We start from the raw sequence: 288,358 nt of genomic DNA on the forward strand, positions 1-288,358 counted from the left end.
CCTTTTGGATTATTCTACTGTCTGCTGCTTGCCTAGAGACCCGGCTTAGTTTTGGATTATTCTACTGTCTGCTGCTTGCCTAGAGACCCAGCTTGCTCTGGACTTTTCTACTGTCTGCTGCCTGCCTAGAGACCCGGCTTGGTTTTGGATTATTCTACTGTCTGCTGCTTGCCTAGAGACCCAGCTTGCTCTGGACTTTTCTACTGTCTGCTGCCTGCCTAGAGACCCGGCTTGGTTTTGGATTATTCTACTGTCTGCTGCTTGCCTAGAGACCCAGCTTGCTCTGGACTTTTCTACTGTCTGCTGCCTGCCTAGAGACCCGGCTTGTTTTTAGATTATTCTACTGTCTACTGCCTGCCTGGAGACCCCAGCGTGTATTGCCTCAGCTGCAGTTCCTGTCCGGTGGTTCCTGTCCGGGGATTGACGGTATGTCTACTTTACCTTGTCTTGTGTTTGGGTGATTCTCCTGCTGCTGTCGCTCTGCGGCTGTGGTCCAAGGGCTCACTACCCAGAGGTTCTGCGAGAAACCTGACACAGGGGGGGCTTGGCAGCCAACTCCCTTGGGGCTCAGTCGGCTGCCCTTGACTTACCGGGGTCATATAGCTAGGGTTTCTCTAGCTTCTCTTCCTGATGGGGTATGCTTTCTCTAGGGAGTTGCACAGCCTAGGCCTCCTGTCTTTCTTCCGTGTCTGAATTGCAGCTAAATCTGGTGCTGAGGGTGCTTCTAGGCCCTCCGTTTGACTCTTTACTTTCGGTCACGGTGCAGCCCTTCACTCTCAGGTCGGTTTTTTCTAGTGTCTTCTCTTCTGTTTGCAGAGTTTCGCAGTTGCAGGCACTCTCTTGCAGGACCCCTTTGTCTGCTTTTCAGCTGCTGGGGTGATGGTCTGGCCTGTTCTCTTCTTTGTGCCTAAGGTAGTTTCACCTTCCATCTTAATCAGCTGCTATTTTTGCCAGCTTTTCTGGTGGCTCAGTATCCAAAAGACTTTCAGCGTTTGCACTCTCTGGACGTTTGCCGTGTTTTCTTTTCTTCTGTACTTGGAAGTTGCTACTTATTTCCGCCTATCTGATCATCTTTTCGTGCTCTTTGCAGGCCCAGGTAGCTTCCAAGCCTTCTATTGCCATTGTCTTCGGGAGGCGATTTCCTCAGCCTATTTTCTAACCGGGCATTGACCGGACCAGTTGTGAGCTCGTACTTTCGCATCTTCCACAGGCAGAGATGAGTGTTGGGAATCTGGCCTAGATTTGCAGAGCAGCAATGTCTTAGGTCCACTCCTTTGATAAGCACTATCATGTGGAGGTGACAGCCCAGGGGGATTCTTCCTTTGGGTCTGCGGTCCTAGCGGCTGGGTTTGCTCCCCCCACCCTCCCGTTTAGATCCTGCTTTGCTACATCCCACAGGTTTCTGGATTCATCTGCTGCTTACGTTAAGGAAAGAAAAAATATGTAAATTACCTGATTAATTTTCTTTTCTTTAGTAGCTACAGATGAATCCAGGATCCCACCCTTTTCAGTTTTCCTGATTCTGCTGCTAGTTTCTCTTTCTGGACAAGAGTTCCTGCAAGGTTTTACTACTACTACTTGTATTGCTTTGGTATTGCAGCCTGCTCACTTGATCACCACAGACTGCTCACAGAATAAAATACTACAGATTCTTTGGATTCGTATTGGGTAAATGAAACTCTTTGTTAGTACTTTAAATGGAGAGTGTATAAGTCATTATTGTTACTGCATCACAATGATTAAGAAATAAACACACTAATCGAGTACATTACTAAAGGAAGGCTATAGAAAAGTAAAATCAGAAAGATATATATATATATATATATACATACAACATCACTGGTCAGGAATTTCAGGGCCTTATCTCATCAGCTGGGGGGCCCGTTGCAGAGAAAGCCCAAAGTGTCCATATGACCAGGAACAAGTCTTTTCTGCACAATGCGTCCATCCACAGAATGAGCCCCAAGGCTCTGTTGCAAAAAGCCCCCTTTTTATTAAGCTAAAACTTATCCAGGAATGTACATGAGGTTTCAGTCATATGCTCTCAGTTCAGGTAAACAAACCACTGGCCAGGTGGCTTATATCCCGAACCTCAAGCATACCCCGTCTTCCTCCTGCACAAGCTGGCTTCAGAGGCATTCCAACCTGTTCTTGAGATATGCCTTATCTCATATATTGTTCTTAAGATGTGCTTTATCTTATACATTGTTCTTGAGATGTGCCTTACATTCCAGCCTGTTCTTTGAGATATACCAGGAAAGTCACTTTTGGTCAAAGACAGGGGATTTAAAAAATGTATTATCAATTAAAGCAAGACTGAAAAGCAATTTTTAATATTTTCCATCACACTACTACTTATCATTTCCATAGCGCTACTAGACGTACCCAGCGCTGTACTCTTGAACATGAAGAGACAGTCCCTGCTCGACAGAGCTTACAATCTAATTAGGAAAGACAAAGAGGACAAATAAGAGATAAGGGAATTACTAAGGTGGGGGTGATAAAATAAGGGTACTGAACAAGTAAGTAAGGGTTAGGAGTTAAAAGCAGCATTAAAAAGGTGGGTTTTTAGCCTAGATTTGAAGACGGCCAGAGATGGAGCTTGACGTACTTGCTCAGGAAGTCTATTCCAGGCATATGGTGCAGCAAGATAAAAGGAGTGGAGTCCGGAGTTAGCAGTGGAGAAGGGTGCAGATAAGAGAGATTTACCCAGTGAACGTAGTTCCCGGGGAGAAGTGTAGGGAGAGATGAGAGTGGAGAGGTACTGAGGAGCTGCAGAGTGAATGCACTTGTAAGTTAATAAGAGGAGTTTGAACTGTATGCGGAAACAGATAGGGAGCCAGTGAACTGACTTGAGGAGAGGGCTAATATGGGTTTTCTGGGACGTAGGCTCTCTTTGTGTGTTTTCTCCTGTTTAGGCTCTTGCCATTTGTGTTCCTGCTGCATTGCGTTTCTGTGAGGAGGGGTTCCTTAGAATGCGGAATTTGGTCTTCTCCTTCTGCTTTGGTACGAGTAATACTGACTGTCCAGGGAGTGTCATGTCCTATAAGGCACAGGACAAAACATTGCTCTCTATCTCCACCTGCTGGTAGATGGACACAACCCACAGGTTTCTGGATTCATCTGCTGCTACTAAAGGAAAGAAAATTATCACGTAATTTACATAATTTTTCCTTACTTTATCCTGAAAATAGCAGGAACTGATTTGTTACATCTATATAAATAAAATATTTGTTTCTGTCATTGAAGCTTACATTGTAGCTGCTCACATTATTACATTTTCTTTTGTAAATGTTACTAGCAAATCTGTGATTGATTTGCAAACTTCTGTTGGTACTAATACTAACAGCTCATGTGTCTATTATGTGGGGTTGAGGTGGTAAAAGAAGATTAAAGAAACTAGCAAAGGTAAAGTTTAGACTTCAAAAGCTGACCCTGTTGTCTTTTCAAGCTATTTGATTCTTTTGAGGCTGAATATTATTTGAAGGACATTATCATGGTCTGGTTCAGTTTTTAAGTGAAACCTAGAAGTACATGTAACATTGAAGCTGGGGTGTAGCTGTTTCTAGAACCTCTTACTACAGTCCCATAAGACTTTGTTTCCAGCTAGCTGTAGTTTTTAACCTAAAATAGTTTATAGACGTTCAGCCTAAAATATGAGGTCCTTATTCTCCACTGCATTTTTATATTTTTGCAGTGGAATTTGGGTTGTAAAAGAGACTGCACAATTTAGAAGTGAACAGTGTAACTGATAGATATTCTGGTAATTGAAATCACCCATTTTTATAGTGTTGCCAAATTTGTTAGCTTTCCTAATTTCTGTTAACTTTTCATCATCTGTGCTTTCAGGCCAGGCGAATGGTAGTATAGCCCTTCCGATACTCTATTTCTCTTCATACATGGAATTTCCATCTATACGGATTCCACATTGCAATCTGTTTGACTCCATGGCCTCTTTAACATATAGTGCCATCCCTCCCCCTCCAATTTGATTCCCTCCTGGCATGACATAATTTATACCTTAGTATCGCAGTGCCCCTCTGGTTATCTGCCTTTCACCAGGTCTTGAGATGCCTATTTTATCTACCTCTTCATTCAACGCTGTATATTGTAGCTCTCCCATCTTATTTTTTTAGGGTTTCTAGAATTTGCATACAGACATTTCAAAGTATGTTTTTGTTTGTAGCTACAGCCTGTTATCAGGTGACAGGAATAATTTTGTAATCTTTATTTTGTCTCTGCTCTTCCTCTAAAGGCACCTGGTTTACTTTTGCCTTTTTTGCAATCTCTTTACTGGGGTTCCCTAACTTTCCTGTTTTGATAGTATCTTGCAATATCTTTGATGGGTAGGGGAGGGTTGGTTGAAGGCCTCTCAGTATTTTGTCAAGGCCCTCCTGTGTTACCTAGTCAAGAGTCCAATATGTTTTGTGTAGGGAGAGGGCAGTAGGGAGAAAAAGAGGAACAAAAATCATTTTTCACAGGTTATGTACCTGGGATGAAATACAAGGCATCTTTGAGATATGTTAAAAATTATAACAGGAATCTTGCCCTCTCTGGGGTGATGTGTGACTTGTGACCATGTGATCACTTGAGCTTTGCACAGTTAATTTATGTGCATGGTTCATACAAAGCCACAGGAGACAGTAAACAATGACTAACTGACAGATTTTTGCAATACAAATGCATTATGCTGTTTCTCCTTTTCCCATTACTTGCATTTGTGCTAACAAAAACAACAAAACAACCAACCAAACAAAAACCTTTTCCGTTTAGACATTTGTGCAGACAATTATTCATATCCCAGCGCTTGAATTATTTTTCCACATGAGCTCCAACCAACTCATTCATTATTATTATTGAAGACCTCAGTAGTGACTTTTTTTCACACGATACACAGCCTCATGATTTGCTTAATTCGTCATCAGTCTACAAATTACTTAACTTATTAATTATGTGCAAAAATATTTAATTTTTAAACTCGTGCACTTATCTCTATGGCAGGACTTAGGCCAACATGGGCCATGTTTTGCACTCCGTGCGTCAGGGCAGGATCCTTGAATTATAATGTGAAAAAACCTCACTCTCTTTCTTTTTTTCTTTCTCTCTCTCTATATATATATATATTTAAAACAATGCGAATGCCCATATTACCTGAAAATGCCATAGCTCCTACATTACTACATCATTTCAAAGATGGTGCCTAGCTGCAAAACGCCATCCTTTTAAAGTATCATTTGACAATTCTGAGCCTATGGAATCTCTAGTTTCAAAATGGGGAACACCAATCCATTTCCAGATTGAGGCCTCCCAGATATACGGTATGGAGATCATAGATCCACCTTTGTTCTTTATAATTTAACAGCCACTCCACATTACTTCATTCCCAACCCAGTTCTATCCTATCAATTGCTCGCCATTTCAGATCAACCACTGCATGTTGTTTCTCTAGCCAATGTGCTACTACAGGGGCAGTTTTCATATGACATACCAACTGCGATCTATGTTCATTTAATTTAAGTTTAATTGGCCTTGAAATCCTCCCTATATATATATCAAATCACATGGACATTGTGTTGTATAAATTACATTAGTTGAGTCACAGGTAGTATTTGATCTTGTTAACGTTTTATTATATTTTGGTAATGGCCAACTTAGTCCTTTAATTGTAACACCACACCATTGGCAATTATCACAACTCATATGACCCATAAGTGATTCTTGAGGTATAGTGTAATCAATTCTTTGTAAGTCAAAATTTTGACTAATGTCGTACCCCTCGGATGAGTAAAACAGGGCTGCTCCTGAAAACATTGATGAACTCTCAAAACATCCCAATACTTAAACAGCAATGATACTACCGGTGATATATGTAATAGAAAAGGAAAACCTGCCAGTATATTTTTCATTAGAGCTGTCAACTTTATATTGAAGAAGTGCTTCTCGTTGGGCAAACCTAGCTCTATAATATGTCCGCTTCACTACAACTCTATAAGCCATCTCTAGAAATCTGTCATTAAAGATTTTGCTTGTTGGTTACATTTCATCAAAGTTGTACAAATACGGCGAATACGTAAGAACTACCTTTTTCATTTAAATCTCAACAGAATACTGCATTGTTCAAGCAGATGTTGAAGTGCTATCTGCTGGACCTGATTGATAATGCTTTCTGTTGTTTTTTTGCTGCTGTATTTGTACGGAACTGATGTTATAGTGATTAGTAGTTTGTATTTTTTTATATTATGTATATGTTGCGTTGTAACCCGCCTTGGATAAAGGGTGGGATATAAATAAATAAACTGGCTAATAGGTAAGCTAGTATGTAAACAATATGGGTGAAAGCTCTGAAAATGGAGGAAGATATTTCTAGCCATTTCCTTTAGATATAAGGTGGTATGTAAAACTGCTCCCAACCTATACCAAAGAATCAAGGCACTCTTTACTGGAGGTTAAAGTAAATTGTAAATTAGATGTTAAAGAATTTATCCACTGTAAAAACTGATTCTATATCACTTTCCCAAAGAAAAAAAATGTCTAAAAATCTTATATAATACCATAAGAATAGCCATGCTGGGTCAGACCAATGGTCCACCTAGCTCAGAATCCTGTTTCCAACAGTGGCCTATCCAGATCACAAGTAGCAACCCATATAGTAGCAACATTCCATGCTGCCAGTCCGAGAAAGAAGTGGCTTCTCTGTGTTTGACTCAATAGCAGACTATGAACTTTTATTTTTCCAGGAACTTGACAACTTCTACTCGTTGTACACCATTCAAGATTTTATAGACCTCAATCATATCTTCCCTCATCCGTCCCTTTTCCAAGCTGAAGAACCCTAACCTCTTTAGCCTTTCCTTATATGAGTGGAGTTCATCCCCTTTATCATTTTGGTCACTCTTCTTTGAACCTTTTCTAATTCTGCTCTATCTTTTTTAACATACTGCCACCAGAATTGCAGACCATACCCAAGGTGTTGTCATACCATGGAGCGATACAGAGGCATTATAATATTCTTGGTCTTATTTTGCGTCCCTTTCCTAATAATTCCTAGCATTTTGTTTGCTTTTTTGGCCACCACCAAGCACTGGGGCAGAAAATTTCAGTGTATTGTCCAAGATGACTCCTAGATCTTTTTCTTGGGTATTGACTTCCAAGGTGGAACCTAGCATCAAATAACTATGATTCTTCCCAATGTGCATCACTTGCACTTGTCCACATTAAATGTCATCTTCCATTTGAATGCCTAGCTTTCCAACATTCTAAGGTCTTTCTGCAATTTTTCACAATCCTCATGCGTTGTAACAACTTAAAAAGCATGAGGATTGTGAAAAACTTTGAATAGTTTTGTTTGTCTGCAAATTTCATCACCTCACTTGTCGTTCCCATTTTCAGATCATAATAAATATGTTAAATAGCACTAGTCTCAGTACAGATCCCTGGGGCACTTCACTATTCACCCTTCTCCACTGAGAGAATTACCACGTAACCCTATCCATCTACCAATTCCTAATCCACAAGAGAACATTGCCTCCTATCCCATGGCTTTTTAATTTTCTCAGGAGTCTCTCATGAAGGACTTTCTCAAATGCTTTCTGAAAATCTGGATACACTGCATCAACCAGCTCACCTTTATCCACATGTTTGTTAACACATTCAAAGAAGTGAAGCAAATTGGTGAGGCATGACTTCCCTTGGCTGGATCTATGTTGACTCTGTCCCATTAAACCATGTTTGTCTATGTGTTCAATGATTTTATTCTTTATAATAATTTCCACTATTATGCCCTGCACTGACACCAGGCTTAGTGGTCTTCAATTTCATATATCATTACTGGATCCCTTTTTAAAAATTGACCACCCTCCAATCTTCAGGTACTAGGAATGACTTTAATGACAGGTTGCAGATAACTAACAGCAGATTTGCAACTTCATGTTTAAGTTCTTTCAGTACCCTGGGGTGTATACCATCCAGTCCAGGTGACTTACTACTATTTAGTTTGTTGGTTTGGCACAGTATATCTTCCAGGTTTCACCTAGATTTCTTTTGGTTCCTCTGCATTGTCACCTTTGAAAACCATCTCTGGTACATGTTAGATCTCTTACATCTTCAATAAAGACCGAGGCAAATAATGCTTATGATGGTTAGCTCATGACTTGTAAAGGGAGTACAGTTAATCTCTTTGCCCATTTCTTTATGTAAATCTCTAATTAACTCTCGTGAAAATTCCCATCTTCTTTTCTTACAACTAGTGGAACCCTCAGTATGTCCCTACACAGTTTAAGTTTAAATTTGCCAAACAGCAGTACTCAGAAAGGATGTTCACCCAATAGCAGAGGCAGTTTCTGCCTCAGGATTGAGATGTAGGTTATGGTGTGAGACTTCAAGAGGGTGAAGAGAGATGGAAAAGTGTGTGTGCATGGGGGGGGGGGGGGGGGGGGGGGGAGGAGCCTGTAGCAGAATCTAAGAAAGTTTGGGATAAGCACAGGGCCATTTGTGTAAAGAGATAAATCAGACTTATCTGGGTTCTGTAATCTTGTACAAAACTGGGCTTTGGTAGCATTTGGCAAGATATCACCTCTTTAGTTCAACCCATGATTCCCTGAAGCAGCAAAGCGAAATGCAGTCCACCGTTGGACACAGGCAGTCAATAGAAAAGCTATTAAAAGGATTTTGGCATATGCAAAAATTTTACTTTAAATTAGAAAAAGAGGATAAAAATGCATGAAAATATAGAAATAGATGAAAATATAGAAACACAGCTTGAATGTGAATAGTGGGAGGTTTTTTAATGCCTATAATAAAACATGAGCCATTTTTGACTAAAGCAGTCTGAGCTTACTGAGTTTTTTTTTCCTTCCATATTCTGTGTTAGCTGTGTTGGTTTAAAAACATTTTTTGGATAGAGTATCTTTTCACAACTGTTTTCTAAAAGTGAAGGCTTTGTAATATTATGCTGGATATATTTGTCAATATTATATCAGGCAAGCTAGATTTGCCTTATGGTATTCTTCTTCTGTGGTTCATCCAGCATTCATTCCATTTAGTCAGGCACACTTTCTTCCTTGTGTTATAGACTTGAAAGTTCACCTATTATGAATAATAGATCTGGATATGAATTTAGATTGATAGAGTAAATTGATTGGACTTAGGGATGCATCAAACTGTTCACACAGTTGGCACATCTGGTCTTTTATTCTGTGCCAAAGGACAAATTAGGCAATCAAATTGGATGATTTGTAGTTTTCGAACTAATAAATCCCCTAATATATGACTACATATTTGCCATTATATTGTTTGTGATATGCGTATACTTTTTTGCACTGGACTTCATGACGTGTACCAGTAACTATCATCTGGATTTACCAAACCAATGCATATTGCAGTCTGGAAGTTTGATTTACTTTTTGCAATAGAAAGGCCATGATAAAAAGTCTTAGTACATGAAGCCCTTTGGTTGCAGTAATAAAATATAACTTGTGAAATGTGTATTGAATTAAAATATGTATATGAAATATAAGGAATTAACTGGTTTTGTATTGTAGGCAATAAATGCCTCCAACTCGGGCATGTGTGTGAGCTGAGTAAAATAAATATGAGCAAATGCATTTTACTTTATTTTGCTAAGTTTTACTATCAGTGCCATAGAAGAGGCTTTCAGAATTACAGAATACTGCCTGGAATTTATATTAGATTTAGAATTGACACAATGTTCTCTTTCAAGCAGCTGCAAAACATTTCCTCACGCTAACAACATTCTTGTGTCTAGTAAGGAACTGTCTGTCTGCCAACAACTTCAGGTTGCATATATCAACACTACTCAACATCCACAATTTGGACTGTTGGTGATAGAGAAAATGTTTGGTAAACCTGATTTTTTTTCTAAGCCTTCTCCTTTCCCCCTTTCTGTCCCATGATTCCATTTTGAAGAGGATTAGAGTAATTGCATTTTTTTTACATAACTATCAGGGCCGGACCTAGGGTTTCTGGCGCCTTCCTGAAGCCTATTAGTCGGCGCCCCTACCCATCCAGTGACGGGATCACTATGGCTCCGCCCCTACAGTAGTCACACCTCTTTTACCAGCCATGGCATCATTGAAAATATTACACCAGTATAGAAGAAAAATAACTTGTTTTTTTTTGTTTTTGTTTTCATTATAAATAATTTCTGTAAGCTGTTACAGCTCCATTATACTCAAAATGGCACAAACCAAATTAGCATACAGACCAGGAATTATGAGAACAGACAGTCTTGCCAACTCTGAAAAACAATGTGTTAGCAAAATCTCAGAATCTAACAAATAGATCCCTATTCAGACAGTTACAGCCTTTGCAGTCACACATGCAGAACAGAAATAGCCCCTCTTCAAATTCTTCAAAAATTAACCTGAAATCCTAAGAAGTTAGACTTTGCATGCAGCAAAAACCAGAAAAATAGAAAGAAACACATTGCTAACATTGCAAAATAAGATAGCAGATGTAAATTCTCAAAGGGGACATATTCCAAACACTAAAATGAAAATAAAATGATTTTTTTCTACCTTTGTTGTCTGGTGACTTTGTTTTTCTGATCATGCTGGCCCAGTATCTGATTCTGCTGCTATCTGTCCTCTTAACTCCGTTTCCAGGGCTTCCTTTCCATTTATTTCCTTTCCTCCTTTCTTCTTCATTTCTTGCTGTATATCCATAAGTAAAAGCTGGGTCCTCCGCAGACTTGACTGTCCAGTGGATCCAGCTTCTGCCTATTTTCTCCATCCATGTGCAGTTTTTCTCCTCTCTTCCTTTTCCCTCATCTCATCTCATTCCTCTGTCTTCCCTTCCCTCCATCCATGTCCAGAATTTCTTCTCTCTCTCCTCCATCCATAAGTACATAATCATAAGTACATAAGCACCACCATACTGGGAAAAGACCAAGGGTCCATCAAGCCCAGCATCCTGTCTCCGACAGCGGCCAATCCAGGCTTCAAGAACCTGGCAAAACCAAAAAAAAAAAAAAAAATTAATAATGTTCAATGGACGTTTCCCTCAGGAATCTGTCCAAACCCCCTTTAAATTCCTTAAGGCCAGCTGCTGTTACTACATTCTCAGGCAATGAGTTCCAGAGTCTAACTACACGCTGAGTAAAGAAAACTTTCTCCTATTTGTTTTAAATCTACCATATTCTAGCTTCACCTTGTGTCTCCTGGTTTTGTTGTTGTTTGAAAGTGTAAACAAACGCTTCACATCTGTCCGCTCTACTCCGCTCGTTATCTTGTAGACTTCTATCATATCACCTCTCAGCCGCCTTTTCTCCAAGCTGAAGAGCCCTAACCTTCTCAACCTTTTCTCATAGGGAAGTCGTTCCATTCCTTTTATCATTTTCATCGCCCTTCTCTGCACCTTTTCTAATTCCTTAACATCTTTTTTGAGATGCAGCGACCAGAATTGGATACAATACTCGAGGGTGCAGTCACACCATGGAGAGATACAACGGCATTATAACATCCATGTGCATCTCCTTCCTGTCTTCCCTTCCTTTCCCTCCATCCATATCCAACAATTCTCTCCCTGCCATCCCCTCCATCCACCCATGTCCAGCAACCCTCCTCTCTCCACTGCCCTCCCCCTCCATCCATGTCCAGCAACTCTCCTCTCCCCTGACCTCCCCTCCATCCACCCACGTCCAGCAACTCCCCTGCCCTCCATCCATCTATCCATCCATATCCAGCAATTCTCCTCTCTCCCCTGCTTCCCCCCTCCATCCATCCATATCCAGCAATTCTCCTCTCTCAGCTGCCCTCCTCTCCATGTCCAGCAATTTCTCCTCTCTCCCCGGGCCCTGTTCTCCCATCCATGTCCATCGATGCTCCTCTCTCCCCTGTCCTCCTCCATCCATCCATATCCAGCAATTCTCCTCTCTCCCCTGCCCTTCCCTCCATGTCCAGCAATTTCTACTCTCTCCCTGGGCCCTGCCCTCCCATCCATGTCCACCGATGCTCCTCTCTCACCTGCCCTCCTCCATCCATCCATATCAAGCAATTCTGCTCTCTCTCCTGCCCTCCCCTCCATGTCCAGCAAATTCTCCTCTCTCCCTGGGCCCTGTCCTCCCATCCATGTCCATCGATGCTCCTATCTCTCCCCTGCCCCCCTCCATCCATCCATCCATTCATATCCAACAATTCTCCTCTCTCCCCTGCCCTTCCCTCCGTGTCCAGCAATTTCTCCTCTCTCCCTGGGCCCTGCCCTCCCATCCATATCCATCCATCAATGCTCCTCTCTCCCCTGCCCTCCGGCTCCCATGTCCACCTGCCCACCCTCTTCTCTGGATTAAATCTTGTATTTAAATTTACTTCCGTCGCACCAGCTGCGCAGCGTCAGTGAAAGCGCTGCCTGATGTCTCTAGCCTTTCCTTCGCTCGTTCGTTCCCTCTCAGTCCTGCCCTCACAAGGAAATGATGTCAGAAGAAGGCGGGACACTGAGAGGGAACGAACGAGCGAAGGGAAGGCTAGAGACATCGGGCAGCGCTTTCACTGACGCTGTGCAGCTGCTGCGACGTCGGAGGTAAATATAAACACAAGATTTAAATGCCCCAGAGCGGCACAGGTACCTGCGGAGGAAACTGAGGGCTGGGCTGCTGTCGGGGTCCGGGAGCTGATGTAAGCGGCGGCAGTAAGCATGGCGTGGCGGCGCCCTCCAGAGGTCAGCGCCCCTCTGCCATGCTTACCTCGCTTACCGGGTTGAGCCGGCGCTGATCACTATTTCTAAAGGGATCATATTTTTTTCAGTTCCAGAAATGGCCTTATGGGAATGAATTTACCCTTGTGGTTTAGTGAGCTCCTTGCAGTGGTTTTGCAGTCCATCTTACTGAGCATGGCATGTGCACTGTCCATCACATCATTTCAGAAGAGCTGTTGGTATAGAACATTTGACTCTACAAGCTTCTTTGTTCTGAGAAGGGAATATGGAGTTTGTGGGGAAAGCAAACAAGTCAAGAAAGCATCAAAGTTAACATCAGGGATGAAAGGCTGGAGAAGATAATTTGGAAGCCAGAGGAAATGATTTGGGAGATGTAGTAGAAAGTTGGCCTCATTTATTATGGCAGGGTTACAGTTGCAAATCCAGTCTTTTGGCTTGAACAAGATCCACACTGCCAGGATGCATGGAAAATTGTGATTGCTGTATTTCTGGACCTCAGTACTGCCTTTGATTTAGTTGACCATTCTTCACTTGATCAATCTTTGCACTGGTGCTTCTGTCCTCGGTTTGTTTCATCTCTGAAAAATCAAACTTTCTCAGTTCTGTAAAACTCATTTTTTGCCCCCGATTCTGTTCTGATATTTTTGTTTCCCTTAATACGGTGTCAACTGCTTCTATTAAGGTAATGATGTACAAATTGTAGCATCTGTTGATCCTTCTACCCCAGTCATTGTGTTGAGAAAATTGCTGGGTGGCTACTTCAGCATAAAATTGAGCTTAATCCTTCAAAGTTATAGCGTATTTGGCACTAAGAAATAACCAACCCCATCTGTATCTCCACTCATTATGGGGTCCCCTGGTGTTCGCTATTATAAAATACTGTTACCTCTTTTGGGGTGCATAATGACTCTTCTTTAACTTTTGTCGCTAAAATTTTTGTAATGTTCAGTTTTGCTTTGTGCAAAATTGAACAGTAGCAGAATTTTTAATGTCAGATTATTTGATTAGGAAGATCTTTCTTTGAGGTCACTGACATCAAACTACTTATTTACATGCTTGTGCTTAAGCACTGTAATTAGTTCTATAATGGTGTGGAATGTCCTGCTTTATAAGAGTCACCAGAGCAGACAAGGAACTTCCAGAAATCAGGGTATTAAATGAGTACATAAAAACCTGACATGGGGCCATGTTTTCAGTAAAAGCTGAAAAACACAAACAATCGCATTTTGCCAAAAATCTTAAAAACCACCTAGTGGTTATTAAACCAATGAGAATATTCATGAAATTAAAAAAAGGCTACGATGAAAGAATTTAGTATGATATAATATACCATAATTAAATCTTTTTTGTACACTAGTTCCCAGAAGGGGCTTGTGTGCTATTGTTGTCGATAAAGTTGGGAAACTGGAACATTCATGCATTCAGTGATCTAGCTCCACTTACTACTGTTAGCAAATAACTGGGCCAGTGCTTACCAGTTAGCTCCGGATATGCTAAGTAATGCTTGCCAAAAAGGCAGCTGCATTGAAATTGCAGCACAGTTTGTGGCTTCCACTGTCATTTTATGTTTAAATCTTTTTATTCATAACAAGAGTGACAATTGCAAATACAATTCACAGGTAAAATTGAAAACTTAACATGTCTGCAATCCAACTCTAGTAAACATATAATGCATAAAAACATATTTCAAACTCCCCCCCCCCCTTTCCCCCCCCCCCCCCCAAAGCGTCAGGCAATGCATCAGAAAGGCGTGGCACCTTTCAACACTGTTTCACAGAGGCATTATTCCACTGTCATTTTAAAAGGGCTTTCTTAGTGTCAGCTCCACTGTTCTGAACCAATGGGTGTTATCCTTTCCTACCAAGCAGGTGGAGATAAAGAAAACTTGAATTCTGCCAGTGACATTACCAATATAAGCAGAGGTGCTTCCTGAAACAGTCTGGTATTTTTCTCTACCTTCAGCAGATGGTAGGTTGTGCTGACAGTATTCCTTTCCCTGGCCTAGCTCTCTGCTCTGCTGGTCATGGCCACACAGCATGGTTGAGCCTAATGGCAGCCTCAGGACCATACCTGGTTGAGCTCAATGCTTGGCTCTGAAGCCCCCAGTCGCACTTCATAATTCCACTATATGAGGCTTTGTCGCAGTCCTTCAGAACCTTGCCTGAAGGTACAGGTCCTCAATCCCCTCACTCCTTTTTCTTGTTACCCTGTTTGGGTGTACTCCCCCCCCCCCCACCCATGGTCTCCCCCTTCAGCATCACATTTACCCCCCCCCCCCCCAAAAAAAAAAAAAAAAAAAAAATCCAGTTGGCTTCTTAGCATCATGCCCTTTGTCAGGGGGCTAATGCTAGTGTAAAGTACAAAGTAGGGAATTTCCTTCTAGGTGCACCCAGAGCTGGGGACAGCAGAGATGCTGGGATCGGCAGGCACGCCAGTGCACGTCTGCCATGTGGTGGGACATGGTGATGGCACAAGTGTGACTTTCAGAGCCAGCAACTGAGCAGGGGTAATGGATTTATTTTTATAGTGTGTAAATGTGGCTCATTCAGTCTGTGTGCCTTCCTCTCAGCGAGCATTTCACATGTGCCATTCACTTCCCTCCTTCAGCAAAAATGGATACATTCCTCTCACACACTGTTCCTGCCAGTTCAGACTGACAATAATTCCCTGGTCTTGTGACGGGCTTTTGCATTCCTGTCCACCCTGGGTCCCCGCTGATGGGGCCCCGGTGGTTTTCTGGTTCCAGTGCTTGACCTGGTTGGTTAAGCAGGCCCTGCACAGGTCCCCCCTTGAGATCTAATCCTAGCTCTAGCCCTCATCCTCATGGTGGGGCCCCCTAGGGGTCCCAAAGGAATCTGCAGGGGCCCTGTTTCAGGGTCTCTGCGTATTGCAACGGATCTGGTCAATCCAGAGGGTCCAGGTTCTTCGGAGGGAACGGAGGACTTGGAGGTCCTGTTGGGATTCCAGTCCCCCATGGACTCAAGTTCTGAAGATCCTCCCTGTGGGAACAATCCCCTGGGTTCTGGTTGCATTGTCATGTCATTTCTCGTTTCTTAGATGAGGTTGCAGGGGCCTTGGCTTTGCTTAAGCCTCCTGCAGCAGGCTCCCCGGGGCCCCAAACATTTTCTGCTCTATAAAACCCTCATCCACTTGATGAGGGCAGTCCATGGATGGTCCACTCAGGATCGCTGGGACTCTTGTTCATTTCTATGTCTTTGCTCAGGAGGTTGAGAAGTGTTGGGTCTTCATGAGGGTGAATGCCCTGGTTACGGCGGTCATGTAGGTGACCGCTGTACCTGTCCAAGGGGGCTCAACCCTTAGGGTGCTCTATGAAAAGAATGTGGAGTAGCAGCTCCACCTGGCCTTTTCAATGTAGGGTCCAGCATTCAGGCTGCTGTTTGTGGCGGTTATGTAGCTGCATGCTGCATTGGTTCTAGCAGTTGCCGAAGTCCCCAGAGGTTTCTGATTTGGAGTCTGGGATGGCCTTTTTGGGTGGACATCCTATATATATGGCCGGTCTGACTTCCCACACAGTGGCAGCGTCAGGGGTTGCCATTGGTTGTGGTTTCGCCATTGGGTACGGGTGTGGTTTCCAAAAAGCTTTTGAGTCAGCCGCTCTTAGGGGGTGCTTGCTGTTTGGTGATAACTTGGAGAACTTGGAGAAGCTGGTGAAGGATATGGGGGAGGTGTGGCATTGCATAAAGGGTGTGCAGCGATTCTTGGCCTCAAAGGGAGTGGGCTGTTTCAGATCTGCTCAAAAAAGATATAGCGGAATTAAAAAAAGGTTCAAAGAAGAGTGACCAAAATGATAAAGGGGGCAGAGCTCCTCTCGTTTGAGGAAAAGCTAAAGAGGTCTTCAGCTTGGAAAAGAGATTGATGAGGGGAGATATGATTGAGGTCTACAAAATCCTGGGTGGTGTAGAACGAGTAGAGGTAAATCAATTTTTTATTCGTTCCAAAAGTGCAATGACTAGGGGACACTCGATGAAGTTACATGGAAATAATTTTAAAACAGGAGGAAATATTTTTTCACTCAACAAATTGTTAAGCTCTGGAACTTTTTGCTGGAGGATGTGGTAACATCGGTTAGCGTACCTTGAGTTTAAAAAAGGTTTGGACAAATTCCTGGAGGAAAAGTTCGTAGTCTGCTATTGAGGCAGACATGGGAAGCAACTGCTTGCCCCCTGGGATTTGTAGTATGGAGTGTTGACATGATTTGGGCTTCTGCCATGTACTTGTGACCTGGCTTGGCCACTGTTTGAAAAACAAGATACTGAGCTAGGTGGCCTATCAGTCTGACCCAGTATGACTGTTATGTTCTCTGTCTTGGGTCATCGAAGTCCAGCATAGGCACATGTATACCCTCTCCACTCCCAGCCCTGATACTAGTGGCACCAGTGTCTCTCCAGCAGCCAATGTGACCTTAAGGGTTTGTTTGTTTTTTCTGTGGAAGGAGAATGGAGAAGGGTGGGAGAGGGACCTGGGGTGACCAGGTGTACTTCATAAAGGTGGCACTGCTCAGCCGCACACCCCCCTAGTGCAACTGAACAGAGACCTAGAACAGGAGCTGCAAACAGATGAGACCAGGAGCTTGTGAAAGACCATCTGCCTGCTGGCGATAGAGAATACTGACTGACCAAGAAGCATTCCATCCTCTAAGGAGGTGCAATTCAGCACTCTCTATCTCCGCCTGCTGGTAGATGGACAACCCACAAGTCTCTGGATTCATCTGGTACTGACGCTAAGTACAAATTCTCACCCTGTGATTGAATGTTCTAGATTAAATGGATTGGTCTTTCCAGTTAAATAATGGAGTTCCTTCCCTCTTTCTTTTTTTTTTTTTTTTAATTTGCATTTAAAGTTTAAATACATCTAATACATAAATGTAAGATATGGAAACAAAATTAGATCACAATTCTAACATAGGAAAAATAACCCATTATTTAGACCACTATTTATGAGCAAGATACAAGGTATAATATACTACAAAAAGGAAAAAGAAAGAACAAATATTGAGCAGGGACATGCGGATATCAGCAGCCGGAGTACATCAGCGTATTTTCACTCTATTAGGAGTTCTGGGAAAGTTCTTGACTACTTTCTTTGGCAATTAAGAAAGCTTTCATTTTTTTGGGTTCCGTAAACATATAATTCACAGTGTTCAAGGACAAAATACACCGACAAGGAAAAATTAACCTTCCCTCTTTCTTTCATTGCCTTCTTTAATTGTACATGTTAACCGCCTAGCTCTAATAAACCAACACTTTTTAACATATTGATGATTCCACTTGCCAATTCCTTATCCAATTTAGGCTTAAACCCATTTATTTATGCTGATGATGTTACAATTTATATACCTTTCAGACATGATTTGACAGAAATTACCAATACAATTAAGATCGGTTTGAATACTATGGATGCGTGGGGCAAACTAATTCCAACTGAATCTAAATTCTGAAAAGACCTATTGTCTTATCCTTTCTTCTAAACACAATAAGTATAAACCTCCAACCTTAAACATCCCAAACTACTCTCTTCCAATCTCGGATAGCCTAAAACTACTTGGTGTCATAATTGACCGCAATCTGACACTTTAAAGTCAAGTAAATTCCACTACAAAGAAAATGTTCCACTCAATGTGGAAATTTAAACGCATAAAACATTTCTTCCCACGAGACGTATTTCACAACCTAATACAATTTATGGTACTAAGCCATTTAGATTATTGCAATGAAATTTATGCAGGTTGCAAAGAACAACTAACAAAGAAACTTCAGACCGCACAGAACACGGCAGCCAGACTGATATTTAGAAAACCAAAATTTGAAAGTGCCAAATCCCTTCGTGAAAAAATGCACTGGCTTCCCACCAAGGAACGTATTGTCTTTAAGGTCTGCACTGCTGTCCATAGGATTATTTATGGTGAATTTCCCGGATACGTTGGACCTCATAAGATTACCACCCGGAAACAGTACCAGCCTATCCCGAACTTATTTAAATCTGCATTATCCAGACTGTAATGGACTTTAACGATTTTTTAGTGCATCTGGCTGTTAGAAACAAATCAACTTATGCATCCAGCTTTTCTTATATAAGTACACAACTGTGGAACGCTTTGCCCAAAACCGTGAGATCTATCCATAACCATCTTAACTTCAAGAAACTACTGAAAACCAACTTGTTTAAGAAGGCCTACCCCCCGATCCAAATTAACTTCCTACTTTATGCGACACAACTAAATATGAACCGTATCAGATTTCCATAGCTACCCTCTTTTTTATTTCCTTGTTGTTTGACACTGATGTTTGTTACATGCTTTCTACTGTACTATGTATTTGTATTATTGAACCGGAGTCTACTTCTTCGATACTATGTAAGCCATATTGAGCCTGCAACTAAGTGGGACAATGTGGGATATAAATGTGTTAAACAAATAAATAAAGTGTGGTTGTATATAAAGTACTTGACTCATGCCGAGGTGACATCTTGGGCAGAGACCCAAGCAGTCTTATCCGGAAGATATCTGTGAAGTCATGACCTAGTCATCGCTTCATTTCTGTGTAAAGTATTAGACAGGATGTGCTGGCCGGAGCCCAGTTGGATTTTGGCAAAGCTGTCATTCATGGGACCTTGTCTTCTCCCGCCATCAATCGTTTAGTTTTGTTGCACCATCCTAAGAATCCTCCCTGTAAGGCTTTGATTCACGGGACTCACTGAGTTCTTTGCCTTTCTTTCTAGTGGTGTTCTTTTCAACTTTTTTTTTAAATAGAACTTTCTGTTATGGAATGAATTATAGCTGCAGTGGTTTGATGGGGCATGTGTGTGGTTTATGGGACCTTCTGATGCTTTGGCAGAGGTTTACTGGAGTTTTTCACAGAGCACCAGCCCTTATACTGGTGATGTCACTGGGAAAAGTCAGTTTCTCTATCTCCATCTGCTGTTAAGAAGGGAGTACAATCTAATTGTTCAGGATGGTGCAGCAGAACTAAAGGAAAGGCATTTAATAGGTATGTAAGCTGGAAAAACAAAAGAAAAAGTTTGTTTCAAGTTTCTGTAGATATTTAACTTATACACACTTCCTAATGCATTTCGAGCTGTCATATGTTAATTTGCATTATTTGTGTAACTGACAGTCTGTTACTGTATACCGAGAAACAGATGATTGTTTTACTCCTGGCATCACTGTAGATAACTTTAACTGGCAAGTATATCTCAGTGAGTTATGTTCCCTATGCCTACGGTATCTTTAACAAAACAGTAATCAGTTTAAACACACAGTAGTACAAAATTAGGTTTCCTTTTGTACTTTCATTCGGGTTTGAGAATAAGACTTAATTTTGGTTCATGACTCATCCATGAATCTCTGGTAGGCAGGCCATCAACTATTCAGTGTGGTCTGGAGTACAGTTTCCAGAAAACATGTACTAACTAGAAGCACATGGAGTAAAACAGTGACCAAATGTTCCAATGAGGGTTTAGTATTTGATCTAGTTTCTATTGCAGTGTTTATTTCTGCTCTAGCCATTAGTGATGTGAATAATTCATCAAAAGCCTTTTCACTTGTTACCTTGTGTAATGATATATATCCATTCATCCCAAAGATAAGTAAAGTCTTCGCTGTGTTAGCATTTCTTACGCTTTGTTTTTAGTGCCCTTTTCCCAGTGGAAATATTGGTTTCATTTCTAGAATTCCTATGAGATACACACATATATATCCAGCTGAAGTGAGCCTGGGAAATATTCACATCTTTTTTTCATATATGTTCAGTGTGAAATTAGTGGCTTTATGAATTTGTTGCTGCTCTTGAAATGAACATGTGTGTATAATTTCTTTACCTCATCCGGGGAAATGGTTCATTTACTTTTGAATTGTAACCAAGAGGATGACGCAATGCTGCTGAAGCAGATAAGTTCTACTATATGTGTGTTTTCCCACAGAAATCAATGTTTTGAAAGTGATATTAACAGCCAACTTTGACACAAACTTAATTCCAAAAATTGCAAAGAATGACAGTTAAAAAAAGAAAACAACTGCCAGATGAGGTGATGTGCATTTTTACTCTGTGCTTTATTACTAGCATACTCCCACATCAACCCAAGCCTTGCTGAGTTCTCCAGAATGACCAGTCAGCCCACAACACTTACTTATTTTAACAGAATTCAGCTAACTTCAGCAGTATGTAGGCCAGACGTGTTTACTGTGCTTAATCAACCATTGAGAAGATAATTGACCAAAGCAACCTCCAGGATCAGTTTGCACAATCAACTCTTTAGCAGTACTGCACTCTGTAGAAAAGTACATCTGCCAGGAAATATTTTACAAAAACTTTCATATTGTTACTAGACAAGAATAATTTAGTGTAGTTTTCATTTAATATTTAGCCTTGCTTCTCTTGTTTTACTGTGCCCTTATTAACTCTTTCTTTTTGCTCTGTTTTTCAAAACCAAGCCTCATCTATGTCCTATCTGTCTGAAATCAACCCATGTGTGATCTTGCGGCTCTTATTGCAATATTGGCCACAGAGCAGGAGAGGGTATGCACTTAACTGCTTCTCCTACTGCCAAGCCAGATGAGGTGATTTAAAACAAAGACCCCCCCCCCCCCCCATATGATGGGAGGACAGTACAGCACAATGCTTGAGGTAAATACAGTGTCTGCTGCACTAGTGCTGCTACAGCAAGCCTTCCAAAATTTGTCTCCAGGTAGAATCCATGCCTGACCTACAGTGATAGTTTCCACCCTTCAAACAAAAAAAATTAATTTTACACAACCAGGTCACACAATATCACTATATATGCTTTGACCCAAGAAATAGAAACAAATCCTTCAAATCAAAAGGCTACAACTCCAAATCATCTCCAGGATAACTGTTTTACTTAAAACATTCAGGGCAGACCTACTGACATAGAAGACAAAACCACAGAAAGGCAACCTCTTATAGTGACATAACCAAGATATTCAAACAGTGCAAAGAATGGATCCAAATGCACTGCTATTGAATGATGCACCACTAAAAGAGCGATTCGATGCTTTGCTGATACTGGACTTCTGAGAACTGTCTAATATCAAGGAAAAAGCTAGAAAACATGCCTCAGAGCAAACCAAGCTGACACCTCTATGGGGGGGGCGGGGGGATGTTTATCAGAACCAGATCAGTTCATGAATGGTCTTATGATTACAATGCTTCAAGAAAACTTTTAGAACAATCCAGGAATATGTGACTTTTGAAGTTAAAATGATGAGATTCTTTGGAATCGCAAAAAAAGGTTGAAAAAGATCTGGGCTTTCTATCTGATTATGAGCTATAAAATTCTACTCCTGTCACCTCATTCTGTTGTGACCGAAAAGAGAGAAAATCAATTCCTAAAAGCAAGTCAAGAAATGTAGAGTCTATAATATTTAAATTATTGGGAAACATTAAAGGCGAAATCTGGCATAAATTTATGTTGTTCCCAATCTGGGCTTAAAAATGAGTTCCTCAAATTAAAATTTTGGGGCGCCAGGAAAGTGGGGGAAATACTTTGAAGATTCTGTTTTATTTGTACTCTATTTTGCTGTGTTACTGACCAAGCAGCAAATAATGTATAATTTGTTTTAGAGGAGAACTATATCACTATAGGGTCTCTTAACAGTGTTTCCTTGTCACTTGCAGCAGATGAATCCAGGAACTAGTGGGTTAAGTCCGCCTACCAACAGGTGGAGATACGGATAAACAAACTAAAGGCAGTGATGTCAGACAGCTAGCTCCTTCCTCAGTCAGTATGTCTCTATCTCAGTAGGTGGTGGACGGCTTTTTCTTCAGCTCCTGGGCCCAAGGCCTCTGAGGGTGCTCCTGGGCTGGAGGCCAGTTTGAGCCGGGAGTGGCAGACTGGTGGTGTCCCCTTTGGCAGCATATGCAGTTGCTGGGTCCCTGCTGCACCTCAAATTCCCTCTGAACAGGCTTTTGCTGTTCCTTTCCTTCCCTGTTTGCTTCTGCCTCCTCACTCAAAAAAAAAAAAAAAAAAGAGAACCACAGAATTTGTTTAAAAGAGAAACAGAAGCACAGGGAAGTGTGTTTTTGCTGAGAGGTTTGTGTTACTGCTGTCCGAGTCTGTTTTCTGTTACCTGCTTGTCTGAGCCTGCCTCAAAGTGGAGTCGGAGAGTTTTTTTCTTCAGCTCAGCTGTCAGTTCCTGCGCTTTCCCGGTCCGGGGTAAGTCCTGCTGGGGTCCTATTCGGGGGCGGGCGATGGCAGCAGAGGCGGTAAAACCGCTGTTCCCGGTGTGGGAAACGGTGTTCGGCGGTGGGCCTTTGAAGAGCGGGGTGCGCTGATTTGGCGGGACTTGATGGAGCTGTTGCCCCCCTCCCCCCTCGAGAGCGTGCTTTCCCTCCCGGAGCCTGCAATTCTCGCGCCATTTTGCGATCGGTCGTGGAGCCGGCTCCGGTTTTGGGCAAAGCTTCTTCTCCACTGGTAGGGGAGTCGGGGGGGGGGGGGGGCGTCAGGCACTGTAGGCGGTGGTGCAGCTGCCATAGCTGTGACCTCTGTTGCAGGGGAGGGGTTTTCGCCAGAGTTTATTTTGCTACTCCATCAGGCGTTTTTGTTGAAAAGGGCCTTGCCCCGCCCCACCTCACGCGGCTGTGACAGCTTTGGCCTTTGATTCTCTCAGGAGGCCTGGGGCTAACCAAGAGATTTTGGGTTTTTCCCCCAGAGGATTTCTCCTCCCTTAAAAAGCCTAGGCTTTCTTTGGGGTCTGAGGAGGGGTCCTGCATACGGTCGCCTGCAGCTTCCTCCGTGGTGGCTCTCTCGGAGCAGACGGGGGTAGAGGACGTGGAGGACGGTGTCCTCACTGACCAACCAGAGGACTCTTCTGCCGTGAGGATTTTCCATAAGGAGGAGCTGTCCTCCTTTATTATCTCTCAGGCGCTGGAAGCCCTGAATATAGAGGACCCTGAGGTTGCAGCGTCTCAGGCGGTCAACCCCAAGATAGCTAGTACCAGACCACATTCTAAGGCCTTTCCAGTACATGAAGCTATTGAAGAGTTGATTTCGGCCCAGTGGGCGGATCCGGATGGGGGGCTGAAAGTAGCCAGGCTATGGCCAGGCTGTATCCGGTTTCAGCAGACCGTTTAGAGCAGTTTGCTCTACCTAGGGTGGATGCCCTGGTGACAGGGGTCACTAAGAAGACTACTCTTCCAGTGGAAGGTGGTGTGGCACTTAAGGATATGCGAGACAGACGGCTAGAGGCCTCTTTAAAACGTGCCTTTGAGGTGGCCACTTTGACACTTCAAGCTTCTGTTTGTAGTTCTTATGCGGCTAGAGCTTGTCTCAGTTGGCTACGTTCTGTCATGGATTCGATTTTGGAATCTGATATGCCGGGAACTCCTCAGATGTCGCTGATGGATATTGGGCTGGCGTACTTGGCGGATGCCTTGTATGATTTGTTCCGTGCTTCGGCCAAACTCATGGCCTTGACCGTTTCTCTCGGCGTCTTCTGTGGCTCCGTCATTGGGCTGCAGATATGGCCTCTAAGCAACGGCTCCATTAACTTTCCTTTCTGAGAGAAATTGCTTTTTGGGGAAGACCTAGAAAAGATTGTTAAAGATTTGGGGGAATTCCAAATCTCAGCATCTTCCGGAGGACAGACTCAAGTCTACTTCCAGGCAGGGAGCCTAGAGGTCATGTTTCAGAGAGACGCGACGGTATCACCTGGGGCGGTCCAATGCAGCCTTTCAGCATCCTCATTTTGGGCAGCGTTCTTCCTTTCGCAACGAGAAGCATCCGGCTGGACCCCCCTCTCATCAGGGGGCTCCTTCTCGGGCCTCCCAGTGATGGGGTGCAGGTCCACTCGGGAGGAGAGCAGATCGGTGGTCGGCTTTCTCTGTTTCTTCCAGACTGGGCCAGAATTACTTTGGACCAGTGGGTCCTCGATGTGGTGTGAGAAGGTTACAAACTAGAATTCTTCTCTTTCACAGACTTTTTTCTGGAGTCCCGCTGTGTATCGCGGGCCAAGAGGACAGCGGTTCTGCAGTGTTTGCGAGACCTGCTAAGGATAGGGGCTATCGTGCCTGTTCCTCCTATCGAAAAGGCGCACAGGTCGGTACTCCATCTTCTTTGTGGTTCCAAAGAAGGGAGGGGCTTTTTGGCCTATTCTCGATCTCAGAAAGTAAACCAGTTTTTGCGGGTTCGTCACTTCCGCATGGAGACATTAAGGACAGTTATTGCTGCTGTTCAACCAGGCGAGTTTTTGACGGCTCTCTATTTGAGGGAAGCTTACCTGCACATTCCCATTTGGCAGCCCCATCAGAGATTTCTCAGATTTGCGGTGCTGGGTCAGCACTTCCAGTTTCGGGCCCTTCCTTTCGGAACGGCCACTGCCCCACGCACTTTTTCCAAGGTCATGGTGGTGGTGGCGGCGTTCCTGCGGAAGGAGGGGATTCGAGTGCATCCATATCTCGACGATTGGCTGATTCGGGCAACGACAGCAGAGGAGAGTCGAGTGGTCACTGACTGAGTGATTGCGGTGTTGCAATCCTTAGGTTGGGTGATCAATATGGACCAGAGTCATCTGGTTCATAATCAGAGTCTGGAGTATCTTGGAGTGCAATTCGATACGAAGTGGGGGAAGGTGTTTCTCCCCGAGGGGCAAAGGATCAAATTGCTTTCTCAGGTACGGACCTTATTGAGTTGTCGCGCTCCCCGAGTGTGGGACTATGTTCAGCTCCTCGGTTCCATGACGGTGACCTTGTTGGTCATTCCATGGGCAAGGGCTCACATGCGGCCTCTTCAGAATTTCCTTTTGAGCAGATGGTCACTGACGTCGCTGGATAATTGACGCCGCCTTCCTTGGTCGAGCCGGGCCAGGGACAGTCTCGCATGGTGGCTCCGGTCAACCAATTTGCAGAAGACTGTTTCTCTGGCGTCTCCCAATTGTGTGGTAGTCATGATGGATGCCAGCCTTGCGGGCTCGGGAGCCCATTGTCTTCATCGAGTAGCCCAGGGATTGTGGACCCCTCTCAAAGCGATTTGGCCGATAAATCGTCTGGAGTTGCGAGCAGTCGTGAATGCGCTGCGGAGTTTTCAGGACCTTCTGCAGGGGCAAGCGGTTCGTGTATTCTCGGACAACACCACGACGGTGGCCTACATCAATCGGCAGGGGGGCACTCGCAGTCTTCCCTTGGCAGTGGAAGCGTCTCTTCTTCTAGTATGGGCGGAAGTGCATGTTCAGAGTCTGTCGGCAGCGCACATTACGGGTCAAGACAATGTTCAAGCGGATTTTCTCAGCCGGACTCTTTTGGATGCAGCGGAATGGACGCTGTCGGACTCAGCTTTTCGGCTGATCTGTCAACATTGGGGAAGATTAGTAATGGATCTCATGGCCATGGCTTGCAATGCCAAAGTTCCCCAGTTCTTCAGCCGCAAACGGCAGCCAGGATCCGCAGGATTGGACGCTCTTCTCCAGCCATGGCAGGAACAACAGCTACTGTGTGTTTTTCCTCCGTGGCCTCTGGTAGGGAGAGTTCTTTGCTGCATAGGGCAGCATTGGGGGCTGGTCGTTCTAGTGGCCCCAGACTGGCCCCGACGGCCGCGGTATGCGGATCTCGTTCGAGCACTCAGAGCCACCATTGCGACTTCCGGTGACTCCCGATCTGCTGCATCAAGGGCCAGTTCAGATGGAAAATCCCTCCTGCTTTGGTCTTAAGGCCTGGCTATTGAGAGGCGGCAGCTGAGGAAGAAGGGATTTTCACGGAAGCAGTCTACTTCAGCAGCGTACGCGCGAGTGTGGAAAGCTTTTTCGGCGTGGTGTGCTTTGCGTGCTGAATTGCCTTTTCGGACGGACATTCCGGTTATTCTGGAGTTCCTTCAGCATGGTCTTCAAAAGGGATTGGCATATAATTCCCTTCGAGTGCAGGTGGCCGCGCTAGCTTGTTTTAGGGGCAAACTGGACGGTTCCTCTTTAGCAGCTCACTCTGCTGTGGTCCATTTCCTACGTGGGGCGCTTTGGCCTCCTCTGCCACAGCCGTGCCCGGCGTGGCATTTGAATGTGATACTGCGAGCCCTCCAGGCCCCACCATTTGAGCCGTTGAATAAGGTTTCTGAGAAGGATCTAACACTTAAGACAGTGTTTTTGGTGGCCATTGCTTCGGCTAGGAGGATTTCTGAAATTCAGGCTGTGTCTTCCAGAGATCCATTTTTGCAGTTTTCTGAAGCAGGGGTGTCGATTTGGACGGTGCCAGAGTTTCTACCTAAAGTGGTTTCGGCTTTCCATGTCAATCAGGCAGTTTATCTTCTTTCTTTTCAAAGAGAGGATTATCCGGAGGAGTTTGCCTCGCTACATTTCCTGGACGTGCGGAGAGCCTTGTTTCGGTACTTGAAGATCTCTAATGAGTTTCGACGCTCGGATCATCTCTTTGTGCTCTTGTCGGGATCGAAAAGAGGTGAGGCCTTCATATTGTTGTTACTGATCTGTGGCCCCTTGTTTCATAATTTATTGAGTGTGTCTATTTTGCATGTGTGACCAAGACGCAGTATTCCGTTAGCATGCAGTTCCTGTGTGGAGATCTTATAGCAGTCTCAATTCTATTTTCTCACTAGGTGGTATATTGGTGTGTGAAGGCCTAGTGTAATATTTACAGTGCTGCCTTTTCACAGGTAAGGTTGTTGTTTTGTGAGTCTGGTGGGGGGGGGGGGGGGGGGGGTCAGTGCTATTATGGTAAAGGTCTAACAGATCTGGCTTTTAGCCATGGCTGCTGCTTTGTAACTATTACAATGATAATAGTGTATGATGCACAACCACCAGCTCCTTCTGAGCAGCCTGTTTAAATTGAGCATATTGAGTTGTTCCACATTCTCTGTATCTTCTAACTTCTCTGGATTCCCTGGTTTGTGGGATCCTCTGGATCTTCTCTAGATCCTGTTCTTTATTCTGTATTAACTGGTGGGAGATGTGATAAGGGCAGCTTCTTGTATGAGATGGTTTAAATGTGATAAGAACATAGAATATAAGAGTAACCATACTGGGTCAGACCAGTGGTCCATCTAGCCCAGTATCCTGTTTTCCAAACAGTGGCCAAGCCAGGTCACAAGTACCTGGCAGAAACCCAAATTGTGGCAACACTCCATACTACAAATCCAAGGGCAAGCAGTTGCTTCCCATGTCTGTCTCAATAGAAGACTACGGACTTTTCCTCCAGGAATTTGTCTAAACCTTTTTTTAAACCCAGATACGCTAACCGCTGTTACCATATCCTCTGGCAAAGAGTTCCAGAGCTTAACTATTTGTTGAGTGAAAAAAAATATTTCCTCTTATTTGTTTTAAAAGTATTTCCATGTAACTTCCTTGAGTGTCTCTTAGTCTTTGTACTTTTGGAACGAGTAAAAAATTGATTTACTTCTACTCGTTCTACACCACTCAGGATTTTGTAGACCTCAATCATATCTCCCCTCATCCATCTCTTTTCCATGCTAAAGAGCCCTAACCTCTTTAGCCTTTTCTACTATTACTACTACTACTATTAAACATTTCTATAGCGCTACTAGACTTACGCAGCGCTGTACAAATCAACATGAAAAAGACAGTCCCTGCTCAACAGAGCTTACAATCTAAATTGGACAGACGAACATACGCCTCTGCTCCCTGGGCCCTTCCCTCCCATCCATGTCCGTCCGTCCATCTCCTCCCATCCATGTCCATCCAGCAATTCTCCTCTCTCCCCTGCCCTTCCCTCGATCCCTCCATGTCTAGCAATTTATCCTCTCTCCCTGGGCCCTGCCCTCCCATCCATCAATGCCCTCTCTCCCCTGCCCTCCTGCTCCCATGTCCACCTACACCCCCTATTCTCTGGTTTAAATCTTGTATTTAAATTTACCTCCGTCGCAGCTGCGCAGCGTCAGTGAAAGCGCTGCCCGGCGTCTCTAGCGTTCTCTTCTCATACGAGAGGAGTTCCATCCTGTCAGGTTCTCAGGTTCAGAGCCCGCGGGGCCGGGCTCTGGAGCAAACGTGAGCCCTTGGGCTGCTGACGAGGAGCGACAGCAGCAGGCAAAACCCACCAACCAACACTGGGTAAGCACACCGGCAGGGACTGCAGGCACTGCCCAGCGAACCGGAACACATGGACTGGAATCCCCCGGACTGGAGGACACAGGACTGGAACACACACCGGACCGGAACACACTGGACTGGAGCACACCAGACTGGAACACCCTGGACTGGAATCCCCCGGACTGGAGGACACAGGACTGGAACACGGGACTGGAGCACACTGGACTGGTCCAACAGCTTCACCTGTACTTAGCTACTAAGCCCCCCAAGAGTTGAGCTCCTGGGTTCGAGTAGCCGACAGGACTTACTGGATACCGGATGACATAGGGACCAGGACTGGAAACAGAAGTGCTCCTAACCCTAAACTGATCTACGTGCTCCCAAGCCCTAAACCAGCAGGAGTGTTCCTAACCGTAAACTGACAAAAGGACTTCCTAAGCCCTATACTAAACAGGAGCTCCTAAGCCCTGCTCAAGAAAGGGACTTCCTAAGCCCTAAACTAACAGAGCAGGGTACTAAATACAAAGCACCAAGCTACAAGCAGAGCTTTACACTAATAAGCTAAACACAAAACTAAACCAGCTACCTAAGCACTGCTCTAGCAAGCTAGATACAACTAACAAGGTGCTTCCTAAGCACTACTCTGGCAAGCAACCAGAAGAGCTCCTAGCACTAAAAGGGAAGACAGGGGAGCCACAAGGAGGGAAGCTAACACATAAGCCAAAAGTGCTTCTAAAGCACCAAACACCAACAGCAAAGACTGCAATGCTCCCAATAGCACAATCCCAGAAGTACTTCTAACAGCAAACTCTGCAGTGTTCCTAACAACACCAAACCCTGAAGTACTTCTATCAACAACAGAGCTTCCAAAGCCCTACACACAGCAATGCTTCCAAAACCAAGAGGGAAAAGCAGGGGGACCAAACACACAAACACCAGTGCACACTGCACTAACACTAACCTGGACCTTAGCAAAAGCAAGCAGGGAAACTAGACACAACGTCAGAAGTGCACACTGCACCACCCTACCTACAGCAAACACCACTGATGCAAAGGCCCTGAAGGAAACAAGACCACTTCCTTATCAAGGCCCTCCCTGATGATGTCACACTCCCTAGACCTAGGCAAAAGCACACTGACCCAGAGAGGCCCAACCCACACCAATGCAAAACCGTGAAACCCTTGAAGCCAGTACACCCAAAGAGAGTTAGAGCAACTCAGGCAACACACACACAGCTGTAGTGAAGTGAGACAATTAACCCCATGCTGCTGGAAGCTGCCAGCACAGAGAGACAGAGCCAGCTCAGAAAGGAAAGAGAAAAGAAACAGAAGCCAGCTAAGAAGCTGACCCCCAGGAAAGAGGTAAGTTTGAGAGGGGTTCAGACCCCAATCATAACAGCACCTCCCCCTCAAGGCTCCCGTGTCCCCACGGGAGCCCCAGGTCTCAAAAGACAATTTAGGTCTCCATGGGTAGCTGTGATGAAATCTCCCAATGGGTTTCACAACATAAATCTGGGCGGCTGGGCAGGACGTGACAAGTACATCTGGAACTAGGAAACCAGAATGGCTTTGGCCGCCACGAGGCTCTTTAGAACGGCTGCTAGGCAGGATCAGAGTCTTGGATGCAACAAGTGGAGTTCTATTCAACAGGAACCATCTCCTGAAGGAGTCCACAACTTCCTTGACTTCCTGGCACTCCACTGTAGCAGCCAGAACTGGGCTAGAGCCCACACCCATCCTGGAATCTGAAGCCAGACAGGAACTTGAACTGGACTTCAGACTAGACCTTGCCCCTTGGCTGGAGCTGGAACTCAGAAGGAGTTCAACATCTTGGCTGAAATGGGAACTCGGAGTAGACTCAGCATCTTGCCTGAGACTGCAACCTGGTCCGGCCTCAGCATCTTGGCCGGAACTGCCACTCAACTCGGCCTCAGCATCTTGGCCGGAACTGCCACTCAACTCGGACTCAGCATCTTGGCTGGACTTGGTACTCAGCATAGACTCAGCATCTCGGCTGGCACTGGAACTCGCTCCGGACTCAGCATCTTGGCCGGAACTGCAACTTGACCCGGACTCAGCCTCTTGACCGGGACTGCAACTTGACCCAGACTCAGCATCTTGCCTGGGACTGGAACTCCAGCTTGACCCGGACTCAGCATCTTGCCTGGGACTGCAACTTGACCCGGACTCAGCATCTTGCCTGGAACTGGAACTCCAACTCTCACCGGACTTAACATCTTGACCGGAGTTGCAACTTGACCCGGACTCAGCATCTTGCCTGGAACTGGAACTCCAACTTGGCCCGGACTCGGCATCTTGGCCGGGACTGCAACTTGACCCGGACTCAGCATCTTGCCTGGAACTCCAACTCGATCCAGACTCAGCATCTTGACTGGAACTACAACTCGATCCAGACTCAGCATCTTGACTGGAACTCCAACTCAATCCAGACTCAGCATCTTGACTGGAACTACAACTCGATCCAGACTCAGCATCTTGACTGGAGCTGCTACTCGATCCAGACTCAGCATCTTGACTGGAACTACAACTCTCAGCATCTTGACTGGAACTGCAACTCGCTCCAGACTCAGCATCTTGACTGGAACTGCAACTCAATCCAGACTCAGCATCTTGACTGGAACTGCAGCTCCCACTTGACCTGGACTCAGCCTCTTGGCCGGGACGGCAACTCTCACTTAACCCGGATTCAGCATCTTGGCCGGGACTGTAACTTGACCCGGACTCTGCATCTTGCCCGGGACTGTAACTCAATTCTGATTCGGCATCTCGGCTGAACTCTGCACTCGGTGCAGACTCAGCACTCATCGTGGACTCGTCATCTTGGCTGGGCTCTGCACTTGGTGTAGACTCAGCACTCATCGTGGACTCATTGTCTCGGCTGGACTCTGTACTCAGTGCAGACTCAGCACTCATCGTGGACTCGTCATCTTGGCTGGGCTCTGCACTTGGTGTAGACTCAGCACTCATCGTGGACTCATTGTCTCGGCTGGACTCTGTACTCAGTGCAGACTCAGCACTCATCGTGGACTCAGTATCTCGGCTGGCCTCTACACTCAGTGCAGACTCAGCACTCATCATGGACTCATCACTCGGTGTAGACTCAGCATCCCGGCTGGGACTGCAACTCGCTCTAGCCTCAGCATCTTGACTGGAACTACAACTCTCAGCATCTTGACGGGAACTACAACTCGATCCAGACTCAGCATCTTGACTGGAACTGCAACTCGATCCAGACTCAGCATCTTGACTGGAACTGCAACTCGATCCAGACTCAGCATCTTGGCTGTCACTGCTGCAACTCGCTCCAGACTCAGCATCTGGGCTGTCACTGCTGCATCTCGCTCCGGACTCAGCATCTGGGCTGAAACTCAAAACAGACTCAGGCACTGGGCTGGAACTCAGTGTGGACTCAGAAGCTTGGCAGACAAAGCCCTTCAGGCTGGACTCAGAAGTTTGTCGGGAAAAATCAGGAAGCCACCTTCTTTCAGCTTGGGCTTCAGGAGTATCCCGTAGGGTTGGCTCCGAGAGGAGTTGGAAGCGGTAAAAGAACAGCTTGGTAGAGGGATCAATAGCAGAAACTGGGTTTTCTTCGAACCCAAGCCAGGAGACACGCCTTCTTTCCGCTGCAGCTTCAGGAGTATTCTTCAGGGCTGGATCAGACAAAAGTGCAACCCGGTAATCCTGGAGTGTCAGAAACGGATCCAGATCAAAAATGGGGTTGGAACTGGGATCCAAACTGGTACTAGGAGGCTTGGTTTGAAGCGCCCCCTGAACTGGGATCGGCGACTCGGTTAGGAGCATCCCTTGGACTGGCCTCTGAAGCTTGGCTGGACGTGCTGCTCGGACTGGATTCAGAGGCTTGTCTGGGCGCGCTGCTTGAACGGGACTGGACCCCTGCTGGGCCCAGAGCGTGGAATTCCCAAGACGTCTCCTCTCAGCGACAGCTTCAGGAGTATCCCACAAAGCTGGATTCAAGACCAGGCTGCGGCGATATTCAGCGAGCGTGATAAAAGGGTCCATATCTGAAACTGGGTTTTCAGCGATTCCAAGCCACCGGACACGTTTTCTCTCAGCTGCCGCTTCAGGAGTCTTCTTCAAAACAGGATGAGACAAAAGTTTCCCACGATACTGACGAAGAGTCATAGAAGGATCAAGAACAACAATGGAGCTGGACCCCAGCTGGGTCAGCTGGGCGGGGGTTCTTGCCGGGCTCATGGCCTTTGCAATCTGTCAGGCTCTCAGGTTCAGAGCCCGCGGGGCCGGGCTCTGGAGCAAACGTGAGCCCTTGGGCTGCTGACGAGGAGCGACAGCAGCAGGCAAAACCCACCAACCAACACTGGGTAAGCACACCGGCAGGGACTGCAGGCACTGCCCAGCGAACCGGAACACATGGACTGGAATCCCCCGGACTGGAGGACACAGGACTGGAACACACACCGGACCGGAACACACTGGACTGGAGCACACCAGACTGGAACACCCTGGACTGGAATCCCCCGGACTGGAGGACACAGGACTGGAACACGGGACTGGAGCACACTGGACTGGTCCAACAGCTTCACCTGTACTTAGCTACTAAGCCCCCCAAGAGTTGAGCTCCTGGGTTCGAGTAGCCGACAGGACTTACTGGATACCGGATGACATAGGGACCAGGACTGGAAACAGAAGTGCTCCTAACCCTAAACTGATCTACGTGCTCCCAAGCCCTAAACCAGCAGGAGTGTTCCTAACCGTAAACTGACAAAAGGACTTCCTAAGCCCTATACTAAACAGGAGCTCCTAAGCCCTGCTCAAGAAAGGGACTTCCTAAGCCCTAAACTAACAGAGCAGGGTACTAAATACAAAGCACCAAGCTACAAGCAGAGCTTTACACTAATAAGCTAAACACAAAACTAAACCAGCTACCTAAGCACTGCTCTAGCAAGCTAGATACAACTAACAAGGTGCTTCCTAAGCACTACTCTGGCAAGCAACCAGAAGAGCTCCTAGCACTAAAAGGGAAGACAGGGGAGCCACAAGGAGGGAAGCTAACACATAAGCCAAAAGTGCTTCTAAAGCACCAAACACCAACAGCAAAGACTGCAATGCTCCCAATAGCACAATCCCAGAAGTACTTCTAACAGCAAACTCTGCAGTGTTCCTAACAACACCAAACCCTGAAGTACTTCTATCAACAACAGAGCTTCCAAAGCCCTACACACAGCAATGCTTCCAAAACCAAGAGGGAAAAGCAGGGGGACCAAACACACAAACACCAGTGCACACTGCACTAACACTAACCTGGACCTTAGCAAAAGCAAGCAGGGAAACTAGACACAACGTCAGAAGTGCACACTGCACCACCCTACCTACAGCAAACACCACTGATGCAAAGGCCCTGAAGGAAACAAGACCACTTCCTTATCAAGGCCCTCCCTGATGATGTCACACTCCCTAGACCTAGGCAAAAGCACACTGACCCAGAGAGGCCCAACCCACACCAATGCAAAACCGTGAAACCCTTGAAGCCAGTACACCCAAAGAGAGTTAGAGCAACTCAGGCAACACACACACAGCTGTAGTGAAGTGAGACAATTAACCCCATGCTGCTGGAAGCTGCCAGCACAGAGAGACAGAGCCAGCTCAGAAAGGAAAGAGAAAAGAAACAGAAGCCAGCTAAGAAGCTGACCCCCAGGAAAGAGGTAAGTTTGAGAGGGGTTCAGACCCCAATCATAACACATCCCCTTTACCGCCAGAGTAAAGTTGCAGTCATGTGCAACATGGAACTTTACCCTGGCGGTTTGCACATCAGCATCTTTGATGCTGTTGTAGTGGATGCATTTTTTGTCGTATTATCCTTTATTCATCATCTTTGGCTGAAATTATATGACTGACTCCTGAGGCAGGCGCATGTGGCTCCGAAATGTGGGTCTGTGTTTAATAATTTTTTAGCCATTACCGATAAATAAACCACTTGCTTTGGAACAACATAGGTCTACCCCCTTCTTCTCTTTTTGTAGGTATTTTGTGCTTTTTTGTTAGGGGGCTACTTCTGCTTTTTCTTTTCCAGGTTTCTGAAATACAGTGAAACCTCGGTTTTCGTCGATAATTTGTCCGAAAATAATCGACGAAAACCAAGGCAATAAGAAATTTTTATCATCTGAGAGCAAGCAGTTATGCAGAGGCACTGCACCAGAAGCAGCAGTGCGGGCAAAATGACAAAATTTTATCATCTGAGAGCAGGCAGTGATCCCACAACCAGAAACAACGCCCCAGAACCCCACAGGAGAACGCCCCAGAAGAACGCCAAATTAGCAGCGTGGGCATGCCGACGAATTCCGAGGCGACCGACGAAAACCGAGACAAAATTTTCGCTAAAAAAATCGACGATAACCGAAAACGACGAAATCTGAAGTAAACAAAAACCGAGGTTTCACTGTAATCATATAAAGTATGGCAGTTTTTTCTTAGATGGCAACCCTAGTGTGGGCAGTGGGTTGTAGAGGGGTATGGTGAAGGAGGTGTGCAACATTGGGTGTGACAAGGGACTTGGGTGGGGCATAGTGTTCTAGGCTGCGCAATTTGGTTTACTATCCGCTACAACACTTATGAAATATCAAATTATAAAACAGAAATAATTTACAGGAATTAGAGAGAATTAAAAGTCTTTTTAATTACTCACCCACCAGCACAGCATCAAGTTTCAAGTTATAACAAACTTACAAAATCTAACATAAGTATCTCTGGTAATTATAAATAATTAGACTAATTAGATAAAGGAAGAAAAGTTTGCTCCTCATACAAAGGTCACAGAACAGAGAGAAAGCAGAGAAGGCAGAGACAGAAAGAATGAATGAAAGAAAGATTCATAGCTATAGAGAATTAGTTTCTATCAAGGGGGGGAGTAAAACCCCCTTGGGAAAAACATAGGCCATTGGACAGATCTCTCCAAGCATACCTGGTTTTTCAGAGTTCCTTTGTCTGCAGCAGGGTTTTATAGGCTGTTGCGAGCATCCACCTCTTCTATACCCTGGACCAATCATAGGTGCTACATATGGGCTGTAGACTTGTAATTGGGACTTTCATATGTGCTGGAAGCTTGCAATTTGTCCTTGTCACAACTCTAACTCACTTTTGATAAACAGAATATACCAGGTATCTGAATAGCCTTAACATGAGACCCCATCAGAGCATGTGACCAGCCAGAAATTCCTGTCTTGTAACTGTCAGTGGAAACTTACAGAAACACACAGAAATAAGCAGACCCAAAAGAAAAGGCCAGAATATCCCAGAATAGGGTGGCACAAGGGAGGAGCATGGAGCAGGGCAGGTGTTTGGTTTTTCTCTCTCAAAAAGTTGGCCATCTTATGTGGAAGGGCCCTATTAACCACATACATCCCTCCCCTCACTATGGAAGAGTGGGTTTTGACTGTTTTTGCAGAAGAGTAAGTTTTGGATTTGGATTTAGCTCATACCTTTTCAGTAGTAGATGTACCAAGATGGCCGACTAGAAAGGATACGAAAGAAAGCAGCTCTGCGGACTCAAACCGATACTGGGATAATGGCACTTTTGACGGTTCTAAGTTCACATAGAATACCAACCCGCTACCGGGTGCGATCCATTTGCACTGAGGTCTCGAACCGAGGATCCCTCAAGCCGACAAAATCGTCTAAATCCAGGTTACTCTCAGGCCTTCTCAACCAGGTCGACCTACCTCCTGAGTTACCCTGCGCTCCCACATTATCGCAGTTCCGCGGCACTGCTCTAGCCTATCACATCGCCCTTCTCCACAGCATTGACGAGTGTGCAGTGTCATCCTCCGGCGCGGTTCACTAGGAGAGTGTAACCGGTGTCCTCCCCCACCTCCAGCCATCATTGTCAGTTGAGGTGGCCTCGTTCTCCACAGTGCGCCTGAGCCACGAGGTGAAACGAAGTCGCGAGGCTGGGTACTAGGAGAGTGCGACCTTATGTCCTCACCCACCTCCGGCCATCATTGTCAGTTGAGACGGCCTCGATCTCTGCAGCGCGCCTGAGCCACGAGACAAAACTACGCCGCGAGGGCCGGGCACTCGGCAATAGAGACGGTGGGGGCAGTCTAGTGAAGTGGATCGCGGCTAAGTCTTAGTAACCACGCCACCGGGCTCTCCGTTACAGCTAATCGGACCTGCCCTGGAGGAGGCTGCTGCCTTATCTGACTGGTGTTCCTGAGGCTGGCTCACGTGGCGCTAACCGCCAACGCCATCGGTGGAAAAGCACGCTTATCCGAGGGAGGCTGCATTGCCTGCATCCCTATCCCAGCCTGTGCCCTCTGCTGAGCCTACTTCATCTGTTCCAGCCTGCATCCCTGTTCCAGCCTGCGTTCTCTGCTAAGCCTGCATCATCTGTCCCTACCCCAGCCTACGTTCTCTGCTCAACCTGCATCGTCTGTTCCAGCCTGCATCATCTGCTCAGCCTGCATCATCTGTTCCAGTCTGCGTCATTTGCTCAGCCTACATCATCTGTTCCAGCCTGCATCCCTGTTCCAGACTGCGTCCTTTGCTCAGCCTGCATCTCTGTTCCAGCCTGCGTCATCTGCTCAGCCTGCATTCCTTGTTCCAGCGTGCATCATCTGCTCAACCTGCATCATCTGTTCCAGACTGCGTCCTTGCTCAGCCTGCATCATTTGCTCCTGCCTGCGTCCTTGCTCAGCCTGCATCACCTGCTCCAGCCCGCATCCCTATTCCAGCCTGAATCCTTTGCCCCAGCCTCCAACATCTGCATCATCTGCATCTAGCCTGCATCCTTTGCTCCAGCCTCCATCATCTGCTCCCGTCTGCATCCTCTGTTCCAGCCTGCATCCTCTCCTCCAGCCTGCATTATCTGCTCATCTGCCCTGCTGCCCCTTGCCGCACCTTTTCATGACTGTTGCCTAGCACCTGGGACTGCCTGAGTCACTACATATGGCTCCATTTCTCATTCTCCTCCTAGTACTGTCCCTTCCCAATCTACTCCTACGCACCAATCTCTTCCTCCACCCGAAGCCCCTGTACACTACAATTACAAATTGCCCTCTTGTTGATTTTACTACCTCACCATCTCTCTTGTCCTCTTCCTTCCTTCCTCCTTCCTTTTTGCCTTCAACATTTCATCCCTTCCATTGTACCTTCCCCTTTCTATCTGAGTTCATCTCGCCATCGTCGCCTTCATCGCCACTCCTCTCCCACTCTCCTCCACACTCTCTTACTCCTTCTTCTTCTGTCTGCTGGAGACATCAATCCCAATCCTGGTCCCCCTCACCAACCCTCATCCTATTTATGCAGGTTGCACCGTGACCTTTCCAATCTCATCTCTATTCCTCCCTCTTCTCTGCCCTTCTCTTGCGCCCTATGGAATGCCCGCTCCATCTGCAACAAACTTTCTTATATCCATGACCTTTTTATCTCTCGTAGCCTCCATCTGCTCGCCATAACTGAGACTTGGCTCTGCCCTGAAGACTATGCTTCAGTCGCAGCCCTCTGCCATGGTGGTTATCTCTTCTCCCATACTCCTTGCCCTATTGGCCGCGGTGGTGGTGTTGGTCTACTACTCTCGCCCTCTTCCAAATTTGAATCTCTTCTGCCACCTCAGTCTCTCTGTTTCTCTTCATTTGAAGTCCACTCCGCCCACCTATTCACTCCTTTGCCTCTTCGATTAGCAGTTATTTATCATCCCCCTGATAAATCCCTTTCATCCTTTCTCAGCGACTTTGACGCTTGGCTTTCCTTCTTTCATGATCCTTCCTCCCCCTCCCTCATCCTTGGCAACTTTAACATTCATGCCAATATTCCCTCCAACTCTTACGTCTCCCAGTTCCTCACCTTAACATCCTCCTTCAATCTTAAACTATGCTCCACTTCCCCTACCCACCAAAATTGTCACTGTTTTGATCTTATCTTCTCCTATAACTGCTCTCCCACCAATTCCTTTACTTCAAATCTTTCCCTCTCTGACCATCATCTAATAACCTTCACTCTTAAACTTCCTCCCGCCCAATCGCACCCAATCTTAACCAATTTATCTAGGAATCTCCAAGCCATTGACCCTACTACCCTATCCTCCAATGTCTCAAACCTCTTCTCTACCACTACACCATCCAAATCTGTCAATGATGCCGTCTCTTCCTACAATACTATTCTATCCTCTGCCTTAGACACTCTGCCCCGTCCCATAAGACGCACCAAACCCCAGCCCTGGTAACCCCTAAAATCCACTACCTACGTTCCTGTACCCATTCCGCTGAACGCCTCCGGCCTGAAATCTCATGCCCTTGCTGACTTCTCACACTTCAAGTTCATGTTGACCTCCTTCCAATCTGCTCTCTTGCTTGCCAAACAAGACTACTACATCCAGCTGACTAATTCTCTCGGCTCAAACCCTCGACTCCTCTTCGCCACACTAAACTCTCTCCTCAAGGTGCCTCCACCACCAACTCCCCCCTCACTATCTCCCCAGACTGTAGCTGAGTTCTTCTACGACAAGGTTCAGAAGATAAACCTTGAATTCTCTACCAAACCACCCCCGCCTCTCCTTCCCCTTGTCCGTTCCCCTATTTCCTCAACCCCTCTGTCCTTTTCCTCCATTCCTGAGGTCACTGATGAAGAAACATCACATCTTCTATCCTCCTCAAAACAAACTACCTGTTCCTCTGATCCCATTCCTACCCACCTACCTACCCACCTATTTGTCAAATCCTCAATCTCTCTCTTTCCACTGCGACTGTTCCTGATGCCTTCAAACATGCTGTGGTCACACCGCTCCTGAAGAAGCCTTCGCCTGACCCTACCTGTCCTTCCAACTATCGACCCATCTCCCTCCTTCCCTTCCTTTCCAAGTTACTTGAACGCGCTGCCGTTCACCGCCGCTGTCTTGACTTTCTCTCATCTCATGCTGTTCTTGACCCACTCCAATCTGGCTTTCGTCCTTTTCATTCAACTGAAACTGCACTTGCAAAAGTTTCCAACGACCTGTTCCTAGCCAAATCCAAGGGTCTCTATTCTGTCTTCATCCTTCTCGATCTATCCGCCGCTTTGACACTGTTGACCACAACCTACTTCTTGATACACTGTCTTCATTTGGATTCCAGGGCTCTGTTCTTTCCTGGTTCTCCTCCTACCTCTCGCTTCACACCTTTAGTGTACACTCTGGTGGATCCTCTTCGACTTCTATCCCTCTACCAATCGGTGTATCCCAGGGTTCTGTTCTCGGTCCTCTCCTGTTCTCCATCTACACTTCTTCCCTTGGCTCTCTGATATCATCCCATGGTTTTCAATACCATCTCTATGCTGATGACTCCCAAATTTACCTCTCTACCCCTGAAATCTCAACCAGCATCCAGACCAAGGTTTCAGCCTGCCTATCTGCGCTGCCTGGATGTCTTAACGTCATCTAAAACTTAACATGGCCAAAACCGAGCTTCTCATCTATCCCCCTAAACCTACCTCTCCTCTCCCCCCTCTCTCTATTTCTGTGGAAGGCACTCTCATTCTCCTTGTCTCATCAGCTCATAACCTTGGGGTCATCTTTGACTCCTCTCTCTCCTTCTCTGCTCATATTCAACAGATTGCCAAAATCTGTCATTTCTTTCTCTATAACATTAGCAAAATCCGTCCCTTCATCTCTGAGCACACTGCCAGAATCCTTATCCACACACCATCTCTCGTCTTGATTATTGTAACCTGCTTCTCACCGGCCTCCCTCTTAGCCATCTCTCTCCTCTTCAATCAGTCCAAAACTCTGCTGCGTGACTCATTTTCCGCCAAAGTCGCTATGCTCACATTAGCCCCCTCCTTAAGTCACTTCACTGGCTCCCTATCCGTTTCCATATTCAGTTCAAGCTTCTCTTATTGACCTATAAGTATATTCACTTTGCCGCTCCCCAGTAGCTCTCCACTCTCGTCTCTCCCTACGCCCCCCCCTAGGGTACTCCGTTCTGTAGATAAATCTCTCTTATCCGTCCCCTTCTCCTCTATTGCTAATTCTAGACTCCGTTCCTTGTCTTGCTGCACCTCACGCCTGGAATAGACTTCCCGAGCCTGTGTGTCTAGCCCCGTCCTTGCCAGTTTTCAAGTCCAAACTTAAAGCCCACCTCTTTACCACTGCTTTTGACCCCTAACCACTACTCACTTACCCTGTCCTGTATCCTCACCTATTTATTCCCTTACCCTTAATCGTTCTGTTTACCTGTCTTATCTAGATTGTAAGCTCTTTGAGCAGGGACTGTCTTTTTGTGTATGGTGTACAGCGCTGCATATGCCTTGTAGCGCTATAGAATTGATAAATAGTAGTAGTAGTAGCTCATAGCAAGTATTTTCCTGTCCCTAGAAGGCCTAGAGCACAGGACTGCTCACAAATATTTGACATTGGTGTATAAGGTAATATTTTTTTGATTTACCGTTTTATTTGAAGCAGGCTTTTCGGTTGTATAAACCATCAAGAATGTTAAGATCTGATGGAGTGAGACAGGGCCGGTCCTAGGGTTTCTGGCGCCTTCCTGAAGCCTATTAGTCGGCGCCCTACCCATCCAGTGGCGGGATCACTATGGCTCCGCCCCAACAGTAGTCACACTCCTTTTACCAGCCATGGCATCATTGAAAATATTACACCAGTATAGAAGAAAAATAACCTTTTTTTTGTTTGTTTTCATTATAAATAATTTCTGTAAGCTGTTACAGTTCCAAAAATCAAATTAGGGTATACACAAAAAGTATCACATATGAGTTGTCTTGTTGGGCAGACTGGATGGACCATGCAGGTCTTTTTCTGCCGTCATCTACTATGTTACTATATTATACTCAAAATGGCACAAACCAAATTAGCATACAGACCAGGAATAATGAGAACAGTCTTGCCAACTCTGAAAAACAATGTGTTAGCAAAATCTCAGAATCTAACAAACAGATCCCTATTCAGACACTTGCAACCTTGCAGTCACACATGCAGAACAGAGATAGCCCCTCTTCAAATTCTTCAAAAATTAACCTGAAATCCTAAGAAGTTAGACTCTGCGTGCAGCACAATACCAGAAAAATAGAAAGAAACACATTGCTGTATATTGCAAAACAAGATAGCAGATGTAAATTCTCAAAGTGGACATATTCCAAACACTAAAATGAAAATAAATTGATTTTTTCTACCTTTGTTGTCTGGCCCAGTATCTGATTCTGTTGCTATCTGTCCTCTTAACACCATTTCCGGGGCTTCCTTTCCATTTATTTCTTTACTTTCCTCCTTTCTTCTTCATTTCTTGCTCTATATCCATAAGTAAAAGCTGGGTCCTCCGCAGACTTGACTTGTCCAGTGGATCCAGCTTCTGCCTATTTTCTCCATCCATGTGCAGTTTTTCTCCTCTCTTCCTTTTCCCTCATCTCATTTCCTTCCTCACTCTTCCCTCGCCTCCATCCATGTCCAGCATTTCTTCTCTCTCCCTTCCCCTCCATCCATGTGCATCTCCTTCCTCCGTCTTCCCTCCATCCATGTCCAGAATTTTTTCTCTCTCCCCTCCATCCATGTGCATCGCCTTCCTGTCTTCCCTTCTGTCCCCTCCATCCATGTGCAACAATTCTCTCCCTGCCCTCCCCTCCACCCACGTCCAGCAACCCTCCTCTCTCCACTGCCCTTCCCTCCATCCATATCCAGCAACTCTCTTCTCCCCTCCATCCACCTATGTCCAGCAACTCTCCTCTCCCCTGCCCTCCCCTCCATCCACCCATGTCCAGCAACTCCCCTGCCCTTCATCCATCCATCCACATCCAGCAATTCTCCTCGCTCCCCTGCTTCCCCCCTCCATCCATCCATCCATCCATCCATATCCAGCAATTCTCGTCTCTCACCTGCCCTCCCCTCCATGTCCAGCAATTTCTCCTCTCTCCCTGGGCCCTGTCCTCCCATCCATGTCCATCGATGCTCCTCTCTCCCCTGCCCCCTCCATTCATCCATATCCAGCAATTCTCCTCTCTCCCCTGCCCTCCTCTCCATGTCAAGCAATTTCTCCTCTCTCCCTGGGCCCTGTTCTCCCATCCATGTCCATCTATCCTCCTCTCTCCCCTGTCCCCCTCCATCCATCCATATCCAGCAATTCTCCTCTCTCCCCTGCCCTTCCCTCCATGTCCAGCAATTTCTCCTCTCTCCCTGGCAGGGGAATATCTGCATGGGCCCCCGCAGATTTCGCCTTGGACCCCCCTCCTGCCATCAACCCTCCCCCGCCGAGGTCCGCTTCCTCCTGCCGCTGCCTTTAAAAATATTCCTTCAGCTGGCAGGGGATGCCAACCCCCGCCAGCCGAGCCGAGGTCTTTCAAGTTCTTCTTCGTTCTCCGTGCTGTTCAAAGCTGCTGAATCCAGTTTCGGAGTCTGACGTCGCTGCATGTTGTACGTGCAGGACGTCAGACTCACAGAAACAGAGTCTGACGTCCTGCACGTACAACGTGCAGCGATATCAGACTATGGATTCAGCAGCTTTGAACAGCACGGAGGACGAAGAAGAACTTGAAAGACCTCGGCTCGGCTGACGGGGGTTGGGGTCCCCTGCCAGCTGAAGGAATATTTTTAAAGGCAGTGGCAGGAGGAAGCGGACCTCGGCTGGCAGGGGTTGGGGTCCCCAGCCAGCAGACGTGGGTGACGGCGGCGGGGGGGGGGGGTCGGCAATGGCGGCGGCGGTAGGGGGGGCTATAATGTGCCCCTTCGCTCTGGTCCCCCCTACCATGAAGTTCAGATACGCCTCTACTCCCTGGGCTCTTGCCTCCCATCCATGTCCATCCATCTCCTCCCATCCATGTCCATCCAGCAATTCTCCTCTCTCCCCTGCCCTTCCCTCGATCCCTCCATGTCCAATTTATCCTCTCTCCCTGGGCCCTGCCCTCCCATCCATTTCCATCCATCAATGCCCTCTCTCCCCTGCCCCCCCTACTCTCTGCTTTAAACCTTGTATTTAAATTTACCTCCGTCGCAGCAGCTGCGCAGCGTCAGTGAAAGCGTCTCTAGCGTTCTCTTCGCTCGTTCGCTCCCTCTCAGTGTCCCGCCCCGCCCCCTTTCGCAAGGAAATGATGTCAGAAGGAGGCGGGACACTAAGAGAGAACGAACGAACGAGCGAAGAGAAGGCTAGAGACGCCGGGCAGCGCTTTCACTGAAGCTGTGCAGCTGCTGCGACGGAGGTAAATTTAAATACAAGGTTTAAATCGCCCAGGGTGGCGCGGCCCGTGTAGGTGCGGAGGAAACTGAGGGCTGGGGTAGTGTTGGGATCCGGTAGCCGAGGTTAGCGGCGGCGGTGGTATGCATGGCGCGGCGGCGCCCTCCAGAGGTCGGCGCCCCCCCTGCCATGCGTACCGGGTTGAGCCGGCCCTGACCGTAGCACTTTTGGTCTCGACTGCAGAGTAACTTCATTTAGTCAAATTTTAACCGAAGACCCTGTAAAGTTGGCTATTATACATGTAAACTGTGGCCGTGTTAGACTTTTCAGCTGTAGCTAAATCTAAATCAAGAGTTCAAAAGATTCCTTGGTCTGATGGTTATCGAGACTGAATCCCGTTAAAGGAATCCAGAATAATGATTGACTTTGCGCAAGTTTAAAACTTCAGTGTAGGAAGCCATGACAAGATTTCAAACCGTAATGTTTATGAAAGCTGAGTAAATTTAATTCACCTGCCTTAACAATAATTGCAACATAGTAAATGACAGCAAATAGAGACCGTACTGGCTTGTTCAGTATGGGGTATCTGGAACTGTAAAAGCTGCTGTGTATAGGTTGTTCCCACACCTTCGTAAAAGCATGTTACAATCATTTCACTGTTGTTTTGGGCTGAGCTGATGCTTTGTCCAGATTACCTCAGTATATTTACCAACATTTTTGGATGTCTTGCGTTTTTTTTGGAATTCTGCTACATATTTTGTTGCTGCCACCACCTCCATACTGTTGGAACAAGAGCTCAAATGAGGCCAGATGCCAGGAAATAGAAGGTAATGCTTTAAAGGTAAAGTGGAGAGTGTTACATTTCAATGAGGGTTATTGTATTCTGGAAAAGAGTGAAGGCTGGAGGCAGATGGTAACTCTGTTCCATTGAGGAGGAGGAGGGGGAACAGAAGCATATGGCTATAGTTTATCTAAGTTTATAGCTGACAGTATGGCCTGGTGAGGATGTACTACTTAATCATAATTCTATGTACATGCCTATATAATTTTACACCCAATTATGTGTCTTATCACCTGGAGGGATTATTTCTATGACAGTACTTGTACAGTGGGTTTGAAAGCAGTTTCTGTAATACTAGTTTCATACTCTGAGCAACTGATTTTAACCAACACTAGTTTAAAAATCCCCTTTGTCTTAAAATATCCAAAAATTATCAAATGCTTCTCTTGTTTCCATGGTAAGTATGATTTTATAGAAACATGAAATGCATATAATAAGGAATCCATCCAAAATGTACTAATGAAGGCAAAGTGAGTGAAAGAAATGGAAAATGGAGAGAGAGATGGCAGATTGCCTGGGTGTCTAATATTTGGGGTCATATCCTGCTCTGAGGCCAATAGGAGCTGCCACGGCTCTTCAGGGCTTGGCAAAAGATACCTCCATTGCTTCTGGCTCAGTGAGAGGAGATGCAGCTGTTACCAGCCTTGATCTGGGAGAGACATGTCACCTGCTTGAAGAGAGAGTTTTCTGCTGCTGTTTCCGTAAGCACAATGAAAGATGCCATCCAACAGGCCCTCGTAAAAGTCATGGTGAAGCTGAAAATAAGTGTGGAAGGAGAAGAGAGTAACATAGTAACATAGTAGATGACGGCAGAAAAAGACCTGCACGGTCCATCCAGTCTGCCCAACAAGATAAACTCATATGTGCTATTTTTTTGTGTATACCTTACCTTGATTTGTACCTGTCTTTTTCAGGGCACAGACCGTATAAGTCCGCTCAGTACTATCCCCGCCTCCCAACCACCAGCCCCGCCTCCCACCACCGGCTCTGGCACAGACCGTATAAGTCTGCCCAGCACTACCCCCACCTCCCAACCACCAGCCCTGGCACAGACCGTATAAGTCTGCCCAGCACTAACCCCGCCTCCCAACCGTCTCTGCCACCCATTCAAGGCTAAGCTCCTGAGGATCCCTTCCTTCTGAACAGGATTCCTTTATTTTTATCCCACGCGGGGAGAGTCTGCTAGGTACAGACGGGGATAGGGATCTTGGGGTGATAGTATCTGAGGATCTGAAGGCGACGAAACAGTGTGACAAGGCGGTGGCCGTAGCTAGAAGGTTGCTAGGCTGTATAAGGAGAGGCGTGACCAGCAGAAGAAAAGAGGTGTTGATGCCCCTGTGCAAGTCGTTGGTGAGGCCCCACCTGGAGTATTGTGTTCAGTTTTGGAGGCCGTATCTTGCTAAGGATGTAAAAAGAATTGAAGCGGTGCAAAGAAAAGCTACGAGGATGGTATGGGATTTACGTTACAAGACGTATGAGGAGAGACTTGCTGACCTGGACATGTATACCCTGGAGGAAAGGAGAAACAGGGGTGATATGATACAGATGTTCAAATATTTGAAAGGTATTAATCCGCAAATGAACCTTTTCCGGAGATGGGAAGGCGGTAGAACGAGAGGGCATGAAATGAGATTGAAGGGGGGCAGACTTAAGAAAAATGTCAGGAAGTATTTTTTCACGGAGAGGGTGGTGGATGCTTGGAATGCCCTCCCGCGGGAGGTGGTGGAGAGGAAAACGGTAACGGAATTCAAACATGCGTGGGATAAACATAAAGGAATCCTGTTCAGAAGTATTTTTGGAAAGAGTAAACAAGCCATTCACGTCTACCTGTTCCACTCCACTCATTATTTTATAGACCTCTGTCATATCTTCCCTCAGCCATCTTTTCTCCATGCTGAAGAGCCCTCGCCGCTTTAGTCTTTCCTCATAGGGAAGTCGTCCCATCCCCTTTATCATTTTCATCACCCTTCTCTCTACGTTTTCTAATTTCACTATATCTTTTTTGAGATGCAGTGACCAGAATTGCACACAGTATTTGAGATGTGGTTGTACCATGGAGTATTACAATGGCATTATAACGTCCTCATTTTTGTTTTCCATTCCTTTCCTAATAATACCTAACACTCTATTTGCTTTCTTAGCTGCCACCACCCACTGAGCAAGGGGTTTCAACGTATCATCAACCATGACACCTAGATCCCTTTCCTGGGCATTGACTCCTAGTGCGGATCCTTGCGTGCAATTTACGGAGGGCTGGGTGGTAGCTCTTGAGCCATAGGTATCGTTTGCTTGCTTAGGTTCCTGTGTATTAAGCTGCGCTGTAGGCGCGCAAACTTTTTAGTGTGTGTTTATCTTGGGCAGACTGGATAGACCGTGCAGGTCTTTTTCTGCCGTCACCTACTATGTTACGTAACTATAGTTTGGGTTCCTCTTCCCACGAGCATCACTTTGCACTTGCTTACATTAAATGTCCTCTTCCATTTGGATGCATTCTCCCAGTCTCATAAGGTCCTCTTATAATTTTTCACAGTCTTCTTGTGATTTAACAACTTTGAATAACTGTGTCGTCAGCAAATTTAATTACCTCACTAGTTACTCCCATCTGTAGATCATTTATAAATATGTTAAAAAGTAGCGGTCCCAGCACAGACCCCTGGGGAACCTCACTATCTACCCTTCTCCATTGAGAATACTGACCATGTAACCCTACTCTCTGTTTTCTATCTTTAAACCAATTTTTAATCCACATTAGAACACTACCTCCTATCCCAATTTCCTCTGGAGTCTTTCATGAGGTACTTTGTCAAATACCTTTTGAAAATCCAGATACACAATATCGACTGGCTCACTTTATTCATGTTTTGTTCATCCCGTCAAAGAAATGTGTACTAGATTGGTGAGCTAAGATTTCCCTTCACTAAATCCAAGTTGTCTTTGTGTCATTAATCTGTGCTTTTGAATATACCCATTAATTTTGTTCTTTATAATAGTCTCTACCATTTTGCGCAGCACCGACATCAGGCTCACCGGTCTATAATTTCCCGGATCACCTCTGGAACCTTTTTTAAAAATCAGCATTACATTGGCCACCCTCTAATCTTCTGTTACCATGCTTAATTTTAAAGATACATATTACTAAGAATAGTTCTGCAACTTCATTTTTCAATTCTATCAGTACTCTGGGATGAATACCATCTGGTCCAGGCGATTTGCTACTCTTCAGCTTGTCAAATTGCACCATTATATCTTCCAGCTCTGAATACCATTATACCTTCCAGCTCTGAATACCATTTCTGGCATTGGTATCTCTCCCAAATCTTCCTTGGTGAAGACCGAAGCAAACAATTCGTTTAATCTCTCTGCTGTGGCTTTGTCTTTCCTAAGTGCCCCTTTTACCCCTCGATCATCTAGCATTCCAACTGATTCTTTTGCTGGCTTCTTGCTTTTAATATACCAAAGAAAAAATTTACTATGTGGTTTTGCCTCCAACTTAATCTTTTTTTCAATGTCCCTTTGCTTCCTTATCAGCGCTTTCAATTTGACTTGCCATTCCTTATGCTGTTTCTTATTATTTTCCATCTGTTCCTTCTTCCATTTTCTGAAGGATTTTCTTTTAGCTCTAATAGCTTTCATGTTAGGTTGTTGATGTTACGGGAGCACAAGAGGCAAGCTTTTTCTTGGATGTGGTTATTTAAAAACTTTCCCCTGATGCAGCCATTTAGCAGCGAAACAGGGCTTCCCTGTCGGGATATGAGGATACAGCAACAGTAGTTGAAGAACCCGCATTATTATGTGGGGGATTTTCTTATCATTTTGGCCATCCAAGATAAGTAACACTTTTTGGATTGTTACACTTGTTGATATACAACTGTGTCTCCAATTATGAGTGTTTGATTAGGTGTATGGACAGCAGCTTATAAAGTTATTTAAGGTGGAGTTTTTTTAAAGACATGATTAAAGAGGCACTCTTTCATATTATAAGGTGAGTCCTTTGGGAGTAGGAGGCGGCTTTCAAACTGAGGTCTTTTTTCTCCACCTTCTTTCATGCGTGAGTCCACTATCACCTTTCGGCACTCTATGTAATTGTAGAATAATTTGGAAATTGAGGTAATTGAAATCGCCCATTATTATTGTGTTTCCCAGTTTGTTAGCCTCCCTAATTTCTGATAACATTTCTACATCTGTCCATCCAAGCCAGGTGGACGGCATTACACTCCTATCACTATTCTTTTCCCTTTTACACATGGAATTTCAATCCAAAGGGATTCCAAGGTGTGTTTTGTTTCCTGCAGAATTTTCAGATTCTCCTTCCACCAGCTCTCAGAGATGCCTATTTTATCTAATTTTTTTCATTTAGTGCAATATATTCTAACTCTCCCTTATTTCTTAGGCTTCTGGCATTCACATATAGAGATTTCAAACTGTTTGTTGTTCCTATTTGCATCTTGCTCAGCAGTTGACAGTGTTAATTTGCAATCTTTTGTCTGCTTTTTCTTTAAAGACATCTGGTCTACTATGGTCTCTATTGCAACCTCACTATCGGGATACCCTATCTTCCTTGTTTTGGTGATATCTTTGAAAGATATATAGTTTCAAACCATGCGCTTTTGAACGACTGTCAGCCTTCCCCCAGGTTCTAGGTTAAAAGCTGCTCTACTTTTTAAATGCAGTCGCCAGTAGCCTGGTCCCACACTGGTTAAGGTGGAGCCCCTCTTTCTGGAATAGGCTTCCCCTTCCTCAGAATGTTGCCCATTTCCTGACAAATCTAAAACCTTCTTCCCTGCACCATCACCTCATCCACACATTGAGACTCTGGAGCTCTGCCTGTTTCTTAGGCCCTGTACGTGGAACTGGTAGCACTTCGGAAAATGCTACCCTAAAGGTTGTGGATTTGATCTTTCTATCTGAGAGCCTAAATTTAGCTTCCAGAACCTCTCCCACATTTTCCTATGTCATTGGTACACACATGTACAAAGGCAGTCGGCTCTTCCCCAGCACTATCTAAAATCCTATCTAGGTGACGCGTGAGGTCCGCCACCTTCACACCACACAGACAAGTGACCAGGCGATCCTCACATCCACCAGCCACCCATCTATCTACATGCCTAATAATCGAATCACCAACTACAACAGCCATCCTAATTCTTCCCTCCTGGGCAGAAGCTCCTGGATACACATCCTCGATGTGAGAGGATATTGCATTCTCTGGTGGGCTGGTCCAGGCTGCAGGATTACTTCCAGCTGCACCAGGGTGATGCTGTCCTTTTAGAAGACCTCCCTCCTCCAAGTCAGCACAGGGGCTGCCAGACTGGAGGTGGGACTCTACAACGTCCCTGTAGGCCTCCTCTATGTACCTCTCTGTCTCCCATCAGCTTCTCAAAGTCTGCTACTCTAGCCTCAAGAGAATGGACTCGTAGCACAGGGGACCTGGATTCAGCAGGCGGTGGCATGGTCCATCAGTCGTATCGAGACCTGAGTGGTATGCCTGGCTCTGCAGGGGTTTCTTCCGCTGCTTCAGGGAAAGGTGGTCAGGGATGTTGGAGAATGCTATTGCCATGCGTATATCAACAAGCACCAGGAGACTGTGGGCCTGCAAGCAGCATGCCTCTGTCAGTGGGTAAAGAAACTCCTGCAGGCTCTCTTGGTGGTCCATTTTGTAGGCAGGGCCAACATGCCAGCAGACTTTCTCTCTCCTAGATCCGGGAGAATGGGAGCTGGGGCAACAGGCCTTTCAGCTAATTGTGGGCTACTGGGGCTTCCTGCTGTTCGATCTGATGGCTTCCAGAGTGAGTGTGAAGGTGGTGCGTTTCTTTAGTTATTGGAAGGAGCTGGCTTCTCAAGGAATAGATGCCCTAGTCCAGCCATGGCTGACGGAGGAACACCTCTGTTTTCTCTTCCTGGCCTCTGATAGGTCTTCTCATGTGCCAGATTGTATGTCTTCCTCATCTGGTCTTGTAATGGCTGTGAATTGGCCTCACAGGCTGGTAAGCAGAACTCATGCGCCTGTTTGAGGGCAACCCTCTCCCATTGCCCAGAGGTCGGGGTCTTCTCTGGCAAGGTCCGGTTGAAATGGAAGATCTGGATCTTTTTTTATGGTCCGGCTTTTGAGGTGCACAGCTTTTCTTCTACAGTGATTTCTATCCTATTTTGCTCCATGTTCCTGGCTTACGTTGAGGTTTGAAGGGTTTTTGAGGGTTTTTGGTGTATGGGGACGGTTGCTGTCCCCCTTGGAGGGCTTAGGTTCCCGATATTCTGGGATTCTTGCAGCAAGGCCTGGACCAGGGACAAGAGGTGGTCTCCCTGAAGGTCCAGGTTGCTGTTCTTTTTCCTTTTTTTAGGGTAAAGTGAAGGGCATCTCCATGGCTTTCCATGGGGAGGTAGCCCTTCTCCTGAGAGGTGGGGTACATTTTGCACCCCCTTAATACGTTCCTTTTTTTCCTCATGGAACTACAATCTTGTTTTCATAGTGCTGGCCAAGGATCCATTTGAGCCTCTGCACTTGGCCTCCATTAAAGACCTCGCTCTCAATACAGTCTTCTGGTCACAATCACCTCGATTTGAAGAATTTCCAAACTACAGGCCTTGTCTTATCGGGACCCTCCTCTGTCTTTTGCGGAGGATTCCGTTTCCCTTTGCACGGTCCTTTCCTTTCTTACTACGGTGCCTTCTCTATTCCATGTGAACCAGGAACGTTAAAGGGTTATGGATTTGATATACCTCCTTTTTGTGGGTACAACCAAAACGGTTTACATATATATATGCAGGTATTTTCTCTGTCCCTGTGGGCTCACAGTCTAAGTTTGTACCTGGGAAAATGGAGGATTAAGTGACTTGCCCAGGGTCACAAGGAGCTGCAGTGGGAATCAAACCCAGTTCCCCAGGTTCTCAGCCTGCGTCACTAACCATTAGGCTACTCCTTCACTCAATGAAATTTGCTTGCCCTTCTTTGTGGTGGGAGGCAACACTTCTGTGGACTGGAGAGTCCACAAGCTGAATGTTTGGAGGACCCTGCTGCGGTACCTGAAGGAGGCTAATGAATTTTGCCTCTCTGATTACCTCTTTGACATTTTTCATAGCCCCCAGGCGGCCTCTAAGGCCTCCATTGTGAGACATATCAAGGCGACTATTGAGACACATTTGCAAGAGTCAGGACCTCAGGACCTAAAGGCCCACTCCACATGGACTCAGGCCACATCCTGGGTGGAGGCCCAGCCGGTGGTTTCTGAAGGGATTTGTAGGGCTGTGACTTGAACGTCATTCCATTCCTTTCTCAAACTACAGGTTGGACATTTTAGCTAGGGTCCATTTGGACTTTGGCAGGGCTGTCATTCAGGGGGCCTTGTCTTCTTACACTCAGTAGATCTGCTTTGGTACATCTCCCTTGTGCAGAAAAGTGTAGGAGAAATTGTCTTACCTGATAATTTTCTTTCCTTTAGTCACACTGTTCTGCAACCTGCTCTCGGAAGACTTAGGCCTGGGGCTCTGGGTGTGCTCTGCTCTTTCCCTTATAGTCTTAAAAAAAAAAAAAAAAAGAGAGAGAGCTATTACATTTCACTGTTTACAGCAATACAGGTTTCCCATGAGATTGCTATATCCAGGAGGGCCACTCTGTGGTGTTTTTGTTCACGTCATTCTCATTGCAGCTGCACTGGTTGCTGGGGCATAGGTGTGTGTTACAAAAAGGGGCCTTCTGCTACTTGAGCAAATGCATACTGGATCTTTCCAGGGAGCACCACCAGCTAATACTAGTGAGGTCACTGGTATAACTCAGGATTGTTTTCCTCTACCTCTGTCTGCTGTTAGGAAGGGATAACACCTACTTGTGCAGAACAGTGTAGCTAACTAAAGGAAAGAAAACTAAGACAAAATTTCTACATTTCCTAACTGCTTTATTTGTGTTTGTTTTTTTCCATGCAGCAATAGCAGTTTGAACTGTTTCTCCCATAGAAATGCATTGGTCTAATTTATTTATTAGATAATTTTATTTCTCTAGACCTCCTAGTTCTGTGTGGCTTATTTTCAAACTCAGTATCTTTTCCCCATAACCAAATTTGAGCCAATTCTCTTAAACATTTGGAGAGTTATTTTGCCCCTAGGCAAATTTTCTTGTTCTCTTATGTATAATTTCTTTCCCACCATCCATTGCTTTGGAAATGTTTCAGAGAAATTACCTTTATTACATTTAGCATTCTTAGTATTAAACATGTAAATCTGTAATTACTTCAAATGATTCCTGAAATCTTATCACTTGAAATTGTTTTGAATGTTATAGGTTTGATCTTGATTTGTTCTGGCAGTTCTTCCAGGAGTGTCTGGTGTACTCATTATTTTTAGTATGAGAGTTATTGTATTATTGGTATTATGTATATCCTGATTTTATTAATGTTTTTACTGTAACCTGCTTTGGTATTAAAGCGGGATATAAATTTGAGAAATAAAAAAAAAATACCATTAGGCCTACAAATATCATTAGCCAATGCTCATATCTTAAGAGATTTTAGGAAAAATAATGTTTAAAGTAGTCATACTGTAAAATCATATGCATAGGTGATGGGTGAGTGATATGCAAATGTAGACTGAAATCTTGTCATGTTATCTAAAGGGGTTTTATTTATGAAAACATAATTGCCTCCTGGGCTCTGCTTCAATACTAGTGTGCTAGCAAAGGGCTATAATTAGATTAGAAGGTTGCTAAACAGCAGTGACAGTAGCCAAGCCTCAGAGAGCATGTGCTGGATTCTGCCTATTCCTTGCTCTCATTGGTTGCTGATGTTGCTGCTTCCCAGTTTGATAGGTTTCCACAGTAATCTTTATGCTGCATTAGAGACAGAGGTACTGTGTTCATGCAGCGGAGGTGGAGGTGCTCATCTTTGCAACATAAAATAAAACAAACCCACCAAGAGGAGAGACACTGGGGCTTTTGTCAGAAAACAACGGTTACCTACGGACAGCTAGCTGCAAGTGGAGGTCACAGAAGGAGTTTCTTTTCTGGTAATTACTTTCAGGTCTTTATCTCCACCATAAAGCACAGTCATGCATGAAATGAATACTGTTGATCGTGTCAGCTGTTTAATTTGATCTTGTTTTCATTAATATTATTTGTACTCCAGCGGCATCACCATTGGGGTTGCAAAAAACAATTTCTTGCAGAAAGGACTTGAACTGTGAATTTATTTGCTTGCTAGCTTTGTGGATTCTCGAGCGTGTGCATGTAGATATTTCTGTTGCTTTCCTTTTGTTATGGTAATGTTGCATTTATTTAGCTATATGTAGACCGCATGGCAGCAACTGTAGGTCTGCCACCAATGGGGTATAAAACTAGCCTAAACAATGAGTTTTTGAGAAGTGATGTTGTGATATGTACTTCAGTTAGAATAGCATGAACACCACCCTGATGAGGTTTTTGTGAAAAAGCTTTGATGAATGTACTATAATACTTTATTCATCAAAGGTATTTCTAGTTTAAACATTTTTATTGTATTTTTTTTTTCTAGGTTTCCCATTAAAAAGGTTGTATTTTTATTGGGTAACTTTATGCGGCAGCACATCCTTCCTTGCACCAATATATATTATTCCCAAAGGTCAGATTTTGGCCCAAGGCCTGCCTTGTTTTAGCTTTTAGCTTTGGAATGGAATCAATGTGCATTCATCTTCAGCAGAGAGTTATTTGAGATTTTGATGGAAATATTCATAGGGCTTTATTGTACAATCAAAACCAGCTAAATCTAATTGAAAAGTTTTAGAGAATAAATTAGTATTAGTAATTGTTTTTAAAGGGTGACATTTAAGTATTGAGCAGCAGCTTAAATCTTTCCTCCTCATCCTCCCCCAGTACAGCATTAACTATTCTTTATATGAAAATGATAGACTACTCTGAGTTCAGAAACTGAGTAAATGCCTGTGTGTGGGTGTGTCTCATATAATGACCGTAAAAAACATAAAAGTTGTGTATGAGGTTACCAGTTATGCTGGCATTCTGCCACCTTGCGTCTGAGGTTAGGCAACTTGTATCAACTAATATAAAAAAATTAAGTGGATGGACTGATAAATTTATGAAACATTAATGTTTCCGGTGAGGAAGGCATGCAACTGACTTGTTTAGTCTTTGTTTTTATTTTAAGTACAGATGGGTAGGCTCTGCTAAGGAAAATTAAGTTCAGACAACTCCCATTGCTTCACATTTTGTAGTATCCCACAGCAGTGAGATGAGCAATGCTCCTTGCATCTTTTCTGGTTAGTGGAGCATATCTTGAGAATCTTCCTAAGGACAGTGAGATACATGTTCCAGCCCACAACAGAATTTTTCCCATCAATAAATAGCATGTACAAAAATGCATGCCGTCTCCAACAGCAGTGTCTGGATATTAATATAAATGCACACTGCTAGTCAGCAGCATTCAGACACCAGCTCATACTATACAGCACTTCTAAGAATTTGTAAATACACTTTCATACCCCTGTAGTATACATCAGCACTGCACATATCTTCTGTCCACAGGACTTAGCCTGTTCTTGTAGGAGACATTAGTAGTGTATGCTCACAATTGCACACACATCTCTCAATGCAGCAGAATGAACTTCTGCAAACAGCTCCCTGCGCGCGCAGACACGCATGTTAACATTTTCCCTCTTTCTTGCACTCGAGCCTGCATCCAGCTTTTCAGCACTTCGTTCTGCATGTTATACTGCATCTCCGCTCAGATCACGATTTTTTAAAGACTGTTATCCTGACAGTGATTCTATATACAGACACCTGATTGATGTAGGCTGTACGCCGAAACACAGTGCTGTGTCGGGTCTTGAGGAATAAAGATTTTGTTTATTACATCTCTTGTCCTTCTGTTATTTTGTGGAAGAGCACTGCTGCCTACACTACTCCTTCTGCTGGCATATATTTTCCCTGCAATTTTTGTTATCTTTTCATTGACACTAAGGGTCTGTATTTGGTGCCTGAAAAATCCGCACGGAAAAAAATTATGCCTAGGCGTATTCTCTAAAGTATGCCTAAATTTTGTAGATTAGGCTTAAATTTCCACTCGGTATATAGAATACGCCAAGTGGCTAGCCACGTGACTAAATTTTGTGTTCATTTAGGCCATGTTTTACTTGGTGTAAATTCCGACGCCTAAATTAGGTACAGATCGGGTGTAAATTCCGACGCCTAAATTAGGTACAGATCGGGTGTAAATTCAGACGCCTAAATTAGGTACAGATCGGGTGTATTCTATAATGCGCATAGATTTTAGAAATGTCCATGGCCCACCCATGGTAACACTCCCTTTTCAACTGTGTGACTTAGAATTTAGGTACACCATGTTATAGAATACACTTAGCGAGTTGTGTGTATAAATCTCAATGCCAGTTAGTGTTGATGATTGCCTGTTAACATCCAATTAACAGCACTGATTAGATAACTAATTAAGTTATGCACATTGTTATAGAATATGCCTTGGTTTCCACGTTGATTTTGATGTGCCATATACAGAAGCCGGGGATAGATGTATAACTAGGGAGATAAAGAAACATGAAATATGACAGCAGATAAGCACTATCTAGTTTGCCAAATTTAGGACCCCTTTTACCAAGCTGCGGCAAAAGGGGGGGGGGGTCTGTGCTGGTATCGGCGCATGTTTTTCATGCGCGCAGAGGCCCCCTTTTACCACAACTGGTAAAAGGGAAGTCTCGCCTTCCTACAAGAAATGGCCATGTGGCAAGTAAAGCACGTGGCACTGCCTGATTACCGCCGGGTACACTCTGGTGCTACAAAAATAAATAAACTTTTGTAGTGCCGGAAATTATGGTGCGCTAGGGGTTTGAAGTACCACCAGGCTGCTATGGTAGCCAGGTGGTACTTCCTGTATAGCGAGTGGTAAGCCCGTATTGGGCTTACTGCTGCTTAGTAAAAGGAGCCCTTACTTCCTGTTGTCATACCATAGATGATTTCTGACTTTCCCTTTACTACTTTTCAGTGTTAGAAATGTTCCGTGCTTAACAAAATATTTTAACCAAAAAAAAAAAAAAAAAGATTTATCCCATGTTAAGACTCTCATCCTTCCTGTCTCATCAGCTCATAACCTTGGGGTCATCTTCGACTCCTCCCTCTCTGCACATATTCAACCGACTGCTAAAACCTGTCATTTCTTTCTCTATAATATCAGCAAAATTCGCCCTTTCCTTTCTGAGCACACTACCAGAACCCTCATTCACGCTCTTATCACCTCTCGCTTAGACTATTGCAACTTGCTTCTCACAGGTCTCCCACTTAGCCATCTCTCTCATCTTCAATCTGTTCAAAATTCTGCTGCACAACTAATATTCTGCCAGGGTCATTATGCTCATATTAGCCCTCTCCTCAAGTCACTTCACTGGCTTCCTATCCGTTTCCGCATACAGTTCAAACTCCTCTTATTGACTTACAAGTGCATTCACTCTGCAGCTCCTCAGTACCTCTCCACTCTCATCTCTCCCTACATTCCTCCCCGGGAACTCCGTTCACTGGGTCAATCTCTCTTATCTGCACCCTTCTCCTCCACTGCTAACTCCAGACTCCGTTCCTTTTATCTTGCTGCACCATATGCCTGGAATAGACTTCCTGAGCTGGTATGTCAAGCTCCATCTCTGACCGTCTTCAAATCTAAGCTAAAAGCCCACCTTTTTGATGCTGCTTTTAACTCCTAACCCTTATTCACTTGTTCAGAACCCTTATTTTATCATCCCCACTTAATATTCCCTTATCTCTTGTTTGTCCTGTTTGTCTTTCCTAATTAGATTGTAAGCTCTGTCGAGCAGGGACTGTCTCTTCATGTTCAAGTGTACAGCGCTGTGTACGTCTAGTAGTAGTAGTATGTTCTTGAATTTTTATTTTTTGAGCAACTTGAATTATTATATCATATATTCCTTAGCGTATGCAACAGATGAATCCAAGAGCTGGTGGGTTGTGTCCATCTACCAGCAGGTGGAGATAGAGATTACAAAGCTGAAGGCAGTGATACCAGGCGGCCAGCTTCTCCTTCACCTCATTACATCTCTATCTCCAGCAGGTGGTGGATGGCACTTCAGCAGCTCCTGGATTTGTCTGTTGGGGATATTCCTGGGTCCTGTGGGCCAGTTGAGTTTAGGGGTGTCTGGCTGGTGGTGCCGACTTTGGGGGCATACTCAGTCTTCTGGGTCCCTGCTTCACGCTTCCCCCCTTGCCTCCCGGTCTTTAGAGCTCTAGCCTTCCTCACCAGTAAAAGGAAAAAAAAAAAAACCAAGAGAGCTCCTCTGCCTTCATTTGGTGTTAAAAAACAAAACAGAAGATTTCTGATAGACCTTGTCTGGAATGTTTTTACGTTTGGGGAGCGTGCCAGGTGCCCTTGACCTGGATTGGCCACTGTCGGTGACAGGATGCTGGGCTAGATGGACCTTTGGTCTTTCCCAGTATGGCACTACTTATGTACTTACGTACCTGGGCACTACAGGGTTTCCCTGTCTTAGTGCTGTGCTTTCAGTCTGTATGCTGATTAGGCAGCAGGCTGCTGCGTCTGTGGGACTCTGCTTCTCCTCTGGAGACACCTGCTATTCGGTGAGTCCCTGCTTTTCTCTTTCGGCACGGGGGTACTGTGCTTTAATATGGGCAACACTGGCATTTGAAAGCTGTTCCTGCTGCGGTAGCAGATGCGCAGCGTGATTCTGTATGGTGGCGTGTTTGAACGCTGGGGAGAGAAGTGCTGAAGTTCCCCTTCCCCGAGCAGCCTTTTCCAGCGCTAAAATGCCGGGAACGCACGCCTTTTTGCTGGCGTGGCCCTCTCTTTTCTCCTGATATCAGCTGTGATCCTTTCCCGCCCTGTGGCCTTGATGTGGGCAAGGGGGAGGGGCGGCTTCTCCTAAAGGACCTTGTGTTCCATTAGACTGCTGGTCCAGGGGATTCCCCCTTATTTTCTCTAGCCTTTGGTTTCCTTTACCAAAATCACTGTTGTCAGAAACTCATACATCTGCACGCAGATATGGAATGCACTACCGAAGTCCACAAAAACAACACAAGACCTAACCATTTTCCGAAGGCTACTGAAAACAGATCTTTTCAAGAAGGCATACCATATACATCCATCTTAACTACTAAATATTAACATTATACACGATCTATACAAGACCGAACGTTTATCGCTTGACTGCCTAACCTAATAATCAAGCAATACCACTTTAAACCTTATGTCGAATAGGGTCTCCCTATAGCTGATGATCTAATGTATATTACAATCCAATCTATTACTCAGGGATCTTCTTACAATACCATAATGTATTTTCCGTTATCAAATATGTTTGCAAATTGTATATACTCACATCATGAGCTGTTCCATATATACTATGCTTCATATATGTTACCATGTATGTATACACCCTAACGCAATACCATTTGTAAACCTTTTACACGGAAATGGCAACCGCCATTCCGGCAAATGTAAGCCACATTGAGCCTGCAAATTGGTGGGCAAATGTGGGATACAAATGCTACAAATAAACTGTTTTCATGTAGCTGGGGCAGAGGCACAAATTCTTCGCAAACTGCCCCCACTATGCAAGGGGATCCAAGGAAAGAACAGAATTACTTTAAATTGTTTCTATATCTTCTGAGCAGGATCGCCTCTGCTCTGGGACCCTTAATTTGAACCTTTCTTCTTAAGAGAGTTTGGCCTCAGTAGCCCTTTTCATGATTGGGTGAGTTTTTATGCCCATCTCGGGCAGATGGGTTCTAGAGGGCAAAGTTTTCCAGAAGGAATCTGATGGTCCTGCAATGTGCCTTGTTAATTTCGGGATGCACGTCAGGCACTGGGGGCTTCTTTGGGGCTGGGAATTTGGCCCCCCCCCCCCCCCCCCCCCCCCCGCGTTCATTCTGCTTCTCTGTATGCCTATATGTTGCAGAAGTCTGGTAGGGGAGCTAACAGTTCCTTTTTAGTTCAGCCTTTGGAGTTTTCTGACTTGTTCCCTGTCTGTGTCTTCTGATGGACCCTGCCCCGAAGAGGGGATGTTTTCTCTCCAGCTGAGCAGAAGGGTCCATTTCTCCCCTGTTTTCCTCTATTCGGAGGGAGTCTTTTCAGGGCAGTCCCTTTCTGCACAAAGGCAGCAAGAATCTCCTGAGCTGGAAAGCCATTCTGAGCCCTCATGTTCAGTTCCAGGCTTTGCCTGTCGGCATGGCTATGGCTCCATTCACCTTCGTTCTGGGTTTGTTCCTGAGTGGATGATCCGTCTCGCTTTGGTCTTACGGCCTGGTGTTTTGAGAGGTCGACTCTGAGGAACAGAGTTCTTTGGACGCTATGGTTACTGTTCTGTTGCAATCTTGAATGTGGTCCATGGTCCACTGCAACCGCGTATTCTCAGGTGTTGAGGATTTTTTGAGGCTGGTTGCAGCCCACACTTGGTCTTCATGGTGGGCGTCTTTTCCTTAGCGATTGAGTTCTTTCTGCAGGATGGGTTGCAGAAGGCCCTGGCCTGGCCTGGCACCTGGAGGTGGTGCATTTCTTGCAGAGTGCTTTGCTCCTCTGCTGCTGCGACCTTCTTCTCCCTGAAACCTCGTTTGTATTCTCCGAATCTAGCTTGGGGTTCCTTGTCTACCGAGCATTGCTTCAGACTCCTTTTGTTCCTTTGCAGAATGCATCGTTTAGGAACTTACAAGCAGTGTTCTTGGTCGCCAATTCTTCGGCACGCAGAATGTCTGGATTTTTAGTGCAGCCATTCCAAGCTGTTTTTTCTGCAATTTGCTGAGTCTGGAGTGACCTTGCTTTCGGTTCCTTCTTTCTTTTCCGGCTGTGGTTTGGCTTTTCTTTTTCAGCCTCTTTCTTTCCTTCTTTCGGGAGGGGGGATTTTCACACGGAGTACACAGCGTTTCGTTTTCTAGATGTTCAGAGGGCTCTCCGGTATTTGCAGATGTTGCATGTTTTTCAGCATTCAGATCTTCTCTTTGTCGCTGGTTCTTGCTGTGGGACGGCAACCTCTGGTCTGATCTGATTTTTTTTCTCATTGGATTATAGATAATTTGTGGATTTTTTTGAAAGGTTGCATCCCGCCGATGGCATTCCAGATTCGTTTCACGGGTTTGCTACTTACTTCTTGGGCGGAACGGGTGTTCTTTCACTATTCAGATGCTGCCTTTGCAGCGGCGGTTCTGTCTCGGGGAGCGGCGACTTCCCACCCTACTTAGGGATTGCTTTGGTACATCCCACCAATTCTTGGATTCATCTGCTGCATTCGCTAAGGAAGGTAAAATTATGCCTTAACTGCTGATAATTTTCTTTCCTTTAGTAGCAGCAGATGAATCCAGGATTCCGCCCTTTGTCAGCCGCGCTTGTTTTGCCTATCTGTTCTTGTTCTGGTCTTTAGTTTCCAAAAAAAAAAGGAGAAGAGGAAAGAGAACAGAAACCACTGAAGAGGACTCCGTCGTAGTTGTGGTTTCTCTTACAGTCAGATGACAAGGTTCTGTTTTGTATGGTTGGTGAGGAAGGCATCCTGGTTTCTTGTCTGATTCTGCTTGGTGATGAGACATGTACTGAGGTGAAGGAGGAGCTGGCCGTCTGAATCACTGCCTTCAGCTTTGTAATCTCTATCTCCAACTTCTGATAGATGGACACAACCCACCAGTTCTTGGATTCATCTGTTGCTACTAAAGAAAATAAAATTATCAGCAGGTAAGGCATAATTTTACTGTATTTTTCTCTAGGGTTTACAAATTTAGGTCCTTTAGCTTCATTTGTGCGTATTATGGTAGCCCTTCTTTGCACTGCCCTTATTCTGTATTCTTTCTCAAGTAGATCCTCCAGAATTAGGGCAGTCCACTAGGTTGGTGGTCTTAGTTTTAAGGAAGGGTCATTAAGAGTAGCTGAATGGTAGCCAACAATCATCTTTCCATGCAGGGCTTCAACACTGCTAACCAGCGTCAGCCATTGACATCCTATGCCCAACAGTGTCTCATTCACAATCCCCCCTTTCCCTGCTTTCCAGTCTTTCTATCACTCTGTAACTCCAGTCTTTCTCAAAGCCTACACCTTGTGTCGCCACTCTCTCTTCCACCCTCCTCCCTATCACCTTTTTTTGTCCCTACCCCTCTCCACCAGCACCTTTTAAAACTGTAACAGTGATGTGCTCTGGACTCCCAGGGGCTTTCTAGAAGTCTTTATTAGTTTTGTCAAAACAAAGGCAACCACATCACGAAGAGTAAAACAGTGAAAAACTCACAACCCACTGATAAGAAACTGGCAAATGTAATCTTGGAAACAGATTGTGTTTTTTTTTTTTTTTTTTAAGATTTTTGTATAAAACTTATATGAGATTGGAGAGTCATGGGATAGGAGGTAGTGTCCTAATATGGATTAAAAACTGGTTAAAAGATAGAAAAAAGAGTAGGGTTAAATGATCAGGATTCTCAATGGTCTGTGCAGGGACCACTGCTTTTTAACTTATTTATAAATGATCTAGCGATGAGAGTAACTAGTGAGGTAATTAAATTTGGTGACGACACAAAGTTATTCAAAGTTGTTAAATCGCAAGAGGATTGTCAAAATTTACAAGAGGACCTTACAAGACTGGGAGACTAGACATTCGAATGGCAGATGATGTTTAATGTGAGCAAGTGCAAAGTGATGTATGTGGGAAAAAGGAACCCGAACTATAGCTACGTAATGCAAGGTTCCACATTAGGAGTCACCGACCAGGAAAGGGATGTAGGTGTCATCATTGATGATACATTGAAACCCTCTGCTTGGTCTGTGGCAGCAGCTAAGAAAGCAAATAGAATGTTAGGAGGTATTAGGAAAGGAATGGAAAAAAGAAATGAGGATGTTATAATGCCTATGCATCGCTCCATGGTTTGACCGCACCTTGAATATTGTGTTCAGTTATAGTCACCGCATCTCATGGTAGGGAGAAGAGCGAAGATATGATAGAGGTCTATAAAAGAATGAGTGGAGTGGAACAAGTAGACATGAATCACTTGTTTACTCATTCCCAAAATACTAGGACTAGGGGGCACACAATGAAGCTACAAAGTAGTAAATTTAAAATGAATCGGAGAAAATTCTTCTTCACTCAACGTGTAATTAAACTAGAATTGTTGCTAGATAATGTAGTAAAAGCATTTAGCTTAGCGGGCTTTAAAAAAGGTTTGGATGGCTTCCTAAAGGAAAAGTCCATAACCATTATTAAAATGGACTTGGGGAAAATCCACTTTTTATTTTTAAAATAAGCAGCATACAATGTATTGTTCTTTTTTGGGATCTTGCCAGGTACTTGTGACCTGGATTGGCCACTTTTGGAAACAGGATGCAGGGCTTGATGGACCTTCGATCTGTCCCAGTATGGCAGTACTTATGTCCTACATCTGAAACATAACTACGTTGTTGCCTGAAATAGATAAATGAACCCACCTCCAACCAATATGCATCAAAGTCTAAGAACAATTCTTCCATTAGGGACATACTTGATTTGTGGTTTTTTTTTTTTTTCAGTATTTACTATACCACTCTTGATGCAGTAATATAGCAAAGCAGCATACAATCAGAATATCAAAATATGAAAGGAAAGGAACACCAAAAATTAAACTCTTCAACTCCCTTAAGCCACCAATCCAGGAAGGGAGGGGGCACTACCACAGCAAGAAAAAAGTTCTCTGCCTTACTGCTATGGATTGACAAGGCTTTTTCCTTCTGCTGCTGGGGGAAAATGGGGGCCACACCAGGAGTCCTCAGGGACCACCAGTGACCCTGGGGCCTTGCATTTAAGATCACTGGTGATGCCACACCACCAAAAGAGAGAGACTCCTACCCTGGGGGAGGTGGTCAGTATGGGAACACTTATAGTGCTTGAGTGAAGAAGTTAAATGAGAAGCTGGTGCAAATGCCCCAAATTTTTTTATGTCCTCAGTTTTAAATAAACCATTCTTTAATTTTGTAATGAATCTTGGAATAGCAGAGCTGAAGCTCTCCAGCTAAATTTCTTTTTCCTACACTAAGATTAAGGGCATCACTTTGTCTATTACCTTGACTAACATGCATGCAATGTCTTTTCCCTTCTTCCATGCAGTAGCATAAATCTATCCACATGCATACTTAGAACCATAGGAGTCAACTTTTCAAAATGATTGGGGATGCTAAACCCTAAAGAAATTACCCTTCCCTGGACACAGCAAAGGAGTTTGCTCAATATTGGGGGTTCTCAAGCACCCACAGAGCTGTCTGCCTCCTATGCTTACAACCACAAATTTTAAGTAGCCAGGAGTACAGTTTTCCAAGTATCATCAAATATATAGACATGCTTTCTCTTTTAGAAATTAAATTCTTATAGTAACATAGTAAATGACGGCAGAAAAAGACCTGCACGGTCCATCCAGTCTGCCCAACAAGATAAACTCATATGTGCTACTTTTTGTGTATACCTTACCTTGATTTGTATCTGTCTTTTTCAGGGCACAGACCGTATAAGTCTGCCCAGCAGTAACCCCGCCTCCCAACCACCAGCCCCGCCTCTGCCATCCAATCTTATAGGCTTATAGGAAGCCATACCCTTATTTTTCTATTCAAAACAGCAGCAGCATCCTTCCTAGCACCCAGGCAGCGCTTCTTACAGCAATAAAACCCTCTTCCCACCCTCTAATAGTATCTCTGTTTTGCCTCAACCAGTTACCCTGTTCTGTAAAGCATGATGATGATTCTTTCTGAAACTAGTGATTACATAGAACAGTTCTATTTTGTTTTGTTAGCTCACAGTTTGGGGCTGAGGTACTTTATGTTGTCATTCTCTCACAGGGCAGATTTACTGGTCCCTATTGTATTGAATTGAATCTGTTGTTCCTCCTCTCATCTGGACCATTTCCTCCTGAATCTAAGTGGATAGCAAACCTGGATTAAATGTGTATACTTTAGGATTATCCCAAACACCATCATTTAAACTGTTTTCTCTCACGCAGCATGTGATATCCCAGAACTTTGTAGTACTATGAGATGTATAACCTAGTGAAGTGTGTGTCATAATGAGATTTTAATTTAGTATTTGCCTGTTTGTGTTAGCTCATATTCTGCCTTGGGCAGTAGGAATTTAAATTTAAAAAAATACTCATTAAATGGGAAAATGGATGTTGTCTTAGATAAATGGGTTGAAAAACAAGGGAAGGCAGGGTTCAAATCCCATGTCTCCCACTGATATTCTGTGACCTTGGGTAAGTCGCTTCACCCTTCATTGCTTTAGGTACAGTTAGACTGCAAGTTAAGTATCTAAATTGGGCTTGGATTTAGAAAAGGTGAGCAATGACATCTAAATACAAACAAGACTTCTTTATATATGTTATTTCCTTTATAACAAAGTAAGTCATGAGAGTTTTTTTTTTTTAATTATATTTTTATTAAAGGTTTTGTCATACAGAGAATACAAAAGTAAACACAAAATCAAACTAAACCCCCCCTGGAAATTACCCCCCCCCCCCCCAAAAAAAAAAAAAAAAAAAAAATCATAAGCCTAATCAAAGTCAAAGTTCCATGGCAATACCTGGAGACAAATGGCAGGGTTACACAAGGTCAAGGAGTGCTATGTGGCTCCTGACAAAAAAGGTCTAAACGAGCCCAGGTCCTCAAAACAGACCTAATGTTTCGACGTCTATGGACCAAAATTGTTTCATATTTTCTGATCACGCATACATAACTCCACCATTCATTATAATTCAGGTACACATTATTTTTCCAATTGGAGACAATTAAATGCAAGGCAACAGCTAGCAGTATGTTATACAATTTCTTATCAGACTCCAAAAGAGGGGACAGTAGGACAAGAAGCTCGTAAGATCACAACCTCATAAGAGAGCGCAGTGGACTCAGTCAAGTGAAAGATAAGACACATTTTTGACCAAATTAGTTGCCAGTAAGCTCTGACGTTTTTACAGTAGAAAACCATATGTGCCAGTGAACCATCTCTGTCCTGACAAGACCAGCAGTTGAAGTTGACACTCTTAGTGATTCTGGCCACTCGAGCAGGAGTCCAATAGGCTTTGTGGAAGATGATGTCATGAGAGTTTTTAATGGAAAATATTGGAACAACATGTGTTGGATTATACAATCTGGTATTTTAATTTCAAATGGCATACTGCTAAAATGAAGCATAAGGGAGTCAAACTCATTTTGCAGCTAGAAGTGAAGCTGAGGCAATTAACTTATTTTATTGAAATTTTTTTATGTATTGGACTCCTTAAACCCAGAAATTATGCACTGAAAAATCAAAAAGATACAACAAGTTTTGTATTTTTATACAATATATTAAACAGAGTAGTATTTAAACATTTGTTAGAAGAATATGCAATTACTTTGGCACTTGACAACAGTAGAATTGTTCTCTAATATTCTTCCTAATTACCAAAGAATACCTATAGGACCAAACCTCTTAGGCCATAAGTACATAAGTAATGCCACACTGGGAAAAGACCAAGGGTCCATCGAGCCCAGCATCCTATCCATGACAGCGGCCAATCCAGGCCAAGGGCACCTGGCAAGCTTCCCAAACGTACAAACATTCTATACATGTTATTCCTGGAATTGTGGATTTTTCCCAAGTCCATTTAGTAGCGGTTTATGGACTTGTCCTTTAGGAAACCGTCTAATCCCTTTTTAAACTCTGCCAAGCTAACCGCCTTCACCACGTTCTCCGGCAACGAATTCAAGTTTAATTACACGTTGGGTGAAGAAAGTTTCTCCGATTTGTTTTAAATTTACTACACTGTAGTTTCATCGCATGCCCCCTAGTCCTAATATTTTTGGAAAGCGTGAACAGACGCTTCACATCCACCTGTTCCACTCCACTCATTATTTTATATACCTCTAACATATCACCCCTAAGCCGTCTCTTCTCCAAGCTGAAAAGCCCTAGCCTCCTTAGTCTTTCTTCATAAGGAAGTCGTCCCATCCCGCTATCATTTTCGTCGCCCTTCGCTGCACCTTTTCCAGTTCCACTATATCTTTCTTGAGATGCGACGACCGGAATTGAACACAATACTCAAGGTGTGGTCGCACCATGGAGCGATATAATGGCATTATAACATCCACCACTCTCTGTTCAGCTCCATTTTGGCTTAGCAGTGGCACCATGGATGTTTTCCAAGGCCATGGTGGTGACAGCAGCAGCACATCTCCACAGGCAAGGAATCCAAGTACACCCATACCTGGCCAGTTTGCTGATGAGAGCTGCCTTGGAGGAGGTGTCTTGCGCTACCAGGACAAACTTTGGGTTGGATAGACAATTATGTCAAGAGACAACTGACTCCATCTTAGGAGTAAGAGTACTGTGGAGTTCAGTTCAGCACCATCCTGGGGGGCATTTTCTTTCCTAAGGAGTGCATGCTGAAGTTTTCTCAGCTTCCTCTATTATCTGTCTGGCTTTGTCTTTTTGTTTATTTATGACATTTATATCCCACATTGTTCCAAGTATTCTCAGGTTCAAGGTGGCTACCAATAAAGAATGCTGAAAAATAAGAAAAAAATCTCACACATCACAAGAGAAGCATTGTGCCCTATTAAACACTAGGAGGAAAAAGCCTCAGTTGACCCAGACCTGCTGTTTAATAGTTTACAATTCGGCCAACGTTGACTCCTATGCATCTAGCTTCATACTACTTAATTTTTACATTTTCTGAAATAATAATTCAATTCAGTAAAATCAATAGAGAAAACACCAGCATTCCTATGCATACGATCAGAAAGCAGACCACCAGTACCTTACCAAGTTTCATAAGTTCATAAGTATTGCCATACTGGGAAAGACCAAAGGTCCATCAAGCCCAGCATCCTGTTTCCAACAGTGGCCAATCCAGGTCACAATATACCTGGCAAGATCCCAAAAAAGTACAAAACATGTTATACTGCTTATCCCAGAAATAGTGGATTTTCCCCAAGTCCATTCAATAACGGTCTATGGACGTTTGCTTTAGGAAGCCGTCCAAACCTTTTTTAAACTCCGCTAAGCTAACCGCCTTTACCACATTCTCTAAACTAGATCCTGCAGTGCCTGTTAGATTCTATCTGTTAATGCTGTGGTATAAAGTTTTAAAAACTAAGTGGAAAAGACTATGGAGATTAGTTGATAAAATTGCTTTTTATGTTTTTATTTTGCCTAACACTGGTGTGTAAGCACAATATGTGTCCAAATAAAAGGAAAATATTTGTTCACTTCTACAAGATCTTCATTCTATCCTATATAATAATTTGCACCTCCAACGTTCTACGTCTGGATGCCTGGGTTCGTAACACAATTCCCATTGGTCCGCCCTCGTATCGGAACGTGATGACGTCAGAGGGCGGATCAATGAGAGGAAAGCAAAACCAACACCAGCCACCAAAAGAACGTTGGAGGTGAGGATTCAATCGACGGAGAATCGCTCCCTTCCCCCCCCCCCCCCCCCCCCCCCCCCCCCGCGAGTTCCATGCCCCCCTGTCTTCGGAGTTCCACACCCCTGCGCCTCCCTCCCTCTCTCAGTGGCAGCCCGACCTGCGTTGGCCGCCCTCTTCTCGCGGTCCTGCGCCTGCCCCTCACCTTCCTGCGTGCTGGCTGTAATTTAAAAGTGCTTACCTCGGTGTACGCCGGCAGCAATGAATGTAGAGCAGGCACGGCGCTTCAGCCTACCTTCCCTTCTGTCTCAGCTGTGCCTCTGGTCCCGCCCTTCCGGAAACAGGAAATGAGGGCGGGACCAGACCAGTCTCAGACCAAGGAAATGTGATGGAAAGTTACAGAAATATTTCCCATCATTTTGGGTGTCACAGGCTTGATCAAAAAGAATGTCCAAACACATCTGGATAGGTTGCCTTATGTAAGTTACAGTGTATGAACTCAGGAGGGAGCAGTAGCAGTAAATATCATACTCCGCATACCCTGGCTTCGGAGTGAGGTTCATTCCTGTGGTCAAATTGTCAAAACTAAATCTGTTTGGAGAAATTGCCCCCAAAAGTAATCAGGCTAAAATGTGACTCTTGGTACTCATTCTTTCTCCTTCTGTAAAGCTTGCTGCTTAAAATTACCAAGAGAACAAGTTATCTGTAGATTTTGCCTAGGCAGCACAGACCAGGGCTGTTGAAATGCTGATAATTTGCCACCTTTGCTGGATATAGGGTAGACATGCAGACATCGTGTGCTTTTGCTCATTGTCTGACTGAGAGACAGATTGCAGCTAGCAGCAGGGTCCACAGATTCCTCTATCACAGAGGCTTCTAACCTTTTTTTTTTGGTTCCTGCACCCCTTTAACTGATTTTTGAGGAGTGAATATCTTGGATATGCCTCAACGGTCTCCTTTTCCGTCTTGGAATCTTAATTTGGTCCCCTCGGCTCTTATTCGTCCTCCCTTTGAATCGTTGGCTTCAGCTTCCATCAAAGAACTTACCTTAAAATCCATCTCTTTGGTTGATATTTCGTTGTTGAGGCATGTTTTAGAATTGCAAGCTCTGTCGTGCAGAGCTCCTTTTTTGTAGTTTGTCGGATCGGGTGGTATTACGGCCAGTTCCTTCCTTTCTTCCAAAGGTTTTGTTGTCCTTTCATGTTAATCAGTCTCTAGTCCTACTGTCCCTCGGCTCTTCCAAGGGCTCGGAGGAGCAGAAGTCGTTGCATAAGCTGGATGTCAGGAGGGTGCTGTAAGAGTATGTGCGGTGGACAGAAGAATTTTGCAGATCGGATCATATTTTTGTCTTGCTAGGTGGTGGTTGCAAAGGTATGGCGACTTCAAAGGCTACCTTAGCCAGGTGGATTAAAGAAGTCAATTAACTCGGCCTATTTTTTGAGACCGACTGAGGACAAAAACACCTTTTATGTCCATTTGCCTTCAGTAAGTCTGGCCTTGTGTTGACCTCTATCTTTCTGTGTAAGAAAGGTAGAGTCTTTGCACATTTACTAAGGATGCCGTTGTATCCTGCTGCACTGAAAGTGAATCTTCCCTGTAACTTTAATTTACATTTGCGGTACACCACCTTAAGTGAATTCCTTCAAACAGGTGATAAATAAATCCAAATAAAAAATATATATTCACTATTAAGCACCCCCCCCCCCCCCCCAGCCCAATTTGAGCTTGGTGAGTTAGTTGATCATGAATCAAGGGTCAGAGTATTTCATCCTGTGTCTTGGATGCCAGGAGGCAAGTGTGCCATTATGGCCAGTGGAAGAGTCTTAATCACATCCCACCGAGAGGTATATGAAACCTAGCACCCTCCTTCCCCATTTCCTCTACATTAAACTTAGTAGATGACGACAGATAAAGACCTGTATGGTCTATCCAATCTGCCCAACAAGATATGTAAAGTTGATCCTGATTTGTCCTTGCAGTTTTCAGAGCACAGACTGTAGAAGTGTGCCCTGCACTGGCCTTGTTCTCCAGTTATGGAAGCTGAATCGATCCAGCCACGATCAGGGCAAAGACTGTAGAAGTCTTTGCTTCCCAATTACTGGTGTTGCCATCTAATCACCACTAAGCTTGTTTGGTTTCATGCCTTCTGTACAGGATTCCTTTGTGTTTATCCCATGCGTTTTTGAATTCTGTTACCATTTTCATCTCCTGCACTCCCACGAGAGGGCATTCCAGATATCTACCACCCTGTCCTTGAAAAAGTACTTCCTGACCTTATTCCTCAGTGTTACCCCCCCTCCTCCCCCCCACACACACCCCCACCGCTACCACCCTGAAACCTCAGTTCATGTCCTCTAGTTCTACTACTTTCCTATCTCTGGAAAAGGTTTGTTTGTAAATTAATACCTTTCAAATATTTGAACGTATCAGTAAATTACCCCTGCTCTGCCTCTCCTCTAGGAAGAGGAATATGTTAAGAAAATGAAAAAATATTTTTTCTATGGCATAACAGCTCTTCTTTTGATTAATTTTTCTATTGATAGTTTTTCCTAAGCTTATGTGTGTGAATGATGGGTGTGAGTGATCTTGATAGTGTACTTGTGAGAATGATTGTGAAAAAAAAAAAGTGCATGGAGGGGTGTACATATTAATAGTAGGAATGTGCAATTGTTTGAAACACCATAAGAAATATTAAATATTTTCCATATTATTTTTAGCCTGAAATGATAGGAGAAACATTACTCCCGAAATTTAAAAAAAAAAAAAAAAATCCCCAAATCAAAACAAAATGAACATTTATGGGTGCACACACCTAGTGGACAGTGTGAAATGTTTGTGCAATAGGTAGGGACTAGCAACACCACTTTCCACTAGGGATGTTAAATATTAAATGGTTAAGCAGTAACTAAATCTGACTCTTTAGTCGTGATTGAAATTGTGAAGTACAGGGTGGCATTATTCATATTTTATGGTTGATATTCAGTTAGCTGTTTTTTGATCCTGTGTGGTATAAACTGTGACAAATGTGAACACATGTCTTTTGGCTGTGACAGATTGGTTGGTTCAGCATAGATTAAAATTCAATGCTGATAAATCCATGGCAATGAGAATTTCACAACGGAACACTATTTTGGCATTTCAGCAATTGAAACTAACTAAACAGGTGTCAAGTTTGGGGAGTAATATGCAGTGCTGAGAGAATTTTTGAACCCTCTAGGATGGTCTGCACAATTTATCCCTCAAACTTGATTAGAAGTTCAGAGCTTAGCTATGTATATGGCACCAATAATTATTCTGATTCTGTTGAGACTAGGCAAACACATGCTTTAGATGACGCCATGATTGAGTTGAGAGTTTATCTCTGCTGTGTGCACAGGATGCTCAAAATTGGGTGCCGGTTGTATAATTCATAAGACCCTGACAAAGCTATTAATTGAAGCAAAATGGGTTCTGTCAGTGGATTGTCTTAAGCAGTGCAAGTAACATTGCTTTCTTCTGCGATATATGTTCCAACACCTGGCGTTTTTAAAAATCCATGCAGCAATACTGTATGGACTGTTATAATGTTGCTTTGAAGAGTTTGTAGAGAGTTTTGTTACTACTATTTTTGATATTAAATAAGAACACTTTTTTTGCTTTGAATCTGCTTGAGAGATCTTTTTGGATTGTGCATTCTGTTCTAATGACTGCCAGCACAAATTTTGTAGAATTGCAGTGGCGAGGAGAGAGACCCAAGGGGTGGGAGGAGGAAGATAGTGAGGCAAATCCAGACCTGAGGGGGAAATGCGCTGATTCTGTTTGGGGTTGCACTTGCCACCCCATAACAATGCCTGTGACCTGGAGGGGATTCCTCCAGGATCCACATAGACTCTGAGGCACACTGATTGAAAAACACTTTTATAGCATGGCTTATCTTCTGAACAGTCCTAAGTGGCTACAGTAAATACAAATATGGCCATTCTACTAGTTACTGGAGGAAGGAAATATGATCAAATTGCCCTCATCTTATATAATCTGTGCAGGTTGCTTTTGGAAATAAGATCTTGATTTAAACTGTTGTGCATTGTGAATAGGGGCTTATGCATTATTTAGCTAGTTGCCTTGCTAAATATGATGCAGGTCACGCACTGCATTCATCCTAGCTAAATTTGTTAGAACTTACTAGGCCAGTGGTTCCCAAACCTTGTCCTGGAGACATCCCAACCAGTCAGGTTTTCAGGATATCCACAATGCCTCCAGGACCAGGTTAGAACCACTGTACTAGGGAATTATGTGATTATATGCACATATAGTTTTGTACATAAATAATGGTTGCATGCATAAATTCAGTAGCTATAGAAATAAGTTTTAGCAGCAGTAGGTAGCAGAGCTCAACAAGAGGAAGTTAGAACCACCTGGAGCGCTAGCAGGCATCTAAAGTCAATCATCCTTCTGCGTGCTCGCTCTGTGGTTTTTCAGAGGGGGCATCAGCATTTGACACTACTGCAGCAGTTGCAGAGAAACCAGTGACGCATGAGGGTAAGCATCTGCTGCTGCAGCTGTGTAAACATGATCCAGCTTGACTATGGGAGAGAGAAGTTGTGCTGGAATGTTGTTGTACCTTGCTGATTTGCAGTGGTTGGAGACCTGTGGAGCAGTTGTAGAAAAACAGCACAGTACCTATCTGATTGAGATGGAGGAGGGAGGTCTGATTATGGGCAAAGGGTGAGAGATTTGGAGACACCTTGGAGGGGGCCTGTACGGACAACAAGGATCTTAGTAGAGAAAAGGGTTTAAAAGTCAGAGGTGCCTGATAGGGAGGGTGGGAAGATGAAGGGAAGGAGGGATGCCTCATAACAGGAGAATGGAGATGCTTGATGGGTAAGGAACCTGATGAAGGGTTTGATGTGAAAGGGGAGAAATAAAGATGGTTTGGTGAGGAAGAGGGAGAGAAGAGCGGTCTGATGGAGAGCAGAGTTCTCTGATGGGGAAAGGAAACTTTTGATGGTGTAAGGTGAGGGTTAGAGGAAAGGGATAGCAAATTTAGACACTTCATGAGAGAGGGTGAGGAGGGTTTGGGGAGAGGACCTGATTGGGAGGAAAAAGTGCACCAGATGGGGGGGGGGGGGGGGGGAAGAGGCTTTTGATAGGAAAGGGAGGAAGGAAGGGTGCTGGAAAGTTGGGAGGATAGCTGGGAGAAGGGGAGAGTATGAGGTTGAGATCTTATGGTAGCAGAGGTACACCCTAAGATAGTAGAAGAAGTGAGCCATACAAGGAGGGAGAGGCAACAGGTTTGAGGAAGTAGAAAGTGGGTACAAAGAAATAATGAAAAACACTGTATGCAGTCTTTTGCTGTGACACACATTCTCAGCCAAATTCATACCCCACCCCTGTGTACTTCACCATTTTTGAACCACAAACAGATTCAAGCTACGGTTGTAGACTCCCCCTCCCCCCCCAGCTACAGCCCCCACATGTAACCTAATTTCTACCTGTGTATTATATCTACTTCCACTCAGCCATTGACAAGCATGGCCCCCTTCTAGAAGATAACCCTCCCACCTCCACCCTCTCAAATGTATTGAACCCAGTTACTAATCCTCACACATATACCTCGGTCTTTCATTTCACACGCTCAGTCACTCAGGGCCAAATACACTAAGCTTAACGAGCCAGCAACATGGTTTTTAAACTGGTTCTTGCTAGTTTAGCGCGCAAGTAGTAAGCCGGGACATGCACAAAAGGGTTCTCCGAGCCATTTTCCTGTCACGGTAGCAGCTAACGAAAAGCAAAATTATTATAATGAGCTAATTACTATTATAATGTGAATGCAATGCACTACCGTTTCTGACCCCATGCACAAAAGCAGTCCCTACCTTTACCGTGGAAATTTTAACGGGAGGTTTAGATCTGTCGGTTCTTCACTATCGCAAGTAGGGGAAGGGGAGAAACAGGGCAGGGAAGATGCAGCACAAAAAAAAAAGTATACCAGCTTACACGCAGCTTCTTTGCGTGTATGAAAGCCGTGCCATATGTTTCTTTTTCAAATTACATTTTACTGGCAAGAAATTGGGGGGGGGGGGGCACTACCAAAATGTAAAGCATAAAAGTACCAAAGATGCAAGGGTCCATCAAAGAAACAGCGTCTGTGGGAAACGGGCTTGGTTCCACCCCCAGCTGTTCCTGCTGCTTCCTTCTATTGGCCAGCTGACATCCTAGAATGCCCATCTCCCTGAAGATGGCCTCTCATTGGCTGACTGCTGTCCCAACTCCTCCTCCATGCAGGGCTTACCTGATGACATCACTTTAGAGCTGTGAACTGATTGGATCCGAACTTTCTGGTGTTCCCCTCCACAGAGAGCCGTGCCGTATGTTTCTTTTTCAAATTACATTTTACTGGCAAGAAATTAGAGGGGGGGGGGGGCAGTAACATAGTAGGTGACAGCAGAAAAAGACCTGTACAGTCCATCCAGTCTGCCCAACAAGATAAACTCATATGTGCTATTTTATATGTATACCTGACTCTGGAATTCGTTGCCAGAGAATGTGGTAAAGGCGGTTAGCCCAGCAGAGTTTTAAAAAGGTTCGGACGGCTTCCCAAAGGAAAAGTCCATAGACCATTACCAAATGGACTTGGGGAAAATCCACCATTTCTGGGATAAGCAGTATAAAATATTTTGTACGCTTTTGTGATTTTGCCAGGTATTTGTGACCTGGATTGGCCACTATTGGAAACAGGATGCTGGGCTTGATGGACCTTTGGTCTTTCCCAGTATGGCAATACTTATGTACTTGTATCTACCATTTTCAGTGCGCAGACTGTAGAAGTCTGCCCAGCACTAGCCCCAGTACCGAAATGTAAAGCATAAAAGTACCAAAAATGCAAGGGTCCATCAAAGAAACAGCGTCTGTGGGAAATGGGCTTGGTTCCACCCCCAGCTGTTCTTGCTGTTTCCTTCTATTGGCCGGCTGACATCCTAGAACGCCCATCTCCCTGAGGATGGACTCTCATTGGCTGACTGCTGTCCCAACTCCTCCTCCCTGCAGGGCTTCCCTGATGACATCACTTTAGAGCTATGAACTGATTGGATCCAAACTTACAGGTGTCCCCCTCCACAGAGAGGGGCTAAACCAATTGGACAGCATCAGCCTGGGATGTCCCGCCCACTTACTACTGGAGGGGGAGACCAGGAAGTTCCACTGTTCTCTCCCCCTAATGGAACCGTTTGCTGCCCCTCAAACACAGCAGTTTTAAAAAAAAAGTTTTGCACGGCTCAGCTACAAAAATCCCCCACTCCGGAGCTCTTCTGCTTGTTCCGCCTCCTCGTGTTCCAGCACCCAATCACAGCGCATTTAGCTTCTCTGGTGTCAGCTAAACTCGCTGTGATTAGCTGGCATCAGGAACTTCTCATAGCAACTGGAGGAGTGATTTGCTGCCTTGTCTGTTTGCAGCACAACAGTTCCCCAATGCTGTGTGCTGCTCGGCAGTTTTCAAGAACAGTTTTCAATAAAAGAAAAGTTTTTTTTATAAGGCTTTCATACATGCGGCTTATGAGCGTGTATGAAAGCCGCTCTGAGTTAGGGTTACTATATGGCTCTAGAAAAAGGAGGACAGATTGAGCCAGTCTGGGTTTTACTTTCAATGGAAGCAAAACCTGGACTGGATCAATGTGTCCTCCTTTTTCTGGAGCCATATGGTAACCCTAGCTCTGAGCATGCGTAGATTGGCTGTTCTGCGCATACTCAGCTGACCGACTGGCTCCCCCCCCCCCCCCCCCCCAAAGAAGGAAATCACATTCAAATGAGCTAACGGCGAGCAGCTCATTTGCATGTGATTTCTTTCATGCATGCCCGTCTTTCTCAGAATCGGTTACAAGGCAACGAGGATCGCTAAGGTAAGAGCTTTTTGCGGGGGGTTTTAGTGCATCTGGCTGTCGGTCATTCAAACACATTGCAGTTATTCACTAGCCATGTGGTCACAGCCTCAAACACACCACAGGACTTTCCCTACTCAGTTACATCCCCCCTGCAGTCATTGATTCATGCACATACTGCACATGCAGATCCAAACACGCTACATCCACCCATGCATTTCATTCACACCCACTGCCAAAATGTTAGTGTGTGTACTCTCTTATATAGACAAACACATCTAAATGGCATCAGGCATCTGATTCCAGGAATATATATTCACAATTTTCCCAAATGTACTCGCATCTATAAGCAAGTTCTATATAGTTTTACATAATTCATATATTTTGGCACATAATTTTGAATTGGTTTGTCTTTTTTCAGAGGTAGGGTTTTGATTTATGTGGGACGCCTCTTTCAGAGTCAGCTTGCTCTAGAGCAGAGGTTCTCAACCCAGTCCTCAGGACACACATATAACCAGTCATTAATATTTAGAAGATAAAGTTGCATGCTCTAACTCCATTATTTGCAAATTTATCTCTTGCATACTCATTACAGGTATCTGGAAAACCTGAGTGGCTAGGTGTGTCCTGAGGACTGGCTTGAGAACATCTGCTTTAGAGACAAGCAACTAGCTTCATTTTAGGGAAATCATAAAAGCTCATTTGTTGTTGCTTTTTTTTTTTTTTTAATAAAGAACTTGATATTCAGTCTGTGGCAGTAAGTGGCTTTGAAGCCACTCGCTGCCATGAGTTGAAATAACCTCAGATATTCAGTGGCGGGGCATGGCTGACCAGCATTGAATATCTGAGTGTCTGTGGTCACTCAGAAGTTAACCAAGCACTGGCCTATATTCAGACTGGTGACTGGTTAAACTTGGCGGATAAAGTTAGAACACCATTTTTTGCTAACTGGCAGCTCCACCCAAACTCTGCACCCGAACTGCTCTTAAACTAGCTGGTTAGGGAATATCGAGTTAGAGCCAATATTCAGCCTCTCCTGCCTGTTTAAACCCCTTTGGATATCAGGCTAAAAATGTATAATGTTTTTATTAAGATTATTTTTTAGATTGAGAATTTTGGTTCTTACTGTTTTGTATTAAAATGTTCTGTGCTTGGCATATTTTATAGATGATTGTGCGACTGTGGTTTATTTTATTGTAATTTGTTTGAATTTTAGTTTGAATGGGAGAATGTTATATTATTAAGGGCCCTGTTTACTAAGGTGCACTAACGGTTTTAGCACACGCTAAAAACGCTAGCGTGGCTTAGTAAGCAGGGCCCTAAATTAATGTATTAATGGTGGCCCATATACTTCCAGAACAAGCAGGGATATTGAGCCCAGATTTCTGATTTTGACACTTCCTGTTTATGTATTCCAAGCCTTGATCTAGTGCAGTGGTTCCCATTGTTAATTGCATCATTTGAATGATATTTCACTGTATTTTAGCTCAAAACATTTATCCATAAGAATATAATGGGTGTCTCTATCGTTAGTGTGTGCTAATTTTTAGGGTGCGCTAAAAAGTTTACGTGCCTACAGCGCGGCATAGTAAACAGAGCCCTTGGTCTTGTATGTTTCTTAACATTTGGTGGAATTATATGACATATTAGCACAAAGATTCATTTGTCTTTCATTGATACCTTATATGAATATTTGTGTGCCTTTTATAAATGCTATTTTCTCCTAGGACAAGCAGGCTGCTTGTTCTCACTGATGGGTGACGTCCACGGCAGCCCCTCCAATCGGAACACTTACTAGCAAAGTCCTTTGCTAGCCCTCGCGCGCCAGTGCGCATGCGTGGCCGTCTTCCCGCCCGAACCGGCTCGTGCCGGCCAGTCTTCTTTTGTCCTCGCTCGGTAAGGTCGTGTTTCACCGTTCGCGCCCCGAAAGTTCACCTCGCGCGTCGTTTTTGGACTTTGCTTAAAAAAAAAAAAAAGTGTCGGAAGGAGACCTTTTCGGTCTGTTCCCCTTCCTGTATTTCTAGTTTTCCCTGGTAAGTTTTCTTTCGTCGTCGGGGTAGGCCCTTTTTAGGCCTCGGTTCGAAGTTTTCTTCTCCCTCTTTTTGTGGTGCCATTTTCGCCATTTCAAGTTTTGATCTCGCCGGCGCGATTTTTCCGCCCATGACATCGAAGTCTTCCAGCGGCTTCAAGAAGTGCACCCAGTGTACCCGGGTAATCTCGCTCACTGACAGGCACGCGTCGTGTCTTCAGTGTCTGGGGGCTGGGCACCGCCCGCAGGCCTGTAGTCTGTGTTCTCTTTTGCAAAAGCGGACTCAGGTAGCGAGATTGGCCCAGTGGAACTTTTGTTCTCGGGCTCTTCGTCGGCATCGGCACCGGGAGTATCGACTGCTTCGACGACGTCAGCGCCCGGACCTTCATCCTCGCCCCCGATTGCATCGAGTGCATCGAGGCATCGGCCCTCTGCATCGGGGCCGAGACATCAGAGGGCTGCGTCAGCGTCGTCGGTGGTACCGAGACCTCCTCGTCTGCTGATGTCGTCGGACGGTGGTGCTTCGTCTGGAGTGCAGGTGAGTGCTGTCCATTCCCCTGCTGGTGGGGGTGAGCCTTCGGGTGGGTCTCCCCCTACCCTGAGGGCTCCTGTGGTACAGCCCCCCCGAGACCGACCTCCTTCGGCCTCGGCCCCGAGGAAGCGACGGTTGGATTCTACGTCCTTCTCGTCGGTGCCGGGAAGCTCCGGTGACATGCTTCGGCCCAAAAAGTCGAAGAAGCATAGTCACCGGTCCCCTTCCCGTGTCAGCACCGAGAGCTCTGGGTCGCCGAGGGAGTCGGCACCCAGTAGGCATCGACACCGAGAGGACCGCTCGCCCTCTGTTCAAGAGGTGTCGGTGCACTCCCCTTTGGACAGCCCGGAACAGCCTCCACGCCCGGAACAGATTCTGACATCGACACCTGCATCGGCTTCCATGTCTTTTTCCACAGCCGCTCTGCACGAGAGTCTCCGGGCCGTTCTCCCAGAGATCCTGGGAGAGCTGTTGCGCCCTACTCCTCCGGTACCGGGGGTGCTTGCGCCACCGGTACCATCGAGCGAGGCGCCGGCTGGCCCATTGCCCGGGGTGAGGTCTCCGACATCGGTGCCGCTTGCGGTACCGACTGCGGTAGCCTCCCAGGAAGGCTCCCCGACTACGTCGGCGGAGGGAGCTTCGCAGGTGCGGGCGAGGGAGTCTACCTCTCGACGCTCCCACCGTGGCCGTGGTTCCACGGAGTCGAGCCGGGCACGGCTGCAGACACAGGTCCATGAACTTGTGTCTGACACCGATGGTGAGGCCTCGTGGGAAGAGGAAGAGGACATCAGATATTTCTCTGACGAGGAGTCTGAGGGTCTTCCTTCTGATCCCACTCCCTCTCCTGAAAGGCAGCTTTCTCCTCCCGAGAGTCTGTCTTTCGCTTCCTTTGTCCGGGAGATGTCTACGGCCATCCCCTTCCCGGTGGTTGTGGAGGACGAGCCCAGGGCTGAAATGTTTGAGCTCCTGGACTATCCTTCTCCACCTAAGGAAGCGTCCACAGTACCCATGCATCATGTCCTCAAAAAGACATTGCTGGCGAACTGGACCAAGCCTCTAACTAATCCCCACATTCCCAAGAAGATCGAGTCCCAGTACCGGATCCATGGGGACCCAGAGCTGATGCGCACTCAGTTGCCTCACGACTCTGGAGTTGTGGATTTGGTCCTAAAGAAGGCCAAGAGTTCTAGGGAGCATGCTTCGGCGCCCCCGGGCAAGGACTCTAGAACCTTGGACTCCTTTGGGAGGAAGGCCTACCATTCTTCTATGCTCGTGGCCAAAATTCAGTCCTACCAGCTCTACACGAGCATCCACATGCGGAACAATGTGCGGCAGTTGGCGGGCTTGGTGGACAAGCTCCCCCCTGAGCAAGCCAAGCCATTTCAGGAGGTGGTCAGGCAGCTGAAGGCGTGCAGAAAATTCCTGGCCAGAGGGGTGTATGACACCTTTGATGTTGCGTCCAGGACCGCTGCTCAAGGTGTGGTGATGCGCAGACTCTCATGGCTGCATGCCTCCGACCTGGAGAATAGAATCCAGCAGTGGATTGCGGACTCGCCTTGCCGTGCGGATAATATTTTTGGAGAGAAAGTCGAGCAGGTGGTAGAGCAGCTCCACCAGCGGGACACCGCTTTCGACAAGTTCTCCCGCCGGCAGCCTTCAGCCTCTACCTCTACAGGTAGAAGATTTTTTGGGGGAAGGAAGACTGTTCCCTACTCTTCTGGCAAGCGTAGGTACAATCCTCCTTCTCGGCAGCCTGCGGCCCAGGCTAAGCCCCAGCGCGCTCGCTCTCGTCAGCAGCGTGCGCCTCAGCAAGGCCCCATGGCTCCCCAGCAAAAGCAAGGGACGACTTTTGACTGGCTCCAGCAGAGCATAGCCAACATCCAAGTGTCAGTGCCGGGCGATCTGCCAGTCGGAGAGAGGTTGAAAGCTTTTCACCAAAGGTGGCCTATCATAACCTCCGATCAGTGGGTTCTTCAAATAGTCCGGCAAGGATACACCCTCAATTTGGCCTCAAAACCTCCAAATTGTCCACCGGGAGCTCAGTCTTACAGCTTCCAACACAAGCAGGTACTTGCAGAGGAACTCTGCGCCCTTCTCAGCGCCAATGCGGTCGAGCCCGTGCCATCCGGGCAAGAAGGGCTGGGATTCTATTCCAGGTACTTCCTTGTGGAAAAGAAAACAGGGGGGATGCGTCCCATCCTAGACCTAAGGGCCCTGAACAAATATCTGGTCAAAGAAAAGTTCAGGATGCTTTCCCTGGGCACCCTTCTCCCCATGATTCAGGAAAACGATTGGCTATGCTCTCTGGACTTGAAGGACGCCTACACACACATCCCGATACTGCCAGCTCACAGACAGTATCTGCGATTTCAGCTGGGCACACGTCACTTCCAGTACTGTGTGCTACCCTTTGGGCTCGCCTCTGCGCCCAGAGTGTTCACGAAGTGCTTGGCTGTAGTAGCAGCGGCACTTCGCAGACTGGGGGTACACGTGTTCCCATATCTCGACGATTGGCTGGTGAAGAACACATCCGAGGCAGGAGCCCTGCAGTCCATGCAGATGACTATTCGCCTCCTGGAGCTACTGGGGTTTGTGATAAATTATCCAAAGTCCCACCTTCTCCCAGTGCAGAAACTCGAATTCATAGGAGCTCTGCTGGATTCTCGGACGGCTCGCGCCTACCTCCCAGAGACGAGAGCCAACAACTTGTTGTCCCTCGTCTCGCGGGTGCGAGCGTCACAGCAGATCACAGCTCGGCAGATGTTGAGATTGCTGGGCCACATGGCCTCCACAGTCCATGCGACTCCCATGGCCCGCCTTCACATGAGATCTGCCCAATGGACCCTAGCTTCCCAGTGGTTTCAGGCTGCTGGGGATCTAGAAGACGTGATCCACCTGTCCACAAGTTTTCTCAAGTCTCTGTATTGGTGGACGATTTGGTCCAATTTGACTCTGGGACGTTCTTTCCAAATTCCTCAGCCACAAAAAGTGCTGACAACGGATGCGTCTCTCCTGGGGTGGGGAGCTCATGTCGATGGGCTTCACACCCAAGGAAGCTGGTCCCTCCAGGAACGCGATCTACAGATCAATCTCCTGGAGTTACGAGCGGTCTGGAACGCTCTGAAGGCTTTCAGAGATCGGCTGTCCCACCAAATTATTCAAATTCAGACGGACAACCAGGTTGCCATGTATTACATCAACAAGCAGGGGAGCACCGGATCTCGCCCTCTGTGTCAGGAAGCCGTCAGCATGTGGCTCTGGGCTCGCCGTCACGGCATGGTGCTCGAAGCCATGTATCTGGCAGGCGTAAGCAACAGTCTGGCCGACAGGTTGAGCAGGATTATGCAACCTCACGAGTGGTCGCTCAATTCCCGCGTAGTGCGACAGATCTTCCAGGTGTGGGGCACCCCCTTGGTAGATCTCTTCGCATCTCGAGCCAACCACAAAGTCCCTCAGTTCTGTTCCAGGCTTCAGGCCCACGGCAGACTGGCATCGGATGCCTTCCTCCTGTACTGGGGGGAGGGTCTGCTGTATGCTTATCCTCCCATACCTCTGGTGGGGAAGACTTTGTTGAAACTCAAGCAAGACCGAGGCACCATGATTCTGATTGCTCCCTTTTGGCCGCGTCAGATCTGGTTCCCTCTTCTTCTGGAGTTATCCTCCGAAGAACCGTGGAGATTGGAGTGTTTTCCGACCCTCATCACACAGGACGAAGGGGCGCTTCTGCATCCCAACCTCCGGTCCCTGGCTCTCACGGCCTGGATGTTGAGAGCGTAGACTTTGCCTCTTTGGGTCTGTCAGACGGTGTCTCCCGCATCTTGCTTGCTTCCAGGAAAGATTCCACTAAGAGGAGTTACTTCTTTCTATGGAGGAGGTTTGCCATCTGGTGTGACAGCAAGGCCCTAGATCCTCGCTCTTGTCCTACACAGACCCTGCTTGAATACCTTCTGCACTTGTCTGAGTCTGGTCTCAAGACCAACTCTGTAAGGGTCCACCTTAGTGCAATCAGTGCATATCATTACCGTGTGGAAGGTAAGCCGATCTCAGGACAGCCTTTAGTTGTTCGCTTCATGAGAGGTTTGCTTTTGTCAAAGCCCCCTGTCAAGCCTCCTACAGTGTCATGGGATCTCAATGTCGTTCTCACCCAGCTGATGAAACCTCCTTTTGAGCCACTGAACTCCTGCCATCTGAAGTACTTGACCTGGAAGGTCATTTTCTTGGTGGCAGTTACTTCAGCTCGTAGAGTCAGTGAGCTTCAGGCCCTGGTAGCCCAGGCCCCTTACACCAAATTTCATCATAACAGAGTAGTCCTCCACACTCACCCTAAGTTCTTGCCAAAGGTTGTGTCGGAGTTCCATCTGAACCAGTCAATTGTCTTGCCAACATTATTTCCCCGTCCTCATTCCTGCCCTGCTGAACGTCAGCTGCACACATTGGACTGCAAGAGAGCATTGGCCTTCTATCTGGAGCGGACACAGCCCAACAGACAGTCCGCCCAATTGTTTGTTTCTTTTGATCCCAACAGGAGGGGAGTGGCTGTGGGGAAACGCACCATATCCAGTTGGCTAGCAGATTGTATTTCCTTCACTTACGCCCAGGCTGGGCTGGCTCTTGAGGGTCATGTCACGGCTCATAATGTTAGAGCCATGGCGGCGTCGGTAGCCCACTTGAAGTCAGCCACTATTGAAGAGATTTGCAAAGCTGCGACGTGGTCATCTGTCCACACATTCACATCTCATTACTGCCTGCAGCAGGATACCCGACGCGACAGTCGGTTCGGGCAGTCAGTGCTTCAGAATCTGTTCGGGGTTTAGAATCCAACTCCACCCCCCTAGGCCCATGTTTGTTCTGTTCCAGGCTGCACTCTCAGTTAGTTGGTAAATTTTTTAGGTCAATCTCAGTTATGTCCTCGCCGTTGCGAGGCCCAATTGATCATGGTTGTTGTTTTGAGTGAGCCTGGGGGCTAGGGATACCCCATCAGTGAGAACAAGCAGCCTGCTTGTCCTCGGGGAAAGCGAATGCTACATACCTATAGAAGGTATTCTCCGAGGACAGCAGGCTGATTGTTCTCACAAACCCGCCCGCCTCCCCTTTGGAGTTGTGTCTTCCCTTCTCTTTGTCTTGCTACATATGAGACTGGCCGGCACGAGCCGGTTCGGGCGGGAAGACGGCCGCGCATGCGCGGTGCGCATCGGCGCGCGAGGACTAGCAAAGGACTTTGCTAGAAAGTGTTCCGATTGGAGGGGCTGCCGTGGACGTCACCCATCAGTGAGAACAATCAGCCTGCTGTCCTCGGAGAATAACTTCTACAGGTATGTAGCATTCGCTATACATTTTCTTATTTTGTATTTCTCCATTTATATCAGTTCATATCAATGTAAGCATTTTCTATTTATTTTGAATATCTTTATATTAGTCCATATTTAGTCTTATTTATTTTTGTATATTCATTGTCATCACATGTTTTTTAAAATTTTTTATGTATATAGACTCATGAGGTAGGCCAAGTGGGCTGAAACACGGCCGTGTCAAGTTTTTGTGTTAGACAATAAACTTTTAGACATTTGGGGCATCATCAGCGTATCTTTTTGAGTCACCTTCGCTGTTCTCTGTGTGTCTTCAACTCTGTGAGGGCTTTGGTTCTTCTGTGTGTAACCTGCACTGTAAAACTACCATTATTTGGAAAAAGAAAGGGGGGGGGGGGGTGTACCAGCTTACTGTTAATGACATTACAGTGATGTAGACTTTTGTCTGCGAAGCAATGTTGGAGGTCTATCACAAGCTCCACCCAAAGCCGCAAACATAGTAACATAGTAGATGACGGCAGAAAAAGACCTGCACGGTCCATCCAGTCTGCCCAACAAGATAACTCATATGTGCTACTTTTTGTGTATACCTTACCTTGATTTGTATCTGTCTTTTTCATGGCACAGACCGTAGAAGTCTGCCCAGCACTAGCCCCGCCTCCCAACCACCAGTCCCTTGATTTGTATCTGTCTTTTTCACGGCACAGACCGTAGAAGTCTGCCCAGCACTAGCCCCGCCTCCCAACCACCAGTCCCTTGATTTGTATCTGTCTTTTTCACGGCACAGACCATAGAAGTCTGCCCAGCACTAACCCCGCCTCCCAACCACCAGCCCCGCCTCTGCCATCCAATCTCCGCTAAGCTCCTGAGGATCCCTTCCTTCCGAACAGGATTCCTTTATGTTTATCCCAAGCATGTTTGAATTCCGTTACCGTTTTCATCTCCACCATCTCCCGCGGGAGGGCATTCCAAGCATCCACCACTCGCTTCGTGAAAAAATACTTCCTGACATTTTTCTTGAGTCTGCCCCCCTTCAATCTCATTTCATGTCCTCTCGTTCTACCGCCTTCCCATCTCCGGAAAAGGTTCGTTTGCAGATTAATACCTTTCACATATTTGAATGTCTGTATCATATCACCCGTTTCTCCTTTCCTCCAGGGTATACATGTTCAGGTCAGCAAGTCTCTCCTCATACGTGTTGTAACGCAAATCCCATACCATTCTCGTAGCTTTTCTTTGCACCGCTTCAATTCTTTTTACATCCTTAGCAAGATACGGCCTCCAAAACTGAACACAATACTCCAGGTGGGGTCTCACCAACAACTTATACAGGGGCATTAAAACCTCTTTTCTTCTGCTGGTCACACCTCTCTCTATACAGCCTAGCAACCTTCTAGTTACGGCCACCACCTTGTCACACTGTTTCGTCGCCTTCAGATCGTCAGATACTATCACCCCAAGATCCCTCTCCCCGTCCGTACCTATCAGACTCTCACCGCCTAACACATACGTCTCCCGTGGATTTCTACTCCCTAAGTGCATCACTTTGCATTTCTTCGCATTGAATTTTAATTGCCAAACCTTAGACCATTCTGCTAGCTTCTGCAGATCCTTTTTCATGTTTTCCACTCCCTCCCGGGTGTCCACTCTGTTATAGATCTTAGTATCATCCGCAAATAGGTAAACTTTACCTTCTAACTCTTCGGAAATGTCACTTACAAATATATTGAACAGAATCGGCTCCAGCACCAATCCCTGAGGCACTCCACTACTCCACTACTCACCTTTCCCTCCAAACAATCGCCAAACTTGAACACTGCAGATGATCTGGGACAGCTTTCCACAGGGACTGATCAACTTGGTTGTTAAGAACTTCCCAAAGCGTCTGAAGGCCTGTATTAAGTCTGGAGATGGATACTTTGAGCATTCATGGTGATTGTGAAACTCTGACTCATTGTTAATTATTTGAATGATGTTAATTTACTGTGTTTCAGCTTGAACATTTTTTAACGCTCAAAAAATCAGTGGGTAGTAACGCTTAAATATCAGTAATATCAATATAGCTTAAGATAATTACATATTGTTTTATGGTAATATGTAAATATGATGACTTAATATGTAAAATTTCTCGTTGAAATTCAAAGCTGTTGCTCAGAAAGTGGCAAAAAACTCTTAGAGGGTTACTTTTTTGCCCCACCCTGTAGATTCATTCACTGCAAATTCTGTTGCGAGGCTGAATTGACTAGGTGCTAGATTTTGTGGCAGGCTACTTAAGACCTTGAAGGCCAACTAGAAATGGTAGCCATTTACATCATACTGTGATTATAAAATCAGACTAGCAGTGAGGTTTGTCTGACAGCCTGTAACTTTTGTAATTAACTTGAAGTTCTGGTGGAAATAATACACTTATGTTGCACTGTCAGTTTGTCAGGTTGTGCAGAGAACCTAGGAGGCCAGGAGCCTGGGCAGCTGCCATGCTAGTATTGCTGGCTATATAGATTATTATAAAGCATTATGTAGCAGAAAGGTTAGAAGGAAGTTTACCTTTTTGCAGTGACACAAACATGTGTAGGTAGACAACATGAGAAGGGATCAAAAAAAGCTGGAAGAATGTTTGAATGCTTGGAGATTAAGCTACATGCAGAGAAGTGCAAAATGATGGATTGGGGTGGGGGAATCCAAAGGAGTTATATGCAATGGCAGGCAAGAAGGCTGAGGAACATGGACTGAGAGTGAGAGAACTAAGGGTGATGATTTCATGGTAGCAGATATGTCAATTTTGATTATGCTACCAAACCACAGTTGTATTGCAATGGTTTATAAAAAGAAAACACCCTGCAGTTAATCAGGAAATCTAGTACAGATAAGAAATAACATGAAAGCAGTGTGATAAGGCAGTGACCAAAGCCAGAAGAATGCTCTGCAGCATGGAGAGAGCAATAACCAGCAGAAGAGAAGAGGGAATTATGTCCTAATTCAGGTTATTTGTGAGGCCTCACTTTGAATACTTTATTTAATTTTGGAAGCTGTATCTTGTCCAGAAAAAAGCAATCAAAATGGTGCAAGTTCTGCGCCAGAGGACATAACAGGATGAGACTTGAGGGTCTAAATATTGTGGTAAAGGTACCTTTGGGTTAGCCCTTTTGGACAGGAACTCAAATGTACACTAGTGTACTATTTATATACTTTATTTACCAGTTTAAATGGGAAACTTCTCCGTGGACTTATTAGCGAATTTATACAGGCACTTATAAAGCCACTTCCATACGGAGCAACCCATAGTGCTTTCCTCAAACCACAGCATTCAATAAACTGTTTCTAATACAGACTTCATCCAGTTGCTTTAAACATCTCATTTCTATTGAATCTTCCAGTAGGCTTACAGTTGACTTTTTCAGGCAGGCAAACTACTTCTGTTTGCATAGCTCTGTGCTACAACATTTATTCTAATTAGAAAGTTACTCCACTTATGCCCTCTGGTCAGCTACTCTCAGCTATCAAGCAACACTCTAAACCAGGGTACATTTCTGGTGACACTAGAGTGCCCTGTCACAGCCTTTCTATCTGTGACAGCACAGGATAAATGCAGCTTTATGGCTTCTGTCAGAATATTTCACACAGTATGCACATTATTCTTTTGTCTGCTGAAACACTACCAGTTCCTTAATACTTTAAATATAAGGCTAGAAAGCATTCAGGGTTCTGCTTTATTACAGGTTCTGAAAATTTAAACACCAAGCATTCACCACCTAAGGGGTTTTCTCCTAAATCCATCCATCTGGCTCGGCAGCTGTAGCTACCCAGCTGAGCGTCTCTTGGCTATTCTCTGCCTGTATTCTGGCCTGTTTTCTCTCTGTAGATAGCCTGACTTTTTCTTACATTCACCAGAAGACTGCCTGATTAGCTGCAGGTGCTTAATTGCCTTTATTAGTGAGCTGAGACTTGTGCTTCTGTGAGCTTACTTCCTGTCTGTCTAGTACTCACTGCAACTCCCAGTGGTCCTGTGGCTCATTTTCAGAGCTCTGCTACGTGCTCTGGAGCTTCCTCTAGTGTTCCATCAGTGTAAAAACTGTGGCATGCTAGAAGAGAGTGGGGACGGGGTATACACGTTTCAGATTTTTAAAATATCCTTGAAAGGTATTAATGCACAAGAAACAAATCCTTTCCAAAGAAAAGAAAGCTGTAGATGTTGGGCACATGATGTCAAGCTGCAAAGGGTTGGGTTCATGAGCAAAGTTGGGTGATATTTTACATTGGAATGGGTAGTGGTTGCCTGTACTGCCCTCCCAGAAGAGGTGGTGCAGACAAAATGATGATGGAATTCCAAAAAGCATGAGATAGACATAGAGGATCCTTTAATAGCAAGAAGTTAAAAACCAAGCATTGGGCACTTGATTGTAGTGAAATGACCTCATGTGGTTCTAAGAATGCAGAGGATGACCTGCATGTAGCAGCAATTAAAACCTAAATGATGGCACAGAAAAAAACATATAGAGTGGGAGTTACATTCCTAAACAAAGGCATTTGGGGGTAGCCTACATAGAATAGCAGTTACAACCTTAAACAGTTTACTAGGCAGACAAGATGGACCGTTTATATCTACCATATAAATGGTCCATCTAACATTGTAGATAATCTACCATTATCTTCTATGTTAGATATGAGGAACGTTGAATACTGGAGTGAGCTAACTGGAGATCTTATATGTTCTCCTATCTAAGATGGTGGGATACAAAGAAAGAAAACAAAAATGACTCTCCTAGATAATGGAAATTTAGTGGGTGGTCGCATTCCATGGCTGGCAGCTAAGATGTGCCTTTAGCAATGTGAACAAGAAATCAGGGCAAGCCGGATGGTCTTTTTCTGCTATCATCTACTACATTACTATTAGAAGACCTTGTCAGAAATTGATGAGGTAACATGCAGTGCAAGCCGGTCTCTATTTTCCTCTCCCAGCTACATATTCTCACCTGGCCCAGCATCGGCTTTTGCTTTGCCACTTCCAACAGGACCTGGTCATCCTACAAGCCATGCGCTGGGCCTTCATTGCTGCCTCAGCTTCCCAGCTGCTCCTGCTCTCTGCTGCAGCATGTTCAACTGGCAGGGTTCAAGGCTTTTTCACAAAGTGTCACTCTCTTTTTGACAAATATGGCATAGGCTCACTGTCAGCTATAGTGCTCACTCGCCCTACTGCTGCTGCTGTATGTATTTTGGACAGTGCACCATACACAACCAAACCTCAAGCATGCACACAACGGGTTTTTGCATGTACTATGACTATACCATCTCACTATATTCTGAGCAAAAGTTAATAAATTTAGGGTAGACATGCATGAGAAATGAATAAAAATCTTGCATGGAGGTGGATGAACAGTCATTTGTGGTTTGGGGCGTAGTTGGAAATGATTCTGATTATGTTCCTAAGGAACCCTGATTTAGAGCTACTGTCTACCTAGTGTTTGCTTTCTCTCTCCTCTTTAATTTTCTCTCACTTTTTGTCGTTCTTTTCTTGCTTTTAAAGTTTTGTGATTGTAAACTGCTCTGAAGTGCTGTGAAGGATGTTACATCAAGTGTTATTAAACTAAACTAATGTATAAATAAGTAAGCTGTCTCCCCTGCTCCCTCCGAGTATCTGTATTCAAACCCTTGTGAATAACTTTTGGAATATTTGAAATGCACTTAAAAGCAGTCAAATATTCCTTGCTGCATCAGGTTTGCAGAAAAATCTTGATATTCATCTTGTGGAGGTGAGAACTGCTGGTACTGAATGGATGCCAATGTGTATTTAAAGCATGTGTTTCATTTGAATCTCTGTACAGATTCATGCTGTTATTCCTAATGATGTGGTAAATAGTACACAGCAAATAGAGTTTGGTTTTATAAGACCGCTGCCTTGAAAATTATTTGGTGCCTGTTATGATTGCATGCTCATAGTGAGAATTTGTGCTGTTGCTCAAAATTGTTTTTACTGCAGACTCGGGTCACTCGCACAGAAGACTTTTGAAATGAACACAGAATAGGAGAGCACTTGAGGCACTATCTAGTGAAGAATGCCAGGCCATGCAGGTGTTTGATTGTAATCAGCCAGTGTGATTGGGGTTGCACACACACACACACTTAATTCACCCTTTACAGCTTGATATTCATTATTTGCTTGGGGCAGTGTCTTCAAATGGGTTATTTTGTGCATACTATGACAGAGAACCTCGCTCCTCTGCCAGGATAGTTGGCTATGATCCAGGCTGTCAAATATAGTGCTGTTGTTGGCCATAATAACTTGCATTGTGCCAAAGAAAGCTTCCTCCAGTGTGGCAACACATAGGTTTTGAGCACAGATAAATAGACATGCTCTGCATTGTTATTGCGCTGAATTTTTCTATAAATTCTACCTCTGCTTAATTACAATAAAGTGTTAACCACTATAAAATAAGAGGAGATTTTTACAAAATTAGTTGACTGCATGAAATCTATACCTAGAGCAGAGTTTTACAGGTTTTGTTTTACATTCAGAGTTACATTGAAACAGAACTTTTTCATATATATTTTTTTCCTGTACCAATAGGAAGCCTTTTTGTTTACACAAGGCCCACACATTGATAATTGCAAGTATGTGAATTTTGCAGAAGGTAGTTGCAGCTTGGAATCGGGTGTAGATAGACCCATTGTTTCTCAACTTTGGCATAATGGTGTGTTGTCAGACCTGATTAGGAAAAATCACATGAAAAAATCACTAACACCTGGTTCAAACTAGTTCTCAGGCTCTGCTGTCAGTATCTTGCAGCAACAGGAGACAACCTCAGTGGTTATTGACCATGGAGAAACTTCTTTCTGAGCATATATGTATTCTGCATGTAATTCTTCGCTACAGCACAAGTATGGATTTAGTGGTCAGCATGTCATGCATGGAGGGTTGAGGCCCACTTTGAGCAGCACTGACACTGTGTAGAACACCATTTCCTTTCTTCATGCCGAGCTACCACCTTTGAGTCTTTACAGCTTCTCTCTTATTCCCAGGCTGTGCATTCCTCGTCATCAGCAGCAGATGAATCCATTAACTGATGGGTTGTATCTGCCTACCAGCAGATGGAGATAGAGAACACTGAAGAACCACAGTGACCCTTGGACGGCTAGCCCCATCTGCCTTCAGTATTTCTCTATCTCCTAGCAGGTGTGGACGTAGCTTGATCAGCTCCTGGATTTCTGCCTGGGGTGGCTCCTGTGCTTTGCCAGTTGAGCAGGGGTGTTGTGGCTGGTGGTGCCCACTTTAAAGGCATATAGGTTCGCCCTTTCCCTGCCTTACCCATTCCCCCGTCCTCTCAGAGTCCCTCTGTTGCTGCCTGCCTCCAACTTTCCTCACAGCGTTAAAAAAAAAAAAAGTGCGCGCTTATACAGCGTAGCTATTCTGAGGCTTTCTCCAGAGATTCTGATACAGTTCAGCGTGACTGGAGCTTGTTGACTCGGTCTTCTGAGGTGAAGAGTGGTGCCCAGCTCCTCCGGGGAGGTTCCCGCTGACAGCGTTCCGAGCGGGGTAAGTTTTGGCTTTTTTGTGTCCAGTCGGGTGATGGCTGCTGAAGGAGTTAAGCGTTGCTCCCGCTTGGTAAACGCAGGCCAGCAGCGGGGCTTTGCAGTACATGCTCCTTAGATGCTTGAGCTAGTACGAGCATGGCGAGCGGTGATTCTTCCCGCTCGATGGAGCTGGCAGCGGGCACCATTTTGGAAGCGCCGCATGACTCTACCCTCGGGGTGGCGGAGGAGTCTGAGTGTAGGGGGACGCCTCGTTTTGAGGCTGCTAGAGGAGCTCCAACCTCCGTTTCTCCTAATTCAGGGACGGAGGGTCAGGGTGAGTTTTGCTCCCCTGAGTTTGTGCTACTCATGCATAAGGCTTCATGCTGAAAAGAGCTCTGCCGCAGGTGTCTGACACTGCGTTGCATTCTGAATTCCCTCCGGGTGTTGATGGCCCAGGGATGGCTATAGATGTTATTTCTTCCCTCGAGCGTTGGAAAGACGCTAAACATAGACGGGTAAATTCCCCGTCTGAAAGTGGCGCATCTCCCTTCCCCCCCCCCCCCCCCCCCCCCCCCCCCCCGTAGTCAGGCTGTGGGGAGTCTGAGGGATCTGGCAGGTCCTCATGGACGGATGATCCAGAGGAGGGTGCCTGTTTTGCCACTGGATTCGGATGATCCCAATGCGGTCTGGATTTTCCACGGTGACGAGCTGCCACCTCTCATTGTTGATGCCTTGCTGGCCCTCTCGATTGATGATCCTGCCGAGGACGATGCCTCCTCTGTTAATCTTAGGATGGCGAGTACTAAGAAGCCTACTCGGGCCTTTCCTGTGCATGACTCCATCCAGGAGCTTATTTCAGCTCAATGGTCTGACCCCGATAGGCCTTTGAAAGTGGCCAGGGCTATGGGTCAGCTTTACCCTCTGAGTGAGGATCACTTGGCCCTTTTTGGGATGCCTAAAGTGGGTGCGTTGGTCACGGCGGTGACTAAAAAGACCACTCTCCCAGTAGAGGGAGGGGTCGCTTTGAAAGACATGCAGGACCGGCGGCTAGAATCTGCGCTGAAGCGGCCCTTTGAAATCTCGGGCCTTGCCTTAAGGGCATCTATTTGCAGTTCCTCTGCAGCCTGGGCCTGTCTTTCCTGGTTACAACAGGTGGTGGATCAGCCCGCGGATGGGGCGGGGTTCCTCTCTGAGGTTACCCCACGTATGGAGTCGGCCCAGTCATTTTTGGCTGATGCCCTTTATGATCTGGTCAGAGCTTCGGCTAAACAGATGTCTGTGGCGGTTTCTGCCCGCCGCCTTCTTTGGCTACGGCATTGGGCGGCTGACATGGCCTCTAAGCAAAGGCTGGTGAGGTTACCCTTTCGGGGCCTCCTGTTATTTGGAGAGGATTTGGAGAAGATTGTTAAAGACCTAGGGGACTCTCAGCCCCAGTGGTTACCTGAGGATAGGCCGAAGCCTTCTTCCAAGGGTCCTGTGTTTCCCTCCTCTTCCAGACCTCGCTTCTGTGACGCTCGCAGGTATCGCCCAGGGCGCTCTGCTGGGTTTTCTCAACGTGCCCGTTTTCAGCAGAGGAACTCCTTTCGTTCGGACAAACGCTCCGCAGCGGCCGGGTCACAGCCAGGAGTTCAGGGGCGTCCTCCACAATGATGGGACGCCGGTCCACTCCTCAATTCCTGCATTAGGAGAACGTCTTTCCCTCTTTCTCGAGGAGTGGACCAAGATTACTTCGGATCAGTGGGTCCTGGACCTGATCAGAGGTTACCAATTGGAATTCGGTGCCCCGGTGAAAGACGTGTTTTTGGAGTCCCAATGCGGCACTGCCGTCAAACGGGCGGTGGTAGAGGAGACCTTGCAAGTCTTGCTGTACCTCGGAGCGGTGATCCCAGTGCCTCCCACTGAATGCGGCGGCGGCCGCTACTCCATTTATTTTGTGGTGCCTCAAAAAGGCAGGTCTTTCAGACCGATCCTCGACTTACGGAGAGTCAATGAGGTTCTAAGAGTGCATAATTTTCGCATGGAAACCCTGAGCTCCGTCATTGCGGCTGTACAGCCTGGAGAGTTTCTCACGTCTCTGGACCTAAAAGAAGCGTATTTGCACATTTCCTATTTGGCCCCCGCATCAGCAGTTTCTCCGGTTTGCAGTGTTGGGACAACGTTTCCAGTTTCGGGCCTTGCCTTTCGGCCTAGCCACAGCTCCCCATACCTTTTCCAAGGTAATGGTGGTGGTAGCTGCCTGTCTCAGGCGAGAGGGTATCTGAGTTCACCCTTATCTCGATGACTGGCTCATCAGAGTGGATTCAGCAGACGAAAGTCGTCTTGTCACAGCCAGAATGGTTACAGTCCTGCAGACTCTAGGCTGGGTGGTCAATATACCCACAAGTCACCTGACCCCCCTCTCAGTCTCTCGAGTATTTGGGGGTCCGGTTCGACACGGCCTCGGGGTTTGTCTTTCTCCCCAACCACAGGCGGTGCAAGCTTCAGAATCAGGTCCGTCTGCTCCTGCGGATGCCTCGCCCTCGAGCTTGGGACTTTGTCCAGCTGCTGGGGTTGATGACAGCCACCTTGGAGGTGGTTCCCTGGGCGATAGCGAATATGAGGCCACTGCAGATTGCCCTGCTCCATCAATGGTCTCCGATTTCCCAGGAATATCAACGCAGACTAACGTGGCTCCCTGCGGCCCGGCACAGTATGGATTGGTGGCTCTCCGACAAGATGCTGTGACAAGGAATGCTGCTCACGCTTCCTTCTTGGTGCCTGGTGATAACAGATGCCAACTTTTGGGCTGGGGAGTGCATTGCCAGGAAAGCTATGCTCAGGGTCAGTGGACACCCGTAGAAGCGGGGTGGTCCATCAATCACTTGGAACTGAGAGCGATATTCCAGGCTCTTATGGCCTTTCACAAGACTCTGAAGGGGCTTGCTGTCTGGGTTCTGTCAGACAGCGGTGACCTACATAAATCGTCAGGGCGGCACTCAGTGGAGGGCCCTGGCCGTGGAGGCCGCGCAGATTTGCCACTGGGCCGAGCTCCACCTGCACCTTCTGTCAGCAGCTCACATAGCAGGTCAGAGCAACGTGCAAGACGATTTTCTCAGCAGGCATCAAATCGACCTGGCGGAATGGGAACTGGCAGAAGAAGTTTTTCTTCAGATTTGTACCAAATGGGGGACTCCCGGAATGGATCTAATGGCGTCACGTGCAAACACCAAAGTCCCTCGCTTTTTCAGCAGACGGAGAGATCCTCGCTCGGCGGGGTTGGATGCACTGGCTCAACCCTGGCCCTCGGGCCTCCTGTATGTGTTCCCTCCTTGGCCCTTGATAGGGCGAGTCCTTCTGTGGATTCGAGTGCACTGAGGATTGGTGATTCTCATCGCTCCAGATTGGCCAAGGCGTCCGTGGTATGCGGATCTCCGTCGGATGCTGGTGGAGGCTCCAATTCCTTTGCCTCTGGTGCCGAACCTGTTGGTTCAAGGCCCGGTGACTATGGAAGATCCCTGCCGATTTGGTCTTACGGCCTGGCTCTTGAGATGGCGCAATTGAGAGATAACGACTACGCTCACAAAGTCATCTCCACTCTCTTGCAGGCCCGCAAGCGGTCTACTTCCGCAGCCTATGCTCGGATATGGCGTACGTTTGAGGAGTGGTGTGTCCCGAAAGAGGTCACACCCGCACGGGCTACGGTCTCGCTGGTCCTGGACTTTTTGCAGGATAGCTTACAAAAAGGCCTGGCTTACAATTCCCTTCGGGTGCAAGTGGCAGCGTTGGCATGCTACCGAGGGAAAGTCTCTGGCTTGTCCCTTGCTGCTCATCCAGACATTGCCCGATTTCTCAGAGGGACGCTTCGGCTCCGTCCTCCCGTGCGGTTGCCTTGTCCGGCCTGGAACCTGGGGCTGGTGTTGAAGACTCTCCAGAGTTCGCCGTTTGAGCCGCTTCAGCAAGCTTCTGAGAAGGATGTTACTCTCAAAACAGTCTTCTTGATGGCCATTACATCGGCTAGACGCGTATCTGAGCTTCAGGCTGCTTTCCTGTCGGGATCCTTTTCTACAGTTTTCAGAGTCCGGAGTAAGGGTATGTACAGCGCCTTCCTTCCTGCCCAAGGTGGTGTCAGCATGTCACCTGAAGCAGCCCATTTTTCTGCCCTCCTTTTCTAGGGAGGATTGTCTGGATTCCTTTGAGCAATTGCGTCTTTTGGGTGTCCGCAGGGCTCTGTTGCAGTATCTACAGATGTCAAATGACTTCAGGACTTCTGATCACCTTTTTGTATTGTTGACAGGTCCTCGACGCGGGTGCCTGGTGTCTAAGGCCACTATAGCCCGTTGGCTCAGGGAAGTCATTTTTTCTGCTTATCTGCTGTCAGGATGGTCTCCGCCTGAAGCGTTTAAGGCACATTCCACGAGAGCGATTTCCTCCTCGTGGGCTGAAACGGGTGTCCTTTCTCTTCAAGAGATCTGTCGTGCGGCTACTTGGGCTTCTTAGCTCTCGTTTGTGCTGCATTACAGGCTGGATGTTGCAGCGAAGCAAGATGCGCAGTTTGGAGCGCAGGTGCTTGTGCGCGGCATGGCCTGTTCCCACCCTACGTAGGGATTGCTTTTGTACATCCCATCAGTTAATGGATTCATCTGCTGCTGATGACAAGGAAGGGAAAATTAGGTTCTTACCTTGGTAATTTTCTTTCCTTTAGTCACAGCAGATGAATCCATGATCCCTCCCTTCTGACTTTTGTTTTTTGTTCAGGTCTTTCATGCAGATATTGTATCTCATCAGGAGGAATTGAAGACCAGTTGGAATATGTCAGCTTTTGGAAATGTGCATCTGTGATATTTTGCATGCAAGTTTCAATTTTTCTAGTATTGCTGCATGCTGAGTCTGACTTCTTGAAGTAACTTTCCAGTTCTGTATTTTGCCTTCATATCTGTTGTCATGTGTTTTTCATGCGTGATCAAGATGCAGTATTCTGCTAGCGTGTAGTATTTGCAGCCCTTTTTGGTTTTTTTTGTTTCACTAGGTTGTGTACTGGTGTTTTAGAGCCTGGTGTAATTATAGTGCTGCCTTTCCACACATAAGGTTGTAGCTGATTTTTTTGTCTACATTTTTATTAATTTATAATCAGTCTTCAGGGTTCTTGTTTTGGGCCTAGGGACTTGTGTACTATTTTCAATGCTACATTTTTATATGCTCCATGGCTAGTAAAATGTGTGTGGCTACTCGGGGGGCAGAGCCATAGATAAGTGACCCCGCCCTTAAAGTTGGCACGGTATGAGTACCGGCACCTTTTTTCCTACAAAAAAAGCACTGCTACTGTTTCTCCTTTCCTCCAAGGTATACATGTTCAGGTCAGCAAGTCTCTTATTCGGTTTGCAACACAAATCCCATACCATTTTTATAGCTTTTCTTTGCACCACTTTTAGTCTTTTTACATCTTTAGCAAGATACGGCTTTCAAAACTGAACACAGTGCTCCAAGTGGGGCCTCACCAATGACTTGTAGAGGGGCATCAACACCTCCTTCTACTGGTTATATCCCTCTCTATGCAGCCTAGCAAAGCCTCTTTTGCTCTTATTTTTTTAGCTACTTGTTTGGAGAACCATATAGGCTTCCTGTTTCTTTTGTTTTTGTTTGCTTTCCTTGAGTAAAGATCATTTGTCATATTTATAACAACCTTTAGCTTTGACCACTGACTTTCCACTTCTCCTATGCCTTTTCATGCCAACAGCTCCTTCCTTAGCATCCCTCCGGACCGGCCCAGAATGTGACTGATGGGTTGTGCACGCCTTCCAGTTGATCTGCAAACAATTATCATGTCATAGAAAAGACTTAACTACTACTACTACTACTACTTAACAGGGCCTTTAGCAAGATAACAGGGTGTGAATCAGACACAGGGTCACTCACCAGATTCGAGAGAACCATGGAACGCACAGAGATAAGAATAAAAAACCCTCAGCGAAAAAGTAGAGGGAGCAGGGATAATATGGCTAGTACACATGTAGAACGCTGCCCACATCCCGTAATGCTAAAGAAATAATTAGTAATATGGAATTCATTCCCCCAGACGGTGCTACTGGAGAAAATAAGGGCTGAGAAGAAAAAACTTTGAACGATACAACCGTGAAAGAAACCGGCCGCTCTGCCTCGGCAGGACCTTCTGTAAAAATGGTGGTGTTTCCCGCTGACACTGAAAACCGCAGCTATCAAAGCTTTTCCAGTGGCAAGAGGATAAATGCGCGGCATTTCAAATAGAACCGCCAAATCAGCAGAGCGAGAAGTCTTCCAAGACTAGAAAGAAATGTTACTGCCTCTCCCAAATTCAGAGACTCTTCCCCCGAAGAGTCTGAGCCGTTGCAGGACCCACATAGTGAGCCAGCCAAGAGCAGGGAGAACTGGGGGGGGAGGGACTGCAATCAGCACCGCAGGTGAACGAGGAGAGAGACAAGGTGGTGGCGGTTCCCGCCAAAATCGGAGCCGCCGATGGAGCTGAGCCTGCCGCTACAGAATCAGCCGAAATGCCCCCCCCCCCCCCCCCCCGCCGCCGCCGCTGAGGACGAAGACGATGTCCCTACCCCTTCCTCCGAAAGAAGCTTCCACAGCGGTACAGAATTTACAACACCCTGCCGCTGACGGACTAAACAGCGGCGGAGTTACTCAGCCATCACTATTAAATTATTTATATTTCTTTAAAGCGGTACACACAATCCAGCACAGCAGAGGCAAAACGCAGGGAAAATCAAAATGGGAGCTGTAATGCCTGATACTGCAAGGAAACAAAACGATCAGAGCTCTGACCTTAGTTTGTTTTTTTTACCTGTGGCTGCCTCTCCCTGCCTCTAAGGCTCTTCCCCTGAGGAGCCTGAGGAAGCTGATAATGTACAGAATAGATGAACTGTACAGAAAAATTAACTCAGCTATAATTATTTATTTTTCATTATTTACTTTCAATGCAGAATCAGTGAGCCTGTCTCTCCTGGCTTACAGGACACCCTTCTGAGAAGGGGCTGAAGCAGTGCCAATTAAACTTCAGTCCCTAAATCAAACATATGCAGACTTTTTAAACAAAGCTCAGAAACAGTATCAGGGAGGACAAGGGGGAGGGACCCGGCCACCCGAGTTTAGCACCCCCGAGGCACTAAAAAGACCCCCGCGGACCTTTGCCTCCACATAACAGGCTTTCTGCTTGTCAGAAATAAAAGGGTGCACAGAGAATAACGCCAATAAGAGAAAATATAGAAAAAATACAGAAAAAATAGAGAAGTGCAAGAATGAGACTTAAGGGCTCACCACCTTCCACCTGCTGGAGACTGAGATTACTGGATCTTTCTCTGGTTGTCAAGGGCCCTTATTGGCTCTCTCTAGAGTCAGTTTTTTTCTCAGTCTCCACCTACTGGAAGGCGTGCACAACCCATCAGTCACAATCTGGGCCGGAGGGACTAAAGGAAAGCAAATTAGCAGGTAAGGCCTAATTTCTTCTTCTTTTTATCAAAATCAGTGCATCTGAAATCCAGTTTTGTGCGTCCGCAATCCGCCTTTGCCCTTATGTCAAACCATATCGTGTGATGATCACTATTACATAGGTGGGCACCTACCCGGATATTGGAAACACTTCCTCCATTCGTGAGCACTAGTTCCAGCATCAACCCTTCTCTCATGGGTTCTGTCACCGTTTGTCTGAGCAAGGCACTTCAACAGGCATCCACAATCTCCCTACTTCTTTCTGATTCTGCAGATCTTGTCTAGCTTCTTCGTTTGTGTGCCGGAGGTCTGTAGCTAACCCCCGTGTGGATACAAAGTCCATCTTCTCTTTCCAGGATGATCCATAAAGCTTCTTCCTTTCAACAGGTTCTCCGCATTTCACGTGCTGTGATATTGTCTCTCGCATACAGCACCACTCCTCCACCTCTTTGGCCCTCTCAGTCCTTCCTAAAATGATTATAGCCTGGTATGGTCACATCCCATTCATGGGAATCACTGAACCACATCTCTCTAATAGCAACAATATCCAAGTTTTCTTCAAACATCAGTACTTGCAAGTCTTGAACTTTTTTACTTAGACTACGAACATTTGTTCCCATTACTTTCCATGTGCTTAGTGAATTTAGGTGGTTTTCTATATTTAGATGACCTTTCCCTCTGCCATCATGTTTATTTTGGGGGTGACTTTCTAAATTCCCTTGTTTCCTTTTGCCACCCCCACCCCCTTGTTTAAATGTCTAGAAACATACCCTCTGAATTTGTCCCCAAGGATCCCTTTTCCCATCACAGAAAGATGTTGTCCATCATTACAGTACAGCCTGTTATTTTTCCACGTATTACCCCATTCTCCTATGTATCTAAAACCTTTTTCTTTACACCAAGACTCAAACCACTTATTTAATTCCACTTTTTTGAGTAGTCTTTCCTCTCACTTCCCACATGTAGGAATTACTTCAGAAAAAGCCACAGTCAGAACCAAAGATTTCAGTCCCTCCCCAAGCTTCGGGAACACTCTCTGTGCTGTAAACTTGCTATTGCTGGCCAGATCATTTGTCCCCAGGTGAATTACAACATCAGTATTTGAAGCCTTGCTCTCTTCTCGGATCACTTTCAGTATTTGGTCGGTACATCTGGTAGCTGAAGATCCTGGAAAGCAATTCACTAGATTGGAACCCTTAACTGTGTTCCTAAGTTAATGCCTCTGATAATGGAGTGTCCGAGCAGTAAGAATTTTCTGCGTTTCACCATTCTGTCATTGTTTGAGGGATGTTTCTTAGGTTGTGCTACTTTCATTGCCTCCGCTTCCACCTCAGTACTTTTTTTTTTCAGCATCGTAATGATGCAATGCAGCAAAAGAATTAGGAGCAAAAGTTGGGATGGTGAGTGCTTCTATGTCACAGGTCTGAGTCTACCAGAGCCTACTGTGACCCATCTATTCCTCTGTTGTTTCATCCCCTGTGGCAGTGGTGGTGGTAAATTGAATGGGAATTGATTAATCCTGGATGCTAGTAAAAGAGGCCCTAAACGTGCTTGTCCTAACCCCTTCCTTCTCATGTAAAAGTCACTGAAAATTAAATCTGCAAAGAGGATTGGCTCAACTAAAAAGTGTGCATGGAATTTATTGCAGTGTTCTTGATCCTTCTATTACATATCTGAGTTGGCATGATTTACTAATGAAAGCTTATGCATTAAAAAAAAATCCATGAGCTGTAATTCAAAATATACAGACTCTAGAAATGAAGTAATCAGCTTTTCCGTTTTTCCTCTCCGATTAAACTGGGATGAGCGTTATTGTAGCACTGATTGCAAAGCAGTAAAATCATTCTGCTATAGCTTACACAGATTAATTTGTGACAGGTTCCTAGTTGGAGTTATAAATCTAAGCAGTGTTGCATAGAGGAGGACAGTGACATTGCATGTTTTTGTTCATTCATACAGAGTGTTAAAGGTGGAGCTGCCTCAGCCTAAAAGTCATATACAGTAACTGTGGAGCTTTCTCTGCAAGAGGAGCAATTATAATTCTCTTAACTTTGAGGGTTTAAAAAGATTATCAATAGGGTTCCACCATATTAAACAAAGAAGTACTTCACTATCCTGGTAGTATATCTTGAAAGCATGCCAGGTGAAAATCAGGATTCCCTAACAATTATGCTAAAAATAAATTCTCAGTAATTTTATCAGCTGTGATCGCTTATTTATTTAAGCCGGTAGCTAGCTCTGAAAAGTCCTTTCCTCTAATTGGATATTTAATGTATAAGAGAGATGCCTTCTGTCTCGCTGCACCCTACGCCTGGAATAAACTTCCTGAGCCCCTACGTCTTGCCCCATCCTTGGCCACCTTTAAATCTAGACTGAAAACCCACCTCTTTAACATTGCTTTTGACTCGTAACCACTTGTAACCACTCGCCTCCACCTACCCTCCTCTCTTCCTTCCCGTTCACATTAATTGATTTCATTTGCTTACTTTATTTATTTTTTGTCTATTAGATTGTAAGCTCTTTGAGCAGGGACTGTCTTTCTTCTATGTTTGTACAGCGCTGCGTATGCCTTGTAGCGCTATAGAAATGCTAAATAGTAGTAGTAGTAGATGCATTTTATCAGCAGTTTCAATGGAGCTTTGAAATGCTCCTTCATGATATGCTGCCTAAAGCAGCAGTGAGGCTGCAGTATTAGCATGTTTTTTTTTTAACTTGCACAGCACTGCTTCGCTGAGCAAGTTAAAAACGTACTCCAGCTATCTCCACTATTCCCTGATGCAGCTTTTTCCAAATGCTGTCCATTGTTGGAGGCGGATTTTCTTTAACGCTGTAAAGAAGAGCTTTTGTGCAAACTAAGTGCTTTTTTTTCAAGCTAAGAGCCCCTTTTACCAAGCTGCGGCTAAAGGGGGCTGGTGCTGGCGTCTGCACATGTTTTACACGTGCGCCGAGGCCCCCTTTAACCGCATCTGGTAAAAGGGAAGTCTCGCTTTCCTACAGGAAATGGCCGGGTGGTAAGTAAAGCGCTTGCGTGGCCATTTCAGTAAGGGTTCCCGCGTTAACCCTTTGATAACCAGGTAGCACTAGGGGTGGGAAGTACTGCTAGGCTGCTGCGGGTATAGCGAGTGGTAAGCCCTCGTTGGTCTTACTGCCGCTTAGTAAAAGGAGCCCTAAGTGCTTTTTTTGAAAAATTGAAATTGGTTAAAAATTGTAATAATTGATCAATGGAGGATTTTTATGCTAGGTGATTGCAACTAAACCTCTGATTGACTGAATATTTAAATGGTCGGGGTTTGCTGAGGTTTTTTCCTCCATGATTTAATTTAATCTGATTAATATATACGATAGTTAAGTTTGGTGAGGATTGTAGATACTTTGGTGATATGTGAGTACCTCCCTTCATATTTTGCTTTTTTAGTGAGAGTTATGTCTAACCAGCTCTGTGATTATGAAATGTTTTCCAGGGTCACTGAGTCGATTCCTAAGGAGGTCGGCATTCCTTCGTTATCCTGTTTCAACCAGGAAACAGTGTTTATTTTGATTCACTGCAACTATCTGTTTGTAGCATCCCAGAATCCTTGCCTTCTCAAATTCCAATTTATTTGGTTAATGTATTTAATTTAATTCATCATTTATATTCTGCTTAACCATTCTGCTCAAGGTGAATTTCAATGATATTTACATTATTTAGTTCCATATTCACTATTCTTACATAAATAACTCAGATAAAAATTACCTAAACAGTTTTCATTGTACAGTGGAACAGTCCATAGGAAGAGATTTTCTATTTATTAAATTTGATCACACATGTTAGTCAAAGATACAGCACAGGTCCACTGGTAGAGAGTTCCAGCTCTCTGGGCCTATCCCTGTAATTTTCATCTTCCAATTTTATTGCAGACAGAATGTTTTGCTTTATTTAACATAACTCTAAACTTGCCAGCTAATCTTGGTGCTCAGGCTGATACATTGAAAAGAAAGTCTCCATATACTTGGGTGCCTGTCGATTCAGTAATTCAAATTGAACCCAAGCACAGACTGGTACCTAATGCAATGTAATTAAATAGGGAGTTACTCTTTCACCCCTGCTCCCTCCCAGAACCAACTTAGCTGCCATATTTTTGTAAAACCTGCAGGCGAGACAGTTGCTGTTCCAGGAGACTGTATTACAATAGTCCATGCTAGAAAGAACCATAGCTTGTACCACATTCCTTGTCAGACTCATTTCAAGCTATGTATTCTTTAGGAAGAGACTGCTGCTGTAGTTCCTGGAGACCAAAGGTCTGTTAAGCCCAGCATACAGGTCACAAGTATCTAGCAGGATCACAAGGATTAGATCCGTTCCTTGTTGTTCATTCCCAGAGAAAAGTAGTGGCATTTCTCAAACCCAGCGATGCTACCTGCCTTGGCTATAAGAAGTTTTGCTATGCAATCAGTAAAGATCATTATCTCTCCCAGAACCTAAGTCAATATATTCTCCCTAACTGTTACCTTTTAAGGTGTGTTAAGCACCACAATTTAATTGTACTTTGACTTCAAATCCGGGCTAAAGGCTTACCTGTTTGATGCTGCTTTAATTCCTAACTTGTCACCTGCTCGTAACCTTTATCTTGTCTTCCTCTCTTCCCTTTCCCATATGTCCTTCTGTCTGTCCTACCCTTATCCCTTATTTGTCCTGTCTGTCCTGATTTGGATTGTAAGCTCTTTTGAGCAAGGAATGTCTTTTCTTCATGTTAAATTGTGAAGCGCTGCGTACGACTGGTAGCGCTATAGAAATGATTTATAGTAGTAGTAGACAGGGTAAACAGCTGCTTCCTGTTTACCCATTCCACTCCAGTCATGGTTTTTATAGACATATCTCCTCTCCGGCTGTCTTTTCTCCAAGCTGAAGTGCTCGAACTTGATTAGTCTTTCATCACAGAGAAGCCATTCCATCTACTTGATCATTTTGGTTGCCCTCATCTGTAATTTTTCTTGTTCATACAACCTCCCAATCCCCTTTTTCAGAAGCCCCATACCTAATTTCCCTCATTGATTGGGTTACAGGAGGAGGCGGAGGAGAGAGGTGGGCTGCCTTTAGGTCCATATTATTTATTTATTTGTTACATTTGTATTCCACATTTTCCCACCTATTTGCAGGCTCAATGTGGCTTACATAGTGCCGGAGATGCGATTGCAGACTCCGGTGTAGACAAATACAGAGTGATGTAGAGATAAGATAAAGTTCATGTGGTATTGCCACTTGAGATAAGGGTAAGGTTCATGTGGTATAGCCACATAGGGGTGTCATACACGGAAGAGCTGTGTTGTGTCCACACCGTATTTTGGTTTTGTTGTGTTCCAGCAGTCAGGCATTTATGTTGGGTTGGTAGGTTGAACAAATAAGTTTTTAGTGTTCTCCGGAAGTGTAGGTGGTTGTACATGGTTTTCACGGCTTTTGGGAGTGCGTTCCACAGTTCTGTGCTTATGTAGGAAAAACTGGATGCGTAAGTTGATTTCTATTTGAGTCCTTTACTGCTTGCAGGTTTAGGTACGGTCATGACGATTTTGAAGTATTTCTAGTTTGTTTGTTTTTTTTAGATTTAGCTCACACCTTTTTCAATAGTAGCTCAAGGTGAGTTACATTCAGGTACACTGGATATTTTTCTGTCCCAGGAGGGCTCACAATCTAGTTGGTAGGTCAATCAGGTCTGTCATGTATCCCGGGGCTTCACCGTAGATAATTTTGTGAACCATTGTGCAGATTTTGAAAGTAATACGTTCTTTGATTGGGAGCCAATGTAGTTTTTCGCGGAGGGGTTTTGCGCTATCAGATCGGGTTTTTCCGAAGATAAGTCTGGCTGCCGTGTTCTGAGCGGTCTGAAGTTTAGTTAATGTTTGTTCTTTACATCCCGCATAGATTCCATTGCAGTGGTCTATGTGACTTAGTACCATTGATTGTATCAGGTTGCGAAATGTTTCCCTTGGGAAGAATTGTTTCACCCGTTTGAGTTTCCACGTTGAGTAAAACATTTTCTTGGTTGTGGATGTCACTTGTTTCTCTAGTGTTAGGTTGCGGTCTATTATGACACCGAGGATCTTCAGGCTGTCTGAGATAGGGAGGGTGTGATCTGGGGTATTGATAATTGTGGAGTAATCTGCATTGTGTTGGAATGAGACAACGAGACAGTGTGTTTTTTCTTTGTTGAGTTTTAGTTGAAAAGCATTTGCCCAGGAGTCCGATCAAGCTGCTTTTGATTTCATTGGAAATTTCTGTCAGATTAGATTTGTAAGCAATGTATATTGTGACATCATCTGCATATATGAAAGGGTTCATGCCTTGGTTGGATAGGGTCTTGGTTAGAGGGGTCATCATTAGGTTGAAGAGGATTGGTGATAGCGGTGATCCTTGTGGTACTCCGCAGACTGCCTTCCACGGTGATGATATGGTTGTTTGATTTTACTTGATATGTTCTTGTGGTTAGGAAGCCTTTGATCCAGCTAAGTATGTTACCACCAATCCCGAACTTATCTAATAATCTTAATAGTATATTGTGGTTTACCATGTCGAACAGGTGGAGGAGGATGTTTTTGCCTGTTGCTATTTCTTCTTGAACTTGGCTAGGAGAGTGAGTAGTACTGTTCCTGTGCTGTGTAGTGGGCAAAATCCTGACTGAGATTCATGTAATATTGAGAATTTGTGTATATAGTTTGAGAGTTGTTTGGCTACCATGCTTTCCATCAGCTTGACTGATAGCGGGATGGATGGCGATACATCGCACTAGTTGGGGCGCTGGGACGGAACCCCTATTGTAGCAGCACCATGACCGCCCCCATCGCCCCGCCCTCGGTACGCCACTGGGTGGGACTGCGGCACTGGGCCCCCTTGGAGGCCCGTGGAAGTTTGTCCCCCCTCTCGACGGCCCTGGGCCTGGGGGCCCTTTCTTCCTAACTCTCATGTTCATCACCCTGCTGGCAACAGACAGTTCCTGAGGGGGAAATTGGGGCCAAAGTTGACACAGCAGGGCAAAGAAAAGACCCCCTGCTCTTTTCTCTAACCCAGGGGTTCTCAACCCAGTCCTCGGGACACACCAAACCAATCTAATTTTCAGGATGTCCACAGCGAATATGCATGAGAGAGTTTAGCATAGAATGAAGGCAGTGTATGCAGATTTAGCTCATGCATATTCATTATGGCTAGTCTGAAAACCTGACTGGCTGGATGTGTGTGACCAGAGGACTGGATTGAAAACCCCTGCTCTAACTCTTCTCTCTTGTCCTCCCTTGTGCCGTCCCCCTCATCAAATTGCTGCATTTTATCTTTAGGGCAGAAGAGAAAGGGGCTGGAGGACATCGAACAGAGACTGTTCTTTGCAGTATTTGCTGTAGTCGCACCCTCCCTTCCTATCCAGATCAGTTAAGTAGTTCTTTTTGCTGTCTACTTTAGGTTTACCCCCTCCTCTCATGTTCCCTCCATGTTCTTTGGCAGACGAAAGGCTGGAGCCAGAAGCACGGGGCTAATCTTTGTAGCACTGTCAAGTAGAGATGAGGGAAAAGCCTTCATGAACCCATGCCTCTGGCTTTCACCATCATGACAGACCAAGGATTTCCCAAGACACACTAGTGTGCCATGATACTGTGACTATATGTCTTTATGTTGCTGCCACTAAAGATAAGTTCCTATGAAGGAGCACGTTTGTTACGCCAAAATATTTTTGTTATAGTGTACGAGTTGGAATACAAAACTGAAAGTTATTTTGAAAAAAAAGTAAATATACACAGTAATAAAAGTGGGATTCTATGAGGATTTGCACCGCACCATTTCGTCTTTAACGATAGAACAAGATTGTTCATATGGTTGCGAGATGCATGTAGATCTGATAATCCCTATAAATGTCTATATAAGATTATGAGAAATATTTTGCTGTATATATTCTGAATACATTTTGAATATATCCTGAAATATCCTGCTGAATATATTAATGTTTGGGAAATGATTTTGGATATTGATTGATTTATAGTCCCCACATTTTTTCTATTTGGTGGTTCAAAATAGAGTATCAGATGATACTGTGACTGGCACTGCCATATGGTTTTACTTAATGTAGTCTCTCATATTTGCATTTGTTTTAGTATCATCTTTTTACAGATAACCTGTATTCCATTGACTTTATTATGAACTTTGTATATTGGAGCCGTTCATTATATTCCTCTTCTTCACTTTCTTTACCAATCCCCCTTCCCTTCAGAGGTGTAGCTAGGTGGTTTGCTAGGGGAGTGACTGCTCCCCCAAACGAACTTCTGACGACATCAGTGCCTATTTTTCATGCGGTTTGTTGCGCCTATGCAGTTTGCTCTCTGCTCCACCTGATGTCACAACCTGGCTACACTTCTGCTCCCCCTCCCTGCCCCCCCCCCCACCCAAAGAAATATTCAGCCTCTCTACAGTTTGACCAAGAATTACAACCACTGCTTCTTTCCAGCGCTTGGAGCTCCCACCCTAATGATATGACATAGCATGGTATTTTGTTTTTGATAAAATTGAAATTCACTGCAGTGAATTGTTATACTTTTTCTGCTCTGAAAATTGAGAGAAATGACCGTTTAACCCTAACCAGTTCCTAACCCACACCAGAACCTTGATCATTTTGTTATAACTTTCACAGTTCATTTGTGGTGTTCAAAGTTAATAGCTATAAAGTGAGGTTGGTGAAAAGTGCAAAACTTCCACTTATGATGGCTTACCTTCAAATTATTTTCTTTTATGTTAGTTACTGACATTGATACAATGTTTTGAACTGTTGGCATCCCTTCTTGAATCAAGACTCTGTTCTTGAGCACCACTTGAGTAATTCCTTCTTACAGGAAATAAAAATAAGCATAACGAAATGTAGAGGTATATAATTTTATATTCCTAATTTTCTTTTTCTGTATGAAGAGATGAGCAGTATAGTATTATCTAAAGACCTCATTCCTTCATAGCAGCCAACTTTTCAAAATGACTAGGGAACTAAATCCAGCACAGTGAAAGACTTTGCTCCATGTTAGGGGTGCTCAAGCACCCTTTCTACCCACAGAGCTACCGTGTTTCCCCAAAAATAAGACACTCTTATATTAATTTTTGCTCCCCAAGACCCGCTAGGTCTTATTTTCAGGGGAGGCCTTATTTTTCAGGGAAACATTGGGTCGCCCCCCCCCCCCCCCCCCCCCCCCCCCCCCCCCCCCCACCCGAGATCACCAGCTCCCCCCGCCCTCAGTCACTCCCGGAACTAACCTCTTAAACGCTTCCTTTCACCATTCATCTTCGCACTCGCAGCAGGGCAGGCCACTCCTTCCTTCCGTGTCCCGCCCTCGCCTGACGTAACATAGGCGGGAATACATCAGAGGGAAGGCTGCAGGGCCGGTGCGAATAGTATGTATCAGTCACTGCTCGCTGCAGGCGAAGATCTGCTATTTACAAGGTACTGTATGCAGGAGGGACAGTTGTTGGGAGTTTTAGGCTGGTGGGGCTTGGGAATGCCTGCCAGCCACATCATAGGTGTGCTCAGGCCCACCCTTGGCTACACCACTGGTGTAAATGAATGCGTGCAGATATTGACGCTGAAATATCAGTTAAGCATATTCTGTAATCGGCACGTAAATCTAGGTGCTGATTATAGAATATGCTTAGTCGGCACTGATATTGGGGCCAATTTTTTTTTTTAGGCACCATATCTAGAATCTCCTTTATAATATATATAACCTATATTATGGGGCTCATTTTCGAACGAGAAAAGTAACATAAAGCAGCATTTGGATGTTTTTCTCACCAAAACATCCAAATCAATATTTTCAAAACCCATTTTCCAGATGTTTTTCTATGTAGTTCATCTATGGCACGTCCAGATCTCAAGGGGTGTGCCAGGGACATGTTAAGGGCAGGATTTGAGTGTTCCTAAGATCTGGATGTTTTTCAGCCATAATGGAACATAGCAAAGACGTCCAGGACTAAAACTAAGATGTTTAGAGCTAGACCTGTTTTAATAACGACTAAGCCAGAAAAAAGTGCCCTAAATGACCAGATGACCACTGGATGTATAAAGGAATGACCCATCTTACTCCCCAGGGGGTCACTGACCTCCTCCTATCCCCCCCCCCCCCCCAAAAGATGTAAAAGAAACAGTACATACCAACCTCTATGACAGTCTCAGATGTTTTAGCCAGTCATATTGGAGCAGCAGGCAGGTTCCTGGAGTAGTTTATTGGTCTATGCAGTGCACTGTGGAGAAGGAGACCCAGGCCCATAATCCCACTTTGTCACACTTATGGTGGAAAGTGTGAGCCCTCCAAAACCCACCAAAAACCTATTGTACTTACGTAGATGACACCTGCAGCCATAAGGTGTATTGTAGTGTTTTACAGTTGGGTACAGTACTGTTTTGGTGATCTCACTATACAATATAAGGGAGCAGTGGTGAATTATGTACCTGGAGGCTTTTAGATGAAGCCCACTGTAGTGCCCCCTAGGATGCCCCACTGCTCTGCTGGGATATCTGATCAGTCTACGAAGAATGTTGGCTCCTCTCCCAATGACTTGATTTTGTGCAGTTTTCTCTTGGATTTTTTTTTTTTTTAATGGACCAAAAAGATAAACGCATTACTACTACTACTTATTATTATTAGTTCTATAGCCCTACTAGACATACGCAGCGCTGTACACTGGACATAAAGAGACAGTCCCTGCTCAACAGAGCTTGCAATCTAATAGGACAAACAGGACAAATAAGAGATAAGGAAATTACTAAGGTGGGAATGATAAAACATGGATATTGAATAAGTAAATAAGGGTTAGGAGTTAAAAGCAGCATCAAAAAGGTTTTAGCCTAGATTTGAAGACGGCCAGAGATGGAGCTTGACTTACTGGCTCAGGAAGTCTATTCCAAGCATATGGTGCAGCAAGATAAAGGGAACAGAGTCTGGAGTTAGCAATGGAGGAGAAGGGTGCAGATAAGAGAGATTTACTCAGTGAACAGAGTTTCTGGGGAGGAGTTTAGGGAGAGATAAGACTGGAGAGGTACTGAGGAGCTGCAAACTGAATGCACTTTTGTAAGTCAATAAGAGGAATTTGAACTGTATGCACAAGCACAAAAACATCTAGCAAGTGGCCATTTTCAAGGGGGGTGGGGGATAGTTGTTTTGCTGTTTTGGAAATCGCTATATTTGCTATTTGGATTCTGGACATTTTGAGCAAAACGTCCAAAGTTGGACTTAGACGTCATATCAAAAATGCCCCTCCACATGTCTTCTGTAAATAATTTATATAAACTTATGCTTTGAGTCAGCCTGTATGTCAGTATGCTACTTTGTTTGACTGAGGGCACTTATCTTTGTTTTTTTTTTCCTCCATTGTATTTTCAGTTCTAATTTTAATAAAATATTTTAAAGAAAAAGCACACTGCAGAATTTGTTATAAATGTATCTTTTTAATCTAAGGAGTGTTTTTATACTTTACAACACGTAGACAGTTTTTCAGTTATCTTTTACTTTTTCCAAGGCACGCAGTTTGCCCATTCATATAAAACCCCTGAAAACATCAATGACTAAGATGATGAATCATTAATACATAGCATGGCACAGTGATAAAATACTACTGTTGCTGTGTTAGGCCTCTTGAATGCAAAGAAATAAAGGCTAGTAAAGTAAACGTGACACCATTTTGTCCTTCCCACCACCACTGAGTTTAACTGCAGTTCAGATCCTCTTGCTTTTACTTAATCAATTTGCTTGGACCTGATGAAAGTAGTGTTATTCCTTGATTAACGTTTGGAAGCTATAAAGTTAGTCCAATAAAAACATATCACCCTCTTAATTTCCAAAGTTACTCTTGGTGTCAAAGGTTGAGTACCAGTGGCTTTATGAATTTTGGCTTTGAGAGCTTCATCCTAGTTGCCTACTTTGTAATTTTTTTGTTTCTGCAGGCTTCTGAAGTGAATGATAGGATTTCTGCATTTCATCTACATTATGTCATAGGAAAGGTGAACATCTCGTGTGCCATTTCAGGATTACGTTGACTATTGAATGCATTGCTTTTGAAAACTCCTATCATTATATCTAAAATGAAGGCATTTCTTTTTGTCTTGCAGGTCTCCCATGCCTCGAACACTTCTAAAAGGAAAAAAGAAAAGCCATAGTACATCCGTCTATCACCTGCCTAGTACTAATGCCTCTTGTAAGTATCATAATAATTGTCTTTTCATATTTTCTGTCCTCTGGCATTTTAAGGCTGTATCTATACCCTGAACTGGTACAATAAAGACTAATTCATATTGTCCCTACCTTTTGATACCGTTATTACCATCTACATAGATGAATTTGATTTTTAGTTGCCGTCTTTGACAGGAATAAATTAAGTGCAGTGGGACTGCATGATGGCAACACTGACATTTTTGTTTGCTAAGCCCATAGTTGGTGGCAAGGGAAGGCTATTTTGAAGATTAAAGTGCATCTTTGTTTCTAGTTTCTCTAATTGATCAAGATCAATATTGATAAAGTTAGGGTTTCTTCTAGCCTGTTGGGTAACTGAGACCACCTGAAAGGAGGATTGGAAGATAAAGTGAATGAAAAGTATGAGAATGCTTGAAGACTGGATTTCTTTCACAAGCCCTAGCAGTTATTGTATTTATTGGTACTTATAGCCTCACTGGAGACACACCTGAGTGAGTGATTCAGTGTTCATTGGAAGAGGAACGTCCAGTCTAAGGCTTTCTAGAAAAAGCCTTTGTACATGCAGATTACATAGTAACTTAGTTGATGAAGGCAGAAAAAAGCCAGTTAGACCATATTCCCATTCCCACTTCAAAGGTCTACAGTATTTCAGCTATCTACTATAGAAGCTAGACCATATGTAAGATACTGCTTTGTGGCCAAGTCAGTGTTTGTTTACTTCCACATTGGCTCTCTATTGTCTTGTGAGATCTTGTACAATTATCCACACAAGTAATCTTAACATCTACCCCTATTCACCATGTCTTACCACCAAGCTTTGCAGTATTTTAGACTGTTAATATGATCGGATTTGATATTAGCTTTGAAGTAAGTATACATAGGAAATCAAATACGTTAGCGTTTAACTTTAAAAAAGGAGACTATGATAAAATGAGAAGAACGGTGAAAAGTTAGAGGAGCGACTGTGAGGGTCAAAACTTTACATCAGGCGTGGATGCTGTTCAAAAACACCATCCTGGAAGCCCAGGCCAAATATATTCCGCATATTAAAAAAGGAGGACGGAAGACCAAATGACAGCTGGCGTGGTTAAAAAGTGAGGTGAAGGAAGCTATTAGAACTAAAAGAAAATCCTTCAGAAAATGGAAGAAGGAACCGACTGAAAGTAATGAGAAACTGCATAAGGAATGTCAAGTCAAATGCAAAGCGCTGATAAGGAAGGCTAAGAGGGACTTCAAAAAAAAGATTGCGTTGGAGGCAAAAACACATAGTAAAACAATTTTTAGGTATATTAAAAGCAGGAAGCTGGCAAAAGAATCGGTTGGACCGCTAGATGACCGAGGAGTAAAAGGGGCGATCAAGGAAGACAAAGCCGTAGTGGAGAGATTAAATGAATTCTTTGCTTCGTTCTTCACTGAGGAAGATTTGGGAGTGATACCGGTGCCGGAAATGGTATTCGAAGCTGACGAGTCAGAGAAACTTAATGAATTCTCTGTAAACTTGGAGGATGTAATGGGGCAGCTCTACAAACTGAAGAGTAGCAAATCTCCTGGACCGAGTGGTATTCATCCTAGAGTACTGATAGAACTGAAAAATGAGCTTGCGGAATATGTAATTTATCCTTAAAATCGAGTGTGGTACCGGAAGACTGGAGAGTGGCCAATGTAACGCCGATTTTTAAAAAAGGTTCCAGAGGAGATCCGGAAAATTATAGACCGGTGAGTCTGAGTCTGACGTTGGTGCCGGGCAAAATGGTAGAGACTATTATTAAGAACAAAATTACGGAGCATATTCAAAAGCATGGATTAATGAGACAAAGTTAACATGGATTTAGTGAAGGGAAATCTTGCCTCACCAATCTACTACATTTCTTTGAAGGGGTGAACAAACGTGGATAAAGGTGAGCCGGTTGATATTGTGTCTGGATTTTCAGAAGGCGTTTGACAAAGTACCTCATGAAAGACTCCAGAGGAAATTGGAGAGTCATGGGATAGGAGGTAGTGTTCTATTGTGGATTAAAAACTGGTTAAAAGGTAGAAAACAGAGAGTAGGGTTAAATGGTCAGTATTCTCAATGGAGAAGGGTAGTCAGTGGGGTTCCCCAGGGGTCTGTGCTGGGACTGCTGCTTTTTAACATATTTATAAATGACCTAGAGATGGGAATAACTAGTGAGGTAATTAAATTTGCTGATGACACAAGTTATTCAAAGTCGTTAAATCGCGGGAGGATTGTGAAAAATACAAGAGGACCTTACGAGCACTGCTGCACTCGGCGTTCTGCTAGCAGAGTCTGCCCCTGCTCCCAGATCAGACATCTCCTCATCGGGTCTAGTCAATCCAGGGCTCTGGTCTGCCAGCATTGCCGGCATCGAAGGAGGACTCCGTTCCTCTGGGCTCAGAGTGGTCTCTCCCTCAGGCAGGTAGGTCGGTTCTCCTCTCATCGATCCCTCCTGCAGCAAGGGTTGTTGCCCAGTCAATTCTACTCTGGGAACAGTGAAACGGTCCATCGGTCCCAATTCCTGTCTTGCAGAGGGAGCAGGGTAAGCCCTCTGTTTGCCCCGTCTCTTGGGCATGGAAATGTATTTTTTAAGGAAAAAAAAAACAGCAAGAGGGAGTTGAGTGAGGAGCTGTTTCACACACGTCCTATTCAGACGCCATCTTGCCTAAATGCCCGACCACCACTCTTTGATGTCTGCTCAGCACCGATTCATCCCATTCCCAAATATTACTCACTGGACTTATGCTGTCATCATTATTGTTGCAGTTGTCCAGTTCTTGCCATTGTGACCAACGGACTTTCCTGTCAAAATTCAAACTTGAGACCAACAGACTTTCCCATCTCAATTTCCTGCCAAAATCCCCTTCCTTCCTGGAAAAACTACCCACCTCAAACCCCAGCCAATCAGGTTTGAGAACCCACTATATATAAAGACAAACTGCAAACTTCACAGCATACCCTGAAGAAAGCCACAGCATGATGGCTGAAATGTCGGTTCCACTTACTCAGACGCAGCAAGACCTGGACAACTGCAACAATCTTTACTCATTGTATTGTACTCCAAGCACTGAACCATGAATCAAAGCTGAAGAGCAGTTTAGCCATCAACAAAGTTTTACCTTCTCTGTATTCACCATCTCCAAATAGTTTGGAGGGTTCAGAGCTCATGAAAGTTCTCCATGTTCTGAAATGAACATAACTGAATGATTGTCAGTCTCTTGGGCCCAGATGCATCAACCATACGTAAAAAAATCTAAAACATAAAAGTCCTTACCGAAGTTGAAAAAACGAAGAATGCAGTAAAAAAAAACAAGTCCCACATGTTCGGTTCGGTATTCAAAAGTCGAATGCGTTAAAGAAGTGTAATCCCCGTCGTTAATCTGCTCGTAAAGCATGCGCAGAGCAGCCAAGCGTTATGCTGGGTGCTCTGCGCATGCCAAAAAACGTCAAAGAAGCTGAGGATCGGGAAGGGGCAAAGGCGCTTGTCAGGAGCATCCTGTATGGACGGCCTTCCCCCCCCCCCCCCCCCCAAGGTGGCCTCTGCTCCCGCTTTCCGCCTGTATTAAATAAAAAATCAAAACAAAAATCAAAGTTTAGCTGCCCCAGTCCCCCTCCCTTCCTCTCTCTCTCTTTCTTTCTTTCTTTATTTCTCCTCCCACAGCCCCGCCCCCCCTGAGGTCGTCGTCGCCGCCGCTCCCCCCTTCCACCGGACCCCCTCTCCGCCTTGCTGGGCCCGCACAGCGCCTCTTACCTCTGTGTGAAGGCGCTGCACGGGCAAGAACAGCTGATCAGCGATCAGTGATGCCTCCTCCAACGTCCCTCCGTTCTTCCTGAGCTCGCCTCCTCTGACGTAAGTTACCTGCGTAGGTTACTTAAGTCAGAGGAGGGCGGGCCCAGGAAGAATGGAGGGACGTCAGAGGAGGCATCACTGATCGCTGATCAGCTGTTTTTGCCATGTAGCGCCTTCACATAGAGGTGAGAGGCGCTGCGCGGGCCTGGTAAGGCGGAGAGGGGGGGTCCGGTGGAGGGGGAGTGGCGGTGACGACCTCAGGGGGTGGGGCACGGGGGCAGAGGATGGCGGAAGGTGGAGTTGTGGGAGAAGGAGAAAGAAAGAGAGAGGAAGGGAGGGGGCCCGGGGCTGCTAAACTTTTGATTTTTGTTTTGATTTTTTATTTAATACAGGCGGAAGCGGGGAGCAGCGACGACCTCGGGGGTGGGGGCAAGGCCATCCATACAAGGCACTCCTGACGAGCGCCTTTGCCCCCTCCCGATCCTTTTTCGATTTTTGTTTTGCTTTTCTATTAATGCAGGGGGAAGCCTATGAAGTACTGCATCCACTGTCATTCTTTATTGGTAGCATTTTTATTTAATCTCACTTAAACATGCCAGCTTGCATTTTTATGGTGCGGGGGAAGCGGGAAGATGACAGCTCAGCCCTTAATGACAGGTCTGACCTCACGTTAAATTTATCACGGTAAATGATTTATTGCAATCGTCAGTATGGTTAGTGCATCCCGAATTGTCCACATTTCAATGGTAGTTACTCGTTTGCATTCCGTTTTTGTTAGCTGCTAGCGTCGTCGGAAAATGGCCTTTAATGCATGCTACGGGTGAAGATTTCTTTGTTAAAGGGTTACATAGTAACATAGTAGATGACGGCAGAAAAAACTCTGCACAGTCCATCCAGTCTGCCCATCAAGATAACTCATATTTGCTACTTTTTGTGTATACCCTACTTTGATTTGTACCTGTGCTCTTCAGGGCACAGACCGTATAAGTCTGCCCAGCACTATCCTCGCCTCCCAACCACCAGCCCTGCCTCCCAACCACCGGCTCTGGCACAGACCGTACAAGTCTGCCCAGCACTATCCCCGTCTCCCAACCACCAGTCCCGCTTCCCACCACCGGCTCTGGCACAGACCATATAAGTCTGCCCAGCACTTTCCCCGCCTCCCAACCACCAGCCCCGCCTCCCGATCTTGACTAAGCTCCTGAGGATCCATTCCTTCGGCATAGGATTCCTTTATGCTTATCCCACGCATGTTTGAATTCCGTTACCATTTTCATTTCCACCACCTCCCGCGGGAGGGCATTCCAAGCATCCACTACTCTCTCCGTGAAAAAATACTTCCTGACATTTTTCTTGAGTCTGCCCCCCTTCAGTCTCATTTCATGTCCTCTCGTTCTAAGGTTTAGTGCATCTGGGCCTTGGTTAGAGAATCTAAGAGGCTCAGTCATCTGGAAAAGGGATTACTAGTAACCTAGTAGATGACGGCAGAAAAAGACCTGCACGGTCCATCCAGTCTGCCCAACAAGACAAACATATGTGTATACCTACCTTGATTTGTACCTGCCTATTCAGGGCACAGACCGTACAAGTCTGCCCCAGCAGTACTTCCCGCCTCCCAACCACCAGTCCCGCCCTCCCATCACCGGTTCTGGCACAGACCGTATAAGTCTGCCCTCCACTATCCTCGCCCCCAACCACCAACCCCTCTTCCCCTCAACCACCAACCCCTCTTCCCCACACCTGCTCCGCCACCCAATTCGGCTAAGCTCTGAGGATCCATTCCTTCTGCACAGGATTCCTTTATGCATATCTCACGCATGTTTGAATTCCCGTTACGTTTTCATCTCCACCACCTCCCGCGTGAGGGCATCCAATGCATCGACCACCCTCTCTGTGAAAAATACTTCCTGACATATTTCCTGAGGCTGCCCTCCTTCAACCTCATTTCATGTCCTCTCGTTCTACCACCTTCCCATATCCGGAAAGATTTGTTTTGCGGATTAATACCTTTCAATATTTGAACGTCTGTATCCTATCACCCCTGTTCCTCCTTTCCTCCAGGGTATACATGTTCAGGTCAGCAAGTCTCTCTTCATATGTCTTGGAACACAAATCCCGTACCATTCTCGTAGCTTTTCTTTGCACCGCTTCCATTTTTTAACATCCTTCGCAAGGTACAGGCCTCCCAAAACTGAACACAATACTCCAGGTGGGGCCTCACCAACGACTTGTACAGGGGCATCAACACTTCCTTTCTTCTGCTGATCACACCTCTCTCTATACAGCCTAGCAACCTTCTTGCTACGGCCACCGCCTTGTCACACTGTTTCGTCGCCTTCAGATCCTCGGATACAATCACCCCAAGATCCCTCTCCCTCTCAGTACCTATCAGACTCTCACCGCCTAACACATAAGTCTCTCTTGGGTTTCTACTCCCTAAGTGCATCACTTTGCATTTCTTCGCATTGAATTTTAATTGCCAAACCTTAGACCATTCTTCTAGCTTCCTCAGATCCTTTTTCATGCTTTCCACTCCCTCCCGGGTGTCCACTCTGTTACAAATCTTAGTATCATCCGCAAATAGGCAAACTTTACCTTCTAACTCTACGGCAATGTCACTCACAAATATATTGAACAGAATCGGCCCCAGCACCGATCCCTGAGGCACTCCACTACTCACCTTTCCCTCCTCCGAGCGAACTCCATTTACCACCACCCTCTGTCGTCTGTCCGTCAACCAGTTCCTAATCCAGTTCACCACTTCGGGACCTATCTTCAGCCCATCGAGTTTATTTAAGAGCCTCCTGTGGGGAACCGTGTCAAAAGCTTTGCTAAAATCTAAGTAGATTACGTCTATAGCATGTCAATGATTCAGTTCTCCAGTTACCCAATCAAAGAACTCGATGAGATTCGTTTGGCACGATTTCCCTCTGGTAAAACCATGTTGTCTCGGATCTTGCAACTTATTGGCTTCCAGGAAATTCACTATCCTTTCCTTCAGCATCGCTTCCATTACTTTTCCAATAACTGAAGTGAGGCTTACCAGCCTGTAGTTTCCAGCTTCTTCCCTATCACCACTTTTGTGAAGAGGGACCACATCCGCCATTCTCCAATCCCTTGGAACCTCTCCCGTCTCCAAGGATTTATTAAACAAATCTTTAAGAGGACCCGCCAGAACCTCTCTGAGCTCCCTCAATATTCTGGGGTGGATCCCGTCCGGTCCCATGGCTTTGTCCACCTTTAGCTTTCCAAGTTGTTGATAAGTGTGGTAGCCGTGTTAGTCCACTCTTAAGGTTATCAATAGAAATCAAACAAAATAAAACATGGATAAGATGATACCTTTTTTATTGGACATAACTTAATACATTTCTTGATTAGCTTTCGAAGGTTGCCCTTCTTCGTCAGATCGGAAATAAGCAAATGTGCTAGCTGACAGTGTATATAAGTGAAAACATTCAAGCATTACTATGACAGTCTGACAGGGTGGGAGGATGGGGGTGGGTCGGAGGTATGCATGGGGACATCAAAGCATATCATTGATATTCTAACAGGATGGGTGTGGGTAGGTGAGGGGAGGGTGATCAACAGAGATATACAGCTTTATGGTTTATAATGGGTTAGGAACCCCAGGTCCTTGTTAAGTCCTTTCTGTTGGGTGTTAAAATATTCAATCATTCTGACTTCAAAGGTCTTGCGTTCTTGTATGGTTTTAAAGTTACCTTTCAGTATTCTCACTGTGAAATCACTGGTACAGTGTTCTGGTTCTGTGAAGTGCTGTCCCACCGGGGTGGGGGCCCTACTGGCTGTATTGTTCATGTGATGTCTATGTAAATCTGCTACAGTACAAGGAGAAAAAATCCACAGACAGATTTCCCCTTGTAGTGACATACAATCCAGAGCTGGAAAAACTGAGGATAATCATAAGAGATCTACAACCTATACTCCAGGAGGATGAATTACTGAAAGAGATATTCCCATCCCCACCAGTACTGGCCTTCCGACAACCACCCAACTTAAAACACAAGCTATCAGAAGTAACTTCCATCACAGACTGAAAAGGAACAGAAGGGCACACGTCCCTGTAATTTATCCAGTTGCAAACTATGCCAAAATATTTCACAGGACCCCACAGTTACCCACAAAGGAAAGATATTCAACATAAAGGGATCTTTCACTTGCTCATCTTCCAATGTGGTATATATCATTCAGTGTAAAAAATGTAACGAAGGATGCTATATTAGAGAAACAGGCCAGATGCTTAAGACAAGATTCAATTTACATAGACATCACATGAACAATACAGCCAGTAGGGCCCCCACCCCGGTGGGACAGCACTTCACAGAACCAGGACACTGTACCAGTGATTTCACAGTGAGAATACTAAAAGGTAACTTTAAAACCATACAAGAACGTAAGACCTTTGAAGTCAGAATGATTGAATATTTTAACACCCAACAGAAAGGACTTAACACGGACCTGGGGTTCCTAGCCCATTATAAACCATAAAGCTGTATATCTCTGTTGATCACCCTCCCCTCACCTACCCACACCCATCCTGTTAGAATATCAATGATATGCTTTGATGTCCCCATGCATACCTCCGACCCACCCCCATCCTCCCACCCTGTCAGGCTGTCATAGTAATGCTTGAATGTTTTCACTTATATACACTGTCAGCACATTTGCTTATTTCTGATCTGACAAAGAAGGGCAACCTTCGAAAGCTAATCAAGAAATGTATTAAGTTATGTCCAATAAAAAAGGTATCATCTTATCCATGTTTTATTTTGTTTGATTTCTATTGATAACAAGTTGTTGATACACACTCTCCTCCGTGAACGGTAGTGCTCTCTCCCACTCCATTCTCAGGTGTACTTTTGCCAGTCCTCTTGGTCCTTCTCCAGGATTTTCTTCTGTGAAAACAGAACAAAAGTAGTCTATTTAGCAAATTGGATTGTACCACAAGGTTGTGCTTTCTTCTATAAAGCAGACTATAGATACTCTGTGAAGTGTAAACTTTTTCTCAGAACCTCCTTGACACTAGAAGAATTTCAAACCCTAATGACTAGCAGAATAAAGCATGAAATGCATGTAGTTTTCAGCCTATGACTTGTTTGCTACAGCACTCAGAACTCTGACCTGACTATTAATTCCCATGATGAGACTTATCTAAGAACCTCTAGCCTTAGAGAAAATGTGTGCAGGACAGGCTTACTGACTTGCTCTATAAAGGAAAGGATATTTATGGTGACAATTAAATGTTTGAGAATTTCTGGGCACTTTACAAAGTTTTTTTTCTATCTTTGCTCTGTTTTCTACATGATCTAGGAATTGTTATTGGAATGTTGTCCAGATAACATATTTCCTACTATGCAAGCAATTTCTGCACCCTTCTGAACCCAGATAATGAATGCACCAAATTTTGCAGGTATAGAAAAGGAATGCTTGATTAAGACAGCTGGATTTTTGCTGGGTAACAAAGGAGAGAGCCAGCTTTCATATCCAGATCCCAAAGAACCTGCCTTTAGAAGAAGGGCTTAGATGTATCACAAGATGATACCCCCTTTCAATTCTGAGAACTGAGTTTGAAGGATTGTCTGAAGGATATATAGATTGAACTTTTAATAATCCTTACAAATTTGTGCTGTTCCAAAACCATTCATGCCTTCACCCCAGTGGCGTAGCCAAGGATGGGCCCGGCCCAGGCCCACCCACTTTGGGTTCAGGCTCACCCAGTAGCAGCACACCTATGATGTGGTTGGCAAGGATTCCCAAGTCTCAACAGCTGAAAACTCCCAACAACTGTCCCTTCTGCATACCTTGTAAATAGCAGATCTTCGCCTGCAGCAAGGAGCAGCTGATACATACTGCTCGAACCGGCCCCACAGCCTTCCCTCTGACGTGTTCCCACTTATGCGAAAACAGGAAGTTGCATCAGTGGGAAGGCTGTGTGGCCAACATGAGCAGTGCGTATTAGTTGCTGCTCGCTGCCAGTGGAAAAATATTATTTAAAAGGTATGCAGGAGAAGGGGATATTTAAGAGACAATATGGCATGCAGGTGAAAACCACCTGTGGGATGGGGCAGAGTTCTTCTGCCCACTCATCTTGGGCCCAGGCCCACCCAAAATTGTGTGTCTGCCTACCCCCCTGCTTCACCCCACAAGAATTTGAGATTGGAAATCTACTTCCTCACAGTGGCCTATATTGTCAAACCTGTCAGGTTTCTTACTCGAGATACATCGTATCCAAGAAACTGAAATCAAATCCATCCATTGAAGACCAGTGGGGCATGATAAAGAAAACGGTCAAGATGGCTTCATTTCCTTTTCTAAAGTAAGGATGCTGGGTATGTTCTGTGGAACTCATGGAGGTTTACATTGGCATAGAGATGCATCCCAATAATAGGAAGTATGTCAGATTAATTGTAGGTGCACAGCATTTCCAAAATAGTGATTTGCCATTTACTATTACATTATTTCTTTAAGTATTTATAAAACGCTTGGTAATAAATGTAGTTTTATCAGCATCTAGCTACACTGTTCTGCACAGGTGGATGTTATAATCTCTCACCAGCAGCAGATGGAGGTAGAGAAACAATTAAGTTTTACCAGTGACTTCACCAATATTAGCTGGTGGTGTACTGTGCTGTTTGGTGCTCGTGGTCCCTGGCCTTGCTCCCCGCTCTGCTGGCTGAAGCCAGTGCAGCGTTGTTGAGCCTAAGGGCTGATCCCAGGTTGTCCAGTCTCTGGACTGGACCTGGTTGAGTGCAGAGCTTTGCTCCACTGCCCCCAGTTGCATTTCTTAGCATCTACTGGATGAGGCTTGTGGCTGGGTCTTGCAGGACTCTGCCCAAGGGGTGCGGGTCCCCATCTCCCCACCCCTCTATGTCTAGTTACTCTGTTAGGGTGTATTCCCCACTGGGCTCCCCTGCGTCTCCCAGACATTTAAAGAAAAATTCCAGATTGAGTTTCCTCGCGTCTGCCCAGTGTGCTGCCGCGGCTAAGAAAGTGCACAGAATGTTGAGTATTATTAGGAAAGGGATGGAAAACAAACAAGAGGATATTATAATGCCGTTGTATCGCTCCATGGTGCGACCGCATCTCGAGTATTGTGTCCAATTCTGATCGCCGCATCTCAAAAAAGATATAAAGGAATTAGAAAAGGTGCAGAGAAAGGTGACGAAAATGATAAAGGGAATGGAACGACTTCCCTATGAGGAAAGGCTGAGAAGGTTAGGGCTCTTCAGCTTGGAGAAAAGGCGGCTGAGGGGTGAGAGGGGTGATATGATAGAAGTCTACAAGATAATGAGCGGAGTAGAGCGGACAGATGTGAAGCGTTTGTTTACACTTTCAAACAACAACAAAACCAGGGGACACAAGATGAAGCTAGAATATGGTAGATTTAAAACAAATAGGAGAGGTTTTTTTTACTCAGCGTGTAGTTAGACTCTGGAACTTGTTGCCTGAGAATGTAGTGACAGCAGCTGGCCTTATAGAATTTAAAGGGGGTTTGGACAGATTCCTGAGGGAAAAGTCCATTGAACATTATTAATTTTTTTTTTTTTTTTTTGGGGGGGGGGGGGGGGGGGGGGTGCCGGTTTCTTGAAGCCTGGATTGGCCACTGTTGGAGACAGGATGCTGGGCTTGATGGACCCTTGGTCTTTTCCCAGTATGGCGGTGCTTATGTACTTATGCAGGAAATAAAATTTTTGCCAAAAAAAAAGCACACAGAGAGTGCACCTGACAGAGCAGAGGAGGAGTGGGGTTTGCCAGAGACGCTAGGCCCTGGGCTTGAGCAGCAGGGCAGGCCTGTAAGCAACTAGCCACGTGGTCAGGCAGGCCTGCTGGCAGACGCTGTAGTATCTGTCAGTGTTTGCAGATTCGGGCATCTGCCTGTCTGTCCCTCCTGCAGTGGGTCATTTCCAACTAAAGAAATAGCCCCAGGGGGAGGGCCGGGAGCCACCAGAGCTTCTTCTCTTTCTTCCAGCGCCGGGGCATTGGGGCCAGTAGCCATGTTGTCGTAACTTGATTTTTTATTTTGCTTCGGGTTTACAGCAGCAAGAATGCCATATAGTCCCCATCAAGGCTTGAGAGAGTGGGATGGCCCTTTCCTTCCCTCCGACCTTGGATCCACTTGTGGGGAAGGTTCCTCGGGAGCATTGTGTTTTGGTTTTTTTTGCTCCAAAGCTTGGCACCTGAGGGGGATTCACACTTGGAGGGTCTTGCCTGTCCTCAGAAGCCTTTCCCACTTCCTAATGCTCTCACCTGCAGGTTGCTGGCAGTCTAGAAGCCCCCAATTGAGGGGCCCAGACTCTTTTGCCCCTGCGCAAGGGGAGAAGTTTTGGGCCTACCCTAAGGTGTATGCTTTCTTCTCGGCTATCTCTCGAGCAACCACTGTTCTGATCAGAGCAGCTTTGCCCTTCAGGAGTTCTGCAGCAGCAGGTGGTGCAGCACTTGCTCTTGGCCCTGTGGTAGGAGTGTCATGTCCTAGCAGCCATTTGTTGCAGCTCAGGGATGCTTATCTTGCTGCACTGTCAGCAGCAGCTGCTGAAGTCCCTGGAGGGTCCCTCCATCCTCCCCCTCTCCCCCAGAGTCTAGGGCAGCCTTCTTGGCAGATGTCCTTTATGATTTGGTCCGCCAGGCTTCTTGGTCAGTGTCATTGGCTGTGATGGGCTGATGCTGGCTGTGGTCCGCCAGTGGCTGGTAGATGCTACCTCCCAGATGCTCTTCATTCAGCTGCCTTTTCAAGCGCATTTGGGGGAAAGCTTGGCCCCTTTGTCTCCCTGAACTGAGGCAAACAAATTGGCAGCAGTCTCCCACTTACAGAGCTCTAGATTGGCCTCACAGATTGTGGTACGGAGATCTCATGCGCCTGTTGGAGGGCCACCCTCTCCCATTGCCTAGAGGTCTGGGGCCTTCTCTGGAAAGTCTGGTAGAAATGAAATATCCAGATCTCTTCTGATTTATGGTTTGGCCCTTGAGAAGGCGGCACATAGAGAAGCATGGTTTTTCTCCCACAGTGGTTTCTGTGCTGCTGTGCTCTTCAGTGTGTTCAATGCCCCTGGCCTATGTCAATTTTTTAGACATGGTGTGTAGGACAGTCATTGCCCCCTTGGATAGCTCAGGTCCCTGATATTCTGGGATTCTTTCAGTAAGGCCTGGACCAGAGTTTGGTGTTGTACCCCCTGAGGATCCAGGTAGCTGCTCTTTCCTGTTTTTGGGGTGAAGCGAAGGTCTCCTCCCTGGCTGTGCATGGGGAAGTGGCCTGTTGTCTAAGAGGCATGGCACTTTTGCACCCCCCTCCTCCCACCCAAAAGGTCCCTCTTCCCTCATAGGACCTCAATCTGGTTCTCCGATTGCTGGCCAACGCTCCGCTTGAGCCTCTCCGGTTGACTTCCATTAAGGACCTCATTCTCGAATTAGTTACTTTGGCTCAAAGAGTCTCTGAGCAACAGGTTCTGTCTTGTATGGACCCGTATCTCTCCCTTTTGGATGACTCTGTTCCCCTTCGCATGGTCCCTTCCTTTCTTCTGTGTGAATCCAGAAGCTTGCCCTCCTTTGTGGCAGAAGGCACTGCTCCTGCAGACCTGAAGAAGGCAAATGATTTTCGCCCCTCTGATTACATCTTCTTTTTTTTTTTTTTGGCATGACCCTAGGAGGGGCCAGGTGGCCTCTTAAGGTCTCCATCACAAGGTGTCTATCGAGACTGCCTACATGAGCTCAGGCCACTTCCTGGACAGAGGTCTGGGCTCTGTGGCTCCAGAAGAGATTTATAGAGCGGTAACGTGGTTGTTGTATCATTCATTTGTCAAACACCACACATTGAACATGTCATCAGGGTCCATTTGGACTGACAGAGCCGTCTTTCAGGGAATCTTGTCTTCCCCCACCCAGTAAATCTGCTTTGGTACATCTTACTTGTGCAGAACAGTGTAACTAGATGCCAAGGAAAGAGAAATTGTGTCTTAACTGATAATTTTCTTTCCTTTAGTCAGCTGCAACCCAGCCTCAGAAGACTTAGGCCTGGGACTCTGTGTGTGTTCTGCACTTCTTCTTACAACATGTAAAGTGAAGTTGCACATATCACAGTTTGCAGCAATTCAGGTTTCCAGTGAGATTGCTATATCCTGTAGTATGCAGGTAGTGAGTGCCACTCTGATCATTGCGAGTTCCACTTTGTGGTGTTATGTTCACCTGCTGTTTATTGCAGCTGCTGTGGTTGATGGGTCATGGGTGTGTTACAAAAAGAGACAACCTGCTGCTTTGACAGATACATCCTGGATCTTTCTAGATAGCAGCGCCAGCTAATACCGGTGAGGTTATTGGTAAAACTCTTTGTTTATTTCTCTACTTCCATCTGCTGGTGGAAGAGAATAATACCCACTCGTGCAAAACAGTGTAGCTGACTAAAGGAATGAAAATGATCAGGTAAGACATAATCTATATATATAAAAGGCAACCTCAACGTTCTGAAGCCTCCACGGAAGTTGAGGCGCCCGAGATATCCGGTGTGCCCTGGAGTGTCTGCACCGCCTTCGCGTCAAAACGTCATGACGTCGAGGGCGGAGCTATTGACACTCGAGGCCCGACGGAGCTATTGACACTCGAGGGCCGAAACGGCCCACAGCGAACAAGGCAAGTAGCTTCGAGGGACGGAGGGAGGGGGGCCCCTTGCTAGCGCCCGTTTCATTCCGCTCAGAAACGGGCATTTTTTCCTAGTTTCTCCATATTTGCCCATGCCAGAAAGGCATACTTGTTGCTGCTTCATTGATTGCCAATAAAAAGCACATCTCATACAGGGGCAAAGAGACCATTGCATATCCATATTCAGGTATTTGTATCATTAGGGATCATGGTTAATTTTTCCAAGCCCCTTCTCTAGTTATCATTTTAATTAGAAACATAGAAGTCAATTTCAGTGGTCTGTGTACGTTTTGAATTACTTGGATTTGCTGCTGAAAATCCACAAAAAACTTTAAATGGTAACTTGTGTTATACCAGCTGTTCCTCTGCTTGTACTGAAGTGTACAAATTATCCATTTAGTGGCTGAATTTTGTCACTGAATAAATAACTTGAAGCTCTGCCTCTTATCCTGCCCTGATTTATTATTTTTTTTTAAATCAAATGTCTGCCTGTTTAGTAATTCAGTGGTCAGAATTTTGTAATAAGTCCTGCAAATATATATATATATATATATATATATATATATATATATATATATATATATATATATATATATATATATATATATATAATAATTTGCTCCTGCAATGTTCCAATGTCTCTCACTGCGTTCGTAACCATCTCCTGACGTCACTCTCCTGCAGTAGAAGCCTGCTTGCCTGACGTCAGAAGATGGTTACGAACACAGTGAGAGACATTGGAACGGAGCCGCTTTAGCTCTCGATTCCCCCCCCCCCCCCCCCCCCCCGAGGTCGCCGCTCCCACCCCTCCGTCTGCCACCTCCCTCCTAGTTCCAAGGTTGTCATCCCTCTCTCCAAGTTCCAGGGTCGTCGTCCCTCCCTCCCTCCCTCCCAGTTCCAGGCCCCCTCCCTCCGAATTGTAAAAGTCATCTTGACTTACCTCTTCGGGGTTACGGCAGCAGCGGTACAAAGCGTGCAGGCTTTGCCCTTCTCTCTCTCTCAGCTCTGGTCCCGCCCTCATTTCCTGTTTCTGCAAGGGCGGGACCAGAGCTGAGAGAGAGAGAAGGGCCGAGCTTGCACGCTTTGTATCGCTGCTGCCGGCCGCCGTAACCCCAAAGAGGTAAGTCAAGATGACTTTTACAATTCAGAGGGAGGGGCCTGGAACTGGAAGGGAGGGAGGGACGACAACCCTGGAACTCGGAGGGAGGGAGGGGGGACCCTGGAACTGGGAGGGAGGACCCTGAAACTCGGAGGAAGGAGGGGGGATGACCCTGGAACTCGGAGGGAGGGAGGGGTCGAACCTGGAACTCAGGGGGAGGGAAAGGAGAGAGAGGGGAGGGAGGGAGCGGGGCCTGGAACTCGGAGGGAGGTAGAGGGGGGATGGGGGAGAGGGAGGGGGACGAGAGGGATGCACAACCTGTAAAAAAAAAAAAAAAAAAATTCAGGCTCCCCCAATCATTTTGAAAAGTTGACTCCTGTGCCCTCCATTTCCGGCCACTGCTGCTTCTCCTGTTGAGCAGCAGCAGCCGCAACAACAAAAAAAAGGAGCTAACAAACAAAACAAAATGTCATGCATCACATTAGTCATAAAACAATCTGAGAAATTATTCATTAGCATCACAGGAAATATCTAAAACTTCCATTAAAAACATTCATGGCAAAATGAGATTACCTTGTTAGCCCGTTTCATTTTTTTTTTTTTTTTTTGCTAATTTTTATTGACAAGAGCAATGCTTACAAACATCGTCCAACATAAACACAGTGTTAATTATTACATACCATCACCATCAATGTATTTACCTCCCGACGGTAACAACACCCATAATACTACATTCACAAAGGCATATGAACCCGAATCTTGCTTCATTAGGGACACAGTTGTTGGCTGAAATGCTCAGGGGTGCAAAACCCGACTCAGCCCCCATGTAGTTGCCTCTGACATCACTTGTCCCTCTCCTCCTGCAGAGATACATGAAAGCATTCCCTCTTGTACTTATTTTCATTTTATTCTCCCCTTCCTCCCCCCCCCCCTTCCCTCCCAGCACACCTTTCCCATTCCCTGCCCCCCACCCCCCCCCCCCCCCAACTGGCATGCTGCTGCTATATGATATCTGACTTCCCCCTCACTTCTTCACAACTAAGGATTCTGTGTTTTTCCCATGTTTTCTTGAATTCTGTTACCATTTTTGTCTCTCTTACCTCCACTAGAGAGCCATTTCATACGTTAGCCACCTTTTCAGTGAAGAAATATTGTCTAATGATGTCCCTTGTTCCATGACTTCTTGTGCATTATTTATATCTTTAAGGTGTGTGTTTGGCCTTTATCTTGAATGAAAGAAGTGAATCTAGGTGCTTTTAACTAATTAATCTTACCTACTGCTTTTCAGGGGGAAATATGAACTTTGTTGATAAAGCCTGTCTAGTAACATACATAATCAATTTTTTCTACAGTAGTGTGTTGTATGATAAAATGTCTATACTTTAAGGTAGACATGATTTCCACAACATGAAATAGGCTCCAGGTCAGTAGAGATCTCATTCACATACAGTATGTATGCCATAACAGCTCATAGGTGGAGAATGATGTTGTTTCATCATGCAAAAGAGGAGACGGAGTTTATTCTTTATTTTCTAATCTGTATGCAATATATAAAATGGATATATTCATCCATTACCCAGATTATTCATTAAATGTTTATATCACATTGACTGTTTATATGTTACTGAGCAATGTTAACATAAAATAAGAATATAATTTCAGTCATACTACATATGCCTACTTGATTGTAACATGGTAGATATGTATCAATAAGACTCACCAAAAATGAAATATATAAGGTGTGTTCCGCGGCAAAGGCAGCCTTGGAATTCTCAGAGGATATGGCGGGGACAGCTGGTCCTCACACAGAATATTTGGCACTCTAGCTGCTGCCTTCCCACTCTGCAGTGCCTCCGTTGTCATCTGTGGTGGCCATATTGGATTTAGCTACTGCAGGGCAGGATGTGTCAGGGGTGCCTCAGTCTTCAGTGGGCCAGCGGGGCTGTGACTTTGGGCCTGGTTGGTACTGAATCTTCTTCTGAGGTGCCCTTCTCCCCTGAGTTTATCCAGCTGATACACCAGGCTTATTTAATGAAGCGTGCCCTACCTGCGACTGACCCCCAAAGTACTGTGCAGCAGCTGCAGCAGGACATTATGTCTAAACAGAGTAGTTTGGATACGGTCTCTCAGTTGGATCCAGTCTCTCCTCCTCCCCCTGGGCCCTCAGAGGGTGGAGTTTCTGCAGCTTCTTTGAAGTCAGAGGTCCTGGAGATGCTGGAGGAGGGGGAACTGGGTCCTGGGGAGCCTGATGATCCCAAGGCAGTCCACATGTTCCATAGGTAGGAATTGCCTTCCTTTTTCACTAAAGTCTTGGAGGAGATGCACATCTCCCTTCCTGCCACTCAGTCAACAGCCGCATCTAATCCTTTGATGGCCAGTACTAAGAAGCCTCCCAAGTCTTTTCCTGTCCATGAGGCTATGCAGAAATTGATTTCTGCCAAATGGTCTACCAGCCTTAAGGTGGCTAAGGTTATGTCCTGCCTCTACCTCATTTCGACAGTGAGGCAAGGCAAACTGAGATTGCCTAAGGTGACAAGGAAGACCACTCTTCCGGTGGAGGGCGGTGTTGCTCTGAAGGATGTCCAAGATAGGAAGCTAGAATTGACCTTGAAGCTTTCTTTCTTTCGATGTTTTGGCTCTCTCTTTACAATCTAATATTTCTAGTTTGTATGCCACCAGGGTATGCCTCGCATGGATATAGCGTGGGGTGGTCTCTGTGTCTGATGCTGGCAGTTTAGTCAACCTAGATTTCCTGGCTGTGGAGTCAGGCTTAGTTTATTTAGCAGATGTGCTATATGTTTTGATTAGAACCTCGTCCAAGCAGGTGACGTTGGCAGTTATTCACCAGATTACCCTTTCGAGGTAGGCTTCTATTTGGTGAGGAACTTAGAGAAGTTTTAGTGGCTCTGCTGGCTGAACTTTTCAATGCTTTTCTAGAGTTGGGAGTGGTCCTGGAGGACTGGAGAAGAACAGATGTGGTCCTTCTCCACAAAAACAGAAGTGAAGAAGAGTTTGGGAACTACAGGCCAGTAAGTCTGGCCTCTGTGGTAAGTAAATCAATGGAAACACTTTTAAAACAGAGAATAATAAAGTTTTTGGAATACAATAGATTACAGGACCAGAAGTGTGTTTTCACTAGAGGCAGGTCTTTTTTTTTTTTTTTTATAATTTTTTATTAAACAACCATGTTAACATCACTTTGGAGCAAGTAGCTCCCATAACATTCCAAATTACAATTAGCCAAACAATTTCCATAAATCATTTTTCTCCCCATACCTCTTCTAACCCGCTCACCCCCCTGCCCTCCCTCCCCCCACTCCCCCCTTGACCCCCCCTCTTCTTCCTCCTTTATGTTTTGGTTTAACCAACCCGCTACTCTGAGGTTCCTGCCATGATTACCTCCAGATGTATCCATTCTTCTGCAGTGGGGTTAAATCTCCCTCTACGTCTATCTGTCATCTTTTCCATGGCTACCACCATCTTAAGTTTCTCTACCCAGTCTTTCCCCGTGGGACCCCTTGTTTGTTTCCATTTTATAGCCACAATCGTTTTCACCGCTGCCAAACCCATACGTTTAATTCTACATTGCCATTTTTCCCCCTCCTGTTTCCCCATCCCAGTAAACACCACTTGGGATCACAAGGGAACATGCTACCCACTGCCTTTGTTAATAACCCTTTTACTTCTCCCCAGAATACCTGCAATACCGGGCATTCCCACCATACATGAAAATATGTTCCCTTCCCCTTCTCGCATCAACAATTATCTGATACACTCGGGTACATTGCTTTTATTTTAGGCGTATAATACCATCTACTTAGTATCTTGTATGCATTCTCTTTGATGAGAACACATATGGAGGCTTTTTTAACCTCCAGGCAGACTCTCCTCCATTCAGCTTCAGTAAGCTGTGTATCCAGGTCCTTTCCCAAGCCTTCATAAATGATACTTTTACAAAATCCCGTCCCTTAATGTAGTCATAGAGTTTGGAAATCCCTTTACCCCCTCAGATCTATGCCCCCCCCCCATAGATTTTCAAACTTTTCATTTGTAACTGGGCCGTCCTTCAACCTTTTCTCTTTCATGATATAATCTTTCACCTTTAGGTATGCATTTATGTCTGTCTCAGGCAAATCATAAGCTTTGCTTAGCCCCTCAAAGCTTCTGATTGAACCATTCTCCAAGAACTCCCTAAATCGAATCAGTCCCTTTTGAAACCATGTGAGAAACATCTGATTTCTCCCCCCCCCCCCCCCCCCCCTCCTGGAAATCCTGGTTCCTGAGTTATCCATGCATATGTGGATCTATTCTGGGTTCCCCGTAGCCTCTTCTTAAGGGCTCCCCATAGCGTCAACAGGTGGGACACAAATGGATTCAGGGACATCTTATAATTAACTTCAGGACTAGAGCCCCATAGAAAAGCATCCAGCCTCCCCCCCGGACAAATATCTGTTCTAATCTAGTTATCGGTGATAGGTCCACTTTGCTCCACATCCCAATCTGTTTCAGCTGAGCTGCCCAATAATACCAGATTATATTTGGCATGCCCCTTTCCCCTTGATCCACAGCCCTCCATAAGATTTTCCGGGACAATCGGGCCTGATGCCCTCCCCAAACAAATCCACCCAGTTCTGTTTGTATTTTTCATAGCTCCCCCTTAGGGACTGGGATAGGCAGAGTCTGGAACAAAAACAATAGCCTTGGCAAAATGTTCATCTTTATCACAGCTATCCGTCCCCACCATGAGAGCCAGCCTAACTTCCACCTGCTTAAATCCTTTCGTATTGCTCGGAGAAGGGGGACGTAGTTCAGCAAATATAAGCTATTAAGATCTCGCGGAATACATATGCCCAAATACTGGAAGCTAGTAGCTGCCACCCGAAACACAAAATTCCTTCCCATCTGTTCCAGTTCTTGATCTGATATCGTAATCCCCATTATTTTGGATTTGTCTAAGTTCACCTTAAAACCCGACAATGCTCCAAATGATTTTAATTCCCGCACTATTATAGGTAATGTCTGGAGCGGATGTCCAACATAGAATAAAATGTCGTCAGCAAATAATGCCATTTTGTGGTCCCTCCCCCCCCATCCGAACCCCTTTAACATCCCTTAAGTTGGATTGAGGGAGAGTGCTAGATGTGGTATATTTAGATTTTAGCAAAGCCTTTGACACAGTTCCGCATAGACGACAAATAAACTGAGTGCCCGTGGTATATTTAGATTTTAGCAAAGCCTTTGACACAGTTCCGCATAGACGACAAATAAACTGAGTGCCCTTGGTATAGGCCTTAAAGTGACTGACTGGGTTAGGACCTGATTGACTGGAAGTTGACAGAGTAGTGATAAATGGAGCTCATTCTGAGGAAAAGGATGTTACCAGTGGTGTGCCGCAAGGTTCAGTTCTTGGGCCGGTTCTTTTTAACATTTTTGTAAACATTATTGCCGAAGGGCTGCCTGGTAAGGTTTGCCTCTTTACAGATGATACCAAAATCTGCAATAGGGTAGACACCCCTGATGATGTGGATAACATGAGGAAGGACTTAGCAAAGCTAGAACAATGGTCTGGAATTTGGCAGCTTAAATTTAATGATAAAAAATACAGGTCATGTTTTTGGGCTGCAAAAATCCAAGGGAACAGTACAGTTTAGGGGGTGAGGAACTTTCATGCACAAAAGAGGAGCGGGACTTGGAAGTGATCTTATGTGATGATCTTAAGGTGGCAAAACAGGAAGAAAAGTTGACAGCAAAGGCTAGAAGGATGCTTGGGTGCATAGGGAGAGGAATGGCCAGTAGGAGTTAATGATGCCCCTGTATAAGACTGGTGAGACCTCTATTTAGAATACTGTGGAGGCTGCAACTTTGAAAAGATATAAACAGGATTGAGTCATCCAGAGAACGGCTAATAAAATGATCATTGGTTTTCATCAGATTATATGGGGATAGATCTCAACATGCATACTTTGGAACAAAGGTGGGAGAGGGGAGATGTGATAGAGGCATTTAAATACCTATGTGGCATAAATGCACAAGAATCAAACAAAAATCACCAAGGGCCCTTCAAGAAAAGGGGAATTGAAGTCTTTAATCATATACGCTGATGAAACAATGGACTCATTGTTTCATCAGCGTATATGATTAAAGACTTCAATTCCCCTTTTCTTGAAGGCCCTTGGTGCTTTTTGTTTTGTTTCTTGGCTTTTTTGTGCTTTGCTCCCCCTCTGTCTATTACACATAAATGCACAAGAGGCAAGACTGTTTCAATTGAAAGGAAGCTCTGGAATAAGGGGGCGAAGGATGAAGGTGAAAGGGGATAGACTCAGAAGTAACCTGAGGAAATACTACTTCCCTGACAGGGTGGTGAATTAGTGGAACAGCTTCCTGGTGGAAGTGGTAGAGATGAAAACAGTATCTGAAATCAAAAGAGCTTGAGACAAGTACATAGGATCTCTGAGTGAGAGATTAAATGAATTCTTTGCTTTGACTTTCACTGAGGAAGATGGGGAGGGGGGGGGGGGGGAGATACCCGGGCCAGAAATGGTATACAGTGCTAATGAGTTAGAGAAACTGAAATAAATCTCTGTAAACCTGGAAGATATAATGGAGCAATCTGACAAACTGAAGAGTATGAAATCACCTGGACCGGATGGCGTACATTCCAGAGTTCTGATAGAATTGAAAAATTAACTTGCAGCGCTATTGTTTGTAATATGTAATTTGTAAAAATCAAGCATGGTAGAGACTATTATAAAGAACAAAATTACAGATCTTATACATAAGCATGGATTAATGAGACAAAGCCAAAATGGATTTAGTCGAGGGAAATCTTGCCTCAATCTACTACATTTCTTTGAAAGGGTGAATAAACATGTGGATAGTGAGCCAGTCAGTATTGTGCATCTGGATTTCCAAAAGGCATTTGACAAAGCACATCATGAAAAACTCCTGAAGAAATTAGAAAGTCATGGGATAGGAGGTAATGTCCTATTGTGGACTAAAACCTGGTTAAAAGATAGAAATCAGAGAGTAGGGTTAAATGGTCAATATTTAAAATGGCGAAGAGTAGATAGTGGGGTTCCCCAGGGGTCTGTGCTGGGGCCACTGCTTTTTAACATATTTATAAATGATCTAGAGATGGGAGGAGTTTAATTTGCTGATGATACAAAGTTATTCAAAGTTCTTAAATCGCAAGAGGATTATGAAAAATTGCAAGAGGACCGTACAAGACTGGGCATCCAAATGGCAGACGACGTTTAATGTGACTAAGTGGAAAGTGATGCATGTGGGAAAGAGGAACCAAAACTGTAGCTACGTGATGCAAGGTTCTACATTTTTTTTTTTTTAATATTTGTACCCCGCGCTTTCCCACTCATGGCAGGCTCAATGCGGCTTACATGGGGCAATGGAGGGTTAAGTGACTTGCCCAGAGTCACAAGGAGCTGCCTGTGCCTGAAGTGGGAATCGAACTCAGTTCCCCAGGACCAAAGTCCACCACCCTAACCACTAGGCCACTCCTCCACTCCACTTATGGCTTTGAGCTAGACATTTTCATGCTGAACACATCCATCTGTAAGTACCATTTTCAGAAAAAAAAAGCCCCCGGGAAAAGCAATGAGTCACCACCCAGGATCTAGGTGTCGTTCATGATTTGTTGAAACTTCTGCTCAGTGTGCAGCGGTGGCTGAGAAGGCAAATAGAATCTTAGGAATTATTAGGAAAGGAATGGAAATCAAAATGAGATTAATATAATGCCTTTTTCCATAGTGTCCCACAGATCACTCCAGAGACTTGTGGGTTATGTCCCTCTTCCAGCAGGTGGAGTTAGAGAGACCTTCAGAGGTTTACTATATGTGGTCATGTGCAGTCACCTTAACTTCATATTCTCTCTATCTAGCAGGTGAATGGTCATATCTGTACAGCTCTGGATTGATTGGCTCCTTGCCTGGTCCCCTGGGTCTAGTCAAGCTTCTGGGGTCTGAGGTGTCCTGGTCCTGGGACTTGGGTACACTCCTGATTGTGCCATGTCCCTCCCTTCCTCCCCCATCAACCCCTCCTCTCTGCCTGACTGGGGTTTGTGGTTCTCACTCTCCTGACTTTAAAAAGAGTCTGAGGTTTCTTTTGCTTCTGCGTCCTCTCCTGCCTTAAAAAAAAAAAAAAAAAATGCCGTTTGAGCACTGTTTAAAAAAAAAAAAATCTGTCTGATTTGTTGAGCGCGGTGAGCTCATGCCGGTTTGCAGTTCTGGCTGAGGGGTGTGAGGACCAACCTGGCATGCGACAGCGATTCCCGAGGGGGTGAGTAGTCATTAACCTATCTGCGCTGGTGGGGCAGAGCAAAAGCGGCTCCCAGTGTGGGAGCCACTGGGCTGCTGCAGTTTCCCGTGCTGGAGATCCACTGTACAGCCCAACTCCATGGAGCGGTGTGCTTCTTCCTGGCTCGTTTTGATGGGTACAGGGCAGTTGATTTCTTGGGTGTGTGCGCACGCTTGAGGGTGCCATCTTCCTTGCCGCACCGCATGGCAATGCTGAAGCGTCGGCGCACCCCTGGGGCCTTTTTTGCTTGTGTTTGACAGTTTTATATGTAGACTTTTCAGAAATGTGACACGGGAACTGGGATGGATCACTCCCAGTTTCTTCATATTTGATATTTAAGGGCTTCTGAGAAAGGAGGCCTGGGGAGGTTTGCAGACTCTTCTGGGAGTCCTCGGGTCTCCCGCAGCTTTCCAGGGGCGAGGTCAGAGACCCATTTGAGCCCTGCAACTGTTCTGTGGCAGCGAGAGCCTTAAGCTGCAGCTTGGAAAGTACTGACTATCTGAAAGTCTTCTGGTAGAGATGCCTGTGCTTCACTAGGTGATTTACACTAAGAATATTTCTGGACCCTCCTTGAGGAGGTTTAGGGTGTGTGTACATCATTAATGGAGGGGAGAAAGGGATCAGAATTAGGGATCCTACTCTAGGTTTTTCACTTTTTCCCTCTTCTCCTTTCTCAGAGCATGGCAGTACAGTTTGTTTAGTTAGGCTTAGGGCTGTTGACTCCATGTTTCTGTGAGAAATGTTATATTTTGAGGCTAGTGCAGACCTCTCAGGTTTCTCTCGGTTTCCATGGTAATCCTGCACCCTCTGTGCTGACCTGGTGGCATTTGCTCTCTGTGTACTGTTTACATCAAACTAGTTTTATTCAGGAGGGTGACTGGCCTTTCAGCCTGAAGGTTACAGGTTCAACGTTGGTTTTATGCATCCTATTAGAAACTGTGGGCTCAACTTGGTTTCCAGTGGGGCATATTTTATTTCATTCTCTCTTACTGCTTGCCTAGCCAAGCAATTTTTGCATGACTGGAACAGTTTTTTGTTTTTTTTTTTGAACTCTCTCTTTCCACACTGATACTGGCCACACGTTTGCATACTAGTCTCAGCTACCCTGGTATCTGCAACGTACCCAGTACCTCTAATTGCTTCTATGGCATTTTTGGCATCTTTTCATGATATGGGGTATCTAAATTTCATGAGGAGTGGTCCAGGAACTACTTCAGTGTAGAGGTAGCTTAATAGTTGTTGCAATCAGCTGAGAGTAAGCACAGAACTCTAGGGGTGCTGCTTCACGACCCACTGCAGCTTGCTATCTGTAGTGTGCAATGGTGCAACAGCCATATTCTGCTACGCCATCTGGCTCTGGTTCTCAGCCACACTTGTTAGCTCCAATTCGCAGCAGTTATAGTGCACAGTCACACCAGCCAATTCTTGTCCCTATCTGCCAGAAGTTAGCACTGGCTTATTATTTATTTGTTGCATTTGTATCCCACATTTTCCCACCTATTTGCAGGCTCAATGTGGCTTACATAGTACCGTGTAGGCGTTAGCCAACTCCGGTGATGAAACATACATAGTGATGTTGTGGTCGAATAAGGTACATGTATTACAGACACATTAGGGAATCGTAGAGAAGAAGAGTTATGTAGTGTTCATTAGGGGCTTTGGTTTCGTTGTGTTTCTTGATTCAGGCCCTTAGGTTGGGTCGATAGGGTATACCTTTTCGAACAGGTTGGTCTTTAGTAATTTCCGCAAGTTAAGGTGGTCGTACGTTGTTTTCACGGCTTTTGGTAGTGCATTTCACAATTGTGTGCTTATGTAGGAGAGGCTGGATGCGTAAGTTGATTTGTACTTGAGACCTTTGCAGCTAGGGTAGTGAAGATTTAAGTATGAACATGTTGATCGGATTGTGTTCCTGGTTGGTAGGTCTAGGAGGTCAATCATATAACCCAGGGCTTCGCCATAGATGATTTTGTGCACCAGGGTGCAGATTTTGAAAGTAATCCGTTCTTTGATTGGGAGCCAGTGCAGTTTTTCTCGAAGGGGTTTGGTGCTTTCGTATCACGATTTTCAAAAGATAAGCCTGGCTAGGCATCAGACCACTGGCTTATCGGGGAGTGCTTTTCCATATAGGCTTGGGAAGTCCTTTCTTTCTTTTGCTCATCAGCAACAGGTGCCAACCCAAGTCAGGTTTTACTTTCCCTACCAGGTCCAGGATATGGGAATAGGTTCAAGTTATGAGCACAAGGTTCTTTTTCTTGGATATTCCCCCATGGGCCTGATTCTGTATCAGACCACTTCAGGGGTTCCTTCTCTGCTTTGGTCACCATCTCTATGGTTCCTTTCAAGCCAGCTTAGTCTCAATGGGTGATTTCAACACAACTTTCTGCTGATATTTCAGAAGTTCTCTCTCCCTGAAGGTGGCTATCTGCAGCTTGTAGGCTGCTAAGGGTGTACTGTAGCTGGCGGCAACAGATTTCAGATCTCTTCCAGAAGGCAGACAGTCTACCGCCTCCTCACTTGCCAGTTTTCTTCTATGATTTGTTTCGGGCATCAAGCAGACGTTTTTGGCGGTCACAGCCTGTCTTTTGATGTGGTTGCGCTGCTGGGCAGTGAATGCAGCTTCTTCTGACTGCTAGTTCAGCTCTCTTTTCAGGGCAAGCTATTGTTCGAGAACTCCATTAAGTTGGTAGAAGATCTGGGTGACTTACAGACTCATCATCTTCCTGAGGATATGTCTACAAGTTCTTTTTCGGTCAGGCCAGGCTCGCCCTTATCTTTACGACACCAGGACTATCGTCCAGGGAAGCCTAGTTTTCTTTAGCAATCCAGTCCAGGCAGGTTTTCAGAACTCCCTACTTCATCTGTTTCAGATCCTCTTGATTTCTACTGGTGATGGGGCGCACAGTCCTGTCTTTTTTGCATACGTTGGTTTCTGCGTTCCATTCCACCTTTGTCTCTTCTCGCTTCTTGGATGTTCATCATATACTCCTATACTATTTGGAAGTGACCAGCAAGTTCCGTGGGTCAACTCTTTGCTTCTTGCTTTGTTCAGGACCATAAGAAGGTAATGCCCTTTCCAAAGCCACACTGGCTCGCCATTTTCAGATTGGCAGATGTGGGCATAGTGGGTTTGATGTCAGGAGGAGCAGACCTTTTGTTGAATAGGCATCAGTGTGAAGCTGAAGAGCTGTTCCGCATAAGCACCATTTTATTCAAAATCCTTTTAGGAGAGCAGCTGCTCCCCTTGCACCCCACCTAGCTATGTCTCTGCATAGTGGGGCAGTGACTGGGATGACCCACTGAGCAAAAGTGACTTCCTACATAGCCGTATGCACTGCTAAAGACTGTAGCGGTCTTCTAGTGCTCACCATTTTAAGATTAGCAGAAGCAGACATATTCAGAACCTGGAGAGCCTTAGGCATATAGGAAGGTGGCAACTCCTTATGAAACACCCACACTGCGGTAGGATCATCAGATTCCTGACCTGCTGAGCAGAAATGCCTCCTGGCATACCCTCATACTGTCCTTTGGCTGGTCACAAGAAAGGGGATGTGGCTTGAAGAGCCACAGTGGCTGTTGGCTAAGAGAGGCAATTTCTTCAGCTGGCCTCTGTATAAGACAGTTTGGCAGCGCTTTCTTCCAGAGCGCAGTTGACTTCCTTTTCCAAGTCCCTTCTGGCTTTCGTGGCTGCCTTTTGCAGCTCGTCCACTTGGTCCTCTGCACTGCCGTGGATGGCTTTTGCAGATCGCCCACTTGATCTGCTGCCCTTCCCTTGCCAGGCTTTGCAGGCTTGGCGTGGCAGTACTAGGCATTCCAGATTTGACGTGGCAGCGAATGTAACCGCGGCCTATGGAGCATTGCTCCAATCTGCTGAGGTTGTAGTACCCCGCCCCACTTGAGCACTGTTTTGGTACATCCCTCAAGTCTCTGGATTGATCTGTAGGATACTATGGAAGATAAAATTAATCCTTAGCTGATTATTTTCTTTCCATTATTCCCAACAGATCAATCCAGAGGCCCGCCCTTTGTTGTTTTCTTCTAGTTGCCTCAGTTTCATCAGATTTCTTCATTTGATTTTTGGCTACAACAACAACAAAAAGGCAAAACAAATCAAAACATAAAGGAAACCTTCTGTTACCCCATCAGGAGTGGTTGAGGAGTTTACATGGGCTTTATGCAGGCAGAAGAGGACTTCCTCTTTCATCTTCCACTGCTTTGGTATCGACAATACTGAAATTAAGGTGACTGCACATGACCACATATAGTAAACCACTGAAGTTCTCTCTATCTCCACCTGCTGGTAGAGGGATATAACCCCCAAGTCTCTGGATTGATCTGTTGGGACTAATGGAAAGAATATTATCAGGTAAGGACTAATTTTACCGTATCGCTCCATGGTGCGACCGCACCTTGAATGCTATGTGCAGTTCTGATCACCACATCTCAAAAAAGATATAAAATAATGAGTGGAATGGAACGGGTAGATGTGAATCATTTGTTTACTCATTCCAAAAATACTAGGACTAGGGGGCATGTAATGAAGCTACAAAGTAGTAAATTTAATATGAATTGGAGAAAAGTTTTCTTCACTCAAACGTGTATGTATTCTGAAATGACATAAGCCATGACGGAAAATTGTAAGCCACATTGAGCCTGCAAATAGGTGGGAAAATGTGGGATACAAATGCAACAAATAATTAAACTCTGGAATTAATTGCCAGAGAATGTGGTAAAGGCGGGTAGCATAGTGGGGTTTAAAAAGGGTCTGGATGGCTTCCTAAAGGAAAAGTCCATAGACCATTATTAAATTGATTTGGGAAAATCCACTGCTTATTTCTGGGATAAGCATCATAAAATGTATTCAGCTTTTCTGGGATCTTGCCAGATATTTGTGACCTGGATTGGTCACTGTTGGAAACAGGATACTGGGCTTGATGGACCTTTGGTCTGTACCAGGGTGGCAATACTTATGTACGTAGGAAAGGTAGAGAATGGCAACAAAAATGATAACAGGAATGGGATGACTTCCCTATGAGGAAACCCTAAAGTGGCTAGGTCTCTTCAGCCTCAGGAAGGGGAGATACGATAGAGGATTAGGGGGCATGCAATGAAACTACTAAGTAGCATATTTATAACAAACATGAGAAAATATTTCTTCACTCAACGTGTAATTAAACTGTGGAATTTGTTGCCAGAGAATGTGGTAAAAAAACAGCTTAGCAGGGTTTAAAAAATGGCTTGGATAATTTCCTAAAAGAAAAATCCATAAGCCATTATTAAGATGGACTTTGGAAAATCCACTACTTATTTCTAGGATAAGCAGCATAAAATCTGTTTTACTGTTCTGGAATCTGCCATGTACTTGTGACCTGGATTGGCCACTGTTGGAACAGGATAGTGGGGTTGATGGACCTTTTGTTCTGTCTCATGGCAACACTTATGTTCTTATGATAGGGAGAGTCGATGGCATGGATGGGCAGACTGAGTAGGCCATATGGTCTTTACCTGCTTTTTTTTTCCTATAAGCTCAAGATGGCATACTCCTCCTCATAGATGAAAAGATACACCTCCCCGATATTCAGCTAGCAAGTGATCAACTTTTATAAAAACACTGACTGCTGCAGGCAGAATTCATTGCAGGGCTTAATCTGGGTATTGGCTAGAAAGTGACACATGGACAAAGTTGGGCTCCGTCCCCGTGGGTTCTGTCTCCATCCCCACAGGTTTTGTCTCCTCCCCATCACCGCAGGCCCTGTCTCTGTCCCCTCCCCATCACCGCAGGCCCTGTCCCGTCCCCACATGTCCTGTCTCTGTCCCTGCCCCATCACTGTGGGCTCTGTCCTAATTTGCAGAAGCCTCGAACACTTATGATTTAAATCTTTTTATTAAAGTATAAAAAGGAACATATACTGTGCAACTATTGGGTATAAATTACAAACAGAAAACAATAATAGCAGTGAGCAGCTATAATAACCCTCCCCCCAACCACCACCACCCCTCTACCCTTCCAACTCCAACAATAGCTGACTTCTACTACCCCATGAAATCCTAATCCACCCTATTTAATACATGTCCAGTGGTACAAAATACAACTCATTCTGTATGCCCTAGCGGGAGAGAAATATGCCCAATGAAGCACTGTTATGATTTTTTAATGTGTGGATGAATAAGTCATCAACAATTTCAGGATGTCATGTTCTAGTGGAATCACTTCGTCCAACATGTATATACCAGAATTGTTCTTGTTGCCTTCATGTCAGACCATGCTACAGTGGTGGCTGTCAGAACTCAAGCTGAACAGAGGTGTCCTCTTTGCACCACTAGAATATTATTCCATCTTCATGACAGATGCTTTCAGTATCAGTTGAGGAGCTCACTTTGGTTCTCGTCTCACGCAGGGAACCAAGCTGAACTAGTTCATAAGAATCTTTAATTTCATTTATTAAAAACCTATATACTGCCAATTTGACTAAAACGACATACACAGCGGTTCACCATGTGGATCTCGGAGCGATATTTTACTTCTGCTGAGTGTTTGCACATCAGGAACAATCATTTTTTAATATAGATGGACTATTAAGTTGCCATGTTTTATCTCGGTCAAAAAAGAGGAACAGATTCCATTTTCCTATGCAGCATGAGTTTGGGATTTCTCATTACATCAAAATTCAAGCCATTACATCCTGAGAAATAGAAACAGTTACACAAAGAGGCTCAGCAGAGTTGTTCTGCCCAACAAGTGATCTCTAATCAATTAAACCCTACATGGCATTTTTCAGGCCTGGGACACTCCTGAAATATGCCTGGAACTGAGAGCAGTGAAGCCTTCTAGCTAAGGATTGCCCAAAAGCATTTCTGTGTCAATTTTCTAATGATTTGCTTAAACCAGTGGAGTCAATTGGTCCCAGCATGGTGATATAGATTTTGAAGGGTTTATCATGGATGAAAAGAAATCTTGGTAGTTTATCAGCAGTTCAAGTAGCAGGCAAATGAATTCACAAGTGGACTGGCTGATAATCAGGATATCTTTGTGCTATGGTGAGATCTCAAAGTGCTAGATCTAACTTTGTAATTTTTCCGTAGATTAAAAGACACATGAACAGTTTGTTTCTATTTTACAGTATTATAGCACGTAGCACATGCATAATTGTTTTCAGGTATTGTGCTGTGATCAGAAATATCTGATCATGTGGAAGAGCATGGGGCTGAAATGTTCCTCTGAAAGCTTTTGAAAGAAGCTTATTAATGGGATAAAGAGATTGCAATAGAAACTGACTAGTTTTGTTTTTGTTTATTTTTTTGTTACATTGCCCAGGAAAAATAAAATGGACTTTGTACTGCGAATGTAAGAATAGCCATACTGGGTCAGACCAATGGTCCATCTAGCCCAGTATCCTACAGCCAACAGTGGCCAATCCAGGTCACAAGTACCTGGCAGCAACCCAATTAATAGCAACATTCTATGCTACCAATCCCGGAGCAAGCAGTGGCTTCCCCCATGTCCATCTTAATAAGAGACTATGAACTTTTCCTCCAACAGAGATTCTTCATTTAAGAGCAGGCACGTTTGTGAAAGGAATGTGTGCACATAATATAAAATGGATTAAAATCAAAATTCCACAAAGAAAAACTTACCTTTTTTTTCCTACAGTTTTCTGTTAAGTATTTGTAGAGTCCATCTTATCAGAAGATTGTACAAAGCAGATTACAAAGCAATATGAAAATGGCATTACCCATCATATTTAGGAGTATTCAAATGGTTAGTTCAGTGGGCTTTGATCCTGGTGACCTGGGTTCAATTCCCACTGCAGCTCCTTGTAACCTTGGGCAAGTCAGTTAACCCTCCATTGCCCCAGGTATAGAAACTTAGATTGTGAGCCTTCTGGGACAGAGAAAGCACCTGCATATAATGGTTACAGCGCTGCATATGTCTAGTAGCGCTATAGAAATGATTAATGGTAGTAGTTAGATACATATTTGCATTTTATGTTTTATTCCATACTTGACCCTGAATTTTCAGAAAATTAAGCAGTCTGTACAAATCTTCAGTTCTGCAGGAAAGGTGCAACTAATATTTCATAACACTCCTGCATATGTAATGTATACCTACAACTATATGGTGGATATGTATATCACCGTTGTATATAATACATTGGTGATATACATATCCACCATGTAGTTGTGGATGGAAAGTTTTCTAGAACATACCTGTCAAGAGAAAAAAGAAAACATAGGAAATGTCAAAGGCTTGTGGCATTGTCATTATCTTACCATAAAATGTATGGATCACAAAGAAGTAGATCTGTTTTGCTTATTCCTAGAGATAAATCATAAACCATAGCCAAAAGTTCCTTTTTTCCCCACACAGTTTCAAACATAGCTTGAAGGTTGCAGATCTAACTCTAAATGAGGCAGCCATATACAGGAACTGAAACTGAGATTCTCTGATAGCAGAAACTGAAGTGAGAATTGGTAGGTAAAGCTGTGGTCTCTGTCATGCTGTCAGTTGATAATTAAATAATCATCATTTGAATTTGGGGCACATCTGTTCATTGGTAGCTCAACGCAAGTTACATTCATAGTAACATAGTAGATGACGGCAGAAAAAGACCTGCACGGTCCATCCAGTCTGCCCAACAAGACAGCTCATGTGTGCTACTTTTTGTGTATACCCTACTTTGATTTGTACCTATGCTCTTCAGGACACAGACCGTATAAGTCTGCCCAGCACTATCCCCGCCTCCCAACCACCGGCTCTGGCACAGACCGTATAAGTCTGCCCAGCACTATCCCTGTCTCCCACCACCGGCTCTGGCACAGACCGTATAAGTCTGCCCCGCCTCCCACTACCAGCTCTGCTATCCAATCTCGGTTAAGCTCCTGAGGATCCATTCCTTCTGAACAGGATTCCTTTATGTTTATCCCACGCATGTTTGAATTCCGTTACTGTTTTCATCAGGTACAGTAGGTATTAACTTGTCTCCAGAGGGCTTACAATCCAAACTTATACTTGAAAAAATGGAAGATTTATGGGCTCATTTTTGAAAGAGAAGGACGCCCATCTTTTGACATAAATCGGAAGATGGACGTCATTCAAATCGGTATAATCGAAAGCCGATTTTGGACGTCCCCGACTGCTTTCCATCGCAGGGACAGCCAAAGTTCAAGGGGGCATGTCGGAGGTGTAGCGAAGGCGGGCCTTGGGCGTCCCTAACACTTGGATGGTCCTTGACCCATAATCGAAAGAAACAAGGACGTCCCTGACGAACACTTGGACGACTTTACCTGGTCGTGTTTTTCTTACGACCAAGGCACAAAAAGGTGCCCGAAATGACCAGATGACCACCAGATAGAATCGGGGATGACCTACTACTATTACTTATCATTTCTATAGTGCTACTAGACGTACGCAGCACTGTACACTTGAACATGAAGAGACAATTCCTGCTCGACAGAGCTCACAATCTAATTAGGACAGACACAAAAGTGCTAAGAGAATATTAAAGTGTGGATGATAAAATACTCCCCCAGTGGTCACTAACCCCCTCCCACCCTCAAAAAAAAAATCTTTAAAAATATTGATTGCCAGCCTTAGTTGTCATACTCAGGTCCATCACAGCAGTATGCAGTTCCCTGGAGCAGTTTTAGTGGGTGCAGTGCACTTCAGGCAGGCGGATCCAGGCCCATACCCCCTCTACCTGTTATGTTTGTGGAGGAAACAGCTAGCCCTCCAAAACCCACCAGAAACCCATTGTACCCACATGTAGGTGCCCCCCTTCACCCATAAGGGCTATGGTAGTGATGTACAGTTGGGGGGTAGTGGGTTTTGGGGGGGGCTCAGCAGACAAGGTAAGGGAGCTATGTACCTAGGAGCAATTTATGAAGTCCACGGCAGTGCCCCCTAGGGTGCCCGGTTGGTGTCCTGGCATGTCAGGGGGGCCAGTGCACTACAAATGCTAGCTCCTCCCACGACCAAATGGCTTGCATATGGTCGTTTCTGACATGGACATCCTTGGTTTCGAAAATCGCTGAAAATCAGAAACGCCCATGTCTAGGGACGACCATATTTCAGGATTTGGACGTACCTGACTGTATTATCGTAACGAAAGATGGACGTCCATCTTGTTTCAAAAATACGGGCTTGGATCGGGACGTTTTGCGAGGACGTCCAAATCGAAAACGCCCCTCTTAGTGACTTACCCAAGGTCATAAGGAGCACCAGTGGAGTTTGAACCCTGGCTTTCCTATTTCCTAGCCAGCTTCTCTAACTATACTAAAGCTACTCCCTCCACTCTTTTCCTGTGTATGTATACCATATAAAAATAAATAGTTACATAGTAGATGACGGCAGAGAAAAACCTGTACGGTCCAAGTAAATATTATAAGATTGTGGAAGATATTACTATGAGGTGATGAGCTGATAAGAGATTCTGGCCTGGATTGATACTCAAGAATGACTGTATAACAATTGAGGTCATACCTTTAAAGTTCTTTGTGGTGAAAGAGATCTTTGTTTTATCTGGAAAATAAAACTTTTACTCCAGCCTTTTTTTCCTCATCCCTCTCATAACATGCTGTTCTGATGGGGGATTTGGAGTTCTTGAATTCCACTCTACTAAACTTTATAAAATTTGGGGTTGATATTCAGTACTATTTAACCAGCCAGAAACAGCTCCTGGCCAGTTAAATTGCCTGTTCAGAGCTAACCAGTCATTTTCAACAGCACTTAATCCAATTAGCACAACTGAAAATAATAGGTTAGCACCAAACTCAAAACCAGCTATTTTGGGGGCATTCCAGGAGTAGAGTCAGCACTTGGCCGATTAAGTGCTGATATTCAGAATGTGACCAGCCAGGTTAACCGCATAAGAGTCAGCCCTATCTTTATGTGGTATCCCATAGCCGGTTAAGTGATGAGTATCGCACTTTACCGAGTATTTGCTAGCTGGCTCCGCAAACCCGGAAATTCAGTGCTGGTGCCAGACATGGCCCTGCATTCAATTTCTGGATTTAGCGTCCATGGTGGTGTCCGAAACGCTGAATATTGGGCCCTCTGAGGTTTTTTCAATTGTCTTTCTTTGTGGCTGGTGACATAGTAGAGTGGGTATAATGTCAAAAAGAAGATGAAATTACAGTGATACCCTAGGTAGACCATGAGGCTTTTATTTACCAGGTTTAGGTATTTTACTTTTCCTTAAATCCTTTTCTGGTATGTAGGTATGCCACTTGCTTTGCTATTTTAAAAAGCAAGAAAAACTGCAACTTAAGCAGAGGAGGCCTGCTGGCTACTTGTAGCCTATATGAACACATAGACAAAATAATTTTAAATGGTTGAAACTCATGTTCTGTATTGCACTTTTTATTAGATCTATGCTTTAATTAAAATTAAATAGAATGTTCAATTATATTCCAAACCAGACACAATAGACTTAACACAGGGTGTTAATTGTCTTAGTACCATTAAACAAATTGGAGCTTTATAAAAGCGGTCTCCATGGGATAGCAGGAACTGAATTTAAAAAAAGCCCTTTGATTTTCTTTTGGGTTTTTATCTACTCCAGGCAAGCATTGACTACGAACTAAGGGGCTTTTTTAGTATATTAAGCACTTAACACGCAGTTAATATGCAGAAACAGACTACTGTGCAACCACATTAAGGGGTTTTATGGTGGTTTGCCTATTCCGTGTTAAACCAGCCAGGTTTGGGCTGTGACATGGGTGGAGAGTGAGCATGGAAGCATTAACAGCAACATTATTGCATGACCTAAATTAAAAATACTGGGAATGTCCCTTCTTAATGCATTGTTAGTTTGGGGCTTGCTGCATGTTAAAATCCTGCAAGCCCAAAACTTTAATGCCCTTTAGTAAAAGGGCCCCTACATTTTTTTTCTCATAATGGATTATTATTTGACTAGAAGTGAATGCTAGAATTTTTTTTTTGCATGTTTGTTGAAATAGATAAACTGGATTTATAGACATTCTGCATTTTTGTTATGTTAAAATATGTGCGGACTGTGAAATATTGCAGGAAGACCTTAGAAAATTGAAATACTGGGCATCCAGATGGCAAATGAAATTTAATGTGGACAAGTGCAAGGTGATGCGCATTGGAAAGACTAATCCAAATCATAGCTACCTGATGCTAAGGTTCACCTTGGGGGTCAGCACTCAAGAAAAAGATCTAGGTTGCATTGTAGATAATACACTGAAATCTTCTGCTCAGTGTGCGGTGGCGGCCAAAAGAACAAATAGGGTGCTATGAATTATTTGGAAAGGGATGGTGAATAAGACCAAAAATATTATTATGCCTCTTATCGCTCCATGGTGCGACTGCACCTTGATTATTGTGTTCAGTTCTGGTCACTGTATCAAAAAAGATATAGTGCAATTAGAAAACATTCAAAAAAGAGCAACCAAAATGATAAAGGGGATGGAACTACTCTTGTATGAGGAAAGGCTAAAGAGGTTAGGGCTCTTCAGCTTGGAAAAAAGACGGATGAGGGGAGATATGATTGAGGTCAACAAAATCTTGAGTGCTATAGAACGATTAGAAGTAAATTGATTTTTTACTCATTCCAAAAGTACAAAGACTAGGGGACACTCAAGGAAGTTACATGGAAATACTTTTAAAACAAATAGGAGGAAATATTTTTTCACTAAGGATGTAGTAACAAAGGTTAGCGTATCTGGGTTTAAAAAAGGTTTGGACAAGTTCCTGGAGGAAAAGTCCATAGTTTGCTATTGAGACCGACATGGGGAAGCAACTGCTTGCCCCAGGATTGGTGACATGGAATATTGCTACTAATTGGGTTTCTGTCAGGTACTTGTGACCAGGATTGGCCACTGTTTGTAAACAGGATACTGGGCTAGATGGACCATTGGTCTGACCAGTATGACTACTCTTATGTTCGAAAGTATCTACTGGGTACTCTTCCATACTGAAACTAACAGCTAATATTAGTAGCTGTTTATATGACAGAGCTTTGTGGTTGGACATGAGCTGAATTGGGGATCTTGCATGCTCATGTTCTCAGGAAGGTGAGATTACAAGGGAAAACAATAAGTAACATAGTAGATGATGGCAGAAAAAGACCTGCACGGTACATCCAGTCTGCCCAACAAGATAAACTCATATGTGCTACTTTCTGTATATACCTTTCCTTGATTTGTATCTGTCATTTTCAGGGTACAGACCATAGAAGTCTGCCCAGCACTACCCCTGCCTCCCAACCACCAGCCCCGCCTCCCACCACCGGCTCTCCTTATCCAAGACATTATCCAAGTAATGTCTTGGATAAGGAGTGATATCTTACCAGTGGTCATGCTCTGTGGCTGACAGCTAGGTTGTGTACTAGTAGTTAGTCCTGTTGCAATTGGATCATATTTATTTATTTTAATTCATTAATAACCCACATTTTCCCACTAGTTGTAGGTTCAACGTGGCTTACACAAAACCGTAGGGCAGGTTACAATTCAGAAAATACAATATAACAGCCTTGGTTCATGTCATCCCATTTGTATGCCACAGACACTTTTGTCAGTGAGTACACTGAAACTTGTAACTTCTCACAGCCAAAAGATATAAATCAGCCCACATGGTCCTATTGCAGTTGGGTCATACAGCAGCCTTGGTTCATTTCACCCCATTTGCACAGCTTTTATGTCATCTACGGTGGACATTGAGAAACTAGTGGGACTAGTGTAGTCAGCCCCTCTCACATTGGTGACTGTAAGGAGCTGAGTACTGCCTATCCTCAAATGATAGTAAGGGTAAATGTGACCAAGGAGGTCCCATTTCAACCTATTCAGCCACAAATAACACTCACCACTGATGCTTCCAGTATGGTTAGAGAACCCATGTAACAGTGCTGCACTCGGGGAATATGATATTCTGAAAGGTCCCGCCAGACCAAACTGCTGTGTAACATACCAGAGAGCACTCTATTCTACAAAAGAAAACCTATTGAATTTTCATCTGCAGTAGGACCACTGTCACACTAAAAATATCTATCTATATATGCTGAGAACTGCACCAATAATGCCCAGTGGTCAGAAATGAATTCTGTGCTTGAAGGTTTTATGCTTCATGTTGTAAAATCCCTTTGAACAAACCAAGTTTCAATTTTGCTGACATTTAAATGATGGCCTTTTTGAAGCTACAGGCACAGACTGCCCACCAGCAGTAAATGAATGACACAAATGTAGAAATACCATTAATTAGGTGACATTTACTCTAATATGTTGATTTGACAGATCAGCTTTAATGTATTTTAGTGTTAAAGCATAATGCCATTTCAAGCAGTTATTTGGCTTGATTCTTAATGAATTGTCGAGATCTCCACATTTCTTATTTCCTGGAAATTCTGCTGTACCTTCTAGAATTATCTGTTTTTCTCCATTGACCAGCAGGATGAAATTAGTGACACTAGTGGATCATGGCATCTGATAGATTCAACACGAATGGCGCTCTCAGAGCTCACAAAGACTTTTGGTTTTCATAACCATATATGTCTGTTTCCCTGCTGCCTTTCTTCATTATCCCACTTAGGGGCCAGTGTAATAAGCTGCACTGTCCTTTTACATGGCAGTTTACTCCCAATTTTCCCATGCTAATAGTAAAGATTTTTTTTTTTTTTTTTTTTAGTGTGGTAAATTCAAAAGTAAAACTGTGCTAAAGGGGTAGCAAGGTCAGCATGCAAAAGGATGGAGCTAAGATTGCTCTTAATGCATTTAAAGAAAATAAAAGTGTGTGTATTTTTTATATATTGAATATTTCCATATCATCATGCTGATCAATCCATAGACTGGTGGGTTGTGTCCATCTACCAGCAAGTGGAGATAGAGAGCAATCCTTTTGCCTCCCTATATGTGGTCATGTGCTGCCGGAAACTCCTCAGTATGTTCTCTATCTCAGCAGGTGGTGGTCACACACAGCAGCAGCTCTGGCTAGGTCTCCAAGCCTAATTTTTAGGTTTTGTTGAGTACCTGGGGTTGAGGGCTCTTCTTGAGCAAGTGCAAACCTGGTGGCGCCAGGTCCCTCCTTTTCTCCCCCCTCCCGCTGGCTCCGTTAAAAAAAAAAAAAAAAATTTTGACCGTCCTTAAGGGCGTTTATTTCGACGTTTATTTAAACGTTTATTGCAGCTACTCACTGGGACACCAGGTCATTACAGCTCGGAGCGAGAAGCAGGTAATTTTTACCTTTTTATAGCGGGCAGGGGGTTCCCCGATCGATCTCCACGTGGCCTATGGCGTCGGAGGGCGAGGGCGCGAAGAATCGCTCCCCGGACCGCGTGTGCGCTTCTAGCGGGGATGCGGGGGTCTTAAAGTCTGACTCGCCCTTGTTGGGTGTCAGTTCGGAGGCCGGTCAGTGTCCCGGGTCTTCCTCCGGTGCGGCGGTTTTTCCCGCCATAAACGCCCATCCCCCGCTGCTCGCCTCCGCCATCTTGGCCGGCCACGCTGCTCGGACGGCTTCTTCTTGGGCCGCCCTTGAGCTGGGAGACGTTAATGCCATGGCCGCCCTTGATTTGGGCGACGGCAAAAAAGCGGCTAAAGTTAAGCGCCGTTCTTCCCGCGCGGCTCCTTCGCGGAGTGTCGCGCCGGACGCCATCTTGGATGCGCAGCATGTTTCTCCCCCGCTCTTGCGAGCGCCGGTTGAGGGTGCGTCTAGGGCTGTGGCCCAGGTGGCTGAAGTGCACAGTCTGGGGGGTTTCTCCCCCGAGTTTGTTTTGCTGCTGCATCAGGCCTTACTTATGTAGAACGCTGCCCCTTCTCCCTTGTCCGATAAAGGGCTTGAGGCCCCCGGAAGTAAACGCCCTCGGGTGGATTCCCAGGCCTTAGAGGACTTTGTCTTCTCTGATGTAGATGAGGGCAGCGTATCTGAGTTCTCCCAACGGTCCTTTGCGGATTCCTTGGAGGAGACGGATTCCCGCTCGGATGGAGCGGATGACCCCTCTGCAGCGCAGATCTTTCGCTCAGAGGATTTGCCCAACCTGTTACTGCAGGCCATGAGCATTTTGAAGATTTCCTCTCCAGAGGACGTATCTCCCTCAGCCCCTGTTGGCTCCGCCATTATGCTGGGACGAAGCGCCCGCCTAGAACCTTCCACGTGCATGATGCCATGCACACCTTAATTTCGGCTCAATGGGATGTCCCGGAAGCGAGCCTCAAAGTGGCTAGGGCTATGTCCCGCCTCTATCCTTTGCCTGAAAGTGAACGGGAAGCCTTTCTTTGGCTTACCGTGGATTCTTTAATCACTGCGGTGACTAAGAAAACGGCGTTGCCGGTGGAAGGTGGCACGGCCCTAAAGGACGCCCAAGACAGAAGATTGGAGGCGGCCTTAAGGTTGTCCTTCGAGGCGGCTGCCTTAAGTTTGCAGGCCTCAGTTTGCGGCTCCTATGTGGCCAGGGCGTGCCTGACGATTGTGCAGCGGGCTTCCCCCTCGGATCCTTCCTTGAGGGCTGATTGGCCGGCCCTGGAATCGGGCTTGGCTTATTTGGCAGACTTACTGTATGATGTCTTGAGAGCCTCGGCTAAAGGTATGGCTCAGACAGTCTCTGCGCGGCGGTGGCTTTGGTTGAAACATTGGTCTGCTGACCACGCCTCTAAGTCCCGCCTGGCTAAGTTGCCTTTTAAAGGCAAGCTGCTTTTTGGGGTCGAGCTGGACAAAATTGTGACCGATCTCGGCACGTCTAGGGGCAAGAGGTTACCAGAGGTCAGGGCTCGGGCCAGTGCTCGCCCCGGTAACTCCAGAGGACGGTTTCAGGAAGCCCGTCGGTACCGCCCGGGCAAGTCGGGCTCCTCTGACCCCTCTTCCTTCAAGAGGAACTTCTCCCCCAAGCAGCATTCCTTTCGCAGAGACCGCCGTCCCGGAGGTGCGCCCTCCGGTCCTCCCCCAGGGTCTCGTACCCAATAACGGGGTCCTGGTCCATGTCCCAGTGCAGATTGGAGGACGCCTGTCCTTGTTTCTGGGCGAGTGGACCAGGGTAACTTCAGACGCTTGGGTGCTAGAAGTCATCAGAGACGGCTACAAGCTAGAGTTCTGCCGACCCTTAAGAGACGGGTTTGTACTCTCTCCCTGCAAGTCCCGGCAGTGAAGGCAGGGGAGTTCCTGGCATCCTTGGACATCAAGAAAGCGTACTTGCATATTCCCATCTGGCCTCCTCATCAACGCGTTTTGCAGTCCTGGGCCGACACTTCCAGTTCAGAGCCCTCCCGTTCGGGTTGGCTACTGCTCCGCGGACCTTCTCCAAAGTAATGGTGGTCATCGCGGCCTTCCTGCGAAAGGAAGGAGTACAAGTCCATCCTTATCTGGACGACTGGTTGATCCGAGCCCCCTCTTATGCAGAGTGCGGCAAAGCTGTGAACCGGGTGATTGCTCTTTTGAGCTCCCTGGGGTGGATCATCAACTGGGAGAAAAGCCAGCTGCGCCCGACTCAGTCCCTGGAGTATCTGGGAGTTCGATTCGACACCCAAGTGGGCAGAGTGTTCCTGCCGGACAATCGGATTGTCAAACTTCAGGCTCAGGTGGACCAGTTCCTAGTAGCCTCTCCGCTTCGGGCTTGGGACTATGTGCAGCTGTTGGGCTCTATGACGGCCACGATGGAAGTAGTGCCCTGGGCCAGGGCTCATATGAGACCACTACAACACTCTCTGCTGCAGCGCTGGACTCCGGTATCGGAGGATTATGCTGTGCGCCTTCCCTTGGACCCAGCAGTGCGCAAGGCGCTGAGCTGGTGGCTGAAGACAGACAAGTTGTCTGCAGGGATGCCTCTTGTGACCCCGGAGTGGATTGTCGTCACGACGGACGCCTCTTTGACGGGCTGCGGAGCCCACTGCTTGGGAAGGACAGCGCAGGGGCTCTGGTCTCCTGCAGAGGCAAAGTGGTCTATCAACCTCCTGGAACTCAGAGCCATTCGGTTGGCGCTTTTGGAGTTCCTCCCGGTACTGGCGTTGAAGCCAGTACGGGTCCTGTCGGACAATGCCATGGCTGTGGCCTATGTCAACCGCCAGGGAGGTACCAAGCGCGCCCCTCTAGCCAAGGAAGCCATGAATCTATGCCAGTGGGCGGAAGCGAACCTGGAACAGCTGTCGGCGGCCCACATTGCCGGAGTCATGAATGTCAAGGCGGACTTTCTCAGTCGCCATACCTTGGATCCCGGAGAGTGGCAGTTATCGGCTCAGGCGTTCTTGCACATCACGAAGCGCTGGGGCCAGCCGAGCCTAGATCTGATGGCGTCATCGGCCAATTGCCAAGTGCCGCGCTTTTTCAGCAGAGGACGGGACCCTCGATCTCTGGGAGTAGATGCTCTTCTCCAACAGTGGCCGACACAGGAGCTTCTCTATGTGTTCCCGCCCTGGCCCATGTTGGGCAGGGTACTAGACCGGGTGGCAAAGCATCCGGGCCGGATAATCCTGGTGGGTCCGGACTGGCCCAGACGTCCCTGGTATGCGGACTTGATCAGGCTCTCAGTGGACGACCCTCTGCGGCTGCCAGTGGAGCAGGGCCTGTTGCATCAGGGTCCCGTGGTGATGGAGGATCCCTCCCCCTTTGGTCTTACGGCCTGGCTATTGAGCGGCAGCGTCTGAGGAAGAAGGGCTTCTCAGACAAGGTCATCGCCACTATGCTGAGAGCGAGGAAGCGCTCTACTTCTACTGCTTACGCCAGGGTTTGGCGTACCTTTGCAGCGTGGTGTGAAGCAGGCTCACTTTCTCCCTTCTCTGCTCCAATTTCTTCAGTGCTGGCGTTCCTGCAAGAAGGTCTGGAGAAAGGCCTGTCGCTCAGTTCCCTTAAAGTCCAGGTAGCGGCTCTGGCTTGCTTCAGGGGCCGCCTGAAGGATGCTTCCCTGGCTTCGCAGCCAGATGTGGTATGCTTTCTCAAGGGAGTTAATCACCTGCGCCCTCCTCTGCACTCAGTGGTGCCTGCGTGGAATCTCAACCTGGTGCTCAGAGCCTTGCAGAAGCCGCCTTTTGAACCCTTGTCGAGGGCATCTCTGAAAGACCTGACGTTGAAAGCAGTCTTTTTGGTGGCTATCACTTCAGCCAGAAGAGTTTCCGAGCTCCAGGCACTCTCATGTCGAGAGCCTTTTCTGCAGTTCACTGAGGCAGGAGTGACTATTCGCACAGTGCCTTCCTTCCTGCCCAAGATTGTTTCTCGCTTCCATGTGAATCAGCAGCTCTGTCTCCCTTCCTTTCGTAGGGAGGACTACCCAGAGGAATACTCTGCTCTCAAATTTCTGGATGTGAGACGAGTCATCATCAGATACTTGGAAGTGACCAATGATTTCCGGAAATCGGATCATCTGTTTGTCCTGTTTGCAGGTCCTCGTAAGGGTCTGCAGGCTGCTAAGTCTACAGTAGCAAGATGGGTCAAGGAAGCCATTGCAGCGGCTTATGTGGCCGCGGGGAAGGTGCCGCCTATTCAGCTGAAGGCTCACTCCACTAGAGCTCAGGCGGCCTCGATGGCAGAGGCCGGGTCCGTCTCCTTGGAAGAGATATGCAAGGCAGCAACTTGGGCATCGGCCCATACCTTCTCCAGGCATTACCGCTTGACTGTGGCTGCTCGGGCGGAGGCCCGGTTTGGAGCTTCAGTGTTGCGGTCAGGGATTTCAATGTCCCGCCCTGGGTGAGTACTGCTTCGGTACATTCCACCAGTCTATGGATTGATCAGCATGATGATATGGAAGGTAAAATTATGTATCATACCTGATAATTTTCTTTCCATTAATCATAGCTGATCAATCCATAGTCCCTCCCAGATATCTGTACTGTTTATATTCTGGTTGCATTTCAGGTTCAAGTTTAGTCTTCAGTTCCTGTTCAGGAGGACTTCGTGTTCAAGTTTTTTCAATTGGATTCTTCAGGAGTTGAGACGAGTTTGTGTTACAGTGAGCTGCTGCATTCCTCTCCCCTCCGTTTTACGGGGCTGGATTAAGACATAAATTCTGCCGGCGCTCCCTCCCGCTTCGGCGGTGTTAGGGTCAGTCAGCTCCTTCCGCGGTTGCGGTTGCAGGATAAGCCAGATCCCCCCGCATCGGCGGGGTGGTGTCCCTCCCCCGCTCCGCGGGGATGAGCTGGACGGATTCCCCTCCCCCACTTGTGTGGGGATGAGCTGGGTTAATTCCCCTCCCCCGTTTTGGCGGTGGTGAGCTGGGCAGAGTGTCCCTTTGTGGGTGTAATTCTCTAAGTGCTGAGTCCTGCGGATGGAGCTTGGATATCGACATACTGAGGAGTTTCCGGCAGCACATGACCACATATAGGGAGGCAAAAGGATTGCTCTCTATCTCCACCTGTTGGTAGATGGACACAACCCACCAGTCTATGGATTGATCAGCTATGATTAATGGAAAGAAAATTATCAGGTATGATACATAATTTTACCTTATTTCAGCTCAAGGCTGGAGTAAAGATTCTAGCATTGGAGAAAAGTGAAGTACAATACTTCTCCCTAGATCATTGTTTCCCAAGTTGGTCCTGGAGTACTCCTTTGCCAGTCAGGTTTTCAGAACATTCACAATGAATATGCATGAGATTGATTTGCATTGTGAATATCCTGAAAACCTGACTTGCAAGGGGGGGGGTGGGGGTACTCTAGGATTGACTTGGGAAACACTGCCCTAGATGAACCCTGTTCAGCCAAGATTCCTGCTGGTTTACTGGCATCGAACACCTTCATCTTTCCCATGCTTTGAATACATTTTGCTGGTTGCCTAGGCACCTCCCAACCCCAGAAGGAGCTTTTTGGTTGGCCAAACCTCATTCAGCATGGAATACTTAATGATGATTGGCTCACACACTGACAGGAAAGAAAGAAAAGATATTTCACCCAAGGTAGAAAATGGCGCATGTTGCAGAGGTGGTGTGCATTAATTTTTTTTATTGGTACTCATTTTTAAACACCACAGTAATTTGCATGCCATTAGTTTACTGTATTGGGGGTAACAACTTTTGGTTTTAAGCATATACATTACAACACTGTGCTGAAACTCAATTTACAGCTCTCATGCACGGCTTTCCGTTGGTCTTTCGGTCTTTTTGTGTCTATCTTTGTGCTTGGACTCTGATCAGACTTGCTCTCTCTCTTTCTCCCCCCTCTCCCTTCAGGGTGGGTTTTTGTTTGGATTCTTGTCCTCCACAGAGTGCTAGTTTCTTCAGTTCGTTCTACAAGTAGTTTACTCCCCTCCTTCTGAAAAAAAAATTTTTTAATTGAGTTTTTACCTAGCTAGTAGGCTTTCCACCATGGTAGAGTTAGCTAGTGGCTTCAAGGTATTAAAGTGCAGCAGATGATTGTCTATCACAGGTTGGCATAAAGTGTGCTGCAGATGTCTTGGCCTGGACCATGAGATGGTAAATTGTCAGCAGAATATCTCCAAGAGTCTGCCAGTTCAGGGCATTCGGAATGGCAAGAGATGCGGTTGCCATCATGTACTGCACCAGCTCACAGGCAAAGTGAGATAAAGGCCCTCAGTGCTTCCCTCTCGTGCCTACCAGCAGAAGAGACTGCATCATGTGAGGCTCCAGCCCACACTTCAGGGCAATGCAGATCAGGGTGTGCAAAAAGAATCACCACAAGGGGGAGTCATCCAGAAAGTGTAAGAGAATATCTTCATTAATATTGGATTACAGATGACAAGGTCCAGGAGCTGAAGCAGGTGCTGAGAGCACAGTCAGCTGAGGTCCTATTGTGGAAAAAGCAGCGCACAGCACAGTGGTCCTAGCAGCATCAACTCATTCATGATAGACACCATCAAGAGTGCCATATAAGATGCTTGCAACATGAGCCCAGAGCACCTCATTACAAGATTAGACTGAGGATGGAGTACTTATCCTAGTCCTGGATGCACATGAATCCTTGCTGAGGCTCTCGTCAATTAATAGGGGATATCCACAAATAAACCATGAAAGATTCTTGGAATTGGGGGTGGGACTGCTTCTGCCTTCCCTTTCAAGAGACATTTCCTGCATATTGGAGAGATTCACAGAGTACTCCCCACAACTAGTGGCCGACTGAAACTGCTTTTTTCCAGCGTCAGCCATAACCAAAACTGTCAAAATACTTTCGGCCTGGTTTCAGCCAAAACCAAAAACTAAAGATGAACCAATGAGGCCCACTGGGGATTGTCAGGACTTGCAGTTGACAGCTCTCTGTTAAACCCACAGATTATTACCCTCCAGTTCCAGGAACTGCAAGCATAAGCTGACAACTAGGAGTGCTATTTTAACAAGGATTTCTCAACAAGTCTGGCACGTTTAAGTTCCCAAGTGAGTGCAGATGTAGTTAGATATCCTCTGAGACAGGAACTTTGTGAGAACATGTTAATATATATATATATATATATATATATATATATATATATACACACACAGTGAAACCTCGGTTTTCGTTGATAATTCGTCTGAAAATTATCAACGAAAACCGAGGCACCATGGCAGCGCGAGCAGTCTTCACGTAATCCTGGCCCCTATCTCTCAATCAACGTTGCCTGTACGCAAGGAGTTCCTCTCAACACGAAGGTGGGGTTTTGTTCGCGTGTATGCAAAGTGAAGGAGCGTCGGAAGTTCCCCGGATGTTGTATACTCGTCCCAGCCCTTGCTATATACAGTATATAGAAATTATTGAGGTAATGCCGACGAAATCCGAGACAAAAAATGTCGCGAAACAAATCGACGATAACCGAAAACGATGAAATCCAAAGTCGACGAAAACCAAGGTTTCACTATATATAATTGCCAGCTTTTTATGCTTACCCAACCTATGAACAACTAACAAGAGAAAGTAGCATCCAAAATAGTTCTCGTTTTGTATTTAGTTATAAAACTGATTAAGGATGGACATAATATAGTTTCTTACTAAAACAGGGTAAAGGAGTCCAGACGGTGGTCTACACTATGGACATTATACCAGCATGCATAATCTAGAATTTAAAAAAATATATATATTGATGCCCATTGATGTCACTGAATGCGAAGACTATGTGCTCTGAATTACAATCAAGAGCAGTATATTTCTCAAATTATTTTCTGATATTTATACACACATACTTGATTTCATTGTGATATCAGTTCTCTACTAGCTCTACAAGCTGACTAGTACTTGTGCTGAAAACAATCACTGCAGGTTCCTTTCTCTTGGTGTCTAGCTTTTCTGCATGCCACAAGTTTGATTAAAACAGTTCACCTTTGTTATACCCACCAGAGCCTGGAAATTCTTTAGAATCCCCCAATAATATCCAAGCCAGAACATATATAATAATTTAAATAATGAAGGACCATATTTTACTCCCAAGCAGAATAGTAGTTTCATCTCATGCCCCGTAGTCCTAGTATTTTCGCAAAGCGTGAACAGACGCTTCACATCCACCTGTTCCACTCCACTCATTATTTTATATACCTCTATCATGTCTCCCCTCAGCTGTCTCTTCTCCAAGCTGAAAAGCCCTAGCCTCCGTAGTCTTTCTTCATAGGGAAGTCGTCCCATCCCCGCTATCATTTTAGTCGCCTTTCGCTGCACCTTTTCCAGTTCCACTATATCTTTCTTGAGATGCGACGACCAGAATTGAACACTATACTCAAGGTGCAGTCGCACCATGGAGCGATATAACGGCATTATAACATCCTCACACCTGTTTTCCATACCTTTCCTAAAATGATAGCGGGGATGGGACGACTTCCCTATGAAGAAAGACTAAGGAGGCTAGGGCTTTTCAGCTTGGAGAAGAGATGGCTGAGGGGAGACATGATAGAGGTATATAAAATAATGAGTGGAGTGGAACAGGTGGATGTGAAGCGTCTGTTCACGCTTTGCGAAAATACTAGGACTAGGGGGCATGCGATGAAACTACACTGTAGTAAATTTAAAACAAATCGTAGAAAATATTTCTTCACCCATCGCGTAATTAAAGTCTGGAATTCGTTGCTGGAGAACGTGGTGAAGGCGGTTAGCTTGGCAGAGTTTAAAAAGGGGTTAGACGGTTTCCTAAAGGACAAGTCCATAAACCGTTACTAAATGGACTTGGGAAAAATCCACAATTCCAGGAATAACATGTATAGAATGTCTGTACGTTTGGGAAGCTTGCCAGGTGCCCTTGGCCTGGATTGGCCGCTGTCATGGACAGGATGCTGGGCTCGATGGACCCTTGGTCTTTTCCCAGTGTGGCATTACTTATGTACTTATGGTTATTTATTAATTAAGAACTAATCTATGATCATGAAATCAGTTAAATACTAACGTAAGGCATGCTTGTAGAGAGCCAATGGAAGAGTAGAATGGGTTTCTGGGATAAATGAGAATGTTGTCGGCACAGAAGTAGCTGAAATACTAGTAGTATGAATAAGAGTGGCAAGGAAGAAACAAATTAAAGTGAAAGGATAGAACCCTGCGGAGCCTCATGTTTTATGCATTCTTGTATCCTACTGTTATCGGGCAACAGGTTTCTGTTCAAAGTGGCTTACACTTTACATTTACGTAAAATTACATTAGTGTTTTACATTTATTGCGTTGGTAGGTAGCTTGTGTGGTTAGCTGTGGAATGTTTTGAAGAAGTAGGTTTTAGGTTAGAGAGTGAGAGGAGATATGGAGGAGTGAGTGGACACTGTATGAACAATATGATAGAAAAGAAAAGTGAACCTGAAATACCAATGAAAGTGAGGTGTGAAAGCAAAAGTGTAATAAGCACCTCTGTCCCAGTATTTTCTGCAGTCCAGCTGTTTGGTGGCTAAATGGTAAAGTTCTAAGGTCTGCTCAGAGTGAGGGAGTTGCGAGACTAAGAGGGGCATAATCGAAAGGGGCGCCCAAGTTTTCCTGAGAAGGTCCTCGCAGGACGTCCCGGCGAAGGGGCGGGTAAACCGCTATTATCGAAACAAGATGAGCGTCCATCTTTCATTTCGATAATATGGTCGGGGATGCCCAAATCGCGAAATTTAGGTCAACCCTAGAGATTGTTGTCCCCGATTTTCAGCGATAATGGAAACTGAGGACGCCCATCTCAGAAACAACCAAATCCAAGCCATTTGGCAATGGGAGGAGCCAGCATTCGTAGTGCACTGGTCCCCCTCACATGCCAAGACACCAACCGGGCACCCTAGGGGACACTGTAGTGGACTTCAGAAATTTCTCCCAGTTGCATAGCTTCCTTACCTTGTGTGCTGAGCCCCCCAAATCCCACTCTCCACAACTGTACACCACTACTATACCCTTATGGGTGAAGGGGGGGCACCTAGATGTGGGTACAGTGGGTTTATGGTGGGTTTTAAAGGGCTCACATTTACCACTACAAGTGTAGCAGGTGCGGGGGGGCCTGGGCCCGCCTGCCTGAAGTGCACTGCACCCACTAAAACTGCTCCAAGGACCTGCATACTGCTTTCATGGAGCTGGGTATGATATTTGAGGCTGGCATAGAGGCTGTAAAAAATATTTTAAAAAATTTTTTTGAGGGTGGGAGGGGGTTAATGACCACTGGGGGAGTAAGGGGAGGTCATCCCCGATTCTCTCCGGTGGTCATCTGGTCATTTAGGGCACATTTTTGTGGCATGGTCGTAAGAAAAAAAGGACCAGGTAAAGTCGTCCAAGTGTTCGTCAGGGACGCCTTTCTTTTTTCCATTATTGGTCGAGGACACCCATATGTTAGGCATGCCCCAGTTCGCCTTTGCTATGCCTCCGACACCCCCCGTGAACTTTGGTCATCCCCGCGACGGAAAGCAGTTGAGGATGCCCAAAATCGGCTTTTGATTATGCCGATTTGGGTGACCCTGTGAGAAGGACGTCCATCTTCCGATTTGTGTCAAAAGATGGGCGTCCTTCTCTTTCGAAAATAAGCCTGTAAGTGTACTGCACACCAAAGACTTCAAGTATAAGATTATGTAAAGCTGATAGGACTGGATGTGGTGAATGAGCATTGCTGCCCAATAAACCTTCCTCCCACTTGAATCCAGAGTCCGAGCCTCTCTGCCTAGAGGAGAAAAGGCACAAGACTTGGAGCTCCTGGCTCACTTGAGACTCGATTTGACCACCAAAGAAAAGAGTGGTGAGGTAATTGCACCCTCTTGAATTTGAGAGCTTTCTGAATACACTATTGAGTGTGTACTTTTTTTCAGTACCACTTGCACTGAGAGGAAAGATTCCCAATTTTTTGTCAATACATCTCTAAAAATAGGGTGCAATGGAGCTGTTACTCCTTCCTTAGGAGGATATTCATATTCTAGGAGCTTTAGGCTCTTCCTCTATCTCCAATTTAAATGAGATGGCTAAAGCCATGTTCTTCACAAAATCTGTGAATGAGAGACTTTCAGGAGGAGATTTCCATCTCTTTTGAGGTGGAGAAGGGTCATAAAGAACTCCACATGATTCCTCCTCTGAGAAATAATGCAGATCATCATCTGACTCCTATGAACAGTCCATGTCCGACTCCTTGCCATAGCTCAAATGGGCGGAAGGAGTCTGCACCTGAACTGGCCTAGAAGATCCACGTCCACATCTCGGATGACACTGAGGGACAGTGCTTTCAGGCTCTGGAGAAGCTTCCTCCCCTGATGTAAAGAGTGGCACTACATGGGTTGATGTCAACTCTGGCTGAGGCACTGGTATCGAACACCGCTCCACAGGAAGAGTTGAAGCCTCAGGAGGAAGTTAAGCCTCAGGAGGAAGTTGAGCCTGAGTTGTAATTGGTGCAAGTGTCCTAAACACCTGAAAGGCGATCAGCTGAAACATCTGAGCCAGTTCGTCGCTAAGCATGGCTCTGTACCACTCATTGAGGATAGGCATTGGCAAAGGCTGGGAAACTGATTTGGAGACAGCCTGAGAAAGTGTCAGTTCTGAACTGGTAGCTGGAACCTAGCTGCTCAGAGGTGGGCACACTGGCATCCCCATCAAAGAGGGGAAGCTACCCTCTCAGTGCATGCACTTCTCAGGTACCGGCGATGCTGATATCACTGTGCACTCAGCACTGTGCTTTAAAGGCAACCAATGCTTATGCTTCTTTGGCTCTCCTTGACACTCAAGCATCACAGTCCTTCAGTGCTGAAGAAGATGACATCTAACCCTTATGCATCCTCAGTACTGAGTCCAACGGCAACCAGTCTCGAGTCAAGAGTTATGTTTATGGTTAGGTCAAACAAACCCGATGCACCAACTGTGTGGGGGGTTTTTTGGACATTGAAAAAAGAACTGTGGTAAATTAAATTCCTCAATCTTATACGCAAAAAAGGGGGCAAAGCTCGAAACAAGGTTTGCCTAAAAGGTGCCAAAGAGCTGCACAAAACAAAAGAAACATAAAGAGGTGAAAACTGATCAAATAAAAGGTATTAAAAACTGAAATTGTAAGGAAAATGAGGAAAACCCTGAATGGGAAGGCACTAAAAAAATATCTTATTATAGGTGCTGAAGAGTGAGCACAAAAACGCAATGTGTCAGTTCCGTGGAAAAAAACAGACTGAGGAACCAGCGCTTGTGTATCAGGCGGGGAAGCACCCGCGAATGCATGGTGGGACACTGCTTGAATTTTCTACTTGTTATGTAAGTTGTCAGCATCTCACCGGGATCCATCAGATGATGTCATCCAGATGTGAGAATATTATGGTCCGTTTGTCCTCAGGGAATACATATTTTGCATTATTTAAAAACTTTTTTTTAAAAATAAAGATAAAAAAGAAATCAGCTGATTTAATATGTAACTGTACCAAATTTTACTGAATATAAAAAAATAAATGAAAATTGTTTTTAAAAAATTTACTTCAAAACATTTCAATACTGATGTACGATCACAGTCACTGAAAATCCTTCCCATTATAAGAAAAGAACACAATCATTTGATTAAAGCATCACTTCTCTATCATAGCTGACCTTCAACTTTCTAAGAAGAAAGCAGTGGAATTGCAATGGAGCATCTAAAAGGCTGTATTTTTTCTTTTAAAAACACCATATATTTTTGCTCTCGCAGTTCTCACAGCTCCCAGAGAATTGTTTATGATTTTCCCCTGAGAGTTTATGTGTGAACAGAACTGATCTCATTGCCTTTCTAGGGGAGGGACTTTCCTCTCAAGTCCTGTGAACAGATTTTCTCATAACGCAATGGGTTCATTTCACTTTCACACATTTAACTTCAAGTGTCACTGACTAGTATGAACACAACAAACATGCTACAAATAGAAGCAACCACTTTAAACAAACTACAAAAATAAAATCCAGTAACTGCTCCCCAGGGACACACTTTTCCTTCAGATTTTCAAGGAAAAAGGAAAAATATAAACACATCGATGTATAAAACCTGTGCTAACCTTTACTTTCTTTCTTTAGTGAATGCTTGATCCTAACACTGCTGCTCTAAAGGGTGTTGTAATGCAACATCCTGATGTTGAGCCATGTAAAATCTCAAATCTCCAAGATATTCAATAAAATCTAAGGTGTCACACATATAGGTAAGTCTACATAAAAATTACAAGTCAAAGTTTGTTTTTCCATACATTTAAATCTAGATCTCCACTCCCCACCAAAAAAAAAAGAACAAAAAAACCCAAAAACAAAATAGAGTAACATTTACACTATTGAGTGATTTGGGAAAGTAGATCATAAATCTATATTACTCCAACCACTTGCCATATAGCTAAATAGTTACTTAACTAATAACTCTTTGATTAGCCTCACATCAGACTGGACCAGATTTATTTCAGCACTGAGGGGTAAAATCAGCTTTATTTTGAGGAACTTTAGCTCCACTTATCCCCTCCCCTAAGGGTAAAGTTATTTCTTCTCAGTATCAGTGCAAATGACTTGTGCAGTATGGTGACTATAAAGTGTAAAGGCACTAGATCTTACAGTATCTACAGTGGCAGCAAATCGATAATCAAAGACAAAAAAAAAGAAGACATATTCACAAGCAGCAACACCTTTAAGTGTGTGGTTAAGCTGTCTTGTCACAGAAGTGATAAAATGAAAAACACAGAAAGACTGTTTAATGTACGTAAAGATCATAGATTAGAATTATTTTAATTTATTTATCAGGACTTATTTACTGCCTTTTTGAAGAAATTCACCCAAGGCAGTGTACAACATTAACATTACCAAAAAGCAAATGCCCCCTAAGGGCAGCTGACTCAAAAGCTTCTTGGAAGCTGCACTGGTGAGGTCACAGCCAACAGCGACCCCCGATGTCGCCACTGAATGGGAAGCCAGATTGACCATATCATATAGAATGTCCACCAAAAAGGCCATCCCGGACTCCAGGCAAGAAATCTCTGGGAACTTCGGCAACTGCTGGAACCAGTTCAGCAAGGAGCAGTGAGAAATATGTAAATATATTGCTTTTTCATTTAACATAATTGCAAAAATAACTTCCATATCATCAAGCTGATCAATCCATAGACTGGTGGGTTGTGTCCATCTACCAGCAGGTGGAGATAGAGAGCAAACTTTTGCCTCCCTATATGTGGTCATGTGCTGCCGGAAACTCCTCAGTATGTTCTCTATCTCAGCAGGTGGTGGTCACACACAGCAGCAGCTCTGGCTAGGCCTCCAAGCCTAATCCTTAGGTTTTGTTGAGGCCTGGGGTTGAGGGCTCTTTTGAGCAAGTGCAAACCTGGTGGTGCCAGGTCCCTCCTTTTCTCCCCCCTCCCGCTGGCTCCGTTTAAAAAAAAATATATATATTTTTAAACGTCTTTAAAGGCGTTTAATTCGACGTTTCTTTAAACGTTCATTGCAGCTACTCACTGGGACACCAGTTCGTTACAGCTCGGAGCGGCAAGCAGGTAATTTTACCTTTTTATAGCGGGCAGGGGGTTCCCCGATTCTTCTCCTCGTGGCAATGGCGTCGGAGGGCGAGGGCGCAAAGGGTCGCTCCCCGGATCGCTGGAGCGCTTCTAGAGGGGATGCGGGGGTTTTACAACCTGATTCGCCCTTGACGGGTGATAGTTTAGTGACCGATGAATGTCCCGGTCGTTCCTCCGGCGTGGCGGTTTTTTCCCGCCATAAACGCCCATCCCCCGCTCCTCGCCTCCGCCATCTTGGCCGGCCACGCGGCTCGGACGGCTTCTTCGGGGCCGCCCTTGAGGTTGGAGACATTAATGCCATGAACGCCCTTAATTTGGGCGACGGCACAAAAGTGGCTAAAGTTAAGCGCCGTTCTTCCCGCGCGGCTCCTTCACGGAGTTTCGCGCCGGACGCCATTTTGGATGCGCAGCATGTCTCTCCCCCGCTATTGCGAGCGCCGGTTGAGAGTGCGTCTAGGGCTGTTGCCCAGGCTGCGGAAGTGCACAGTCTGGGGGGTTTCTCCCCCGAGTTTGTTTTGCTGCTGCATCAGGCTTTCCTCATGCAAAACGCTGCCCCTGCTCCCTCTTCTGATAAAGAGGTTGAGGTTCCCAGAGGTAAACGCCCTCGGGTTGATTTCCAGGCCTTGGAGGACTTTTGTCTCCTCCGATGTAGATGAGGGCAGCGTGTCTGAGGTCTCCCAACGATCCTTTGCGGATTCCTTGGAGGAGATAGATCCCCGCTCGGCTGGAGCGGATGACCCCTCTGCAGCGCGGCTTTTTAGCCCAGAGGATTTGCCCAACCTGTTGTTACAGGCCATGGACACTTTGAAGATTTCCTCTCCGGAGGACGTCTCTCCCTCAGCCCCTGTTGGCTCGGCCATTATGCTGGGGACGAAGCGCCCGCCTAGAACCTTCCACGTGCATGATGCCATGCACACCTTAATTGCGGCTCAATGGGATGTCCCGGAAACGAGCCTTAAAGTGGCTAGGGCTATGTCCCGCCTCTATCCTTTGGCTGTGAGTGAACGTGAGGCCTATCTGTGGCCTACCGTGGATTCTTTAATCACTGCGGTGACTAAGAAACGGCGTTGCCGGTGGAAGGTGGCACGGCCCTAAAGGACGCCCAAGACAGAAGATTGGAGGCGGCCTTAAGGTCGTCCTTTGAGGCAGCTGCTTTAAGTTTGCAGGCCTCAGTTTGCGGCTCCTATGTGGCCAGGGCGTGCCGGACTATGGTGCAGCGGGCTTCCCCCTCGGATCATTCCTTGAGGGCTGATTGGCCGGCCCTGGAATCGGGCTTAGCCTATTTGGCAGACTTGCTGTATGATGTCTGGAGAGCCTCAGCTAAAGGCATGGCTCAGACAGTCTCTGCGCGGCGGTGGCTTTGGCTGAAACATTGGTCTGCTGACCACGCCTCTAAATCCCGCCTGGCTAGATTGCCTTTTAAAGGCAAGCTGCTCTTTGGGGTCGAGCTGGACAAAATCGTGACCGATCTCGGCACGTCTAAGGGCAAGAAATTACCAGAGGTCAGGGCTCGGGTTAGTACTCGTCCCGATACCTCCAGAGGACGGTTGCAGGAAGCCCATCGGTACCGCCCGGGCAAGTCGGGTTCCTCTGCCCCCTCTTCCTTCAAGAGGAATTTCTCCCCCAAGCAACATTCCTTTCGCAGAGACCGCCGTCCCGGAGGTGCTCCCTCCGGTCCTCCCCCAGGGTCTCGTACCCAATGACGGGGCCTTGGTCCACGCCCCAGTGCAGATTGGAGGACGGCTGTCCTCGTTTTTGGGCGAGTGGACCACTATAACTTCAGACGCGTGGGTGCTGGAAGTCATCAGAGACGGCTACAAGCTAGAGTTCTGCCAACCCTTAAGAGACGGGTTTGTACTCTCTCCCTGCAAGTCTCCGGTCAAGCTGTGGTAGTGCAGCAGACCTTGGACAACCTGATCCGCCTGGGTGCGGTCGTTCCGGTGCCAAAAAATCAGATTGGCAAGGGACGTTACTCCATTTACTTTGTGGTTCCAAGAAAGGAGGTTCTGTCCGGCCTATCCTCGACCTCAAAGGGGTCAATCGGGCCTGGAAAGTGAGGCACTTTCGCATGGAGACTCTCCGCTCTGTTATAGCGGCAGTGAAGGCAGGAGAGTTCTTGGCTTCCTTGGACATCAAGGAAGCGTACCTGCATATTCCCATCTGGCCTCCTCTCCAACGCTTTCTGCGTTTTACAGTCCTGAGACGACACTTCCAGTTCAGAGCCCTCCCTTTCGGGTTGGCTACTGCTCCGCGGACCTTTTCCAAAGTAATGGGGGTCATAGCGGCCTTCCTGCTAAAGGAAGGAGTACAAGTCCATCCTTATCTGGACGACTGGTTGATCCGAGCCCCCTCTTATGCAGAGTGCGGCAAAGCTATGGACCGGGTAGTTGCTCTTTTGAGCTCCCTGGGATGGATCATCAACTGGAAGAAGAGCCAGCTGCGCCCGACTCAGTCCCTGGTGTATCTGGGAGTTCGATTCGACACCCAAGTGGGCAGAGTGTTCCTGCCAGACAATCGGATTGTCAAGCTTCGGGCTCAGGTGGACTAGTTCCTAGTAGCCTCTCCTATTCGGGCTTGGGACTACGTGCAGCTGTTGGGCTCTATGACGGCCACGATGGAAGTAGTGCCCTGGGCCAGGGCTCATATGAGACCACTACAGCTATCTCTGCTGCTGCGCTGGACTCCGATGTCGGAGGATTATGCTGTGCGCCTTCCCGTGGACCCAGCAGTGCGCAAGGCGCTGAGCTGGTGGACGCAGACAGACAAGTTGTCTGCAGGATTGCCTCTGGTGACCCCGGAGTGGATTGTCGTCACGACAGACGCCTCTTTGATGGGCTGGGGAGCCCACTGCTTGGGAAGGACAGCGCAGGGGCTCTAGTCTCCTGCAGAGGCAAGTGGTCTATCAACCTCCTGGAACTCAGAGCCATTCGGTTGGTGTTATTGGAGTTCATCCCGGTACTGGTGTTGAAGCCTGTACGGGTCCTGTCGGACAATGCCACGGCTGTGGCCTATATCAACCGCCAGGGAGGGTACCAAGAGCGCCCCTCTAGCCAAGGAGGCTATGAGTCTTTGCCAGTGGGGCGGAAGCGAACCTGGAGCAGCTTTCAGCGGCCCACATTGCCGGAGTCATGAATGTCAAGGCGGACTTTCTCAGTCGCCATACCTTGGAGCCGGAGAGTGGCAACTATCTGCTCAGGCGTTCTTGGACATCACGAAGCGCTGGGGCCAGCCGAGCCTAGATCTGATGGCGTCATCGGCCAATGGCCAAGTGCCGCGTTTTTTCAGCAGAGGACGGGACCCTCGATCCCTGGGAGTAGATGCTCTTCTCCAACAGTGGCCGACACAAGAGCTCCTCTATGTGTTTCCCGCCCTGGCCCATGTTGGGCAGGGTGCTAGACCGGGTGGCAAAGCATCCCGGCAGGGTAATCCTGGTGGGTCCGGATTGGCCCAGATGTCCCTGGTATGCGGACTTGTTCAGGCTCTCAGTCGACGATCCTCTGCGGCTGTCAGTGGAGCAGGGCCTGTTACATCAGGGTCCCGTGGTGATGGAGGATCCCTCTCCCTTTGGTCTTACGGCCTGGCTATTGAGCGGCAGCGTCTGAGGAAGAAGGGCTTCTCAGACAAGGTCATCGCCACTATGCTGAGAGCGAGGAAGCGCTCTACTTCTACTGCTTACGCCAGGGTTTGGCGTATCTTTGCAGCATGGTGTGAAGCAGGCTCACTTTCTCCCTTCACTTATCCAATTTCTTCAGTGTTGGCGTTCCTGCAAGAAGGTCTGGAGAAAGGCCTGTCGCTCAGTTCCCTTAAAGTCCAGGTAGCGGCTCTGGCTTGCTTCAGGGGCCACCTGAAGGGTGCTTCCCTGGCTTCGCAGCCAGATGTGGTGCGCTTTCTCAAGGGAGTTAATCACCTGCGCCCTCCTCTGCACTCAGTGGTGCCTGCGTGGAATTTCAACCTGGTGCTAAGAGCATTGCAGAAGCCGCCTTTGGAACCCTTGTCGAGGGCATCTCTGAAAGACCTGACGTTGAAAGCAGTCTTTTTGGTGGCTATCACTTCAGCCAGAAGAGTTTCCGAGCTCCAGGCGCTCTCATGTCGAGAGCCTTTTCTGCAGTTCACTGAGGCAGGAGTGACTATTCGCACAGTGCCTTCCATCCTGCCCAAGATTGGTTCTCGCTTCCATGTGAATCAGCAGCTCTGTCTCCCTTCCTTTCGTAGGGAGGACTACCCAGAGGAGTACTCCGCTCTTGAATATCTGGATGTGAGACGAGTCATCATCAGATACTTGGAAGTGACCAATGATTTCCGGAAATCGGATCATCTGTTTGTCCTGTTTGCAGGTCCTCGTAAGGGTCTGCAGGCTGCTAAGCCTACAGTGGCAAGATGGGTCCAGGAAGCCATTGCAGCGGCTTATGTGGCCGCGGGGAAGGTGCCGCCTATCCAGCTGAAGGCTCACTCCACGAGAGCTCAGGCGGCCTCGATGGCAGAGGCCGGATCCATCTCCTTGGAAGAGATATGCAAGGCGGCAACGTGGGCTTCGGCTCATACATTCTCCAAGCATTACCGTTTGACTGTGGCTGCACGGGCGGAGGCCCGGTTTGGAGCTTCAGTGTTGAGGTCAGGGATTTCTATGTCCCGCCCTGGGTGAGTACTGCTTCGGTACATCCCACCAGTCTATGGATTGATCAGCATGATGATATGGAAGGTAAATTATGTATAATCATACCTGATAATTTTCTTTCCATTAATCATAGCTGATCAATCCATAGCCCCTCCCAGATATCTGTACTGTTTATATTCTGGTTGAATTTTAGGTTCAAGTTTAGCCTTCAGTTACTTCAGGAGGACTTCGTGTTCAAGTTCTTCTTTCACTTGGATTCTTCAAGAGTTGAGACGAGTTTGTGTTACAGTGAGCTGCTGCATTCCTCTCCCCTCCGTTTTACGGGGCTGGATTGAGACATAAATTCTGCCGGCACTCCCTCCCGCTTCGTGCGGCTGTAGGGCAGCTTTGTACCCCTCCCGCTTCGGCGGGGTTAGGGTCAGTCAGCTCCTCCCGCGGTTGCGGTTTGCAGGATAAGCCAGATCCCCCGCATCGGCGGGTGTGGTGTCCCTCCCCCGCTCCGCGGGGATGAGCTGGACGGATTCCCCTCCCCCACTTGTGTGGGGATGAGCTGGGTTAATTCCCCTCCCCCGTTTCGGCGGTGGTGAGCTGGGCAGAGTGTCCCTTCGTGGGTGTAATTCTCTAAGTGCTGAGTCCTGCGGATGGAGCTTTGATATCGACATACTGAGGAGTTTCCGGCAGCACATGACCACATATAGGGAGGCAAAAGTTTGCTCTCTATCTCCACCTGCTGGTAGATGGACACAACCCACCAGTCTATGGATTGATCAGCTATGATTAATGGAAAGAAAATTATCAGGTATGATTATACATAATTTACCTTATGCCCTGGTAGAAAGGAACTCTTTAGGGATGGGCTATACTTCTGTAGGCCCTTCCTAACAGAAACCACCATATTATAGCTTTTTAAAATCATTAACAAAAAACTGTTTAAAGTAATGTGTGCAAAGTGATAAAAGTGCTGAGAGAGAGAAGAAAGGAGGGGTAAGAAGCCCCAAAGAGCTGAAACAACAATGTATCGAAGCATGAGACCATGAAGCTGTAAGACTATGGACAAAGGGGAAGATGGAATATGCCATGTGCTGAACTATGCAAAGCTCTCATATAAAGGTTTAAAGATAAAACAAATGAAGACCAAGCAGAACTAACAATGTATAGGGGTTCAGCTGCTAGGGTGATGAGCCCCTATCTGTTGTTTGTTCTGCTTGGTCTGCATTTTTGTATCTTTAAACCTTTATGTGAGATGCTAGGGTGATGGAAAATGTGTAGAGGACTATCATATGATAATTAACAATGATGTATTAGGGGTTGTTAAATGTGATCAATATCCAATGAAAAACTTAGGGGCAGATACTTAATGTAACTAAAAAGAAAGGGTATAAAACCTTTAAACATTAAGAAGGGGTGTGCCACTCTTGCTTCTAGAGACAACCATTTTTGCAAAGGTGTATTTTGAAATAATAAATTAATTAAGATCTGTTTCACCAAATCTGGTTTTATAAGTTCTTTTGTTTTATGTATAAGCTCTCAGTTTATCTGGGGGCTGGTTTATAACAGAGCTACCTAACCACCACAAATAGCAGCCTGAATTCTGGACCCCCCTCTGAAAAGACCAGGTGGTGCTGCTGCTCCACATTCTTTCGTGGAGCTCACCTGAGGGCCAAGCCCCCTTGGAGAGGTTACAGTGGTCACCTGCGCAACCGTCATAACCAAGACGTCCACCCTCAGGAAGACCCAACACCTCTCAACCTCTTGAGCGAAGGCATAGAGATAAGAGCCCCAGTGATCCCAAGGGAACCATCTGGGAGCTCCCACTCTGCCCTCGTCAAGCATAGCCAAGGTCTTGGTGATGTCGTCTATGAGACGAGACATCTCATCATGACAAAGGAGCCAGAACCCATGGGACTGGTTCCTCCCCAGGCTCCCAATGGGAAGAGTTCTCAGAATGAAGTCTATAGGGGAATGGAAGCCCAAAAGTACCTCAGAGTCCCCCTCCGCTCCTCCGAAGAACCCGAAACCTCCCCAATGACCAGATCTGTTCCACTGTGCTGAGACTCCAAAACGGGGCCCTCGCCAATCCCCTTGGGGCCCTCCACCAAGAGGATGAGGGTTAGGGCTAGGATTATGTCCCAAGAGTAGACCTGTGTAGGGCCTGCTTAACTAACTGGGTCAAGCTCTGAAGCTAAAAGCCACTGGGCCTTACCAGGATCCAGGGTGGACAGGAATGAAAAAGCCCGTCGCATGACCAGGGAATTTTTCTCTTTCTTTAGCTGAGTGAATTGAGAGAGAAAAGAAGATTCTGCCAATTTGTCCTGGTTGGAACTGTGTGAGAGCAATGTATCCATTTTAGGTAAAAAGGGGAATGGAACAGCACATGTAAAATGCTGAAAGAAAAACATGGACAGACTGAATTAGCCACATTTACACACTATAAAAATAATCCATTACTCCTGCTTAGCAGCTGGCTCTGAAGGCCATGCAGCATGTGCTGTCAGCATGCCCTACTCCATGGCAGATGCCCACTGGCCTGCCTGTCCTGGCCTATCTTGGCCCAGGGCTCTAGTATCTGTGCTGGCCCCAGATCTCTGGTTGTGCCTAGAGAGAAATTCCTTATTTAGTACTTTACAATAGCATTAGCCCCTGACAAAGGGCATGAAGCTAGCCATGCCAATTGAATTTATTTATTTTATTTTGGTATATGTGCTGCCAAAGTGAGCACTTTTGGAAAGCCTGGAAGGTGCAGGGGGAGCCTGTGGGAAATACATCCAAACAGGATGAACAGGCAAGAGAGGTGGGGGAATGAGGACCCACACCCCTCGGGCAAGGCCCCGCAGGACCGAGGAAAAGCCTTATGCAATGGCACTAAGAAGTGTGACTACAGGCTGCAGAGCCAAGCTCTGAGGCTCAACCAGTTACAGTACTGAGACTATGACCTGGGAGCAGCCATTAGGCTTGACTTTGGGAGCTAGGTCAGGGACAGGAGCTCCATCAGCACAACTTACCAGCTGCTGAATGTTGAGAATAATATTGGATTGCTCCAAGGAGCACCACTGCTTATGCTGTTGATGTCACTAGCAACTTAGTTTTCTCTACCTCCATCTGCTGATAGGAAGGGATAACACTCACTGCTTCAGAACAGTGGAGCTGACACTAAGAAAACAGCTTTCTTGGTCTGCACTATTAGGTCTGAAAATACAAATTTATAAAGAAGCAAATGGAAGATACCACTTGCTAAGGAAGCTCAACTGTTGAAATTTCAGTAAACATTTAATAGATTGCTAGGTTTTTTTATGTCATCTTTCAATATTGTGGAGCTAATGGTCTTGAACCCCTGAAGGGGGTTCATGATTAGTAAACAACCTGTTTCTATGGTAATGAACTACATTAACAAATATACTATTTAACATAATTGCTGCTGCAGCAGCCCCTTAAGTAACCAGGAATTTGTAAAAGCATTGCTCCTTATCTGTCGGGTGTATGTAAAAGCAGCTTTCCCTGTTTGCTTGCTTTTCCTTTTGTCTCTAGTGTCTGTTGTTTGACTGTGGCACAGCCTTGTATGTGGTTTCCCTTGACCCTTGAGTTGCACAGTCTTGTGGATTCGTATAGTGATTTCCCTTAATCCTTGAGTGCTGTGTAGCACAGCCTTGTGTATTCCTATAGGTGGCTTCCCTTTTCCTTTGGGTGTTGTGTGGCACAACCTAGTGTATTTGTGTGCTGTATGGTACAGCCTAGAGTGTTCCTGTGGAGCTTCACTCCTGTAGAGTCTGTGTCCCATTCTGTCCTTGGCTTTCTCTTCCCCTGTTCGTAGCATGTACCTTCCAGCTTCTTGTCTGTTGCCCTTCCCTTGTGTCTAGCTAGTGCTGTGTGCGTTGCATGTGCTCCAGTCCCTCCTGGGAACCCTCGTTGTTCTTTTTCTCTTCCCTAGTCTGTGACTCAGTTCCAGATCGGCCGTGAGGCACGTACGCTTGGAATCTGTACGAGTGGGTTCCCTTTCGGCCCTGAAGCCCACCTGAGTGGTCTATCTAACCAAGCAGCTATTTAAAATAGTAAACAACGTACTGCAAACCCCACAAGAGAACCAGCCTTCCTAGTCACAACTAAGCAGCAATAATTTTGCCACTTATTTTGCCAACAAAATTAGGTCTCCATCAGGACCTACAGACAGTCCTATCAAAGCTCCTACCAGCTAATGAAGAGAACACTCCCTCTTCCCCTGTCATGCACAGCCATCTTGGACTCATTCAACCAGGTCACAGAGGAAGCTCTTGAAAATATCCTGAAAGGTGTACAGCCTACAACCTGCCCTCGTGATCACTGCCCAGCAAAGATTGTAAAATGAGCGAACACAGGCCTCATTGAAGGTGCCACTAAAATTGTTAACTCCTAACTCCTCTCTTATGGAAGGGCAGCTACCAACAACACTAAAAAGACCAGGACAAGCTCGAAAACTACCGCCCAGTCTATTCCTTTCCTGGACAGTCTGCAGTCAACTCGGTGACTGGCTAATTGAAAGTAATTGGCTAGACCCATGTAGATTTGGGTACGGAACAGAGACAGTTCTTGTGTCCCTTCTTGATGATCTGCACAGAAACCATGACAGGGGATCTGCCTCAATACTAGTGTTGCTCGATTTCTCAGCAGCCTTAGACACCGTGGATCGTAATATCATGCTTCAAGACTGCAGAAACAGGTATCAGTGGCACAGAATTACTTGGTTCAAATCCTATCTGTCAGATAGACACAATCAGTTCTGTACAGCAACAGTGCATCATCACCTTGGGCACGGGACTGTGGGGTGCCACAAGGATCCATACTGTCTCCCATTTTATTTAACATCTACCTCAAGCCTCTGGCTGAGCTGCTTTGGTCAATGGACACAAAATTCTATATCTGTGCTGATGATGTGCAACTACTCGTATCCATTGAGCCAGATCTACCCACAGCTCTGAGTAAACTGACTGCCTGCCTAACCACAATTCAGGAATGGGCAAACAACAGCAAACTTCACCTGAACCCAAATGCAAGTAGACAAATACCCAACTTCAAAATACCTTTTGAGAAGTATGAACTTCCCCTAAAATCATAGGTCAGAAATCTTGGGATACTGCTAGACTCATCACTCACACTAATCCCACAAATTCAAACAACCTTCAAAAATGGTCTCTTATCATGTACAGCAACTACAAAATCTCTCTCCATATATTGAAAAGATGAGTCTGACCACAGTGGTCCATGCTATGATTACATCACGACTAGACCACTGTAATGCCCTGCCCTGTACACTGGCCAAACCAAAAAGAGTTTGTGTCAGCTCCAACCAATTCAGAGTGCTACAGCATTACTGATGGAATGCTGCAAATGGCATGAACACATCACACCCTTTCTGCAAAAGCTACGCTGGCTATCAGTACCTTACAGGGCTAAATTTAAAACTCTGATTTTTAAGGTCTTCAGACAAAATGGGCTACAGAACTTAAAGAATAAGTTAGCTCTTTACACACCTTTAAGATCTCTAAGGTCCTCTCGGATCATCACTATCTGTACCTTCGTCAAAAGAAATTCTACGATGTGATACCCGCCAGTGATACTTCTCAGGAGTAGCCCCCGCTCTCTAGAATTTACTCCCTGAGCGGCTACGTATAACTCGAGACTACCTCTACTTCAGGAAGCAGGTGAAAGCCTGGCTCTTCTCCTAAGCCTTTAATATATAGGATGACTGACTAGACACTCATTCTGCACCTGGACTAACTCGCTGTAACTTAGATCAGTTCCTTATCTCTTGCTTAACTATACAATGACCTTGCCTTATTATCCTATCTGACTCTGTGCCACGCATCTTGTTCCCATCTTATATCTGCTCTTGGTCCCTCAGCTATATAGTAAGCTGTATTGTATAAAATATCTGACGACATATCTATGTTAACTGAATGTTCTAATTCATGCTTATTAGGTGTATCATTAGTATTATGCTAACATTGTATTATATCTCTGGTATTTGAATTCCAGTGCTGCTAAATGTATATATTTCTGATACTGTTTCACGGTAGTTCTATTATTAGGTTTCAATTTACTGTTTTCAAGTTTACCTCTTTTATTGTATTTATGCTTATTCTTGGTTATTTTACTACTAGCCGTTAAGCCCGTTAAAACGGGCGAGTTTTTTTTATTTCACCTCCATGTGTAGCAAGTCTGCTCTGTCCCCTGTCCTCCCCCCATGTCCAGCAACCCTCCTCTGTCCTCTTCCCTCACCCCATGTCAAGCCACAGTCCTCTGTTCCCTGCCCTCCCAAAGAGACAGTGAGTGTGAGAGTGAGCAGCTAGTGTGTGTGTGCTTGGGTGTCTCTGTGTGTGTGAGTGAGTGAATGAGAGAGAGTGTGTGAGTGAGTGAGAGAGAGTGCTTGTGAGCTGTTAGTACTCTCTGTCTCAGTGGAGGTTCAGTGTCTCCTTGTAGTCAGCTGTTGGAGCTGTGTGTCAGTGGAGGTTCAGTGTCTCCTTGTAGTCAGTTGTTGGAGCTGTGTGGTAGTGGAGGTTCAGTGTCTCCTTCTAGTCAGTTGTTGGAGCTTTGTGTCAGTGGAGGTTCAGTGTCTCCTTGTAGTCAGTTGTTGGAGCTGTGTGGCAGTGGAGGTTCAGTGTCTCCTTGTAGTCAGTTGTTGGAGCTTTGTGGCAGTGGAGGTTCAGTGTCTCCTTGTAGTCAGTTGTTGGAGCTGTGTGGCAGTGGAGGTTCAGTGTCTCCTTGTAGTCAGTTGTTGGAGCTTTGTGGCAGTGGAGGTTCAGTGTCTCCTTGTAGTCAGTTGTTGGAGCTGTGTGGCAGTGGAGGTTCAGTGTCTCCTTTTAGGCAGTTGTTAGAGCAGTTTGAAACGCAGGCTCATTTTTCAGTCTTGTGCCGGTCTCCCTCCCCCCTTCCCCCCTCCCCGCATACATGTTGTTGTTCCGCCCCTTCTGCTGACTCCTGCTGTTCAGTGAGCCAAAGGGGCGGGACAGCTATGTCTTTGCTTCATGCTGCAAAGAAGGACTTGTGTGTGTGTGCTGTGAGTGAATACACCTGTTTACCTTTTTCTGTTGGCCCCAGAACGTTTTTTGATCCCTGCTTGGTTTCTGCTGTGGGTTTTTTTAGTTGCCTCGGCCACTTCGTCGTTCCTGCTGTGCCCTTGTACATGGTGGTTCTCTTCTCCATCCTCCCTCCCTCCCCCATTGATGTCCACGCCCCCTCCTTCCCTCCCTATTGGCTGCATTACGTCCTCCTTCAATTTCCACGCCCCTTCCCCTCCATATTGGCTGCATTGCGTCCTCCTCCGATTTCCACGCCCCCTCCCCTCCCTATTGGCTGCATTACGTCCTCCTCCGATTTCCACGCCCCCTCCCTATTGGCTGCATTACATCTTCCTCCGTTTTCCACGCCCCCTCCCCTCCCTATTGGCTGCATTACGTCCTCCTCCAATTTCCACGCCCCCTCCTTCCCTCCCTATTGGCTGCATTACGTCCTCTTCCGTTTTCCACGCCCCTCCCCTCCCTATTGGCTGCATTACGTCCTCCTCCAATTTCCACGCCCCCTCCTTCCCTCCCTATTGGCTGCATTACGTTCGGTACAGGAGCTGCTGGTGGAGGCGGGGTTTGGAGTGTTGCTCCTTGAATGTTCGGTCTCTACTGCGCATTTGCGGGCGAGTACGGTCACTCGCAATTTATATGTTTGATTCTTACGCTGTTAACAAAATTGTAAGTTTTATGTTAAACTGTACCTGCTGTACACTGCCTTAGGTGAATCTCTTTATAAAAGCAGTTAATAAATCTCAATAAATAAATCACGTCAAAGGCTTTGTTAAAATCTAAGTACACCACAACTAACGTTCTCCCTCAATCCAACTCTCCGGTGACCCAGTCAAAGAAATGAATCAGATTTGTCTAACAAGACCTGCCTCTACTGAAACCATACTGCCTCAGATCCTGCAATCCACTGGATTCCAGAAACTTTACTATTCTTCATTTTAGAAGTGTTTCCATTAACTTACTTACCACAGAGTTCATACTAACCAGCCTATAGTTCCTAACCTCCAACTTACTTCCACCTATATAGAGAGGGACCACACTTGCTCTTCTCTAGTGTTCCGGAAGCACTCCTGACTCTAGAGCATTGAAAAGGTCAGCCAACAGAACCTTCAAAATTTCTCTAAGTTCTTAGAGAACTTCTCTAAGTTCTTTTAGTATCCTCGGATGTATACCATCTGGCCTAGTATCCTCGGATGTATACCATCTGGCCCCATCTCTTTGTCCACCTTTAGTTTAGCTAGCTCATCACAAACATATTCATTCATTCTTACTGTATTACATGCAGTTATATCTGGCAAAGCCTTCTGAACAGCTCACTATTAATCATTCATAAAATCAAAAAGAATAGAAAGACTGTTTTACTTACCCACCTGGACTTTAAAGTTGAACCCAAGACATAATAAACCAACCTATACCCCACTTCTTGCAAAGTCAAAATCACTACTTAAAACTCAACACCAACAACCCAATAAATAACATTAAAAAAAAGTGGACTTGTACATAAACAGCCTCAAGGAAGGGATCCTCTTCCCTGAGACTATCCACCCACTTTATTTTGCATTCTTTTTAAATCCCAGTATTATTTATAATTACCCTTTTTAATCTGTTTTTTGCTATAATTTTATCAATCCTAGTCCATATGTGTTCACGATTCTGGTTAGATGTCTTCATCCTGTTGTATTATAATTCTTAAGACTTACACTAACTCAGTCCGCCGCTCCTCATAATCCTCACAAGCTCCTGGCTCAGGAATTTACAAATACTGTTCAGGGTAAGATTGTTCCAATAATGCATAGTTTGCCTTCTGTTCAGGCTGTAGCTGAGGATGTGGTTTTGGAGATGGGTGGAGAATTGGAGAAAACCCATAGATTGATGAAGGGAGTGGTGGGTCGGTTAATAAACAGGTTTGCTAAGGGAATTATTTGGATCCGTGTTGGCTAAACTGCTGAAATTTCTACCAGATTGGTGTCTATAATTTTTAGCTATAAGCTTGAAGGAGTGGCCTAGTGGTTAGAGCATCGGTCTTGCTCCCACTGAAAACTGTAATCCAAAGGGAAAAAGCCATCTATATCTCAGGCCAGCTTTCTGAAGATAAAAAGTCACTTCACGTAACTCATGACAATGCTGAAGAGTGGTCTTAGCCAAATCCTGAAAAACCCTTATTGCAGTTATTCCATGTCTCCCAGGTATCTAGCTTTTTTCCACATTACCTCCTTCACCGAATAATCATGGAAACAGGCAATGATATCCCGGAGCATAGAGTCCCTCTGAGGCCCCAAACTTCTATGAGCTCTGTCCAAAGTTACTGGAGCACCCCCCCCCCCCCCCCCCCCCCCCCCTCCTGAGATACCAGAGTTATTGTCTCCGGAATTTAAAATAAAAGTGCATATCTCCTGCACCACTATATGACTGTTTTTAAACTGTGCCTCTTCAGGAATCACTTTGAAGTGCAGGTTACAGCAGCGGATTGTATTCTCAAGATCCTCAATAGCCAGTTTGTCCCTCTTCTTACACTCCTGTTTAAGTTCCATTTAAAGAGCTTGCACCTCGTGCGTGAGACCCTCCATCTGCTCTTCCGTTAATTCAAGGCGGCTACCAATCTCCTGCACCTCCATACTCAGGTCTGAGATTGCAGCTTGAATATCTTACCTCACAGCCCCCATGTCTACTTTCAATTCCTTGAACTAACGGGCAACATCCTGTTTATTGAGTTCAGCGTCCCTACCAAGCTACTCCGCGTGGTCAGGCTCTGAATCAGAATCCTCATCTGCCATCTTGGATCGGAGCGCCGCCGCCTTCTGCTCGGCCAGACCTCCTCCGTGCTTCTCAGCAGTGAACTTATATTTATCAAGTTTTTTCCTCACCGCCATAGCTGCGCCAGTAGTAACGTCAGTGGAGAGACAAAACAAACAATTTAGTCAGGTGTAGTTAACCTTTTTACTCCCGCTCCGACGGAGCTGTCGAGTCAAGCTGCTATTCCCAAGTGGTGACGTCACTTCCTCTCCATGTCACATCACTGTTATGTGAACTGTATTGATTATCTGTCCATGCAAGAACTGAATTTAAGTTGTTGATTGTTTTTTAAGATTTTGTTTATTCACAAATTTGATATACTGCTAAGCAGATTCTGATCAAAGTGGTTTACAATATTTAAAACAAAATTTTTTAAAGAATGCTATTTCATGATAGAAAAGAATTTTCATACATACCTTAAAATGGAAAAGGAGAGAAAAGCTCAATTAAGTCAAGGGACAGGCAAAACTAAATAAGGTTATTCCCTATCTCACAGACTCATTAATGCAAGGATAATGAAAAATCATAACGTAACGAGACCATATGCTGATTCAAAAAAGTATATTTTAAGATGAGACTTACATTTTGGAAAAGACAGTTCAGCTCTGATATATTTCAGCAAATCACCTCACCATTTAGGTGCTAAAAAATAAGAAAGCTGAGGATCTAGTGCTGTCGTAAGGTGCTTATCTAGGAGATAGAACAAGGTGATGTCCATCTCGTGAATGAAGCGCTTGAGATGGAGTATAAGGAATAATCATATTAGTTAAGATGGAACTCTGATATGACACGCCTTAAAATCTAAGCATGACATTTTTTAATGAATACAAAATTTGATAGGCTACCAATGCACTGAATGGAATAATGTTGTAACATGTTCATATCGTTTCACATGATGCGAGAACCGGTCAGCTGTAAGGTCTGTCAATAACGCAATTGGTGACTAGTTATCCCTGTATATACCGAATTGCAATAATCTAGACATGATATTATAAATGCTTGAATAGTAGTGCATTGCAGAAAAGTTTAAAGTCCAAAGAATACAAAGACAGCTGTGCCCTGGTTATTTGGCACCTATGGTATTGATATGTAAGATTGTCCGTTGTTTAAGATCATCAAATTAATTGCTTTTGACATCCCCATTTCATCTGTGCTGTCACTTAGGCAGCACTAAATATAGAACTTTGTATGGAAAAGCTCCTGAACTTTACCATCTGGGATTAGACAAATGATTGATTATATGCATTTTGGAGAGCATTGAAGACTTGGTTATTTCAAAAGTATTTGGTTCTTTGATTAGATGTTTTACGGTATGTTAAGCTGATTTTATAGGAGTTTTATTGTATGATTGTATTTTTATTCTTACTGTAACCCACTTTGAACTTGATTGGTTAAGAGGGATATAAATGCTGGAATTAAATTGCATTACATTTATGGTATAAGATATTTATATTTCATCTTTCTACACCATTCAAAATAACTTACAAATAAACATCTGAAATAAAAACAAATAGCACAAAAATATCAAAGACAACAAAACATTTTTGTAAAAACCCTAGTTTAAACCATACCAAATCCTCCCAGAAAACAATCTACTCTCCCAAAATCATTATTCCCCAAACCAATTGGATTCACTTAGAGATTCATTGAAACATACAACTTGTAAACCACCTACTTATAGGTGGTATAGAAATTTTTAAAATAAAATAAATAAAACTTGACCAGGGGTGCCTGAACACAAATAAGAGTCTGTACTTTGTAAAATAAGTGCTAAAACAAGCTATAAGATCTAATCTATAGGGATAGCCTTTTCTTACTGAATTTAACCAGCAGCTAAAATTTATCTGCAGCATGTTTCAAAAACCAAGAAAACCAAGGACCCTAAAAAGCAAATATGTTCAGAGCAAAGTGAACATCACTTTGCATGGCCTGACACTGCTTTGGAGAAAAGGCATGCATTTCATTAAGGGTCTTTAATTTTCCTATGAAAACTCAAATAAGCAAAGTGCTTGCTTTATGAAAGGTATAGCATGCAAGTATTCTTGCAAGGGATTCAGTGTAATTTTCCTATGAAAACTCAAATAAGCAAAGTGCTTGCTTTATGAAAGGTATAGCATGCAAGTATTCTTGCAAGGGATTCAGTGTAATTTTCCTTGCCTTTGTTGCCAACTAGTTAAAGACTGCATTCCACAATATGTAATTTGTAAAACCATCTCAAAATAATCGTCTCGTCCTATTCCAAGCCAACTTGGAAGCCTTACTTGCTGTTATATTTTTGATTCTCCAAGGACAATCAGGCCATTGTATTCTCACAGCTAGGTGATGTCATCCAGCAGAGCCAAGTGTGGATGCTGACTAGTGAGATGAATGTTGAACTTTTTAGCAGTGTCCTGTAACACATGAACTGGTGCTTTCTTGCGTGAGCGCGGGTTCCTCAGTCTTCGTTTTTCCACAGAGCAAGGAGGATGCATTATCTTGTTCTCCCAGTGCATATTTTCTCTCTCATTTGCAGTGCTTTCCCTTGCTTGTATTTTTATCTTTTTGGAGTATTTTTAATTTTTTCTTTATTTTATTTTGTTCCCCTTTAATGTTAGTAGGTTTTTTTTTTTTTCAACTTTTAAGATTTCCTTTCTTTTTCGCAAATTGCTAGACCTGTTTAGGCTGGATCACCGTCCTCAGTTTGAACACTGCCCCTTTTTACTGTTCACAATTAAGAAGTTTAATTTGGCCACAGTTCTTGTCTCGATGTGCCAGAAGACCCCAGTGGCTTCAAAAGGTGCGCCCAATGTAATCAGGTGATTTACGTGACAGACCTGCACTCGGTGCATCGGGTGCCTTGGGCCTAACCATGAGCCTAATTCTCACTGTTTGAAAATGCAATTGAAGACACAGTAAGTTCAACAGGAGAGATTTTTTTGGGCTCCTCGAAGACTGATGCATCAACCTCGGAACCGGAAACATTGACCTTGATGGCTTCCAAGACTTCAACATCCACTGGGAATGCACCAGCATCGAGAAGGTCTCCACCTCTCTCAACATCAGGCGCAGGGAGTAGATCCTGGAATGTCGAGAGTAGACCCTGGGACCAGTCAGCATTGGACCCAGCAGTGAGAGCATATACAGGTTTGATGTTGTCCTCAGCACAGAAGGACTGCAATGCTGAACATCAGAGGAAGCCCAAGAAGCAACAAGCATCGATGCACAGTACTGGATCACCAGGGCATCTTCATTGCTGGTACCCAAGAAGTCCCGGCACTGGGAGGAGCACTTCCCCTTTTTGGAAGAAGTGCTGGTATGCAAATCTCCAGACAGCCAGGTCCCTGCTGCCTTTCCATCACCAATACCTTCTCAGGCTGCCTCTCTCCTGGTCCCCCCCCCCCCCCCCCCCCCCCCCCACACACACACCTTTGCTGATGCCTATTTTGAATGAGCAGTTGCAAACCATGCTCAGAGAGGAGCTGGTGCAGATGCTACAACTGCAATAGATTCTTCCTGAAGCTCCATCCATGCCTGTGCAGAGATCCCTCCTTAAAGGAAGTTGACATCAACACATAGTACTGCTCTCAACGTCGGGGGAGGAAACTTCCCCGAGTCAGAGGGGTAGGGCTGTATCTCGGTGCTCTTTGGACTTGGTTCCACTAAGCCAAGGCAGGCACAAACTCACTCAGCTCAGTCTGAATACGGTGAGGAGTCTGAATGAGATTGTTCATGGGACTCAGAAGAGGACCCTCATTACTTCTCAGAGGAGGAGTCTTATGAGATACCTTCTGATTCCTCCCCACCTCAAGAGAGATGTAAATCTCCACCTGAGCGTATGTCTTTCACTGATTTTATCAGGGACATGGCTTCTGCCAACCCATTTAAGTTAGAGATGGAGGAAGAACCAGGGCAGAAATGTAAACTGTCCTGGACTATGAGTCGCCTCCTAAGGAAAGGGTCACATTACTATTATACCATAGCCTTAAAGATGCACTGACAAAGAACTGGTAATCTCCCCTCTCAGTGCAGGTCGCACCTAAGAAGATAGATACGCAATATCATATCTGCAAGGCTCCTGGATTCAAGGGGGCTCAACTGCCACACCATTCCCTGGTGGTTGAATCCATCCTATAACAAACTTAGGGGCTCCAGGACTCGTGCCTCAACGCCTCCAGGTAGAAAGGCTCAAACATTAGACTTGTTTGGGAGGAAAGCATGTCAGGTCTTGATGCTCATTGTCTTCATCCAATCCTATCAGCTCCGCACGAGCCTTTACTTGCAGTCTTTGGTCTGCAGTACACTAAGAGGCTCATGTTCAAAGCACTTAGACTTACAAAGTTCCATAGGTTACTACGGGGCCCTTTTACAAAGACGCAGTAGGCTCTACGTGCATGCTGCATGCAATAAAATGAGACGCGCTAGGCTAGCATGCCTCCCTGGTGGTAATTTCAAATTTGGCACGTGTCCATACCAGCGGGACAAACCTTTTCCATATTTCCTACCGCACGCATCGTTTCTGGTGTTAATCAGCAGTTGGCGCATGCCGACCTGCCACCTCATATGTAGTGCATGAGCCCTTACCGCTAGATCAGTGGGTGGCGTTAAGGGCTCAGACAGTAAATAGTTTGTTTTACTGTAGGCCTTTTTCCCTGCCCTTTGAAAAAAAGCCCTTTTCCCAGATGCGTTAAAAACTGGCCCAACATGCCAAAAACACCCACCCACTGTACCGCAGGCCATTTTTTGCCACGACTTAGTAAAAGGATCCCTGTGTAACCTGTAAGTATAAGTGCTTTGAAAATACACCTCCACATCTTGTGGATTCTGTCCCACAGGAGCAGGCCGCAGAGCTTCGCCAGTTGGCCAGTAAACAGATGGAGAGTAGAAAGTATCTGGCCGGGGCACATACAGCTCTTTTGACATAATGTCCAGACTCTTCCATGGATGTAGAGATGAGCAAACTCTCATGGCTGCAAGTCTCTGACCTACAACCAGCGATTAAGGAGAGATTGGCAGATGTTCATTGCTGAAGTAACATTCTGTTTAGAAATAAGGTAGAAAAGGTCGCTGATCTCATAAAGAAACATACTGATACCATCCAAACCCTGTCTCGGCACCCTCCAGCTGCAACCTCTTCCTCATGGAGATTTTCCAGTGGGCCCAGCTGGTGACCTTACTACTTTCAAAGGCATAGGTTTCTGCCACCTTCTCACTCTGCCCAGAACCCCCAGCTTTGCCAGTCCCGCTCTCAGAAGCCCCAGCCAACTCCCCAGTCAAAGCAAGGGACAAACTTCTGACTGGCTCCAATAGAGCATAGCCACACTCAAAGTAACCATCCCATATGGCTTACTGGTAGGGGGGAGGCTGAATTTTTATTAACACAGGTGGCCTCTTGTAAGCTCTGACCAGTGGGTTCTTAAAATAATCCATCTCGGTTACACCCTACATTGGCATCAAAGACCATTAAATTGCCCACCGAGTGCACTGTACATCAGCTCCCAGCACAAGCAGGTACATGTAGAGGAAATCTCTGCCCTTCTACAGGCTAATGTGGTCAAATTTGTACCACCAGGGGGAAAAGTGAAGGGATTTTATTCCAGGTACTTCCTTGTGCCCAAAAAACGGGGGGGGGGGGGGGGGGGGGGTTCTTCCTAGACCTAAGGGCCCTGAACAAGTTCTTCGTCAAAGGAAAGTTAAGGATGATTTCCCTGAGCATCCTTCTCCCCATAATTCAGGAAAATGATTCTTTTCTCGCTGGATTTAAAGGATGCTTATACTCACAGTTTGATAGTTCCCAGTCACAGGAAGTATCTTGGATTCTGGATAGAGAAACACCCTTACCAGTATCGTGTTCACCATTTGGCCTTGTATCAGCTCTCAGGGTTTTCACCAAGTGTCCAGTGGTACTTGTGGTGTATTTGTGCAGACTGGGATTATATGTATTTCCCTATCTGGATGATTAGCTGGTTAAGAGCCCATCACAAGAGGGGTCATCAGAGTCTGTGTACCTAACTATTCAAGTGTTAGCGCTCCTATGGTTAATCATAAACCCTTCTCCCAGTTCAGCAATTGGAGTATATAGGAGACCTGCTCAATACATTGCAAGCTCAGACTTTTCTTCTACAAGTGAGGGCAGAGACCTTATCTACACTCGCCTCGCAAGTCCGAAGCAGCAAGCAGGTCCCACATCTCTTTTTGAAAGAGGCTCAGTTGATCCTAGCTTCCCACTGGTCTCAGGTGACTGGGAATGTAGCAGATGTCATCCAGATTCCTCCAGAGTTGACATATGCCCTTCTCTGGTGGACAATGCAAATGAATTTGGCTGTGGGACTACCATTCCAAATTCCACTTCCTCAGAACGTGTTAACAGCGGATGCATCCAGCCTGGGATGGTGAGCTCACGTGGATGGGCTTCACACCCAGGAAGTGTGGTCTGCTTAGGAAACAGATCTCCATATCAACCTCCTCAAGCTGAGGGCCATTTGATTAGTTCTTATTTGTCACCATGTATGAGGTAAGGCCATCTGTGTACAGCCTCTAGTTGTTCACTTCATGCAAGGTTTGTTATTATCAAAGCCCTCTGTCAGACCTCCAGCTGTGTAATGGGATCTCAGTGCTGTCCTCACCAAGCAGATGAAAGCTCTTTTTCTCCACTTGATTCCTGTCATCTGAAGTGTTTGACCTGGAAAGTTGTGTTGTTCATGGCAGTCACTTCAGCTCGCAGAGTCGGTGAACTTCAGGCCCTAGTAACTGATCCACCTTACACTAAGTTTCATCACAATAGAATAGTTCTCCTCACACATCCTAAGTTTCTTCCTAAGGAAGTGTTGAAGTTCCATCTTAATCTCCTACCAACATTTTTCCCAAAACCACATGCCCATCCTAGCAAGAGAGTACTGAATACCTTGGATGGCAAGCGAGCCTTAGCCTTCTATCCGGAGTGGACTAAAGCCCATAGACAGTCCAGCCAGCTTTTTGTTTCTGTTGACCCATACCATATGGAGGTAGCTATCAGCAAACACACGATTTCTAATTGGCTAGCAGATTGCATCTCCTTTACTTGTGGCTGGGCTGACCCTAGAGGGTCATGTCAAGGCTCATAATGTCAGAGCTATGGCTATATAATCAAAAACAATATCCTTGAATTCTATCGATGTTTTTAAATAGAAGGAGAAAGAGCCTCAAATTATAAGGGAATACTCCGTTGTTGGTGCACCAACATAAAGGAGGTCCCTTATATCATCATGGGCAAAAAAACTCCTTACATAATTTATAACATAAGGCTACTGCTCAAAATACTTTCAAAAATGTAGTTATAAACATGAGGCTACTGCTCAATACCAATTGCGGATCTCTTGCACTTATCTTTTAAGTCTTTTGGACACCTTCCACGGCCCGACTTTGGCCTAAGTTTCGAATCCTTCCTCAGGGTCCGTGGTGTCTGACTCTAAAGATCTATCAAGAAAGCATAAACACATATCAAATGACTCTCTCGGAACATGACTTCAAAACTATTTCTATAACTTAATGGTTCTTACAAGGTGCTTTATGATCTGTTCTCTAGCTTCTCAAAGCTATAAAGATGGCCGCGCTTTATCTATGCTGACGTAAGATGCCTCCAGCTCAATCCCTCCCTCTGAAATGTCCATCAAAAGGAGTTACAAACAATTAAAGGCACATCGCCGGTTCAAAAAAACTTGTTCCATTCTATTCTAGTATTTATCCTATATGGATATAATGTATGTAACTTAAAAATCCAGCACTGTTCTTGTCTCAGAGCTATGGCTATGTCAGCAGCCGACTTGAGGTCAGCCTCCATAGAGGAGATTTCCAAAGCTGTGATGGCGTCATCTGCCAACACATTCACATCTCATTACTGGCCTGAACAAGATATCTGGACAGGCAGTCTTGAAGAATTTGGTGTCCAGAATTTAACTCCACCTCCCTAGCCCAGTTTTCTTTAGTTCCAGGCTGCATCTTCACAACAAGTATGAAAATAGATTCAGGTTAATTGACTTTAAGGCCTCAACGTTTCTAGTCCCTATTATTCTACCATTGTTTTCAGTGAGCCTGGTAGCTAGGGATTCCCAGCTGTGAGAAAGCAATAGCCTCGGAGAAAGCGAAGTTACTCACCTATAGCATGTGTTCTCCAAGGACAGCAGGCCAATTATTATCACATACCCTCCCACCTCCCCTTGTAGTTGTATTCTTTAGCTATTTTACATAACTGAGGAACCCGCGCTCGCATATTGGGTGGGAAGGCAGCAGTGCATGCGCAGTAGGATGCTTTTAGAAAGTTCTACCTTCATCTTGCTAGTCAGCATCCGCACCGGACTCTGTCAGATGATGTCACCCAGCTGTGAGAATACTTGGCCTGCTGTCCTCGGAGAGCACCTGCTGCAAGTGAGTAATTGCTCTGTGCACTACGACAATTACCGTTTGATAAAGTGGGCAATTGTCTTGTTGATACAAGTTTTGAGTAATTAAATTTCTGATACGTTTTCTGTGTTATGGAGGTATCTCTGGGTTTTAAGAACTATACATGTGTGTTTAATGATTGCATATAAATGTGGTTCAATTTTAAATGGATGTATTTGTATTGATTTTTGTGAATGTATATGCAAAGCATAATGAAAATGTCAGGTTTTTAGGATTTTGATTGATTATGATATATAAGGGAAACAGAAAATGATGACAGATAAAGACCATATAGCCTAACTATCCATACTAACTACTGATCTCTAGTATCTTTTCCTTTACAGATCTGTGTGTGTCCCATGCTTTCTTTATTTTCAGATACAGTCCACATTTTCACCTTCATGTTACAATTATTTTGACAAGATCATTGGTTGGAGCATGTTTTTCATATTACAATATAAAGTCGTCATGAAAAGTCTGCGTGTGTGGGGTTTTTTTTTTTTTTTACTTAAGACTTTTAGATTTATGTTATGCTTTATTGCCACTTTTTTATTAATAGCTCTGTTGAGGTAAACTTTTGATGATTTATTTTCAGGGTTTATTTGTAAAGAAAAATCATATTTGCTGCAAAATGCATTTTCTGTAAATTATTTAATACTAGTAAATAAGGCCCGTTTCTTACACAAATGAAACTGGCGCTAGCAGGGTTTTCCTCGGAGTGTGTATGTTTGAGAGAGTGTGTGTGAGAGTGACTGTGAGAGAGAGAGTGAGTGTGCGAGTGTGTGTGTGTGTGTGTCGGAGAGAGAGTGAGTGTGGATGCGAGTATGTGTGTGAGAATGAGAGTGTGTGTGTTTGAATGAGAGTATGTGCGAGTGCGTATGTGAGACACAGTGACTGTGTGTGAGAGAGAGTGTGTTTAACACAGATACACTGTGTTTGGTGAGAGAGAGTGTGTGTGAAACAGACTGTGAGAAACTGTGTGCGGTACACAGACTCTCTGTGAGACTGAGAGAGTGTATATGAGACCGAATGTGAGATCGAGAGTGTACAGTGTGAGGCATAGTGTGAGAGAGTGTGTTTAACACAGATACACTGTGTGTTGGTGAGAGAGAGTGTGTGTGACAGAGATACCTTCCCCCTACCTCTGTGGTCTGAGGCCCCCCCTCTGCATTCCCCTCCCCTGTGGTGTCAGGACCCCCTGCCTCTCCCCCACTCTGCGTGTTTGGCAGCACCGTGCGAGTGTGTGTGTGTGAGAGAGAGTGAGACTGGGTGTGAGTGTGTCTGTGAGAGAGAGAGTGTGTGTGATTGTCCTCTCACCCCTGCCCCCCTCCAGCCACCCAGCGATTCTCCTCTCTCCCCTGCCCCCCTCCAGTCACCCAGCGATTATGCTCTCCCTTGCCCCCCCCCCTCAGCCACCTAGGGATTCTGCTCTCTCCCCTGCCCCCCCCCCTCAGCCACCCTGTGATTCTCCTCTGTGTCCAGCCACCCAGCGATTCTCTTGTGTCCCCTGATTAGCTCCGTCAAAGCGGCGGCGTTATTGAAAGCCCTGGCCGTGTGAACCATTCAGTGAAGCCATGGAGTCTACTTCAGAACGTTGGAGGTGAGTTCGTTCTCTCAGTCCTTCATTCTCATTACCCGCCCTCGATGTCAGCACATTTTGACGCGAGGGCGGGGCTGACGCCCTCGACGTCAGCATGTTTTGACGCGAGGGTGGGGCAGAGAGGGATGGTTACACACTGACGAACTTACGAACCCTTCACTGAAGCCACGGAGTTAGCTTCTGAATGTTGGAGGTGCTCCCCTCCCCTTTGACGTGAGGGTGGGGCCGATGCCCTCGACATCAGCACGTTTTGACGTGAGGGCGGGGCAGAGAGAGGTGGTTACACACTGACGAACTTACGAACCCTTCACTGAAGCCATGGAGTCAGCTTCTGAACGTTGGAGGTGCTCCCCTCCCCCCTCTGAGGTCTGAGGACCCCCTTGTTCTCCCCCCCCCCCCCCCCCCCCTCTGTGTGGTTGGCAGCACCGTGCGAGTGTGTGTGTGTGACAGAGAGAGAGTGAGACTGGGTGCGAGTGTGTCTATGAGAGAGTGTGTGTGGTTGTCCTCTCTCCCCTGCCCCCCTCCAGCCACCCAGCGATTGTCCTCTATCCCCTGCCCACCATCAAGCCATCCAGCGAGTCTCCTCTCTCCCCTGCCCCCCTGCAGCCACCCAGCGATTATGCTTTTTCCCTTGCCCCCCCTCCAGCCACCCAGTGATTGTGCTGTGTCCCCTGCCCCCCTCCAGCAACCCTGCGATTGTCCTCTGTCCCCGCCCCCCCCCCAGCCACCCAGCTATTCTCCTGTGTCCCCTGGCCCCCCTGCAGCCACCCAGCGGTTGTCCTGTATCCCCTGCCTCCCCTCAAGCCATCCAGCAGTTGTCTTGTATCCCCTGCCTCCCCTCAAGCCATCCAGCAATTATGCTGTGTCCCCTGCCTGCCCTTCAGCCACCCAGCGATTCTGCTGTCTCCCTTGCCCCCCCTCCAGCCACCCAGCGATTGTCCTCTGTCCCCTGCCCCCCCTCCAGCCACCCAGCGATTCTCCTCTGTCCCCTGCCCCCCCTCCAGCCACCCTGCGATTCTCCTCTGTCCCCTGCCCCCCCTCCAGCCACCCAGCGATTCTCCTGTGTCCCCTAATAAGCTCCATCGCTGTCTGAACCCTTCACTGAAGCCATGGCATGGAGTCAGCTTATAGTAGAACATTGGAGGTTCGTTCCCTGAGTCCTGCCAGGCTGCCTTAAACACTGCTGATTACCCGCCCTCGACGTCATCACGTTTTGACGCGATGGCAGGGGGCGGGGCCTGCCCTCAACGTCGTCATGCTTTGACGCGAGGGCGGGGCATAGAGAGATGTGACACCCTTACAGACTTACGAACCCTGAAGCCACGGAGTCAGCTTCAGAACGTTGAGGGTGCTTTTTATTATAGTAGATTAAATTAAACACTTATTCAATATTTATTTAGTTTTAATTTATATAGGGCCTTTTTTTTACTAAACTGTGCTAGGAATTCTCATGTGGCAAATGCGATGACGCCCATTCAGATTGAATGGTCTGTGTCGCATTTGCCACGCCGGCAATAGCACGGTTTAGTAAAAAAAGGCCCTTAATTTCTTAGCTTTTGGACTTGCAGATGGTATATATCAAAGCAGTGTATGTTCAAGTACAGATTGATATTTTGCCTTTTAGTTGGCTGATAGCTCCTTCATTGTTGCCAGATTTGTATATTTGTGGGGTTTAACCTCTTACCCATGTTTCATTATTCACCACTTTCTGTACTTCTTCTCTCTAGAAATTTGCTTCTTTCTGCTCTGCTCCTCCTAGATGCCAGTGAGCCCGGCATGAACTGATTCACCCTGATCATACTACAGTCAAGCCCGACCATATTATGTAAAAGCCAAGGTAAAATTAACATTCAATTTTAAAAATAATATACAGTTGAAAAATTACATTTTTCTGATTGGTTAAACTAAGTAAAGTGGTGTGGTAGTCTTCTTTTGATTTATTTCTATGTATTACCTTGAACTAAACTGTACCATAATTTTTAATTATTGATTGGACCACATGGTTCAACAGCATTAGCACAGAGCCATTTATCTCTTGACATAGTGTCAATCTGCCTTAGGTTGATGGAAATGATGACATAAAAAGACCAATTAGTCCATCCATTCTGCCCAGTTTTTCCACTGAAAACCATTACCATTTGAAAATTGTTGGTGGTCTCAGTCCTCATTGCTGTGAACAGGTATTCACATTACTTGAAATCACCATCACTCTGTGACACAAATCTGCACCATTCTTATCTGTCTCAGCAGAGGCGTCAAGGATATCACAGGTATGAAGCCCAAGCTTCTCTCTCACCCTTTGAGGTAGTTCCTCCAGAGAAAAAGAAAGTATTAGGCATACTGGCAGTGTAGAAAACTTTGCTTTACTACAATCCATGACACACTTGTTCTTTGGCTAAACGAAAGACTTTCTAGGACTGATAATGGTTTCATGTAAGCTAAATCAGTCCTGATTTTGCCTCATTGCCTATGTGAAGGGAGGGAGTAGTGGTGGGAGAAGTAGTGTTTGTGGTGTGTGTGTTTTTTGTTTTGCTTTGCTTTGTTTCTTTTTTTGTCCAGAAGTTTCATTTCAAAGCTTTCAGGTCAAATAGAACTTAGGCCAAATGTAACCCTATGGGTTAAATTTTAAAAGATTACCTGGCTCATTCTGAATCTGGTGTGGAGACAGTGAGCACTGCAGTGAAACTGAGTGATCTGTGTGCATGCGCTGAGTGTTCAGCATGCTGATGGAACTCTCAGGAGAGTGACAAACAGCTCAGGCTGGCAGTTGGGATGGAGCTGTATTGATGAGAAGATGTTACTAGGAAAAGACTGGAAGAAAGTTTATGCTGGAGATCATCACCTGAAAGAAAAGGCGCCCACCGTTCGAGAGAGAGAGAGAGAGAAAACAGAGAGAGCAGCTAAGTGACTGAGGCTATTTTAAAAAGTGCACAAAAGAGAAAATAGTAAAGGAAACCTGAACAATAAGTGAGAGATAACTAAGGAAAAAAAGAGTCGAGTTACATGTTGAGATCCTTGAGGGTCTATGGAAATCTGAACGACAGGAGAAAAGAAATGTTAAAGAATCTAGTGTTTTGTAAAATTGAATGTGCTTACATGATTTATGTACCTAATATTTATAGTTATCTGAAAATGCTCCCAATGTTTAAACCTGTAATTGAAATACATATGTTGAATGTGCAAGTTGGTAAAATTTAATTAACATTTAAATATAATACTAATAAAAAAAATATGTTTTTTTTTTTATTGTTAAACTCCCTGGTTGGTGTTGAGTCATTTTGGGGAAACACTGTGACATATTTGGTACCATCATTTTAATACCTTGCTCTGCCACCAGGGGGTTTACACAACCAAGGCCACAGTGCCATAAGCCTTGATTGACAGTCATAGTTTACCTTCATTTTTATGCCCTTTCATGCATCCATGAATAACCCAGCAGTTTTAGCAAGAACCCTTTGTAAGTGGTGCCATAGATTGTGGTTCCTTTTACAGCCCTGTACCACTGGTACTCTGGATAACTTGCACATATGTATGATGCTAGTGTGCATTTACTGAGACAGTATACAAGACACTTCTTATATTCCATGATTTCCAGAATTCTGGTTCATTGCAGATTACAGCAAAGCAGCCAGTCAGTTGCTGGAAATTGACATAGATAACTCAAAAAAATAAGACTGAATTGGATTTCCAGAGTTTTAGAAAACAAGAAAGTTTTCAGTTTCTTCTGAATTACTTACAGTTGAAAAGTTAAGTGAAAAGTGAGTTCTGTGTAATGTTCTCTTTGACAGGGAGAAAGTCAGTAATGAAAACATATATAATGGGGCTAATCCATATGTAATTTTGAACATCATAGTACATCATTTAAAGTTTATTCTGCCCTTCAAAGACAACCAATATATAGCTCTGAAAGAAATAGCATTACTCAGTCAAATTTGTGAGCATATCAAAGCAATCTAGCTGCCATATTTTGTAAAGTTTGCAGATGTTTAAGTTTTTAAAACCAATCAACATACAGTAATTTGCAGTAATATGTGAAAGGACAAACGCTTGAAGAATAATCCTTAAAATGAGCAAATAAAAAATATTTCTTAATTCTCTGCAACTGGCAAAGTTTCCCAAAACACTTTCCCAGTTAGTAAATTAGTACAAGTATCAAAAGACAATGTTGAGTCATTGATGACCCCCTAGCATTCAGTGAGGAGTATGTTGTCTCTGAGAGCTATTTTGGTGTCAGGTAATATTTTCAGGGAGGAGCGTAACCATTGTTTTGTCGATGTTCTGTTTCAAATGAAGGTCCAATTCTCACAGCATCTATACGTTGTTGAGCATTGGATGTACTATCACTAGGTATGAATGTGGATGAAGAACAAATCAGAACAAGAAGAATATAACATAAGAACATAAGAGTAGCCATACACTGGGTCAATCTTGCCTGTAAGTTTAGTAGAGCCTTTCCAGGGGAACTCATCAAAACATTAAAAAGAACTGGAGAGGGTGAAGAACCCTGAAGGACTCCATAGGTGGCTCCTCATGAATGAGGGAAAGAATTATGTTGTTTTTACTCTGCATGTTTGACTTGAGAGAAATCCTTTGAACCAGCTGAATACCCTTTCAGTTATCCTAATATCACTCAGCATATATAACAGAATCTCATGGTCAACCACATCAAATATGACCAACAGATCAAATTGTAGTAGTATTGATTGATGCCCTTTACTTAATAAGAGTTTAAGGGGCCTTTTTACAGGGCAGCAGTAAGCCCAACGCAGGCTTACCGCTCGCTCTTCCAGGACTACTGCTGGCCCAATGTAGCCACCGGCAGTAGTCCTGCCCCCAAGCATGCACCATTTCCGAAGGAAAAAGAAAACCCCTGGAAATGGCTTGCACGGCAATAACCCAGCGGTAATCGGACATCGCCACTTGCTGCCCAGTTAGCGCAAGAGTCCTTATCGCCACCTCAATAGGTGGCGGTAAGGGCTCTCTGCCGCGTGGCCATGTGTGCTGAGGGCTTTTTTTACCCGCTTCGGTAAAAAGGGCCCTGGTGTGCGGGAAAATCATCCCCCACTGCTAGTGCAGGGTCCTTTTTCCTGCAGCTTGGTAAAAGGACCCCTAAGTTAATTTACCCAAAGTTCCTAGAAGAATTTCTGTGCTAAAGCCCTTCCAAAAACTAGATTGAGAAGGGTGCAGAATATTGTGACAGTCCAGATCATGTGTTAACTGAATAGCTACCAGTGCCTCTAATATATTTGTGGATAATGGCATGTTTGCTATTGGTCTGTAGTTAAAAAGTTCTCATTTTCCTCCTAATGGATAAGAATTGGTATTAATAAGCTCTCTCTCAAATCAAAAGGAAATTGGCCTACTTTCAAAACAGGTTTAATCCAAGTTGGACATCATCTTTAAAAATAGGAGGCAATTTTAATAGCAGTTCAAATCACAGTGCAAAGAAGAGAACCTGTTTAATAAACTCTTGAGTTCTTCCAGTTGTTTTGGAAGAAAATCATCCCAAAATCTATCTGCCAGGGTGCTTTCTGCCACATCTATTAAACAAGTTTATACTTCTATTTGAGCTGAGGTAGAATTTTCTATGAGTTATAAAGGATCTAATGTTAGTAATTTTATTCTAGGAAAAATAGCTAATTCAGTAGCAGATGGTATGTTTGCAGATATAATTTCCGTGGTGGTTATAAAGTCTCAACTGTCTGTAATAATTTTATAGGAGTTGTGTAATGTTTACCTATAAGTGAGGAGTAATAGTCCCTCTTTGTAACAGTTCATTGACTTTTGTAACCCTTAAGTGATGTATTGTTTTTTTCTTCCAAGCACTTTTCAATTGTTGGCATTCTGATTTCAATGTTTGAAGATTATCTGTAAACCAAGGATCCTTTTTTTCTAGAGGTGGAGTATTTTATCAATGGGGCCATGCTGTCCAGTGCATCCAGACAGCACAGCTCCAGCAAACCCAGCATTTCCTATGAACTCACAGGAGTTAAGGCAGACCAAAATTGACTGTGGTCTACTTTTCCCTCTAGAATGATGAAACTGTTTGAATGATTTAAAAAATTATCTTAGCTAATCTCCAATTTAACATGAATTCTAAATTTTAAAGGTCAGACCAAATTATAGGAGACCACTTCATACCCATAGGAAATAAATTGGAAAAGGCATCCATATTATAAGCAAATAATTCTAAATATTGTCCATTGTCATGTGTACTGTTGGTTTGGGATGTATTAAAACCCAAAGAGTCCATGAAATTATAAAAATCCATGATACTAACATCTAGGAGATCATCTAGGTATAGGTTAATGTCTCCTAGTGGAATGCAATTATTAAATTGTATAGAATATTGTGAAATATAATCATACGCTTTGGGTTGGATTTTAGTCCAACTTCCTGGGGGGGACAGTAAAGCAGAATACAACCAAGGTCTAGTTAAGGAGCAGTCAAGAGATTTCACAGCATAGCATTTCAACGTCACCTATTTACCAAGCAAATATGAAAAAAGTGTTTATAAGTCAAAGCAACCCCACCTCCCCTGTAACCTTCTCATGTTAAGTGAATAATTTTATATCCAACAAGCAGTGATTTCTAAAATCATTTTGACAATGATTTCAAATCAAAATCACTAAGTACAAAATAAATTTGAAATCAAAATCAGTAAGTTGTGATGTCAAATCAAAAATCAGCAGAGCAAAGTATTTATTGTCACAGGACAGGACTATACACTAATCTATGAATATTGATGTGCGGACATGCAAATTACAAATCCATTATGGCAAGAATTAATATATAGATAAGATTTACAGATTTGGGAGTTTATGCTCGAATTTAGACCTTGCCTATGTTATTGATTATCATAGTATAATAAATCCATGAATCCTAAGATTAAATCAACATCCATCAGCAAATTATTTTTGATTTAATAACTGAAAGTGGTACAAAATCATGAATATATGATGTAAAATCAAAATAAGGGTAAAAGTGGTTTCAAATAAAAATAAAAAATTATACAAATGATTTTAAATCAAAATTCTTATAAGTAATGGAATATCTGGAGATTGCACCAAGGTCTCTTTTATAAATATTAGACCTGGCTGCTAATTACCAGTCCAGTTATGAATAAGCATACAAATGGATGAGGTGTTAATACTAAAACAGGGGATAAAGAGTAAAGTAGAGGTCTCACTAAAAGATTCTCTTTTGATTTCTGTTAGACATCTAAGAGCAGTTTTCCTGTTTACATTATAATGTCTAGATTTAGCTCAGTTTGGTTGTGGTCTGTTTCCAGTAAGTGTCTCAATAACTCTGAGTATCACCCACAGCAATCCATTACTTCCTCTTCGTCTATTTATTTATTTATTTATTTGTGACATTTGTATCCCACATTATCCCAAACAAGCTCAAGTTCAATGTGGTTTACATTCAAGAAAAACATCAAAAGCATGATACAATCAGATAATTAATTATAACATTGTAACATATTAAGAATAATTGTGTGTTTGTCATAAAGCTAGGCAAGAGTATTGGTTATGTTGAAACATGTAAGAGAGACGGCAACATTAGTTTATTGTCTTTTGATAAGATATATACTTAATAAAAAAGCCTTTAGTAATTTACGGAATCTCAGATAATCTTCAAAGTAGCTTAATTGCTTGGGTAGAGAATTCCAAAGTTTGGTATTCTGATATGTGAAGCCTGCGACAAGGATTGATTTGTAAGAAAGACCTTTGCAGTTTAGAGTGAATGAAATTAGATTATACGAAGTGTTGAAAAAATGACAGGAATTTAACAGGGAATTAAAAGTTCTACTTGCTCCCAGACCCCATGTCAAGTAGAAAAACAGTAAACCACTTTGTTTTGACACAGTTTCCAAATTGATAATACAGATGCAATTAAAAGCGATATTATTCCTTACAACTTAAGATCATTGAATCAAAGGGGGGATAAACTTATGAAAGGCTCACAAAGGGACCCCTTTGGCGCAACACATGAGACGCAATGTCTCAGGAGCCGCTGTTGTCTTCTAGTCCCAGTCTGATAATGTCATTGATAGTCACCCCACTCCTCCCAAAGCTATACAATGAAAATCAGCAGTTCTGTGGGTGGGTAATGGTAGCTTGTGAAAGCCTCTGGAGCAGGCTTATGATGTCACCAGCAGGCAGTGGTGTAAGTACGTGGGGCCTGGGCCCCCATAGATTTGGCCCTGGATCCCCCTACCGACGACCCTCTCGACCCCCCCCCCCCCCCCCCGCCGTCAACCCGCCGTCACCTACCTTGGCTGGCAGAGGACCCCAACCCCCGCCATCCCCAGCCGAGGTCCTCTTCTTCCCGCAAAAAATTTGGGACGTCAGACTCACAGAACGAAGCCTTGCAGATCAGAACGTGCAGGACGTCAGAAACAAAACAAAGTTTTTTGCGGGAAGAAGAGGACCTCAGCTGGGGCTGGCGGGGGTTGGGGTACCCCGCCAGCAAAGGTATGCGACGGCGGGTTGGCCGCGGGAGGGGGGTTGAGAGGGTTGTCGGCGGGGGGGGGGGGGGGGTCAAGGTTGGTGGTGGCGGGGGGGGGGGGCTAAAATGTGCCCACTCACCTCGGGCTCTGGACCCCCCTTCTGCCGAAGTCTGGCTACGCCCCTGCCAATAGGAGCCCTGACTCTTCCCAGTTTTCGTAGTAAATGAACTAGCAGGTCTATGAATGCCACTCGGTTCACTGAGGTCTCTGATATGACAATGCAGCAAGTCCAGTTGGACAAACTTATTTCTTTTAACTTAATAACACAACACAGAACAGAACCCATTTATATGAGAAATCACAGCTGCATTTACACTCATGCAAAAAGGATAAAGGCAGAAATAGCTCAACCTTATTCTGGTGGCCGGAAGCTGTCTGGTAACCAGTGGTTCTCCTGCTGAAGATCCTCAACTGGTCCTAGGTTTCAGGCTGGCCAAAATATGCCAGTTAACTGGGTATATAGGCTTGTCTATATATCTCATTATTATTCATTGTGGTTATATTGAACATAAAATCTGGTAAAGGATCTCTAGGACCAAGTTCTGCTATCATAGTAGACGATTGCAGATAAAGACCTGCATGGTCCATCCAGCCTGCCCCAAAAGATATATCGCATCTTAACATAACATATGTATACTTGTTCTTGATCTTTTTTAGCCATTTCGGGACACAGACCGTAGAAGTCTGCCCGACATATTTCTTATGCCCCCCAGTACTGGAATTGCCATTGAAGTCCACTCTAGCCCTTCCAGATTTGGGGGAGGGTTATCACTTTGATAACCCTACTCCAGATCATTTTTGTGGAATCCAGCATGTGGAAAATTCCAGTTGTGCTCATGCTGACTGATTTTTCTTGGTATTATGATCGCTGAAAGTTCAGATTAAATTATTTTAATGTCGTCCATCTGTAGGAAACACAATGGCATATGAAACAAGTTAGGACAGTGCATGCCTTTCTAATGTATTACCAAACTGTTTTAGCATCCTGTAAAATGGCAGAATGCCATGGGATTCTTCACATTGCCTGATCTCTTTCAAAGGTGACATGTGGAATTGAAACATGACACTTGATTATTTTCATTAAAAAAAAAACTGTATGTTAACAATTATTTTATCAAGATCACTGAGTGTAGCATTTTTTTGTAGTGCATATTAACAATGTCAGGCTATCATCAGAAGTCCTGCTTTTTTTAAAGTCGTTTTTTATTTACACTTTTATATTTACACTATGCCACTTTAAAAAAAATTCTCTGTTGAGATTTTGTAAATAAATACGTCAATAGCTACTACTACTTATCTTTTCTATAGTGCCACCTGGCTGGTGTGTTTTCAGTAATATGTAAGATTCCCTTCTCAGAAGAGCTTACTGTCTAATCAGACAATATAATGCCAGGACAGAGCAGGGGACAGAGGAGAATCGCTGGAAGGCTTGGGGGGGGGGGGGGCAGGGGAGAAAGGACAATCGCTGGGTGGCTGGAGGGGGGGCAGGGGACAGGACAATAGGGTGGCTGGAGGGGGGGCAGGGGAGAGAGGACAATCGTTGGGTGGCTGGAGGGGGGCAGGGGAGAGGACAATCGCTGGGTGGCTGGAGGGGAGGCAGGGGACAGAGGACAATCGCTGGGTGGCTGGAGGCTCGGTGTGTGGATCTGTGTCTGGGCACGTGGGTTGTGCTATTCTTTGAGTCCGTTGGTGTGCCTTGTGCTGCTATCATGTGGTTGTTTAGTGCTGCTTGTGACGAACCAGGAAGCACGCTGACGTCAGGACAGGAGATAGATACAGCGTTACAGGCAGCACGAACCTTTCAAACCTTCACTGCCACGGAGTCAGCTTCAGAATGTTGGAGGTGCTTTTTATTATATAGGATGGTTTAAATAAAGCTGTGAGCAGGTGAATCAGGAGTTAAGAATTAAATGCAGCTTCAAAAAAGTGGATTTTTAGTCTAACATATCAACTTAGGAAGTTTATTTCAAGAGTATCGTGTAGCAAGATGAAAAACATGAGTTAGGAGGTGACAGTAATAAAAAAGGGCAGAGATAAAAGTGAATTGACCAATGAATAGAAGTCATGATAAAGGGTGGATGGAGAGATTAGAACAGTAGTTGTGAGGAACTGCAAAAGTGAACACAGATGTGAACAGGAAGAGATTGAACTGTATGTATAAATGTATAGGAAGCTAATGTAGTGACTTCAGAAGAGGTGTAATATGGGTGCAGCAACAGTGGCGAAAGGTAGTTATGCAGGGAGGCTCGAAGATATGGGCAAATGATGATGTTACAGTTGGGGGGGGGCATGGCTTCCCACCACGCAGTGTTACTGAAACCAAAGCTCTCTTCCCACCGGCTCCCTTAATCAGCTGCTGCTGGCTGTCCAACTCTGCACACCAGTTCAGCTCCCTGATTTGAATTTAACTGGAATATGGTGCAGATGTTGGCTTTTTGATATGTGCATCACAGATCTCTTTGTCTTCTGTTCAGTGGCATAGCCACACAACGGACTGGGGGGAGGCCTGAGGCCTCTACCCAAATGCAAAATATAAATACCTGAGCTGGTGAGGATCCCCAAGCCCCACCAGCTGAAGACCTTTGGCAGCTTGGGGACACTGCTGCTGGCTGCAGAGCTTGGAGATTTGTGGCTGCCAGACTGGAGGAGGAGGAGATGGTCTTCAGCTGGCAAGGCTTCGGAATCCCCACCAGCCACATTGTGTTCAGTACAGAAAGAAGTGCATTATTGTTTTTATTTCTCCAATGTTGGTCCTCATAGTTCTATTTCTATTTGTGATCCCTCATTCTGTACTTGGTGAAGATCTGTCTGTTTTGTTTGTGAAGAAGTCATTTAAAGTTGTTTTATATGTGGTAGTAATGGCAGGTAGGGAGATCAGGGGAGGGTCGGGGGGCCCTCTCCTTAATTTCTGCCCTAAGCCCCAGCATGTCTAAAAGAGGTCCTACCTTGCAGGATAGTTAAAAGGAGGAACAAGTGTGTCCATAGCAGAACAAAGTATAATGTTGTAAGATGAAACAGTCATCATCAAATATAGAGAGTACAGTGTAGAAGAAGATCAGTAGTCATAAGTTTCTCAAAGGTGGTGTTGGTGACTGGACAAGGCTGTAGGTATGAAAATGATCAAATAATGGTCCAAGAAAGGTAACTAAAGTGGAAAAGTCTGAAAGAGAGCAGTCAAAAGAAAGGAGCAGGTAAAGGAAGTGGCCATGCTGGTGAGTAGGGGTCAAATAGATTTAGCAGTCAAGTGAGGAGGTTTAAAGCAAGGAGCTTTGAGGTATAAGAATCAGAGGGGTCATCAGTATAGAACTTAGTCCCCAAGAAAGAGGGAAGAGAAAGATTGATCAAGGGGAAAGGAAAACCTGGAGTTGAAATCAGTGGTGGAGGAGGGAGATTTATCAGGGTGCAATAAATGACACCAAAGAGATGAGAGAGTGGGGTTAAGAAGCAGATGGAGTGGGCAGTAATGGAAGAAAAAAGTAGTGCTGAGATGGGTGGATTTGTTGAAATCTTTAGGAAGGGTAGAGCACCAGTCCAACATTACTACCATCTTCTTACCATCTTAGGTTCATTTCGCCCTCAAGAACAACCTGGCTCTTGCGAGCCGGTGCGAGCCGGCTCCAGCACACAGTGGGTGGAGGGGACTGCGGTGCCGGGCCCCCCTTGGAGGCCCGGGGAATTTTGTCCCCCCTGCCCCCCCCCCTCTCGGTGGCCCTGATTGCGATGTGGATTGGCCACTGTTGGAAACAGATACTGGGCTAGATGGACCATTGGTCTGACCCAGTATAGCAATTATTACATGTGCCCCAAGGACAGGGTTGAAAACTTCTGTCTTACGTACTGATAAAACTAAAATTCTCTGGTTCAGCCTGAATTTGGCAGGAATCCCACACTGTATATCAAATGTTGATGACTCCATTTTAAGTGTGGAAAAGACTTGTAGAGTTCTTGGGATGTTGTTGGACTCCAATTTAAGTATGGTTCGACAGATCAAAAATGTAATAAAAAGAACTTTCTTTAAACTTAAACAATTGAAAGGCCCTTTTACAAAGGCGCATAGGCGCCAACACAGGTCAAATTGGCACTACTGCCCGGCTACCATGTGCCCCGAGCAGTAATTCCATTTTTGCCACACGCCCAAAATACGCGGTAGAAAATAATTTCTACCGTGTGGCGCTTACCCGGCGGTAATCGGCAGTTGTGCACTAGACACAACTAGCACGTGAGACCTTACCGCTAAGTCAGTGAGTGCAAGCAGCATGGAGCTTGGACCTCAGGCAGTGGACCTCTTCAGCTAGTGGGACTTTGGCATCCCTGTCATCAAAGCTAGGACTCGATGCTGTTGGGGGGGGGGGGGGGACTTTTGAAGAAATGTGTAGCCTAGGGCGTGGTTTTCCAACTTTTTCAAGCCAAGTACCCCCTAAGTCTAACAATTATCAACTGGAGCACCCTCTCCCTTTCCTGCTTCCCCCATACCATTTTAAAGCTGTCGTAGAGAGGTTTTGGGCAGCGATTCACAATCCGCTGCCGACATTGGAGCCTTCTGTCTGACTTTCCCACCCACCTATGCGGAAACAGGAAGTAGCGTTATATAGAGGACTCCGATGTCGGCACAAGCAGCGCATTATCGCTGCCGTGCTTCCTGCAACATCTGAAAGACAGCTTTGAAAAGGTATAGGGGGTGGGGAGAAGGAAGGAGGGATGGATGCCATCCTGCTTGAAATTTTTTGTTTGTTTAGGAGCCACATACTTCTTACCCCCTGGGGGGGGGGATCTTGTGTACCCCTTGGGGTGCACGTACTGTGTGCAGGGAAACTATGGCCTAGGGTGTCGTGATGCGAGAACGTTTGGGAGCTACTGCCATAGGTTATAATATTATCACATTGTCAGACCATATGAAAGTGTACCTTTTGCTTTATACACTTTGTACACAATACTTGTTCGTCATTCTTATAGCAAACTATGTATAAAATCTCACAGTGAGTAAGTAAAAGCTTGGGACCAATATCTCTCAATGTTGTGGGGACGATTAATGTCTGAATGACTGCCATAATGCAATTTAACATTAAGCAAAACAATCAGATTACAACATAGTATAATGATTAAAAATTCATCCACTTTCTTTGCACTTTAAAGATCAATAAATAATTTCACTTATGAAGTTCCCTGAAACTAGAGATTTAGAGACCAAGATTGCAACAATGACAGGGCCCTTCCACTCACTGTTTCATCTAAAAAGCAAATAGAAATCCATTATCAGTTTTTGTTTCTGGGTTTCCATAATGAAACTTTATGAAATAGAGCAACTATTTGCAGATATGCATGTCAACATTAATTTTCATATTTTGATTACACTGTAAATCAGATATCTTGGGGTCTCTGAGTAACTGAGTTTGGGCACCACTGACATTTTATATTGCAGTATTAATAAAGTTTCCCTTCCTCTATACCCATTTTATTTTTGTATGTGTTCTGACCTGGTTTTATAGCCTGTCTCACTGACACAGACTACTCAGTAATTACTGTGGATTCTTTTGGATTCGTGTTAGGTAAATGAGACTTTTATTAGAGGTTCTAAAATACACAATGATTAAGATATATACAGTGATTAAGCTGTATACACAATGGTTAGCTATATAACTGAAAAGAAACAATACCTATAAACAATCATTTCATCACTGGTCCCTACATCAAGCAATGCTAGGAGTTTCTAGACCAGGAAAAGAAGCAATAAACAATCATTATACGTACATCCATAACTGGTCCTTACATCATCCAGGCTTTTTACATCAGCTGAGAGAAGCCCCTTTTTCAGTGAAGCCGGAGTTTCATGACCAGGAGTCTGGTTCTGTGCGATGCGTCCACCCATAGATGAGCTTCCAGCTTCACTGTAAGAGCCCCCCCCCCCCCCCCCTTTTTTTATTAGGCTTAGAACTCATGTTCAGAGCTAAGGAAAATTACAGAATGCTTGAGAATTTTTCTGTTTTGGTAAACAAGCCATACTGTGGGAAGGTAGTCACAGTGTACCTGAATGTAACTCACCTTGAGCTACTACTGAAAAAGGTGTGAGCAAAATCCAAATAAATAAATAAATGTTTCTCAGGCCAGGTGGCCAGTCTGAACGAAACAGGCTCCACCTCTCCCTTCACATACCAAATTAATTAGAGCTGTGTCTTATCTTCTACATTCCAACTTATTTTCACACAGTCAAAGTTAAAACAAGGCAAAGTTGAAAAACAATCTTTAAAATTCACTTCTATTACAGTATGGCTTTTAATCTGATCTCTTCAAACAACTTTTGTACTGTTATCTGTTACCAAACGAAAACCATTTCTTGGGTGTTGATACCATTACATACTAGAAGGTGATTAGCTTTCTGCCTAGTACTACTACTACTACTTATCATTTCTAGAGCGCTACTAGACGTACGCAGCACTGTACACTTGAACATGAAGAGACAGTCCCTGCTCAACAGAGCTTACAATCTAATTAGGACAGACAAACAGGACAAACGAGATAAGGGAATATTAAAGTGAGGATGATAAAATAAGGGTTCTGAACAAGTGAACAAGAGTTAGGAGTTAAAAGCAGCATCAAAAAGGTGAGCCTTTAGCTTAGATTTGAAGACGACCAGAGATGGAGCTTGACGTACCGGCTCAGGAAGTCTATTCCAGGCATATGGTGCAGCAAGATAAGAGGAACGGAGTCTGGAGTTAGCAGTGGAGGAGAAGGGTTCAGATAAGAGAGATTTACCCAGTGAACGGAGTTCCCGGGGAGGAATGTAGGGAGAGATGAGAGTGGAGAGGTACTGAGGAGCTGCAGAGTGAATGCACTTATAGGTCAATAAGAGAAGTTTGAACTGTATGCGGAAACGGATAGGAAGCCAGTGAAGCGACTTGAGGAGAGGGCTAATATGAGCATAACGACACTGGCGAAATATTTATTTATGGCATTTATACCCCGCTCTTTCCCGCTCGATAGTAGGCTCAGTGCGGCTTACAGGATGTGGTACAGAGTATCATAGTCATTCAGAGTATCATAGTCATATTAATTATGCAGCAGAATTTTGAACAGATTGAAGAGGAGAGAGATGGCTAAGTGGGAGACCTGTGAGAAGCAAGTTGCAATAGTCTAAGCGAGAGGTGATAAGAGTGTGGATGAGGGTTCTGGTAGTGTGCTCAGAAAGGAAAGGGTGAATTTTGCTGATATTATAGAGAAAGAAACGACAGGTTTTAGCAGTCTGTTGAATATGTGCAGAGAAGGAGAGGGAGGAGTCGAAAATGACCCCAGGGTTACGAGCTGATGAGACAGGAAGGATGGGAGTGTTATCCACAGAAATAGAGAATGGGGGAAGAGGAGAGGTTGGTTTAGGGGAAAAGATAAGAAGCTCAGTCTTGGTCATGTTTAGTTTCAGATGGCGCTGAGACATCCAGGCATCAATGTCAAGCAGGCAGGCTGATACTTTGGCCTGGATTTCGGCTGAGATTTCTGGTGTGGAGAGGTAGATCTGGGAGTCATCAGCGTAACGATGATACTGAAAACCATGGGATGAGATCAGAGTACCAAGGGAAGAAGAATAAATGGAGAAGAGAAGAGTTCCCAGGACAGATCCCTGAGGATAGTCAAAAGACCTTCCTTTTAATTCTAAGTTCATCAGAGTTTTATTATCATCCCTGGATTGTCTGTTAATTAAGGTGTTATCTGTCCAACTGTGGAGGAAGAAATTGTTGACAGGTGTGGCAGATGTTTTCCCTTAATCTAATGTCTCTTTTGCTGAATTAATTTAATATAGCATTTAGCTGTATGCATAATTGCAGGGGTGTCATCTTTTCTCACAACAGGTAGATTGAAAAATAAAGGCAGTAATAAGTGTACCCAGAGTAATATGATGAGCTTTGATAGTGGCAACCATCTCAACCACTAGCAAGAACCAAGATTAATTTAGCTGTAATACATTTCTGTCCACCTGAGCCTAGATTAAGATTAGCAGAGGAAGTTACTAGCTAATATGATCCTGATATAATAAGGCTTTTCTCCCATTCTCTATATATGATGAAAAAAGCTTAGAGGCCTTTTTACTAAAGGAATGCGTGCTATTCATGAGCACAGTAACTGTTACTGTGGTGGCATAACATTCTATGCTAATTCATGTATTAACTGTATGCTGTGTTAGGGGGAAGTAACTGGGTAGTTATGGACAGAATGGGTGTGGGCTGCACATTGCATTGAATCCCTCCCCATCCAGTCCAGTGAAAACTGGTATAACTTAGAAAACAGATGCCTCAGATGCTCTAAAAGGAATCTTCTCAGTAGGAAATCAATGATCAGACTGACCATAAAGAGAAGGAAACCGATGTCCACCTGCTTCCATTGCAACCAGTAGCATAGCCCAACAGCCAATTTTGAGTGAGCCTGATCCTAAAGTGCCAGACTATTATAATATTATTATTATTATTTATTGCATTTGTATCCCACATTTTCCCACCTTTTTGCGGGTTCAGTGTGGCTTACAATACATTATGAATAATGGAAATACAATTTGTTACAATTCAGGTTATGGATTACATTGTGAAGAGTTAAACGGGTCAAAATCAAATTAGTTAAGGAGTAAATCAATTGAAAGAACATTGAGACATTGGAAGGAGACAACAGGAAATTAAGGGGCGTTATATGAAGCAAATGGTACACATTTTTCTGTGAGTAAATGTTTGGGTGTAGTGAGATTAGGGTTAAGAATTCATAAGTAGATGTATTGATGTATAACTGAACAGTGAGTGTGAGCTTTATGTGTTGTTTCTTCCGTAGATTTTATCAAAAAGATGTGTCTTCAGTGATTTACGGAAGTTGGTTTGTTCGTAGATCGTTTTCAGGTTCCGCGGTAGTTCATTCCAGTACTGCGTGCTCATGTAGGTAAAGGTTGATGCGTGCAGCGTCTTGTATTTCAGGCCCTTGCAATTAGGGAAGTGGAGGTTGAGGAAGGTTCGGGATGATCTCTTAGCGTTTCTGGGTGGTAAGTCGATTAATTCAGACATGTAGGCTGGGGCTTCGCCGTGAATAATTTTGTGGACTAATGTGCATACTTTGAACGTGATTCGTTCCTTGAGTGGAAGCCAGTGTAACTTCTCTCGTAAGGGTTTTGCACTTTCATATTTTGGTATTCCAAAGATGAGTCTGGCTGCTGTATTCTGGGCCGTTTGCAGTTTCCTCAAGATTTGCTCTTTGCATCCGGCGTACAGTGAGTTGCAGTAATCCAGGTGGCTGAGTACGAGGGATTGTACTAGGCTGCGGAAGACGGATCTTGGGAAGAATGGTCTTATTCTTTTCAGTTTCCACATGCAGTAGAACATCTTTTTGGTTGTGTTGTTTGCATGGGTTTCGAGTGTTAGGTGTCGGTCGATAGTAACTCCAAGGATTTTTAATGTTTCTGAGATTGGAAGGCTTAGGTTAGGTGTATTTATTGCAGTGAATTCGTTCGTGTTGTATTGGGAGGTGAGTATCAGGCATTGGGTTTTTTCTGCATTTAGTTTCAAACGAAATGCATCTGCCCAGGTGTTCATGATGCGTAGACTTTGGTTGATTTCATTGAATATTTCTTTGATGTCTTGTTTGAAAGGGATGTATATTGTTACATCATCGGCATAGATATATGGGTTGAGGTTATGGTTTGATAGGAGTTTTGCCAACGGGGTCATCATTAGATTGAAGATGGTTGGTGAGAGAGGTGATCCTTGTGGTACCCCACATTCAGGTGTCCATGCGGCAGACGTGGCTGAATTTGATGTGACTTGGTATGAACGTTGGGTTAGGAACCCCTTGAACCAGTTTAGGACATTTCCTCCTATGCCAAAGTATTCAAGTATGTGTAGTAGGATTCCGTGGTCTACCATGTCGAAGGCACTAGACATGTCAAATTGTAGGAGGAGTATGTTGTTGCCGGTTGCAATCATTTGTTTGAATTTAGTCATGAGGGTAATTAATACTGTTTCCGTGCTGTGGTTCGATCGGAATCCTGATTGGGCATCGTGTAGTATTGAGTATTTGTTTAGATAGTTTGTGAGTTGTTTAGTTACAATTCTTTCGGTTATTTTGGTTATTAGTGGTATGGATGCTACTGGTCTGTAGTTGGTTATTTCCCTCGCGCTTTTCTTTGTGTCTTTGGGTATGGGGGTGAGTAAAATCTTTCCTTTTTCTTTTGGGAAAAGTCCGTTTTGTAGCATGAAGTTTACGTGGTTTGTTAGGTCTATTGTGAATTGTTGAGGAGCTGATTTCATGAGGTTATTTGGGCATATGTCTAGTTTGCAGTGGGATTTGGCATATCTTCTAAGTGTTTCAGAGATGAGGTCTTCTGATAGTAGTTCAAATTCGGTCCAGGTTCTGTCTGCTGGATATATTCCGTCTTCTGGGTCTAGACAATCTAGGAGTGTGGCGTATTCGGTAGGGCTGGTAGGTATTTGGAGTCTTAATTTTATTATTTTCTCCTTGAAGTATTTCGCAAGGTTGTCCACGTCTGGTGTATCTTTGCTGTTGTTTGTGACTGGTGTGGTGTCTAATAGTTTGTTCACGAGGTAGAAGAGTTTGTGTGTGTCTTTGTAGTTTGGTCCTATCATTGTCTTGTAGTGTAGTCTTTTAGTTTGTTTTATAGTATATTTGTATTTCCTCCGGAGTAGTTTCCAGGCATTCAGTGTTTGTTCATCTCTTTTTTTTGTTCCATGCACGTTCTAGTTTCCTGACTTGTGTTTTAAGCTTTTTCAGCTCTTCGGTGAACCATGGGTTAGATTTTTTTCTGCGTGATGTTCTGGTTTGGATTGGGGCGATTTTGTCTAATGTTGTTGTGCATAAATCGTCCCATTCTTGGAGGAATTGGATGGTGTCAGCATTGGTTGGCCATTCGTTCTGGTAGATCTGTTGCCAAAATGTTGTGGGGTCTATTTTTCCTCTCGTGGTGTATGTTGTTCGCTCATGTTTATTAGTTGTGTTTATGTGTGTTTTATGCCAGTTGAGAGAGACATTTGCTTTATAGTGGTCCGACCATGGTGTGGGTGTCCATCTTGTATTGGTGATTGTGATAGTTGAGTCCGGGTCAAATTTGTGTGTTATGATGTCCAGTGTATGTCCTTTTTCATGCGTTGGTTGCGTGTAGGGTGCATGTAGATCCCAGAGTTTTAGGAATTCTTTGCATTCTCGTGTGCCTGTTGAGGTGTCATCTTCAAGGTGTAGGTTGATGTCTCCTAATATAAGGATGTTTGTGGCAGATACACATGTGTTCGAGATGAAGTCCATGAGTTGTGTTTGGGAGTCTTGCCATTTTCCTGGTGGTCTGTAGAATAGGACTGCATTGAGGTGTCCTATTAGGTTTGGGTGATTAATTCTTGTCGATGCAATTTCAAGTTGTGGTAAGGTAGATTCACCCGTGGTTGTGATGGCGAATTCGGGTTTGTAAATTATGGCTATTCCGCCCCCTCTTTTTCCACTCCTTGTCCAGTGGGTGATTTTGTATTCTGGTGGGCATGCTTCTAAGATGGCGGGGTCTGTAGGGCAGTGGAACCAGGTTTCTGTAATGAATAGAAGGTCTAAGTCGTCTGTGGTGATCCAGTCTAGTATATCTACTGAATTCCTTGCTGCTGATCTTGCATTGATGTATCCTATTTGGATTGAGCGATATGGTTCTGTGGGGGGGTTCGATGTGTTTATATTTATTAGTTGCCTGTGTCTTCGGTGGTTGAGTTTGTTGTTGTTTTCCTCTTTTTGTTGGTGGTGGTCCTGTTCGGAGATTTTACCTCTTGGTTGGTTGTTGTGTCGTTGGTTTGGCAAGTTATTGGTAGGTTGTGCGTATGATTGGTGTGTTGTGGGTGAGTTATTATAGATGTTCTTTGGGGTGGGCATAGTGTGTATGTGAGTGTTGTTTGATTTGTGATTTATGGTGCTGTTGTTATCTGGGTTACGGGTTGTGTTTGTGTGTGAGAGTAGGGTGAGACAATAAATGGTTAGGAGTGTTTTTCTGATATTCATATCTGTGCTTGGTCCCTGTGGCAATATTCAGTTGGTTAGCATTCAAGTAGGTAAAGCGTAATCAGCTGGTTAGCATTCAAGTAGGTAGAGCATGGTAAAAAAAAAAAAAAAAACTGCTGTTTAAAGCAAGCAGTGCAGAGTATAAGCTTTTGAGTCGATCTGGACGCAATAAAGCCTTCTATGTAAAGCAGCAATACAAAGTACAAACTTTTAAATCGATCTGAGAGCAAATTAATAGATACAGCCTTCTATTTAAAGCAAGCAGTGCAAAGTATAGTTCTTAGATCGGGTTGAAAGCAATTGGATTAAAGCCTTCTATTTAAAGCAAGCAGTGCAGGGTATAAACTTTTAACCGAGCTGAAAGCAGTTAGAGCCTTCTGTTTAAGCAGGCAATGCTTGGTATGAACTTGGTATTAATTCTTCAGCAAAGCTGCTTGGTACCGGGGCTGCCTGCACGCTATGACTGTTTCCTTCAGGTTGGCGCCCATCTTCTCAGATATAACATTCTCTTTCAGAGGAGGCGGGGCCAGCACGAAGGAAGCAGTCACAGCATGCAGACAGCCCCGATCCCATGCAGCTTTGCTGTAGAATTAAATACCACTGCCTGACAGAGATGTTAAGGGAGGGCGGGAACAAAACCTGCAGCATGCCAGTGGGTGTCTGGTGGGAGGGAGAGTTTTGCAATACTAGTGAGCAGCAGGCGGGAGAAAAAGTCACGGTTTAGGCTGGAAGTCTCTTATACCGGGCACCTGTGGAGCGCACCATTGTTAGGTGAGCCTGAACCTGAAGTAGGTGAGTGCAGGCTGATTGGAGCCCTTAAGATGTCTCTTTCCAATGGTCTAAGTTGATGCTTAACAGTTTAACAGAGGCTTAATATACTTACTTTCATAGTAAATAAAACAAACAGGAAAAGAATGACAGTATCAACAGGAAAGGAAGAGGGGGGGAACCCACAATACCCCACTGCCAAACTGAATCCCAGACCAGGCACCTAGCTACTAGAGGGAAAATAGGTGTGTTTTCAAAGCAGAATGAATGTAGGCGAGAACACCAAAATATCTTGGACCTTTTGTGTCTGCTTTTACCTTCATTAAACTGGATGAGGTTTGCCTGATTTCCTTCCTATTGGACTGTTGGTATTTTATTTTTACTAGGGGTGGGTAATGATCAAGAATTTCAATTGCAATTAATTGCATGATAAAAAAAAATTCTAATTGTACGATTAATCGTGATTAATCATGGCATGCATTTTGGGTACATGCTTTTCCAATTTTTTTAAACGTTGATCCAGACATCCTTTTGAACAGATGTTCAACGTGGCTGATTATTCTTCACAAACATGCTATTCAATTAGGAGTGGGCAATGATTAAAAATTTTGTTTTTGGAAATTGTTTCCGTGTCCTTGTCCACTCTCCTTTGATTAATCGTACCTCTGGGCTTGGATGGCTTGGTACTAGTAAATTTCCTCTGCAAGGAAATTTTTTAAACCTGCTGAATATAATGAAAAGTTGTATACACACACATCGTTTCCACAACACATTGCTCCCCCTTCCCTCCATACAGGTACCTACCTTTCTGTTCTCCTGCTGCATCCTTCCCCTATACATACATCTAAGTGTCTTCCCCTTCTGCTTTTAGACCTGTTACCCCTGACACACAGACACCCATTTCTTTCCTGCTGTGACCCCCCCCCCCCCCCAGCACATAGGTCCAGCACCCCCCCCCCCCCCCTCATTTATCTGGCTCTTCATAGGGACTCCTGCAGCGATTCCCACATACTACTGGCAACTAACACTCATGCCTTCCCTCTGCTACATTATGGCAAGGTGAAATTATACTACATTATGGCAAGGTGGAGTGGAGGAGTGGCCTAGTGGTTAGGGTGGTGGACTTTGGTCCTGGGGAACTGAGGAACTGAGTTCAATTCCCACTTCAGGCACAGGCAGCTCCTTGTGACTCTGGGCAAGTCACTTAACCCTCCATTGCCCCATGTAAGCCGCATTGAGCCTGCCATGAGTGGGAAAGCGTGGGGTACAAATGTAACAAAAATAAATAGAATAGGCAGGGGAGAGGAAGCAATGCTGGACAACAGACAGGAGTTAAAAATCCCTATCGTGATTAAAAAGTGTAATCTCATTCAAAATATAAAAAGATTAATCACATTAATAGTGAACTAAATGCCCACCCCTAATTTTTACATCCACTTTTATGTGTAAGTGTTTATTATTTCTGGATTAAATGTTATTGCTTGGCAACTGCCAGTTCTGCTTTTTCTTTCTCCACTCTTTTATTGTTTGTGAAGTAACTTTGTGAGATAAACATCTTTTGATTGTTTCTCAACTTTACTAGTTAAATGGGTTAAAGCTTAAGTGATTTATTTTTATTTGTTGTATTTATATTTTTTGATATATCTACTTTCTCTGATACAAAATTAAATAGTTGAAATCTACTACACCCTTGTCCAGTTTCAAATCTTGTCAGCATGTGATGTGAACATTCAATGTAGAATCTTCTTGTCCTCCAATCATTGGGACCATTTTACAAAGTAGCACTGAAAAGTGGCCTTAGTATGCCTTTACATGGGTCTTTTGTGCCAAGGCCTAAGGCCAGTTTTCAGAACTAATGGCCACGTGCTAATGTTGCCATTAGTGTGTGGGCCTATAACACCACCTGTTTTGTAGGCAGTAAGGGTTCACACAATAATCCTTTGCTAATCAACATGCAGCATTTCTGATGCTCTCCAGACATGCCCCCTCAGTGAAAAAATTAAAAAATATTTTTTAAGCACAAATTTGAACCTTGCCATGGGATGCCTCAGCGCGCCCCCTGGTAATGCGATAAGCCTGTGTTAGTGCTTACCACAGCTTACTAAAAAGGACCCCATACTCCTGTGCCAGAAAGTGATTTTCTCTTCTTCTGACATACTTGGTCTCAAATTTGTTGGCCCTTTTACTCAACTGCATAGACATGTACGTGCATCCTGCGAGCGTCAATTTTGAACTACTGCCCAACTCCTGTGTGGCCTGGGTGGTAATTTCATTTTTTGCATGCATCCACTAAGCACCCAAGGCATGATCCTCCCACAGAAGTTGTTTGACAGATCCGCGCTGTCAAAAAAAAAAAAAGCCCAGACCTGTCAGACCAGACTGGAGGTTCCCTGGTGGCTCAGTGGGTTACCTCCCCACCCCCTGGATACAGGGGCGTGAAGATCCGGTGGACCTCCAGCCCCCCCCCCCAACACCAAAAAACATTCCCTGGTGGCCCAGTGGGCAACCCTACCCCCACCTGTCCTGGTGGTCTAGTACCCCCCCAACACCCCATACCTTTAGAAGCGGAGGAGGGAGTAGCACTCCCTCCTCCTGGGGTGCTGTCTTCAAAATGGCAGCACCTTGCCCTACTGGGTGCATCCTGGAATGCACTGGGCAGGGCTTCAATACCATAAACATCAACCATTCCAATGTCAGTTCATGTCGATCTCTCAAGGGCCATGTCATAGGTTTCAAGGTGCATCTCCACTGTCACCTACAAAGCCAATCTTTATATTTTCTTATCAGATGTTCTGTTTGTAATCAGGTTGGGAGTTTTTATTCTTTAAAGAATAACTAAGTCCTTTAACTGAATTTGTATAAAAGAATGCTGTATTTCTTATTGCATTTGCAAATTTTGTTGCATATTGTTGAGTATTTCAGCACTGGTCACGCTGGTTGTAAGGCTTAATGAAGAGTATACAGAACAGAGTGAAAGGAATCCAACTTCAAAATCATCGATCAGTAACATCATAAAATCCTTTGTTTTCCATAGCACCACATTATGTGATCATGAATAAGGAAATAAGGAAGGGATAAGAAAGGGATCTGGGTGTCGTCGTCGATAATACACTGAAACCTTCTGCTCAGTGTGCTGCTGCGGCTAGGAAAGCGAATAGAATGTTGGGTATTATTAGGAAAGGTATGGAAAACAGGTGTGAGGATGTTATAATGCCGTTGTATCACTTCATGGTGAGACCGCACCTTGAGTATTGTGTTCAATTCTGGTCGCCGCATCTCAAGAAAGATATAGTAGAACTGGAAAAGGTGCAGCAAAGGGCGACTAAAATGATAGCGGGGATGGGACGGCTTCCCTATGAAGAAAGACTAAGGAGGCTAGGGCTTTTCAGCTTGGAGAAGAGACGGCTGAGGGGAGACATGATAGAGGTATATAAAATATTGAGTGGAGTGGAACAGGTGGATGTGAAGCGTCTGTTCACGCTTTCCAAAAATACTAGGACTAGGGGGCATGCGATGAAACTACAGTGTAGTAAATTTAAAACAAATCGGAGAAAATGTTTCTTCACCCAACACATAGTTAAACTCTGGAATTCGTTGCCGGAGAACGTGGTGAAGGCGGTTGGCTTTGCAGAGTTTAAAAAGGGGTTAGACGGTTTCCTAAAGGACAAGTCCATAAACCGTTACTAAATGGACTTTGGAATCCACAATTCCAGGAATAACATGTATAGAATATTTGTACGTTTGGGAAGCTCGCCAGGTGCCCTTGGCCTGGATTGGCTGCTGTTGTGGACAGGATGCTGGGCTCGATGGGCCTTTGGTCTTTTCCCTGTGTGGCATTACTTATGTACTTATGAATATGCAGTTTAGATAAGAAGTTAACTGCTGTCTAAAAGATGTGCTAACAAGCTGCAGACTTTATGTACTGGGAAATAAAACATTGCTTGATGGTATTAGCATCAAGTAAGACATGGTCACTTAGTGGATTCTTCAAATGAACCTTCCTGCTGATTTCTCTAAGATTATAGAAAATGATGATGCTTAGCAAAAGTTTGTCAAACATAGCTTATCACAGCTAGAGGAAATAGTAACGTGCAGTTCTCTACAGGGGACCACAACTAGCAGAATTAAGCTTATTTATACCTGGTTGGGTGAACAGTATCATTTTCCCTGCTTTACAATTTCAGTGTTGTTCTCCTTGTGTTATGTTTCTAGCACTCCTGTTTCTTAATTATATGGCTAATAGTGATATTCATTAAGTAGCTCATTATACCCTCTTAATATCCCTCAAAATACAATTCATCCCTCACCAACCCTTGAGAATTCCATTTAAAAGCTTGCTGAATTTGAACAGCCTTTTATGGCTTTGCAAGTGGGGAAAAAGTTGGTTACTAATATGCTTAATCTGCTACTGCAGTCTAGAGCAAGTTTCCAAGTTTATTGAAGGATCTGCTATCCTACCTGTCAGTGGGTATGTCTAAGTGGCTTACATACTAAGGAAGGGGTTGGGGATGTGTACAGATAATAACAACTTTGAGGGAAAGAGGATAGAACTACAGTATCTGATGGAAGTCAAAATACAATTAGGATAGTACCTTGTTCATGACTCGCATCTGATTTACTGTACAAGGAAAAGAGTCACCATTACCATAGCCCTAAGGGGTGAAGGGGGGCACCTACATGTGGTTACAGTGGGTTTTGGGGGTTTTTGGAGGTATCAACATTAACCAGCATAAGTGGAACAGGTGGGGGGGATGGGCCTGGGTCCACCTGCCTGAAGTGCACTGCACCCACTAAGTACTGCTCCAGGGACCTGCATAATGCTGTCAGGGAGCTGGGTATGACATTTCAGGCTGGCATACAGGCTGGCAAAATCTTTTTTTTTTTGGTTGGGTGGGAGGGGGTTGGTGACCACTGGGGGGAGTAAGGGGAGGTCATCCCGGTTTCCCTCCGGTGGTCATCTGGTCAATTGGCGCACTTTTTTGTGACTTGGACCTAAAAATAAATGGACCAAGTGCAGCCGGCAAAATGCTCGTCTGAGCCAGCCGTCTTTTTTCCATTATGGGGTGAAGCCGGCCATCTCGTAACCATGCCCCTGTCCCGCCCCTACCCTGCCCCACGTCCCGCCTTCTGTACCCTCCCTTGAAGGTTGGCCGGCTCCATGACGAAAAGCAGTTGGGGCCAGCCAAAATCAGCTTTCAATTATACCGATTTGGCCGGGATCAGGAGATCACCGGCCATCTCCCGATTTGTGTCGGAAGATGGCTGGCGATATCTTTCGAAAATAAGCTAGTTAGAAGCCCTTTTATTAAACTACATTAAAATTTGTGGTTACAGTGGCTTAACACAGGATTTTACCACTCAGTAGCTGCAGATTTTACACGGTACCTTTTGGGGGCATTCCCACTGTTTTTATTGCAGGTTATTTATTAATGTTCCCATTAGTTTATGGTGCTTTCTGAATAGCAGGCAGTAAGTGGTCACACGTTAACTGTACATTAGCTAGTTAGCTTGCAGTTGTCTAACGTTTCCACACCTACTCTCTACCCCTGTCACGTCCCATGAGAGAAAAAAATCTGAAAAATGCAGTAACGTGGTTTAACGTTCAAAAAGGGCAAACTACTGCAAAACCCCTTAACACAATCATACAGTAACCTGTTTCTGCACGTTAACCATATTTTGCCCCTTAGTTGGTTTTTATAGGCACATCTCCCAATTGCACTTATTTTCTTGGGACTTCCTTTTGTTCCATCTTGCCACTGTATTTTTGCAAAGGATAATATTTGCCTTTTGTAGCAGGAATCAAAGCCTGTAAGCTGCCCTTAGTATTAGTGTGAATCTGATGTTTAGACAGTATATTAATTTCTTAGTAAAGGAAGAAAGCACTGTATACTTATTTGACCAAAGCAATTGTGGTTAATCTCATTAAGAACGTGTTATTGTATTGTCTAAATTTAACTTGGCATAAGTTGGAGTTAGTATGAGTAATTTTTCTAAGGCACCTAATCAACCATTTTAGATTGCTCACTAATTACCAACAATAGGAAACCAGCTTGCTGGCTCTGTTGGTTTACATTCCAAATGTGGTGTATGCTCCTACTGCATTTAGGGGCAAAACATGCTGGAGAAGAGATTTTAGGGTCTGTTAGGGAGGAAGCCAATCACACTCTTAGCAGCTTCTTGTACTGTGACTTAAATAAGTAGATAACACCTAGATTGCATCTATTTGTCATATCCATGACCTCTACCCATATAATTTTCTTTATCAAAATTAATGGTTTATGAGTGACTATGATTTTTTTTAACCTTCTTCCTATTTAGTAGATAGGTTTGAAGAAGAACCAGAAGTTTTTGACTTCACAGTTCTTGTCCATACCTGCTTGTTAATAGAACTACAAAACGGGAGCAGGGCAGACTTCTACGGTCTACGCCCTGATCGTGACTGAATAGATAGGGATGGGCTGGAGTGTAAATTTTAAGGGGCTTCGACGTTAGCTTCAGAACTTACAGTGCTGGGCAGACTTCTATGGTCTGTGCCCTGAGAAAGGCAAGGACAAATCAAACTCGGGTATACATATAAAGTATCACATACCATGTAAAATGAGTTTATCTGGTTGGGCAGACTGGATGGACCTTACAGGTCTTTTATCTGTCGTCATTTACTATGTAACACTATTTTGACTACCTTCACAATCAAGCAGTAATTATGTATTTTTCTAATAAGTTTTCAAAACGTTAACTGAGAAAAGGTACCAGTATGTTCAGAAAATTTGGAAGTTCATTCATTATTGTTAAATTTCTTTTATGTCTTTTTTTCATGGGTTGCGGAGGACTCAGATAGTAAAGTATGTTAAGTGTTCAAAAAATGCATAGGTTCAAAAAAATGTTACATAGTATGTGCATAGAAATATCTACTTCATTGTAAATACAGACTATAATGCACTTTTGACTGCCTGGTGTGTTGTACTATGCATTCGTCATTGGCTGTTTCTGCAAAACTGCAAGCACATGCTCTTCACCTAGTAACACAGAGTACAATATTTCCTTGTTGCTATAGCTCTGATGTCACATGTTGATGCTAACCTCTGATTGGTTATTTTGTGTTTCAGATCACTGCCTGTAGTTGAACACAAAGAAAACGACGAGACTCCCACATCTTTTAATAAGAAGAAAAGAATCAATGAAGCAGATTAACACAGGCTTGTGTTTGGAGGCTTTTTTTTCTTGATTTTAGGGGATTTTTGTGCAAAGGCTATCTTTAAAGAAAAAAAGAAACACAGTGGTGTTTAATGAGCTGTGAGATGAGGAGCTGCTGCTAACACCCAGATTCTGAGATTTATCTGCTATTCATTGTGCTTGATGTACATGTTTCTACACAGTGCTTTTAAGAGATTCAAGAAGAGAATCCAAAACGGCTGCGGGAGAAAGACCACCAAACATGCCTACAGAAACACTACAGACAGGTAGCATGGGAAAACCTGTCAATCCTGCAGTTACGTTCACATCCGCTGTTCCTCTTCGCATCTTGAACAAAGGACCAGATTATTTCCGCAGGCAGGCAGAACCTAATCCCAAGAGGCTTAGTGCAGTGGAGAGACTAGAAGCTGATAAGGCAAAGTATGTCAAAAGCCAAGAGGTCATCAATGCCAAACAAGAGCCTGTGAAGCCTGCAGTACTTGCAAAACCACCAGTGTGCCCTGCAACTAAGAGAGTATTGGGAAGCCCTACCATGAAGATGTTTAATAATAATGTAAAGACTGAGAGCAGTGTACAAAGAGAGAACTTAAAGCTAGAAATTCTGAAAAACATTATTAATAGTTCTGAAGGTTCCAGCTCAGGGTCGGGCCATAAACATGGTTCACGAAACTGGCCTCCTCACAGATCTGACTCTGCGGAACTTAACCGCCATTCTTTTGCTGAATCTTTAAAGGTTTACCCCACTCAAGGCCGTGGTAGTCCTCAAGAAATCAACTCAAACATTAGCAGAAGGCTGCTAGAAAATTCAAGTGAGCCCTTCTTGCACGTGTCCCACAGCTCATCAGACATTAGGAAAGTGACTAGTGGGAAATCATTAAAAGCAATACCTTGTAGTAGTTCAGCGCCACCTCTGCCTCCAAAACCCAAACTGTCTACCATAACTGCCCTAAAATCACCAGAGAATGATGCTTTGGAACCTGGCTGTGGAGTCACTCGAAGGCCATCACTTCAAAGATCAAAATCAGACTTAAGTGACAGATACTTCCGTGTCGATGCAGATGTTGAAAGATTCTTTAACTACTGTGGGCTGGATGCTGAAGAGCTTGAAAACTTAGGAATGGAAAATTTTGCAAGGGCTAACTCCGATATTGTATCCCTCAACTTTCGCAGTGCAAGCATGATTAGCTCAGATTGCGAACAGTCTCAGGATAGCAACAGTGACCTTAGGAATGATGACAGTGCCAATGATCGTGTGCCATATGGCATCTCTGCAATTGAACGGAATGCCAGAATCATCAAATGGTTATATAGCATCAAGCAAGCTAGAGAGTCACAGAAAGTTTCCCATGTGTGAAAAGGACAACCCAAAAATAAGTTAAGATACTATCTCTTTGTCTGTGAATATTCAGTTGTGAAGGGTTGTGGTCTACTTGAAGTCTTGTAAACTTCTCAAATTGCTTTGTCTTGTGCAGTGTTTTCAAGTTGCATGCCTGTCAACGTGTGATCTGACCTGGCCTCCACTTGAACAATAACTGCAAAACCTAGCTCAGCATATACACAATCTGCCAAAAGTTTAAGACCAGAATCCTATTAGGGCTTCATTTAATATTAAACTTGTTTACATGAAGAAAGGTTAGATAGCTTCCTTAAAGTTTAAATCTAGGTTGTTGTGTTTTTTTTATATCATGTTTTTTCCTGTCTGTTACAGATTGTGTTAACCTGTTTAGTACTCTTAAGTGAAGAATGTTTTCAAATTTAATAGGAACTGAAAGAGAAACAATAGACACGGAGGTTGTGTGCTTCTGAAAATAATTTATCTTTAAAGTAATTTACAAAATGTTCATTTTGTAACAAAGCTTGAAGAATTCCAAAACTTTGTTAGAAAACAGTGACTTTTAGTTACTAGTAAATAATTTCTGTTTGAAATGTACACATTTTTAAGACAGAGTTTGGCAACTGTTCACATAGTTTTTTTCTCGTTTGTGCATATGAGGAAATCTGTTGAATAAGGTCTGTGGCCTAGAAACATTGGGTTTCCTTTTCTTTTTATGACGCTGGAGCCTTACATTTCATTGTGTGTAAAAGAATTGTGTAGCACTTATCAAACTGGAAGGACAGTAATAAGAGAAAAGTATGTTGGACTTTTTTGTTTTTAAGATTCTTAGTCTTAAACTTTTGTCAGAAATGGTTAGATCCTCTAGCTGGTATTGAATGCCTTTAATAGTCAAACACATCATGACTCAGACTCCATGCTATCTTTATGTAAGCATGCTGAGCATTTCATAAACAAAACTGGAAATACACAGCCATATCAGTATAAAAATGTTTTATTCTGAAGCAAGTACCCTGACTAGCTAAATTTTTATATCTGAGAAATTGTGGTTGCATTGTCTTGCATATGTCAACTCTTCTGCCTGTTGAAGTTTGCTTCTGCCCTAGTAAAAGTGAAGAAACATGACAGTGTTGTTATTTTTCTCTCCTTGCAGATAAAGCTGCACCTCAGCCCCAAACACTTTTTGTTTGTTTTTGGTTGTCACAACATGTGTCTTCCCACTAGGTTCCACAATAGTGTTTTGGTTTAAGAGAGAAGAAAAAATACAGTAGCCAACTTCATTAAATGTTGTATTCATGCTTTGAAGTGCATTCAAACACTACCTTTCCATCATCTGATTGGAAACTTTTTTTTTTTTTGTTGTTGTGTAAATGCTGTAAGGATTTGTACATACTTCAGTTGTTATGGAATCTTTAAGAGTGTTATGCTAATAAATAGCTCTTGATGCAGAAATTGGATGTGTTTTCCCTTTGTTTCTTCTAGTATATATTTATAAGAAGAATGAACTAAAGAGGATTAACAGCAAAGCAAACTGATAAAACATTTTGATGCATAATTAAACTTTTTTTTATTTTTTAATTTTTCTTCAAATATATTTTTTTGTAATTATATTTCTTTGTAATAAAAAAAAAAGCACTCATTTATCATCCATTGATGAAAGTAAGGTGATGTAAAATATAGGGAGAAACAAACAGTGGAGATGACCAAAGATCAAGCTCACATTAAAAAGAGTGGGCTTCTTATACAAAGTCGTGCTACCGATTCTCGGTGCAGTATCGTTTGTCATTTATTCATTTTACTATTCCGTTTCAAATTGTGTTTACAAAACAGAACGGTTTACATATTAATATAAAAAATCATAATAAAAGCAAACATAAAAGAACTGCATCAATTTGATAGGAAAGCAAACTAAGACAACCAATGAGAGAGGAAGCCCATTCAATTCCTTTGGGCTTCCTCTGATTTGCCGCACAGGAATCACTAGCACGGCTTTGTGTAAAAGCCTAGTGTGTGCGCAAAAGCCCTTTAAAATGTTGTGTATTAAAAATGGTACAAGCACAGATTCTGTGTGGGATGCCCACACTTTGCACTCGCACAGCTTGCAATTCTATATTTCTCGACTATGCAACTGCCGGTTTGTTCAACAGTAACTTTGCTTTTGTGATTTATTCATTTATTGTAGTTGACTGAGATTTAAATGGACTCCTGATGCAAGGCATTGGTGCCAAAACACAGCCTGTATCAAGTCCCACACAGAATTTGTGCTTGTATTGTTTTTCATAAAAGGACTTTTGAGCGCTCACTGTTGATAATGTGAGCTTGACCTTTGGTCATCTCCACTGTTTGTTTCTCCTTGGATTGTTGAAGATGGGCTCTTCTCTTTCTGGGATGTAAAATATGAAAAACATAGGGGGTCTTTTACTAAAGCTTAGCGAGTTATCTGCAGCAGGGCCCATTTTATTGCTGTGGGCCCTGCTGCAGATAAGTTGAGGTAAGCTTTAGTAAAAGACCCCCATAAACATGTAATTCAGAGTATAAAACAATGTGACAACTATAGTATAAAATCCAAATAATGTATGCCTGGCTAGCTCACTCTTATTACTATGCTTGTGGAGCTGAAACACTTTCAGTGGAATTTCTAAAATACTCCATGGTTGCTTGCTTTCACAGTTAAGATTTTTTCCTGGGGGGTAGGGGGCTATTTACTTAACTGCATTAGTGTATTAATGTGGTTTGTAGTATGTATTAACTGCACAACACCACATTAACAGTTAATGCAGAACACTGTTAGCACATGCTAACTGCTACATTAAACAGCTAACACGGTGCATGGTATGGGTGGATACTGCAGTTGATGCAAAGGTTGTAACTGTATGTTAACTACTAACATGGCAAAAACACAGCATGATTAGCTACATAAGTATCCTGTTTCCAACAGTGGCCAAGCCAGGTCACAAGTAGCTGGCAGAGGTATAGGTAACTGCATTCCATGTTATTGGCCATGCTGTTAATGCACATTAATGATCTTCACTCATTGATAGTTGCACAGCTGCCTTCTCCAAAGTGCTGCAAGGCCCCCAACAATTAATCCAATGGTTTTCCACATAACACATCTTAACCTTGGCTGTTAACATACATTCACTGTAAAACTGTAGTGCAGTGCATTAAATAGACCCCGCTGGAATACCACATTTATACATTTAAATAATCCAAACAATGACTATTAGAGGTTAAGGTGGTTATGTTAGAAGCTCTATTCTAGGTTTAGACATCTGAAAACTGGCATTTAGATGTCCATATTGCATAGACATCCAGATCTCAATTTTAGAAAGGCAGGATATGGACGTCTAGCACTACAGTATGCCTATATGGCAAGGGGGCATGTTTTGGGTGAGACTAGAGAGGGCGCAAAGTATGGACATTCAACTCCAATCATTGAAGGAGAAGGGATGCCCATGTCTAAAATGATGGACGTTGTTATTTAGACCTGGTACTTGTCCTGGTTAGAGAAAGGTGCTCTGATTGAGCGGCAGTCCCCTGGAGGAATTAAAGCTTGACATCTTGACTCCCTAGTGGTTGCTGTCTTCCTCCCTCTCCCCTGAATATGAAACTGGCAAGGGATGCAGTAGGAGTAGCAGTTAGTGCAGTGGACCGGGAACCCAAGGATCCAAGTTCAAATCCCTGTTCAGCTGCCTTTTTTTTTTTTTTTTTTTTTAATTATGAGCTCTCCAGGGACAGAAAGAAATACCTACTGCACCTGAATATGACACCTGCAAGCTTTAAGGCTATTAAAGTGGTATTTGAACATGGGTCCCATAATTCTCAACTCACTGTTCTAACCATTGAGCTACCCCTCTCCTCTACGTGAACGTCTGTGTGGCTATCTCATAAGATGGGTGTTCCTATGCTACCACACAGATGTCCTTGTCCCTTGTTTTCCCCTGATGTTTCTAGTACATGGATGTCCATATTCTGAGTTATACATACACCGGAGTACTAAAATTACAAGGCTGTGTAGGAACTTATCTTATACATTATAATTTTTAGAAGGTGAGATACTTCCTTTATGTATCCACTTATTGAATCCATATAATTATATTGTTCTGTGTTGCTGCCAAGATTAAAAACCACTACAGTATTTAAAGGAAAACATATAGTGCAAAAATGTTCTAAGTGGAAAGGGGAACTTCTCAGCGATGTAATTCACCCATGCAATGATATCCGCTACGAAGGTGGAATACCACCCTAAAGGGTGGACAAGCTTCTCAATCATTGAAAATCCCTACTGATTTTAATGTTTTAAGCACACCCAGTGCCTCTAAAAACCTTTTTTTCTCAATATGTTTTCCATCCAAAAGTGCAACAACACAAAACAAACAAATGCAGCAATGTAGAGCAATAACAGTGCCTACAAAGTTTAAAATGTTTGCTCTATAACTCCCTGTGATGGTTTCAAAAGGGAAGGCTGAGCTATAAAGCCGCTGACTACTTAATTACATAATAACATGATTAGTCTGTTCACATACAAACAAAATTACACTGCATAATATGGAGTGGAGGAGTGGCCTAGTGGTTAGCATGGGGGTCTTTGGTACTGGGGAACTGGGTTCGATTCCCACGGCAGGCACAGGCAGCTCCTTGTGACTCTGGGCAAGTCACTTAACCCTCCATTGCCCCAGGTACAAATAAGAACCTGTATATAATATGTAAGCCGCATTGAGCCTGCCATGAGTGGGAAAGCACGGGGTACAAATGTAACAAAAATAAATAAATAATATGTTCCCTACATGCATATAAACAACTGCACACATCACCTATTAAAATCCTTTCCCAAACAAATCTTATATCTTTCATTTCTCACATAATTCTATATTCATGATGCACATCACATTGCATTTAGTTCATTGTTGCACTTTGTTCAAACTAAAGCACATTGCGTAAGCTAAAGCCTTAGACAAATAAAAGTGCAGCACTTAACTCATGGCTGCTGAGTGGGAAAATCCCTACTCAGCAGTTATCGTATCACGTCTCCTCTCTGAACTTCTAGTGGTCCAGTATCACCATCTGTTGAAATCCCTACTTGTGCCGGACACCGTGAAGGGCTGGATTCTGTCTGCCACAATCTGAAAAACATATATTTAACAAAAGTGCGTACTAATGTGCCAGTTTTTACCACGTCCTAGAAAAAGGGCCTTTTTTAAGGGGCCGGAAAATGGTTGTGTGGCAAAATAAAAACCAGTGCGTGTCCGTTTTTGGCCTGAGACCTTACCGACACTCATTGACTTAGTGGTACAGTCTCATGTGCTACTCGGGCGGTAGGCATGCAGGCCATGCCCACTGCTGTTTACGTGCCAAAACTAGCAAAGGCCGCTTTTTTTTTACTGTGGCTTAGTAAAAGGGCCCCTATGTGACTTGCCAACAAGGAACTACAGTGGAAATCCAAACCCAGCTCACTGCACTAACCATTAGGCTATTCCTCCACTAAGAAACAGTCCATCAGGGATAGGAGTTTGGCAGGTGGGGAGATATGATGGGAAAGCATATGAAACATTCCCTCTTTTTAGCTTATTTAGTTCAATATCATTATACAAATATCTTTTGTACTTCTCCCACATTATGGAATGACTTGCCAGCTGACTTACATCTAAAGATGTCCTTCCTATAATTTAAAAGTGGATTGAAATTTTTTTTAAGTAGCTTTCTGTTTGGGAAATTAGTATACATTAGTTTGTTAAAAGGGCATAGCTCTGGGGCTGCCTTGAAGGCTGTGGTAAAGTACTCTGGAAATTTAAATTTAACTTTGTTTTCTTCTTTAAAGTTATTGTAACTTTTCTTCTCTTTCTTATTTCTATCAATTTATTGTTATTGTAACCTGTTCTGATGTATAACGATGTGCTGTATATCCAATAAAAAATAAACCATGAAAGGATCCAGTAATATTAGGTTTGTTAAAAATCTGACATGTTTGGTGCTATCTCTGCACTTGGAGTTCATACACCATCATCATAAAACTGAACTAGTGATCCAAGCAGACTGGAAGCAAATGGAAAAACACTTTGTTCCCAAGGTATGTTGTAATTATGTTTCTATAAATTTTAATAAAAATTACAGAACTGAAAAAAAGAAAAAAAATCACATCTATAAATGAAAATCAGTAAAAGTTCCATAATAGAAAAGTAAAGGTACATAAATACCATCAAAACTCTTGTACCCTATAATGTTCTCAGTGTAGTCACATGACTTGAGTCAGCCGCTTGCTACCTTCAGAAGTACCACAGCACAAAATTCTTATAGTATATAGGAAAAAACACAAACAGGAAAGGACAAGAAAAAAAAAAGGATGCCATATTTACCACCTACTTATGGGGGCTGTTACCTAGCCTCAATCTTCAAAAGTCAGAAAAACACCAAAGGGAAAGGAAGAAAAAGGCCATATTTAAAAACAATAGTAAAGGCTAAATGATACTAGCCTCAAGAAAACCAAAAAAACATCATCTAAAGGTTTATTCATGGCAAACTCTTTCTATAAACAGGACTTTAAAAACAAAACTAAACTATATAAAGCACTTCTAGGCACTGCTTTTATTAGCATAAATTTGTGCTACTTTTGTTTTTCCTTTCTCTTGACTCTTTTGTCTGTCTTCCCAAAGTCCAATTACCTCTTAAAAAGAAGCAGAGCAAAAATTAGCTATTGGCAGTGAGTATCCAGGATGTGCACCACTGTAAAACAGTGAAAGAATGCTATTCCTGCTGGTTGCTGTGACTGACAGCTGGAACCAATCAAGGTGAAACGCTGCTCAAAATACAAAATTAATTTTCAAAAAGCCTGATTTTAAAACAAAAACCCTTATATAAAAAGTGAGCTTTTTAAAAAATTAATTTTATGTTTTGAGCAATATTTGACCCCAGCTAGGTTAAGCTACCAGTGGGAAGAATAGTGTTCTTAAGCTGTTTCACTACATTCTACATCCTGAATGCTCATACTCTAAGGAAAAGGGGTGTTTTTGTTTGTTTTGTTCCTCTCCTTTTTATTGGCAGTATATTTCAATGCAAGGCCCAGAGGCCAGTGGTAGGCTGGTAACCCCTGGAGATCTCTGAGGCAGCCCCCATTTGCCATTATGAGGTTTTGTTTGTTTGTTTTTTTGCACTCATGAGCCTCTTTACCCAAGTTTGTGATAGAAATACCTACAAATGCACTCAGTCTGCAGCCCCTCATTACCTCTCTACCCTCATTTCCCCTTACGTTCCCGCCCGTAACCTCCGCTCACAGGACAAATCCCTCCTCTCAGTACCCTTCACCACCACCACCAACTCCAGGCTCCGCTCATTCTGCCTAGCCTCACCCTATGCTTGGAATAAACTTCCTGAGCCCTTACGCCAAGCCCCCTCCCTACCCATCTTCAAATCCTTGCTCAAAGCCCACCTCTTCAATGTTGCTTTCGGCACCTAACCTTTATACCTTTCAGGAAATCTAGACTGCCCCTATTTGACTGACTGTAGATTTGTCCTTTAGATTGTAAGCTCCTTTGAGCAGGGACTGTCCTTCTATGTTAAATTGTACAGCGCTGCGTAACCCTAGTAGCGCTTTAGAAATGTCAAGTAGTAGTAGTAGTAGTAAGTGGATAGCAGGAGGAGCTAATAGACTAAGAGAATGCATTTGGAAATGACCACCGCCTTGAGAACACCTCCCAATGGAAAGTTTGAGGAGGTCTGGAAAGTATGGATGTCATTGACACACGCTATTGCAGCTCCACATAGAAGATATTTGGCAGCCCTCCTTCAGTTCAATGGGATCCGTAGTGGCCCCAATTTAAAAAAATTAGTGAAGTCCACTGTTCTTTAGGCTTATTAGATGCTCAGAAGATAACAATTTGCACTTTTATGTCCTTCCTTCCTTTCTTTTCTTTTTCTATTAAAAAATAGTGCCTAGAAGTGCATTCTGTAATTTAGTTTTGTCCTTGCACCCGTCTTGATAATGACTACAATGGTTTAAAACTTTTAGATAATGTTTTTTGGCTTTCTTGAGGCTAGTTACAAAGGGATTCAGGGGTTCAGGACTCAAGTGCTGTAAACAGACCAGGTTTTCAGGGTATCCCTAATGAATAAGTATACGATAGATAGATATACATAGATATTACTTCCATTGTATGCAAATCTATCTCATGCTTAACAATATCAATTTATTGTTTGTATTCCGCTTTATCCCCGGAAAGGGTTCACCACGGTTTACACAGTCAATAGGCATAAATCTCAGAGTTAAAGCAGTATGTCAGAATAAAGTGTGCATAGGATTACATAGGAGAGTACCATTTACAAATAAATTACAGAGCATTATTGAATCAGACAGTAAGCAGTTTTCTAGAAATTACAACAACAATATGTGAGCCTCACAGTTATGATCTGTTTACAAACATTATCAGACAATAGCATTATGAGGGAAGTAACAGTTTTACATTGGGCATTTATCGTCATATAAAAAGGATTTCAGTTTTGGAAAGAGAAATAAGAAGGGTTGAGGCATATTAAGGTATATAGGGAGTTGCAGAATGGAATGACTATAAATGAAAAGAGGAATTAAAGAATTTGAAGAAGCAGTCATTTTTATGCTTGAGGGGCGAAATATCAGAAAATGTTTCAGCTATTCAGAGTGTCCAAGTAAGGAATTGATCAGCATTTCTGAGGTTAGTTCATTATATAACTTGGAATAGTATACAGGCAGCTTTAAACAGAATGTGGAGTCTTTTAGATAAGGTGAGACTCTATTGTATTTCTTAAGTCCAAATATCAGGTTGACTGATGTATTTTGGATGAGCTGGAGTTTGGACGTTAGTTTGGCTTTGAGACCTAGATAGAGGGTGTTGCAGTATTTGGTATGGGAGAAGACTAGCATTTGAACAAGCAAAGCAAAGGATGACTGATCAAAGTATGATTTGGTTAGTCTCAGTTGTTTTAAGTTTGTAAAATGTTTTTTTTTTTTTGTCATAGTTCACTGACTTGTGATTTGAATGATAGCAAGGAATCCAGGATGACTCCTAGTGCCTTTTCCTCCAGTGGTATAGATAGGCTCGGGGATAGGGCTAGCCTATTAGGGGTAGAGTTATTTGGCACATGGAACCATCTTAGTTTGGTTTTGTTTGTATTTAAGCACATTCTCAGTAGCCCAATTTTGAATGCGGTCTATGCAGGAAGAAAGTCTGGAGATGATTATTGGTAGGTCAGCAGAGACTGGTATTAGCATAAAGATGTCAGCTGCATACGAAAGTAGCAGTTCGTCTTGTAGTAGATTAATGTTCCCGAGGAATGACATGAACAGGTTGAAGAGGAGCAGTGAGAGAGGAGATCCCTGTGTCACACTGCAGGATGGTTTCCAGAATTGCGACATCTCCTCCTCCTCGTGACATGCAATAGCTTGTTAATCAAGAAATCATCAAACCATTTGAGCGCTGACCCCAACAACCTGATCTCACTCAATTTTTCCAATACAATATCATGATCCGGAAAACTGGCCTGCATGCAGCACTCAAGACCTGAACTGCTTCCCTGGCTAGTACCACTTTGGGTGTCCTTTTTCTTTTTGTTGTCTCCCCCCCCCCCCCCCCCCCCTTTTTTGTCTTTTTGGTTTAACATTTTGCACAGTGGTATTTGTAAGGTAGGGTGCGGACAGCTCAACTTGTATCTCTATATCAGGGATGGACTGACAAGTCTGGAAACAGTCAATAGTAATATATGTTGGATGGGTGGTTAAGGGCCCATTACTCTTATTGCCCAAGGGCTCAGATCACTGACACTCTGCCCCTAGTCTAATCTGAGGAGATTATAAGGTAAAAGAGTTTTTGATTATATTAATGAACCATTTTCTATTATGGAACTTTAATGAATTTGCATTAGTACCCCTGTGATGCCACAACTGTTAATATTACTATATCCTTTTGATTTGTTTAAAGCCATTGATAGAAACTATTTTATTTTTGTGTAATAAACTATATTGTCTTGGCACCTGCTCGTTTATTTGCTTCTGTTCTGGCATCTGTGTGCCTCTCACATAGAAATGTGCCGGCCCATTTTTTCAAGACTATTTATGTAGAACCCAGAGTTTGAGCTGAACATTTCAAACTTGGCATGTCCTTGAATTGGTTCTTCCCCAACGGTCCCATTCTGTTAAAGCTTTGGATAGTTGTTTTATCCTTAGATGGGCAGAAACAGACATTCTCAACCCCTTATGTATAATTTCCTTCCAAGGATCCATTGAACTGGGAAGAATAAAAATAGGGTTTGAACCTCTTCACCTCTATATGGTAGACAGCCTATATCTCTTGATTCATCCACGAGACCTCCAGGATAGCTACCCTATTTTCTACTTCCCAGCTTAGCCATTAAATCTCTCAGTCCAAAGCACCAGACTGCTGTCTTTGGAACAGTAGAGAATGGCAATGCACTGGGATCTCAACAGAAGCAGTAAGAGAAAGGCAAACACTATGTAGATATAATATATAATCGATGAACCTGATGTCGTCTTGGTGAGCCTCTTCTTTTATCCCTACATGCTTTGTGTATTCCAACAAGAATTCCACTGTGGTAAACGTAGGAGTAGAAAGGATAACTATGGAATCAAGACCATGCATTTCACTTGTTCATTAAAAACAATGTATTGTACTATATCATATTTCATTTTTATTCTGCCTTTATCCAAATAGTGCAAAGTGGATTACAATCTAAAGACTTTCAATAGAAGGAGCTTAACCACACTATTACATTTCAATAAAACAAACTTTGAGAATAAAATTTACGCACTTAAAACATATGTTGTAAATGCCTTATGAAAAGACAAGGAAGGTATTATTAAAGTTCAGTGGGAATATCCTATATAATAATTCTCACCACCAACGTTCTAATGTGGGACTACTTGTGTCCGTGGCTCCTGGAGTTGCTGAGCTAGGCTCCGTAGCCAGGATGACGTCACTCACAGCTGATTCCCAGGCAGGGGGAGGATTAGGAAAACACGCTCCGCATGTTTCCCTACTCCTCCCCCTGCCTGGGAATCAGCTGTCAGTGCACTGCTCCCTACCACTTCGGAGCAAGTGGCAGGGAGCGGCACATCAAAAACCTACAAGCGCGGCACCACAGAAACCCCCCCTCAGCGCATCAACCAAGCCCCCTGGCACATCAAACACCCCCCCAAGCACATCAAACACCCCCTCCCCCACCCAAAGCACATCAACAACCCCCCCACACACACACACATGTCACAGTCTCCCTCCCTCCCAGATCCCCGAGTTTCACAATCTCCCTCCCACTTCCAGGATCCCCCCTTGCTCACAGTTCCAGAGTCGTCATGCCTCCCTTCCTCCTTACCTCCCGTCCACTGCCAGCCCCCCTCCTTACGAATTTTTGAAGTCTCAGTTACCCAGTCAGGGTTATGGCGGACCACGGCGGCGGCACCAGCAGCAGCAGCAGCAGCATCGGTAAACGGCGTACAGGCTCAGCCTGTCTGTCTCTCAGCTCTGGTCCGGCCCTTGCGGAAACAGGAAATGAGGGCGGGACCAGAGCTGAGAGACAGAGATGGCCCGAGCCTGTACGCCGTTTATCGATGGTGCTGCTGCCGCCGTTGCCGTTGTCGTCCGCCGTAACCCCGACTGGGTAAGTGAGACTTCAAAAATTCGTAAGCAGGGGGGCTGGCAGTGGACGGGAGGGAGGGAGGAAGGGAGGCACGACGACCTTGGAACTGTGAGCAAAACAATCCTCAAACTTCGGCATCCATTGCCTCAGAACCAAAGAGGGAAACAGTCAGGAAGCGAGTGTCAGAGAAACGTGGAGATGAGTTCAAAAAAGAAGGCAAAATTTATAGATTGAGGACTCAGGATGATGATGATGAAAACAACACTTGGAACGGAAACTCTACTCAGCAAATGTAGTTTCTTCCAAGTAATGGATGTGCAATAACCTTTTTTTCTTCTTTGATTTAATTCAACTAAATTTCTGCAGGATGGGGTATGGGAAGCAAGTTTTGCATTTTGTGCCCTGATCTATCAGTGTAATTTAATTCTGTTGTGGTATGAGATTACAGCCCAAAGAAGGTCAAAACATCTGTTGTATCTAATATTATGGCATGATATGGTACCAGTAACAGTACTATGAATGCTTAGGATTAAAGAGCTGTTTCACCTCCAAAAAACAAAAAATGTTTTTAAACTGCTGCACACCAGATACAGGATGCTTGGAAATGTATTTGGCTGAACATTGTGTATACTTTTTCTTAGAAAACTAAGGCATATTTTTAATCAAACAAATACACTCAACAGGGAGGCGGGAAAAGAATAGGACGTGAAATGTTTAATAATTCCCTGAATTTTTTCATGGGTTCATATCTCACACACACACAGCGAATCACTCTCTCTCACACAGCCTCGCTGTGTCTCTCTGTGTGTGACACACACACACACACACAATCAATCGACATTCTGTCTTTCTCCCACACACACACACACTGTCACAGTCTATCTCTCTCTCTCACGCACACACACACACATACACTCACACATTCACTCTCTCTCTCTCACATACAGTCACTGTCAAACACACTCTGTCAAACATACACACTCAAAGGAAAACCTTGCTAGCGCCCGTTTAATTTCTTACAGAAACGGGCCTTTTTTACTAGTAAAGAATAAAATTACAGAACACGTAGACAAACATGGTTTAATGGGACAGTCAGCATGGGTTCAGCCAAGAGAAGCCTTGCCTCACCAATTTGCTTTATTTCTTTGAAGGCATGGATAAACATGTGGATAAACATGAGTCGGTTGATGTAGTGTATCTAGATTTTCAGAAAGCTTTTGGTAATGCTCCTTATGAGAGACTCCTGAGAAAATTAAAGAATCATGGAATAGGAGGCAATGTTCTGTTGTGGATTAGGAATTGATTATTGGACAGAAATCAGCGGGGTAGGGTTAAATGGTCACTTTTCTCAATGGAGAAGGGTGGAATGCCGCAGGGATCTGTACTGGGAGCGGTACTATTTAATAGATTTATAATGAAGTCTCGCGAGGCTGCTTCAACTCTCGGTGGCCATTTTGAAACGCCGAGAGCCGGACTCACCAGGACAGGAGGATGCAGGGCAGCTAGCAGCTCCGGGCAGGAAAGAGGGGACTCTTTCCTGCCCCGAAGAGGTACCTCTAGACCACCAGGGATTGGGATAGCAGAGTAAGGGGAGGGGAGGGGGAGGAGAGATGACAGGGGGGAGGGGAGGGCATGGAAGGGGCGGGACAGGGGACGAGAAAGGGGCAGCTCCCCCCAGCGAAATGACACCCCCCGGTGCATGTTTACCTGCTGGGGGGGGGGGTGGCGGCGCGCATCTGTCAACAACGCTCGTTCCTTGCTCCCTATGCCCCGTTACAGGAAATAACCCGTTCCGGGGCCAGAGGGAGCAGAGAATGAGAGTTGCCGACAGACGCGCGGCACCCCCCCAGCGGCATGTACCCGGGGCAGACCGCCCCCACCGCCCCTCCCCTTAATACGCCACTGATCTTACGTGATAGCCAGTATTGTCAGGCAATGCTGCTGAATTTGTTTAGAGTCTAGAATCCAACTCCACCCTCCTTATCACATTCTTTTCTATTCCAGGCTGCACCTTCACAACAGGAAAGGTTGTTATTAGGCATAAGAATGTAAGTATTGCCATACTGGGACAGACCAAAGGTCCATCAAGCCCAGCATCCTGTTTCCAACATTGGCCAATCCAGGTTAAAAGTAACTGGCAAGATCCTAAAATATTACAATACATTTTATGCTGCTTATCCTAGAAATAAATAAGCAGTGGATTTTCCCCAAGTCCATTTTAAAAATGGCTTATGGACTTTTCTTTTAGGAAGCTATCCAGACCTTTTTTTAAACCCTGCTAAGCTAACTGCTTTTACTACATTCTCTGGCAACGAATTGGTTTACATTGGCCTTGCTGTTGCAAGTCCCTATTCACTATTGGTTGTTGTTTCAGCTATGGATTTCTGGATGTGAGAACATATTGTCCTGTCTGTTCTCAGAGAAAACAAAGTTACTCACCTGTAGCAGGTATTCTCCAAGGCAGCAGGACAAATGTTTTCACATAGCCTCCCATAAGAGTTGCATTCCTTATGCTTCTTTATCTAACTGCAGGTCCTGCACAAGTCTAGCAGGGTTTCATAAATGACGAACATAAGAATAGCCATACTGGGTCAAACCAATGGTCCATCTAGCCCAGTATCCTTCTAACGGTGGCCAATTCAGGTCACAAGTACCTGACACATTCCCAAATAGTAGTAAGGTTCATACTACTGATCCCAAGGACAAGCAGTGGCTTTCCCCATGTCTGTCTCAATAGCAGACTATGGACCTTTCCTCCAGAAAAGTATCCAAACCTTTTTTAAACTCAGATACACTAAGTACTGATACCACATCCTATGGCAACGAGTTGCAGAACTTAACTATTTATTAAGTGAAAAAATATTTCCTCCTGTTCATTTTTAAAGTAGTGCCATGTAGTCTTTGTACTTTTTGAAAGAGTAAAAAATCAATTCACTTTTATCCATTCAACACGGTATTTTGTAGACCTCTATCATATCTCCCCTCAGCCATCTCTTTTCCAAGCTGAAGAGTTCTAACCTCTTGAGCCTTTCCTCATATGAGAGGCGTTCCATCCCATTAATCATTTTGGTCACCCTTCTTTGAACTTTTTCTATAGTTTATAGCTTATTTACTTGCTATACTGCCTTTCCTATCTTGTAGATCAAGGCGGTTTACAATCTGGAGCTTATTGAGAGCTACAAATTTTGATAGGAAAGAACAGAATTTAATTCACACAAATCAATCAGACCAAAGCGAAAGCAAAAGAAACAAAGTGACCCTTGAGGCAGTGCAGAAGAATATTACTACTACTTAACATTTCTAGAGCGTTACTAGGGTTACGCAACGCTGTACAAATGAACAACTAAGAATGGTCCCTGCTCAGAAGAGCTTACAATCTAAAGGACGAAATGTCAAGTTGGGGTAGTCTAGATTTCCTGAGTAGAGGTGTTGTGATTAGGTGCCGAAAGCGACATTGAAGAGGTGGGCTTTGAGCAATGATTTGAAGATGGGTAGGGAGGGGGCCTGGCGTATGGGCTCAGGGAGTTTGTTCCAAGCATGGGGTGAGATGAGGCAGAATATAAGTTAGGAAGGGGGACAAGGGGTTGAGAAGAAGGGGACAAGAGTAAAGGAGAGAGACTGAAAAAACATAAACCCAGTGATACGAGATTGCAAACTGAATGACTAAGAATGATCAAATGCAGGATGAGAGAGCCAAGTTTTTATTTTTCCATCATAGTAACATAGTAAATGACAGCAGATCAAGACCTGTATGGTCCAACAAGGTAGCCAGAGTTGTACACGCACCAGTGCGAAAGTCATTTAAGTTTTGCTTTGATTCTAACCTCTTTCTATATAGGATCATCTGTGTTTATCACATGCATTTTTTAATTTTGTGCTGTTTTTGTCCCCTCCACCTCCACTGGGAGGGCATTCCAGGCATCTACCACCCTCTTTGTGAAAAAAGTATTTCCTGATGTTACTCTTAAGTCTAACACCCTGCAACCTCAATTCATGTCCTCTAGTTCTATCACTTCTCCATCTCTGAAAAAGATTTGTTTGTATATTAATACCTTTCAAGTATTTAAACATCTGTATCATATCTCCCCTGTCCCTCCTTTCTTCTAGGCCTTCAAATCTGAACACAATACTCCAAGTGGGGCCTCATTAATAACGTGCACTGGGGCATTAATACCTTCCTTCTGCTGGTTATGCTTCTCTCTATGCACCTAGCATCCTTCAGGTTTTGGTCAATGCCTTGTCACTTATTTTGTCACCTTGAGATCCTCAGATATTATCACTCATACAGGCTTATTTTCGAAAGAGAAGGGCGCCCATCTTCCGACACAAATCGGGAGATGGGCGTCCTTCTCTCAGGGTTGCCCAAATCAGCATAATCAAAAGCCGATTTTGGGCGTCCTCAACTGCTTCCCGTCGTGAGTACGACCAAAGTTTATGGGGATGTGACGGCACCGTAGCGAAGGCGGGGCTGGGGTATGATTAAGAGATGGGCGTCCTCGGCTAATAATGGAAAAAAGAAGGGCGTCCTTGACGAGCACTTGGCCGACTTTACTTGGTCCATTTTTTCTTGCAACAAAGCCGTGAAGAGGTGCCTGAACTGACCAGATGACCACCGGAGGGAATCGGGGATGACCTCCCCCCAGTGGTCACCAACCCCCTCCCACCTGAAAAAAATAAATATTTTATTTTTTTTGCCAGCCTCTATGCCAGCCTCAAATGTCATACCCAGCTCCCTGACAGCAGTATACAGGTCCCTGGAGCAGTTTTAGTGGGTGCAGTGCACTTCAGGCAGGCAGACCCAGGCCCATCCCCCCCACCTGTTACACTTGTGGTGGTAAATGTGAGCCCTCCAAAACCCACTGTACCCACATGTAGGTGCCCCCCTTCATCCCTTAGGGCTATGGTAGTGGTGTACAGTTGTGGGGAGTGGGTTTTGGGGGGCTCAGCACCCAAGGTAAGGGAGTTATGCACCTGGGAGCAATTTGTGAAGTCCACTGCAGTGCCCCCTAGGGTGCCCGGTTGGTGTCCTGGCATGTCACGGGGACCAGTGCACTATGAATTCTGGCTCCTCCCATGACCAAAGGGCTTGGATTTGGTCGTTTTTGAGATGGGCGTGCTCGGTTTCCATTATGGCTGAAAACCAGGGACGACCATCTCTAAGGTCGACCATCTCAACATTTAGGTCGACCATCTCTAAGGTCGACCTAAATGTTGAGATTTGGGTGTCCCCAACCATATTATCGAAACGAAAGATGGACGCCCATCTTGTTTCGATAATACGGATACTCCCGCCCCTTCACGGAGCTGTCCAGCGAGGACGGCCCCAGGAAAACTTGGGCACCCCGTTCGATTATGCCCCTCCAAGTCTCTTCTCCCAATCCATGCACATCAGCCTTTTTTCTCCTATTACATACAGCTCCCTTTGATTTTTACATCCCAAAGTGCATCTTTCTACATTTCTTTGCATTACATAATGATTAGTCCTTTCTTAATTTTTGTAGATCAGTTCTCATGTTCTCTGCTCTCTCCAGGGTATCCGTTCTGTTGCAAATTTTCACACCATCTGCAAGAAGGCAAACCTTTCTTTTATATCCTTCAGCAATGTCATATTTAAAATAGGCTAAGAGCTCAATTGTTAATCCCTCCATCTCTGGGTCTTTCTCTTTTCTTTCTTCTTCTTCAGTGGGACATCTTAGCTTGTCTTTTATTTCACTCTTGCAGTTCTGTATCTCCTCTGTCCATTGCTGCCTTATCCTGTCTTCTAGTACTCTGTTTTAAGCCTCTTCTTCTCTCTTATCAACCTTAATCCTGATGTTCTTTTCCAGGTCTCTTATTTCTCTCTCTGCATCAGCCCTTCTACTTTTGCTCCTTTCTAGATCCTCCTCCATCTGTCAGCATTTCTTCTTATCCTTTTTTTAAACCCTTTTTATTCTCACTATAGCAGGTTTTCTCCTGTTGTTCCCTTCTGAGGCTCCTGGTTTCATTAGGGGTTTTTTTTCCATCATATACTTTTCTGCTGATGTTCCTGCCTAGGTCTTTTCTTTCACTTTCCATTTCTTTTTCTTCAGAAGCCCTGAATTGTGTTAAGATGTTATCACTCGCATACTACTTTTCTTTGATCTGTGAAATTAGAGATCTAAATTTTACATCTGTTGCTTTTTGCAGTTATTCATCTTTCCTCCAGTTTTTGGCAAACTCTCTTACCTTCTGGGTTTAAATAGAAGGTGTCAAGCATAAAGGTTGCAGTACATTATCTCCTTTTTATCTGCAGGAGTTCACTTAATTGTGTTAATCATTAACTTCTGTAGCTTATCTCTTGCTGTAGTGGGTCCATGAACAAGTTCACCATCAGGCTTATTTTCGAAAGTGATCGCCGGCCATTTTCTGACATAAATCGGGAGATGGCCTGCGATCTCTCAAAAGCGGCGAAATCGGTATAATCGAAAGGTGCTTTTATGACACCTTCACCGCTTTCCCGTCGCCGAGCCGGTGAAAGTTCAAGGGGGCGTGTCAGCGGTGTAGCGAAAGCGGGACATGGGCGGGCATGGGCATGGCTACCAGATGGGCAACTTTCGCGGATAATGGAATAAAAAAAGCGGCGTTAATCAGTATTTCACCGGGTTTACTTGGTCCTTTTATTTTCACAACCAAGCCTCAAAAAGGTGCCCCAACTGACCAGATGACCACCAGAGGGAATGGGGGATGACCTCCCCATACTCCCCTAGTGGTCACCAACCCCCTCCCACACTAAAAAAAATAAAAACCTTTTTTGCCAGCCTGTATGCCAGCCTCAAATGTCATACCCAGCTCCCTGACAGCAGTATGCAGGTTCCTGGAACAGTTATTCGTGGTTGCAGTGGACTTCAGGCAGGCGGACCCAGGCCCATCCCCCCCCTACCTGTTACACTTGTGGTGGTAAGTGTTGTGCCCCCCTTCACCCATAAGGGCTATGGTAATGGTGTAGAGTTGTGGGGAGTGGGTTTTGGGGGGATTTGGGGGCTCAGCACCCAAGGTAAGGGAGCTATACACCTAGGAGGTATTTGTATATATTTTTTTAATTTTTAAAACTGCCCCCTAGGGTGCCCGGTTGGTGTCCTGGCATGTTAGGGGAACCAGTGCACTACAAATGCTGGCTCCTCCCACGACCAAATACCTTGGATTTCGCCGGATTTGAAATCGCCGGCATTTTTTTCCATTATCGCAGAAAAACAAAACTGGCCATCTCAAACCCGGTGAACTCTGGCATTTGGCCAGGCCAAACCGTATTATCGAAAGAAAAGAGGGCCGGCCATCTTTTTCGATAACACGGTTTGGCCAGCTGTTTGCAGCGCCGCCAAAATAGATCGCCGGCAATCTATTTCGCCAACGCCGTTCGATTATGCCCCTCTATGGCTTTCTGATCCTGGGCAAGTCACTTAACCCTCCATTGCCCCCCTGTACATCCGCGATGGAGGAGGGAGTAACACACCCCCTTCTCTTTCAGCACTGCCTTCAAAATGGTGGCGCCCTGCCCAGTGCATCCTGATATGCACTGTGCGGGGCTTCGCTACCATAAAAGGGAGTTTCTCTGCTGAGCATTGGGGAGGAATATTAATATCTCTGTTTAGCATGCATTTGCATACTATTAGTGTTCAGAGCTGGTGAGCGTGTTGTTTTACATGCTCACCACCTCTGATCCTGGGACGCAAGCAACCATGGGCACTAGTCTGGCGCTAATGGCCTCTAGCGCCCATGTTTGGTTTTTATCATCTGGGCCTTAGATTATGAGCCCACTAGGGTCACAGAAAGTGCCTGCATATAATAAATGTAAACTGGTTTGGTTATATCACAGAAAGGTAGTATGTGAAATCCATAACCCTTTACCTCCCCCCCCCCCCCCCCCCCCCCCCCCTTTATCTGCAGCAGGGATGTCATTTGCACCTTCAGTATCTGAACTATTGCTACCACCATCTCTAGCCCTAGTGCATAAGCTACAAGTGGACACATTTTTTTAAATCCTGGGTGACATGCAGCCATTACGTATTCTTTCTTTTTTTCCAACCATACTTCAATTGTAGTGTTGCCTTGCTGTAATTTAATTTAGATGGTATACAATGGGGTCACCATATGAAGGTACTCGGCAAGAATGGAAAAAAAAAATATTGTTCTGTCCCCCTCAGAAATGAACTGCAGTCCACCAGCTACTGCTGCTGAATTTTATGCTGTGCTCCCTTTCAACCCCTTATGCCATGATGCATATATAGACAGGGCCAGCCCAAGGGTATTTGATGCCCTAGGTGAACCTTCACTGTGCTACCCTCCTCCCATGTGCCCCTTCTCCCCCCAACTTCTCTCTTCCAATAAGTTTTGAAAATTATTAAGAAAAAACAAGCCTATTTATAACAAATTTATTATCCCGTCCAGCATCTCACTCCTGGTCTTTCCCTCCCTCCTTGTGTCTGGCATCTCATCTCCATTCTTCCTCTCCTGCTTGAGTCCAGCATTTCTACCCCCCTCTCTCTCATACCCCCCCCCCCCCCCCCCACATTTGTTGCCTAGCATTTCCCTGTCCCCTCTCCCTTTTCTGTCCAACAGTGCTGCTTCTCTTCTCTCCCCATTCCCCTGAGCAGCATCTCCCCCACTCTATCCCTTTCTCCTTCCTCCATAATCAGCATCTCCTCTCTATCCTCTTTTCCTTCCTCCTACAGCATCTCCCTCTCTTGCCCCTATCCTTTCTCCTCTTTATAATCACCATCTTCCCATTCTTTCCCACATTATGCCTATAGTCCCCCTGTCCTTTCCCTTTCCTTGTTTTCATTTCTGCTATCCTCTATGTCCAGCATCTCTCCTTTTCTTCTGCCTCCAATCCCCATGGTTTAACATCTCTCTCTCATCCCTTCCCTCTGACAATGATCTGGTATCTCCCCCTTTCTCTCAAGTCCCCCCCCCCACCCCCCGAAGTCTACTCTCAAATTTATCTTCTAGAAGTCACTGACAACAGCGGCAGCGATTCACATATGCTGCCTATAGCAGGCCCTGAAGTCTTCCTTCTTATACAACTTCCTATTTCTGGCAGTTTGGAACATGTAAGGAGGAAGAGTCTGGGAGCAGGCCGCAGGCAGTGTGTATGAATCACTTCTGCTGCTGGTAACTTCTAGAAGACAACTTTGAAGATGGACTGGGGGGAGCAGGGGATTGAGAGAGAGGAGGAGATGTAGGATTGGAGGAGGAGAGAGAGATACAGGATCGTTTACAGGGGAGGGTGGGAGAGATGACAAACAATGGGGAGCATGCATCAGCTGAAGTTAACCAGTGGTCACTGGATTTTTCCACTCTTAAAATTGTGCTGTCCTAAGCAGCTGCTTAGTTTGCCTACTGCAAGGGCCAGCCTTGCAAGTGAATACAGATTTATCTCATGCATAATCATTGTGGACATCCTGATTGTGGAGTCCTTAAGACGGATTTGTGAAGCTCTGCAATAGAATGAAGGTTTGCCAAGGATGCCCAATACTCTTGCCCCAGCCCTAGAGGACTCTCCTTATTTCTAGAAAATTAAGAGCAGCAGCGTATGCCATTACATTTGCTTATGAGTTGATTGTTGGGAGGAAAATAATCTAAAACTCAGTCTCTGTAGAAAATATAAAGCTGACAATCTGATTTTATCTTCACATGGACTGACAGTTGTACCACTCATTGATCTTGTGAAAAGCAGCACATACATGCCCTCCTGTATAAATAAAACTTACTTGTTTCGTAACCACAGGTTTGGGTGTTGTATGTGTTCCTGGATCTTAGCAAAGGATAACATGCTGTACAATCAATATTGATCACACCTGCATTAAGTGAGGGAGTCATCCACAGGTCCACTGCCTTATCAGGCATAGTGGAACACTTAGCCAACTTGCTCTGGTGGATCCCCCATCGCAATGCTTCTGGCACCCCCTCCCCCCGGTCTAGTCTCTCTTTCTCCCTCCTCTGTTTCCCACCCCATATGTCCAGCACTGCTTCCTCATCTCTTTCACTTCCCTGCGACCTGTAAACTTTACATTGGTCACCCAGAACAGCAACAACAGCAATGACAGGCTGCCTTCTGCCAGCCCCTGGGTCTTCCCTCTGCTGCGTCTCGCCCTTAGGAAATTGCATCAGAGGAGGCTGGATACAACAGAGAGAAGACCCAGGGGGTGTGAGGGAGCAGTGCCATACCCACAGGGAGGGTGTGTGGTGGTGGTGGTGGTGGGGGGGCTCCATTGAAGCTCCATTGGTTGATCACTGTGTACGGTTTAATCATAAATTTGAACAGCTTAAATATTTCATTATAGATTTGATCAAGTCTAATATAAGAGGAGGAGATCGGGCAAAACTATTATTGCAATGTGAACAAAGATGGATACATTGCCTAAATATCCATAGAACCTATGGGTTTAAACAACAACATTGAATGGCGGGTATTCTTTAATTAAATACAGTGGTGGAAATAAGTATTTGATCCCTTGCTGATTTTGTAAGTTTGCCCACTGACAAAGACATGAGCAGCCCATAATTGAAAGGTAGGTTATTAGTAACAGTGAGAGATAGCACATCACAAATTAAATCCGGAAAATCACATTGTGGAAAGTATATGAATTTATTTGCATTCTGCAGAGGGAAATAAGTATTTAATCCCTCTGGCAAACAAGACCTAATACTTGGTGGCAAAACCCTTGTTGGCAAGCACAGCGGTCAGACGTCTTCTGTAGTTGATGATGAGGTTTGCACACATGTCAGGAGGAATTTTGGTCCACTCCTCTTTGCAGATCATCTCTAAATCATTAAGAGTTCTGGGCTGTCGCTTGGCAACTCGCAGCTTCAGCTCCCTCCATAAGTTTTCAATGGGATTAAGGTCTGGTGACTGGCTAGGCCACTCCATGACCCTAATGTGCTTCTTCCTGAGCCACTCCTTTGTTGCCTTGGCTGTATGTTTTGGGTCATTGTCGTGCTGGAAGACCCAGCCACGACCCATTTTTAAGGCCCTGGCGGAGGGAAGGAGGTTGTCACTCAGAATTGTACGGTACATGGCCCCATCCATTCTCCCATTGATGCGGTGAAGTAGTCCTGTGCCCTTAGCAGAGAAACACCCCCAAAACATAACATTTCCACCTCCATGCTTGACAGTGGGGACGGTGTTCTTTGGGTCATAGGCAGCATTTCTCTTCCTCCAAACACGGCGAGTTGAGTTCATGCCAAAGAGCTCAATTTTGTCTCATCTGACCACAGCACCTTCTCCCAATCACTCTCGGCATCATCCAGGTGTTCACTGGCAAACTTCAGACGGGCCGTCACATGTGCCTTCCGGAGCAGGGGGACCTTGCGGGCACTGCAGGATTGCAATCCGTTATGTCGTAATGTGTTACCAATGGTTTTCGTGGTGACAGTGGTCCCAGCTGCCTTGAGATCATTGACAAGTTCCCCCCTTGTAGTTGTAGGCTGATTTCTAACCTTCCTCATGATCAAGGATACCCCACGAGGTGAGATTTTGCGTGGAGCCCCAGATCTTTGTCGATTGACAGTCATTTTGTACTTCTTCCATTTTCTTACTATGGCACCAACAGTTGTCTCCTTCTCGCCCAGCGTCTTACTGATGGTTTTGTAGCCCATTCCAGCCTTGTGCAGGTGTATGATCTTGTCCCTGACATCCTTAGACAGCTCCTTGCTCTTGGCCATTTTGTAGAGGTTAGAGTCTGACTGATTCACTGAGTCTGTGGACAGGTGTCTTTCATACAGGTGACCATTGCCGACAGCTGTCTGTCATGCAGGTAACGAGTTGATTTGGAGCATCTACCTGGTCTGTAGGGGCCAGATCTCTTACTGGTTGGTGGGGGATCAAATACTTATTTCCCTCTGCAGAATGCAAATAAATTCATATACTTTCCACAATGTGATTTTCCGGATTTAATTTGTGATGTGCTATCTCTCACTGTTACCAATAACCTACCCTTCAATTATGGGCTGCTCATGTCTTTGTCAGTGGGCAAACTTACAAAATCAGCAAGGGATCAAATACTTATTTCCACCACTGTAAGTGATACATTGAATATATATCCCTAAGATTAGTACCATACACTTGACATGAAGATAAACACAACAAAGTTTTAAATACCATTCTATGTAATACAATCTAAGTAATCTCCCTTGTGAATAAATCAAATAGGAGATCGAATATTGAAGAGATGTATATAAAAATTAATATGTTTCATTATAAATAGTTGAATAAAAGAAAAGAACTAATGATTGAGCAAACTTAATGCACGAGTTGACTGGTTCAAATGTAAGTACTGAAGTGAGTTAATATAATGGGACTTTCTTAAGCTTGACATTTAAATACATACAGTAATGATGAGTTTCAATAAAAGAGTCCTAAACGTTTAATATGATAATGAATTTAATAAGAAGTCAATTGGTATCATTTGAATTCCACTCAAATAATTAACGTGAAAATAAGAACCAATAAATTTGAAGTACTAGGTGTGTGTTGTGATTGGTCTATTGAATTACCCACGTGATTTAAATGGCGACGTTTTCAGAAACCTAGTGTTTGAGGCTCTATTGAGCCAACCACCAGTAGGATAAAATGTGAGTAAAAAAAGAATGGTTTATATATGTATATCAGCTAATATATCTAGGTAAATAGATTAAGTATGTTGCAAATCAGTCAGTTTTCTTTATATCCGTAAGAATTCATAATACGGTACATGTTTTGTAGGTGATCATAAAAAGAATGACACTATCCTTTTTGTGGTAAATGTCGATGCACAGCCCCTGAGGAAGCTGACAAAGTGAAACGGATCAGGCCGCCGTCGGGCGACAGATAAGTGCTCGACCTTTTTGCTTCAGAAGTTATTGAAAAAAAGAAAAAAAATTTTGTGCAAAGACAATCATAAATATATGGTCAAATAAGTTAAACCTTTGTGTTCTAAGAATAAAGAAATGGTTATTTTTAATTAAAAGGATAAATAAAGTTTGAAGAAACATATCAAATTGAGATAAAATGAAAAAAATAAGTGACAATGTTTTTATGACCAATGATGAATACCACGACCCCAGCTAAAGACACTGAAAATAAAAAGTAAGCATTTTGGTGTTTTGAGGTCTTTTCCTCATTTTTAAATGAGAGGAAGCCCATAGAAATTGAATGGGCTTCCTCTCATTTTCTGTACAGGAATCGCTAGCGCAGCTTTGTAAAAGAAGCCCTATGTGGCCACTGAGAAACTCTTACAAGTAAACACTTTAGTTTACAATATAAGGAAATTAAAGCAAAAAAAGCATCTAAAAATAATTATTTGGAATAATTCTTCATTAAAGCCCAATTTATGGAAAGAGAAACTTCAAAAATAAGAAAAATAAAAAGGAAATCATTTAGGCACCCCACCTACATCATTTACAATATATGATCCAGAACTTCCTAGACCTTAATTATTTCAACTTTCAGGCAGAATAAGAAAATTTTGCAGCAGTTGAGAATCCCAAAATATATATTGTGTTTCTCGAAAAGTTATTAAACATTCATAAGGGAATTTTAGAAAAAAAAGTGATCATATAGCTAACATTCTAGTTTTAAGCAAAAGAAACGCTTTTCTCATTAATTGGGTAGCTCAAGCCACATCAGGAGATACAAAAAATTTTCTCCACAAAATAAAACTTTCCTTCTTACACAAATAATTTTTAAAAATCTTAACTTTATCATTTTTATTAGGAAAGGTAGCCAATAATGTAGCTCTCGTGGAAATAATATCCTGTGAATCTTCCAAAAATTTTGTAAGATCAAAATCCACTGGGATTAACTGATCAGAATCCTGATTACCCTCTGCAGAACTACATTTTTTTAACAGGTACAACACTGCTATTACATATTAACAAGGTATCTGCAGTTACTATTTCTAATACTTTTATAAGATATTTTCTAAGTAAAATATCAGGACTCAATAGGTAAATTGCTGGAAAATTCAGAAACCTCAAGTTTCACTCCTATTGACATTCTCAAATGCTTCTAATTTGAAATGAACATTCAAAGAATCCTTAATAGTAGATAATGAGGTAGCCTGCAGGGTAGAAACTTGAATATCAATTGAAGACAAGCATTTTTTAATAGTTGAAATTTTCTACATAATAAATTTCTCAACAGTTTCTTGTGACAATTTAACAGTCTGAGCTATTGAAGACTTGAGCATAACTTCCATTCTTGCAATACCCAACCATAAAAGAAAATGATGCAGATACCAATATCCACAACTTCAAATTATTCTTCAAGGACTGCAAACTAACTACATTCTCCGAGGGTGCAACTCATGAAAAAGGCCTTATGTTAAACTTCATGACTTCCTATACTAATAGCTTGATTAGTTCATATAAATGGAACCCAGTACCATGGTCTGACCACTTCCAACTAGGTTTCACTATTGATATCTGTATGTCAAGCTTAACCAGCACAAGTCATCCAAACTCATCTCCACCAGATGTAAAATCAATGAGGCCATTTTCTGGTCTGAGCTAACAGATTTCCTCAATACCGCATCTCAAATCCTGCTGGGACACTAAGGTGAAAGCCATACTAGACAAAATTGCTCCATTTACCACTAAAAAGGTCAAGACATCCAGAAATTCACCATGGTTTACAGAGGAACTATCCATCCTAAAAAAGGATGTAGATGCCTTGAAAAGCAATGGAGAAAGAGCAAAGATACTACTGATAAATCAGCCTTCCGATGCTACAAAAAGAAGGTCGCCGACTCAAAACGCCAATATTATATCAGCCTAATAGGCCAAGATGACCTTGACAACAGAAAACTTTTCTCCTTAGTTAAAACACTAGCTTCCACCAATAAGGATGAACATTCACAGAAAACATGTCCCACCTCCCAAGACTTAGCATTTCACCAATAAGATCCTCCAAATTAGGTCCAAACTATCTAATGCTACACCAACAGAGGAAAATAGTCCAACCCATAGCTCAACCTTAATCGCCGGAGATCCTACAACCTAAGGACTCAAAACTGACCAAAACTGGGAATCTTTTCAACCACTAACAGTTGAGGATGTAAGATCAATGCTGTTGAAATGCTTCTGAGCCAACTTCTCCCTGGATCAATGCCCAAAACACCTACTCAAATCCATCCCTATGGAAGCAGTAAACTGGCTACTCAATAATCTCAATGAGCTGTTAAAAACTTGCTCTCTTCCTCATGACATGGGCAAAATTGTTTTCACTCCACTATTGAAGGGATCTGGGCTAGACATAACATCGCCTGCAAACTGCCTTCCAGTGCCAATCATACCCCTTTTTACTAAAGTATTAGAAACCTACATTAGTAAACATGTCTCTTTAAATCTGGAAAAATTTTCTTTTACACTGGTCACAATTTGGCTTCACGTCGTCACGTAGTATGGAAACATACTAGGACTAGGGGGCATGCGATGAAACTACAGTGTAGTAAATTTAAAACAAATCAGAGAAAATGTTTCTTCACCCAACGCATAATTAAACTCTGGAATTTGTTGCCTGAGAACGTGGTGAAGGCGGTTAGCTTGGCAGAGTTTAAAAAGGGGTTAGACGGTTTCCTAAAGGACAAGTCCATAAACCACTACTAAATGGACTTGGGAAAAATCCACAATTCCAGGAAAAACATGTATAGAATGTTTGTACGTTTGGGAAGCTTGCCAGGTGCCCTTGGCCTGGATTGGCCGCTGTCGTGGACAGGATGCTGGGCTCGATGGACCCTTGGTCTTTTCCCAGTGTGGCATTACTTATGTACTTATGAGACTGTTCTGCGCATGTGTCAGGTGCTTTCCCTACTGATCTGCTTGTTAAATTTACATGAATCTCATTTGCATACAATTTCCTTTGAGCATTGCTGTCTATAACTTGTGTGATTGTTGTGACTGCACTTTTGCATACAAGGTATAGAATTATGGGTAGCTTTTACCTGATTTTCTTTCCTCCTATAGACACCTGCAGCATGTGTAAAATCACTGGAAGAGTCTTCTGAGGGCAGAGGCATCAGGAAAGATCATTCTCATGTCCACAGAGATTCCCAGCTACAAGATAGAAAAAGAAAATCATTTGCAAGGCATTTAGTTATTAAATAGTGACATGAATCAATTTCTGCCTTTGTAAACCTCATTTTAATTAAAAACAGCAGCAATTGTATTTCAGCACAGTTACACTGCAGGTGCCTCTTATAATCTCTTCAGCTTCAAAGAAATGAAAGCAAAACTTGGCCTGAATGAAAACATTTAAAATAATGCCAGTTACTAAGATTCACAGAGGTTTTAACCACTTGCATAATACAATGCAGTTTGAACTAAGAAAAAAATTGAATTACGCAGACTTCTCTTCCTCCAAAAAGGAAATGCTTAAATTATCCACACTAGGTAGCAGAAGGCAAATCTGATGCTTCTCCACAGGAAGATTGACATTCCTGTCTTCCTAGTCTTGAGGGTTATGCCTTAAGCGAGGAACAAACCTTTTTGTTGTATGTTCTCTTATGTAATGAGTTTATCTTGTTGGGCAGACTGGATGGACTGTACAGGTCTTTATCTGCCATCATCTACTATTTTACTATGTATATAACATAGTAACATAGTAGATGACGGCAGAAAAAGACCTGCACGGTCCATCCAGTCTGCCCAACAAGATAACTCATATTTGCTGCTTTTTGTGTATACCCTACTTTGATTTGTACCTGTGCTCTTCAGGGCACAGACCATATAAGTCTGCCCAGCACTATCCCCGCCTCCCAACCACCAGCCCCTCCTCCCAACCACCGGCTCTGGCACAGACCGTATAAGTCTGCCCAGCACTATCCTCACCTCTCAACCACCAGCCCTGCCTCCCAACCACTGGCTCTGGCACAGACCATACAAGTCTGTCCAGCACTATCCCTGCCTCCCAACCACCAGTCCCGCTTCCCACCACCGGCTCTGGCACAGACCGTATAAGTCTGCCCAGTACTATCCCCGCCTCCCAACCACCAGCCCCGCCTCCTGATCTTGACTAAGCTCCCGAGGATCGATTCCTTCGGCACAGGATTCCTTTATGCTTATCCCACGCATGTTTGAATTCCGTTACCGTTTTCATTTCCATTAGGTTTCTGCAGTTGGCGTCATGTTTATTTCAATTGTCTGAGCCTTGCCACGTCTGAGTAAATGGAACCAACATTTCACCCATCGTGCTGTGGCTTTCTTTGGGGTATGCTGTGAGGTCTGTAGTTTGTCTTGATATATAGTGCGAGAATGGACGTGCGGCAAAATCAAAATTGCTGCATGTCCATTTTAGGTCTGAGACCTTATCGCCAGCCATTGACCTAGCAGTAAAGAATCTGGGCGGTAATGACGTACATGCGTCAAATGCCACTTGGCGCGTGTCCGTTACGCATGTCTGAAAATAGAAAATACTTTTCAGATGTGTGCCAAAAATGAAATTACCGCAAGAGCCACACGGTACTTGGGCGGTACCTCCATTTTGGAACGCGTTGGGCGCGCATACACACTTAAGCGGCTTAGTAAAAGGGCCCCTAAGAGTGTTTTGAATATATGGAACAAATTTCCAGCAGATGATGAAAGAGTCAAGAGTGGCAGAACTCTATATGGATGGCCACCTTCCTAAGGAGTTTGGATAACGATCTAGTGTTACAGTTATATTTTAAATTTAGGTGTGCCTTTTTCACAGACAAGAGAATTTAAGTATTTCCTGATGTTCCTGTTTGAGTGCCAGGAGAGCATTTCTTTCATTATGCCCCTGAGTAATTGCTTTAGGGATGGGCTGGTTCCTGACATTTCCTTAAAAGAATGCATTATTTAATAATTTGGCACTATTGTACTTCTTTCCTTTAGGAACTGGTCAGTTGGAAGCCTTTTGCCATATTTGTCCTACCCTTTCCCTTATTTGTCTTGTCTGTCTGTCTGCCCTGATTTAGATTGTAAGCTCTTTTGGGCAGGGACTGTCTTTCTTCATGTTCAATTGTGAAGCGCTGCGTACGACTGGTAGCGCTGTACAAATGATTTGTAGTAGTAGATTAAGAGAACCTTTGGCATAAGCTGATGGTATTTTCTTAATATGGAGCAATTAGCTGTTGGTTTTAAGGTGGGGGTAATAGTGTAATATGGGTCATGTGCTTGTTTCTTTTATTAGGGAATATCTATTTCCTTTGATCTTGCATTTCCTTAGTTTAGGGTGACCTCCTTCCAGACTGTGGATTTATGGATTTGATCATTTACATAATTCTTTCTCTGTTACAAGATTGTTTCTTGTACTTAAAAACTGCTTGATGTTAAACTCTATGAGAGATTAATAAATATTAACTTGGAAATAAATAGAAATAGCAGTATATGTGGTTCATATACAAAACACTGTGGCAGGGCAAGCAAGGAAAGAGACCAGAAGTTGGCTAGGGTGCGTGCCGACACAATGGGAAGGTACAAGTGAGCAGAACAAACCTTATGCAGTAACAGCTTTTATGTTTCTGTGCTGGGAGAGAGAGCGAGAAATACTGAAACTGCTCATTGGGGTGAGGGAAAATTAATTAACTGCATTGAGAGAAATGAGTCATTAAAAGCAGCAGGGAAGAAAATTAATCATTAGCATGGAGTGGGGGGTGAAAAGACTAATGACTGGAGAAAAGTGACATTAATCACTAGTACAATTAACTCGGCTAGGATTCACATCTGTAAAAGAATACCTCAAGTGTTGAGAGAGATTGTCTTTTAAAGTCAGTTAGTGAGAATGCTCTATGTTTGTATGTTTAAATAATGTGTGTGTAAGAGTGCCCACCGTGCCGTCATATCTGGCACTACAAAAAAACTGGTGAACCACTTACCGCATGGCCATTTCTGGGGGAGGAGCACGTATCACCACCCATTGAGGTGGTGGCGGTAGGGGCTCCCACGCCAACTCAGCAGTAACTGGGCAGCAATTACCGCTGGGTAAGCACTGCCACTACAAAAATAGAAAATATTTTTGTAGCACTGCAAATGGCTTGCGCTGGAGCTGGAAACCACTGCCGGGCTCCTGCGGTAGTTCCGGATTGGTGCACAACAATCCCACTGCCACATGCCAACCCTTTAGTAAAAGGGCCCCATTAGTGAAGTTTTTCTTCTTGGACATCTTTATTGGAGACTTAGGGATCTTTTTCTAAGCTGGGGTAAAAAGTGGCCTTAGCACGCCCTTTCACGGGTCCTTCCCTTGCACTTAGGCCATTTTTACCACAGCCATAAAAATACCTTTCTTCTATTTTTTGTATTATTGACTTTGCGCTAATGTTGCCATTAGCACGTGGCCATTTTAAGAAATTACCACATGAACACTTACCGCTACCCACTTTGTAGGTGGTAAGGGCTCCTGCGTTATCCATGCGCTAACCAGTTAGTGCACAATAATATAGATGCCCACTCTCCGCCTATGACACGATCCCTCAAAAAAAATTGGATCTGTTACCATAAGCCCTTTATTTATAAATACTCAGAAAATTTTCCTTTATTCTTTTATCCCTTCATAATTTGGTCTGGTCAGTGCAATAACAGTCTTCAGTTAAGAGTTATACGCCACGGCTCTTTCTGGAATACTGCAAGCATGAACCCTAAATTTTACTTCTAGGTGTTAATACAGGATGACTATGACTAATCTAGGGAGCAGAAGACAAAATCCAGGAATCGAACCCACACTGGCACTGGCTGGCCCCTCTACTATTTTGATTGCAGCAACATGTGGAGATCAAGATTTTAATATATTCCCCTTTTCTGAGTGGTGATTCCTAATTTGGAATCCAGCGCTGTGCGCGTATGTTATTTTTCCCCAAGGGGGCAATTTTATAAATTAAAAAAAAAAACTTTTATAACTTTTTAAAACATATAAAAATAATTTAAAACTATTATAAACTTTATAAAACAGGGGCCTTCTTGCCTTAAATTATTATCCAGATGCATTAATTTGCACTTGGACATGAAATTCCATGTGTCATTTGGACTCCCAGTCTCACAAGTTGTTCCTGGAATTCCTCAGTCTGAATTCTAATAGGCTAGTAAGGTGTAACTTTCTTTGCTTAAACCATATTTCTTCTCCACTAAGCTATATTTACCTGTGTCCAAGGTATATGCATACAAGTTATTTTCCCCAGGTTTCTCTCTGCTCTTACTCAACACATGCATTCACCTTTACGGGTGGATTCTTCAATGACCTGAAGTGTATAGTCACAAACTTTCCAGTCATATGGAGTCTGTTATGGGTTGCTCCAATTAAAATTTACTGTAGACTTGTACAAAACAAAAATCACTTTGCGATAGTCTTTGTGCCCATAGATTGATAGCAATGGTTAAACACTGTCTCTGTGCATTAAAGAACAAATTGCTCCTTCGTCTGTATCTATGATCCCATTTTACTCTTCCCAAGGTTTATAGTTTACCAGGTCTTGAATAAATTTAGTCCTTGAATTGAACTCATGCAAACAATGGATATTCCCATGCATTACTTTTTCTTCTTTAGATTCAAAGTTCTCACACTTCTTTACCCTTCTTGTTATCTTCTTGTTCTTGCAGGCCAAGCTAAAATCTCCAAGCTCCTCAATTCACAGCTTGACTGCAGTCAGGCAGGGGGCTGGAATACAATTCTGTGCTTTCACGTGTAGTTCATGAAGGACATAAACTCAAGGGAAAGCTCACAAGACATATAGTACAGGCCTAAGGCTGACCTAAACCAAAATATATACTGCCACATACTGCCATGCAAAGATACCACAGAACCACAATAAAATCTAAATAAAATTCACAATGCCACCTAGGGGTTCTGGCTTATATAAATTGAGGCAGAACCATAAGGGGATACTGTACCTCCAAAATGGTTTGTATCTCCTCACTTTGCTAAGTTATAAACAAACACATTGTGTACAATCTATACAACAGTGCATATTTTACAAAGTACCTATATAAATTGTGACTCCATCTGTGCTCCACCCAAACTGCCACAGGATATGCCTACAAAAAAGTCACGTACAGGCAGGGCTTTTTTTGAGGGGGTGCTTGGGGGTACTGAGTACCAGCACCTTTTCCATTGTCTGCTAAAATTGACCCATGGACCCAAAGTTTTAATGAAAAAGCTCAGGCTCTACACACCAATTGTGCCTTGCCATAAATTCTGTGACTGGTTGCAGGGGGCCTGGCTGTTGTGGGGTGGGTCCCTCAGTGATCACCCCACCCCTGAAGGGTGGCCTAGCATTTGAGTACCAGCACCGTTTTTTGCTAGAAAAAATGCACTGCATACAGGTATGAATGGTGTAATTTATAAGAAGCCCTATGGGAGTAATTCTCTATAGAGTGCCTAAAATTAGGTGTGGAGATAGCATGTGCTAAGCGGGAATTCTATAATAACAGTTCTGCGTGGAACTGCTGTGTTAGAATACTATTGTAAGTCCATATTTTCTTTTTTTTTGTAATATTTTTATTACATTTCAAAAATACAGCAACACAAAAAGCAGTGCAACAAGATAAAACACACAGTACAATACACAAAGCCGAGTTCAAGTCATAAAATTAGTCCTTAGTGGAGAGAAAAAGGTCTAAAGATTTCCATTTCTGAATAGCAGTTTTAGGATCAAACATGGAAATTCCTGTAGATTGCTCATACTTTTTGTATAGCAGAACCCAATTCCACCAAACCACCACATTTACGTGGGAATTATCTTTCCAGTGCGAAATAATCAGTTTCAGTGCAACCGAAACCAAAAAGTCAAACAATAACTTATCATGTTCTGTAAAGAGAAATGAGATACAAACTGATTTCCAGATTACATATTTAGGTAAAAAGATTCTTGGAATCCAAAAATCTCTTTCAATTTTCCCCAAACATCTGCCCAACATATTACAAGATGCGGACATTCTAACAGGAGATGGATAAGAGTTCCAGTTTTGTTTTTACATGACCAACACAAATCCCATTTAGAAGACCCAGACAGTTTACTCTCTCTAGGCGTCCAGAGAACCCTGTGGCACATAAGGAAAAGAGATTGTGTTATTGCAGCCGACATTGACGCCCTAGGGCCAGTCGACCAAATTCAAGACCGCTGGGTATCAGACAAGGTGTCATTCAAATCTAATTCCCACACATGCTGTGCGGAACTACGTGAGGCAGCAACATCGGACTGCACAGCTTTGTAAAACAATGAGGCCGTGTGTTGCTGTTCACGTCTAACTTTAGGCGCGAGCATTTACGCCTGTTCAAAGGCTGACGTAAATGCTCGCGCCTAAGTACTGGCAGTTAAGGCGCATAAATGACAGTAGTCTATAACATTGTGTTTAATTGCTCGGCATGTCCCTTTGCCCCTTCCAGGTCCACGCCCCCTTTGGAGTTGTGCACCATAGAAATTAGGTTCTAAGTTGATGGAATAGGGACTTAAGTCAATTACAGATGTAACTACAAAATATTTCCAATTAGTTATTGTTAAGGCTAATTACTGATACTTATATCGAGGAGTAACCTAGTGGTTATTGCAGCGGACTTTGATCCTGGGGAACTGGATTCAATTCCCACTGCAGCTCCTTGTGACTCTGGGCAAGTCACTTAACCCTCCCTTGTCCCAGATACAAATAAGTACTTGTATATACTATGTAAACTGCTTTGAATGTAGTTGCAAAAATCACAGAAAGGTGGTATATCAAGTCCCTTTTCCTTATTAGCAATTAATTTATGTATATACCTGACCATATTCTATAACCGCACTCCCAATTGCATGCCTAAGTGTGGGCGCCATTTTTAGAATTTGGGGTTATATATCATTGCAAGGTCCAGAGGCCAGCAGTGGCCCCATGGTTCTTCCCCCATACCCACTCTCTCCGCATCTTGTCCTCAAACTTGCTGCTGGCACTACATCCATAACAGTTGTTCTGTTTTTCACTTGTGCCATGTAGCTCTCTAAGTTTGAGCCATGTAATTTCCAAACTCCCACACTTTTCTCATGAGACTGAAAAAGCAGAGCAGGAATCAGGGCACCATGCAGTTTAGACTCACTGAAGAGTCACGTGGTACAGGAAGAAAATAGAATAGCTGTTCCAGAGGCAAACAAACCTCTGCAGATAATAAAAGGGAATTGAAAAAACTGGAGTGAGGGCCAGCTTGAAGGGGTTGAGGGTAGGGTGTTTGGAGAAGAATACGTAGGGGAGAGAAACTGAGGGAGAACATGTAGGAGGTGATGGGCTGGGGGGCATGAATAGAGGATGTGTATGGGGAGATATGAGCTTAGGGAGAGAGAGCATGGAGGAGTAAACTATTTTAGTTATTCGAGTCACTCTAAATGTGTGTAAGCAGCCAGTCTGATCACATCAAAGGGAGCGGCCACCAGGTCAATTGTATAATTGGAGGGAGGAACCTCCCCATTCCCAGTGTGCTGTTCATTTTGTTCAATGACCATCTTGAATCCCACATTGAGGTTTTTTTCTTTTTAAACCAAAGTGGTTCGCATAGGACAAATAATGAAGACCACTGCTGTAAGTGTATTGAGGAGGTATAAGCCATTGTGCTTACAGCATCCTCACCTGCAATGGCAGCAACAATGGTTCCATCTAAATCCAGTGACTCCTAGGTGTCAGTGTAGATTTTGTTTTGGATTTTGCTTGTTTCTGTATAGGGCAGTGTGTATATCTGTCTTAGTTTAGGACTGCAGTTTTGTCTTGTGAAGAATCTGTTGAACCTTAATCTGTGTGAAGTCAGAGGTTTTATCCACCTCCTTGTGCTGGTTTTAATGCAAGGAATAAGCTGCAAAGCTTAGGAATGAGCAGTTGTTTACAATGACAGAAGAAATGTCATGGGCAAGCAAAAATGGTCAAGGTTTCATTTGCTAAGTAATGACAGAACCTCCCCCATGTTCCCCTGTGATCCAAGGGCCCCCGTCCCCCACCTCAGGCCTACCTCCCTGGTGGTCTAGTGGAGTTATTGGGGTAGGAGAGATACTTATCCACTCCTGCCCATGGCCTCAACCTTTCTCCATAGTCTCACGGTACTAGCAGTCTCCTGTGACATCACAAGGACATGTGTGTGTGTTTGTGGTGAAGGTTGTGGTGGGGGGTGACTTGTGCACAAAATGAACATTCCCCTAAACTAGGGTTACCATTTTTTGTCCTCATAAAAAGAGGACACTTGCCCCGCCCCTTTCATGCCCTGCCCCTTTCATGCCCCTGCCCCACCCCTTTCGTGCACTCGCCCCGCCCCTGATGCATATTCCCCTTCCCCGGTCACCCCCTCCTGCCCCATCACCTTCCCTCCCCCGTCATCTCCACTCCCCCCGTCACCTCCTCTCCCCTTACTCTACTATCCCTGGTGGTCTAGAGGTACCTCTTCGGGGCAGGAAAGAGCCCCTTCTTTCCTGCCCGGAGCGCTGCTGCCAGCTGCCCTGCATCCTGTGAGTCCGGCTCTCGGCGTTTCAAAATGGCCGCCGAGAGTTGAAGTCTTGCGAGGCTGCTTCAACTCTCGGCGGCCATTTTGAAATGCCGAGAGCAGGACTCACAGTATGCAGGGCAGCTAGCAGCAGCGCTCTGGGCAGGAAAGAGGGGGCTCTTTCCTGCCCTGAAGACAAAGAGGTATCTCTAGACCACCAGGGATAGTAGAGTAGGGGAGAGGAGTCCCGCACCCGCCAGCCAGCAAGGTTTGTCCAGAAATCCAGACAAACGGGCAGGCTGGCCAAATCCATCTGGACGCCCGGACATGACCTCAAAAAGAGGACATTTCTGGGTAAATCCGGACGTATGGTAACCCTACCCTAAACAACACAGTAAATGACACAAAACAAGTTCTCTGGCTGACCATCCCTAGTGAAGTTGAGGAAATTTTAGTTTTATCTGTAAGTAGAGTTGTGAAGGGATAAATTCCTAAACTACTACCAGAGCTAAACCTAAGGACAGTATTGTTTGGAAACTTTCCCACTGGAATTTTGTATGCTGAAGAGCATAAGACATGAGACATAAGATCCCTGTTAGGCAGTGGAATCTTAATATATATTGTTATGTTAGAGGACGCTGAAGAGGCTAAGGGGCCCTTTTACTAAGGCACGTAGGTACCTACGTGTGTACAATGTGCATCAAATTGGAACTACAGCCAGCTACCTCATGCCCCGGGCAGTAATTCCATTTTTGATGCGCATCCAAAACATGTGGTAGACATTTTCTACCGTGTGGCGATTACACGGCAGTAATTGGCAGTGTACACGCGCTGGTGATTACCGCCTGGTTAATGTGTGAGACCTTATCGCTAAGTCAATGGGTGGTAGTAAGGTCTCATGCCGAAAATGGACGTGCGCTGTTTTTAATTTTGCTGCACTTCATTTTCCGCCACAAAAAAGGTGTTTTTTGCAGGCGCGCTGAAAAATGGACCTGAGCATGTCCAAACCACATGCCTATACCAGCGCAGCCCATTTTTCAGCGCACCATAGTAAAAGGGCCCCTGAATGTGTTATTGATCAGTCTGGGACTAGACACCTTGACCTTGAAGGGAAATCCCTTTCCTTCCCATTGAAGAATTAATCTTTGGAGCTGCAAGTACATGCTACTTCACATAGTAGAATGAATACCAACAAAAAATATTTTTTATATGTGTATCTTGGACACACTATGATGTGCCTGAACAAAGGGTTTCTTTAGTTTGACAATTTGCTTTAGAATCTCTTGCAGATTCACATTGATTTGCTTAAGTTTCTCTGAATTATTACTTGAAAAGAACGCAGCACAACAAAAATGTTTTTTTCGTGTGCTACTGGGCAAAAACCATTTGTCCTATACTAAATTCAGTGTGCATATTCCAAACCCGAAGTCAGAATTGTTGTAACCCGTCAGGAAATTTTGTTATGCATAAGTTTGCCCAAATGAATTAAGCACTTGGAAAGCACTGAATAATTTTTCACAGAACGAGTTTTACTCCAACAATTACCTGATCTACATCAAAGTTTTCGTAGTAAACAGTATATGAAAATGTAATGGAATAACAAAATTTCAAAAAAGTCTTGTATTCCAGTTTAAAAGTCTTACTTCAGCAAGGCCCAGTACTGTTAAAAGTGCTTCAGGCATCTACTTTTGCGTTTGTGACCGGTCATATTTTCCCGTTGCAAAAACCAGCAGTAGTCCCCCATCATGTTGGGATTCCAGCGGCCTTGATATCTGTTCGCCATTGTAGAAATGTCTTTATGGAACCTCTCTCCATGTTCGTCACTTATGTGTCCCAAATTGGGTGGAAAAAAGTCAAGATGGGAATGTAAGAAATGCATTTTCAATGACATTCGGCAGCCAAGTTGTTCATATGCTTTAAGCATGTTGTCTACTAGTTCAGCATAGTTTTCAGCTCGTCTGTTCCCACAGAATCTCTGCACTACTAGCACAAATGCATCCCAAGCATTAATATTATAAGTGAATAGGCTTTGCATGTATAACTTAAAATCTAGACGTGTCAGGCAAATTCGGAGTTCATATTTGGAATCGGCGGGTTCAATTTAGTATAAATCACATGTTTTTCTCTCAGTAGTAAAATCATTGTTGCATTGTGGAATAGTTTCAGCCTGGATATCTCCACAATATCTTCTGCAGTGAAGACCACAACAAAGAATTCATTTAGTTTTTCTTCTATGGCCTTATCTTCCCTGAGAAACCATTCTTAGCTCAGTCATCTAAGGGGCACATCTCAAAGGGATTGCCATGGGCCTCTGTGCACTGCAACGAAATTTGGCTTCCTAATGCTCTAATTTGTAGGCTGTGTCCTGTTTTACCTCTTTTTGGTAAATTTCTCCTCAAATTCTTTCTTAGCCTTTGTAATTAATGTTTTACATGTAGGGGTAGATTCAAGAAAGAGCACCAGAAATCAGGTGCGAAAAATAGGGGTACTAAGCACCAATTCTATAATGCCAATCGTGCATGAAATTGCTGTTATAGAATAGAGTCTAAGTTGGCATGGGGGTGCCAAACCTTAGGCGCAAACACTTATGCCAAAGGCTGGTTGTGCCTAAAGGTGGCAGTTGCGTGTATATGTCACAGTATTCTATAACTTATGTGTGCAGCTGCAAGACATGCCCCTGACACACCCATATGTAAACCCCCTTTGTAATTACATGCTATAGCATTTAGGCACTATGGGCCAGATTCTATATATGGTGCTATGAGTTACGAACATTAAATTGGGCGCATACCAAATTTAACGCATGCAACTTAATTGAATAATGAACCAATGTGTGTTGATATAGAATATGGCCAAACTGTGCCTAACTGTAAGCACCGACACTTGAGCCTGCTCATAGCAGGCTTAATTGCAGGTGCCTTCAGTTAGGCACAGTTTAAGCCATGTTAAATGTTTGGTAACATAGTAAATGACAGCAGAAAAAGACCTGCACGGTCCATCCAGTCTGCCCAACAAAATAAACTCAAATGTGCTACTTTTTGTGTATACCTTACCTTGATTTGTATCTGCCATTTTCAGGGCACAGACCATAGAAGTCTGGCCAGCACTATCCCCGCCTCCCAATCACCAGCCCCGCCTCCCCCCACCGACTCTGCCACCCAATCTCAGCTAAGCTTCTGTGGATCCATTCCTTCTGAACAGGATTCCTTTATGTTTATCCTACGCATGTTTGAATTCTGTTACTGTTTTCATCTCCACCACCTCCCGCGGAAGGGCATTCCAAGTATCCACCACTCTCTTCTTGAAAAAATACTTCCTGACATTTTTCTTGAGTCTGCCCCCCTTCAATCTCATTTCATGTCCTCTAGTTCTACCACCTTCCCATCTCCGGAAAAGGTTGTGACAGAACAGTGTGTTTTAAAGCCTGTGATAATTGTTTTGATATTTTCTTGCAATGTATTTCTCTAGTTTGGCCAGCAGGTGGTGCATGTTTATGATTAAAGCTGTTACAGAGAACTGACCTTTCCTTCTTTTAGTTAACACAGAGAAAGGGGAAGTGCTTGCAGTGATGTAGCCAGCTACTTTCAAATGTTGTTGTTCTGACCTCTGATTGGTCTAGAGTTTGACGTTACCCAGGAGCTACTGGCTTTTGCTCCAGTATTAGCCAGGAAGAAAAGAGAGTAGGATTTCTTGCTGAGGCTCTGTGAATAGTTATATGTCTTGATCTTCCCCAGGTATTACTATGGATTTTCTGACCATGAAGAAGAAGACAAGGTGTTTTGTCATTTTCTTGAGGTAGAAAAGAAGCAACCTTAGAGGCAATACTGGGAGGTCCAAAATTTCTTATCAGTGAGTGCTCAAGGAGTTTGAATGGATTGTGACTAAAAAAGTATGTTTATTCTTTTAAAAAAATACTAATTTGCTTAAGACTTTAACTATGACCTTTACCATTGCCCCAAGTACAAACTTAGATTGTGAACCCACTGAGAACAGAGAAAGTAACTGCATATAATAAATGTAAACCACTTTAATTGCACCACAGAAAGACGGTATATCAAATCCCATTACCCTTACCCCTTACCTTTACTAGTCTGCTGTTTTCCTGCTTTTGATTCATGAATTTACAATGAGCTTCCCTGGTTTGGAACAATCCTGGACTGGACTGAATTTTTGGCAGTGAACTGTTGGATTCAGAGTAAAATATACAGTAAAGAAATTCATTAACAGTAGGCAGCAACCTTTGAACTAAATTTATAAATCAATATATATAAGAAAACTAAGCAAGCAGTCTAAACTTATTTTTTTCAGCGCTATGGGCTAGATTCTAAATATGGTACCTGAAAATTCCACATAGAAAAAAAAACACGCCTAAGCATATTCTCTAAAGTATGCCTACATTTTACAGAATAGACTTAAATTTCTCCACGGTGAACAGAATATGTTGCACTGCACTGCACATCTACCTTTTGGGAGAAAAGATAATTTCCTATTTTTTTTCCTAAACCAAGAAGAAGGGTCTTTTTTTTTTTTTTTTGCAGTCATCTACTATGATACTTGATAGAGAATCTCCTAAGTTGTTGGTTGTGGACCGATGGATGGCTTTTTACTTAGACAGTCCAAGTGGGGAGACATATCTGTGAATGGGGATGGAGGTGGTGAAGCATTTTTTGGGTTTGCTGCTGGTGTTTCAGGAGACACTGAAACCAAACTATCTAGCCTTAGGAAAAAGGTTATTGGGCTTGGTACATTGTTCCTTTCAACGGAAACAGAGTCTGGATCTCTTTTTATCAATCAGACTTGAGAAGACACCTATAGTGAGTCTTGGAAGAATAGTGGCCCAAACTTAAACTTTGTACCAAAGGACTTATTCCAAATCTCTTCTGGGAAGTGTTGAGAGAGTCAGAGCTGAATTCTGGGATGGCCTAAAATAGGTATAGAAGATAATTCTGAAAATAAGACAGACTTCCACCTTAGTTTACCATATTGAAAAGTGCAGTTTTTGATTAAAATTTCCTGTTTTACTCAAGGAACCATGATGCTTAGTTTTAAAAGAACCCAACAGATAGCATACAGTTCAAACTCCTCTTATTGACCTATCTGCATTCACCCTGCAGCTCCTCAGTACCTCTCTACTCTCATCTCTCCCTACATTCTCCCCGGGAACTCCGTTCACTGGGTAAATCTCTCTTATCTGCACCCTTCTCCTCCACCGCTAACTCCAGACTCCGTTCCTTTTATCTTGCTGCACCATGTGCCTGAAATAGACTTCCTGAGCCGGTACGTCAAGCTCCATCTCTGGCCGTCTTCAAATCTAAGCTAAAAGCCCACCTTTTTGATGCTGCTTTTAAATCCTAACCCTTATTCACTTGTTCAGAACCCTTATTTTATCATCCTCACTTTAATATTCCCTTATCTTTTTTTTGCCCTGTTTGTCTGTCCTAATTAGATTGTAAGCTGAGCAGGGACTGTCTCTTCATGTTCAAGTGTACAGAGCAGCGTACGTCTAGTAGTGCTTTAGAAATGATAAGTAGTAGTAGTAGTAATGAGTCCATAACAGCTCAAATCTACAGAAAACACTTTGAAGCAGAAAAATTTGACAGTGGTTACATTTCCTATGGCTGACAGAATTTCACCAACTCAGCAAATCAAGAACTATGTGCCTCCAAGTCTGGGTGCTTATTTTCTTCTAGAAAAATGGTCACTGTAGGAAGAGAGTAAGTCTGAAACAGTCATTAATTACTCTCAGGTTTTGAATACCTTGAAGTTGACTCTTTAACCTTTGCATACCTTATTGATTTCTTTCATATGGGAACCTGATAGGCACTGGGCATAGAAACCTTTGTTGGAGGAATTAAGAACCTTGTTTCTGGGTATGAAAATTGAGTTATACTCAAACATCTCTGGGGCCATGCAGGATAGAAGGAAAAGGTTCTTAAGGCTGAAGCCATAGGCTCTTTTAAGTGGAGCCCTGTGTAATTTACTTTACTTTTGTAAATGCAGGATTAAATTCCAGACATTCGGTGTGTTTTTTTTGGGACTCTAATCAATTGGATCATTTCCTACAGCAGGAGGAGGGGACGAGCAAAGATGCTTGTTGAATCAGGTTCTGTTTTCTGACCCTTCTCACTTCTAGTTTGCTTGAGGTTTAAATTTCAGTTGACATTTTTTCTAACGAGTGCTCTGCTGGTACTTCCTTTTTTTTTTTTGTTAGACCCTTCCTGGGAATGCTGTATTGGATTCGTGCCTTCTCTATCATCACAGTTTGCCTTTTTCTTTTAGGCAGGATAAATTATGCTGTCATTCTTAATAATTCAATTTTTTCCTTTTTTTTTCTTATTTGTATTATCTGCTTCACTTGTTTCAAAATGTGCATGTCTTGAAAAGTTACTTACAACTGAATGTGCAGAATATGAGAAAATAAGTTTTACAAATGGTTGCATAGTATTAAACTGTGTCTCTGTTTAGGGATTTCTTGAGACCATTTAAGGAAGCTTCTGCTTAAAGACCAACAATCTGATCTATCCTTTATTTCCCACAGATACTTTGGGAAACATGCTATAACATTTATTCGAGATGTATTGGTTAAACTTACAGGTGGCTGTCTTGAATGATTGTTGTCATGTTCAATTGAATGTGCAAACCTATATGAGTGATCAGATTTGGGTTGTTAGAACAATTTAGCAAAGGTTAATTAGGTTTAGTCAGATCAGAACAAGCATTGACAGCATGCTGCATAATTGCTAGAACAGAAGGGGCACCTACATGGAGCCTATGCTATACAAGAAAGAAGGCACCTGCTCTCCTTTATAGAATACTAGTAAAGAAAGGCCCGTTTCTGTCAGAAATGAAATGGGCGCTAGCAAGGTTTTCCTCGGAGTGTATGTTTCAGAAAGAGTGTGTGTGAGAGATGGAGTGTGTGTGTCAGAGAGAGAGAGAGAGAGACAGAGTCAGAGTGTGTGTGTGTTTGTATGAGAGAGAGAGTGTGTGAGAGACAGAGTGTCTGTGTGTGTGTGTATGAGACTGTGTGAGAGAGAGGGACAAAGAGATAGAGACTGTGTGTGTGTGACAGAGAGAGTGTGATAGACAGAGAGTGTGTCAGAGAGAGTGTATGTGAGAGACAGAGAGTGAGTGAGTGAGTGAGTGACTGGTCTGAGGACCCCCCTAACCCCCTCCCTCTCCCCTGCCCCCCTGCACCCATCCATGTGCAGCGACCCTCCTCTCCCCCTGTCCCCCTGCAGCCACCCTGCGACTGCTTCCTCTGCGCTGGCCCCGCTTACTCTTCTGAAGAGGCGGGGCCCAGCGCAGAGGAAGCAGTTGCAGGCAGCATACACAGACAGCCCTGGGAACGCACAGATCCGGAACCGCTGCAGATAAGCTGCAGAAGAGCAAACAAAGATCACGGAGCCAGAGGGCAGAAGTAGCGGCAGGACGGAGACGAACCCGGTGCGGTGCAGCTTTGCTCAGCTGTAGCGATAGACTGCGGCGCTGCCCGAAGGGGAGGGAGGGGAAAGAAGGCCTGCGTGCCGGCGGGGGATCAATTCTTTTGTAGTCGCTCGCTCTGCATCGTCGCTGGGTGGGCCTGAGCCCAAAGTGGGTGGGCCCAGGCCCACCAGTGGCTACGCCCCTGGACCTGAGGAAGGAGGTTTTGGTCTCTGAAAGCTAATGAAAAATGTATTAGTCCAATAAAATGGTATTATCTTATTTTCTATTTTATGTTTTATTTCTATTTGTTAATTTGTAAAGTGGTGATTGGTATTTGTCAGTTTTTCAAATTTACGTCTGCTATCTTTATATTTTGCACAGTACCAGGGGACAATCATCACTGTTTCTGTGGTGTTGCATTGTATGCAGAATCTGGCCTCTTGGGGGTTTAGTTTAATTTTAGTTTGTGGTTACTTATTCTATACTTGGTGAGAATGTATCTGTGTTCTATGTTTGTGAAAAAGACATGGTTTTCTGTTGGCAGGATCATTTTTACTAATGTCTTGTTTAATTTTACAATGGGTGTATTGATGTTCTAGTGCTCACTGCAATGTTTAAGATGCTGCCTTTCCTAGGTACACCCTTGTTGTGTGACTCATGGATTATTACTAAAAATAATATTTTCATATAGAGGAAGGGGTGTTAAAAATGATTGGTCCCGGGTGTCAAATACGCTAGGTACGCCACTGAAACCCCTGTATTCTCCTTCCTTGTAATTACGTACAGAATCTTTCCAGCAGGACTATTTACACTTTGTACAAATTCCTGTCCATGCTTATCCCAGAGAATAGTCCTAATGGCTGTTCTCCTCTCACTTTTACAGGTCCACACCGTCCTGGCCTGGCCTCCTTCCAAGATGACTTTTGCATTGGCTCACCCTGGTCCTGAGATGGGCATTCCTTGGCTCCTATCCCACGCTCCTGGCCTGGGTCTCTGCTGTGCCCACTTGTAGCTCTCCACTTCACAGTTGCTGCTTTGCTGAGCCACTGCTCCTCTTTACAGCCAATGGTTTTACTTCTCTTAATTAGGATTCCTCTTTACTCCTCCAGGTCAATGGTAGGGGACCATCAGGCAACCAAAGACACCCCTAAAGGGCAAACACTTCTCTTTATCTCCTTCTCCTCCCCCCCCCCCCCCCCGGTCAGTGGCATACCAAGGGTAGGGCGGTGGGGGCGGTCCACCCCTAGTGCATGCTGCAGGGGGGTGCAGGGAGCAGCTGCGCAGCTGTTGGCTCCGCAGATTCCCTGCTCCCTCTGATGTTACTTCCTGTTCCGGGGCAGGGAACCGGTTGAGCCGACAGCCATGCAGCTGCTCCCAGCACCCCCAGGAGGTAAGAGCAATCTAGACAACAGAATCTGTTCTTTAGCAGGCCAAATGCACGCTCAATAACTGCCCTGGTAGCAATTTGGGCCCTATTGTAGCAAAGCTCCTGTGGTCTCTGGGGGTGACTATTAGGGTCATGAGCCATGTCTTTAGGGGATAGCCATGGTCACTTGTATGGAGGAGAAGGGAGATAAGGTTAACTACGGTACACATAGCTTTGCTGATATGGCAGTAGGCTCCCACAAAAGCCATCCTCATGACCACTGGCCACATACTGCCCACACACCTGGGGTAGTATGCTCCTCACCTACTAGAAATGCCTTGTAGATGCCAGAGCATGCCAACACATAAGAATCATGCCCAGGACAGTTGGCATACACATCTGTGACCTCATAGGCGCCCGGTATAAGAGGCTTGAGGAGGCTATGCCTCCCCAGCCACAGCAGGATGGATCAGCTGTTTCTATAGAAATGCTAAATAGTATTAGTAGTAGTTCTCCTGCGAGTCCTGCTGCTCTGGGGGGACTCTAGCCTTGTGTATAACCAGTTGTAATTTGATTATCTTACTGCTGGGAGAGTAGAGCAGGGGGGTTGGCTGGAGGTGTCCTGGGTTGCCAGGGAGATATTTAACTAGGATCATGAATTCCTGCACATGAGCAGTTCACACCAGAGACTTGCACTGACCCCTGAAATTTTAAAAGTGCTAAAAATAAGTTTTAAAAGTATTTGCATTAAATCTAATTGCAGAATTTAGGTGCTAGGAAGTGGGATTGGTATGCTATGTACTCAAATTTGCTCAAGCCATATGCAAATTAGTCTGTTTTTGGGAGGTTCTCATTTGCATATTTATGGGTAAAAATTGTTGGAAATGTTTACAGCCTTAATGTTAGGGCATGGCTCTGATCAAAAATGTGAACTTTGATCCAAAAATGAAGGGTTTAGCTAGTGTTTTTGACTAAAAATTCCCATTAGAGTGTCTGTATGTTAATCTGTATTCAAATAGAGCTCTCTGATTGGATGAGCAGCTCCTGTTAGAAAATCTGCCCGGGAACAGAGAGGAGAGAATCAATGGGTGGGTATGGATGGCTGGAGGGGGGGGGGGGGGGGGGGGGCAGGGGAGCGAGGACAAGAAATGAAGAAGAAAGGCCGAAAGTAAAGAAATAAATGGAAAGGAAGCCCTGGAAACGGAGTTAAGAGGACAGATAGCAGCAGAATCGGATACTGGGCCAGCATGATCAGAAAAACAAAGTCACCAGACAACAAAGGTAGAAAAGATCATTTTATTTTCATTATAGTGTTTAGAATATGTCCACTTTGAGAATCAGGTGCTCAACATTAAATGTTTATATTTATTTACTTATGTATGGCATTTTATCCCACATTAAACATAAATTAGAATGTTTTGTGGCTCTACATGAGAATTGTGATATTATGATCCTTGTTTCATATTGTTGACAGTCTGCATTTTCCTTATGGGTGGTATATTGGTGTATTAGGTTCTGCCCAGTGTAATATTTATGGTACAGTAAGGTTCTGAGTGTGTTTTTGCACAAAGTTGTGCATAGTGTTTTGTAGTTGAGCAATTGTGGTTAGAATATGCTTTGAGCAACCACTTTATTCTTTGACATATGATACATATCTAATATCTAAATTTAATAAAAGGTATTAATTGTGACTTTTATTTTTATTTATTTATTTTTTCTGTGTGTTATCAGACAATTATGAATTTAAGCTCCACCCCTGGCCCCACCCCTAACCCCGCCCCCTTTAGCCTCCCCAAACAGTTGGGCCACCGACCGCCTATGTGTGACCTCCAGTGCTGCGTTGCAGGTAACCAGCACATTGATGGAGTGTATGCATTTCTGTTGCGATATTCAGCCTATGAGCAGATGGCCTAAGGGCCACATGTGTCCCATCAATGGCACCAAGCACAGAGGGGAAATTAGCAAGGTTATATAAAGCTGTCATGGTTTCCCACTGTTCAGCTTCATGCATGGAGAAACAGACATACACAATGTCCCTTTTCAAGAAAGCTTTCAGGAACTGACTAATGATGTGGGAGGCAGCTGGCTGGCTGATCCCTGGATCTGGAAAGTTCCAGTAGCCAGAAAGGCCAGGGCAGTGGTGAGTCGCACTGGCAGGGCATGCCTCCTCCAGGCTATTGGCTCCTGGTCCTCTTGAAGCTCCTCACACAACTGTACTATGATTTCCTTATTAAATGTAAACCTAGCCACAGAACCTAGAAACCTGATCCTGGGCCTGTATACCCACTGCACCTGCCCCCCTCCTCCTCTATGCCTCTCCCTCCTGCATAATCCTGAATGCCATGAACATCTCCATCACTGTGTGCTGCAGTCACAAACACACTAACAAACATTCACTCTCACACACACAAATACACAAACAATGGGTCACCAACAATGACAGAACACAACTATGACAAGTGGCTGCAGCACACCACACACACAATTCTACAAATACTAGACCTAATACTACTATACACACCAATACAGAGACACCCACACAGAAACAGACACACCAAGTTGCATACAAAATGGGGGCTGGGGATAGGGATAGGGAAGGCAGCTACTGGGAAAAGGGGATTGGACAGAGGTAGAGAAGGTAGAGGTGATATGAATACAGGGTAGGATCAGAGCACACAGCTGAATCATCAAATATAGTAGCAAATCACAGAAGAGTGGACAAATACACTCTCTGGAGTCCTGAGGACAAAATGGTGTATGATTGAACACCTGTGTGAAACAGTGCAGTAATTAAAATCATGTGAATCCCATTAGCCATCACCACGTGGATATCTGCGCGGAGTAAAATAAAAGCTTTATATAGCACATCAGTACAGGGTATTCATTGTGGGACTTGAACAGGCAATCCCTCTGTTTCAGTGGCTGCTTGCAGCTTTCAGTTCTGTCCCTTGTCTGTCTGAGAGTCCTAGTCTAGTATTCTGCCTAGCCTCCCTGTGTGTTCTAGCCCTTGTGTGTATCCTGCTGGTATCCAGTTCCGGCCCTGTCCGGTAAGTCCTGCTGGCCACCTGCACTCAGGGGCTCAACTCCTGAGGAACAGTGGTCAAGTGCAGGTGAAGCCTAGCTGGCCCTGTCAGAGTTCTGCCTTATCCCTGTTGGGGTGGTTTTACCTGCCACTGCCACTCCTCGGCAGTGGCCCAAGGGCTCACAAACCTAGTTCCTGCGTTTTGGAAAACGTGACAGTATGTTCAGCTCTCAGGGTTATGAATAGGCATCATCTGATAGCTAGCCTGGGAAAACAATACTATGAGTCATCTATCACATACAAACAACAGCAACCTTCACACCGTTCACCCTCACACCGAGACTTGCGTATGGCACACCTAACCACAGACCGCTCTCTTAGAGACACTCACAGGACAAGTTCCACACCGGGGAGACACAGTAATCTGATATTTCCCCGACACACGTTACTCCATGGAAAGACTTACTAACTAGATTATCGGGCAGTGGCCGACAATCCACAGCAGTAGGCGGACACAGTTTCCCCTATTTGCCATTGACTAGATTCTCTTTTTTGGCAGGCAAAGAGAGCTCCTGCTCAGTGTCAGTCTACCCCTGGTTGGGGCTGTTTTCACAAACAAAATCTCTGCCTCCAGAGCTCATGGCAGCTGATGCAATTAACATGTGACTGCTACCCAGCCACCACAGTGGGAGTTGAACCCTGATTGCTACCCAGCCAGAAGTTGAACCCAGTGTGCAAGCATCAGAGGGCAGTATGCTAGCTAATAGATCACACTGCAGAGATAGTTTGTCAGTGTGTCAGTGAGGAGGCAGCTCTCATTAGGGTAGGGATTGTGTGGTCACGTGTGATGTGTCCTCCCTCCCAATAAATACGCTACATGTAGGGTGGGATATTTTTGAATGATCAAACACAGTGAAGATGAGGAATATATACTCTGTTTTGCTGGGATAGTTGTGAGGCATGGAAAAGGCTATTTGGTCAAAAGGTCAGTATGGTCAGAGTGGAAGGGAAGGGGAATGGAGACTTGATATACCTCCTTTCTGTGGTTTTTGCAACTACATTCAAAGCGGTTTACATAGAATATACAGGTACTTATTTGTACCTGGGACAATGGAGGGTTTAAGTGAGTTGCCCAGAATTACAAGGAGCTGCAGTGGGGATTGAACCCAGCTCCCCAGGATCAAAGTCCACTGCACTAAGCTACTCCTAGTGCTGAAGGAAACAGGTATATGAAAAAGGTGGGTCTTATTGATTAAAAAAAAATTCTGTAAGTGTAAACCGCTATAAATAGAATAAGTGGTAGATAAGTGTCATGATGCAAGATGCGGAGATTTACGCCAAGGAAATCCATGTGTAAATCACTGCACTTATCTCAATGTGCATAACAAGGGATTCTATAAACATGCACATAGAATTCAAGAATTCCCCCACCATGCCTACTTTGATGTGCTTAAAACACCCCTTTTTCGTTGCGCACATTGTCATAAAAAGTTAGCTTTCAAAAAAAGTGCTCAGGAAATGTCACTGTGAAGACCTCACCGACTGTGGCCAAAGTTTTGCCAAAGGCTGTTCCAAGGTGTCCGATCAATCTATAACAAAAAAAACTTAGTGAAAACAGTGATCATAAAACTAAAGTGCTCCTAAAAACAGTATAAAAACTTCCTGTCATTTATTATGTAATTATCAGGCATTCCCGCACTGCTTACTTAACAGCATATTAAGGGTTCCCTAACATGGCCGTTTGATAGCTTCCTTTTTAGAGTCCAAGAAGATCTGATGTCATATCCTCTCTAAACATTAAGACTAGCCAGCCATTCTACACCACCTAATTCTTATGACATCAATCACAAGAAACTTTTCCATTCAATCTTCTGATTCAATCCAAATGGAGCTTCAGTTTTCAAATCAAAAATCCAATGCTGTTATTTACGCACACCTCTGTTGCAAGTCATATGGTATATAAATAGGATTAATACTGTTGAAGCTGGCATATAAGGAGAGAATGTAAATTAATAGACTACTAGAATATACATGCATTGGGCTGGATTCAGTAAATGGCACTGAAAAATAGGTGCTGGAAAAAATCAGTGCTCAGCGCTATTCTATAAAGGCCGATCCAGAATGAGCACTCTTTATAGAATAGCGCCTAGCAGGGATTCAACTTAACCCAGCCAAAACCTGGAATAAATCCTGGTGTGCAAGTTGAGCACGGATCCCGGACTTCTATAACACTGTGTGCATTTTTTGAGAACACCCCTGACCTGCCCTTGCCCCTCCTGTGGTCAAATCCCCTTTTGGGTTGCGTGTTATGGGATTTGGGCGTCCAGGCTTATTAAATAGCGCATAGCCAGGTGCATGCTCAAACCCTAATTGGTGCCAATTAGCATCAATAATTGATTGTTAGTGTCCAATTATGACACCCTTTTTAGAATCCAGGAGGATAATGTACACACTTGCAAATGTATATGTCAGTGTGCTATCTATGCTATATTCTGCAAATACCCCACTTAACTTACATAGGGATTCTTTTAATAAGTTGCCAAAAGCACTAACGCATGCTTACCATAGCTTAAAATGGCATACCACAGGGCGCTGAGGCATCACGTGGTAATTTTTGAATGTACACATGCAAACTGTGCACTAAAATATTTTTAAAATATTTTCATGGATGGGGCACATCTGGGAGCAGAGAATGGGCATGGCTGTGTTCAGTGGCGTACCGAGGGTGAAGCAATGGGGGTGGTCCACCCTGCATACATGCTACGGGGGGGGGGGGGAGGTGCAGGGAGCAGTCGCGTGGCTGTCAGCTCTGCCGGTTTCCCTGCTCCCTCTGATGTTACTTCCTGTTCCGGGGCAGAGGGAGCAGGGAACTGGCGGAGCCGACAGCTGTGTGGCTGCTCCCAGCACCCCAGGAGGTAAGAGCAATGCACTCAGGAGGGGTGTTTGGAGGTGATGCGCTGAGGGGGATGACGCTGCACCGTGGGAGGGATGATACTGCATCCGGGGGGATGACGCTGCATTCTGGCGGGGGGGTGCGCAGCGGTGATCCGCTTTGGTTGGCAGTCAACCAAGGAACACCACTGGCTGTGTTAATCAGCGCAGCTATATTGCTGTACCCTAACTGATTAGTGTGTGATTAGCATGTAAGCCCTTACAGCTTCCATTATAGAATCAGCTCCTACAATGTGCCTCTAAATGAAGACGCCCAGTAATAGAATTACTCCCAAAGAACTAAATTCTATATATGGCACCAAAAAAAACTGGTGTTGAAAAAAAGAGCTATTCTATAAAATGTGCTTAAAGGGGGCGTGTCAAGATGGCGCCGAGAGCGGACGCTTAGTGAGATCGCTCCAGCCAGCTCTGCTAATTTCTGTTTTCGTTGAGAATTATGCCTCATTCTAAAAGAAAGGGAGCAGTCCGGGTAGTTCCCCCACCTACCGGGACGTCCACGCCAGCGAGAACCGGTTTGGAGTGTTTCTTCCCCGCTCTTTCTCACGCAGCAAGCGGGGTGGATTCCTTGGCGGGAGTATCGGGTGGAGCGGAACTCTCGCCGGAATGTGAAATATCTCTCTCCCCCCCGCCGCTCTCTATGATTCCTCCAAGCCCAGCAGTTGGGGTGAGTCGGCAGGAGAAACTGACAGACACCGGAAGAGTGGAAGTTGGCAGTCCCAGTGGGGTGACCGACTCACCGATAACATCTAAATCTGCTGGGAAGGAAATGGAGGTTAATCTGGGGACAATATGGCTGAAACTACTAGAAATGGAAAAAACCCTTCAACAGTCATCTGGAGAGGTAAAATCCCTAGGTGTTAAGATCCAAGAATTGAAAGACTCTGTTGATATGACTAAACAAGATTTTTCACAGAAAATTGAGAGTTTACAAAATGAGGTCGAACAAACAAATGAATTTAAAGCTGCTGTGATAAAAGATAATGTGGATATCAGGAGAAAACTTGAATATATTGAAAATCATAACAGGAGATTGAACATGCGCCTGCTTAATTTTCCTAAATTGTATGGGGTTTCTCCCCAAGAATTATTTGCTAGATTTCTTAAAGAAAACTTAAAATATCCTCAAGAAGCGATACCTCCATTAGAAAAAATTTACTTCATACCAAACACGATTAAAAAAACAGATGAGGCAACAAATGTTCAACCTGGACATGAAATGGATGTGGAAAATCTAACAGCGATTTTGGAACAGTCAATAGAAACTGCCACTGAAAGGGCGACTTTGTTGGTGACTTTTCTTTTTCAACAGGATATGAATGCTGTAATGAGACTTTACTTTAAAACAACGAATCACAATTTTGGTGGTGAAAAAATATGGTTGTATCCAGATGTAACAAAAGTGACTCAACAAAAGCGAAAGCAGTTTCTTTCAATGAGATTAAAAACAATGGAATTGGGAGGTTCCTTTCTGTTAGCATATCCATGCAAATGTATTGTGAGGTTTAATAGTACTAAATACGTTTTTTATGTTCCTGATCAGCTTAAATTGCTCCTAGATTCAAAACAACGATAGAGATAACAAATAGTAGATTGAGAAGGCGGTGTCATTATTTTCTTATTGTTGGCAACAGCTTAGAAATTGTTAATACAAAGGTAGCTTCACCTATTCTAAACCCACCAACATTTTGAGGTCTAAGAAAGCCATTTAAAATATAATGTTAAAAGAATATGTAAGAAATGTTTTCTTGTGTGGCTGTTTTTCACTTAACAGTATATCTCTGTTTAAGTTTAATATAAACTAATAAAAAATTATGAAACATAAAATGTGCTTAAAGTTAGCTGCCGTTTATAGAATAACGCTCATGCCTAATTTTAGGCACAGCCATTTGTATTTAGGCATGGATCCCCTAATCCTCTTACTATGTGCGTAACTTAAAAGAATGTCCCTAATCCACCCATGACCTTCCCATTTCCATGTCCCTTTTTTGACTTGCGTTCCGCACCTAAATTTAAACACATATATTTTAATTCTAATTAGTGCCAATAATTGCTTGTTAAAACCCAATTATCAGCTCTAATTAGCTTATTCAATTAAATTGCACATGCAAATTGGGCACACGGACAAAATTTGCATGCACAATTTTTAGCACTTTTTATAGAATTTGAGGGAAAGTGTGGGGAAATCCCTTTTGGAAACAGAGCCAAAGGAGACAGCAGCCTTGAGTGAGTGGACTACCCCAAATTGATTACCCAATTCAGCTTCAGCAGAGAATGGGGTAGGCAGCACTCCTATACAGAGACATTAGGTAAGAATTAAATTAGGAGGAAAGGTTCAAAACATGATATGTAGTGTTCCTCAGTATAGTAAGAATATAAATCTTTAAAAATTCTTGTCTATTCTAATCTAGGTTGGAAGCAACAATGCACTTATAGGAGTTATGCCCTTTGCTCCTATTTTTACAGCTGTAAAAACAGAATTGCCAGTATAATTAGCTAGCAATTTGTACCATCCCACAGAAATCTAAAAATGCTAGACAAAGGTAAACAATGTGGTTAGTATGGTAAGGCAGAGGGTGAAGCTATTTTATTATAATTAGTATGCAGAATCCATGGTGTCTCTAGACAGAAACATTTGGGATGGCAACGTAGAGGCAAGCTAAACTGATATTTCCACACTTTGTTTCCACTCTCACAGCATACGTCCCACCCTTCCTTAAACTACTTATAAAAGACATTACAAGAAAAAAAAACACAAGGTTCCTTTCAGAGCCACTGAGAGACAGAGCCGGGCCTGGGGCAGGGCCGCCGTCCCCCCTCCTCACTCGGGCTGCAGCTGTCACCACCCCCCTACTCGGGCTGCTGCAGCCCTCCACCTCCATACCTTCCTGCATCTGCTCCTCTCTCGATATGTCACTCTCCTGTTCCTGTGTGCCGGGACCTGGGTTATTGCGTTAACTCAATCACCTGGGTCTCGACACACAGGTGCTGGAGAGAGACAGACAAAGGCAGTAGAACCTTCTGCCTGCCTCCAGAAGCCTTGCTAGTGTCGGGGGGCCCCCCTTGGAGGCTGGGCCTGGGAAGTCTTGCCACTCCTGCCCCCCTCTTGGCAGCCCTGAGCCCTCCATGCAATAGAAATCCCTGGCCAGTTTGAACCAACCAATAAAACTACCATTATAAATATTCAGTAGCATCATTCAACTATTTTTTTCTACATGAGAATGCAATTTGGATAGGATAGAACTTCTGATTCTGTAATACATGTCAAGTATCCACACAAATTTACCTAAAAACAGGTGCAAAGTCAAATTACTATATTTGCCTTTACAAATCAGTAGGCAAAAAAGACTATAATGAAATTTTATGTCAACTTTGTAAGAACAGCACAAAGGCCTTCTACTGGCAGACACTTAAGAGCATAAGCATTGCCATCCTGGGTCAAATGTCCATCAAGTCCAGTATCCTGTTTCCAATAGTAGCCAATCCAGTTCACAAGTACATGGCAAAATCCCAGAACAGTAAAACAGATTTAATGTTGGTTATCCTAGAAATAAGCAGTGGATTTTCCGTAGTCCATTTTAATAATGGCGTATGGGCTTTTCCTTTACGAAATTATTGAAACCTTTTCAAAACCCTGCTTTCTAATATGTAGAAGTTAAAAGCAATCAATAGATGAAGAATATACCCCCCAAAAAAGAGGGGGGGGGGGTGAGGAAGATGTCTATAGAAGGCTCCTAAACAAATTTCCCAACATCATTTTTGCCCCCTTTTGGCAAAAAGGTCTGCAGAAAGCCTCCTCAGACAGTTTTCCTTCTTGCACATTCTTCATGAAACAGAAAAAGAATGTACGATGCCCTTGCAGTGCCCATCTGTTGACCCCCTGAATTCAGTATTAGTGACACACGATAATTCCCTTAAGGCAGTGGTTCTCAACCCAGTCCTCAGGACAAAACTAGCCAGCCAGGTTTTCAGGGAAACTTTCTAATAAGCCATCTAACCTGTGTGGTAGGCATGTGTATAAGTTACACCAGTTTTCCCTTTTATAAATTACCCAACTGAAAGTACATGCACGCATTTGCACACATATTTCTCAGCTTATTTTACATGCATACATGCATATTATATAAAGTCCAAAACACTCCACCAAGTGTAAAGGAATACATCCACTCATAAGAACATAAGCATAGCCATACTGGGTCAGACCAATGGTCCATCTAGCCCAGTATCCAGCTTTCAACAGTGGCCAATCCAAGTCACAAGTACAGAAACCCAATTAGTAGCAACAGGCCATGCTACCAGTCGTGGGGCATACAGTGGCTTCCCCATGTTCACCTCAATTATAGACTATGGACTTTTCCTCCAGGAACTTGTCCAAACCTTTTTTAAATGCAGATACGCTAACCTCTGTTACCATATCCTCCAGCAGTGAGTTCCAGAGCTTAACTATTCTTTGAGTGAAACAATATTTCCTCCTATTTGTTTTAAAAGTATTTCCCCATAATTTCATTGAGTGTCCCCTGTTTTTTGCACTTTTTGAAAGAGTGAAAAATTGATTCACTTTTACCCCTTTTACACCACTCAGGATTTTGTAGACCTCAATCATATCCCCCTCAGCAATTTCTTTTCCAAACTGAAGAGCCCTAATCTCTTTAGCCTTTCCTCATATGGGAGCAGTTCCATCCCGTTATCATTTTGGTTGCTCTTCTTTGAACTTTTTCTATGTCTTTTTTGAGATATGGGGACCAGAATTGAACGCAAACTCAAGGTGAGGTCGCATCATGGAGCAATACGGAGGCATTATAATATTCTTCGTCTTATTTTGCATCCCTTTCCTAATATTTCCTAGCATCCTGTTTGCTTTTTTGGCCACCGCCGCACACTGGGCAGAAGATTTCAGCATATTGTCTACAATGGCACCTAGATCTTTTTCTTGAGTGCTGACTCCTAAGGTGGACCCCAGCATCAGTTAACTATGATTCAGATTATTCTTCCCAATGTGCATCACTTTGCATTTGTCCACATTAAATTTAATCTGCCATTTGGTGTTAATTAGAATTTATGCGCAGAACTTGATGTGTGTAAATTCTACATCGCATAGTTGAAAAGGGGGCATAGCCATGGGTGTGGGATGGATGGGTTGTGGGCGTTTCTCAAATCTATGCTCATTGTTATAGAGTACGCCAGTCCGTGCCTAATTTAGGTGTCAGGATTCACACCAAGTTTTACTTGGCGTAACTGCCCGTGACTAAATTTAGTTGCATGGACAGTTGCTCGGTGTATTCTATAAACTGCACAGAAATTTAGGCCTATTCTATAAAGTACGCCTAGGCTATTTTTTCCCATACGGACTTTTCAGGAGCCGTATATAGAATCTAGCCCATTATGCTTCTGGCCTGCTGGCAGGGTATAACATTTTCCTGATATAGTTGAAGATTATACAGAAAAGTATATGCTCATTTTCATGGGACATTTTTCATTGCCAGCTTTGGGAAATGTGCATCTCTTATATCTGCATGTTGCACACACCACAGGAAAATATATTTCTTCCTAGGCAACACCAGCAAGATTCACAAGCTTGCTGGATGCAGGACTTTGCTTATCTATTCCTCTGGATGCCGCATATGCTGCTCATCATCTGAAAAGTGGCTAGAGCTTGCATATGAATCTCAGTACCCTGTGCAGAGGCCTTCTTGAGATGGCATCATTTGCCACAAAAAGTTGCATGGTTGTTTAATTCATTCTACTTAGTGCAGTGGGTTAGATAGATAAACTATTTTCTGTTGGAAGTGTGAGTCAGACCATCTTATATTTTTGTCTTTATATCATCAGGGAGTCATAAGTTAATTTAAGTAGTATAAGTTAGTAACAACACTACTGATAAAAGTTTATTTTCTGGATTTGCCTTTCATTATGCTTATTGCCAGCCCTAACAGAGAGTAAATTCAGGACGTGGGACATGTGTTTGTGAGGAGGCAAGAAACTACGAAGTCCAGAATGCACTGCAGCAGGAAGGGAAGCAGAGTCAGGGGAAGGACTCTAGGCAGGAGAGTGAGAAGCCAGGAGTTGATTGGGAAATTGAACCAGGTGTGAGAGGTTTTCAGGCAGCTTTATTAAGACAATGGTGGAAAGCTGGAGGGTGGAGATGGAAGCACTGGGGAAGCTCTCTGCTGAAACGGTGACAGCTGCACTACCCTCTGAGAAGGAAAAGTAAATGCTTTTGTTTGGCTGTTTAAACTGTGAAAGTTTGAGGAACTGCTTTAAGTCTGAAAAGGGTTTAATTAGAAGACTCTGGGTAAATGCCTTTTGTTATGTTTGAGTTGAAGAAGAAATGTTGAGTTTAAAGAAGAAATAAGCCATGAAGCTTATGTTAAATGGCAACTAATAAAGCCTTTGGTTATAAGAAGCCTGGTGTTGATGAATATTTGTGAAAGGAGAAGAGGAGGCAGAGAACTCCCCTGTGTTTGAGGCAGAGTCCTGGTGAATCACTGAGAAGTGTAGAGTCCAGCAGTGACTGTGTGTGTGAAGGAACCTAAGCAGGGTCAGCCCTGGCTGGGTCCTGGAAGGGTGACCAGCTCACAGTATTCATAATACCCTAGACATTGTGGACATGGAGTTTTAGTCTGCTAAGATAGTACACCTCCCTATAGGAGACGGTTTGATAAGCACTGTCTTATCCCTTCCTTCTGAAGTTTTTCTTCCCTCTTTATCCTCCTGTTCTCCATCAGTTTTCATTTATTTTTAGTTATTGATTTAAAAACATTTATTCCACTCACTCCAAAGTTGTCAGTAGATTACATAGTCACATACATAATATAAAAACAAACTAAACATTCAAACATCATCTGTCCCTTTGCTTCTCTTCATACTTTCTTTTCTCTTCTTTCTCTGGGCCATTATCGCTGAATCCTCCTATGACTTTACTGTGAACTGCACAACAACTATAATGAGAGGGATGTCACTGGATCTTTACTTGTAAAGAGTTGGTAGTGATTCTGAGCAAGCAACCTTACAGTGGCATTGTATAGGATGCCAGACTTGAATTTAGGCACACACAAGTACAACAATCTCCTATGCCAAATTTTGATAGGCATTGGAGTGTTACTGTCACTGCCATACTTTGATCAGGGCCTGGAGCAATTGCAAAAGTGTTTCTTCTGTAAGTAACTTCAGTGTGGGCCTTCTTCCACTCAAACACTCTCAGGCCCTGTCGTGGCTCACCATTCACACTGATTTCCATGGTCTCAGGAAGAAGTATTTCTGCAGCTGTGGGGTGACCTCTGGCACAGTGGCAAGATAAGGGGGCACCCTGTGAAAAAGAAAGATCCAGGCGGGGGAAATTGAGTGTGGAGGGAGGGAGATACTTCCCCTTCCAGTAATTTTAGAAAGGGACACCACTTTCCCTTCTGCTCTTCATTACCCCATGACTATGGTGTCCATCATTGAAATCTGGCATAATCCTTTTAAGAAATATCTTCTATTATTGTTTGCTATGTATACAGTTTTAATTATTTGTTACATTTATATATTGTCATTCCATTTTATAATTTGATTTCATAATTGTTTGCTATATTTTTTAATGTTTTTATTGTACATCACTTAGAATTTATTATTTGTGATTAATATAAGTGAGAAATTAATTTGAACAATAAAGATGGGTGGGAAAAAGACTATCCTGCGGATATTCAGCAAGAGCTAACTGGCTGGGAAGAGCCACCAACCGGTTAACTCACTTGTTGGTGGCTAACCGGTCATTTTCAGTGGCACTTAACCAGTTATTTTTGCTGAAAATAACCGGTTATCACTGAAGTGCAAACTGGCTATGTCGGGGGCATTCCAGGGCCGAGTCTGGTTAGCTCTTGATTTCAGAGCTAATCAGCCAGCTTTACCTTTCACTATCAATTAAAATGTTCTATTACGTATTGTATTGACATTGTACTATGCCATTCTTTGTATTATTTGAATATTTTTTTTACTGCTATAATTGCTTATTGCCTCATGTTTGATCTATTCTTACTGTACACTGCCTTGAGTAAATTCCTTCAAAGAGGCGATAAATAAATTCTAATAAATAAATATGCATGGCCGGTTAGCTCTGAATATTGAGTTAACTGGGCACGTGCTAGCCAGCTTTGAAAGAAACAGATATTCAATGCCAGCAGCCATATATGGTCCAGCCTGAAATCTGGATTTAACGCTGGTGGCATATATCAATAGTGCTGCCACCACCGGCTGAATATTGGGGGGTATATATTCAAGGAATGCTCCTTGAAATTAATTGGCACAGAATGTATTTGGTTTTTGATTTAGTGTACAATAAAGTTGTAGAATTTGTTGGAGGATATGGGCCAAACAGCATAGCTAAGCTTAAAAAGGGTTGAGACAAGTTCCTGGATAAACCATTATTAATCATTAGACTTGGGAAAGCCATTGGGAGTGGGCAAGAAGGAATGGATCTACTCTTTACAATCTTGTTGGTTGCACGTGACCTGAATTAGCCACTATTGTAGCTGGGCTGCATGAACAGCAAGAAGAGGCTGGTACTGTAGGTCAAGAGGGAAATACAAAAACAGTACCATGAAGTCCAGTAGAATGCATGTCCCACTATGCTATAACAAGATGACACTGACCATTGACCACACATGATAGGGCAGAAGGACATTTCCTGACACTGTGCAGAGTATTCATTCATGTTCATATATTAGAAAAATTGACGGAAGAAATGTGTTTCATGCTCCGGGTGAACAAAAGCAGTCATATTCTGAGTATATACAACTTTGCCAAGAAGTTCCATACATTTTGTCAGTCAGTGGGTATAGGGTTCAAATCCTACCCTGCTCTCAAGTACGTGGTGTATTAGCAGTTTCATTTTTTCCTGATACAACAATTTCCAGCTGAAGAGCAGGATGCTATGAGACTTCATTCAGAACTGTCTAGGAATTCCCCTTTTATTTTATACTTCCCCCTCATCCCAGGTCCAGAATTTCGCTCTCTCGCCATGGTTCCCCCGCTGGACACTCCTCCTAACCTCAACTTGACCTTTTGAATTCCCCTCCCACCTCTGAAAGGCAGAAATTATGCCAAATCACTCCCGCCTCTGGTGCTGTCATCTTTCAAAATGTACTACTAGGGGTCAGGTGATACCATTTGGAAAGATGGCAGCAATTCAGCATCAATTGCGTGTGTGTGGGGGGGGGGGGGGGGGCTGCTGCGACTGAAGGTCAGGAGAGTGTTCAAGGAGGACGGGAAGACAAGTTGACAGGGGTTGCCATTGGCTCATGGGTCTTGCATTGAAAAGTACTAGTCTAGTAGTCACCCATTCTTCCAGAATCTGCAGGCCTCTCCACTGGAGCTTACAAAGGTGGAAATGATACCTGTGAAGATGCCATGGGAATTGGTGAAAAAACAAGGGGGTTTTTTTTCTTGGGAAAGAATTTGAATGTTAGTAGGGAGCTGTAGTAATCTGGATAAAGAAGAGGGGAAGCTTTAGGGGGAGAGGAGGGATTTTGAAATATGGAAGGGAAAAGAATGAATAAAACATGAGTTTTATTCAGTGGCCAGGTTGAGGATTTGTTTTCAATGTTAATTTTCTTAATCAATGAAATCTGAAAGAAAGTGATTTCCGCAGTATACTTACCTTGATCTAGTGATGACTTTCTGGATTTTGATTGTCATGATGCAAACGTACCCATTTGTACTGAAGATTTAAGGTAGCTGCATCAACCTTAAGAACAGCCTCTTTAAGTATGTTTGTTTTTATGTTTTTAACTGAAAAATCTTCAAGAAGTAGACCGATTGATTTACGTTTTGTTTGAACTCAAAAGCTCTACCATTATGGCTAAGTAATAAAATGAGCCTATTGCTTTAATGAGACTCCAAGAGGAATGATACTCATAACTGAGTATGTAAGTCCAATGATATGAGCAAGAATTTAAAAGAAATTCTAGCATGTAGGAAAAGAAAGCACACGATAAAATAGTCTTTGTTTTGCATCTCAAAATCTGATCCGAGCTCTGGCAAATTACAACTTTGGCAGCAAAGCAGTCAAAAATGTCTTTCCCATTAACAGTGCAGCTATTCTTCCTATGTCCGAGTGAATATCTTCTAAAACATACTTTCTGAGCAGCTTGCTTTCTGCCACACAAGAAACCCATTGTACTGTGAGGTTTTGTTTCTAGTATTTTTGCTCAAGCCTTTAGTACTCGTAAAACAACACATCATTAGAGGTAACAACAATTTGCTTGATTGAAACAGACTTTGCCAGAAATCAAAGTTGCCTTTGCCTTTTGAAGTGGAAGGAAATTTCTAAACACCAGCATAACATGTTGCTTATTTTTATGTGACCTTAAACAAAACGGAGGTGGAAGGAGGTAAGAAATATAGAGATAGACAGAGGTCCATCTAGCCTGCTCGGCTCAATTTCTGCCGTATTGCCATAGACCCCAGTTGCTCCTCACACTTTCCCTTCACTTCCTTTCAATTAATAATTCTTTGAGGGGGTCTTTTACAAAGGCGCAGCAGCATTTTCAGTGTGTGCTAATGATTAGCATGTGCTAAACACTAGAGACGCCTATAGGAATATATAGATGTCTCTAGCGTTTAGCACACGCTTATTTTTAGCATGCACTAAAAGCGCCTTTGTAATAGGGGCCCTGAGTTTCTTCCATGCTTTTGTCTTTAGCAGTTTTTATTCTGCTATATTTAAGGGGAAGTCATTGCATTCATCTACCTCTTTTCCATCAAGAAATATTTTCTATTTTTGCTCCCATGTCTACCCCCTTTCAGCATCATACTGTGACCTCTTGTTCTAGATTAGAACAATTACTGTCTTAACTACCCCCTTTCAGTTTGCTGTTATTGTGTGTCACAAGCTGACCGATCATGTCTTATACTCTTCAGTTATCTTGTGTACAGACCCCTGATGTAGGCTTTTGAGCTTATTTTCGAAAGAGATCGCTGGTCATCTTCCGACACAAATCAGGAGATGGCTGGCGATCTCCTGATCCCGGCCAAATCAGTACAATCGAAAGCCAGATTTAGCTGGTGCCTACTGCTTTTTCGTCGCGGAGCCGGCCAACCTTCAAGGGAGGGTACAGAAGGCGAGACAGGGCCGGAGTGGGGGAGGGACGGAGGCGTGGTTACAAGATGGCCGGCTTCACCCCATAATGGAAAAAAGATGGCCGGTTCAGACGAGCATTTCGCCGGCTGGACTTAGTCCATTTAATTTTAGGACGAAGTCTGAAAAAAGTGCTCCAACTGACCAGATGACCACCAGAGGGAATCGGGGATGACCTCCCCTTATTCCCCCAGTGGTCACCAATCCCCTGCCACCTAAAAAAAATAAAATAAAACCTTTTTTGCCAGCCTGTATGCCAGCCTGAAATGTCATACCCAGCTCCCTGACAGCAGTATGCAGGTCCCTGGAGCAGTATTTAGTGGGTGCAGGGCACTTCAGGCAGGTGGACCCATGCCCACCCCCCCCCCCCCCCCACCTGTTACACTTGTGGTGGTTAATGTTGAGCCCTCCCAAAAACCCCAAAACCCACTGTACCCACATGTAGGTGCCCCCCCTTCACCCCTTAGGGCTATGATAATGGTGTAGAGTTGTGGGGAGTGGGTTTTGGGGGGAATTTGGGGGGCTCAGCACCCAAGATAAGGGAGCTATGCACCTGGCAGCTATTTTTTTGTTTTTGTTTTTAATTTTGAGAAGTGCCCCCTAGGGTACCCGGTTGGTGTCCTGGCATGGCGGGGGGGGGCCAGTGCACTACAAATGCTGACTCCTCCCATGACCAAATGCCTTGCATTTTGCCGGGTTTGAGATGGCCGGGCCCGGTTTCCATTATGGCTGAAAACCGAAGCCAGCCATTTGCTCTAAACCCGGCGAAAGATTTAGCCGGCCCCAACCATATTTCGAAAATGCGATTGGCTCCGCCCCTTTGCGGAGCCAGCCCCAAAGACGTATGACCAAAGACTTGCTGACCTGAACATGTATACCCTGGAGGAAAGGAGGAACAGGGGTGATATGATACAGACGTTCAAATACTTGAAAGGTATTAATCCGCAAAAAAATCTTTTCCGAAGATGGGAAGGCGGTAGAACGAGAGCACATGAAATGAGATTGAAGGGGGGCAGACTCAAAAAAAATGTCAGGAAGTATTTTTTCACGGAGAGGGTGGTGGATGCTTGGAATGCCCTCCCGCGGGAGGTGGTGGAGATGAAAACGGTAACGGAATTCAAACATGCGTGGGATATGCATAAAGGAATCCTGTGCAGCAGGAATGGATCCTCAGAAGCTTAGCTGAAATTGGGTGGCGGAGCAGGTGGGGGGAAGAGGGGTTGGTGGTTGGGAGGCTAGGTTAGGGGAGGGCAGACTTATACGGTCTGTACCAGAGCCGGTGATGGGAGACAGGACTGGTGGTTGGGAGGCGGGAAATACTGCTGGGCAGACTTATACGGTCTGTGCCCTGAAAAAGACAGGTACAAATTCAAGATATGAGTTTATCTTGGGCAGACTAGATGGACCATGCAGGTCTTTTTCTGCCGTCATCTACTATGTTACTATGTAAGATGGCCGGCCATCTATTTGGCTGGTGCCGTTCGATTATGCCCCTCTTTACGCCAAAACACAGTGCTGTGTCGGGTTCAGAAGAATATAGGTTTTATTTACTATATTCCTCATCCTTCTGTTTTCTTTGCAGGAGAGCCCTGCTGGTCACACTACTCCTTTTGCTGGTATTTGTTAACTACTGTAACCTATGATTGTCTGGAGAGCATCAGGGCAGGTTACTTTGAATAATTTTTAGGAGAAGTCAGGTCAGGACTAGCAGAAAGCTGAGAGGCAGGATGACTGGCACTCTAATCTACCCACTCAGTCAGGGGTGTGCTGGTAAATTGTTAACAGGGGGCTCTCTCTTGCCAGCAAAGTAAAAGAAAATTCAGAAGGGGCCCAAGCCCACATTTTGGGATCCAATAGTTAAAGTAGCCATGGAGAACCGGCTCCCAAAATTCTTAAAAACTTAACAAACGGCTCTCGAGAGCCTGTGAGAGCCTGCTCCAGCACACCACTGCACTCAGTACACTCCTCTGAGTCAGAAAAATCAGTCTGGGCCAGAAATTGTAATCTGAACCAAAAAGGGTTTATTCAACTCAGATATTCAGGCAACTTATGCTTCAGGGTGACTATTTATATGAAATGTATCTTTCAGGTACTGTAGATATAAGCAATTCAAATCACAAATGTCATAATTAAAATATGCATATTGGGCAGTCCCATACTCATGCATTTTTTATTACTACTATATATGTACATATTTGCAAATATATGTTCTTTTATATAAGTATGCACACTTTTAGAACATATTATTTTCTGTTTAAAATATATTTATTGGTTTGTTTATTTGCACACATGTGTTCTTTCATATATGTATGTATAATGTTTTAATATATCATTGTTTGTATTTTATTATTCATTGTTTTATAATTCATTTATTTGTTCATTGTTTATTGTAGACCCCTGAGGCAGGCACTTTACCGAAACACGGCGTTGTGTCGGGCGTTATAAATAAAGTTTTTCTACTATATCTCCATCTTCCTGTTGTTATTGGAGGTGCCTTGCTGGTCTCACTACTCTTTTGTGTGGCAAAATCTCATTAACTCACATAAAAAACAGGACTCATGTATTTGCAAATGGCAGCAACTTGGCCGCAGCTCTGTTTAAATACAACTTAACTTAAAAATTAGTATACCCAAGCCAACCTAAAGCTTTCAAGCTTTAATATGCCAACCCCAGTCCGCTGCCATTAGCAAGACTGATAATTCACCAAGCAGCAAACCAGAACTCCCCGCTGTACAGCAAGGGTGCTCAACCTTAAGCACAGCTGTCCCAGCTGCATAACATCAGGCTTTGGTACACCCACTACCAGCCCAGGGTAGTATTACTTGCCCCGGGACATCTACCCATCCGCTGCAGTTAGTTATGCCAAGAATACATCTTCGAATATGCTTTGAAAATCGTTATTAAACACTTTTGCAGGTAGGGACTCGGGACTTCTACCAGTCTTTACTACTGCCAATCCACCATTTCTGTTTGGTGGGATCTGTGGATTCCCACCAGCTTTTGGACATTGTTGCTCTCCTTCTTCTGCTGGTGGGACTTGGGGTCTTTACTTTTGCCATTGAGACACTCTGTCCTGTTGAATTCTTACACAGCTGTTTATGGATCCTTTTCAATAGGTGCTATCAATTAAATCAACTAAAGTGTGTTCACTTCCTCTTTCTCCGATCAGGCTGCATGGTTCTGCAATAATCTTCCCCTTTCAGTGAGGCAAATAATTGCCTATCTCATTTTTAGAAAGGCAGTGAAATCAGTTCTATTTAAAGAACTGATTTCACTGTACCTTAAATTTCACTGTTATGTTTTATTTTCAGTCTCTTTTAAAATTTGTTACTTGCATTGAGTTGTACTGGTACTATGCAAGCTACGAGTACTATAGTGTGCCTAAAAACATACAAAGAATAAAACAAATTGAACTATATAGAAAATATGTATCTACAGCAAATAAATCCACCACAAGCCCAAGTAAAAGGCAATGCCTTCAGATAACACTACCTAATTGCTGTAAAGACCATCTCACAAAACAATTGCCCGATATTCAGACAGCAAGGTTACAATCCTATGTTTCACATCGGCGCTTACTTTAATACAAATATTCACTGGTGACCACACTATCCACTATTTTTGGACTCCACCCATTCCCTATCCCAGCCCCAAGTATACAGATAATGAACCCCCACTCTCAGGAGCTTTGGAGAGATGAAGAATTAATTTGCTGGAATAAACTGTTTTTGAGGAGGTAAAGGAAAGGGTTATTACCAGATGCTGGAATAAACTGCCAGCACTGGAGAGCAGAAGATAGAAACTGTAATCTCATATATCGATGGGTAACCAGGTAATTGTTGTACCCAGATTAGAGGGGACAACCAGGGGCGAAAAATGCAAATTTCTGGCTTTCAGTGCTGTGAGGAAAATCACATACTACTATTATTTACAAACATAAATAGTGATAGCCTTCAAAGCTGAAGGGTAAGAATATATGTATTGGACTATCCATATTGTAAGAAGGTGGCAGGAATGGGGGAAGCAAACTCTTCACCCGAACCAGAAGGGCTAGGATTTTGCTCCAGTCATTGGCTTCAGAGTTACAGAGAGGCTCAAAAAGAACAGAGGAAATCTGGAGGTGAGACCTTGCACTATTGTTTCTACCTGGTTCTTGGCTTTTTGGTTAAGAAAGGAGAGAAGTCTCCAAGCTGGAGAAATAGAACTGTAGTCTATAGGTTCTGTAAGCTTTAATCATAAAGAGCTGGAATCTCACAAGAGCTAGAGGTACTGAGCCTTGGACATAGCAGAGATACTGCCAGTGACAACCTCTCCTGATTAGAAGGCTTACTAAATTTTGAGCAGGAGAGGCAGTATGCAGAGGACAGAACTCACAGGCAGAGCTGTAGCAACAGAGAGGTGGTGCACAAAGGAAACAATTTAGAGGTGGAGAGATGGTGCCTGGAGAACACAACCCACAGGCATGGCTCCAGGCAGCTCAAGTAGAGCTATAGGGCCCAGCAGCAGAGGTGGTGGGGATGGGCCTCTTCTAGGCAAGGAGGGAAGCAAAGTGGTAGAGAGTTGACTAAGCAGTGCCTCCTCCGAGCAGGAGGAAGGTTCAACAGCTGAGACAGTGAATCCACAGACTGAGGGAGGTGGAGCCTTGGGACCAGACAGCTGAGCAGCAGAGACAGACCAGGCCAGGTATCACAGTTCCTCCTGGGACTTTTGCCAGCCTCCAACCCAGTTGAATTCCAGCCTATTGGTGAGATTTAGGACATTGTGGGGAAGGAAAAAGGGGAGCACAACTAGTAATGGGATATGGCAGTACAATATCAGTATTCCTTTTTAGTTGGTAATGTGCTATCCAAATTTGATTATTGTAATGCTGTTTACTCAGGCCTAAAAGTTTCTCTTATCAAAAAACTTCAAACAGCTAAGAATACTGTGGCTCATCTCATATGTAAAGCCCCTTGATTCACCAAGACAGCGCCTCTTTTAATCAAACTGCATTGGCTTCCAATAAATGCAAGAGTTACCTGTAAACTATGTGTACTTGTTTATCAAATTTTATTTGGTGTTTTACCTGACTATATGCAATATTTGTTAGAATTACCTTTACGAAGCTCATCCAATGTCGAGATATTATCTTCTCCTCCATTTTTCATGTTGTAAAAATCTTCGTTACAGATCTAATCATGATGCAAGCTTCACATACCAAGCTACTTGGAAATGGAATTCCCTACGAAAGTCATTCAGATATGTTACTGACTACTTGAAATTTTGTAAATTGTTGAAAGCATTCTTATTTAGTGAATTCCTCGCCACTGTTGGTGATTGTTATTCTTTTAGTTAATTTATTATTTCAAAATGAGTCATCTTACTGCTTGGATGTTTTTACCTATTATTGTTTTGTATTTTTGTTTTATTTCTCTTATTGTAATTTGCTTTAAAAGTTGATGTAAGCCACATTAAACCCGAACTTGTTTGGGGTAACGTGGGGTAAAAATGCCATAAATAAATAAATAAATAAATAAATAAATGTGATGTGACAGTACCACAAACTGTTTAATTGATGTTTCATAGTGAATTGATTTGCACTTTTCTGACCACTAACAGTTCAGTTATGACCCATGAACTGCATAAGCTAAAGGCTCTAAATGCCTGAAAGCTGCATCTTTACTTTTTGCTGAAAGCTGTGAATTCGAGGTCATGCTGATCAAGCAAGGAGCGCTCTTCCCCTCCCTGCCAGAATTTGGTGTCACTGACTCAGACATCACAAGGACACTAAGAATAAGTACACAGTTTGAAAGCGAAGATGTGTCGGGGTTACTAGACAAAAACAATGATAAAGACCTGGGTCTTGGAGAAATTCCTGTAGCAAAGTGGCGACTACAATCTCCTGTAAAAGAAACCTTGGACTTGTTATAAGATGCTGTGTTCCATAACATTCAGATAGTGTGTTCCATTTTATGTAAACAATGAAGTAAGAAATTAGCTGAAATTGCAAACAGCAGGATTTGGGAGGGAATTGATGCCTAATCCATTGTATATAAGTCACTGTTGTATTATATTTAGACAGAGGCTGCGAAGGATCATCAGTGAGTAACTCTTTACAGCGGTGGTCTCTCTCTCCCTCTCATAACAAATTGCTATTTGTTATTGCCTGATTGCTTTGCTATTTGTTATTGCCTGATTGCTTTGCTATTTGTTATTGCATGATTGCTTTGTTATTGGTAAGGAATAAAGACTTATCCGTTCGAAGAAACATAGCCTCTGCCTTCTCTGTCACCCCATATTTTGGGAGTGGCTGATCCACTGTGTCTTGGGGTGGTACACTGCTTATGGTAAGTAGAAGGATCAGAGAAATAATTCCCACATATTACAGCCTAGGATTAGGTAGTTATAAAAGGGGACCATATAACCACGGACTCTACTATAAACAATAGGAACATATTATATTAGAGATACTTGTTGTTCTTTATGTGGTTATGTGTCAAAGTGTTTAATATTTCCATTTAATTGCACTATTGGTACTTACCATAAAACCAGAGTTGTATAAATTGAATAAATTATAAATATTTTGGATTTTTTCTGAAGGGGGGAGAGGAAGGGAGGTAAATCCTACCTGTTAACACCATTCTCCTTCAGGGGAGACACCAGGTACCAAGCATCCAGGGGTCAATGGAGCCTGCCCATGGGATCTCTGGCCAGTTCAGTCCCAGACCCAAGGATGCCCACAAGGGGGCATTCCAATAATATTTGATCATTTATCAATTTGAATGGCCTGATATTATTTGCATTAATTTTTGAAAGTATACAGATATGTGTTCACCTTCCACTGGCTAATGCATAACTCCCACTGAATGTTAGTCTTTATGTCTTCAGACAGCGATGAAAGGATAAATAATCCAATTCCCAACAGAAATCCCTAGGCATGGCATTCTATAATGACAGAAACAGAAAAATGTAGGCAGATAAAGACCATTCAGCTTATTTTCGAAGGAGAACGGCACCCATCTTCCGACACAAATCAGGAGATGGGCGCCCTTCTCTCAGGGTCGGCCAAATCGGCATAATTGAAAGCCAATTTTGGCCACCCTCAACTGCTTTCCGTCGCAGAGATGGCCAAAGTTCAAGGGGGCGTGTCGGCAGTGTACCAAAGGCAGGACAGGGTGTGATTAAGAGATGGCCGTCCTCGGCCGATAATGGAAAAAAGAAGGGCATCCCTGATGAGCATTTGGCCGACTTTATTTGGTCCCTTTTTTTTCACAACCAAGCCTCGAAATGGTGCCCTAACTGATCAGATGACCACCGGAGGGAATCGGGGATCACCTCCCCTTACTCCCCCAGTGGTCACCAACCCCCTCCCACCCAAAAAAAAAACAACAACACATTTTGTGCCAGCCTCTATGCCAGCCTCAAATGTCATACCCAGCTCCATGACAGCAGTATGCAGGTCAGTTTTTAGTGGGTACTGCAGTGCACTTCAGACAGGCGGACCCAGGCCCATCCCCTCCCTACCTGTTACACTTGTGGTGGTAAATGTGAGCCCTCCAAAACCCACCCAAAACCCACTGTACCCACATGTAGGTGCCCCCCTTCATCCCTCAGGGCTATGGTAGTGGTGTAGAGTTGTGGGTAGTGGGTTTTGGGGGGCTCAGCACACAAGGTAAGGGAGCTATGCAGCTGGGAACAATTTATGATGTCCACTGCAGTGCCCCTAGGGTGCCCGGTTGGTGTCCTGGCATGTCAGGGGGACTAGTGCACTATGAATGCTGGCTCCTCCCATGACCAAATGCCTTGGATTTGGTCATTTTTCAGATG

General features: G+C 44.2%; 1 protein-coding gene and 1 long non-coding RNA gene across 9 annotated transcripts; both read left to right on the forward strand.

Moving 5' to 3' along the window:
- Window positions 1-19,587: 19,587 nt before the first annotated feature.
- FAM110B (family with sequence similarity 110 member B) lies at window positions 19,588-220,140 on the forward strand. Of its 8 annotated transcripts, none has more exons than XM_030214672.1 (5): window positions 43,778-43,852; window positions 53,455-53,659; window positions 110,769-110,854; window positions 190,612-190,721; window positions 217,277-220,140. In XM_030214672.1, exon 5 carries the CDS (start codon window positions 217,606-217,608, stop codon window positions 218,716-218,718), a length of 1,113 nt encoding a protein of 370 aa, XP_030070532.1. In that variant the 5' UTR covers window positions 43,778-43,852; window positions 53,455-53,659; window positions 110,769-110,854; window positions 190,612-190,721; window positions 217,277-217,605; the 3' UTR covers window positions 218,719-220,140. The 8 variants fall into 8 exon arrangements, with proteins under 8 accessions (XP_030070539.1, XP_030070532.1, XP_030070563.1 ...); XM_030214703.1 differs by lacking the exon at window positions 53,455-53,659 and adding an exon at window positions 129,316-129,425; XM_030214679.1 differs by lacking the exons at window positions 43,778-43,852; window positions 53,455-53,659 and adding an exon at window positions 19,588-19,676.
- On the forward strand, window positions 213,250-222,000 carry LOC115477685. Its single transcript, XR_003943362.1, has 3 exons — window positions 213,250-213,261; window positions 219,264-219,269; window positions 221,927-222,000. It is a non-coding gene; the product is annotated as an uncharacterized LOC115477685 (long non-coding RNA).
- Window positions 222,001-288,358: the final 66,358 nt, after the last annotated feature.

This window comes from Microcaecilia unicolor, chromosome 1 (genome assembly GCF_901765095.1).
Source record: "Microcaecilia unicolor chromosome 1, aMicUni1.1, whole genome shotgun sequence".
Lineage (NCBI taxonomy): Eukaryota > Metazoa > Chordata > Amphibia > Gymnophiona > Siphonopidae > Microcaecilia > Microcaecilia unicolor.

Excerpts from the sequence above, each read along its gene's own strand:
- FAM110B (XM_030214679.1), top strand. The coding sequence starts at position 217,606 with ATGCCTACAGAAACACTACAGACAGGTAGCATGGGAAAACCTGTCAAT.